The following is a 275,547-nucleotide window of genomic DNA, read 5'->3' as shown; positions in this document are numbered from 1 at the left end:
CTTCTGAGTTCAAAAAGACAGACATAAAACATCATGAAACCAATTAGTACACCCTTGGAAATATGTCCTACTTAATGCATGTCCTACTTTTGCTCACACCTTTTCAGCCAATATCATCTTTCTAATTTTATGCTTTCTCTTATTTTTATTCTCTTATTTTTTGGCCTTCTCATTTTAAGCTTCTGGTGATTTTCTGCCATCCTTCTACTCCCCCCACCGCTCATGTAAAACACACTAAATTGCCAAGAGTATGTAGACACCTGAACATCCTTTATCAGGTAATGTTCCTTTATTATAAGAGTTGGTCACCCCTTTGCTGCTATAAAAGACTCTACCTTTCTGGAAAGGTTTTTCATAAGAGTTTTGTAACATAGCTGCAGAGATTTACTTTCATTCAGTCCATAAGAGCATTAGTAAGTTTGCCCACTGATATTGGGTGACTCGTTTCCAACGGGGCTGCGATCAGAGCTCCGTGCAGGCCAGTCAAGGTCTTTTATACCAAAGCATTTCTTTAAGGAGCTTTATGGGCAAACTGTTGCCACAAAGTTGAAAGCACAGTTCTCTAGAATGACATTGTATGTTGTAGCATTAAAATTTCCCTTCACTGGCACTAAGTGGCCAAAGTCAAACTATGAGAAACAACCCCTGATTATTGCTTCATCAAATTTTCCATTCATCACAGATAGGTAGTGTTCTCTCAGCAGCCACTAAACCCCGAACACATTTCCACTACTGCACTTCAATTGTAATGCGCTTTAAACTGCTGTAGCTGACACCAACCTGTCAGCATTTTAACCGTCGTGGTTGAAATAGCAAAATCTACAAGTTGGAATGTCCACATACTTGCAGCCATGTAGCCATGGCCTGCTGTTTGTGTGTGTGGTGTGTGTGTATGTGCGCGTATGGGGGCAGAATGTCCTGAATGTTTTTAAATAAAAAACATGAACATAATATATTTGAAAAACATTTCAAATACATTGCTATTAATGCTGAAATATATAACAGACTAAAATGTAGTTTAGAATATATTGTATAAAGCACTTTACTGTTTGGAAAACTTTTTAAAAAAGAATTTGTATTCCAGTATCTTAATTATAAATATAGGCCAATGAACCTTTAACATGGCTAAATGATGTGTTTTAGGTATTGGTAGTATACACTGAGAAAATGCAGTTTGATGATTTGAAATCTTGTTTATTTAAAATCCATTTTATGTGTGTGTTGTTTTACTATATACATAAAATGTTAATGCCAAGAACAATGCAAAACATAAATTCAGCTGATGTGCATTTAGTTATATGTGTAGCCTTTGTTAAAACTACATACTATTGAAAAAATATAGTAAAAATGCATTTTAAAAATATATTTAAATATAATTTTAAATATTAACCGAAAATGAATGAATATCAATAATACGTTGAAATCTAGTCCATGTCAACCTGTTAAGCTACAAGTTGTAGCTTATTACTGGGCTCTTTTTAGGCTGCATAAGAACCTACAATAAATTTGTGCTAGGTGTCAACATACCTGCAAAATACATTCCAAAGCACAGTGCTGAGTAGTGCAAAATAAGTCTCAAGTATATTGTTAATTTGGACAGACATGTGCATTTATAGCCTTGAGCAGACACTCTTACAAAAGTGCTTTGTTGTCCACTCAGAATCTATCCTAGCTAGTACAAATAGCTCACAGTCCAAACGATCCTTAACCTAAGACTCATGTGTCAAACACAAGGCCCACCATACAGTGGCACACAAGTATTTTCATTTTCTATTAATATTTGCTAGTTTTACAAAGTGCTGCTCTACAGTTACCAGCATTCAGTGCAATGTAATGTGTTCCCCTTCTCCCACCACAACAACAGTGTATGGGGACAGCGGTTACACCTCAATTCTACACAATTCTATGCAGTTTCGCACCAGTCACACACCATCATCAAAATGCATTTCAGTTGCAGTATAAACACTTAACATCAGCTCAGCAGCTCAGAAATTGAGCCCTGGTCTTAATGAACTTGCAGCAAAGTAAGGATGCTAGGTGTCTAGTTTAAGCAAACAAGCAGGTTTAAAAGGCAGAGGACCTGGAGACATTTAAATTTTGTTTTAATAAAGTGTCCTCATAATATTTCAAGGTCTACTACAAGTGTCTGTATTTTACCATTGACGATATTGCATATTTTGAATAAACATTCGCCAATTTGGGATATAGCACATTAATTAAAAATGACTTTTTTCTCTGGTTCACAGATGTGATGTAATTTTTTTAATATGGCCCTTTTACTGGTTGAGTTTGACATCCCTGACCCAAGATGTTTTCAGAAAACAAAAATAGCACTGGTAGAAAGATAAATAACAAGTGCTGATACCTAGGAAGAAAGATAAAAAAATACAGAATTAAGAACATCATAAGTGCAACAGAATTTTTTTCAATGAGTGACATTGGGAAGATTGAAGGCAAGCTATGCTGCTGCATTCTGGATCAGTTGCACCTGCCTGATGGCCCTCACAAGAAGACCTACCAGGTGCAATCCGATGGACAAGTCTGAGTATAGCAGTTCCCAGGACAACAGTAGTTGTCTGACTGCATTGTGCCAAGTGTAAAGTTTGGTGGAGGTGGGGTTATGGTGTGGGATTGTTTTCAGGAGTTGGGCTCAGCCTCTTAGTTCCAGTGAAAGTATCTCTTAATGCTTCAGCAGACCAAGAGAGTTTGGAAACTTTCATGCTCCTGACTTTGTGGGAACAGTTTGGAAATGGCCTCTTCCTGTTCCAACGTGACTGCACACCAGTGCACAAAGCAAGGTCCATAAAGACATGGATGAGCAAGTTTGGTGTGGAAGAACTTGACTGGCCTGCACAGAGTACTGACCTCAACCAGATAGATCACCTTTAGGATTAATTAGTGTGGAGACTGTGAGCCAGGCCTTCTCATCCAACATCAGTGTCTGAGCTCATAAATAAGCTTCTGGAAGAATGGTCAGAAATTCCCATAAACACACTCATAAACTTTGTGGAAAGCCTTCCCAGAAGAATTGAAGCTGATATAGCTGCAAACATCATATTAAACCCTATGAATTAAGTATGAGATGCCACTCAAATTCATATGAGTTTTAAGGCAGTTGAGACTTTTGGCAATATAGTGTAGATGAAAACTTAAGGGAAATTACAACGTGAATAAAGGTAAATACTTGCATTGGAATCTAAACATAATCAAAAACCAGACATGGCTTCACATAGCAACATTAGCACCAGTCCATGCTGCAACAAAAATGGTTTTGTTTAAGTAAGCGTAATTTAAAGCTAATTGTAAGTATAATTAAAATCTGATCTTGAAAGTAGAAAGTACAAAGTAGAAGCTCTATATACCCATTATGCTTGTGTAATTTAGCTCTAAAACCTGTACCTATCAGTTTTGATTTGCTGTTGTGCTTTTGGTTTAATGTGTTTTGCACTTAGAGTCTTCAACCAAGGAATCACTACACTCCTTCATACAAAGTGATTCTTAAGTGATTCTAAAGGGCTGGAATTATCAACATCACTGTAATTGGCTGTAATTTTTTAAGAAGGCTCGATTTAAAATAGAACTTAGAGCTGTGAAAAAGTCTTTGCCCCTTTCCATTTCCTTCTATTTTTGTGTTTTTGGAACAATGTTTCATATCATCAAACTGCTTTTAATATGACGCAAGGGTAAGCCAAGTAAACACAAAATGCTGTTTTTAAATTTTAGATTTTATTGAAAAAAAATGCTGTTCAGCCTTACCTGGCCTAAAAAGCAATTACCTTATATACTAAATCATCCAGTTTTTTAGAACATTATATTTATTTTATAATGTACAAAGTTTTATAATGTATAATATTTTACAAGAAATTAAACTATTACAGTTATGCCAATAAAACAAACAGCAAACACATATTAAGCAAACACACAAATTTGAACTGGGTTCAGTTTCATTAGCTAGAACCAGGTATGATTACTGCCAGACCTCTTGAATCTAAACATGACTTAAAAAGATCTGGAATGTCTGGAAATGTGAAGGTCCCAAAAAGCAGCACAAGATGCCACAAGATGACAAACAAAGTCATTGAAATCTACCAGTCTGGAAAGGGTTACAAAGCCATTGCTAAGGTTCTGGGACTCCAGGAAACCACAGTGAGAGCCATTGTCCAGAAATGGAGAAAATTTGGAACAGTGGTGAACCTTACCAGGAGTGGCCAGCCTACTAAAATTGCACCAAGAATGCATTGAACACTCAAAGTCACAAAAGAACCCAGACAAACATCTAAGGAACTGCAGGCCTCACTTGCCTCAGTTAAGGTTAATGTATGTGGTTCTACAATAAGAAAGACACCTGGCAACAATGGTAGTTATGGGAAAGCTGGAAGGTGCAAACCACTTTTGACCTTAAAGAACACAAAGGCTCATCTTGCATTTGCCAAAAAAACAAGGCTTTTGGGATAATGTTCTGTGGACTAGTGAGTCAAAGTTGGGACTTTTTGGAAGACATCCCATTATATCTGACATAAAGCCAACACCACATTCCATTATAAGAACATCATACAAACATGGTGGTGGTAGTGTGATGGTCTGGGGCTGCTTTGCATCTGCATGACCTGGACGTCATAATTGGGACCATGAAGGAGAATGTCTTCCTCTCAGTTTGTGATCTAAAGCTCAAGCTCAGCTGGTTTTTGCAGCAGGACAATAATCTGAAGCACACTAGTAAGTCCACTTCTGAATGGCTCAAAAGAAACAAAATTAAGAATTTGGATTAGCCAAGTGAAAGTCCTGAATTGAATTCCATTGAGATGCCGTGGCATGAATTTAAAGGGGCAGTTCATGTTCGAAAACCTCCAATGTTTTTATGTCCGCTATCAAATGAAAAACAATTCTGTAAGAAGAATAGGCCAAAATTCCGCCACTGCAATGTAAAAGACTCATCGCAAGTTATTGTAAATGATTGATTGCAGTTGTTACTGCCAGGGGTGACAAAACCATTATTAGATTGAGTGGGCGGTTACTTTTTCACATGGGTACTATAGATTTTAAATAAATCTTTGTCTTCAATAAAATTCATAATCACTTAAAAAGTACATTTTGTGTTTACTCAAGTTGTATTTATTTTAGATTTAAATTAGTTGTATGATCTAAAATATTTAGACTTAATTAAGAATACTTAATTCCTCTCTCTATTTGTAAAGCTTTTCGGAGCATTTCCAAAATGTTGCGAGATACAGGATGTATTTGAATCTTGATGTCTTTGAGCACTGACAAACTGATTCATGCATTTGTGAACCAGCAAGCTACTGTTAGAGTTGTTGAAATTATAGGTAATTTAATGCATGGGCCTAAGCTCAGGGGTCCAACGACCTAAGTAATTCAGCATTTATTTTTGGATGAGATTTATTTGTTTACCGCCCGCCCACCTACCCACACACATATACTGGTAATTTTCTATTTACATATTATGAGTTCTTAAAAAGTTATCTCTGATGCTGATTGACAAATTCATTTGACTTAGAGACAGGAACTTAACAAAATGTATGAGAACAGAGCTTAAAAAGAAAAAATTACAAGAGCAGACTTTAATGAAGAAGATTCATTACATTACATTACATTTAGCTGATGCTTTTATCCAAAGCGACTTACAAGATTCACATGGGATTTGTTTTTAGTTCACTGCCATCTATGCACTTAAAGAATAAAGAAAAAAAAGAACTGGCAGGTCTGGTATTTTAAAGTAAAAAATGACATTACTTTTATGAAACAGCAGAACTATGATAAAATGCATCTGTCATCAAAAAAATTACTATTTTAATAATACGTGTTTATATTGTGTTACTTCATATTGAAATGTCTATAATCATAATAAGCATTATTACTATTATTACAGCTTTTTACAGCCTGTTACAGGATAGCTGAGTGGAGGTTTAAAAAAACTGGAAAACTGGAAGTTCCGATGCAGGAAGGTTTAAGTCCACAGTAAAAAGTGCACAGTGTTCCAAAATCCCAAAAATAATTAATTAGAAAAAGAAAAATGAAAATAAAGGGAAAACAAAATAAACTGATCAACTTGATACAAACTCATATCAAAAAATGCCTTCAACCATGGCCTTACAAACAGATCTGCACGCCAAGCCAGCTTCACCCTGACTAACAAAACATCCCAAGTTCTCCATTTTAAAACCCCTTAACCTATTGGATTCAACCAGCCACAGGTAAGTTTTAAAATGTACAAATTCAAATTATATTTATACATTTTACTTTAGTTAAACTATTTTATTATTTAATCCATATTTTAATATAAATATAAAACATTTAATATTGAAACATTCATACTGCAACACTACCATTTGGAACCATGAAAGCTGGTCCCCCTCCCGCTGCTCAAGCATGGGAGATGGAACACTCCACTTGTAGTACAACCCCAAGACTACATAACCCACGAACCCCCTAGGCTCAGATCCTTTGACCTGCAACAGGCTGCTGCCATGCTGGAACAAGCAGGAAAGTCAAACTCATTTCAAAACAAACAGTTATTTCAAATAAATAGAGTCATAGATAAATTGGTCATTATCTACACCATCAGTTGGCCACCCTGAACAGTGCAAGATAATCACAATTGTTTTTATTTGTTTTGCAGAATCTCAAAAAGGTCCGACTGGTGTTTGTCACGGCAGCCATGTGGGCAACAATAAGAGTCTTTAAAACTTTGAGGTTGTCTTGTGTTTTTGTCCATTACACTAGCTCACCGCATGGAACAGACGAGAGCTCTGTTACACAGCCATAACATATTTGCCAGCTGCAAGTACTCAAATTGCTTTTGAAGGGGCCCTTCTAGGCTCCCAAGTGGCGCTACAGTCTAAGCGTTGGCCCTATCATCTGGAGATCATGAGTTCGATCCCTGGTGATGCTACAGCCATCCGTAGCCGGGAGTCCGAGAGAGCGCAATTGCCCTTGCTCTCTCTGTGTGGGTAGGATGCCTCCCCTTCTCCCCATCACTCAACGCGATGGCACTATCCTCAAAGCACGTTCAGCGGCAGTTTGAAAAGAAGCAGTGGCTGGTTTCACAGGTCTCGGAGGAAGCCTGTGTTAGCCTTCACCCTCCTTCCTACCAATCATGTGATTGGGGGAGATCTAAGTAGCAGGGAGAAAATTGGGTAAAAATCCAAAAACAAACAAACCAAAAAAAAGGAGGCCCTTCTACCTGACCTGTGTAAACCATTTGCAGTTGCCACACAGTTACCCCCTGACATCCCAGTACAACCACTACAATGTACACTTCTTTGATGCAATTTGCTCCATCTTGACTGACATTCAATAATTTGGTGCAGGCTCCGGTCAGGCACTTTTGGACCTAAATAGATTTGAAAAAAAGATTTTGAATGTCACACTTTCGGTCATGTAGTTGCAGTTGTTTTCACCTCCAAATAGCAAATGAATGGGTTTAAAAGGGCTTGCATCCAACCAAATTAGTAATATGTCAGCTTTATATCTTTTAAATGATCAAAAGATATAAAGATTTAAATGATGTTTACTGTAAGTGGCTATTTTTTTCCTCTAAATAAATAAAGAGTTTTGTAGAGTTAAAGCAAAGAGTAATAGGATTTCCAAGGAGTAACATGCAAATTACGTTCACATTGTTCAAAATAAAGTACAACCAATTTTTGTTTAACATTTGTATTCTGTATTGATCATTTATACATTTACACTGCTCAAAAAAATAAAGGGAACACAAACAACACAATATAACTCCAAGGAAATCAAACTTAGGAAGCAACACTGATTGACAATCAATTTCACAGCTGTTGTGCAAATGGAATAGACAACAGGTGGAAATTATTGGCAAATAGCAAGACACACTCAATAAAGGAGTGGTTCTGCAGGTGGGGACCACAGACCACTTCTCAGTACCTTTCTGCTTTCTGGTTGATGTTTTGGTCACTTTTGAATGTTGGTGGTGCTTTCACACTCGTGGTAGCATGAGACGGACTCTACAACCCACACAAGTGGCTCAGGTAGTGCAGCTCATCCAGGATGGCACACCAATGCGAACTGTGGCAAGAAGGTTTGCTGTGTCTGTCAGCGTAGTGTCCAGAGGCTGGAGGCACTACCAGGAGACAGGCCAGTACACCAGGAGACGTGGAGGAGGCCGTAGGAGGGCAACAACCCAGCAGCAGGACCGCTACCTCCGCCATTGTGCAAGGAGGAACAGGAAGAGCACTGCCAGAGCCCTGCAAAATGACCTCCAGCAGGCCACAAATGTGCATGTGTCTGCACAAACGGTTAGAAACCGACTCCATGAGGATGGTATGAGGGCTCGACGTCCACAGATGGGGGTTGTGCTCGCAGCCCAACACCATGCAGGACGCTTGGCATTTGCCAGAGAACACCAGGATTGGCAAATTCACCACTGGCACCCTGTGCTCTTGAATGAAAGCAGTTTCACACTGAGCACATGTGACAGACATGACAGAGTCTGGAGACGCCGTGGAGAGCGATCTGCTGCCTCCAACATCCTTCAGCATGACCGGTTTGGCAGTGGGTCAGTAATGGTGTGGGGTGGAATTTCTCGCACAGCCCTCCATGTGCTCGCCAGAGGTAGCATGAGATCCTCAGACCCCTTGTGAGACCATATGCTGGTGCGGTTGGCCCTGGATTCCTCCTAATGCAGGACAATGCTAGACCTCATGTGGCTGGAGTGTGTCAGTAGTTCCTGCAAGATGAAGGCATTGAAGCTATGGACTGGCCCGCCCATTCCATTTCCATTTACAGCATTTAGCAGACACTCTTATCCAGAGCGATTTACAAGAAGTGCTTTGTCAATCTAGAGAAAGTATCTTTGCTGGTTACCAATAGCTTAGAGAAAAAGACAGTCCTGAGCTCAGATACTGCTAGAAACAAAATGTCACTGCAGACATCAAGAGAAAAAGACTGAGTTGAACGCAGAACTCTGTGCCATTCAATGCAATACAATAACAATACAATACAATAAACTACAATACAGAGTGCAGTACAATAAAATAAATGCAGCTTAGTGCAGCCAGACCTGAATCCGGTTGAACACATCTGGGACATCATGTCTCGCTCCATCCACCAACACCATGTTGCACTGCAGACTGTCCAGGAGTTGGTGGATGCTTTAGTCCAGGTCTGGGAGGAGATCCCCCAGGAGACCATCCGCCACCTCATCAGGAGCATGCCCAGGCATTGTAGGGAGGTCATACAGGCACATGGAGGCCACACACAATACAGAGCCTCATTTGACTTGTTTTAAGGACATTACATCAAAGTTGGATCAGCCTGTAGTGTGTGTTTCCACTTTAATTTTGTGTGTGACTCCAAATCCAGGCATCCATTGGTTAATAAATTTGATTTCCATTGAGTTTTTTGTGTGATTTTGTTGTCAGCACATTCAACTTTGTACAGAACAAAGTATTCAATAAGAATATTTCATTCATTCAGATCTAGGATGTGTTATTTGAGTGTTCCCTTTATTTTTTTGAGCAGTGTATATAAACCGTTGTACTTGGCCAATAATGTGATAACGATTCTGATCTACTAACCATCTATGAATTATCATTCAGACTTAAATGTACTTTTATATTTACTGCAGCTGTAATAATGGATAAATCTACTCACATATTACAGATCCCATAAAATATTCACAGAACAACAGGTCTATTACTTCATGCTTCATATTTAAGTAAAGTTTAGTAATATACTTATCGAAGGATGATTAGCAAAATTCTCCAATAGGGGGTGCCATTAGCAAGTGGATTTGTGCAACATACTTGGTGAAATAAAGTGGACACATACAAGGAATTTGTCTGTGCATGCATGTATGTCATATAACTTGCTGAACAGACCAGACAAGCAAAAACACGTATTTAAGACACTAAATTACAATAAATAGTCTTGTCTAACTACTAATCTGGTTTAGAGAAAGTCACAGCATAATCTCTGCTGCATCTCATCTTAGACAATCTTTTCAGTGCCATCAATAAAACCACCAACTGGTTTAGAAATTAGAAATCTGTCCAGTAGACCACAGTGTGTGGCCCTGGGACAAAGTAAATCAGAGCTTCTACCTTAACTATGTTAACTAAGCTTCTCTGTAACTAAGGGGGTCCCTCAAGGTTTGCTCCTTGGGGGGGTGCTGGAGCCTATCCCAGCAGTCTTCGGGCGAAAGGCAGGATACACCCTGGACAGGTCACCAGTCCATCGCAGGGCTACAGTGCACCAGTAAGCTGGAATTTATTAGAAGAAACTCGTTCACTGCTGTCACATGAACATTTTAAGCTTAAAGTCTCTAACCACCTCCAATCAGCCTGCAACTGTTTTACTAATTTTTGGTGGTTTTATTTATTGTTTCATTTTTATTATTCTGTTCTTACTGTTTTAATGTTCCCAAGCTATTGTTTTACATCTTATATTTTTTATTTATTTTTTAATTGTATATTTTTTATTTGTCCTTATTTTATCTTATTTATTAAGTTACTATATTGTTTCAATTTAATGGTGTATTACTTTATTTACTACTATGATTATTATTATTTTTAGCATTTGTTATATTTTTGCTATTTACTTTTCAATCCTTGATCAGATTGGCTCAGCTACATTGTAAATGAGGGTCTCCCTCAGTGTACTCTGAGATTAAATAAAGGTTGATTGATCGATTGACTGAATTCCTGGGGTTTGCTAACTTTTACAGACATTTTATTTGCAACTTCAGCAGCATAGCTGCAACCCTACAACCCTCTTAAATAGGTTTCCTTCGCAAATTGAGTTGGTCGCTGCAGGCTGAGAGAGCCATCTGCTCTGTCAAGGATGCCTTTATGTCTGCACCAGTGTTTAAGTAACCTGATCTTTCTGATCCATTCGTAGTAGAAGTAGATGCATCAGAGACTGGAATGGGAGCAGTGTTATTGCAAAGGTCTGGAGAGCCTCCCAAGTCACGCCCAGTCGCTTTCTTCTCACACAAACTAATGCTGACAGAACATAACTATGAACTATGAAACTATACCTTGAATTCAAAGGTCTCCATCAAACTAGAGTACAACCCCAATTCCAATGAAGTTGGGACGTTGTGTAAAACATAAATAAAAACAAAACACGATATTGTAAAAATATGGATTTGCAAAGCCTTTTTAACCTATATTCAATTGAATACACTACAAAGACAAGATATTTAATGTTCAAACGGATAAGCTTTATTGTTCTTTGCAAATATTCACTCGTTTTGAATTTGATGCCTGCAACACATTCCAAAGAAGTTGGGACAGGGGCATGTTTACCACTGTGTTACATCACCTTTCCTTTTAACAACACTCAATAAGCGTTTGGGAGCTGAGGACACTAATTGTTGAAGCTTTGTAGGTGGAATTCTTTCCCATTCTTGCTTGATGTACAACTTCAGTTGCTCAACAGTCCGGGGTCTCCGTTGTCGTATTTTGTGCTTCATAATGCGCCACACATTGTCAATGGGAGACAGGTCTGGATTGCAGGCAGGCCAGTCTAGTACCCGCACTCTTTTACTACGAAGCCACGCTGTTGTAACACGTGCAGAATGTGGCTTGGCATTGTCTTGCTGAAATAAGCAAATAATGATTTTATGAATTTCTTTAGTGATAAAATTGAAAAAAATTAGGCAGAATATTCAGAGCACACAGAACTATTCAGAACTCCACAAATCTGCTGCCTTATAATGCCAGTCTAAATCTTGAGAATATTATAATCACTGCAGATAGGCTGGAATCGTTTATCATACTTCAAAAAAATGAACTAGTTAAAATGGTTTCTTCCACAAAATCTTCTACTTGTGTGTTAGATTCGATTCCTACAGGTTTACTCAAGGAAATTTTGCCAGAAATAACCAAGCCTATTCGGTTAATAATAAACCCCATACTTAGCCTCGAATACCCCAAAAACTCTTAAACTAACAGTAATTAGACCACTGATTAAGAAAGCTAACCTCGATCCCTGTGAAATATCAAATTACAGACCTATCTCGAATCTCCCTTTTATATCTAAGATCTTAGAAAAAGCAGTAGCAAAACAATTAAGCTCCTATTTGTGTAGGAATCACATACATGAACAATTTCAATCTGGGTTTAGGCCACATCACAGTACAGAAACAGCACTAGTAAAAATTGTAAATGATCTTTTATTATTCCCTGACAAAAGAAATGTCCTTACTAGACCACGCTATCTTACTAGATAGACTAGAAAACCTTGTACAGGTAACAGGAATAGCTCTTTCCTGGTTTGAGTCGAGTAACTTCTGGTACTTAACTCAGATAAAATGGAGGTCCTGCTTTTTGTTCCAAAGCAGCTAGAAACAAACTGTCAAACTCAACACTTAATTTCTCAGTTGCATCAAGCTCATCTGTAAAAAATCTGGGTGTCCCGACAGACCCTGATCTGCCCTTCGATGCACATACAGTAGTGTTCAAAAACATGAGTTAAGCACAAAATCTTTATAATAGTTTTTATGTCCATGCATTGGGAACATTGCACACTGTTTTCTAAATCAAAACATGAAGAGAAAAGTATATAATTTTTAACTACTTTACAGAAAATAACAAAAAATGAACATTGGGTTGTGCCCTGCGATGGACTGGCGACCTGTCCAGGGTGTATCCTGCCTTCCGCCCGAAGACTGCTGGGATAGGCTCCAGCATCCCCCCGCGACCCTGACGGAGAAGCGGCTTAGAAAATGGATGGATGGATGGATGGAACATTGGGTTGTTAAAAAAAATAGCAGTGACTGCATTTGTCTTTACAAACTCAAAATATGTACTTTTTTTTTTTTTTTAGGATTTAGCATTCCTGTGAATCACTAACCTAATATTTAGTTGTACAACCACAGTTTTTTTAGAACTGCTTCACATCTATGTTGCATAGAGTCAACCAACTTCTGTCAACTGATATTCCAGCCCAGGATGCTTTGACTACATCCCACAATTCATTTGCATTTCTTGGTTTTGCCTCAAAAATGGCATTTTTGATGTCACCCCACAAGTGTTCTATCGGATTAAGGTCCGGGATCCGGGGCACTCCATAACATCAATTTTGTTGGACTGGAACCAAGATTTAGCTCATTTACTGGTGTGATAGGGTCGTTATCTTGTTGAAACACCTGAACAAGGACATTTCTTCTTCAACATGACAACAGGCAACATGACCTCTTCAAGTATTTTGACATATGCAAACTGGTCCATTATCCCTGGTATGCGGTAAATAGGCCCGGCACCATTGTAAGAGAAAAATGCCCATATCATGATGCTTGCACCACCATGCTTCACTGTCTTCAGAGTGTACTGTGACTTGAATTCAGAGTTTGGGGGTCATCTCACGAACTGTCTGCGGCCCTTAGACCACAGCTGTTTCTTCACAGAATGATTGACCTCACTAATTGAACTCCACACTGCTAATATTTTGCACACACCCCTTTTACTTAATCATTCAAACACACAGACTCAAGAGCATACATATCATGATTGATGAGTCTGTTGTTTTTCTAAGAACCTCCTGCACCAACTGGTAAATTGTTTGTCATGTGGTAATATAATTTACACCAAAAGCAATGATTAATCTGGTAAGTCATATTGGACTGCTATTATTTTGAACACAACTGTGTAACTAATATTACTAGAACAGCTTTCCTGCATCTCCTCAATATTGCTAAATTAAGAAAAGTATTATCTCTACAGGATGCAGAACAGTTAGTTCATGCATTTATCACTTCATGGTTAGATTACTGTAATGCCCTGCTTCAGCCAGTCCAGAACGCTGCAGCCAGAGTCCTCACAAGAACCAGAAAGTTTTACCATATCAGCCTAGTTTTATTAACCTTACACTGGTTACCAGTTAAATTTCGCATTGATTATAAAATTCTATTACTCACTTATAAAGCTCTAAATGGATTTGCCCGATAGTACTTGAGTAAACTTCTCTCCCACAATGAACCATCACACCTACTTAGACCACAAGGTGCTGGCTTACCACTGGTACCTAGAATTAATAAAACTACATTAAGGGGGAGAGCCTTCTCATACAAAGCCCCCCAGCTTTGGAATAATCTTCCTGTTAATGTTCGGGACTCAGATACAGCCTCAGTTTTTAAGTCTAAGCTAAAAACCTACTTGTATAGTCAAGCCTTTGGTAATTAGTCTTCCCTGTCATATCTAGATCTGCCAGAGTCTGTGCTGCTCTGTTATATTGTAATCAGTCACTCATTACAGTACCGTGTGTTTTTCTTTCCTTCTTTGCCAAGTTGAATCAGATACCCATCCTGTGCATCTGATGCTGCTGCCTCTTCTGCCTTGATCCGGTGCCCACTGTTCATCAGATCTTCTGGACTGGATGACCACTATTGTGCTTCTTGCTGTACAACACTGCAATCCTCACCCTCAGATGCTGCTGCTGCAACTGCATATTCATGAACTAATCAAATTAACCACTGCTCACCTGTTTTCCCGCTTTGTTCTATAATACTTTATACTAACAATGCTATCCGGTGTCGACCAGAGGAGGATGGGTTCCACTTCTGAGTCTTGGTTCCTCTCAAGGTTTCTTTCTCTTGCCCTTAGGGAATTTTTGCCACTTTCACCACTGGCTTGCTCATGGGGCCTTGGACCCAGATTTTCTCTTTTCTTTTTCTTTCTGTCATACTGATTGTTCTGTAAAGCTGCTTTGTGACAACACCTGTTTTAAAAAGCACTATATAAATAAACTTTGCTTGCTTGCTTGATTATTTGCTGGGACAGCTTGGCCTGCCCATGCCAGCAGAGATTTTAAATTTTCTATGCCTGTAGATGATCTTTTGCACAATGGAAGGATTGATTTCTAATATTTGGAAACACTTCCCACACCCATTCCCAGACTCAAAGGTATCTACAAGAATATATTCCGTGCGGATGCAGGCAGTGCTATGAGTCAGCACAACATCTAGTAGCAGCAATCCTAAATAACGAGGAGGTAATTAACACCCTGGTGAGTACATGTACCATGCCGCATCCCCATAACTCATTTTCCAACCTGGGAACAAAAAAAAAGCAAAATACAATGACATGCAAATCATTTAAACCCATCATTTAATTGAAAAGTCCTCTCTGTGTGCATGTTCTCCCCGTGTCTGCGTGGGTTTCCTCCGGGTTCTCCGGTTTCCTCCCACAGTCCAAAGACATGCAGTCAGGCCAACTGGACATGCTAAATTGCCCCTAGGTGTGAGTGTGTGAGTGACTGTCTGCCCTGTGATGGACTGGCGACAATGAAAGTATATTAAAGAAAAAAAATGTCTGACTACTTGTCTCCCTTTACTGTATTAGTTCTTGAGTGGCTTTTTTGTTCATCATTTAAACTTAGGAAATTGACAATTTTTTGTTAGTAAACTACATTTACACCAAATAACATTAAAAAAGTCATTAAATAGAAACACAAGTAAACTTCAAACAAAACAGAAATAACATATTAATGTTAAATCTTTTTAATATGAATACTTTTTTATTAATAACATTCAAAGTTTAATTATTAAACTTAATTGATTAAGATGAATTCAGAAAAAAAAACCTTGTCATTATCACACAAAAGTACATTTTCAATGTAGTTTTGTGTAAAATGTATTTCTCAAAACGTTGTGTGTGTGTGTGATTATATATATATATATATATATATATATATATATATATATATATATATATATATATATATATATATATATATATATATATATGTATATATATAGCTGTTGTTGGAAGAAGACCTCGAATCTCCAAAATGGTAACTTTATAGGAGAAGGAAAAAACCTACTTTACTTTTAATGGAACATTAAAAGACATCTTTCTGAGCAATTTTGGGCCATTTCTTTTGGTCCATTCATCATGACATTTACAAACAATGTAAAGACCAAAAAGCATTTTCAAATTATATTAAAATCTGAAAAAATGTCAAAAAAAGTCAAAATGGAGATACAAGGTTTTCTTCCGACAGCAGCGAGATCTGTAAAACAAAACAAAACAAAAAAGAGTCCAAAAATGATCTCATTTTCTGTCTGCTATAAAATTCTTGCTTAAGAAAAAAGATTCTTTTCTTAATTTTAATAACCCCTGTAAAACTGATTTATGTAGAGTTTTTTTTTTTAACTTACATACCTAAGCAAATCTAAGTAAAACTTAAGCTATTTTACTGTAAATATTCAGTTGTTTTGTAGCTTTTCTTGGTCCTGGAAATTTTTTCTTTTTTAAATGTTGGTGCTTACAAATCTTACATCATGGGACGACAATGACAATGATGACAACAACGTAGAGTTATTCAGCTTTTGTTAAAACAACCCTGTCTGGGATGATTAAATCTCTTTGCAGCCAATTGTTAAAAAAATAGGCAGTTCTTAGTGTGGGACAGAAGTTGAGTTTCTCTTTTCTCAAAAAGATTTTTGAGAACCATAATGGTTATTTAATTTAATACCTAATTCTGATCTCCCTCCCTCACTTCTGCCACCTATTGAGAAAAGACAAGAGAAGGTTGGCAGAAATAACACACAGGTAACTCTGTTACAGGATGGTGGGGAGGTGGACCAAGTGCAGAACTGACACCCCGCAAAAGGGGTAAGGAGATACAAGGGGACAATGGAGCACATGCCTAATGCAGTACAAATAGGGTAACTGGGTGCAAACCGCTGCTGTACGGGTTGGCGGGCCATGACATTACCGCTGCGCCACTGGGGTGTACATTCAACCTTGGTTGAAGCCCTTCAAGAAAGGGAGAAAAAGGGCACGGGAATGTATGACAAACAAAGGAGACACCACAACCGGCATGTTCAAACAAAGGTTTAGTTGAAAAAGGGTGAAAGTAAAGAAACAATCAGAAAATGCGACACACAAGGAGCAAACACTTTAGCAGGGCTTGGAGCCTTCTTTTGAACTCTTAGTAGTGTTTGGGGCAGTTATCCTCTTTTGTCTTTCCATCTCTTAATATTATAATAATAATAATAATAATAATAATAATAATAATAATAATAATAATAATAATAATAAGTTACATTTATATAGCGCCTTTCACAAACCTAAGGTCGCTTCACATAGCATGGGGGGAAAAAAAACGCAGTGGAGGAGGAAGAAATATGTGTATTAAAGAGAAAAGTCTTTAAGCCAGATTTTAAAGAGGAAAGAGAAGAGCAGTCCCTGAGGGATTGAGGAAGAGAATTCCAGAGTCTGGGGGCCATGGCACTAAAGGACCTCCCTCCCAAAGTGGAAAGTCTGGTGCGTGGGACAGCAAGTAAGTTATTGCAAGAAGACCTGAGAGAGCGAGAGGCAGTGTAAAAGGTCAGCAATTCTCTGAGGTAGGGGGGAGTAAGGCTATATAAAGCTTTGAAAGTGAGTAGTAAAATTTTAAGCTTTTTACGGGACGGGACCAGTAGCCCGTGTAGCTGAGAGAGAATGGGGGTGATATGACCTGAACGCTTAACCCTGGAGAACCCAAGAACCCTTTTCTTTTTTGGAAAATTATGAACTATGCATTAAATGACTGCTTTAAGTTCCCTGAACACAAAAATATCCACTTTTTCAGTTTTAACCCTTTATTCCCTAATTTAGGATCAGGGTCAAATTTGACCCATTGGGATTTAGGCCTATCACTTCAATGAATTGCAATAACAAACACTGTCAAAGCAAACTATTTTAAATTTAAGAAAACAATCAGTCTACCTCACGGATACATTTAACAATGTTTTTTGCTTTATTTGTTGCACATTAGAACTGAATTTCAAATGTACAAATACACTTTGGCCAATGGAAATGGGAACAGAAGGCCAAAATCACAACTGGAAAAAACTAACAAAATGGGTCTTTGCTTATCCAAAAATATGTTCTGCTAGAGAGATGAACTCGCACTAGACATTGCGGTAGCCTTTGAAACAATTTCTCTTTTTGTTGATGCAGAGAGGAACTGCGCATTTTTCACAGTTTATTTCAGTTTTGAGGTCCTTGCACACAGCACATCGACGGCGATTTTCCTCCTTGACAGGCCAATGGGCGATTTGGTCAAAACGAACATCTGCACTCTGATAAACTCGAACAAATCTTGGTGGTGGCGGGGAGAAGGGGCCAGGAGTTGGTGGCCTACCCCACCTTCTTGCTGTTCCAACTTCAACCAAGCCCTGAGCTACCAAACCCTGAAACTTGCGAAGTTTGAGTATGTTTGATCCAGTGATTCCCTGTGCCTCACAGTCATGCTGGTAAAGAAGCCATGCGTTGATTACCGCAACAGACAAGAAATGCCAGAAGAGTATCATGTACCAGCGACGGGTCCTGATGGAAAATTTACAGCGTGCAAGATGTGCATCCACTCCCATGGAAGTGTTATACTCCTTGATGATGTTCGGCTGATCAATGTTGATGTACTGCTTTTTGGACTTGTCCCAGCGCCGAGCTTTTCCCATAGGCTCTGGTCCAGCATAGGTTGACATCAAACTGACTGCTTTAGTGTCTTGCCATTTCAAACAAACAGTGTTGGTGTTGGACTCGATTCGGTAATCATAGGATCCACGGCCTATCTTGGACAGTTCTTTGTCTGTTATCAGGTTGCACTTCGACATGCGGTTTTTTCGCACAGTTCCGGTGTAGTAGATTCCCTTTGCCAATAATTTCTCAATGAGGGGCATCGAAGTGAAGAAATTGTCAGCTAAAATCAGGAAATGTACTTTCTCTGCAAGCGATTCACATAGCTTCATCACAACGTCTCCACCAACTCCCAACTTCCTTTTTTGTTCATTGCCACCACCTTTTCCCTGATATATGTCAAAGTCGTGCAGGAGACCAGTGACATCGCAGCGTGCCCACACTTTGAATCCCCACGGATGTGGTTTCCCTTTGATGTACTGCCTTATGCCACCAAATTTCCCTTTGTACGGCACCATCATCTCATCGATGGACTGTTATAGTCAGACATTGTCTCCGAAAAGAATCCAAAAATGGTCTCACTTTCCAAAGTCGATCCTTTTTTACTTCTTCACTGGCCGTTTCATTGTCTACAAAGTGGATGACAGAGAGTAGAAGGTTGAATCGGTTGAGACTCATTACGTCTGCCACAGGCCCATAACGTACTTCACTTTCCCAGTACTGATGTACTCCAGACATTTGAACTAATCCCATTCTGAGATACATTCCTAGAACTTGTTCTAGCTCCTTCACTGAAGTGTCTACACATTTTCCATGCTTTTGAACACTGAATTGATTTGTATGCTCCACAATATTTTCCAACATATCAAGGGTAACAAAGCGTCGAAAGTAAACCAGTGGCGTGTCTGTCGCGGCATCCTGGTATGACTTAACCTGTTCACCTTGAAAGTTTATGTCAGGCAACTCAAAGTCTTTCTTCCGCCACTTGTAAGTTTTGGTGGCTGGATTTGGCTCCATCTGTGGGCTAGCAGTCTTGGCAAACAGCACATCTTCATCACTGGATGAGTCATTGGACAGGTCACTGTCTTGGGAAGAAGATTCAGCACCATCTCTTTCATGCGGTTGAAACAACTCATCAGAATCGCTATCAAATTCAGGGCCAAAGTCACTAACATCAGCTTCAAGTTGCTCCAATACTTGTTTTACAGTGAACTTTTGCTTTCCCTGTCTTGAAAAGGGAGTGGCCATACTCCCTAAAAATAAAGAGGTATTTACTTTCTTAGTCTCTGCCCCTGTACTAGCAAGGTAACTTACTAAAACATATAAAAAATACATTTATTTCAAGGCTTTAGCCAAATACAAGACTGTCACAATTTTCTATCTACAAAGGATCAATACACCCAGAGGGTCATTTTTGACCCATTGTTTTTTGAACTAGCTAATTAGTCACTAATTTCTCCTAAAAGAATATAAAACATACTTCTATGCATTCTACAAGCTATTACTAAACAGATTAACAAAAATACAACATTTTTACCAACCTCTGATTTGCTGAGAAGCCAAATTAGTTTCCTGGGTTTGCAGCTCAACAAAACAGCATGTGGGCAGCCATCTTGTCACTGACACTGTAACTCAGCTGAGTTCAATATTCACTACATAGGTGTCACTATGCAGGGGTTGGAAGTGGCACTCTGGGCTTTTGAGGTTATATATTTTTTTTTATTTATTTTTGTTCATTTTGGATGGCAGCAATTAACCACGAACCAAATTTGACCCCGTGGGTTCTCCAGGGTTAATATGGGTGAGAAGTCTAGCTGCTGAGTCCTGAATGTACTGTAGTTTTTGGATAGTTTTTACAGGGTGACCAACAAAGAGGGAATTACAGTAGTCAGTACGGAACATAATGAAGACACAAACCAAAATTCTGGCATCTTTATCGGTCAGAAACGGTCAGAGATGAGCAATGTTATGGTCATGATTGGCTCCTCCCAGACCTGTCCATGTTCTCCTGTTGTGTTTACTTCCCAGTCCTGTCCATGTGCTTTTGTTTTGGTTTTCAGTCCTGCCCTCTTGTTTCGTGACTCCACCCCTGATTGTCTCCACCTATGTTTCTACCTGTCCCTCATTTACCTTCATGTATTTAAGCCCTGTTTTCCCGTTTGTCTTGCTGGTCTTTGTTTGATGTTTGATTGTTTGTATGTGCTGTTTGATATGTTTCATGTTTGAAGTTTGATGTGTTAGGTTGTTTGATCTTCTGGCCCTGTTGTTTGTTTGACCCGTTTATTTTCATTATGTCCGTCCCACCTTATCTTCATGTTGGCTCTCTGACCATGGACCGTCTAGACCCTGATTTTGGATTTGTCTTTAATAAAAGTCGCTTATCTCCACATATGCTTCTGCCTCCTTGCTCCCCCTCGTTACAGAAAGACCAGCTAACAGAGGACGCAATGGGTAAGCAACACACTGGGATGTGGCTGTTCCGTTGTAACTCGCAGCCCAAGTTACCAACGCCGCCAAGCCAGTGACAGCAAAACCCCTGGTGCTGAGGGTACACAAGCGTCTCATCGGTCCCGTAGAAAGGTAAAGGACCATCCTGTCTTCGGTTTGGATGACAAGAGCTCAGGTTAGCACCTTGGGTCTGCCCGTTTTGAGCACGCTGCAGGGGGGAGCGACCTGCAGCGTAAGATGAGGCTAGATGGAAGGAACCTGCAGATAACCCTCAAGCGCCACTGCGAGCTTCCCATAGCTTAAGTGAGCCTTGGGAGCAGCCGAGAGGGTCCTGTATCGGTGTGTTCCTCCAGGTTGGAGCAGCTGTCCCCAGCCTGAGTTCCTAATCCCATGGCCGCACCCTGCGGCAAGCCTGGTCCCATGGCACGCTGCAGCATTTCCGCACCTCCGGACCCGCCGCCAGTCGCCGCAGACATCGCTGCAGGCTCGCCTGCCTCTGTGGACATCACAGTCCCTTTGTTCCCGCCCGTCCCACCCTTGCTTGTGTCTGTGGCTTTTAATAGGGCTCCTGTTTCTCCTGTGTCTGGTGTTCCCCGTGGGTCTCCTGTTCCTCGAGTGTCGTCTGCTTCCTGTGGGCCTCCTGTTTCTCCTGTGTCTGCTTCTGTGTCCCCTGTTTTTCTGTCCCTTCGTTTTTGCCCTCCTCTGTTCCTGGTGTGGTTTTGTTCCCTTCTGTTGTGTATGTGCCTGTTCCTGTTGTGGTCTCCGTTCCTGTCTCTCCTTTTGTTTCTGTCCCGGTTTCTGTCTGTGTGTCAGTTTCAGGGCCTGTGTCCGTCTTTGTTCCTGTTCCCCTTTCGTTTGTGTGGTCTGTGGTACGTTCTTGTTTCCCTCGTCCTGTTGTGCCTCCAGTCGCCTCTCGTTCTGCGTCATTTTGTGTTGTGCCTCCTCATCCTCCCTCTGTGTTTCGTCCTCAGTCTTTTGTGTTTCGTCTATTCCTGTATCTGGTGCTGTGTCTTCTGTTCCCACTTCTGTGCCTGTGCCCTTAGTTCCTGTTGTTCCCTCTCCTATCTCGGAGTCTGTACCTTTGGCTTCTGCTCCCATTCCTGCCCCCTGCTTCTGTGCCTGTTGTTCTGGCTTTTGTGCCCGTTTCTGTGCCTTTGGTCTCTGTTCCAGTTTCTGTTTCTGTGCCTTCTGTTCCTGCTCCCGTTGTTTCTGTTCCTGTGCCTGTTCTGTCCTCCGCTCCTTGTGTCCTGGCTCCTGTCCCTTTAGTTCTGTCCTTGGTGTCTGTCTGGTTTTGTTCTGTTTTGTTTTTGTTTGGCGCGCTTTGGAGCCATGCGCCTAGGTGGTGGGATCTGTTGTGATTGTCCCCTCCCAGTCCTGTCCATGTTCTCCTGTTGTTTACTTTCCAGTCCTGTCCATGTGCTTCTGTTTTGGTTTTCACTCCTGCCCTCTTGTTTTGTGACTCCACCCCTGATTGTCTCCACCTGTTTCCACCTGTCCCTCATTTACCTTCATGTATTTAAGCCGTTTTTTCCCTGTTTGTCTTACTGATCTTTGTTTGATGTTTGAATGTGCTGTTTAATATGTTCCATGTTTGAAGTTTGCTGTGTTAGGTTGTTTGATCTGGCCCTGTTTGTTTGACCCATTTATTTTCATTATGTCCATCCCACCTTATCTTCGTGTTGCCTCTCTGACCATGGACCGTCTAGACCCTGATTTTGGATTTGCCCTTAATAAAAGTCGCTTATCTCCACATATGCATCTGCCTCCTTGCTCCCCCTCTTTACAGTTACATAAATGAAAGAATGCAGTCTTAGTGAGGAACTTGATATGCAGATCGAAATTGTGATGGGTCAAGTAAAACACCAAGATTTCTAACAGGTGCAAGCTTAACGAGCAGGCCATCAATACTGAAAAATTGGATGACTTTGATAGTAAATGTTTACGGCCAACCAGTAAGACTTCAGTTTTGTCAGTGTTTAGCATGAGAAAGTTATTGTGCATCCAGAGCTTTAAATCAGAAATACAATCAATTAGTGTACTGGGAGGGGAATCTGAGGTGTGTGTACTGAGATATAACTGAATATTGTGAGCAATCTGGGGGATCTTGACCACCAAACTATATTTTTTTTAATGGAATTAAAGAAAGAATATATAGAAATATAATCATTACAGAAATGTACCAGTGTGTAGATGTTCTTTTGTGCCTAGAGCTTATCTGTGTGATGGTCAAGGTGGTCTTGAGGGAAGCTATCAGAGTCAGGCTCTACACCCACACACACCCTCACACACACATGCAGACACGCACCCTCACACACATACACATACCTACGTGAAAACCTACCCACGCATAGATTAGAGGGGCAACTATCACTTCAATTGATGACATTTCAACGCTTATTGACGATGAGGGTCTATCTGGTGGGGGTTATTAGTTAGATATTTTGATGCCTGGAGGCTATCTGTACGATGTTCAAGGCTGTTTCTATCAAGGGAACGGGAAGATGTCACGTACAACTTTAGGCTCCATTAAGTCTGCACATCACACCTTTCACCTTAATTGATTACACTTTAGCTTTAGGTAGTATAAAAATCAGGTTTTACAATGTCCTTATGTGTATTACAATGCATGTTTTCTGAGTGTGCAGTTGGGTTGTTCATCTCTGTAGGCCCTGACAATGAGTGCTTGTCTCTCTGGGTAATGCTGATTGGGTGAAGGTCACTTCAGGTACGCAGAGTTGTTATAAATTCTTTTGGTAAAACATTAAGAAGTTAGTTCTGGTGGGAGCACAGAGAGTTGAGACTTGGAGAGATAAGCGGGAACTCACTGTCTTGGGAGATGGGAGAAAAAGTCCACACTCAGGTTTACTGGGGTGATGGGTACCCTAAAGGCTCTCAAGCCTATTTTTTTTTTCCATTTTATTTCACTTTTGTTAAACTTTTCGTATTTATCATTATTTTTCTGTCTTGATTTCTATTTTTCATATTTCCTTCATCATCATAAAAACTGTTTTGTCCAGCAGTTTCATCCAATAAACTGGCAAAACTGCTTTTGTTTTTTTTTTTACACCACAACTGACTTTTTCCATTTTCAGTCTTACAAGATCATCAGCATAATAATGGAAGTTTAGGCCATGGCTATGAATGATCTGCCCAAGGGGTGAAATGTAAATTAAGAAAAGTAGGGGTCCAAGAACTGAGCCATGCAGGACACCACATGTGACAGGAGAGAAAGAGGACTTCTGTGGGCCTAGTGTAATAAACTGGTGTCTGTCTGTAAAATATGACCAGACCCACTGTAAGGCTGTGTATGCCAATAGAGAAAAGATGAGATCATGATTAACAGTATCAAATGTTACTGGTCGAGGTCGAGGAGAAGGAGAATATTTAGAAAACCACTATCAGCTGACTGGAGAAGATCATTAAATGACTCACAGAAGAGCTGTCTCAGTGCTGTGGGGAGTACGGAAACCAGACCGAAATGGCTCATAGAGGGCATTATCACTGAGAACCACTCTTTCCATTATTTTAGCTAAAAATGGAAGGTGTGAGATGGGTCTATAATTAGAAAGAGAAGTCGGGTACAATTCAGGTTTCTTAAGTATCGAATGACTGCAGCATTTTTAAGGGCAGTAGGAACAGAACCAGAAAAAAAAGACATGAATTTATCACTGTAGCAATAGGGGTGTTGATTACAGATGAACAGGCAGAGAGAAGCAGAAGAAGAGAAGCAGCAAACAGCTTGACATTGACAGACCTAATATCACGACAGACAACAGATTTTTTCACAGGGGGGAGGAGTAGAAATATGATAACTACATTCAATGAGCTTATGGTCAGAGATACCAGAAACTGAACCAGAGACAGAGAGATCATTCAAACCAGTAGAACAGAGTAAATCAAGAGTGTGAGTTGAAAAATCATCATGCTGCATCAAGTTAAAACACTCTAAAACTGAAATAAACTCAGATGTGAAAGAGCATTGAGTATCAACATGGATATTGAAGTCACCAAGCACAATTATGGCAGAGCAAAGAGATGAGATGATTGTGAGGAGTTCATTAAGTTTAGACAACAAACTTGCAGCAGATTTGGGAGGGTGATAAACTAACAGGAACAGTAAAGGTGAGGAGGAAACAACCTTCAAAGCAATATATTCAAAGGTGTAGTATTGAATAGGGAAGGTTCTTTGACCATTAAACCAGAATGATGAACCACAACCAGACAGATGAACCACACCTCCTCTCTCTTTCAGTGGGGGTTTTGAGAGATAACTGTAGCCTGGGCGTGTTGGCATGTTTAAATGTAAGTAGCCACCAGGTTGTTGCCAGGTTTCCTGAAAGAAAAAAAAAAAAAAAAAAAAAAAAAAAAAAAAAAAAAAAAAAAAAAAACCCTCTTATTTCTGGGTGATGAGGTCATTGAATAATGAGGCTTTATTGGTTACGGATCGTGCATCAAGATGTTGGCGAGGTTAAAGCAGTGACGGCTGTGAGGAGAAGGTTCAACCAGTTTTGAAAGTAGATGGAGATGGCCATGATTTACTCCACGGATGGCTTTAGCTCGCCGGTGAGCACGATTGTATGTCCATATAGTTGGGATTTGTGCATCAGAGCCATCACAGCCATAACTAAACGTTCTTTTTGAACAGTGGGTGTAACATGGACGTCGAGCAGTCCCAAGTGTCTGGCAGAGATTATATGGCGCAGAATCCAAGCGCATATGACAGTTGAGGTGTTTAAGTTCCGTTTGTGAGTATTTAAACATTGCCAGAGCATAAAAAACAAAAATGCACAGCATGACTCTAGGCCAAAAACAAAAACTCTGGACACCAGCTGACAGAAGAGAGAGTGAACATGCCAGAGCTCAGACAACCCACATTAGCCAACCAAAACCCAGCTAAGACTGTGAGAACCACAAGCAGAAATGCTGCAGCTTACCACAGAACCATCTGGCAACAGCAACGAAGCAAGAGAGTACAAACACACTCACCACAGATGCACTCATGGTGCAGGAGAAGAGGAAGAGGGCTCGTGCTGGTGAGAAGCAGGTGTTTTCACAGGCATTATCACAAAGCAAGATTCAGCTTGCAAGTAGAAAACAGAGAGAGTCCAGAGAGAGTCCATCAATACTAGAGAGTATCTGTACCAAAAGTCCCACAAAGGGAAAAAAAAAAACACAAGAAAACCAAAACACTGGCAAGTAGCAACAACCAGACATAGCAAACACTCAAACCGGAACGGGAAGCCCTTTTCTTTTCTTTTCTTTTCTTTTCTTTTCTTTTCTTTTCTTTTCTTTTCTTTTCTTTTCTTTTCTTTTCTTTTCTTTTCTTTTCTTTTCTTTTCTTTTCTTTTCTTTTCTTTTCTTTTCTTTTCTTTTCTTTTCTTTTCTTTTCTTCCGGTCACCCCTCTACAAAGGTGTGACAAACATTCGCATTTGCCACCACCTTAAATAGGGGAGCTCCCAGGTGCATCGGGTTAGCCCAGTTAATCCATACCACCTTGCCGCTGTCTCCCTCTGCTGGCAGCAGGCGGTGTAAGCTGGGCGCCCCGCTGCCGTCGCCCTCTGCTGGCAGCAGGCGGTGTAAGACGGGCGCCCCGCTGCCGTCGCCCTCTGCTGGCAGCAGGTGGTGCAGGCCGGGCGCCCTGCTGCCGTAGCCCTCTGCTGACAGCAAGCAGTGCAGGCTGAACCCTTACAGAATCTTACCAGCTACTTAGCCTGCTGGTTTGTGTCATCGGCTCTCCATCTTGCATGTGACCACACCCCCTCTTCCACAAGAAGGAATTCTGTTGTTTTACCCTTGATCATTTTCAAATGTTGAAAATTGTGCTTAATTTAGGAAGACACTGAATGAATTTAATGGCAGAATATTAGCAGGGCTGATGTTAGCAGATTAACCTCAGCTAATGTCAAGCTCACATTTATTAACCCCATCAAATATGCATAGCTATTACTCATTTTTGCCATTACAATGACATTTGATGTTGTAGTTGAATGTAAAGTTCCTGACTCTTCCACAGATTAAATAATTACTCTATATGATTCTAGTGATTTGTATGCTTTGAGCTCCTGCGATGTGTAGGCTGATGCAGTATTTACAAGATAATTATAGATGTCTGTATAAGTTTCCATCAGCAATAATGCATAATTGGGACTTTTTCTTAATTTCTTGATTTGGAAGCTACAGCGGGCTTTGAGTGCTCATATACAGTATGATGATGGAATGTCAACAATATGACCACAGATAGCAATCCAGGTATTGCAACTATATATATTTAACATAGCAATATTTCTTCTCATATTCTGATATTTATTAGGCAAATAACTTCTGCTGCCCTGCACTGGTTAAGAACTGAGGTTGCCACATAGGTATAGTACACAAATCAGAATCGATCGCTAACAGAATTATTTAAGCAATACCTAATTTTGACATCAGAATTTTGATTTTGATCTAATGTTATACCACCGGTCACTTCTTTCCTGAGACCAGCCTATCAGCAATCAAAAGCTATCATCCTACTAACCACATTAAGCTGCTCAATGCCAGAACTTCATATACACACATATTTTACATAAATAAAATGGGTTTGTTTGAAAATTAAAACCTGTTACAGCCCAATGAAGCCATGAGACTTAACAGCATGTACACAATGCAAATTCAGTGAGGCATTTCATCTGTTCAGCTATGCAAGTTGCATCAGATAGAAAAATAGAAAGGAAAAATTAGATCATTTGTAAATAAAACATGACAAGTGTGATGTAAATATTTAAATATTTAGGTACAAATGAGGCAAAAGATTCTTCCTTAACATTTTAATTTGTGTTAATAAATATTATACGGACTCTAGAAGTAGCCTAGAAGTAGTTGAATTTCTCCTCTTGTTCTTCAAACATTCAAAATCTGTATTTAGATTTATGTTTATACATTTGCATTTACATTCCTCAATAGACTATTTATATTCAAATTACCACAGTCTAAGAAGTTTTGGCACATGCAGAGACATGCAGATGGGCATAACAGATGGAGTGTTCTGTGGGTAGTTAAGTGTACTGGGGAAAGAGTGGGCTGAGATTGCATCCACACTGTTAAGTGTGAGATACAGAATGGGGGTGGTGCACTGACTCTAAGTAGTAAAATTCAATGCTAATGTTGCTATTGTTGAATTAGACATATATTGTATTCTGGTGTATATTCACAATGCACTCACATATTTTGACTGTGAAATCATTGTTGTGCCTGTATACTGAAGTGTTTATTTAATAGATGAAAAGAAAGGTATGAGTTAAACATGTAGACCTTAGATAAATCGTCCATAAGTAGTTATGTATGCCATACAATACAATAACTATATCAAACCTGGAAAAAAATAACATTATTAAAGTAATAGAGTTTGGTGTCTGACTTTAAAGTCACTAGCCTCAATCCAGCTTGATGATTAAGAAGACATGAGCTATGGGATGTTAAAAGAAAATAATCAAAAACACATCCCAGAATGAGTTAAACAAAATACTCATTATTGGTTAATAATTAAACATTTTTGTGCTCAAACCTGTCGAGGGTGTTTCCTGCCTTCCACCTGATGACCGCTGGGATAGACTCCAGCACCCCCCGCGACCCTGAGGGAGAAGCAGCTTAGAAAATGTGTGTGTGTGTCTGTGTGTGGTGCTCAACAATCAGCTGTAGGTATCCTGATGAAACAACAAATCTGATGAAACATCTGATCAAAAAAAGATTTATCTCCATTGAGAAAACTGAATGAAGAGCATCACTAACATTACTCAATCACCACTGGGAAAACATAAGAAACGAAAACAGACATAAATGCTTCATTTAGGACATATCAGCAGTGAACAGTTTACTGTGCAGCTTTCTGACTTTCGTAGCATTTGGCAGTGTGGCGAACAAGGGCGGAGCTAAGGGGTAGCCAGGTTGACCAGCATCTCTGGCCATCCCAGTTAAACAAAATGCACCTTTGTTTCTCTCAAAATGAACAGCACCTAAATGCTTAATGCACAAAACCTGTGTTAACATAAAATTATCCCTGGAAGGTAGCACAGTTTTCAAAGAAAATGCTTTTACAACAGCAGCCTGATCACACCATCACTACCCAAACTGTGCCCCCTGTCTGATTTGCACCATGCATGCAAAGAGAATATTACTTGCACCAGCAATAAACCATCTGTAGCATGTGTAAGTATTGACTAGAGTTGAGCTGTAACAAAACTGCCATATACTTTAGTAGTAGTTACATGTGTTTTGCACTTTTCCTTGCTCAGTTGGCAAGCTACCTGTACATGTGCAGTTTAAAAAAAAGAAAAAACTTTACTGAGGTTCAAAAGAATCCTAGTCAATGCACAAGCCAAAGTCAAACCAGAATGTACATAACAAAGGAGGTCCAGATAATTCAAATGGAAAAGACATAAGGCAGAATCCAGAAAAAACAGGCAACAGAAACAGCAGAATAAGCAAAAATACATGAAAACCTCTTTAAGTAGCTCTTTAGAAGACTCAATACTTCACAAGGACTTTTATACTAACTAAACAAGACATCATGATCAGATACAGGTACAGATACAGCCATATCAATATTCAGGCAAGGGAGAATGGTGATTGGATGGTGTTGGTGAGGAGAGCAGGGTCAGATATGTCATTGTAAAAATCTGTGATCAGGGATCAATGTCCCAAGCTGGAATCCAGCACTGCTCCTCAGGGCTGAATCCCTCCCAGTCGACCAGATACTAAGTTCCCATCCTTGTCTCCGGTAGTCCAGCAACCACTGGATAGCATAGACTGGAGCTCTGTCCACCTTCGCAGGAAGGGGTTGTGCATCATCAAGCGTAGCCTTGTCCAACAGACCTAGAAATAGGTCTAAGGTTTGAGAAGCAAAACACGAAAGAAATTCAAAACTTTTCAAAAGGAGCTTATAAGTAACTTCACTGTATAGAGGGGAGTTTTCTACTTCCCTCTGCAAAACTGAAGTCCCTGGTCAACAGCCAAACCCAGTCTCCAGGCTGATCGGAGGGGGTTTCTCTATCTTTACCGTCTGCTTTATCGTTGTTTCACTGTAGAACCATTTTTATTCTTTGATGTGTCTCCTCCCACATTCTCACTCCATTTATCCACTGCAGGGATGTCAGATGTAGCACTGGTCCAGAAAGCTACTGGGGGCTGAAAACCCAAAACACACTGAAAGGTGGTAATTCCCATGACAGAACATAAATAGTTCTGAGCTATTTCTGCCCACATATCTTGCCCAGTCAGCCAGATTATAATGGCAAAAAGAAATTCTTGGTTTACTTGTTCATATTGGCCATTAGACTGTGGATGATACCCAGATGTCAGATTCACAGAAACCCCAATTTGTTCAAAAAAGGAAGACCATACTTAAGAGGTGAACTGGGGACACCTATACGATAAAATTGCTTCAGGAATTCGAAAATATCTAACCACTTGATTCTGCAGTTTGAATTAAAATGTAATAAATCTTGCAGTGTTTGAGTAAATCAAACACTACGAGAAAACTTATCCATGATAGTAAGAATAGTGATATGTCCTTAGGAATTTGACAGATCTGTAACAAAATCAAGGGCTATAAGTGACCAGGCACAGGTAAAGTTTTCCACTGTGTGGGGTCTTACACTGAGAAAAAATGGAACAAGGTGCTGCAAATCTGTGAACGTCAGTGTTCAAGCATTCACAGCAATAACAATTAGAGATGAGCTGGTGTGAATGTGTCTGTCATGGATGCCCTGATGTCAGAGAGGAGTGGGCCCAATTAATAAGTGTCTCACAAAATGGTTGTGGGACGTATATCTTTCCTGAGGGACAATGGCTAGGTGGTGGTGAGATACTCTCTAATGCACAGTTGATTTTCTCATCAACCAATAGATGACATGGAAACATTTGGGAAAGAATGTTTTCAAGAAAGGTTTTTGATTTTAAAATTCCACCTCATTCTCTTGGTAAATGCGAGATAACAGGTCTGCATTAGTGTTCCATGAACGAAGACGGAAAGTGAAAAACAAAGACCAGTGTGCTTGTCGAATGCTCAAACATTTGGTGGTATATATATATATATATATATATATATATATATATATATATATATATATATATATATATATTCTACATTTTTTGGTCAGTGGGGACAACAAAAGGGTGGCTCCCTCTAGCCAACATCTCCATTCCTTAAGTGCTAATTTAACCGTTTTAAGATGGGTAAAACGTAGAACCATAATGGGTAGTGTATGTTGGGTTTTTATGGGCCCTTTGTTTATTGCCCAAGTGGGTTTTAGATGAGTACCACATGGGCACAGACTGTGACCTTAATGCTATATCCCATTAACTATATCTTCACAGATTTAAGCTGTCAAACCAAAGGCATTTGAAAACAGTGTTTCAAGTATTCTCACTCCACTGTCAAACACAATAGTACTTTATGATTGTCATTCAACTGTTGTTTATCTCCTGTTTTTAGAAGAAAAGAAGAAAATAAAATATCTGATTTAATCTGCAGTCATAAACTTAAACTTTAAAAATCTTTAACCATTTAAAAAAATTGTCACACTCATGGAACAGCTATTATCATTTAACAAGTAACCAGTAAACATTAAAAATTCTCAATGTATTACTACCCAGCAAATGTAACTTAACAGACTCAAACAGTTGTCAAAACGTATCACTCTATATGCTATATTTTACATTCCCACATCTGTTTGACAGATTTTTTTCTCAAACCACAGACAACTTTCTCAATACACTATATTTCCAGAATATTCACTCACCCATCCAAATAATAGAATTCAGGTGTTCCAATCACTTCCATGGCCACAGGTGTATAAAACCAGGCACCTAGGCATGCAGACTGCTTCTACAGACATTTGCGAAAGAATGAGTTGTTGTCAGGAGCTCAGTGAGCTGCTGGATGCCACCTGTGCAAAAAGTCCAGTCGTGAAATTTCCTCACTACTAAATATTTCATAGTCAACTGTCAATCGTGTTATAACAAAGTGGAAGCAATTCAGAACGACAACAATTCAGCCAAGAAGTGTAAAATGACGTAAAATGACAGAGCGGAGTCAGTGGATGTTGAGGTGCATAGTGCGCAGAGGTCGCCAACTTTCTGCAGAGTCAATCGCTACAGACTTCCAAACTTCATGTGGCCTTTAGATTAGCTCAAGAACAGTGTGTAGAGATCTTCATGGGATGGGTTTCCATGGCAGTGCAGCTGCATCCAAGCCTTACATCACCAAGGGCAATGCAAAGAGTCAAATGCAGTGGTATAAAGCAGTTGTGATATAAAGTAACCAAGGACATCTCCCAAAGATCACATGCCAACATCATATTGACGTAGAATATTGACATGCACTCATGAGGAATGGTGACCAAAACCCAATGTCTATTTAACGTCATAACCTTAACATCACATTGCTGTAATATTCTAACATCATTAGACGTTGATAATTTGTTGGTTTTAAGTTATGATGTAAAGTAACCAAAATCCAATGTCTTCCGAACATCAAATACTGATGTCATATTGATGTAAAATACTGGGCTTGCAGTCGTGAAGTATATTGACCAAAACCCAACATCATATTTAACATCATAACCTTAAGGTCACATTGACATTATATTTTAACATCATTAGATGTTGATATTTTGTTGGTTTTAAGTTGTGATGTAAATTACCAAAATCTAACATCTTCCAAACATCACATCCCAAGGTTATATTGACGTAGAATACTGACATGCAATCTTGAGGTATGGTTACCAAAACCCAATGTCTATGTAACATCATAACTTTAACATCAGATTGTTGTAACATTCTAACATTGTTAGATGTTGATATTTTGTTGGTTTTAAGGTGTGATGTTCACTAACCAAGGTCCAGCATCTTCCAAACATCACATACCAATATTATATTAACATAGAATACTGACACATACTCATGAGGAATGGTGACCAAAACCCAACATCCATCTAACGTCATAACCTTAACATCACATTGCCATAACATTCTAAGATCATTAGATGTCGATATTTTGTTGGTTTTAAGTTATGATGTAAAGTAACCAAAATCCAATGTTTTCCTATTATCACATCCCAAAGTCATATTGATGTAAAATACGGACATGCAGTCATGAGGTATATGGACCAAACCCAACCTCTATTTAACGTCGTAACCTTAACATCATATTGACGTAACATTCCAATATCATTAGACATTGATATTTTGTTGGTTTAAGTTGTGATGTAAAGTAACCTAAATCTATCCATCCATCCACCCATCCATCCATCCATCCATCCATCCATCCATCCATCCATCCATCCATCCATCCATCCATCCATCTTCTGCTTCTCCTAACCAAACCTAACATCTTCTAAACATCACATCCCAAGGATATTTTGACATAAAATACTGACATGCAGCCGTGAGGTATGGTGACCAAAATCAAATGTCTATTTAACGTCATAACCTTAACGTCAGATTGTCGTAACATTGTAACATTGTTAGATGTTGATATTTTGTTGGTTTTAAGGTGTGATGTTCACTAACCAAGATCCAGCATCTTCTAAACATCACATTCCAATGTTATATTGACATAGAATACTGACATGCAATCATGAGGTATGGTGACCAAAACCCAATGTATATCTTAAGTCATAACCTTAATTTCACATTACCATACATTCTAACATCATTAGACATTGATATTTTGTTAGTTTTAAGTTGTGATGTAAAGTATCCAAAATCTAACGTCTTTGAAATGTCACATCCCAAGGTTATATTGACGTAGAATTCTGACATGCAGTCTGGAGGTATGGTTACCAAAACCCAATGTCTATTTAACGTCATAACCTTAACGTCAGGTTGTCATAACATTGTAACATTGTTAGATGTTGATATTTTGTTGGATTTAAAGTGTGATGTTCCTTAACTAAGATCAAATGTCTTCCAAACATCACATGCCAACATCATATTGACGTAGAATACTGACATGTACTCATGAGGAATGGTGACTAAAACCCAACGTCTATCTAACGTCATAAACTTAACATTAATAATCCTAGAGTACTATTCAGTGTGATTTCCAGAATTAAAAAAATCAGGCAGGTACTGAACCAAAAATTCCGGTGACTCTCACCAGTGAAGTCTTTATGGACTTCTTTAATAATAAAATTGAAAATATAAGACAAATTCAACCCACAGTATTATATCCAACTTGGCTGTTATCTGTCATGGCTGATATAAAACATAACGTAGTTGTAGAAGAAAGGCGGGAAACCTTTTATCCATTCCTACAGCTAGAACTAGAGAAGATTATCCTCTGCAAATTGTACAACCTGCACACTTGGTGCAATTCCCTTTGCAAATTATTCAAATAATTACTACCAGTTATCATAAACCCAATTTTAACTATAGTAAAATCATCCCTTTGCCATGTACCCAAAGCTTTTAAACTAGCAGTTATGAAACCTCTGATCAAGAAACCAAATCTTGATGCTAGTGTATTGTCTAATTACAGGCCTATTTCTAACCTACCATTTATATCTAAGATCTTAGAAAAGCTGTGGCCCAACAACTTAGTTCATATCTACATAAGAACTACATATATGAAAAATTCCAATCTGGATGCAGGTCACATCACAGCACTAAGACAGCTCTAGTTAAGATAACTAATGTTCTTCTTATTGACCCTGATCAAGGCTGTATACCTGTTCGTGCTACTTGACCTCAGCGCAGCCACAATATTCTCCTAGAAAGGTTAGAAAACATGGTTGGAATCACAGGGACAGTCCTATCATAGTTCAAATCTTACCTAACAGAACATTATCAGTTCGTAAAGGTAAACGATGTATCCTCCAATTATTCCAAAGTAAGATTTGGAATTCCACAAGGCTCTATTTTAGGACCATTATTATTTACATTATACATGTTACCGTTAGGCACAGTTATAAGAAACCATGGCATTAACTTTCATTGTTACACAGACGATACGCAATTGTACATGTCAGCCAAGCCTGATGGCACATACAGATTAAAGAAAATAGAGGACTATGTAAAAGATGTGAAAAGCTGGATGTCGTGTAACTTTTGGGTCCAAGAAATAAATGATCAGATTTAATTTTGAATCCAGTTACACCTGGCTCAGCAGCAAAAAATCTTGACATCATAATTGATTCAGATTTATCATTCGATCAACACATAGGCAGCATCATCTGTTTTACATCTTGCCAAGATAAGAAATGCCTTACCCCTGCGTGATGCAGAAACACTAGTACATGCCTTCATTACTACAAGGCTAGACTAGTGTAATGCACTACTCTCAGAATGCACTAGCAGGAATGGCAGTAAACTTAAACTAGTTCAAAATGCTGCAGCAAGGGTACTCACTAAAACTAGAAAATTTGATCATGTCAGTCCAGTTCTATCATCACTTCATTGGCTGCCTGTTAAATTCCGTATTGATTACAAAAATCTTTTATTGACGTATAAAGAACTACATGGGCTCGCTCCTGAGTACCTCTGCTTCTTCTTCTTCTTCTTTTGGCTTCTCCCTTTAGGGGTCGCCACAGTGGATCATCTGCCTCCATCTTGCCCTATCCACTGCCTCCTCTACTTTTACACCAACCATCTCCATGTCCACCTTCACTACATCCATAAACCTTCTCTGAGGTCTACCTCTTCTCCTTCTACCCGGCAGCTCCATTTCCAACATTCTTTGACCAATATATCCACTATTCCTCCTCAACACATGTCCAAACCATCTCAACCTGGCCTCTCTGGCTTTATCTCCAAACTGCTCCACCTTCACTGTCCCTCTGATCTGCTCATTTCTAATCTTGTCCATCTTTGTCACTCCCAACGAAAATCTCAGCGTCTTCATCTCCGCCACCTCCAGCTCAGCCTCCTATCTTTTAGACAGAGCCACAGTCTCCAAACCATACATCATAGCAGGACGCACTACTGTCTTGTAAACCTTCCCTTTCACTCTTGCTGCTATCCTTCTGTCACACATCAGCCCTGACACCCGTCTCCACCCACTCCATCCTGCCTGCACCCTCTTCTTCAAGCTCTTTACTACACTGTCCATTGCTCTGGATGGTTGACCCAAGATATTTGAAGCCATCCAGCTTTACGACCTCTACTCCTTGCATCTTCACCTTTCCACCTGCCTCCCTCTCATTCACACACATGTATTCTGTCTTGTCTCTACTGACCTTCATTCCTCTCCTCTCCAGTGCAAACCTCCACCTCTCCAGATTCTCTTCCACCTGCTCTCTACTCTCACCACAGATTACAATGTCATCTGCAAACATCATGGTCCATGGAGCCTCCTGCCTGACCTCATCTGTCAACCTTTCCATCACCATTGCAAACAAGAAGGGGCTCAAAGCTGATCCCTGATGTAGCCCTACCTTCACCTTGAAACCATTTGTCACTCCAACTGCACACCTCACCACTGTCTCACCACTGCACCACCCTAACGTACTTTTCAGCTACACCTGACTTCCTCATACAGTACCACAGTTCCTCTCTTGGCACCCAATCATATGCCTTCTCTAGATCCACAAAGACACAATGTAGCTTCTTCTGACCTTCTCTGTACTTCTCTACCAACACTCTCAACGCAAAAATTGTATCTGTGGTACTCTTTCTAGGCATGAAACCAAACTGCTCTGAAGTTACTGCAGCTCTGCACATCACCCTTGTTCTTAAAAATGGGAACCAGTACACTGCTTCTCCACTCATCAGGCATCCTCTCACTCTCCAGGATTTTGTTAAACAACCTGGTTAAAAAGTCCACTGCCTTCTCTCCTAAACATCTCCATACCTCCACAGGTATGTCATCTGGACCAACTGCCTTTCCATTCTTCATCCTTTTTAAAGCTGCCCTCACTTGCACCTTACTAATTCTCTGCACTTCCTGATCCACTATCTCTCCCCCCGTTGTCCTCCTCTCTCTCTCTCGTTTTCCTCATTCATTAGTTCTTCAAAGTACTCCTTCCATCTACTCAGCACTCTCTGTTCACTCACTAGTACATTTCCCTCTCTATCCTTTATCAGCCTAACCTGCTGTACATCCTTTCCAGCTCTATCTCTGTTTAGCCGAATGCTACAAGTCCTTTACTCCTTCTTTACTGTTCAGCCTCTCATACAGCTCATCATAGGTCTGAGCCTTTGCCTTTTCCACCATTCTTTTCGCTATGCGACTAGCCTCACAGTACTCCTGCCTACTTCCTTCATCTCTCTGGTTATCCCACTTTTTCTTAGCTGCCTTCTTCTTCTGAATACTCTCCTGGACTTCCTCATTCCACCACCAACTTTCCTTGTCTTCTTTCCTCTGACCAGACGAAACACCCAACACATCTTTGCCAGTTTCTCTCACCACCTTAGCTGTAGTTTCCTCCACTCTTGTATGTCACCCTGTGTTCTTCCCTCTTCTGAAAATACATGTTCACCACAGCCATTTCCATTCTCTTTGCAAAATCTACAACCATCTGACCTTCCACATTTCTGTCTTTCACTCCATACATACCCAGCACCTCTTCATCCCCTCTGATCCCTTCACCAACATGTCCATTGAAGTCTGCACCAATCACTAATCTCTCCTCTCTAGGGACACCATCTACCACTTCATCTTACTCCATCTTACTCCAAAATTCCTCTTTCTCCTCTAACTGAAAACCAACCTGAGTACCTTCAAGACCTTATTTCCTATTACAAGCCTTCATGATCACAAAGTGCTGGCTTTTTAATAGTTCCTAGAGTTCATAAGCCTGCAGCTGGGGGAAGAGCTTTTCTTTTAAAGCCCCCAAATTCTGGAAAGATCTTCCAGAAAATGTTCGGGAAGTGTAGCTTTTGGTAGTTAATGTTCCCCCTTAGATAAACACAGCAGATCCAGGGGTCCATGGACACAGGAAATTATAGTAAACTGAGAAGCTGGTGTTGTCGTCACTCAGGTTTGTGGATGGTGGAGCGGAGGGATGCCAAACTGTTTCAGAGCGCTCCTGTGTCTGTGTGTCTTTCTGGTTCTCTCCTTTTATTTAAGCTGTTACAGTCAGATCTGCCAGAGTCATTCATCATGCTCTGGAAATTTTCACATTCTGTGTTTTACATACACGCAAACACAACCAAATTAATTCCTTCTCACTACCTTTTTCCGAGTAAACAACCGCCCACCTGTCCGGCCAGACACTGACTGACTGTCGAGTTCTCCTGCTATCTGCTTCAGACCAGCTGCCCACTCCTCAGCTACCGCCACCTGCCCACCCTAGCTACCCACCCTACATTGACGTTTTCAGGGACTCCTTGCTATTACTACTACTAATGCTACTACTATTAATATTAGTAGTATAATGACTCTGTAGGTAGCTTGACCAGAGGATAGGTCCCCCCCTTGTGAGCCTTGGTTCCTCCCAAGGTTTCTTCCAGAGCTCTGAGGTAGTTTATCTTTGCCACTGTTGCCCCTGGCTTGCTCATCTGGGGGTTTTAACATTCATGTCAAAACTTTGTCTTTCCACTGACCACTGTCACCCGTCTTACCCTTAAAGTGAAACTTTACATATGTGCTGAATTTGTGTCACTGCTGGATGTCCTGTATGACCTGCTCCAGGGCTTCACTTGGACCTTCAGCTGCCTCATCACTAAAGTTGTACAGCAGGGACAAGGTAAGACCCCACCTACTGATAACCCTACACTATTATTATTGTTGCTATTAATAAACATCATTATCCTTATTTAACATACACACACACACACACACACACACACACACACACACACACACACACACACACATATATATATATATATATATATATATATATATATATATATATATATATATATATATATATATATATATATATATATATATATATAGTTATACACTCATCTGCAAGTTTATTGCCAAACCTTTTCAAATGTCCTGGTTTATTGATGTTCTAAGAGTAAATAAGTGGAAACATCCTCTATATAGAACACACTTCTGCACATTGTAATGTGGAATTACTGTTTATTTGCTGAATTAAAAAATAAACTAATTGTGCACTAAATCTGTAGATGTGTTAAATTGTTTGCCTTCAGTGTTTTGTGCCTATGGTAATTTTAATAGACATCAGTGTCAGACTATTTAATGACATTCTATTAAAAGACTGAGTGACACTGGAATACTTTCACCTAAAATGAGTTCATGAAGCAAGAGTCTTGTTACAAAAATGATAATAGAACATTAAAGACATAATCTTTTAATATTTTTACTTTCAATACTTAAGTACATTTGACGACAAATACTTTTGTACTTCTACTCAAATGGATGTCTAAAGATGTCTTTTACCGGAGTAATATTTTACCTTGAGTATCTCTACTTTAACTTAACTACATGATTTGTGTACTTTGTCCACCACTGCTTGTGAAGGTATATCAGATATATCTAATGTGGCTGTCCAGGCCACATCTTTCATTTCCACAAAAAAGAAAAGGATGTCATTTGAGAGGGGATGATTGTTACAGAGTAGTAGCATTTATTGTTAACAATGATTATAACCTTTCTCATTAAGCTCTGTGGTACAGGTAGGCTAATGTCTCTGTAAGACTATTACATTAGACTATTAGTGGTTAAGTGATTGTACAGTCAGGTTTTTATTCAATCAATGATAAAAATTAATACTATACCATGTCACTGAAGATCTAAGATTTAGTTTTTTCCTCATTTAATTTTTGTTTTTACTACAGTGTTGTATGCAAAGGGCCAAGAAGAGGTGAAAATAGAATTATTATTAATAAATAACAATTCATTCTTACATGTCATTCATTCTTTGTCACAGGTGGGAAAAATGTGAAAATTATGTTTTGTGTTGGTATAAAACAACATTCAAATGATGTATAAAAATAGAATATTAATTTACAGGTCCTTGCTAAGAGAGATTGTAGTCAAATCCTGAAATGTTAAGAAGTACAAAATTAAGTTTGAAATGTCCTGGCATACAAATGCATGATAATCTATGGAATTCACACAATCATCTTTCATATAAATTAAGATGCTGTATGTCATATAAATTAAAATGTCATCTCTTCCTAACTATGCAACAAGCAAAAATAAAGCATAGGTTGTTGACAAAGGAAATTTGATTATATTTTTATAAAACTAAACATTCACCTTACTTCTGAAGAGAAGGCTGAAGTCAAAACATGGATATAAGCTATGAATTACATGGCAAGCACTGTGTAAATGAGGATAAAGCAATATTGTGTGCTTTGACTCAAAATTGTCTTTTCAAGTTTAATTCTACCTTCATGATAATACAGCAAAATGAATAACTGTACAACATAGTAAAAGAGGATACTGATTTCAGTAATCTCAGGAGACAGGGTCTATGATTAGTGACACATTTCCATGTCTGTAGATGGCCACAATCAATTATACAATTTCAAAATGTAAATATATAGGCCTGAGAGCTTTTTGAAACCTTAAACAAGCTTTGAATGTGAGAAAACCCAAAGAAAGGGGACTGCACATGAATCATCAAGGATAAACTGGAATCTACTACAAATTGAAAAAAAAAATAAAACAAACAAAAGTAAACAAATACTGACCAATACAAATCAAAGTCTAAATACCAGTTTTTTATGTGGATTTTTGAGGAATGTTTTCTGGAGATTTTTTGTGATAAGTAGTTGTTTAGTAGTCACTAGTCTTTGGCAACATATTTAATGCAAACACAATTTAAAAATAAGATTTTAAGCATTTAACTATTATCTAAATCAGCATGCACATTTAATTGTTCATTCCCATGTACAACACAAAAATGTTTGTTGACCAAGTAATATCAATTCTGCACCATAAACAGACAAAAAGGTAATTTTATTATACACATCACATTTTAGAGGTATAATGACAAAGCTTCAGCTGATCTCAGTGCTGTGAGCCAACTGTTTTTAAAACTCTGTACTCTAAATGTAACTCTAACATGGTATTTGATATCAATTCTACAAGTTCTCCAAGTCTCCAAGTTATGAATGACTGCCAGAGGTTACTCCTTGTGCACTTGCATGGTGGTAGAGTTCTACCTTGCACCTTATCATCTGAAGAAGTTTCAATTACTAAAATATAATGCAACAACTGTGCTTGTCTAAGTGAAAAAAGATGTCCAAGTGATTTAATCATTAATGATTCCTGAATGTTTGACCATTCTCATTTCTTTGCAATGACTGATATCTGCCATTCCTTGTTCAAGCTTGCAGTTCTTTAGTAGTGTACCAACATTTCCCACTGATATATATTTTAATGTAAAGGTCCAGGTAGGTTTATTTGTTTTGATCATAGCCTGACAAACTGTAGGATGCTGTTTTTGTGCTCCTTTTAAAAGACAAAACCAAGTAAATCTCTCACATATGTACACCTACATTTTACCAAAGATGAGTAGTTTCACTTGCCATTTCATTTGCTGGTAAACACAAGGTCTGAATTATGTTTGTGTACAAAAAAAATCACAGCTGTAAAATTCAATTGTAATTGTAGCTTGCATGCTAAAAGTTAGTCTTTGCTTAATCATCTTTATTCACTTGAAATGCTTCATAACGTATTGCTTTAACACTAATGTAATTTTTTGGGCTTCAGTTCATTTTCACACTCAAAGTATCATTTGGTAGAATTTTTTCTCTTCGTTTGTCTGTTGAAATGATTTAATGCCATATATGTGACTTTTTAATGTTGTCCTGGAGGGCAGCGAATAGTGCAGTTAAATGACTTCCCTAATCTAATAATTGTCGAATTTAGTGCATATGTTTAAGCAGGGAATTTGCTTAACTGTGCTGGGCACTGGCCCACCAGGACAATCAATATATTTCATAGTTCTATTATTATTACTGAAGGTTGGCCGAAATAATTACAATAATATATTTTATATGATGCAATGTGGTGTGGTAATATTCCTTTATGTTCTGCTTAAATATCAGCTTATAGCAATGTAGTTAATCAAGTTATGCTGGCTGTTTTAAAATCTTGATCTGTCCCTGTAAGGGTCTCTGCAATTGCGACTTGAGTGTAGATGCACAAGGAGTATCCACTGTTTTTCATACTGTCTCTAGTGGTATGAAAGAAAAAAATTTAAATAAACAAACACAAAATCAAAATAACACATTCAAAGCTGGATGGGAAAAACAGGGATATAAAAAGGGGACAATAAAAACTAAAATGGGTTAGCTGAGTGAAACTTAAAAATCAGTGATATTTGGAAGCTAGAGGTTAGTAGTAGATATTGTATGTTTAAAGGCAATTTAGGATATTTCAACGTAAAATGGGGCATGGTAGACATATGACCAAAGGTTGATCCAGTGAGTAGAACATTCACTATGTATGAAACCACTAAAATGCTGATTAATTTTTCTTCAAGCAAATTAGTACAAACTGCAAACCAAATATACAACATATACAATGAAATAATCAAACATTAAGAAGATCCATGAAAACACAATAGCCTAATAAAATAAAAGCAATATCATATCACGTTCACTTGGTTGTTCAAACTCAAAAAGTAAAACAAACAAATAGATAGATAGATAGATAGATAGATAGATAGATAGATAGATAGATAGATAGATAGATAGATAGATAGATAGACAGACAGACAGACAGACAGACAGACAGATAGACAGATAGATTTATTATACACCACTGCAGAAACTTTGTCCGAAGAACCATATTGGTATTTACAAAGATAAAAGCAGTTTTGGATACAGTGTTTCGGTATTTTGATATATTAAAACCATTGAACCCTTAAGGTGCATGATGTTTAATGAGAACAACTCAAATTTATCTTCAAAGATATTAACAAACAGAAAAACTGGCAAAGGAGAATGTACATTCAAAAGAATCATTCTTAATTTTGTGCTAATATCAGTATCTTTTAAAGGATGTTACATTCAGAATTTCAGGCAAACTTTCAAACACAAATACACCAAGTATATAATGAATTTAACAAAAAAAGCACTGGAATTGTATACAAAAACATGAAATATGCTTACATAAAAAGGCTCAGGTTGAAGTAGTCACATACATTTTTACATCTGTTAAACACAGCTATGTATCCTTTTAGCACACACTGTTTCCCCAAACCATGCAATATTGGATTGTCTCTTGTCCTACTAAAAAGATTCATTCTATTAAAAACTGGGTTCTGTGAGGTAAGTTAAAGATTCATAAGTATACTTGGTTTTTAATAATTCATATTTTACAATAATGTTCACTAATTTTTTAGCTGCTGGATGGATTAACATACTAGAAATTCTCTCCATGTCTGCTACTGGCATGTGGTAAAATAACAGGAATGATTACATAACGTGATGTCAGTTATTGCTTTCTAGTTTGTAGTGAGAAAATGCTGCAATCAGAAACAAAGCTTTTTTTAAAGAAAGAACTGAAAAATCTCATTACATTAGTGTCATTTAGAATAATTGTAACAGTAAATGAACAAAATTAACAAAAAAGGCTATGACAAAATGTTGATTAATGGCTTAATTTTATACAGAAAACATGAGGTAAATATAATGTAGTGTTCACATGGGTAATATTATTCTAGGAAAAGAAAAATCAATGAAAAATCTTAAAAACTTGTCACAGATAAGCCAAAGCCATTTTGCTGAAGTTACAGTGGCCAATGTAGAATGAAGTAAAAGTAGACCAGTTCACCATATCTAGGACCCATAGAAGTTGACAAAGATCTCTTTACTCAAAAGCAACGCAGAAAAAAAAATCTTTAGAACATTCCAAGAAAAAATGTTTTCTGGCCAGAAAAAGAAAAGGCTTTATCAACAAAATTCAACGTGCTGTGTGTAGACGCAGTGAAGTATTGTGGTAGCATGCTATGGAAACACACAGAGAAAAGGCATCTTATAATAAGAAGAGTAAAATACATGGAAATACTGTAAGAGCTTGTGCTGTAACCTACTGAAGGCTTAAGCAAGAAACTGAAGAGAAAGTTTATATCTCAGTAGGTCTGTGATCCCAAGCACAAAGGTAAAGCAACACTGGAGAGTCTCAAAAGCTCCTACTGTTGGAAGTCCTGACCTTTTGAATCTGTGTCAATATTTCAAAATTGCATCCAACCGGCCTAAACAACCTGCTGCAAATCTGCCAAGATATCGTTCTCAAACAATGTGCAAAGCTACTTATTTACTCAAAAATGCTTAAAGCTATTACTGTAGCAAACAGCGGCTCTACCAAATAAAGCATGCTCCAGTTTTTCAGGAACTTATTTTGGATTTAAAAATGCAAAGCTACAGTATATACATTCAGAATAAAAATAATGATTTTTAGATTTGAAATCTGGAAAATGTTGATAACTTACCAATACATGTCCAAGGTGTCAATTAGATAATTATTCATATTTATTTTCCTTAAATAAACACTGAAACCTTTGTGTTTGTCAAACACTGTATGGCTAAAAGTATGTTGACACCCCTCCTAAATATTGATTTCAGATGAGTCTGCCACACCCAATGCTAACAGGTATGTAAAATTACGCAGATCGCCATGAGCCGTAGAAAACAGTAGAATGAGTCCTACTGAAGAATTCAGTGAGTTTAACTGTAAGTCTACCATAGGATGCCACCTTTGCCAAAAGTCAGTTTGTGAAATGTCTACCCTGCTAGACCTGTGATGGTCAGGTGTCCACATATGTTTGACCATATAATCAGATCAAGCAGTATTTTTTCATAAGCTTTTTGGATTTTGTTCACCAAGAGCACAAATAATTCTGGATGACGGAGATGCAGTTGTTCACTGTTAGCCTGTTTCTAAAAGCTTTTTGGTCTCATTAAAGCGGTTGTCACTTTAATTTTTCATGAAATAAAATGCTATTTTGCAGCAAATCGATCAGGTAACAATCAAGTATTTGAGAGGTCACACTCTCTTGATTTTAACTGGGTCCTGTTTACTCTAATGGGTTTAATGTATGCATTTCCAAAAATAAATTAATTCATACTTTAGATACACTACAATTCTGGTAATGTCTATTTGAAAATGTGCAACTATATTAAAAAAATGCAAAGCAGTCTTTATAATGACTCTTCCACCTCACATTTTTTATCTACGTTCTACAAAGGGGCCCTAAGCCCAAGTCAAATGCCCATCAAGCATGTTTGTGGTATATATGGAGCATAATGTCAAGTTTGAAGAAATCCTTCCAGGACCAGGGTTAGGAACCACTAAGCTAACATACGCCTGTGCTGAATGGCATCATGCTGAATGATGGGGATAGGGGTAAAGCCATATTACCTGCCCTGAGAGGCCAAAGTTAATTATGCTTTTTTGGATTCCTGGCTATGAATGGCAGTAGCAGAGGGGATCATACTCATCCTACATAGAAGGTTGTGTTTGCATGAGATATACTTGATTTTATTCTTAATAATAATTTTATCTGTACATAGCACGTTTTTCATACATTTATTACGTTACATTGTGCTTATAGTGACACTTTTGATCTAGTCGTTTAATCAAATCCTACTCTTTAAATAAGGATAAAGTTTGCGTTCGGTCTATATGTTTTGTTTTAGTGAAGTAGAAAGGAGAAGGAGGAAGATCTTAACAGACTTATAACTTATATCTTACAACTTATCCAGCACTGCATGCTTGGATCCTCAACAATAGACCTTAAACATTAAAATATTTAAATTTCTGTTATATTTCCCAACCTTTAAAAAAATAAAAATTGAGTAAATAAAAATGAACAGATGAAATATTAGCTCATTAGAAGAACATCCAAATACTGGTGCTATTGCCTAACAAACCACTGAGGTGCCAGTTACAAAATCCATACACATGGTTGGTTGCTGTATAAGAATAAAGAAAAAGGGTTTGGCATATAAAATTGAAAGTAATGTGAAAAAATAGAATTTGTAGAGTCTTAAAATCTTTCACAGGCCTGTAATAAACCTTTGTTGTAATGAAGTGCTTGTAAGTACTGAAATATGAAAAACATTAATGTTAAATATTCAGTGAGAGCTTTGTGAAGGCTATTATTGTTACAGCTATTTTTATTTAGGCTATCACTACTTATCTATCATGTCACCATGTAACGATCCCCATTCATTTCATATAGTGTCACCAAAAGCTTGGAACCTTTTAAGGGTTATATGTCCAAAAGTATGCAGAACCCCCTTTAATAAGTGAATTTAGCTATTTTTAGGTACAATTATTGCTGACCCAGGCATTCATTTGCAAACACACAGGCATTGTACAGAAAAGCACTGGCAAAATAAAAGGACATTCTGGAGCAGCTGCATGAATCACAAGGTCACCATGCTCAAAGCCAAGCTCCTGGCATTGGAACTGCATTCTCTGGAGTGATGAAGCACCAGGATAAGCTGGAATAGCGTGTGTGATTCAGAATCATCCAACGTCAGTTCCCGACCTAGCTTAACCATGTACTTGTTGCTGAATGCTATCAAACTCCCCTTGATTTCAAAACAACCCCGACACAGGGCAACTTCATTTTAGCTTAGTGGTAGTGTTAGCTCAGCAGGAATTCACCAGAATCTCAGCAAAATCAGTCAAATGTTTGGAAAATTGGTGAATTTTTTTTTTATTTGGACATTTTGATCTAAATCCAAATTAAATGTGTTGAAGAAACACTAATGTAAATAGTGAACTTGATGCCCTTGTACAAAATTAATTCCAAAAGGAAAAAATAAATAATTTTTTTTACTACTGTTTTAAAACAGTGAGGCAAACTCATCTATGAGTAGCACTGTCCAAACTTTTGTTTTAATACTGTGTACATGCCCTTTGACAGCAAAATGTGCAAAAGCCATGATGAGACTCTCTACCTGTAAATATTGTATGTGCTCTGAAATTGTTGTTGTACTGCACACAATAGTGGTCTCTGGCATAGGCAACACAGATGATTGCTTAGGTCAGCAACTAACCTGGAGCAGCACTGGCACATTGACTTAGTTTAAATGTACCTGTCCACTGTCTCTATACCACTGTCTGTAGTAAATTAGATTGGATTTTGCCTTAGGCAGGGCATGAGTTGTACAACAGCAACAGCCCACAGGAGAATGTATGAATGTACCTTGAGATGGCAGCCCACTATGACTGAACTCTCAGAGCACTAGAAACCCTCCTTAACTTGGGACATGGTTCCTATTGGCAACTGAAGACAGTCGTTAAGCTACACTATAGATTTTGAATAAGCTCTATGCCAAAGCTTAGTCAGAGAACAGTCAGACCGCTATATTACTGAGTTTGACAGGAGTGCTTCAACCTCCAGAAAATTGACCAAGACCTAGCTATTTAAGTTGCCAGGTTCTCCTCAAGTTCAAGAACAGTAGTCATCAATTTACTTTAATAATTTAATAAAGAGCCATTGGGTTTATCTCAACTCCCCTTATTATTCTTCAATGCTTCACTGCTCAATGCTGCAAACGTTTGCGTATGGTGGCTTATGATACATCTCTCGCTTCCTGCTTCTCGCTTCCTAATCTGTTTGACCACTGTATGATGGGTCATGTCTTGCAGGATTCTTGTGTTGTTCTTGTGTCTCATGGCCAGACAGATTATTCTCAATTGCTGTACTGACCACTGTGTTTATTCTTTATAATAATATATCAGACTTTTAAAATGCCTGATTTTTCTAAATGATTTAGGCAGATATATTAAGCTCCCGATAGCGCAAAAGTTGAACTGATGCTGCTTCTGGCTTCTTGTTTTTAGACAACACCATCAACAATTGATCCCAAATATAAAAGCGAAAATGTTCCTTAACACTGTGTAATATACAATCACTGGCCACTTTATTAGGTACACCTTGCTAGTAAAAGGTAAGACCCCCTTTTGACTTCAGAACTGCCTTAGTTCTTCATGACATACTTTCAACAAGGTGTTGGAAACATTCCTCAGAGATTTTAGTCCATATTGACATGATAGCATCACGCAGTTGCTGCAGATTTGTCGGCTTCACATCTATGATGTGAATCTCCCGTTCCACCGCATCCCAAAGGTGCTCTATTGGATTGAGATCTGGTGACTGTGGAGGCCATTGGAGTACTCATTGTCATGTTCAAGAACCAGTTTGAGATGATATGAGCTTTGTGACATGGTGCATTATCCTGCTGGAAGTAGGCATCAGAAGATGGGTACACTGTGGTCATAAAGGGATGGACATGGTCAGCAACAATACTCAGGTAGGCTGAGGAATTTAAACTATGCTCAATTGATACTAAGGGACCTAAAGTGTGCCAAGAAAATGTCCCCCCACACCATTACACCAGCAGCCTGAACCGTCGAACGCAGGATGGATCCATGCTTTCATGTTGTTTACGTCAAATTCTGACGCTATCATCTGAATGTCGCAGCTGAAATCGAGACTCGTCAGACAAGGTAACATTTTTCCAATCTTCTATCATCCAATTTTGGTGAGCCCGTGCGAATTGTTGTCTCAGTTTCCTGTTCTTAGCTGACAGGAGGGGCACCTGGTGTGGTCTTCTGCTGCTGTAGCCCATCAAGGTTCGACATGTTGTGCGTTCACAGATGGTAATCTGCATTCCTAGGTTGTAATCAAACCAGTCTGCCCATTCTCTTCTGACCTCTCACAACAACAAGGCATTTTCGTTCCACACAACTGCTGTTCTCTTTTTCGGAGCATTCTCTGTAAATCCTAGAGATGGTTGTGTGTGAAAATCTCAGTAGATCAGCAGTTTCTGAAATACTCAGACCAGCCCGCCTGGCACCAACAACCACGCCACGTTCAAAGTCACTTAAATCACCTTTCTTCCCCATTCTGATGCTTGGTTTGCACTTCAGCAAGTTGTCTTGACCACCTCTACGTTGCGGCAGCCATGTGATTGGCTGATTAGCTATTTGTGTTAACAAGCAATAGAATAGTACCTAATAAAGTGGCTGCCTTACTTATTTTCTTAATTCATCACATTATAGCCTGTGCAATTAATATTGCACAACACTTAACACTGAGGATGCACTGAATTAAGTAAACAAGGCAATAATACGCCTCTAAATGTACACTAAAAAGAAGAGAACCAGAAATACTGAGCAGTGGATCCATGGGCCACACAGTTTTGTAGCCAAATGACAACAATTTAAGAAAATTTCTCACACACATAAAAATGCATGAGCTCTGGTAAACGTACTACCATAAACCACATACTGTATGTGTTCACCTAAATTAAAGTGAACTTTTAAGACTTAAAAATACTTAAATGTAGAAATATAAAAAAAGACATTGCTGGATATCTGGTTACAGAATTTGGTAATTCTGTGTATGCTTACCATCACCACCACAATCATAATCACCATCTTCTAAACCATCCTGATAAGACTTTTCCTGTTGCTGAAAAGCTTCCTCTTAACATGATGCTCCAATGTAATAATGGGTAAAGTTGTGGATGTGTTGTGGATATAGCAGCATGGCAAATTTTCCTTCCTAAAACAAACAAAAAAACCCCCCCAAAAAAAACAAAAAAACAAAAACAAAAGAAACTGCAATGCCAACAACATCATCAACAAAAACAACACAGTTTGGATGTCTGGCTAATAGTTGTCAAGGGTGTTTCTTTTGTTTCAGTTTCTTTACAATATGGACAGCATAAAATACATTTATAAAGGGTTTGTTTTCTTAAACTATTTGTGTGTCTCTATAATGTACCGTAATTTGTATGAAAGCTCTTTTTAGGGCTATCTCAGTCTTGCTTATGAAATTCATATTGTGAGACAGAGAGGTGTATTTACCCCACTTATAAAAAAATAATAATTTTCACAAAGGTGAAGTTTATCAACCAACTTTCACTTCATTGTTATACTTCCTTATGTGTTAAGCATGGTGGCAGCATGAACAGTCTCTCTCAGACTGATACAGAAATAGGTGAGTGCTAACAATATACATAGCTAACAATGGGCAGAACATATAGTACTTCAGAAGCAAACAGTAGCCATGTTTTATACCTATTTACTGGAACACTTCCACACTGATTAGGCCATGCTTCACCATATGTAAGTTAATAACAGAAAACACAGGGCAAATAAATACACATAATAATATAAATAAAAATGATAATAAAAATAAAACAGAACATTAAGCATTTTTGCGTAATATTTAACTTTTCAGCGCTAATCTTAACTGCTTGAGTATTCAATGCAAAACTTAAAAATTATAGCATGTCTGGACTTTCCCAATTCTTCATATCTGATATAGACATCCGATTTCGGTGGGTGTAACACTTCTTTAATCTGGCTTACAATTTAAATTCGTGAAAATTTTCAAAAAATTTGGTTAGATATGTCATAGTGCTACAGGCTTTAACAAATATAAAAAAATGAAATATTCTACATTGTATTTCAAATGTATATGATTTAGGGGGCAGTATCCAGTTTTAAGGCACTTCAGAGCAGTTCTGGAAATGCTATCAAAACAGTTGTAGCATTGCTTACCACCTTTCCAGGAAGATAGGCTCCATGCTGCATTTTGACAGTTAATATTAAAAATATTGTTGTATCTCTGACACTGGAATATTTAAGCAAATGGCCAAGGTAAATAGTGGTGTAGTTTAAATGTTATAAGAGAAAGGTAGGGGCTTTTTTAACATTAATCACTCATTTAGACTATGCCTGGGTTTTCTGTGATGCCTTATTAACCAACATAAATTAAGCTTAAAGACAGAGAACAACACTGTGTAAAAGTCCTGTGTTAATGTCTTGTAGATTCAGCTGCACACAATGATACACAATAGTGTAATACAGTCAGTCACAAGAAGAATGTATTCATGTTTGGCTCAGGTCTGGTGCTGGCAGATGTGAAGTGTTGACAGACTCATAGACTCATCGGGTTGGCTGCTGGAGACGCTATTCTTCTGATCTCTGACTCAGCTGCCTCTCATACAGGCTGAGCACATGATGCACAAACTGGTACTGCTCCGCTGTCTGAATCATGCCCCCCCTAAATACACAACAACAGGATTACATACTACTGTTGATAAGGGTGCATGTGTACATCATTTATGCCATCATCATCAAAAACATGAGAGAAATCTAGACTTCAAGTGAGATTTAATCATTTTACCATGTGCTATGCTTATTGGCTCCACCAAAATCCCACTCATACTCTTATTTTTTAGTAAGATTGTTGATTGGTGTCTTCCCTGGGTTGTTGTTTCACTAAAGTATAAATATGACATGATACACAGATCAAATACCTTCGGTCATCCATCAGCATGAGGAAGATCACATGCACAAATGAAATTGAGATTTTGACATTCAGAAATCAGAAATCTGAAAATGCCCATCTCCACTTTTAACATGATGTTTCAAACAACTGAAACTGTGATGAACTTGCCTGTACAAGGATACAGGTGCATGTTGCCCCTACACACAGTGAGGAGAAAAATGTCTCTTAGGATCACAATTGGACAACTAAAGGATTTGGCTGCCTCCTAAGGTCACCAGTTAGCAACACCCAGTTATACAAACCCAATTCCAAAAATGTTGGGACAGAAGGTAAAAAACAAATAAGAGCCAAAAAAAGTCAACTTTATATCCACTTTGGCATGTATTTAAACAAAAACACTACAAATACAATATTTTTAACTCTAGGGCTGTTATTAAATATTCAGATAACATTTGGTGGCGTAATCCTGTTTGGGTATAAAAAGAGTATCCAGGAAAAGCTGTGTCCTCTATGTGTAAATAGTCAAATGTCAGCAAATAGTCCAACTGTTTTAGAAATTTTTTTCTTAATGACCATTTACAATGTAGGGTATTTTTTCTTTTTATGTATGATGCAGAGATTTTAAAAGTAAAAAAAGGCCGAAAACCTCAACCAAATTCCCATCACCCCTCAGATGACACTGCATTAAAAGCCAGCATACATCTGTAATAGAGATCACATGGGTTTGGAAATACTTGGACAAACCGGTTTCTGGGCCACAGACGTAGAATAAGGACTTATATAACAAGCATGAAGTTCAAAAGTTAGGGTCTGTTGTGGTATGGGGTGTATTGGTGTCCAAGGAATGGTGATTCACTTCTGATTCGTACAGTGTGAGCATATAACTAGTAGACTTTGTTCATACACGAGTCTATAGCTTTACCAGCCAAAAAGACTCGAAACAAGACGAGAAACTCAACAACAACAGAACTCGCATGTAATTCTTACTGTCGCTGTGTCATGGAGTTTGTTGCTGAAAGAGACAGATGAGATGTGGTGTAGCATTAAAACTGTAAAATGTACTTTATTTACAGCGATACAGTAGCACTTTTCTGACATTGAACAAAACCTGCTTTTCTCATTGCAGCTCAACTTGATCTAAGGTGACTAATGTTAGCATAGCTTGCTAACTATGATTAAACTGTTAAAGTACATTTCGCTCATTTACATTAACAACTACATAATTCTAAGCTGGTTACTCATCAGGGTATTGGAATTGGTATTGGCAAGTAAAAAACATACTCAAGCTTGTACCTAGGCTGGAAAAAATTGGTAAGGATGCATCCCTAGTATTAGCCTTGCACTGTATTTACCACATCATTAACACCATTTTCTGGACTACATACTTTTTTCTGATTTTTTTCCCCATCAGTATTATCAGTATAAATAAAAATGTGAAAGACATGACATTTCAAAAAATGTCTGGTTTGGTTAATTATTTAAATCCCACACATTAACATTTTGCAGAACCACTTTTGCTAAAAATTTCATGGACGTACCAGCTTTGTTTGATCCAATAAAACTAATGCAGCACATTTGAAATTGTAGATGTGTGCCTTTGCTCCACTTTCAGCCACTGAAGTCCTTCAAAGTGATTGTGCATCTATATGCGGCTTCCCTCATACATCTATTCCATATTCATATGCTACGTTTTGAAGGTTGTCTGGGTGTGAGCTTTCATTTCTTAATCATTGAGAGTGGAAACATATTATGTTGAATTTTTTCTTATTTTAAGCATTTGTATGACTGTAACTGTAGCATAGTGTTCCTCATTCTTGCACCGCACCTTTCCTTCAGGTTCATATGGTGTACAGGTAAAAATTCTGCCCAATTAAGGGGAAACTGCATCTCCTTATCAGGGATTTTTTCATATGTGAAATTTTAGAACTTTCAGAGCACTGGGATTTGAATACTTATGAAACCAGCATAATTTTTTCTTTAAAAAAAAAGAACAAAGCCGTAGACACGTATTGTCTTTGTATATATACAAAATATTGATGCTTTGAACATGTGAAAGGCTGGATGTCACGTAACTTCCTCCTATTAAACAGTAAGAAAACAGAGGTTCTGCTTCTGGGTCCAAAATCAGCAAGAAATAAATTATCAGATTTTAAATCTCACTAATTTTCCAGTTACACCTGGTTCAGCAGCAAAAAATCTTGGTGTCATAATTGACTTAGATTTATCATTCAATCAACACATAGGCAGCATCACTAGGACAGCATTTTTACATCTTGGCAACATTGCCAATATAAGAAATGCCCTGTCCCTGTGTGATGCAGAAACACTAGTACATGTCTGTATTACTTCAAGGCTAGACTACTGTAACGCACTACTGTCAAACTACTGTTCAAAATGCTGCAGCCAGGGTCCTCACTAAAACTAGAACATTTGAACATATCAGTCCAGTGCTATCATCAATTCATTGGCTGCCTGGTAAATTCCGTATTGATTATAAAATTCTTTTACTGACATATAAAGCCCTACATGGGCTCGCTCCTGAGTACCTGCAAGACCTTATTTCCTATTATGAGACACCACAATTACTCAGATCCCAGATTGCTGGCTTTTTAATAGTTCCTAGAATTCATAAGGCTGCACCTGGGGGAAGAGCTTTTTCTTATAAAGCCCCCAAACTCTGGAATGATCTTCCAGAAAATGTTCGGGACTCAGACACAGTCTCAATCTTTAAAACTAGGCTGAAAACTCACTTGTTCAGTTCAGCTTTTGGTAGTTAATGTTCCCCCTTAATGTTACCCCTCGCACATGATCACTCAGGTTTGTGGACAGTGGAGTGGAGGGATGCCAAACTGTCTCAGAGTGCTCCCGTGTCTGTGTGTCTTTCTGGTTCTCCCCTTTTAGTTAAGCTGTTACAGTCAGATCTGCTGGAGTCATTAGCCACACTCTGGAAATGTTCACATTCTCAACTAATTCCATCTCACTACCTTTTTCCGAGTAAATGACCCACCTGTCCGGCAGGACAAGGAAGGACAACTAACTGTCGAGCTCTCCCGCTACTCACTTCAATATAATAATTATTATAATAATTTTGTAGGTAGTTTGACCAGAGGAGGATAGGTCCGCCCTTGTGAGCCTTGGTTCCTCCCAAGCTCTGAGGGAGTTTTTCCTTTCCACTGTCGTCCCTGGCTTGCTCACCTGGGGTTTTTTACATTCATTATATATATATATATATATAGTGATTTTATGGATGTTAGTATGTTTAAGCATTTTCAAAGCCCAGTATTATTATGTAGTTAAAAAGCAACTCCTGGTTTGACGAATCACTGCTTCATTAAATTGTGCTCATGATGTAATTGATATTAAAAAGTCTCTGTGGTGACTGTCAAGAACTGCCTTAATTCTTCATGGCATACTTTCATCAAGGTGTTGGAAACATTCCTCAGAGAATTTGGTTGACTATTTGAGTTTCTGTTGCCTTTCTATCATCTCAAACCTGTCTGACCATTCTCTGTAAACCCTAGAGATGGTAGTGTGTAAACATCTCAGTAGATCAGCAGTTTCTGAAATACTCAGACCAGCCCATCTGGCACCAACAACCATGCCACATTTAGAACTTGATGGAAGCAGCACATCTCAAAATAGTTGGAACGGGTGCAACAAAAGGCAGAAAAGTAAGTGGTACTAATGAAAAACAGCTGAAGGAGTAATTTGCAAGTAACTCACTTTAAATTTTATCTAAAAAGTTTGGAAAAATTTCAGAAAATCGTTGCTTAATGTTAACATATTTCTCGTATTTTTTTTTTTCGCATAACAGTTCTTGTGCTTATCATGTTAATAAAATATTGATCACAAAAAATGTAAAATTGCGAAGACTTTGAGCATCACATCATGAACAGTACGCAAGATTCAGACAATCTGGAGAAATCCCTGTACACGAGGGACAAGCCCAAAGGTCTATATTGGATGCTCGTAATCTTAAGGCCCTCAGACATAAATGCATTGAATGGTCAGGATTCTGTGCTGGAAATCACTGCATGGGCTCAGGAACACAGAATCATTGTCTGTGAACACAGTTCGTCATGCAATCCACAAATGCAAGTTAAAGCTGTGTCATGCAAAGAAGAAGCCACATGTCAACATTATCCAGAAACGCTGCCATCTTCTCTGGGCCAAATCTCATTTAAAATGGACTACGGCAAATTGGAAAACTTTTCTGTGGCCAGATGAATTAAGATACTTTTTGGAAACCATGGATGCCACATCCTGTGGACAAGAGGAGGAGAGGGAGCTGGTTATCAGAGCACAGGTTTGCCCTACTCAGTGAGACACCCTCTGATATGCCTGTTGAAAGAGCTCTGGTTATAGGCGATTCTATTTAATGGCACGTGAAAATAGCTTCTCCCTTAGGCGCCAGTACCAGTTAACTGCATACAGGGAACCAGGGCATCGGACATTAGAGGAAACCTGAAACTGCAAGCTAGCTGTAGATATTTGAGGATAGTCATTCATGTAAGGACTAATGGCATTCGTTGTTGACAGTCAGAAATGACTAAAGATAATATGTGTCCTGTTCCACCTTAAATGGTGCAGCAGTACAATCATTTATGGTGGAACAGGACAATTCAAAGCTGGTGAATGAGAAGCAACTTCAGCCTTGTAAAAAGTTAAACATTGAGAGACATTTTACAAGAAACTTGTGGAAAAGTCTTCTGACTTAGATGCGAGAAAAGCAGCTACAGCTGAGCTAAAGGTTAAAGTATGTCTGCATTTATATATTTTTAGCATATACATCAGCACATCCTGAGACATACTTACAGCCAAGATAGTCAAACTGACACAAAGTGTTGTGGCTGCCAAGCTGGTTTCATTTTTGTTGCTCTGCTATGACCTCTGAGCTAAGCCTGCTAGTAAGGGGTGGTCAGCGCATGACCATTTGCTCAAACTATCCACAGTACAGTAAGGATTGCACAATCACCACCAGCCCAGTTGACCACCACATTCTATGGTTCAGATTTTGCATGGATTGCCTGAAGCCTGTAGTGAAATTGTAGTGAAAATTATCACTATAGCTACACAAAAATTTTTGGTGCTACAGCTATTAGCTACATTTCATAAAACTGTAGTGGCTACAGCTATTAGCAACAAAATTGCAGTTAGCTAAAAGCTTGTTCCAGTAAAAGCCTTAACAAGCGTCAGCTAGTTCAGAATGTTGCAACCAGAAAGTTTGACCATATCAGACCAGTTCTGTCAAACCTACATTGGTTGCCAGTAAAATTTCACATTGATTACAAAATTCTATTACTGAACTTATTCTATTAGTGAACCTCTCATACTATGAACCATCATGCCTACTTAGATTACAAGGTGCTGGCTTAATGTTAGTACCTAGAATGAATGAAGTTACATCAGGGATGAGAGTCTTTTCAGACAAAGCCCCCCAACTTTGGAATAATCTTCCAGTCAGTGTTCAAGATACTCAGTCTTTAAGTCTAGGCTAAAAACTTACTTGTTTAGTCAAGCCTTTGTTAATTAGCTTTCCCTATTAGATAAAAGGTGCAGATCTGGGGGTTCATGGGTAGAGTAGTATGGTACACTGGGAATGCTGTCATCCCACTGCTCTCATCCATTCACTCAAGTTTGCTAACAGTGGAGCGGAGGGATGCTGACATCTCAGGGAGTCCTCATGAGTCTTTCAGGTTTCACCTTTTAGTTAGGCTGTAATACTTAGACCTGCCAGAGTCTGTTAATCCTGCACTCTGTTAATACTGTAATCTGTGATCAGTCACTCTTTACAGAACTAACTCTGTGTTTTCCTTCTCTTTGCTGAGTTGAACAACTCATTCATTCTGTGCTGTATGATTCTGTTGCTTCTTGTGCTTTGATCGGGCGCCCACTGCTTGCCAGCCTTCTGGACCTTTTCAGCCTTCTACACTGTTTTGACTACCATCGAGCTTCACGCTGTACAACGCTGTGCAAACCTCATCTTCATGAACTGACCCTCTTAATGCTGCTGCTGCATAAAGTCAAATCTAATTAACCATTGCTCTGCCTGTTTGCCCTGTATTGTATTCTAATATTTTATACTAATGCTGTTCGCTATCCAGAAAAGTATGGGTTCCCATTTTGATTCTTGGTTCCTCTCAAGGTTTCTTCCTCTTGCCCTTAGGGAGTTTTTCTTTGCCACTGCTGCCATTGGCTTGCTCATTGGGGCTTGGGCCTGAATTTTTCTATAAAGCTGCTTTGTGACAACACCTGTTGTAAAAAGCACTATATAAATAAACTCTGACTTGAGTTCAAAGGCCTTCATCTCTGATGATATTGGGTTGCATTAGTGCTCATGGTGTAGGCAGCTTACACATCTAGCAGGCTCTATTAATGCTGAACAATATATAAAGGTTTTAGAACAACATATGCTCCCATACAAACAAGTCTCTTTCAGGGAAGGCCTTGCATATTTAAGGCAGACAAAGCTAAACCACATATTCTATCTATAACAACAGCATGGCTTCACAAAAATGAGTCTGGGTGCTGAACTGCCTGCCTGCACTCCAGGCTTTTCAGCAATATAAAACATTTGGGATATCATGAACCCAGGGCTGTTTCTGGATTCATCAGATAGGAATGGAACAGCATTCTTCTCCCAAAACTCTAGCAACTAGTATCCTCACTTCTCAAGTGTTTACAGACTGTTGTTAAAAGAAGAAAGAATGCTTCAAAATTGTAGACATGGCTCTGCTCCAACATTTTTGAGATGCATTGTTGCCATCAAGTTCTCAAGTCCCAACTTTTTTTGGAATTGGTGTTATAATTAAATATTGGCCTTTAATGTGGTGGTGCAATTAAATAAATGATTAAATATGACAGTGTTAGGGGGCAAGATGTAGTGAATACTGTCTTCATTTTGTTAAAAAAAAATATAAAGACTGTATCATACATATATTACATATGTACATATATTCATACCTGTCCAAACGCAGCTGGCTGGTTGTTCTCAAGATGTCCACCACTCCTTCACGTCTCAGCTGCTCACACAGGATAGTAGTGGCAATAAAGCAGCCGGTGCGGCCAATTCCTGCACTAAGAGGAAACACAAATACCCTTTTAGACTTTACCAAAGTAATCCCTTTAATAGTCTGAAACAAACCATGCTGAATATGTTTAACAAAATGTTAGAGAATGAACTTGCACCCTAGCTAAAATACAATGCTGCTGACACACTTATACCAGCACAAAAACATATCAACATGCCACAGCTTTGTTAGTGCCAGATCTGCTCTGAGGATGCTCTGCCATCCCAATAACATCTGGTCAGTAGAGTTCATATGGTGATCACTTTCAATTGATAAATGGGGTAGAGCATGGATGACTAACTGTGCACTGCAAGAGTCAGTAGTTCCAAACCTACAAAGTGCACTTACATCGTTGATGTACCGGATAAAATGCCCAAAGAGTGAGGATACAAGGTATATGTAGCCTAATAAACTGGTCACTGAGTGTATATCACAAAACAATTTTTTTGCTTCCACTAATTTATAATAAAACCAATGTGAATGCTAAAACATCATATTTATTATGGTACCTGCAGTGAACAATGATGGGGCCACTATCAGGTGCAGCCTTTTTCCTTGCTTCCTCTACTTCTTGAACCAGTTGTAAAAGAGGCGGGGCTTTGTCTGGAGTTTTCTGATCTGGCCATGATGTGTACCAGTAGTGCCTGAGATTGCGCTCCTCATCCTCAAACTACAGCCACACACACATATATACATACATTAACATGAAAAGTTTGCATGTTTAAATAGTAGATTATACTAGATAATATGGTAAAGATGATTTTATGATAAAGTTAAATAAGTAAAATTGTATAATATACTGGTTTGGAATGCTGTGGTCTGTGTCTAGAGAGAAACTGTTGCATACCCACACTTAAAAGCATTTGACCCATAAAAGAAAAAGCAGATTATAAGATCTCAAATGTAAAAAAATTGAGTCCTTCTGATGCATTTATCTGCTCACCTAAGAACAAAACAATGAAAGTAAAAAACATGCTGCATTAGTGGAAATCCAGAATCAATCACTGAATCACAATTTTTGTGCTTCGTGAAAATGTATAGCAAATATACAGATGTATAGTATATAGTAAGTGCTTCTTTGCACTCCACATGAATAAGTTCATTTAAATGCTGTGGTTAAAAAAAAAACTAAGAATGGAAAAATGTGTTTATTATTTGATAATATTTGATAATTATTTGATAATAATAAATATATCCAGGAATTGACAAACAGTAAAAATAACCACTGAATATTGTCATGTAATGGAAGATGTACTCTCTTTCTCTCTTACTGACTGAGAGCACTGACAGCAAGTGTCAATATCTTCTTTACATCACAACTCTGAAGACAATGATGTTGGCAGCTATGAAACTATGAATAAAACATACATCTCAAATTAGTCGAGTGTTCTAATCATTGACATTGACATTTACATGAACAAGTTGCTCCCTGTAACACTGAATAGCTAGGCTAACATAACCAGTGCATGGTAGAAGCTTGCTTACAGATGCTATATTTAACTAAGCAAAATAGCATAAAAACAGCATAAACTCAACAAATATCTGAACATAAGTAAAGGTAAACATTACAGTAAGAATATACATACAGATGATGTCATGAAAGACAACAGATGAATTCCCTCAAATTACTCAAAGAAGTACTGCCAGTTATTATAAACCCTCTTTTAACTGTAGTAAACTCACCCCTTAGCCTGGGCTATGTACCCAAAGCTTTTAAACTAGCAGTTATCAAACCTCTGATGAAGAAACCACATCTTAATGTTAGCGTACTGTCAAATTACAGGCCTGTTCCTAACTGACCATTTATATCTAAGATCTTAGAAAAAGCTGTGGCCCAACAACTTAGTTCATATCTACACAAGAACCATATATATGAAAAATTCCAATCTGGATTTAGGCCACATCACAGCATTGAGACAGCTCTAACTGAGATAACTAATGATCTTCTTCTTGCCTTTGATTAAGGTTATGATTCCCTGTTAGTGCTACTTGGCCTCAGCGCAGCTTTTGATACAATAGACCACAATATTCTCCTAGAAAGTTTAGAAAATATGGTTGGAATCACATGGACAGCCCTATCATGGCTCAAACTTTACCTAACAGAACGTTATCAATTCGTCAGTGTAAGCAATTTATCTTCCAATTATTCAAAAGTAAGATTTGGAATTCTGCAAGGCTCTATTTTAGGACCATTATTATTTACATTATACATGTTATAGTTAGACACAGTTATAAGTAACCATGGCATTAACTTTCATTGTTACACAGACGATACGCAACTGTACATATCAGCCAAGCCTGATGACAAACACAGATTAAAGAAAATAGAGGACTGTGTAAAAGACATGAAATGTTGGATGTTACATAATTTCCTCTTACTAAACAGTAACAAAACACAGGTTCTCTTTCTGGGTCCAAAACTGGCAAGAAATGAATTACCAGGTTTAATTTTAAATCTTCCTGACTTTCCAGTTACACCTGGCTCAGCAGCAAAAAATCTGGGTGTCATAATTGATTCAGATTTATCACTTGAATCAACACATAGGCAGCGTCACTAGAACAGCTTTTTTACATCTTCACAACATGGAGATAAGATATGAAATGCCCTATGTCTGTGTGATGCAGAAACACTAGTACATGCCTTTATTACTTCTAGGCTAGACTATTGTAATGCACTACTGTCAGGATGTACGAGCAGGAATCTAAGCAAACTTCAACTAGTCCAAAACGCTGCAGCCAGGGTCCTCACTAAAACTAGAAAATTTGATTATATCAGTCCAGTGCTATCAATACTTCATTGGCTGCCTGTTAAATTCCATATTGATTATAAAATTCTTTTATTGACATACACTCCTGAGTACCTGCAAGACCTTATTTCCTATTACGAGCCATCACGACTACTCAGATCCCAGATTGCTGGCTTTTTAATAGTTCCTAGAATTCATAAGGCTGCAGCTGGGGGGAAGAGCTTTTTCTTATAAAGCCCCCAAACTCTGGAATGATCTTCCAGAAAATGTTCAGGACTGAGACACAGTCTCAATCTTTAAGACTAGGCTGAAAACTCACTTGTTCAGTTTAGCTTTTGGTAGGTAATGTTCCCCCTTAGATAAAGGCAGCAGATCCAGGGGTCCATGGACACAGGGAATTATAGTAAACTGAGATGCTGGTCCTGTCATCCTGCTGCTCGCATGCAGTCGAGTCACTCAGGTTTGTGGACAGTGGAGCGGAGGGATGCCAAACTGCAGAGTGCTGCCGTGTCTGTGTGTCCTTCTGGTTCTCTCCTTTTAGTTAAGCTGTCATAGTCAGATCTGCTGGAGTCATTAGCCACACTCTGTAAATGTTCACATTCCCTGTTTTAGGTACAAACAAACAGAATAAAACTAATTCCATCTCCCTGCCTTTTTTCTGAGTATACGACCACCCACATGTCTGGCTGGACACTGAAGGATGACTGACTGTCGAGCCCTCCTGCTATCCACTTCAGACCAGCTGCCCACGCCCCAGCTACCACCACCTACCTTTGACTAGCTGCCCAGAAAACTACATTGATGTTTTCATAGACTCCTAGCCATTACTACTACTAATGCTACTGCTATTAATATTAGTAGTAGTAATATTAGTAGTTTAAAACCTAACATTGATTATGGCAGCCACTTCTGCCATCAGAGTGGTAAGTACTTTGTGTTAGCTTTGAGTTTATCAGTTGGAGAAACATTGAGTTGAGGATTCTTTTAGTAATTTCTATCATCCTCTCCCATGAAACACCCATGTGAGGAGCGTGGGGAGGGTTGAATACACAGGAGTAGCCTTTTCCTGCAAGGTACCTCTTCACAGAAGCTGAATCAATGTTAGATGGAATCTTGAGTTCAGCAGATGCCCTGACAAAGTTTGTTCCTCTGTCCGAATGGATCTGCTTCACTGGACTGTTCTCACAGCCATGCAGGTGTCTGATATCTTGTCTGATATGCAACAATGTCCCACAGACCTAATACATCGCAGCCCACATTAGTGAAATGAAGTTCCATGGATAGATGGTCAGCCGGCAGGTCAGCCATCTTCTGCATCTCAGGTCTGCTGCGGAGTTTGCGACAGGTAACAGAATTGTGGATAATGCTGCTCACACATCTCTTCACCCCGATAATCCAATACTCCATCGTACGGATGACACTTTCTGAGATGAGGCATCACTGGTGTGAAGTCTGCTCATGGTAGTGTCTAATCAACATTGTTGAGATATGGTTTTTACCACAAATTATCAGAGGGTTCTTTTCTTCTACCCCAAACACTCCTTCATTTATATGACCCCTGACTCTGAGAAGGTTCTGTTCATCAATGAAGGGGTCCAAGTTTTTAACTGGACTCTTTTGAGAAATCTTCTCACCCGTTCTCCAGCAATCCAGTTCTTCAGCATGTGTGTCCTCCTGGTTGGCCCTGATAATTATACACTTGGACTGACCAAGCTGCTCAGCTGTGTGTGCTTGTTGACACAGGTGCCGTCCTCTGCAGCTGTTGCTTCCTTTATCTGGGTTGCTGTCTCAGCTGTGAGAGATATGACTGACATTGCTGAGTGCACAATTTAGAGACTGCTACGTGGAAAACCTGGAAAAACACTGGGATCCAAGTTGTTGAAGAGCAGCCAGTGTGTTGAGAGTGAAGACTTGAGGATGGACTTCAGCATCTGTGTTTGAGTCAACAAGCTCAAAGGTTTTTGGTCCAAGAGATTCTCTGGAAGCTTGTGTCAGGAAAGTGGGCACAGTGAGCCATGTGCTATCTAAAAGACGAGCAGGTTGCATAGATCAGGGTTTTGATCACGTGGATACATACTTCCATTGCCATGGATGAGAGGACCTTCTTATGCATGTAACCTTATTACGCACATATACATAGAAACGTCACATCTCATTGTATATACATCCTAGCACTACTTTGCTATCCATGTTGAAGGTCGTAACATCTATGTGCATATCAAGCTCAGACAAGATGAGATCTGCCAACTTCACTGCCAGCACAACAGCACAGAGCTCTAGCCTAAAGACTGTGTGTTCAGGGCGGGGAGCCAGCTTCACTTTGCCCATAACGAACCCTGTGTGAAAATTCCCGGTTTCTTCAATCACTGTCAGGTAAGCAACTGCTGTTACTGCCTTTGTTGATGCATCTGAGAACACATTCAGCTCTCTTCTCTTGGCCTCAGAGGGAGAAGCTTGGGTGTAAGGCCTCATATTATGCAGGTGACCAAGGTCCTTTACAGGTTCTTTCCAGGATGTCCACTGGTCTAACCTCTCCTCTGGCAATGGAGAATCCCAGTCACATTTCTCTTAAGTGAGCTCTGTTAGAATGTGTTTGCCTTGAATTGTGATGGAGCCAAGAGGGTCATACACTCCATTTACCACTGACAGGACGCCACGATGTGAGAACGGCTTCTCTTCAATATCAACTTTAAAGATAAACCTGTCAGTCTTCAGATCTCAATTAAGGCCCAGGCTGTGCTGTACTGTAGGAGTATCTGAGCCCAAGTCCAAGTCTTTCAGGTCATCAGCACAATCTTGAGGTAGGAAGGCATCCATTACCTTTTTGCTGTTAGAGGCAATTTTGTGCATTCTCAGGTTGGACTTTGCAAGAACATCTCATGTCGTTTTCAGCAGACTGATTATGCCTTCAGCAGTGGGGAGTGACTTTAATTCAATTCAATTCAAGTTTATTTGTATAGCGCTTTTTATAACAATGTTGTCACAAAGCAGCTTTACAGAAGTTTGAAAACATACAGTTATAACACATATCCCCCAGTGAGCAAGCCAGAGGTGACGGTGGCAAGGAAAAACTCCCTCAGTCTGGAGGAAGAAACTTTGGGAGGAACCAAGACTCACAAGGGGAGACCCATCCTCCTCTGGTCAAACAGTATTTACAATTTAATAAGCTAAATACTAAATAAAAGCTAAGAGGATCTCTGTTTGAAGACTGGATGGTAAAGCTTTAGAAACTCCACTGGTAGAGGCAGTTTCTGACTGAGTCTTTATGAAAAGTGGGCGTGAGCTGAAACAGTCCCATCCTCTCAATGCTGGTAGATTTCGATGGCACAGTGATGTAATTGAGGGTGTTGCAGTTGGCACAAATGAACAAGAGAGCGGGTTGGTAATGGTGAGGAGGAAGCCCTGATGATCAGTCTTCCAACAGCATTCAGCAGGATGGGAGGGCAGTCATTATTTCAGGAAGAGTAAAGAGACAAAATTAGTTCTGCTCAGGAAATGATTGTAATAAATATGATTTCCCCCAGAGTTTGGCTGGTGACTCCGGCAGATCTAACTATAATAGCATTAACTAAAAGGAGAGAACCAGAAGGTACCATAGATATGAGAGTACCCTGAGACACTGGGCTCCCCCCACTCCACCGTCAACAAACCTGTGTGATCGCAGAAAGTGGTGGGTCAACAGCACCAACATCTGAGTTTACAATAAGCCTCTATGTCCATTAACCCCTGGATCTCCTGCCTTTATCTAAAGGGGAATGCTAATTATCAAAAGCTAAACTAAGCAAATATGTTTTCAGTCTAGACTTAAAGGTTGAGACTGCGTCAGAGTCCTGAACATTAACTGGGAGATTATTCCACAATTTGGGAGCTTTGTAAGAAAAAGCTCTCTTCTGAATTTTAGGAACCAGTAGAAAATGAGCATCCTGTGATCTGAGTAAATGAGGCAGTACATAATGGGAAATAAGATCTTGCAGGTACTCCTGTGAGAGATCATGCAGGGCTTTATATATCAATAAGAGAATGTTATAGTCAATATGGAATTTGATAGGAAGTGAGTGTAATGCTGATAAAACTGGGCTGATGTGATCAAATTTCCTGGTTTTAGTGAATACTCTACCTGCAACATTCTGAACTAATTGAAGTTTATTTAGGTTCCTGTTGGAGCATCCTGACAACAATGCATTACAGTAATCTAGCATTGAAGTTATAAAGGCATGTATCAATTCTTCAGAATCAAATAGGGATAGCGAATTTCTTAACTTTGAAATGTTTCATGAGGTGAAGAAACACTGTCCTTGTAATATTACCTATGTGTTGATTAAATTTTAGATCTGAATCAATTGTCAAGAACGTTATCAGTTCATTAGTGTAAACAATTTATCTTCCAGTTATTCAAAAGTAAGATTTGGAGTTCTGCAGGGCTCTATTTATTATTTACTCTATGCATGTTACCGTTACCTCTCCTTGGATCACCACCTTATCGTGGTGGAGGGGTTTGCGTGCTTGAATGATCTTAGGAGCTATGTTGTCTGGAGCAAAAGCTCCTGGTAGGGTCTCCCATGGCAAACTGGTCCTAGGTGACAGGTCAGACAAAGAGTGATCCATAATAACCCCTATGAAGACACAAAAACAGGACTTGTGTACCCTGCCCGGAACAGGGTTACCGGGGCCCCACCCTGGAGCCAGGCCTGGGGGAGGGGCTCGCCAGCGAGCGTCTGGTGGCCGGGCATTTACTCATGGTGCCCGGCCGGGCCCAGCCCGAAAGAGTTACATGAGTCCCCCCTCCCATCGACCCACCACCAATGGGAGGGGCAGTAGTAGGGGTTCGGTGCGTTGTGGATCGGGCAGTGTCCGAAGGCGTGGGCCTTGGCGTTCTGATCCTCGGTTGCTGAAACTGGCTTTTGGAACTTGGAACATTACCTCACTGGCGGGGAAGGAGCCTGAGTTGGTGCGCGAGGTTGAGAGATACCGGCTAGATATAGTCGGGCTCACCTCAACACACAGCTTGGGCTCTGGGACCAATCTCCTTGAGAGGGGCTGGACTTTATTCTTTTCTGGAGTTGCCCATGGTGAGAGGCGGCGGGCAGGTGTGGGCTTTCTCATAGCCCCTCGACTCAGTGCCTGTATGTTGGGGTTTTCTCCGGTGGACGAGAGGGTAGCTTCCCTACGCCTTCGGGTTGGGGAACGGGTCCTGACTGTTGTCTGTGCTTATGCACCGAACAGCAGTTCAGAGTACCCAGCCTTTTTAGAGTCCTTGGGAAGGATGCTTGAAAGTGCTCCTCCTGCAGACTCTATTGTCCTACTGGGGGACTTCAACGCTCACGTGGGCAATGACAGTGAGACCTGGAGGGGTGTGATTGGGAGGAATGGCCTCTCTGATCTGAACCCGAGTGGTGTTCAGTTTTTGGACTTCTGCGCAAACCACAGTTTGTCCATCACGAACACCATGTTTGAACACAAGGATGTCCATAAGTGCACATGGCACCAGGACACCCTAGGCCGCAGTTCAATGATTGACTTTGTAGTCGTGTCATCGGACCTGCGGCCATGTGTTTTGGACACTCGGGTAAAGAGAGGAGCTGAGCTGTCAACTGATCACCACCTGGTGGTGAGTTGGATCAGGTGGTGGGGGAAGATGCCGGTCAGACCAGGCAAGCCCAAACGCATAGTGAGGGTTTGCTGGGAACGTCTAGCAGAAGAACCTGTCAGATTGATCTTCAACTCACACCTCCGTCAGAACTTTGACCAGATATCGGGGGAGGTGGGGGACATTGACTCAGAATGGGCCATGTTCCGTTCCTCCATTGCTGAAGCGGCTGACTGTAGCTGTGGCCGTAAGGTAGTTGGTGCCTGTCGGGGCGGTAATCCTCGAACCCGGTGGTGGACACCCCAGGTGAGAGATGCCGTCAAGCTGAAGAAGGAGTCCTACCGGGCATGGTTGGCCTGTGGGACACCAGAGGCAGCTGGCAGGTATCGACAGGCCAAGCGATCTGCGGCTTCAGTTGTTGCCAAGGCAAAAACCCGTGTATGGGAGGAGTTTGGTGAGGCCTTGGAAACTGACTTTAAGTCGGCTCCGAAAAGATTCCGGCAAACCGTCAGGCGACTCAGAAGGGGAAAGCAGTGTGCCACTAGCACTGTATATAGTGGAGATGGTGTGCTGCTGACTTCGACTGAAGATGTCATTGGGCGGTGGAAGGAATACTTTGAGGACCTTCTCAATCCCACCGACATGTTCTCCAGTGAGGAGGCTGAGTCTGGGGACATGGGAATAGGCTTGTCCATTACTGAGGCCGAAGTCGCTAAGGTAGTTAAGAAGCTCCTTGGTGGCAAGGCTCCAGGGGTGGATGAGATCCGCCCTGAGTTCCTCAAGGCTCTGGATGTTGTGGGGCTGTCTTGGCTGACACGCCTTTTCAACATTGCGTGGACATCGGGGGCGGTGCCACTGGATTGGCAGACTGGGGTGGTGGTGCCTCTTTTTAAAAAAGGGGACCGGAGGGTGTGTTCCAACTACAGGGGAATCACACTCCTCAGCCTCCCTGGCAAGGTCTATGCAGGGGTACTGGAGAAGAGAGTCCGGCTTATAGTCGAACCTCGGATCCAGGAGGAACAGTGCGGGTTCCGCCCTGGTCGTGGAACACTGGACCAACTCTTCACCCTCTCCAGGATTCTGGAGGGTTCATGGGAGTTTGCCCAACCAGTCCACATGTGCTTTGTGGATCTGGAGAAGGCATTCGACTGTGTTCCCCGGGGTATTCTGTGGGAGGTGCTTCGGGAGTACGGGGTACATGGCTCTTTGCTACGAGCCATACAGGCCCTGTACAAACAAAGCTGGAGTTTGGTTCGCATACCCGGCAGTAAGTCAGACTCGTTCCCAGTGAGAGTTGGACTCCGTCAGGGCTGCCCTTTGTCACCGATTCTATTCATAATTTTTATGGATAGAATTTCTAGGCGCAGTCAAGGAATGGAGGGTGTCTGGTTTGGTGACCTCAGGGTCACATCACTGCTGTTTGCAGATGATGTGGTCCTATTGGGGACATCAGGCCGTGAACTTCAGCTTTCGCTGGATCGGTTTGCAGCCGAGTGTGAAGCGGCTGGGATGAGAATCAGTACCTCTAAATCCGAGACCATGGTTCTCAGGCGGAAAAGGGTGGAGAGCCCTCTCTGGGTCGGGGATAGGCTCTTGCCTCAAGTGGAGGAGTTCAAGTATCTCGGGGTCTTGTTCACGAGTGATGGTACAAGGGAGCGGGAGATTGACAGGCGGATTGGTGCTGGGTCAGCAGTGATGCGGGCTCTTTACCGGTCTGTTGTGGTAAAGAAAGAGCTGAGCCATAAGGCAAGGCTATCGTTTTACCGGTCGATCTACGTTCCCACCCTCACCTATGGTCATGAGCTTTGGGTAATGACCGAAAGAATAAGATCGCGAATACAAGCGGCCGAAATGAGTTTCCTCCGCAGGGTGTCTGGACTCTCCCTTAGAGATAGGGTGAGAAGTTCAGTCATCCGGGAGGGACTCAGAGTAGAGCCACTGCTTCTTCACGTCGAGAGGAGCCAGCTGAGGTGGTTCGGGCATCTGGTTAGGATGCCTCCTGGACGCCTCCCTCGGGAGGTGTCACAGGCAAGTCCACCTGGGAGGAGACCCCGGGGAAGACCCAGGACACGCTGGCGCGACTATATCGCCCAGCTGGCCTGGGAGCGCCTCGGAATCCCCCTTGGAGAGCTGGTGGAAGTGGCTGGGGAAAGGGAGGTCTGGGCTTCATTGCTTAGGATGCTGCCCCCGCGACCCGAACCCCGGACAAGCGGAAGATAATGGATGGATGGATGGATGTTACCGTTAGGCACAGTTATAAGTAACCATGGTATTATCTTTCATTGTTACGCAGATGATATGCAACAAATTAGCAAGAAATAAACCATCAGATTTCATTTTAAATCCTGCCAACTTTCCAATTACACCTGGCTCAGCAGCAAAAAATCTTGGCGTTATAATTGATTCAGATTTATCATTCGATCAACACATAGGCAGCATCGCTAGGACAGCTTTTTTCTTCGCAACATTGCCAAGATAAGAAATGCCCTATCCCTGCGTGATGCAGAAACACTAGTACATGCCTTTATTACTTCCAGGCTAGACTACTGAAACGCACTACTGTCAGGATGTACGAGCAGGAATTTAAGTAAACTTCAACTAGTCCAAAACGCCGCGACCAGGGTCCTCACTAAAACTAAAAAAATTGATCATATAAGTCCAGTGCTATCATCACTTCATTGGCTGCCTGTTAAATTCTGTATTGATTATAAAATTCTTTTATTGACATATAAAGCCCTACATGGTCTCGCTCCTGAGTACTTACAAGACCTTATTTCCCATTATGAGCCATCACGACTACTCAGATCACAGAGTGCTGGCTTATTAATAGTATTAACTGAAAACTCACTTGCTCAGTTTAGCTTTTGGTAGGTAATGTTCCCCCTTAGATAAAGGCAGCAGATCCAGGGGTCCATGGACACAGGGAATTATAGTAAACTGAGACACTGGTGCTGTCGTCCTGCTGCTCGCACGCGGTCACTCAGGTTTGTGGATGGTGGAGCGGAGGGATGCCAAACTGTTTCAGAGTGCTGTCGTGTCTCTGTGTCTTTCTGGTTCTCTCCACTTAGCTAAGCTGTCATAGTTAGATCTGCCGGAGTCATTAGCCACACTCTGTAAATGTTTACATCCCCTGTTTTACATACAAAGAGACAGAATAAAACTAATTCCCTCTCCCTGCTTTTTTTCCCAAGTATACAATCGCCCACATGTCCGGCTGGACACTGAAGGACGACTGACTGTTGAGCCCTCCTGCTACCCACTTCAGACCAGCTGCCCACGCCCCAACTACCACCACCTGCCTTGGACTAGCTGCCCACCCTACACTGATGTTCTCATAGACTCCTAGCTATTCCTACTACCAATATTACTGCTATTAATATTAGTAGTATAATCACTTGTAGGTAGTTTGACCAGAGGAGGATGGGTCCCCCCTGGTGAGCCTGGTTCCTCCCAAGGTTTGTTCCTCAGTTCTGAGGGAGTTTTTCCTTGCCACTGTTGCCCATGGCTTGCACGCCAGGGGGTCTTTACATTTTTTACATTCTTGTTAAAACTTTGTCTTTTCTGGAATTCTGTGAAGCTGCTTTGTGACAACATCCGCTGTAAAAAGCGCTATACAAATAAATTTGAATTTGATTTGATTTAGACCTTAAACCACACTATGGTCCTTCTGTGCTGCTGGCTGGTGGGCGGTCTGTGATGAGCACACTGAATGCACATTTAACTTGATTTGATACACATAGAACTTTAATAATGAATTGCTGGTGGAAAAGAGAGCGATTCTGATTTTCCTTCAATGAACTTACATACTCTGTTAGACTCACTACACCAAGGGACAGTCAGCCAATCAGAGAGGAGAATCCAAAACAAGGAGGGGAGAAGATGGCAGGAGAAGGAATTCGGGCATGGTGATTGAGCGTGGGCAGTTTCGCCCTTGGATATATTTTCTGTTTTTAAAGGTTCACCGTTAGCAGTTGTGCGCACGACTTTGTTGTTGGTGTTGGTGCTTTATTTTTTCCATGGAAGGACAGAGTTGAATGAAGGAGTAACCACGGACTCACACCGCTAGTGAAACCGAAGAGTGGTGAGCAACCTTGCGTGTTTGTGTGGTGAGCTCAATTGAGAGTGATATGTTGTGCCACCCCAAACTTAATGGCGTTTGTAAGAGCATTCTTTGTGGAACCCCATTAAGCAAAGTTTCACTAGCACGTATTTTACACATTTATAGTACGGGTTAAGATTTCAGGGTGCTCTTTACAGCTTAAACTTAAAGAGGAAGTCAGAGTAACTTGGATTTAGTTTAAAGTCTACTGACCAATGCAGGAGAGAGACAAACACTCGCAACGAGGATGCCTTAATCAAAGACAGCTTTATTGACTAAATGTGACACTACAATTGGATAACTTTATTAATAAATAAATAAAGATAAACCAGAAAAAGGAATGGCTCAGGTAATGTAACTTGATACTCTGTTTAAAATGGTATGAAAAGGTGACTTGAGGAGTTCCTTGGGAAAGCGACTCAAAAAAACAGTCTATGGGGAAAATTAAGTAACATACCTAAAAGAGAATTCTTATTGAATAAAATATCATCAAACCTTGACTGCACAAATGAAAGATAGCCAGCCTTACTTTGAAGTCGGGAAGCCGGACTTGGAGTCCTCCAAGATGGGTCACTTGAGAAATGGCTGGAGCTCACACGCTGGGCTTTCCCTAGCTGGCCCTTGGTGGGGATTTGCACAGGTGATGTGCTGCAGTTGATGAACGGCTTTGACGTCCCGCCTACCCAAGGATGACGTTTGGAACTGGGGCAGTCTCCTGACTAGGAGTCAGGTCGCAGGTCGAAGCGTGACTCTAGGTTTCTCCTTGGGGGCTGCTTGAGGATGGAGCTTGCAGCGAGGCAGCCCTTTGTGATCAATCTGCCTGCAGATTGAGGTGGGGCTCGAAGGGATACTTGGTTCTTGGTCACGGGGCTACCTGGACTCACAGTCGGCTGGGTAAGTGCAGTCAAACTTCGAGGCTGCTAACCTAAATTAACAACCTATCTTTGAAACTTGAAGAAATTCCTTAATTGGCCATGTAAAGAAATCTTCACTTTACTCTCTAAGGTGGGGTTAAACTTATAAATTAAAGGTTAAAGGTATAAATGATAAGACAAACTACACAGACAACAAAATGTCCAGATCTGATCTAAGCGTTCTGCTTCTAAAACTTTCTTTCTTACTGCGGTTGGCACAGACAGTGAACATTTCTCTTCTTCTCTGGAACGTGAGTTCGAACTACTGGAACTGGCATGCACTCTGGTTTTACCCAACTGTTGGCCCTTCCCATTGGGGGTGGAGCAAAGGTGTCGATAGGTTCTCTTACCTAACGGGTAATTAGCTATTCCTAGTTCTCGATTCTGATTGGTGGCAGTTACTCTGTGAGTGCCTTCCCAGGGAAACTCCCTTCTTTGTTCCCTCTAGGTTTCAAAAGTTTTAATTCAATTAAACAAGCAGTTTCAGATCATTCAATTAAGCTCCGAAAATGCACAACAGACAAACCTAAAATCTGGAAGATTTAACGCAGGAAAATCATTACTTCTGCAGAATAAAATCAAGTAAACAAGAAGAATAACTTCTAACTTTCAGAAGATTATCTTACACATTTCTAACATCTGGCAAAAAGAAAAAGAATAAACATTTTAAGTAACTGAGTACACAAATATAAGCATCATCACTTTTAAATCAGATACTGTTAATAGTCAAACATGCATATAAATGAGTTTTCCTGAGGTCCTTTGTGAGCAACAGTCCTTATGGTGGTGATGTGGTAATTCTCATTTTTACCCCTTGGGGGTGCTGTGGGTCCATGCTTAAGATCCTCAGGGAATTTAGAAAGTTTGATTTCAGTCCAGATTGTCGTATCCGTTTCATTCTTGGTATGTCTCATTTAGTTAGTTCTAACGAATAGTTGCAGTTTAGAGTGGATAAATACCTTAGAAATGTATGTTTTGTTACTTAGAAAAAGAGTTGTCATTAGGACTTGGAGAGCCATATGGCCAAATTCCAGAGGGGTGTTGTGTTGTGCCCCTGGGTCGAGGGAGAGAGAGGTTCTGGTCCTTAATTCAGTCATAAATTGGAGTGAGTTTGAGGTTGGGAGTGTTAAGTCGACAGATTTACACTCTTTGCGTAACTCACTCATCCTTTGTGTACACTCTTTGACTCACTGGAGCCAAAAGACCCCTAACTTCAGTTTGTTATGTTAGTAAAGTTAGTAAAGTTTCAGCCAGCATTTGCTACACTTGTTCCCGTACACAGAAGCAGTCAAACATCTGCTTAATATCTGTTGTTGCAGCAACAGCTTCTTTGCGGAATCTGATGATGACACCCCAGAGCGTGTTATTGAGTTCAGGCCCCTTCAAGAGGACGTCATTGAGAGATACCCCACCATACTGGATGCTGGAATCGAACACAACACGGATTTTACCAAGCTTTTCTGGATGGTACACCAAAGGTAGGTAGATACCACCGCTCCTCATTTTCCTTGAGTGGAGGGGCAACTTCAGCATGTCCATTCTCTAATACCTTTTCCATGAATGAAAAAAGTGTTTGCTCATCTCAGGCTTCCTTTCAAGATTTCGTTTGAGAGAGAAGAAGCAGTTAAAAGCCTTAGATGTTGTTATCAGGAAGCCATGGTCTTGGACTCCTGGAAGACAAAGGAGCTATCCAGCTATTGCCATCATCCTTTTTTAGGTCCTGTTCCATTATTGCTATTAAAGTGAGGTTATCAATGGATGGAGCCTTCTTGTTATCATTGCCTGTCATCTGGAACACATTACAGCCTAAGCCATCACCTTCACAGGTCAGTGTTTCTCCAAGGCATTCATTAACAGGGTGGTCACACGTAGTGGCTTGTGAGCATTCCCCAAACAAACATTATCCATTACCACCCAACCCTTCTGGGCTTAGGGAGCATCTGGTGGACCATTGACATGTTTACAAGCCTTTTGGAGTCTGATGACATCACAGCCAAGCAGAAGAATAATGTACACATTGGGCTTCAGTTCTGGAATGAGGTGAAAGTGCATTGGCATTCTCTGGCAGTGTGTGCTGTGGAGATGCAACACTTAAAACAGATACCATTTTTCAGGAAATTCTTGGACTCCTCTATGGATTTTGCATGAAATGCACCGCACTTCTGTAGAAAATGTGGTTTATTGTGGACAGGACATGTCTTGTCAGGATCATCCAGTTTCTTTTTTGTTCTGTCTTGATTTGAGCAGGCAACTCTAATCTGTGCTTGTTGGTGAAGAAAGGCAACAAAGACAGAAAAATGGGAATAATGCAGCTTAATGTTGTTGTTTATAGTTGGATCCATGGGACTGCTCTTTTCCTGTAAGCCATATGGAAGCTTTTGAACTATGGGGTTGACACCTCTGGCTGTGTTGAGATAGAAAAGTCCAGGAAGATCTCCCTCTGCTTTAGCAGCATTCAACTCCATCAACAAGTCGCTAAGATCCCTCAATTTTGAGTAATCTTTGTTGCTGATTCTGGGGAAACTCTCTAGTTTCTGGAACAGAGCTTTCTTGACTATCTTTGCCGAGCCGTACCATTCGTTCAAGCTGCTCCATATCATCTTCACCCCCTTTGCTGGCTGGTTTATATATATGGACCTTATGTGCTTTGCATGCTCAGCAGACTCTTTTTCCAGCCATTTCACAAGAAGATCCATTTCTTCAGTACATGTCAGATCCAAACCTCTTACTGCATTCAGGAAAGAATGCCTCCAAGCCCTGTAACTCTCTGGCTGATTATTAAACTGAAGGAGACCAGTAGTGACGAGTTCACATTGTGCTAGAAATCTCACAAAGTCAGTCATGTGGGATTCAGCAGCACGAGTGGGCTGTGACATGTAACTGTGGGTGTGAAAAGACCTAACATTGGTGTTGCTATGAGGAGAATGAGGTTTTAGTTGGCTCTGTGGACAGGACGGAAGAAGTTCCTCATCCTCATTTTTGAAAACACTGTGAAGCGGCTGGCTGAACTGGGTTTGAGACAGAATAATTCTTTTAGGGTTGTATACTGACTTGACCATACTGTATGGCTGTATGTGTACTGACATGGCTGTATGTGTGACCACTTTGCCTCATCCTGAAAGGGTGGATCCTCCTCTTGTGCTCCTTTCCTCACATATCTTAGCTTGCTCCTCCATGTAATCTTGTGTGCGCTGGATAGACACAAATGGTAATGAAGCAACTGAGAGCTAACAGCTGATCCTTCCTTCACTCATAGTGGCTGCTTCCTCAAGTGCCTCTGCCTTTGCTGTAGCAACAGCGATTTCCTTTTCTTTTTTTAAAATTTCTTTTTATTTCCTTTTTGTCAAGTGCAGTTATATCTTCAAAAACACAGCACAGGGCTCAGAGGTGTATGATCTGGAGGCAGTCCATGGATTTTGGCATCCTCTCATTGTCCATAAACAATTCCTCAGGGATCGATAACCAAATTATTTCATAGACATAAAAGAATCAAATAGATACGTTTCAGAGTAAATCACACAGTGCTTTTCTTTACATGAGGAAAAACGAAATAAGTAAATAATGAATAAATGAATACATTTACCGCGACCCTGACGGAGAAGCGGCTTAGAATATGGGTGGATGGATGAATACATTTACTTGTGTATACATTCAGTGGGAACTGTTTCATTGAAATGACATCTGTTGAAAACAAATAAGTGGTTACCGAGGACCATTTAGTCAAGAATACGTCTGATCTCGATTGTAATCTTGCAGTTATACTTTCCATATAGTAAACATTCTTAACCTTTTCCCTCCAATGCATTACCATGGGGGGGCTGCAGCCTCAGCCAGGAAACTGTAATCATCTTTTTGGCAATTAGTAGAAGGACTCTCAGTAATGATGTCTGATTATTGTTTCCTACATTTTCTGGTAATATTCCTAATAAAAAATAAGATGGTTCTAAGGGCAACTCTATATTTAGAGTGTGTATGGTCTCCTACCCGGCCACAGCCCCTCCAGATCAGAGGTGCCACTAAATTTTGATATGACAAGAGTCCTGAAAAATCTCATCTTAACTTTCCATTCAAATTCCTTCCAAACTGGGCTACTAGTTGGTCGAAATCCCTCTCTACATGATAATTCCCACTTTTTGTCAGAAATTATGGTGTTCATCTCCAATTCCCATTTCTCTTTAATGTCTAAATTCTCCTTGTAATATCTGATATATGTGTGATATAATCTTCTTTTTAATTGTCCCTTTAATTGTTAACATAAAAACGTGTTCTATATTAGATGGAAACTTAAATAATTTGTCCCATTCTTTATGTGTCTTTAAGTAATGCCTCAGCTGCAGGTATTTAAATAAGTCATGGGCTGGAAGGTTGTATTTACGTTGAATCTGCTCAAAGGACATCAGGTCACCTCCTTCAAATAATTGACCATACATGATTAAGCCTTTTCCTCCCATTTTTTAGACCCTATTTCTAGCTGAGATGGAAGGAAATCATTGTTATGTGCAATCTTCATCGTTCTAGATATTGACATAGGGAGCTTAAGTTTTTTTCTCACATTTGGCCATATCTTTAACGTATTTTTTACCCACTGATTGCTAATTTTATTTACTCTCCAAGTATCCTGATTCATAAATGTGATTGTATCTAAGTGCATAACTGGGCAATCTCTCTGTTCCATCTCCACCCATATGGCATCTTTATTTTGGGATATCCAAGCAACCATTGATCTAAGCTGGGCTGCCCAGTAATATTTTTTTCAAGTTAGGTAAATCTAGACCCCCGTTTTCCTTTGAACATAATAATCTTTTATATTTAATTCTAGGTCTTTTGTTCTGCAATATAAATTTGGATAACCATTTATTTATTTTTTTAAACGTAGAAATGGGGACTTCTATGGGTAGAGATTGGAACAGAAAAAGCAGTTTTGGTAGTATGTTCATTCGTATTGTCTCCATTCATCCTATTAAATATAAGGGGAGAATTTGCCATCTTCCAATGTCAGTTTTTATTACATCCATTAGTTTCCCATAGTTGGTCTTATAAAGTTGTGATACGTCAGGAGTGATGACAATTCCTAGGTATCTGAATCCTTGATTCGACCAATGGAAATTAAATCTTCTACTTAGTTGTGCTGGCCAGTGCCCCACTAACATCATTGCCTCTGATTTTGATTGGTTAATTTGGTAACCTGAATGCTCTCCATATTCTTTTAAGTTTCTTAAGGGACTGAGGAAATTGAGGAAATTGAATCAGTGATATACGTTAATACGTCATCTGCAAAGAGTGAAATCTTATGTTCTGTTTGACCTTCATCTTTTACAGTTTTTATGCTATGGTTTTGTCTTATTTATGCTGCTAGAGGTTCAATATTTACAGCAAAGAGCAGAGGACTAAGACAGTCCCCCATCTGACCCCCATCTTCAAACAGAAAGTCTGAACAGCATCCATTCACTCTAACACGTGACTTCTGATTAGTATATATAACCTTGACCTACTCCACAAACATGGAATGGAATCCCATTACAGCCAACGTTTTATACAAAAATTCCCAGTTCACAGTATCGAATGCTTATTGAGCATCGAAACTTATTAACATAGAGTTCTGCCTTTGTTTCTTGGCACATGTCATAACATTTAGTGTTAACATTCTCCTTATATTATTAACTCCTTGTCTCGCAGGGATAAATCCCATCTGATCAGGATTGATTAATTTAGCTAATTATATTGATAAAAATTGAGAATTTTTGCATCCTTTTTGTCAGAATATTGATCAGTAGCTTTTGATCATTACACAACAAACTAATGGGTCTATATGCCTCACAGAACATCGGGTCTTTCCCTTCTTTGTCAATCACTGATATAATGGCCTCTGACCACGTATGTTGTGGGTCGTCTTTGGAGAGAGCGTAATTAAAGACTTTAGTTAACACTGGTACTAAATAATCCATGAAGCATTTATAAAACTCCCCAGGGAGACCATCTGTGCATGGAGATTTGTTGTTTTTTTACATTTTTTTATTGCTTCACATATTTCAGTTTGTGTAATATCTGATATCATTTGCGATGCTTCTTCATCTGGCAATGAAGGTAGATGTAAACTATTAAGAAAGGCGTCAAGTTTATCATTAATTGTTTTTGATTTAGGCTCTTCGTATAAATGTTTGTAAAATGATGCAAAGGCGGCCGCAATATCCTTTGGGTGAGAGAGTTTTTTTTTTTTTATATAGGATGAACAATCTTAGGAACCACAGGACTGGCCTGGGCTTTACGAAGATGAAAAGCTAACAGGCAATTGGCTGTGTTCCCCATCTCATAGTATCTCTGTTTGGAAAATCTTAGAGCTTTATATGTGAGGAGTGTATCCAAGGCCTTCCTAGTTTCTTTTAATTCTAACAAAATGTTGTGCACTCCTGTAGTTTTATGTTCAATTTCTAATTGCTTTATTTTATTTTCTAGTTTCATTTGCTTTTCCAGTCTTATTTTTTTTAGTCTTGATGCAATCTGGATCATTTTACCCCTTATGACTGCTTTAGCTCCTCCCCATAGGATTGATGGGGTTACCTCCCCATTATCATTTATCTTAAAATATTCTTGTAAATTCTGTTTTAACTCTTGCACTTCTGTATTAGTCAAAAATGAGAGATTTAATCTCCAATATCTGAAAAAAAATGTCTTTACCTAGATCTATATTCAACACTACAGGAGCATGATCACTCAATGTTATCGGTTCGATATGGCAATCTATTACTTTATATATATATATTTTTGGGAAATACAAAAGAAGTCTATCCTAGAATACCTATTATGAACATTAGAAAAAAACTGAAATCCTTCCCTTTAGAATTCTTAAATCTCCATGGGTCAACAAGTCCTGGTTCTGAAATCATATTGTTAAGTGTTTTGTTTTTTTTAGTTTGGGGTCCTCCCTCTGCTGGTGTTCTATCTAATCTACCATCTTGTACAGCATTAAAGTCTCCTCCTACTGCTATCATGCCCTTAGCGTTGTCAGCAACTATGTTTGCAATTTCCTCAAAAAAGATGTGATAATATTCGTTTGGGGCATACAAATTAATAGTAGACAACTCCACCTCCCCTATTGTGTCTACTACCATAACAAACCTCCCCAATTTATCCTCAATAACTTTTTCTAAAAAGAAGGCCAGTGTCTTGTTAATTAAAATTGCAACTCCTCTTTTTTACCAAATGAAGCACCATATACTTGGTTCACCCATTCTCTTCTTAATTTTTTATGCTCTCCCTCTGACAAATGAGTTTCCTGTAATAATGCAACTGAGCATTGTAGTTTCTTTAACTGACTATATATTTTTTTTCCTTTTAATAGGATGATTCAATCCACGGACATTATAAGTAAATATGGTCAGGTTTTTCATATGAATCTCGTAAAGTGTTAATATTATCCTACACCTCCATTTCAACACAATGCACCCGTGAAGTATTTGAGCACAACTCACGACTACACATCTGTTAGAATAGTAACAACAAGCATCAAACATAGTAGAAAAAAGAAAAAAGAACTTTCTACATAAGAAAAAATAAGAACTGACTTCCAAACACCCAACTGGTTTAATGAACATCGTACTAACCAATTTCAGTAAATACGGAGAGTTGTGACTATACTCTCTCCGGGGAGACACACACAGTGCTACCACAACTAACATGCTGTGTTCCAAGTTGCCTATATACTACGATGAAATAAGACCAAATAAAATGAAATTAAATTATCTTGCCTACATCCTCTGAAGGGAAGCCCTGAAATAACTGTTTATTATTCTTCCCTCATTTATATGAAGCAGCCAAATTTAATCCTTTGTTACAACAAAAACAGAGCCAGCAATCATGTAAGGCTTATAAGGTTTATAAGGTTTATAACCATCGCCAGTTTCCTGCCTACCTACTTACATCTTAAAGCTGTTTACTGTTTACATGTTCACCTCGAACGAAAACCTGCAAGTACGCATTTGTCAATGTTGATATGCCCGCTCTGCTTGACGTCGACGCCAAGACCCAAGAATTATGCAATAGTTCCCTCTGAAGATTCTTATCATCCACTTTGACATGAATTCCCATCTTCTTAAGAGTGGGTGCCGTGTCTGCAAGGGTCGTGAAGGTCTTCACGCCGGATTCCAAATGGATTTTTAGCTGGGCAGGGAATGGCGACTGGGCTTGAGTTGCTGTACCTGCTTGTGTTTCTTTTGTACATCCGGCATGTAGTCCTGATCGAAGAAGATCTTCTGTCCTTGGTATACCACCCCTCATTTTTTCCAGGCTTGTTGGAGTATCATTTCCTTAACTCTATTGTCGGAAAAACTGATGATAATGGATCTTAGAGGGGCGGAATCATCTAGTTTCATGGTCAACGAGCGATGTGCTTGCTCCACGGGCAAGTCCAAATCTTCCGGTAAATCAAAAGAGGTACGCATCAAGTTGGTTATGAAGTTAATTATTTCGCTTCTTTCCTCGCCCTCTTTCAATCCATAAATGCGCAGATTGTTCTGTCTTGCTCTAGACTCGAGGTCTTCAGATTTGGCCGATAGTTTAGCTTCTCTGTGAAGTAGACAGCGAATGGCTCTCTCGTGTTGGAGTGCTTTATCCTCCGTCTCACTCACTCTTTGCTCAACATTCACTACTTGTTCCAGTTTTGTTGTACATTCCAGAACATCACAGAGGGTGGACTCCTCCCTGGATAAGGTGGTTTTTGTGTCTTGAGAGGCCTCTCTGTGTTCCTTCCGTAGGTTGCACAGTTCTGTGAGCACCTTCGCCATATTTTCTTCAGTGCCTGTCTAGGCAGTGTGTGAAGACGCGGCCGCATGATCTCGTTTATCTTCCTTTTTGTTCACCTTGCCTTTCTTTTCGGTGTCTTTTTTTAAAGTAGACATTGCAGATTTCGCTTTCAACAGTTTGTATTGATTAATTAAACATGAAAAATTATATGGCTAGTATTTTTTAAGGGTTTCTTCCCCCAGCCAAAAAATCTAGCTGCTACTCCTGTCATGACATCACAGGAAGTCAGTGATTTCCTTTTCTATGGCCAGCGTCTCCATTGTAGCTTCTAGCTGAACTTTCTCCATTATCATTCTGATCTTTCTCAGTGTACATCATTTAGCCCTGGCTGCAGCAGTAACAACACTAGTGCATGATGCTCTGGAGCTTGTAGACACAGAGGCACAAGATCTAGTCTTAAGGCTTGTCTTTAAAATATTGATAAAATGTTGCTCTCTGTGATGGTGTAACATAGACATAAACATACATGATCTCTCATTTTACTTTTTTCCCCCATGCATAAACAAGTCAATCTCAGATATTGTCTGTTTTTGTACTACTTTTTAGGAATAATTCTAATAATACCAAAAAATCCTGCCTTCCAAGAAATTCCTGATTATGTGGTTCCAGGCCCCTAAGTCTAGGCCACATATGGTCTGTTACAGCCCTATGCAACAGTCAATGGAGGCCCACTGAGGACAATGCCCAAGCTTCTGCAATGTGTAGCTGAAACACTAAAACCCTATCTGGCCCTCATGGTGCTTACGATGTGTAAGCCCCTTCTGGACAAGTGGCCTGTTAAAAGTCTTTAAGGCCCTGATAAATAAACCCTGTTACTGATGTAAGGTGATGAGGTATGTGATGCACAACTCTCACTAACTTCTTCACATTTCTCTGCACTGGGAACAACTTTATGGCAATGGAAGACTGGTTCTGTAGTCTACTTCTGTGCTACTTCTGTGACTAGTTCTACTATGTTCTAGGCCAGAAGTTGGTAATATTTTGTTTTTATTATTATCATTATTATTTTTTTTTCTTTTTCCAATTTCTGAAACAGTATATGGTTCTAGCACTTTTCTCTTCTAAATCCTAAATTACACATCAATTTACACCTGTCCTTTAAGAGCTTAGAAACAAAAAACTGGTGAGCTGCTTAACATATCGAATTTCTGTCAGTCACTCATGTAACTTGCCCCAGGAGCACCCAGTGACCTTGATGTTAATGATAGCTGAGAAGGACCTCCAAATTACTTTGAAAATTGATGTAGAGATGAGAGTTAAATAAAAGCTAAAATAAAACTAATACAAGACAACAAAGCTAAAACAAGATGAGCAGCATGGCAACACTAAGCTTAGGTTGAGAGGTGCACAGTCCTACCTACTACTCAGGCAAGTGAAGGGGCTCCTTTTAGTCTGATGGTGCTGACGTAAGTCAAAATTGCAGAACTATCACAACAAAAGCTCAGCCACAGCTAAATCATGCTTCTAAAATAAAAACAAGCTTATTTAATATTTAGCTTTTACATATCTCAGAGACTAAATAGTTTGAAAACATATTTTTGGACACCTTTTACTTTTTCCATAATTCTCAGTTTCTCAATTCGCACTTTTTGAACTAGTCCTAGACCTTTTTATACAATCACCTTGTAATAGGTTTGAAATGGGGGTTTTCTTACTCAGATGACTCACTTCACTACAGTGGCTACCATGGCTGTAACCAGCCATTAGGACACCTAACAGAAACAATAGTTGCATGTTCTGTCAAAAGAATATCAAATATGCAGTCAGTGGTACCAACACCTCTAGCTCTCTTGCTCTCACACAGCTTGTGTTTATTTATGTTTTCTCTTCAGAGGCTCTTGAGGGTAATTGTAGTTTTCCATTCCATTGTTAGTTTTGTTCATTTGCTGCTCATTGATTTATCCATAGGTCACAAATTATATCACTGCAATCAGGCTTCAGCCTCAAAGTCTGACACCTTTCTGGTGCAGAATAACATTTTGTAAAATTAGTTGTACTCCAAACAAGAGTATGTGAGTGGTGCAGAGTGGGTGAGGAGTGGTGAGTGGAGTGGAATATGTTAGCCCAGAGCACAGATTGGCTTTTTTTCCTTTTTCTTTTTCAGAAAGTCAGCATATCTGTGTTTTCTCTCATTCTGAAATTATTCCAATACTGCTATATCTCATGAGCCAGTGCCCCCCCTCCCCCTACACACACACACAATGACTGCATCGGTGGGACATGTGTCATGTGGCAGCATGATTACTACAGCGTGAACATGTTAGCCTTGTACGTAGGCCAGAAGTATACTCAATGCAAGTATATGTAAATGTAAATGGCAAGGCCTGACCAGCACATTGCAAATGCATAGTCCTTTTGTTCAAATTTAATGTGTATTCTTACATTACTGTGGTAGTTAAAACAGTACTCAGGAGAGGGGGAAAAAGAGGACAAATCAAAATGGGGTCTACTGTCATTCCAACAGTCACAACATGGCTGACCAATGGTTGCCATGGTTTTACTCCCCACAAAGCACAAGTGTTCCACTAAAAATAAAAATCTTGCAGTTGATTAGGATGAACAAAGATGTCTCAGGAATTTTAGTGGGAGAGGATGAGCAAAAAATATCTCTATGCTGGTGACATTTTGATATATATGTCCAAACCAACCCACTCCATCCATGTTCTTTTAGAATGCCTCATCCAACATGGCCATCTCTGGATACAAGGTAAACATCCCCAAATCATCAGCAATGCCGCTAAACATAAATATAATGGATTCAATTAATTAATTAATTTGCTTTCTTACATTAGTGCAAAATGGTTTTAAATATCTGGGCATATTTGTGTGTCCAACACTAAAAGATCTTCATGGCTAAAACTATACCCCACTTATAAGTTCAGTTAAGACAGAACTTAATAACTGGTGCTCTCTTCCCATTTAATTTTTTTCCAGGATAAATGTCTTGAAGATCAAAATTCTTCCACAATTTTTCTACCCATTTCAATCTATACCATGCTATCTAGACGCTTCCTTTTTTGCAGATCTCAATAAATTTTTCTCCAGGTTTATGAGGAATCGTAAGAGACCCAGAATCAAATTTACAAATTTAATGAAACCAATACATAGAGGTGGAGCTGGCATACCTAATTTTCAGATATATCACTGGGCTGCTCAGATAAAGAATATGTTCAGTTGGTGTGGTAATGATTGGAGGGAATCTTAAAAATCAGACTTTTTTAAATACCTACAATTACATCATTTTCTCAAAAAGAAGCAGGTAAACTGAGAATAGAGCTGATTGAGATAGAGCTTCTGGATGGGCACTGTGGCCTGAAAGGACTTGTATCAAAATATATAACTTATTGTCTGGTGTATGTACATCCTTTCTACCCTATCTGAGGGGTATGTGGGAGCGAGATCTGGGCATGAATATAAGTGATGATGATTGGAAATTCATTTGGGAAGGCATAGAGCCTAGAGTATGCTCAACATCTCTTCATGAAATTCATTTTATCAATAAGACTTATCTTATGCCTGTTTGCCTCCAAAAGATCTCCTCAGATTGTTCAAATCCTTGCTTCAAATGTAAACAGGTTAGAGGTGCACCATTTTGCACCGTTTTGGTCCTGTGACAAGATACAATTTTATTGGAAGTAGATCCACCGTGAACTTGAAAAAGTATTGAAGGCTCGTCTAGTCTTCTCTCCTGCTTTCTTCCTTTTATACTTTAATATGGAATCTGTACTTGATTATAAAACAAAGCACCTGGTTTTTTACATTAGCATCTTTGGCCAAGAAATGTATTTTCCCCTGCCTCCTTCACGTTATCATGTCCACTGTTAACCATGAGTATGTATGTCCCAAAGTAACTGTATCTACAAACCTGACTGTGTTTGCAAATAAAATGTTAATTACAAAAATCTTGAAGTTTACTCCCTGTGAAGTGCAGGACTAATCACTATCTGTGCAATCACTGTGAAAAAATCAGTGATTACAATAGCCATCTATTTGCAGCGAAAACAAAACTCCTCCATCTTTAGGAACAAATCTAGGAACCAAAATAGGATATACTGGTATGGCATCCAGTTACCTTGTGTTCATACTTTCAGCAACTTTTCTCTTCCTGTTGCCCAAATTGCTGATTACTAATTGCCTGTAGACATTCCAGTTGTTGTCATAGCACAGAAATCAGATGCCTTCTCTAAATAAAAATGTAATTCCTTGAGAAAAATTGCCTATAAATAGTAATGCATCACTGTCTATGCAGTCAGTATGTGAAACAATCCGTGTTTTGTCACTGCAATCACCGCCATCATTCCTCTGTCTCTAGTAGGAACAAATATCTATGCACCCAATAGGGAGCATAACGTTTCACAACAGTGAAGATAAAGCACATACCATTCTACTCACTTCTGATTGGTAATTGCCACATCACTTCTAATTTTCATGATGTTAAACTTTGCTTAACTTTGTAGTGCTGCTAAATCCACCCACTTCAAATTGCCAACATTTGCTGTCACAGGAAATCTCACTGAAAATGAAAGAGTTCTGCTGCTTTGCATCATTGCCTGTGTAAATGTAGGGTTAGAATGCCACAATGCATGAAACCATGTCCGTATAGCTCAAAGTGTCTGCGTTTATGTACTAGCATGAAGTATGTTTCTGGCCATACAGCTGTGAAATGGTAAAGTAAGCAAGTTCCACAGAGACCCATTTTCCAAATGGGTAAATAGTAAAATAATTAAATAATTTAAATTAAAAAAAAAAATCATGGTACATTTGTTCACCCTCTGGAACATTTTGCTGTGTGAATGGCAAATCTTTTACAGGATGTTAACTACACTGAGCAAAAGCATGGAAGCACTTCGTTTTTAATGATCTTCACAACAAATCATTCAACAAATGGATAAAGTAACTTTATGAGACAGCGTTTCCCTTTGATTATCTTTAAAAAGTAAAAGTTTTGTTTGTGAATTTGCAGACAACCTTTTACAAAAATAAGAGTCAGTATTTTTTGATTCAGCATGTATAGCTGTAACAGTTGAAAAACTGCCAAATATTCTCTTTTTTGCCCAGGAGTATATTTGGTTTGATAATGATCATGAATTAAAGTATCTGTGCATTTAAAACTTTTATGCAGCTTTCTGTTTCATTTTCATTACTTGGCTCATTTCACAGTATTTTCTTGCATGGTGCATATGTGGGGCAGTTGTAATTCTGTGAGGCTCTGTTGCTCTGCTCATGGAGGCTGTGTTAAAGCTCTGACCAATTAACATAAGCGGCAAAATTAAGCAACACATTCTGTGCCACTCACACCATGCAGAGGTTGTATGTGAGTCTTGTGTCATCCAGTTTGCTGCACCAATGATTTATCAAAATTATGTGCATTAGTTTACCCTCAGCACTTGTGATATGGCCTTCATTTCAAGGCTATAGCTACCAAAAATGCCTACCTAGTGCAGAGTTGTTTTTTTTAATGGCCTTAAATTGTATAATACATAAAATGCAGACATTTCAAGACCATATTTTTAAGACATTAGAAGTATCATAAAAATTAAACATATCGAGTGAACATGGAGCTGGTTTGTGCGAGTGTGCAAGGACTGGGAAATAGAAAACCTGGAGCACAGTTGGAGTGGAGTGATTACAGAAGATTTTGAGCAAGGAGCTCAAATGCCTGCCACTTCACTCCACTCACATACTCAACTTCGTACCCTCCCAGACCGGATGAATCTGATGAATGTGAAACCTATTGAATATCATGTCTTCTGAGGATGTAAGAGGTATATTTACTATTGTCATCATATCTTCATTAATATAATGTTGGTTCTGCATTTGAAACCAAAACCTTGGGCTGGACTGTTGGCCTGTGTGTGACATTAATATGCATCTGACCTGACACCTCTTTTAATAACTATTTCAGGCTTTTAAAAGCTCAGTGCTCTGACACTATATTTTAGAGTATTTTTCCTCCTGACTCAGTAATTGTACTTCTTTCAATTCTTTTAAAAAAATTAATACTTCAGTTTTGAATATAAGGTAACCTAATTTACTTAAAAAGCTGGTTACATATTTAATGGCAAGTGTGCTGATCTTCATAAAACAGGCATTGACTATAAAAATAGCTACATACCTGAAAATGCTGACAAGCACTTTTGGGGCAATAATTAAGAAATTTAAAACAACCTGAGCTGCAGTGAACCTTCTTGGAAGAGGACACAAGTGTCCCAGTACACAATGAGGAGGAAGACTGCACCATTTTGGGGTCCTCAAACTATAATATGATGTCACCTCTATGCCAAAAAGTATTTGGAAGGAGTACCAGATGAGACTTTTTTCAATCGAACCACAAACATAAGCACTTGGAGTTTGCTAGATACTATTATTTTGATTGGAACCAGGTCCTATAGTCAGACAAATCAAAAACAGAACTTTTTCCACACACCTAAGGTGAATTTGGCATAAAGGATGGTCCAGTGGAAAAGAAACCCATCCCCATTGTTAAGTTGGGTGGAACATCTGTTGGTATGTTATGATATGGTATGTATGTTATGGGCTAGTTTTTTCTCCAAAAAACCCTGGGAAGCCAGTTAAGATATAAAGTGCCAGGATATTTGTGTGTGAATCTAAGTGATTTTTTTGTAGATCTAGGTGTTTTGGATCAACATCCTGTTGGAAAATTCAACCTCCACCCAGTTGGGTTAAATGATAATAGAAACAAGATTTTGGCATGGCTATCACAGTTTACTGACCATTTATCAGTTCAGAGCAGCCGTTTACACATTTAATTTTCAGTCAAAATTGCATTTAAGTACAAACTTTAGTGCAATCTAAATAAAGAAGATCAGATATAATATCTAAGAGATAATCCTCTTGAATAAGGAGTGTGAGAGTCAAAGAGTGGACATACCAAATACTGAAAAATGTTATATTTATTAGTTGAGGCATCTGTGTCACTTTCTCTTAAATGTGTTCTTAGCTTTTTTTTCTTGACACTAAAAAAAAATTAATAAATTGTAGAAAAAGAAAGGATGGTCACTGACTTATGCATAGCATTGTATACTTTCCTGTATCATTTTTAAAATCAAGTACATTTAAAATACAAAAGAACTTTTGTACATAAAATCAAATGGAAATATAAACTTTTACGATACCTTTACCCAAGTAATAATTTACCAATGCTACTTTCACTTCAGTTAAGTATTTTTGAATATCAGCACTGGTATTTTTTCCTTTAGCTAACAGAATCAAAATCACTTTGGTGTGAGGAAAAAATATCAAAATTTAATGCTTATAATTTGAGTTCTTTAATGGAAGTTACATTACTTGGCAATTATGCTTCATGGTAAAGTTACAAATTAAATTAATGTCTGTCAATTACATTTATACTTACATTTATGCATTTTCACTCTTTATTTATTTAAAGCTGTACTATGTAAGGTTTGTTTGTTTAAAACTGAAAGGATTTACATTACTGAGTCCAGAGGAATCTGCTAAAATACAGTGTTCTTGTGCAGCTGTATGCCTCCCTGTAAAGCCTGAAATATTCATATAAAACTCTGAGCTGTCTGCAATGCTGGTGGCTCGTTTCTGACAGTGTTAATCTGCACAGTGCTGAAAGTTAGTGAAAAGAAGCACAGCATTATTGCTGCAGACATCAGAAGGACAGACCCAGTTGCTCCCTCCGGCTTCACCCTTGGTCAAAGCAAAGAAACATGAAACTGAAGGAAGCAAGTAAGCTAAAAGGGAGTGCGACAGACCTAAGACCAGAATCAACATTGGCTTGGCTTTTCAGAGGTGGTGACAGGTCCATAACCTGAAGGGACTCAGGAGTGATGATGAATTGGCTTTTGAATTACAGGAGAGGTAAGGTATACTAGTTGTCTGCTAGTTAGCATCCGAAAATTGCCTGCCAGATTATTACTCTTGTGGAATTTAATGTTACCCTTGTAACATAATGCAATGTACCCTTGTAACTGTGAAGTTGTTTTAGCTGTACAGTTAATGTAAACTGGTTAGATCGCAAATGGTATCCGGTTACTTTGCTAATTTTTGCTTCTGGTAAATTATGTCCTCTGTTGTTTGAGAAACCAGTCTAGCAATTATTTTCAGATATTTTCCAGTATTACGGTATGTCTCCTTTTGTAAATGCACGCAAATATAAAACATACTGGGCTAACATGACTAAATAGATATCTAACTGTATAACTGCATAATATTTGACTGAATGGAGGCTTACATAACTAATGGACACGTCCTATCCAGCTGTCATACGAATAGTTATGTAAATATTAGTCAGTTATCTGTCAACTGTAGTGAAGCAAGTAACATATTCATTATCCAAAATTGTGAGCAGCACATTCTCACCAGCAGAGCAGCACTGCCTGGGGCACTGGGGGGTTAAGTGCCTTGCCCAAACAACCAGGTATATCAATCATTCCTGGGATTCAAACCGTTGAAAGTTCCAGATGCAGGTTTAACACTACTACCACTATGTTACTGACCATTTAGTAATTGCTATTCATATTTCGGTATCAAGAAAAAACAGGAAGCATATATTTAACATTTTTCAGGGTTTAGTGAGTTTACCCCTATTTTGACACATGTAAAGTTGTGTGGTGTTGAGGACATTGTTTGAGAACACCAACAGTTTCTTGGTTTGGTTTGTAAATTTTACTATTTTGACTGGAAATTAAACAAATGAAATGGTCTCTGAGTTATACACAAAACTGTATGTTTAACATACCATTACTAACAATATAGACACAGTGAAAAAAACTGCACGGAGTCACCTTCACAGTGAAGATCCTCAAACTGTAGTCATCTGCCTGGATAACTTGTTTGACAGTGATCTGAATGCCTTCCCAGATGACAGTGTCTTCTGGCCAGTATTCTGCGCATTTCTGCCTCACACACACACACACACACACACACACACACACACACACACACACACACACACACTTAAAATTACCACACACACTTAAAATGACCTCTTTCAAATGCCAAATTACTGTTCATATAAAATTATACAAATTAAAAGCAGTTAAGATTAAGTAATGTGCTACTTAATTCAGAACACCTAAAACAATTTTCTAAATGTTATGTTACAGAGTTTTTAATTGACTGCCTTGAGTTTCACACAGAAACCCTCCAGCTGCCCATTTGATGTTTAAATTTGGATTTCAATTAACTTGATGGAACTGAATGCGAGCTGAAGGAAAGCTGATTTATTGGCACAATCCAACCAAAGACAAGCAACGAAGGCTTGTGTATACATGATGTAGAGCTAGACTAGGAAGATGATCACAACCAGAGACCAGGACAGAGTCATGACCAGAGACAAGGGTTGTATGGCATTGTTCTAATTTAGTGTTTCTTATTTCTGCTGTAGAACCCAACAATGTAATAATTCCCCAACAATGTAATAATGGGAAGAAATGTAATAAAGGTTTGCACTTGGTAAAAGTGTAACAAAACCCAATAATGTAATTTGTAATGTAACTTGCTCAATGATGTCATAATGGAAAATGTAACATTACAGGTTGACCAGGTGTAATACTTTATTACATTAATGGAAGCATCACTGCTTGGAAGTCCTCTTCTTGCATTTTGCTCTAAATTGACTGATTTACTGTTTTTCTCTATCACAAATATAGTTTCTTTCATCTGATTCTCATAAGACTTTATTACTTTGTCCAGACTAGGCAAGTTATAGTTGTATGCTGGGCCAGTCTTTCATGAACTATTAAAAGCGGAGGGTCGTTGTAAATGAAAAATGAACTCTTCTCAGACTTTCTCTCTTCAATGCTCCTCTCGTTCTAGGCTGGGTTGATTCCTGTGTACAGCACAAAAGCACTGTAGCCGACCTTTGGTAACTCTGTTTTAAAGTGTCACCATCATCCATAATATAATAGAACTGAAGCAAAAACGATCCACAAATATAATATATTTCCAATAATATAATAAGGTATTACATATAGTCAGCCTGAAAATGTAATAAATTCCCAATCATGTAATAAGGTACTACATTATTTGTAAAAATTCAGATATTGTATTACATTATTGATAAATTACTACAAAGTTGGGTTCTACACCTGCTGCTGCCATTAAACTACTCTCCACCATCAACACTCATAAAGGCATAAGAGACTTGGAGACCAGCAGCACCACTGACCAGCAGCACCACTGTCTGAGCCACAGGAAACCCAATATACAATAATAATTTTAGTTGATTTTGAAATGAACAAAATCTTAGTAGCTTTGAACATGGCAGCAGCTGTTTGGCTCTAGCATCACCCAAATAGCTGGAGTACTCGGCTAGTCATGTATAACCATTTTAAGAGTTTATTGAGAACAGTGTAAAAAGTAAAAAAGTATGATATGATGGGTGATTATGTGGACAAAAAACAACTTATGCTCAAGTATATTGTTGGGAAAAGAATCTGCTTTTTACTGTTTTGCATTTAGTTTTAGTATCTGTGCATATTATTCTTTGTGTTTAATATGCTTAATGTAGTAAATTTCTGCTGTTGACCTATAATTTCTGAACTTCAGTCATTATTTTACTAAAGTAAAAATACTTTACCATGAGTATGTGTCTATCCCCCTCAGATCTGAATATCATTGTGGAGTAAGTTCATCCTTTCATATAATCATTGAATGGTTCCAGGAACATGACAGCTTCACTGGTGTCCATGGCCCACCAGATCATAATGCTATTGAGCATTTGTGAGATGAGGTGTAACGTTTGTCTGCTGCCTTCCCACTTGCAGGCACTGCACAGTGCACATGGTACAATGCAGTGTCTCCAGCATCTGGTAGAATTCTTACCAGGGACTATTTATGCTGTTCTGAAAGCCAAAGGAGTAACCTAAGGGTAACCCTCATTTACATTGTAGCTGAGCATTGTACTAAAACAAGGGATTGAAATAGTTAGAAACAAGCCATAGGTGCAGATAAAACAAATCTTGAAATTGAGAAGGAGGGATCAAGATACAGCCCAGGTCAAGTAAAGCAAGGATGGAATGAAGCCAAGACTGAGAGGGCATGACAAAAGCATACACATAACACATAATGCTGTTATCTGGCTTCAGAAGCATAGTATTGGCATTAGGCTTGGGGGTGTGGCCAATACAGATGAGGTATGAGGTGGTCTGGATGACTGGCTGAGCAACTGTGCTATAAGAGAAATGACTTCTTCTGTCAAAGCCAAAACAAGAGCTGAAGAGAGAAGGCTGACTGGCCTGGAGTGTAGAAAGTAGCTTTTTAACTTGTTCTGGGAGTACTATAAACTGCCTTGCTATATGCTGAATTGGCAGTACTATTCCAGGTGTTCTGGTACTGTGCTGAAGATGATTTTAACATGAGTTTGTCAAGACGGTTGAAGAATCTTCATCAGATCTAAACTATGTGCCTCTATGCTCCGGCTACAGCGGAGTTTCTGTATACATTTTCTGATTCCTTCTTCCTATCATCTAATCTGATGTCATGTATTTACCTTGGCAACTTGAGTGTGTGGTGTGTGTGTGGTGTGTGTGTGTGTGTGTGTGTGTCTGTTTTATGTATATATACCTAATCCAAATGTGTGTGTCTCACCTCATTTTTCTCCTCAAGATTTGTAATCATGACAATGATTGGGCAGTGTTCTTGCCAAACCATCCTCCAGAAATCTCCTACTGTGTTTACAGTTGGACCCTGTGTGGCAATGTATGCCCTCTCCTTCCCACCATAGCCCTATCACAAACAAACAAACAACAAATGTTAACACGTCATTAAGGCTTCTCAAAAAATCATCACTGTAATTTTAAGAAGAGAAGATAAACAACAGACATAATGAGCAAGTGACTCAATACATACAAAGTAAATAGGACACAAGTGCAAACTATGGTGGTGGGGCTACAAATAAAGCAAAGAAGAAACTAATGGGTAGATAGAGCCAAAATGAGACTTGGCCAGGAATGTAGTCGGGGATGTAGTTAGGATGGGCCAGGACAGGAACACCAAAAAAGCAAACTGCAAGGAATAACAAAATCAAATGAATAATAATAATAAAAAAAATATATAGAATAAAAAAGAATTACAGCTGACACCCTATACTACAGTATTGTGTACTTTAAATTTTATCTTAACTACAACACGACAGCAGTCAAAAGGACATCATGTTTGTGTTTCTTTATGGGCTTATCTGTTTTAATAAAAAAAAAAATTCATAGCACATTTGGTGAGCATCAACACGAGTGGTTTACACTGTTGCAATGACGGGCATCTATAACGTTGTAAAAGCACACTGCCCTTCAGAACTGTTGGCAGCGTCAGTAAATGCACGCAAGAAAAAAAGAGAAAAATGATGCTTATTGTTTATCAGCTTAATATTACACTACAAATATGAAAGAAATAGTCAAAAATTCTTTGTATGTATATCCATCTAGAAGGTCCCACTTGTGAAAGTTAAAAAAAAAAAAGTATATATTTTCAGATCAATTATATTTTCCAGTATACTTTCATTAGTATAATAGATATGTTGTTGAAAAGGTATTTTTTTAACTAATTGTGTATTTAGGTGTGACAGCCAATGATATTCTATGAATCTGAGGATAATTTATGTAATTATTAAATGCATTTCATTGTCCAGCATAATACGTTGGAAATAGACACCTGAAATCTTTCAAAACTTGCAAAAAAAAAAAAACATATATTGTTGCAAACTGAGCATTCAGAAATGTTATTTCTGTCTAAGACACTGGTCTGTAATATAGATAATATTAGACATAAATCTATATAATACGTAACATAGCTTTTGTAATGTTAAACAACATATAAAATGTTGAAACTGAGAACTTTAATTGTGTCCTCTGGGATAAAGACCACTCAGCTTGTTATCACTGCACAGTTCAAAAGCCAGCATTCATGATAGTATGGGGTACATTAGTGCGCATGGCATGGGTGACTTCTGTGAAGGCACTATAAATGCTGAACGATTTACATGTTTTGGCAACATATGCTGCCATCCAGGCGACATCTTTTTCAAGGAAGGTTCTGCTTATTTCAGCAAGACAATGACAAACCACATTCTGCACATATAACAACAGTTTATGGCCTAAATTGGCCTGCCTGCAGTCCAGACATGTCACCCATGAAAACATCTGGCACATTATGAATTGAAAAATACAACAACGGAGACCCCGAACTGTTGAGTACCTGAAATCCTGTATCAGTAAAGAATGAGAAAACATTTTACTTTCAAATCTCCTCAGTTCCCAAATGCTTAGAGTGCTGTTAAATGGGTGATAAAACACAGTGGTCAACATCCTCCAGCTCAACTTTTTTGGAAGGTGTTGTTGCCATCAAAAATTCAAAATGGCCATATATTGTTTAAATAAAACAAATAATAATAACATTTCTTGGTTTCAACTTCTTATGTTGTCTTTGTAGTATTTCCTTTATAAATAAGGTTTACATGATTTACATTTCATTGCATTTTATTTACATTCTGCAGAGTGTCCCAACATTTTTGGAAATGGGATTCTATTTAATATATCAGGAGACCTTCCTGGAGAAGTCCAGGTAGTTTCGAGAGTTCAGAAATTACATGCAACTGTACATACTATAAACACAGAAAAACTCTTATTATGATAGGGATAATGAATGTGTGTTTACTTTTCAAAAACTATCACATGCACCTGAGCTAAAATATCTAGTTTACTGGACACTGAATATTATGCACAGATTATTTTTGTTTATATATTTATTAATTACAGTGGGGAAAAAAGTATTTAGTCAGTCACCAATTGTGCAAGTTCTCCCACTTAAAAAGATGAGAGAGTCCTGTAATTGACATCATAGGTAGACCTCAACTATGAGAGACAAAATGAGGAAAGAAAATTCAGAAAATCACACTTGTCTGAATTTTAAAGAATTTATTTGCAAATAATGGTGGAAAATAAGTATTTGGTCAATAACAAAAGTTCATCTCAATACTTTGTTATATATTCTTTGTTGGCAATGACAGAGGTCAAATGTTTTCTGTAAGTCTTTACAAGGTTGGCACACACCGATGCTGGTATGTTGACCCATTCCTCCATGCAGATCTCCTGTAGAGCAGTGATGTTTTGGGGCTGTCGGCTGGCAACATGGATTTTCAACTCCCTCCAAAGGTTTTCTATGGGGTTGAGATCTGGAGACTGGCTAGGCCACTCCAGGACCTTGAAATGCTTCTTACGAAGCCACTCCTTTGTTGCCCTGGCAGTGTGCTTGGGATCATTGTCATTATGAAACACCCAGCCACGTTTCATCTTCAATGCCCTTGCTGATGGAAGGAGGTTTGCACTCAAAATCTCACAATTCATGGCCCCATTCATTCTTTCATGTACACAGACCAGTCGCCCTGGTCCATTTGCAGAGAAACAGCCCCAAAGCATGATGTTGCCACCCCCATGCTTCACAGTTGGTATGGTGTTCTTTGGATGCAACTCTGCATTCACTCTCCTCCAAACACCACGAGTTGTGTTTGTACCAAACAGTTCTACTTTGGTTTCATCTGACCACATGACATTCTCCCAATACTCTTCCGGAACATCCAAATGCTCTCTAGCAAACTTCAGATGCGCCCGGATATGTACTGGGTTAAGCAGGGGGACACGTCTGGCACTGCAAGATCTGAGTCCCTGGCGGCGTAGTGTGTTACTGACAGTAGCCTTTGTTTGTTGGTCCCAGCTTTCTGCAAGTTATTCACTAGGTCCCACCGTGTGGTTCTGGGGTTTTTTGCTCACAGTTCTTGTGATCGTTTTTTAACCCACGGGCTGAGAATTTGCGTGGAACCCCTGATCGAGGGAGATTAGCAGTGGTCTTGTAGGTCTTCCATTTTCTGATTATTGCTTCCACAATCATCTCCATGGACATCCACATCTCATCAGACTCTATCTGATCCTCTGCACCTTCAATCTAGCAAATCTGTACTTACACATACAGATTGCCATCTTGTACATCTTGTATCCGTATCTCATTAATCTGGAAGATTTCAGCATTTTATCCCTGCGCACCTGCATCTCATTTATTATCTACTTCACACTAACTGCACATACGGAATGTGTACAGCAGCACATTTCATAGTTTTATTTCATAACGTATTATTGTACAACTGTACATTGGAATAGTGGAAGGCTAGTATATGTGCAGATTGTACATTTTGTACAGTGTCCTTGAGTGTCGAGAAAGGTGCTTTTAAATTAAATAATTATTATTAATTAATTAAGAGACCCTTATTAGTCCCACAACGGAGAAATTTCACCTCTGCATTTAACCCATCTGTGAAGAGAAACACCACATACACTCTAGTGAGCACACACACACTAGGGGGCAGTGAGCACACTTGCCCAGAGCGGTGGGCAGCCCAATCCACAGCATCCAGGGAGCAGTTGGGGGGAGCTTGCTCAAGGACACCTCAGTCATGTGCTGTCGGCTCTAGAGATCGAACTGGCGACCTTCCGGTCACAAGGCTGGATCCTTAACCTCCAGCCCACGACTGCCCCATTATTAATTATTATTATTGTGTATATGTATATATTCAGAGTCGGTGTGTATATGTTCTTAGGGGCTACGCACCTAAACTTTTCACTCACTTTCTACCTGTCTAAATGTGATGTTACAATAAACCATTGAGCCATCAGCTCAGCTGCTAATATGCTATCTGAATTGTACAGATTTAGCAGAATTAAGCCAGGTAAAAGCCACTTCTAATGCTAGCTAATACTACATTCCCAAACAAGGACCCCATCTGCTGGTTTTACCAGTTGGCTAACACACAGATACCAGCAATCATCGGTAGCTTACGGTTGGCTCTGCTGCTGGCCCTGCCCTGATGGGACGACATTTTAATGGTAATACATTTTTGGTAATACATTTTAATTTAAAGCTACTCATAAATCATCAATAACCAAAATATTTAGTAAATGAAAATATTAATCAATTAATACTAGTATACCAAATGGCAAATTAAAATCAAAGTATTGAATTTGAATTTTTGTTTAGAGCTTCATTTGTGTTATATATGAGTTTTTAATGTAAACATACAAATACTTTGCCATTTCACAAATTACATTTTCATTTTAATTTTGATACTGATATGCTTCCACATATGCCAAGGGAATAAATGGTTGTTAAGAGTTAGCACAAAGTTTGAAAAGAGAATTTACAACACTCTGGAACTGTCATCAGCTAACGACAGCTAAGCTAATGACAATTATTGATGAATTGTTGATATTTAAGGCCAAAGGATTTAATTAAGCTTTAAGAGATTTAGAGGAAAGGGAGTACCTTTATACGTGCTTCTATTAGACTTTTAAAAAAAGTTATTAAGCAACTGTCACTAACATTTGCAGAAAATATTAGTTTTAAAAACATTTTGCTGCTGAGGTTGTGACTACTTCTTTTTACTTCAAAATATGAAATTAGGTCACAGGTGCCCAAATAGTTGCATACAACTGTAAGATGGTACTATAGTTGTAAATGAAAGAGAGCTCAGCCCTTCTGGATGTCCACACCTTCTTAAATCTACCTCTAATGTAAAGAGATGAAACAGGCACAGATGTAGGGTTACAATAGGTACAATATGGACAGTTATGCAGCCAGGCAAGAACACAGAAATATGACAAAGCCGAATAAGCCCTACAATGCACACAAAGCACAAGAAGATGAATTTGGCAGATGTGGAGATCAAACATATAGTGAACACTCTGTCATATCCAGTGGTGGACAGTAACAAAGTAAATGTAATTCATTACTGTACTTAAGTACTTTTTTCCTTGTATCTATACTTTACTGAAGTTTTTCCATTTTGGGCAACTTTTTACTTTCAATCCACAACATTTCAAATTCAAATATCTTACTTTTTACTCCACTACATTATGAAAAATCTGTCATTCCTTTTGGTTTATGTGTGTATAAAAATGTAACATGTCAAAATGAAAGAAGCGCGAAGCAACCACACCAATCAGGGCACAGCATGCACTTTGTGTTGAGCTTGTTTTGACCTGTTGCCCATAACGACCCAGTGCAAACACACGGTTCAATGTCATTTTTTTTTTATTTTATTTTAAAACCTATATGGATGGAACTAAACCTAGATGGAACTAACATAACTTTATGTAAATAGACCACAATATAGAAATATGGCATGCTTCTTTTTTCTGAATTTACACTATAATTATTTATAGTAATTTTATTATTTTAGAGTAAATTCGTTTTGGCTAATTTATACATTTACAGAGACCTACAGATGCAGTATAGTTGTGAGGGTGAAGGAGTCGCAGATGAACGCAGATATGAAATAAGCGTGTTTTTTAATGATGTTAAAGTAAAGGAATCAGGCCCTTGGGGGCAGTGAGGGGCTACCTGAGGACTGGGAAACTACAACTAAGGTGGTGAGAGAAACTGGCAAAAATGTGTTGGGTGTTTCGTCTGGTCAGAGGAAAGAAGACAAGGAAAGTTGGTGGTGGAATGAGGAGGTCCAGGAGAGTATTCAGAAGAAGAAGGCAGCTAAGAAAAAGTGGGATAACCAGAGAGATGAAGGAAGTAGGCAGGAGTACTGTGAGGCTAGTCGCATAGCGAAAAGAATGGTGGAAAAGGCAAAGGCTCAGACCTATGATGAGCTGAATGAGAGGCTGGACAGTAAAGAAGGAGTAAAGGACTTGTATCATTTGGCTAAACACAGAGATAGAGCTGGAAAGGATGTACAGCAGGTTAGGCCGATAAAGGATAGAGAGGGAAATGTACTAGTGAGTGAACAGAGAGTGTTGAGTAGATGAAAGGAGTACTTTGAAGAACTAATGAATGAGGAAAACGAGAGAGAGAGCAGGACAACGGGGGGAGAGATAGTGGATCAGGAAGTGTAGAGAATTAGTAAGGTGGAAGTGAGGGCAGCTTTAAAAAGGAAGAAGAATGGAAAGGCAGTTGGTCCAGATGACATACCTGTGGAGGTATGGAGATGTTTAGGAAAGAAGGCAGTGGACTTTTTAACCAGGTTGTTTAACAAAATCCTGGAGAGTGAGAGGATGCCTGATGAGTGGAGAAGTACTGAGAAGGAGATGTGCAGAGCTGCAGTAACTACAGAGGTACAAAGTTGATGAGCCACACCATGAAGGTATGGGAAAGAGTTGTTGAAGCAAGGCTAAGGCGAGAGGTTCAGATCAGTGAGCAGCAGTTTGGTTTTATGCCCAGAAAGAGTACCACAGATGCAATTTTTGCGTTGAGAGTGTTGGTAGAGAAGTACAGAGAAGGTCAGAAGGAGCTACATTGTGTTTTTGTGGATCTAGAGAAGGCATATCATAGGGTGCCAAGAGAGGAACTGTGGTACTGTATGAGGAAGTCAGGTGTAGCTGAAAAGTATGTTAGGGTGGTGCAGGACATGTATGAGGATAGTGAGACAGTGGAGAGGTGTGCAGTTGGAGTGACAAATGGTTTCAAGGTGAAGGTAGGGTTACATCAGGGATCAGCTTTGAGCCCCTTCTTGTTTGCAGTGGTGAAGGAAAGGAAAGGTTGACAGATGAGGTCAGGCAGGAGGCTCCATGGACCATAATGTTTGCAGATGACATTGTAATTTGTGGTGAGAATAGAGAGCAGGTGGAAGAGAATCTGGGGAGGTGGAGGCTTGCATTGGAGAGGAGAGGATGAAGGTCAGTAGAGACAAGACAGAATACATGTGTGTGAATGAGAGGGAGGCAGGTGGAAAGGTGAAGATGCAAGAAGTAGAGATCGTAAAGGGGGATGACTTCAAATATCTTGGGTCAACCATCCAGAGCAATGGACAGTGTAGAAAAGAGGTGAAGAAGAGGGTGCAGGCAGGATGGAGTGGGTGGAGATGGGTATCAGGGCTGATGTGTGACAGAAGGATAGCAGCAAGAGTGAAAGGGAAGGTACAAGACAGTAGTGCGTCCTGCTATGATGTATGGTTTGGAGACTGTGGCTCTGTCTAAAAGACAGGAGGCTGAGCTGGAGGTGGCGGAGATGAAGATGCTGAGATTTTCGTTGGGAGTGACAAGGATGGACAGGATTAGAAATGAGCAGATCAGAGGGACAGTGAAGGTGGAGCAGTTTGGAGATAAAGCCAGAGAGGCCAGGTTGAGATGGTTTGTGCTGAGGAGGAATAGTGGATATATTGGTCAAAGAATGTTGGAGATGGAGCTGCTGGGTAGAAGGAGAAGAGGTAGACCTCAGAGAAGGTTTATGGATGTAGTGAAGGTGGACATGGAGATGGTTGGTGTAAAACTAGAGGAGGCAGTAGATAGGGCAAGATGGAGGCAGATGATCTGCTGTGGCGACCCCTAAAGGGAGCAGCCGAAAGACGAAGAAGAAGAAAGTACAGCAATCGACAAAAAGGCAAAACAGAATCATAGTCACAGTCCAGGCTACAGTCAAAAAGGTACAAATCCAAAAGACAGAGGCAGAGGTATCCAAGATAGGGGCAAGGCAAAAAACAAAAGTCATCAAACCAGTACAGAAGTCTTAAGCACATGAAAGCAAAAACGGCACATGAAAAAACGCTCAGTAAGGTTCGGCGGAACAATACTTTGCGTTGTAGTTGCCCAAAGTCACAAATAGTCCAACCTAAGAGTCCCATAACATCAACCTCAGGTGAAAGTCCTTAATCAGGAGACTGTGATCTCCTCCAGGAGTGGGGCGGGGAGTAGGAAGTCATGTGGGACTCCAGAGGATTCTGAGAGATGGAGTCCCTGTCTTGCGTGGTAGAATCCGAGCGCATGACAATAGTAAAGGAAAAATCATTTGTGAACCTGTTTTTAAAGCAAGTTTTTATTAAACTTAAACTTGTAACTAAGTTGCAAATACATCTTAAACAGAAACTTTGCTTGTTCTCAAAAAGTTATTTCAGAGCCACTTGGTTCTACCTAATGGAAATTGTTTGCTTTCAGTGTTTTGTGCTTATGATTATTTTCATAGATATCAGCGTCAGTAATTAATGACATTCTATTAAAATATTGGTTTACCAAGAGTGACAGAGTATTTTGACCTAAAATGTGTTAATGAAGCAAGAGTTTTTTTGACAAAAATGGTAATAGGACATTAGAGTCATAATTAATCTTTTGGTACTTTTACTTTCTATACTTTATCTTCGTTACCTTGGATATCTCTACTTTAACTCAAGTACATGATTTGTGAACTTCATCCAGCACTGGTCATACCTGAGCAGAGGTGAGACCTAAAACCTTGAGCAGCGACTTGAAGTGAGTCTGGTGCTCAAGATAGACTTATCTAAGAAAGCAAGAAACATCACCACTAAGAATTTTTTTATTTTTCTTAAGCAGTGTGTGGGAGCTATACATTGAAAGCAAACAAATTATTTGCATGTTGACAACCCTTTACTAAAGATCTATTTAAGCAGTAATGGCAGTCATACGCGGGTCACACCTTACTAGTAGGCTTAGTTCAGGGGTCGGCAACCGAAATGTTCAGAGCCATTTTGTCGTTTCAACAAAAATGAAACCACCTTAGGAGCCACAACATTTTATCCCATTTAAACAAAGACTTACTGTGCTCTGCTTTATGTCTGCTGTTGTTGCTTTTCTCGCAACAAAGTAAGGACACTTCTGCGAGTTTCTTGTAAAATGTCTCTCAATGTCCTATATTTTACTAGGCTGATGACGCTTTTCATTCACCAGGAGAATGAGAAGCAACTTCAGCTTTGCAAGTTGTTGCAGATTAAATGTATGAGGAATCAAGCTGAGCAATTATAAAAGCAAATAAGTCCATTCATCTCCAAATTACTGATGTTTGTCTTAAATCTTTCTCTGTGCCTTTTCATTGCCTGCATTGCTGTGCGACCAGCAGTCTGTGCATCAGAAAACTGTTAGAACTGTGTGTTATAATGATTTTACAGCAAATGATGATTGTTATTTTACCTAAAAATCTAGTTCTGCTGTGGAGCCGCAACAGCTCTGCAGCAGTGGAGAGATTATTTAGGCCTTATTCTCACCCCAAACTGGGTCACTGATAAGAATTTTAACAAAGGACTCTGAATGTCATGTCTGTATGTCTTGCTAAAATGTTTAAATTGGAGCAGTTTTATTTCATCAGTTGACAATGCTTTGCACAAAATTGTTTGGTTGTATACGCTATTTTTTTATGTTTGTTAGAAAAAACCTGGATTGATTGACTTTGTCTTTATGTAGTCTAAATTTCGGTTAGATATCATGCCTTTGTTTGTGTAAGTTTGCTGGTTACATAAACTTGTATATTTGCAGCTTTTCAATTGTTTTTCTTGCTGGCACATAATTAAATGCAGTGTCTTGTTTACATTGTCAGTTGGGCTTGTATGGTGTGTGGGTGGAGAAACATTCTGACAATCATGCTTTGAAAGTAGCTAAAACGTAGTGCACTACTTCTCAAAAAAGTAGCTAAAAAGTATTCACTATTTTATCTGGAAAGGTAGATAAATTGTAGTTAGCTACAAATTTTGGGAAAGTAGCTAGTAGCTCACTACTAAATTTTCAGTAGCTATCCCAACCGTGTATTCAAGCTGGATTAGTTTTACCAGAGGAGGTCTGGTAACATGATTTGTACATGATGTGACTATTTGATTTGTAAAGTATCCATGCAATTTACCTAAATTACCCCAAATAGCTTGGATTAAAACATGCTGACATTTACCTTAGCATTTGGCAACAGGTGCCACACTTACGAACAATAACACATTGACTGGCTAAATGACAAATAATAAAAAATAAAAAAAACACAATATTGTATAAGAGAGGAAACCTTACATCTCATTTCAAGTATACATAATATACAAATTATAGGTAGGTAATTTGAAGGTAATTTGCTGACTTGAAAAATAATAAAAAAAATAAAGGTAAAACTAATTCAGCTCAAACAGGTCTTAACTAAGATATGAGATTTGTTCATGCAAAATCTTAACACAAGTATATTTTAAATCTTGCTGTAACAGATAAGTGACAATTTATGTTCTTTATTGAATAGAAGGTTTTTTTGCCACATGGCAAAAAAAGGTCAAGAAAACATTGTGATTCAAGACCATAAAGACAAGCAATGCTGTTGCTATTCTATAAATGGATCCATAAATGGATCTAAAACATTACCTCTCCAGTTAAGAGAAAATAATTTGGACCATTTTTCTTTTGGAATATCTAACTGTGGCTGTTTCCTAGTGATTCCTTTTGATTGAAAAAAAAAATCCCCAGGTATTTGATATATATGTCAGACCACACTAACAACCAAAATGCCTTATTTTGTTTCTTGTTCTATTAAACAACCTGATCAACTCCAAATCCAAGGGTAATGAGGTCCTTTGTTTTGTGTTTGTGGTGGTAAAATATTTGCATATAATTTATTATTGTATATAACTTATTATATATATATATATATATATATGGAAACGTGGCTGATCTGAAGCAACTCCAAAATGTATCCAATTCCTGACTGATGAGGAACATTTTGCCCCTCCAATGACCCTCCTATATAATAATGAGATTGGTATTTTCAGGTGTGAATCTGTTATAGTCATTCCCTGACTTATGAAGCACAGTGACCTCACTCATTAAATGTATATTCTCTATCCTTTCACAATGTGTTCAAAACTTCACCATTAACATTATGCACACACTACAGTAAAACTAAACAAATTGACTTAGAATTCTAATAAACTCACCTTCAAATAGTTGCCATTGATGTAAGTGCTGAGAAAGTCATCCTCTGTTGATTGAAGGCAAACTCTACTGTGTGTGTCTGAAACATTGACATGACAGGTTATGTAAAATTACATTTAAGTAGTACCTAATTTATTCTATTTAAAAAAAATTTTTTTTAAAGTTTTGGAAGGCACAAACTGTAATTTCATGTAGGGTCCAATTTAATCAAAATACCTCTATTTAAAAGACATTCTTCCTTGTAAAACAGTGTATGTTGTATGCAAAGCACCTCCTGGACCCAGCTTGTGATTAACTCAAATAATCACTCATGTTTACGATTGTTCACAAGGAGGAGGTACTGGCACTTTAGTAACTTCTGTGTTTGTCCAGACTACTGCACTTTAATACCTTACAATCTATGACTATGCTTTGTCAGCATAGTATGTGTAACCTTTGTGTCATTTGTCAGACTTGAAGAAAGTAGGCTAGTTTATTATCACTGAAGAATTTGTGAGAATATCAGTGTAGTGGAACAAAAAAATTCTTGTCATGAAAGAAATATGTTTCTTGAATCTGTGTGCCACTACTGTTGGCACCCCCAGAAGCTCTTAAGAGTAAAATGTATTTGAAGTATATGCCAGAAGAATGCCTCTGCTGTGAAGGACAAACAAACTCAAGCGCCTACAGTTTGCCAGACATTACTATATCTTTCAGTGGGACTGTGTTCTATGATCAGATGAGACCAAAATACAGGTTTTAGGCAACAAACACCAGAGGTGATTTTGGCATGGACACCATGATACCCATGAATAAAAGCATCTTATCCCCACTGTGTTGTTTTTCTTCCAAATGCCCTGGACAATTTATTCACATACATGGTGTCACAGACTCCAAGTACAAGTAAAAATAATATCAAAAGCTGACTGCCTTAGCCAGCATGCTTAAACTGGGAAGCTTTTTTTTAAGGTTTTGCCTTGGCCACCCCAGTCCCTTGACCTAAACCCCAAAGGAAACCTGATGAGCCGAATGAGTCCCTCTATATTGCCAAAAGTATTTGCTCATCTGCCTTCACACACACACACACCCTTTGGACCACCCTTTGCAGCTATAACAACTTCAACTATTCTTGGAAGACTTTCCACAAGTTTTAGGTGTGTGTTTATGGGAGTTTTTGACCATTTTTCCAGAAGCACATTTGTGAGGTCAGACACTGATGTTGGACAAGAAGGCCTGGCTCGCAGTCTCCACTCTAATTCATCCCAAAGGTGTTGTATCAGGTTGAGGTCAGGACTCTTCCACACCAAACTCACTCATCCATGTCTTTATGGACCTTGCTTTATGCACTGGTGCGCAGTCATATTGGAACAGGAAGGGGCCATCCCCAAACTGTTCCTACAAAGTTGGGAGCATGAAATTGTCCAAAATGTCTTGGTATGCAGAAGAATTAAGAGTTCCTTTCACTGGAACTAAGGGGCTGAGAAACAACCCCACACCATAATCCCCCCTCCACCAAACTTTACACTTGGCACAATGTAGTCAGACAAGTACCATTCTCCTGGGAATCACGAATCCCAGAGTCATCCATCAGATTGCCAGATAGAGAAGTGTGATTCATCACTCCAGAGAACACGTTTCCACTGCTCTAGAGTCCAGTGGTAGTGCTTTACACCACTGCATTTGATAGTTTGCAATGCGCTTGGTGATGTAAGGCTTGGATGCAGCTGTTCAGCCATGGAAACCTATTCCATGAAGCTTTCTATGCACTGTTCTTGAGCTACTCTGAAGACCACATGAAGTTTGGAGGTCTGTAGTGATTGACTCTGCAGAAAGTTGGCGACCTCTGCGCACTATGTGCATCAGCATCCGCTGACCCCGCACTGTCATTTTACGTGGCTTACGTTGTTACGGAGTTGCTGTTGTTCCCAATCACTTCCACTTTGTTATAATACCACTGACAGTTGACTGTGGAATATTTAGTGGCAATGAAATTTCATGCCTGGACTTGTTGCACATGTGCCATCCTATCATAGTACAGCAGGAATTTACTGAGCTCCTAACAGTGACCCATTCTTTCACAAATGTTTGTAGAAGTAGTCTGCATGCCTATGCTGCCAGCATTGCTGCAGATGTTGAAGAAGTGGGAGGTCAGCCTGTCAGTGCTCAGACCATACGCCGCACAACGCATCAACTCGGTCTTCAAAAGGAAGCCTCTTCTGAAGCTGACACACAAGAAAGCCTGCAAATAATTTGCATAAGACAAGCAGTTCAAGAACATTGATTACTGGAACCATGTCCTGTGGTCTGATGAGACCAAGACAAACTTATTTGGCTTGTCCACCATGTGTGGCGGTGCCCTGATACCAAGACAACTGGCTCATGATCTTTGGCCCCTTAGGTGGCACTGCATTAAAAACAGGCATGATTCTGTAATGGAAATCATTTCATGGGCTCAGGAACACTTCTAGAAATCATTGTCTGTGTACACAGTTTGCTGTGCAATCCACAAATGTAAGTAAAAGCTGTATCATGCAAAGAAGAAGCCATATGCCAACATGATACACTGCTGTCTTCTCTGGGCCAAAGCACCTTTAAAATGGATTGAGTCCAAATGGAAAACTGTTCTGTGGTCATATAAAACAAAATTTGAAATTCTTTTTTAAAAACCATGGATGCCATGACCATGTGCCAGGTCCATCCAGCTTGTTATCAGCACACAGTTCAAAAGCCTGCATCTCTGATGGTATGGAGTTGCCATGTCTATGGTGTTGGCAGCTTACACATATGGAAAGGAACTGTCAATACTGAACGGTATATAGGTTTTAGAACAACATATGATCCTCTCTTTCATTTAAGGTCTTGAATATTTCAACGCAAGACAATACTAAATCACATACTGCATTCATCAAAACAGCATGACTTCACAGAAGGAGAGTCTGCTCGGCCTGCAGTCCAGACCTTTCACCAACAGAAAACATTTACCGCATCATGAAACAAAATCTGGCAAATAAGGCCCAGGACTGTTGAGCAGTTAAAATCCTATATCAGACAAGAATGGGACAACATTCCTCTCCCAAAACTTCAGCAATTGGTCTCCTCACTTCCCAGACGTTTATCCTTTGTATTGACTTTAAGGAAGAAATCTACACAAGATGCTATAAGTTCATTCATTCACCCTATCTTCCGGTTAATGCCACTACTTCTTAGTAGCATGTTAATGAGCCCACTGATTGAATCCATCTATCTTGCTGCTGGTTATCCTTTTTCTCTTTTACCTTCAACTGTTCCAAGCATAACTGTTTTTTTCAATAAACTTCTTCAGACTCCTAAAGATAGTTTTCCAGGAATGAAGTGAGAGGTGAGGTCTGATTTGGTCAAAGGTCCATGTGCTTGCTTTGTTTGCAGTCTAAGGTACACTTCACCAAGTCTTTACCGACACCAAGTTTAAAGGGATCCATATTTTTCCTGTTTTAAATTTTGTCTAGCTTTCCCAATCCATAAAGAACCAGAGAACAGTCTGGATAATTATGTACAAAAATACAATTTCATTAGTTGGCTGGAAGGCAACCAACATCCAGCTCAGGTCAGTCACCAGAGACAGAGCCAAGGCAGCAGGCTTCCAGTGCACATGAGTTACCTACCAGCTACTACTCGTTTCAGCTTACAGACTGGTCTATGGAGGAGTAGTATGCAAATCTGCCCCATGTGCCCTACCCCACCTCCATCAAAAGGGACTTTAAATGTCCTTTAAGTTGTTAAGTTATTGTTTGTTGGTTCAGGGTGTCTCTATGTGCTGTTTGTGTGTAACTGTGTCAGGGTGTGGGTTTAGTTAGTGTGGGTTAAGGGTCTACCATAGAGAGGAGTGGTATGACTAAAGGGTACCTTCCCTGCTAAACAGTCTGCTTTTCATGTGCCTTCTCTGTGGGTGCTAGCAAAGAGCCCTTTGTAACAGAAAACATGGTCTCTTCTTTAGCTCCTTCTTCACCAGACTGCTACAATATTGTGAATATATATTGTTTTGGAATTTCGGAACCTTCCAAGAATCCAAGCCAGCAAAGCCCTTTCCAAGATGCAAAGTGAGAAGAGGCTACATTCAGCACTTATGTTTTAGACAGCAAGAGCAGCATGGGTTACAGGTGGAGCCAGGAATGAAATTGCAGTGACATTGCACAATTGTGCCCCTGCACGCACTCACCTGGCAGCCTATGGTCAGTGTAAATACACTCTCAGATGAGTGCTACAGCTCCACTCCAGACATAGCATTAACATGCTATTTTATTTTTCTCTCTCATACTACACCTATCTTTAGTGGACTGAGATCTCCCTCATAAAGCAACACATAGAACCCAATTAGGACACCCCATGACTTCTCGTCCAGTCCTACCAATTTCAATAAATTGCTATATATTTGATTTTACAGATCTGCAATGGACTGGCGACCTGTCCAGGGTGTATCCTGCCTTCCTCCCGATGACAGCTGGGATAGGCCCCCCCGCAACCCTGAGGGAGAAGCGGCTTAGAAAATGGATGGATGGATTTGATTTTACATAAAAATCTAGCTGGATTGTGATTTATTCAAGTAGGCTAAAGTATAACTCCAGTATAAATCCAGGCAAAAATTAACTGACCAAGGCATTTGTAGTGCCCTGCCTAAACTAAAGTTGAAAGCACAAGGGTGAGCTAAACAGGACATTCCACACATGAGGAGCAAAGACTTTAAAGTCCGTGTTCTCCTAATTTATCCAGCATTTTAGGAGAAGAAACAGCACTGTTATTTTGGCAAAGGCATGGCACAAGGTACTAAACGCAGAGATGCAAGTAATTGGGACACACTTTTGAGAAAAACACTTTTTTATGAATTATTTTATGTTTATGTGAAATAATAATCTGAAAATCAGGAGGTTTTTTTCATAGCTTTTGCTTATCGTAACTAACTGTTCTAGTAACACTGGAGGTGTCATGTTGCCTTATGAATACTACTCTTCAGTAAAGTATACAATTTTTCCAGCAAATCACATCCACACAGTGATCAAAAAACAAAGCAGTAATACAGAGATTCACATACTGGAAATCAGCCACCTTAAACAAAGGCACTGATTCACTGAGACAACTGAATGAATCTAACATACTTTATTAGTCTCAACATCATTTAGATGCTTTATCAAACAGATGTTTATTTTTACCTGCTAAACACTTACCAAGCAAACTAACACATCTTGCTTCAGTGGCTCATTTGAGAGTCTATTTGGGTTATAAAGGTGACTTTCCACTGAAAGACGAGAGAGTCTTCAAACGTGCTATTATATTAAATAAAGTGCACAATTTTTTTCTTTATTCACATTCAAGCTGAAATTTTTTGGAATAATTTTAATCAGATTTAATTTATTAATAATGATACATATTACAATTTAAAATGCTGACAAATGAATATTCTTGAATCAAGCTTTTACCTCTTCTAAATAAAATACTCACTTGGCAGGATAGTTTTGTAACGATTCTTCCTCACGACACCTGGGATATTGAATTCCTTTGGGTCCACAAAGTTCATAGGCGTCTCCTATTTAAGCCAGAACAGAAAAAGAAACACAGAGATAACGACACTAAATTTGCTAAAGGTCATGAGCATGTGTGTGTATATATAAAATATATATATTTTCATTCATTCATTCAAGTTTATTTGTATAGAGCTTTTTACAACGATGTCACAAAGCAGCCAATACACCAATCAGGCATAACATTATGGCCAACTTGTTTCTATGCTCATTGTCCATTTTATCAGCTCCACTATATAGGTTCACTTTGTAGTTCTACAATTACAGACTGTAGTCCATCTGTTTCTCTGCATACTTTGTTAGCCCCCCTTTACCCTGTTCTTCAGTGGTGAGGACCCCCATGGACCCCCACAGAAGCAGGTACTATTTGGGTCATGAATCATTCTCAGCAGTGCAGTAACACTGACGTGGTGGTGGTGTGTTAGTGTGTGTTGCGCTGATCTGAGTGGATCAGACACAGCAGTGCTGCTGGAGTTTTTAAACTTTGTAAGAACATTTTGGAGAAGGCCCTTTTCTGTTCCAGCAGGACTGTACCACAGTGCATAAAGCAAGGTTCATAAAGTCAAGGTTGGAGAATTTGGTGTGGAAGGACTTGACAGGCCTACACAGAGCCCTGACCTCAACCCCATCGATCTCCTTTGGGGTGAACTACAATGGAGATTACGAGCCAGGCCCTCTCATTCAACATCAGTGCCTGACCTTACAAATGCTGGATAAAAGGGTAAAAATTCCCACAGACATCCTCCAGAATCTTGTAGAAAGCTTCCCAGAAGAGTGAAAACTGTCATAACTGTATATTAATACCTATGGATATTAAAATGTGATGTCATAAAAGCTCCTGCAGGTGTGATGTAAGTGTAGCAATACTTTTGTCTATGCTAAGCGTGTGTTCAACTATTCACCTCAGAATATTAATATATATATATATATATATATATATATATATATATATATATATATTATTTTGGATATTATTCAGTTGAACCAAATGTACTGAAGTACTAAAATTATAATACAGTTGAAATAATGTACTTCTGAATATGGAAATGTATGTTAATGCAATTGCATAATGTAATAAATCATTCTAAAAAAAAACACAATTGATGATATATATGGGTTCACTAGGACTAGATCCCAATGACAGGTAGGGACAACAATTTACAGAATGAACCTAAAATGGAGAAAAACAGGAGTTGGCAGGAGAGGTGATCTAACAAGCTGGGCACTTTGTAGGATACAAAGTAATGGTTTCTTGAGAGCGAAACCCCCTTTTAAATAGGCATCAATAGAGATTATGGATAGAGGGTGAAGCCTTTACTAAGGGCGTCTGGGGGCATGTTTCCCCAGAAGGATGTGTTTCACCATAAACCTTTAGAATACAGATAGGTGGAAAATTGATCCAAAAATGACTATTTGTTTAAGTTTCCAAGATCTGTTTCTTCATAGTATTTTACGAACAGAACCTTTACACCATAAATACATCTGTCCACTTACACAGATCAAAGATTTTAAGTATTAAAGCCAAGCAATGATACCTCCTTTCTTTTAGATAAGCTGCAGGTTCTAAATGTGTTTTTTCAAATACAGAGATTAGAAATTGGTACAGTCTCAGTTTGTGTAACCAGATTTTGTTCAGTGTGATCTGTTTGTTTCTTTTTTAGTCTAGGTGACATAGTCATAGTGACATGACTGCACAAAAATTATATTTTCTAATATTTATATTTTGGGCGGCACGGTGGCGTGGTGGGTAGCGCTGTCGCCTCACAGCAAAGAGGGCCTGGGTTCGATTCCCCGGCCGGGTGACCGGGGTCCTCTCTGTGTGCATGTTCTGCCCGTGTCTGGTGGGTTTCCTCCGGGTTCTCCGGTTTCCTCCCACAGTCCAAAGACATGCAGTGAGGTCAATTGGACATGCTAAATTAACCCTAGGTGTGAGTGTGTGAGTGACTGTCTGTGTCTGTCTGTCTGCCCTGCGATGGACTGGCGACCTGTCCAGGGTGTATCCTGCCTTCCGCCCGAAGACTGCTGGGATAGGCTCCAGCACCCCCCCGCGACCCTGACGGAGAAGCGGATTAGAAAATGGATGGATGGATGGATGGATGGAATATTCATATTTTATTTAGTCTCAGAAATAAGGAATATATAATAAAGTAATAACACTGCTTCAAATTCAATATTGATGAAAAAAAAAAGTTTAAACAAAGAGTCAAAGATAACTGGTGAATAAGAATGAGCTTAGCCATAGACTGCAGAGGAAGGCGCAACACGGCAAGGAGGGGCATCTAGGACAATGACAGAGCTAGAATTGGCAGCAGAGCACAACTGAGGAGGACAGAAGAAGTAGTGAGAGGTCCTAGATGAGAGCCGGCGAGGACGCCTGAGCAGCGACCAGCTGAGAGGACATGCCAGCGGAGCAGTGTGGCATGGAGGTATTGGTCACGGCTCTCCAGTAATGATTTGAGTTGACTTCGGAGTTAAGTGTAATAGTAATTGTGGAACATGCAGCGCTCAGTCTCTCTCTGCTCTGGCACTGCTCTGGGAGAGAGGATACAGCTCCAAGGGAGGACTGGTGGTGTGCATGGCCAAGAGCGTTTACTGGGACAGTGGTTAGACTTTCACTGGCCGCTTTTGTAGATCCCCAAGAAGATTTGGACCTTTAAATAGGGCTGTGTAGCATTCTGCTATGAAGTAGCATTCAGTTGTGTCATTTTGTAGTGGCCGGTGAGGTTTTTTGACAATATTGTTGTCTACCATGTACTGGAGATGTGTGGCCGTTGGTGACCTGCCTGCTTCCCGTGCCACTTCAGTTAGTGCTGGGAAGCAGTGCTTTACTTCTGCTGGTTCAATAAAAGATTCATTCCTGCAAGCACTATGTTTCTGTGTCTATTTGCTTCACAGAAAACACAATATGTATCCATTTCCAGGGCTAAATAATAGTTAGGGCCTAACAAAATCCATGTTTTTAGATCCACAACTCAAGTGAAGTCAATACTACAATATGTACAGGACTGAAATTGCGTTGCTCTCAGAACCCATGGTGTAACAATAACATTAAATAGACAGTAAACAGGAAAAATGTAAATTTAACTAGACACTAAATAAACACTAAACACTAATCGTAAAAATAAACAAATTGCTGTACCTCCATTCTAGCCATTTAAATGAGGGCTATGCACATACTGTAGCCTGCGGGGATGGCTTCATTTAGACTAAAGTATTCATCGGGTCTAATCCATGTTTCTGTGAGGCACAGAGCATCAAAGTCATGATCGGTAATAATGGCTAGCGAGCAGCTTCAGGTTCCCTCTAAGACTACCAGGTCTGGTGCCCTGGCTCCCGGTATACAGTTAACTGCTACTGGCACCCCTAAGGGAGAAGCTATTTTCACATGCCATAAAGTAAAATCATCTATTACCAGAGTTCTTTCAACAGGCGTCTCAGAGGGTCTCTCACTGGTAGACACATGAGTGAGAGATGAGTTGTGCTCGCGTGGGGTAGCTTTAGCTTTAGCTTTGCGGCTATGGCACAGAGACACCACCCATTTGCCCCGATGTGAGGGCTCTACTGCTAAAGCTGAGGGCATGCTAGCTTTTCCTGAGGCACTGGGAGCTTCTAACAGCAAGTCTGAGCCCTGCTGGCTAGCCCTGCTCTTGCGACTATAAATTTGCGTATGCACACCACTAACTGTATAATCTTCTCCGTCAAGCACAAAGCTAACTTACACTTCTCACAAACAAAGCTAGCAGCACTGCTGTCACTAGTGACAGAAAGAGAAGCATAACTAAACATGCTGCACTCAGAGCAAAGCAACAGCTCACAGTCTGCCATACTGATACTCATGTTGTTTCATTGGCTGAATTTGAAGTCCATTGAGATTTCGTGAATCATGAGAAAACAAGTGACTTTCAAAGGTCAGTGGTTATAATTAATTGTGACTAATATGCAACAGCAAATTGAAAGACCAGCAAAATAGAGAGGAGAAAACAGGAAACACTCCTGAAAGCAAGTTTGAAAAACAGGAAACTATGTTTTTCTAGTATGCCAAGTGAATGGATGATGCCTGTCATGAAGAGCAACAAACTAGTAGAGCAAGTTTTCACTGTGAATGCAATTAGCTCTGATCAGCTGTCACCTGCTCATTATTAAAGATGGAGATGCATGCACAATGAAAGAAACATAAATTCCAATCAGAGCATTCTCATTATATTTGCATGGCCATGAATTGGATATGCATCAGATCTAAGACCACATTTGTCTCAGGTTGGGTTGAAAGCATCAAATGTGTGTGTCCACACAGCTCTAAAAACATCATATTGTGTGGTTTAAATTAACTTCATCTTACTTCGCTAATTAGCCATAGGCTAAAACCATGCCCAATGCAGTTTAGGCTAGCTATGCGGTGAATAAGTTTGAGGGATATATACCGTAACCCTTACAATCAATAAAATTACATTTATCATTTACATAAAACATACCTGACCTCCACTTCTAAGTGATTCTGCCAAGGATTTATTTCAGGAGCTAGAGATAAACTGATTGATGACCACAGATAGTGCAGATAGGGATTTTTTTTTCTTTTGTAGAAACTGAAGCAGCATATGGTGATGCCTCGTTTTCTGCCCTTTATCTCAAAGATCTTGGAAAAAAATGTGGCACATCAATTAAATTCCTATTTGCATAGGAACCACATACATGAAAAAATTTAGTCTTGTTTTAGGCCACATCATAGCACGGAGACAGCACTAGTGAAAATTGTCAACAACCACTCTATCTTACTAGATAGACTAGAAAATCTTGTAGGGGTAAAAGGAATAGCTCTTTCTTGGTTCAGATCTTACCTCACTGATCACTACCATTTTGTAAATGTAAACAGCGAATTGTCTGTTCTTGCTAAAGTATGGAGTTCCACAAGGCTCTGTTTTAGGACCTATATTATTCACATTATACACTCACCGGTCACTTTATTATGTTCAGTTGTTTGTTAACACAAATAGCTAATCAGCCAATCACATGGCTGCAACTCAATGCATTTAGGCATGTAGAGGTGGTCAAGACAACTTCCTGAAATACAAACCGAGCATCAGAATGGGGAAGAAAGGTGATTTAAGTGACTTTGAACGTGGTGTGGTTGTTGGTGCCAGACGGGCTGGTCTGAGTATTTCAGAAACTGCTGATCTACTGGGATTTTCACGCACAACCATCTCTAGGGTTTACAGAGAATGGTCCAAAAAGAGAAAATATCCAGTGAGCGGCAGTTGTGTGGACGAAAATGCCTTGTAGACGTGAGAGGTCAGAGGAGAATGGGCAGACCGGTTCAAGATGATAGAAAGGCAACAGTAACTCAAATAAATAAATAAAATATCTGAGGAATGTTTCCAACACCTTGGTGAAAGAATGCCATAGAGGCAGTTCTGAAGGCAAAAGGGGGTCCAACCCTTTCCAATAAAGTGGTCGGTGAGTGTATATGCTACCACTGGGCACCATTATCAGTAAACACAGCATCAATTTCCACTGCTATGCTGATGGCACAGTTATATATCTATCAACCAAATCAGATGATAAACTTCAATTTAGCAAGACTTAGGACTGTATAAAAGACTGTCGAGTAAGTTTCTGCAACTCTACTCAGATAAAACAGAGGTTCTACTTCTTCATCCAAAAGCTGCTAGAAACAAACTGTCAGACATTAGGCACATCTGTAAATCATGTTGGTGTTGCGATAGATTACGATATGTCTTTTGATGCACATATAAAAAATATTACTAGAATAGCTAGTGCACTGTCTCTACAGCATGCAGAAAAGCTAATTCATGCATTTATTACATCAAGGCTGGATTACTGGAATGCCCTGCTGTCTAAATGTTCCAGCAAAAGCCTTAACAAGTTTCAGTTAGTCCAGAACGCTGCAGCCAGAGTTCTCACAAGAACCAGAAAGTTTGATCATATCAGCCCAATTAGGTTTGCATTTTTGCCAGTTAAATTTCACACAGATTACACAATTCTTTAACTGACATGTAAAGTTTTAAACAGCCTCACCCTTCAGTACCTGAATGAACTTCATCTATGAACCATCACACCTACTTAGATCACAAGGTGCTGGCTTACTTTTAGTACCTAGAACTAATAAAGTTACATCGGTGGTACAGCCTTCTCATACAATTCCCCTCGGCTTTGGAATAATCTTCCAGTCAGTGTCTGGGACTCAGATACAGTTTCAGTCTTTAAGTCTAGGCTAAAAACCTACTTGGTTTAGTCAAGCCTTTGATAATTAGTTTTTCCTGTTAGACAAAAGGTGCAGATCTGGGGGTTCATGGAAATAGAGTATTACAGTGAACTGGGAATGCTGGTGCTGTCGTCCTGCCGCTCTCACGCATTCACTCAAGTTTGCTGACTGTGAAGTGGAGAGGTGCTGACATCTCAGGGAGCCCTCATGTCTCTGTTACCTTTCTGGTTTATCTCTTTTAGTTAGGCTTTAATAACTAGACCTGCCGCGGAGTCTCTGCTGCACTCTTTTAAAACTGTAAACTGTGATCAGTTGCTCTTTACAGAACTAACTCTCCGTGTGTTTTCTTTTTTCTTTGCTGAGTTGAATAATTGTCCATTCTGTGCGACCTGATGCTGCTGCTTTTTCTGCCTTGACTGGGTGCCCAATGCTTGCCAGCCTTCTAGACTGGTTTTGCCACCATGGAGCTTCTCACTGTACCACACTGTGCAAACCTAACCTGCATGAACTGACCTTTCTGTGCTGCTGCTGCACAGACTAACCATTGCTTATAACCATTGCTTCAGCTGTTTTTCCCTGTTTCTGTATGTTAATATTTTATACTAACACTGTTCCCCTTCTGAGCCTGGCTGCTTTCAAGGTTTCTTCCTCTTGTTCTTAGGGAATTTTTCCTTGCCACTGATGGCACTGGCTTGCTCAGGGGGCGGTTTGGATTTTTCTTTAAAGCTGCTTTATAAATAAACAATAAATTAAAAAAAGCGCTATATAAATAAACTTTAACTTGACTAAAAGTTGAGGACTTCAATTTCATTTGTATTTTCACAAGAGAGACTTTATTTATTTTAACGACATACATTGTTGCCGGCATTAACAGAGGCGTGGTTTAGTGAAGACAGTCTACAATCGCATGGCAGTAACTACTCAAATGTCACATAGTCTACATGCCAACTACAGTGGTAAGCTCCTTAAGAGATTTATAAGCTGGAATGTACAGGGTCTAAACAGCCCAGCAAAAAAGGCAAAATTTATTCACGTTTAAAATAATTAAAAGCAGACATTTGTTTTTTTTTAATACCCCCTTTACACACATGCAAACGATCACAGACCAGAATAGTAGGCACGTTATAGTGGGTGAAACTGTGATTCTGACACATGTAACAACTGACAATATTTATGGCTCTTATTCATTACAGAGCAGTGCAGTAATAGGCAGAGATTTTAGTTGTGTCCTCGACCCTATATTAGACAAACAGAGCCAAATTTATATATTCAAAACATGTATATGCAAGTATACAGAAAGCTTTAATATAGTAGATATATGAAAACAGCTTTGTCCGTCAGGCTATTCATTTTTTCTTCCTATTCTCAAATCCTACTCCAGGACCGAATATTTCCTCCTAGTGTCGATCTCTGACTATCCAATGTTTTATCCCACTCAGTTTGTTCAAACAATTAGACCCCATTCCTCTGGAACTATAAAATACCACAGATATCTAAGAAACAGTAAACTGAAGTAAACTGAAGGCAGAAGTTGGATTTGGTCTACCTAGTTTTAAACTATACTATGGGGCAGCCTTCCTCTCAAGGAGGAAATTAGGCTCTGCACACTTTCCATCTAACTGTCCTGCATGGTTGTCACAAAAAAGGTCTCTCTACAATAAAACCACCCTTCTTGCCATACATAATAGCCCTAATAAAGTAAATCATCATGCAATGCACATTTTCTCATAGGCAGTGCTCTTAAGATATGGAAGCAGTCCAAGGCACATACATATGATATAAAATTTATTAGGGATTTATAGAGGTTGTAAGTTTACGTAATTTATGGAAATCCAGAGAACATACAAACTTTCTGTCTCGTACTTGTAAGTTGCAAATTTTTGTAAAGTCAAATCTGTCTAATGTTCAAAACATTTCTACATATAATACAATTGAAGAAATATATCGATTTAATCCTCTGGACCAGGAGACTGTCACCAGTTTTTATCAAATATTATTAAGGCACATAGATACCAGTACACAGTCGATTAAGCTTATATGGAAAGATGAGTTGGGACTAGAAATAGAAAATGGGAGCTCTGTCTGAAAATATCCATAATTTCTCAATAAATGTAAGACATAATTTAGTTCAACTTAAAATCCTATATAAAATGTTGCTCTTTAAAATTAAGGTTCACAAAGTTTTTCCACATATTTCCCCCTTCTCTAACAGATGTAATCCTGTTGATGAAGGTACACTAATACATTCATAAAGGACATGTTACTGACATTTAGACTAGTACATTTAACTGCCTGTCAGAAGCGTTTTGCAAGTGCTTGGAAACCTAATACATTTTGGGCTGCTGTGGGAACAACTAACAATAAGTCATTCTCATGAGTATGGTATTAAAAAAATTATACTACAAATGTTATGGTAATAGTTTTGAAAATGAAACATTTTTGAAAAAAATTTAAAAAAATAAAAATAAACTAGAAGAAGAATGCAACCATGCAACAATTCCATATTGTACTCAAAATAGCTTTTAAAGTTGAAAGTTGTAAATACAAAGAAACATAGATGGACCAATACCATTTTTTCCAAATAGAGTACAAATATGAGTAGTTTTTAGTATGCAAGTCCAATACCATACTGAGTAATCTACTGAGAATTAAGTAGTTATTAGTGTAAATGAGTGCAATGTATCATGATGGTTAAATCATTAACATAAATCTGATTTTGGATGTCATGCATTAAGTAGCTATGCTATATTATTTAACACTACTTTGGATTGAGTGTTGCAGCGGAGAAGAGTGTGCTTTGTTCCACATCAGAAAAGCACCTCTCTACAGTTGTTTTGCTCCTCATCTGCATCTTTCAACAACAGTGACACCAAGAATCACATCGGAGGTGTCCAAGGAGCTCATGTGTGGAGATTATGTCTTCTCTGAGTATTTAATTTGACTGGTTGAGCTGAAGTTGAATGTTCTCAAAAGTCAGATGTACGCTGGGATTTTAGAAATCTAGTTTTTTTGGCGACTCATGCCATGTGTTTGTATAGACCATCATGTACAGACAACTCTGTCTATGAACAATTTCAAATAAAGTTGTTTCATTCAAAATTATACACCGCACTCCGAGAACTGAGCACAAATGCTGAGTGCTGCACCGCTGACACTGTGCACTGAAGTCAAAGCAGGTGGTGATGTACATCGTAGAGCAATACAGTTTGTATATAGCCTATTTTACAAAAAATCTATACCTCACTATTCTTTTCAAAACAGTGTAAAGTCAATACAGACAGACTTGTAGGAAACGTCAAGTTTTGCAGCCTGTTTGGCTGTAGTGTCTCCACATGTATTGGGAAAGAGGGCATTATTGTGTGTTTAGTAACAGACTGAAATCCCACATTGTAGGTCTGACAGGAATCTGCCAAGATGGAATGTTAAAAAGGGACCAATGTCAGTTTTATTTGGTTAGAGCATGCAATTTCTCATACTGGAAGAATACATTTTCAGTCAGTTTATGACATGATTTTTATACGGTTCCTACATTTCTCTCAAGCTTATGAATGTTTACCTTCTGCATGCAATATGTGAACAATACACAATGAGTTAAAAAATGACTTCACAAATAAAAACCCTTTGTGTAGGATTTCTGACCTGATCTTTCTCAAAGATTTCATATTTCTCGCTCCTTTAACTAAAAAAAAAGAACAAAGGTGTCATAACTTCTCCATATTTTAATATAGGTTTATCAGAAAGAATATGATTTACAAACATGAAAAAATAGTAAAACCCTAAGAAGATAAACAAATGAGCATTTATCCTTTAGCATTATCCTTGAGAGGTAAAATATGCATTTTGAGAGGTAATATATTCTAATTTCTTTATTTTGGAAGGTCCATAGAATGTAGGGATTCTGTCTTTCTGATATATTCTGAAATAAATTTGCTGCTTGACTTCCTACCTAACAATAATACCTCTGAAATAACTAATGCAGGACTTCTAAAGAATTAGTAGGAGCAGATGTGTCAAGTTGTGGTTGGAGCTGGATGCCTCGGGAAGGCAAATCTCCAAGACCAGGATTAAGTTTCATTTTTTTCCCTATACTTGTTTGCTGTTTTATTCAGAACATGTTATTTGATTATGTTTCCAATGTTTTACTTACATGCATTACTTACATTTGTGTGTGTGTGTGGGGGGGTGGGGGGGGGGGGGTATTGTTATTATTATTATTGATAAAAATGAAAGCTTCTCTGCACTGTAGAAAGCACAGCAGCAGAATAAGAGTGTAATATAGTACAGTGCATGACCTACAAACAGACATTTTCAAATATATTTATTAATTTGATAGATACACAGCACTGTGTGCTTGAAGTAGAAGAAAATAAATGCTGCCCTTTCTGGTATGCGAGTTATGTTTAGCAAGTTAGAATTACTGACACTATTTATTTTTACTGGGAAGATCAGAGTGGCCAGACAATGTGTTTTGGTATTTGTAAAACAGAATAATGAGCGCTTCTGAGAAGTAGCAGCACATATGTAAAGTCATTGTATGTACAAACATGCAGAAGTGCCATGCTGCATGCAGGTGAGTACCAGCCAACCTAAAGCACTGCCAGTAGTGACAAAGTTTAGAACAAATGGGTGGACTTTGTGTAAACTATCAAGCAAGCTGCCAACTAAGAAAAGAAGACCCATACTGATTTAGTTAAAATGTAAATTAAAGTAATATGAAAAACAAAGCATACACTACATGTAAAAATGTTTCACAAATGGACAATTATCAATAAGGAAAGATGTAAATATTTAAAGCTAAAAGTTTTTTTTTTCTGTGGGCAGATAACTGTTTAGATTGGTCTAAAATTCTTTTAGCATCTAGCAGTGGTGTCTCGATATTAAGGGCTGATGAGGCCTGGCCCCACCATATGTCGCTGTGGAGCAGTACGTGACATGATCATCATGATGCGCATTTGTTACACTGGTAGGGCTGTCTGGATACATTCCAAATATCTTCCTATACCTGTTATGTCAATGGCAGTAGGCTATGTATTTCTCCTAGTCTCCATTTGGTGACCACGGGGTCTGCCCGTCAGCGTTTGTCTAACCAAGTAAGCAATTAAAATACTCTAAAGCAGTTCAAGAGAACATACATGGCTTACTGCAAGTGTAGCTAAAAACTGCTTTCTTTGTGTGGCCCTTGCTATGCTAGGACATGAATACATTCATGGATTGATGGACTTCACGAGAAAAGTTTTTGGCAAGTTTGCCCAGATGAAAGATTGTTGTTCATCTTTTCTTTTTGAGTAGTGAATGTCAATGGTGAGTCATTCTGCATTATTACAAGTAATGTTATCAATTATGCCCAGAAAGCAATGTGTTTTTATGATCTGATATGTTGCTTCGGGTATGCAGTCGCAGACCACAGTGATCGTATACTGATAAGGTTTTGTGAGATCTAATGTTGTTATCCTATTACGCATATTCCTGCTTCCACTTCCACCAACTCCTGCACCATGGTACATTAACTTGTGAATTTTTATGATCAGGCTTATGTGTAGTTTCATTGACGAGTCGGCTGGATATATATATATATATATGACATACAAATATGCTCACATAGAACTCAGCTTGTAGTGAAGCGTCGTCCAAAGCACGCTCATGTAGCTGTCCAGGTGTGAGAAGATTTGATGCATTCTCCAGGTACTCTTGTGCACTTTGCTCTCGAGGAGACAACAGTGCGCCATATGGCTCAGTGGTGCCAGGAGTGCACATATCCAAAGTCAGAGACACATTTGAGCCTCTCCTGCAGTGATAACATTCAGAAAACAGAGTCACATTAAGCTGCATATTAGTGACCATAGTAAAATAGTGATGCATTCTCAACCAAGAATAATACTAATTAACTACTTATCTGCCCTACCAATAAACACTCACTGAAAACTGAAAAACGCAAGGTTTACTTCAGACAACAACAATATGCTTTTAGACAAACCTGCTCCACACCAGGTTGAAGGTTTAGCATAGTTTATTTAATTATTTTGGACCAGCTTTGTGATGTATCATAGAACAACATTACACCCCAACACTATCCATTATACTGCTGCATACACAGCATACTATATTTAATATTTTGTTACGAATATCATTTTTTAAATAAGATTTGACATTAGGGATATGATTACTTTTTTGAAACTTAGCATACGATTAAAAAGCCAAATAAGCAAGTATGGGTTAATTAACTACTATGGAGAAGATACAAAAAGTCTGAGTGTCTTGAAGGTGATTTAAATTAGAGGTCTGTTCAGTTCTCAAAAATATTTGTTACTATTGCCTATGTCAATGTAACTGCTGACTCATGTTTGTATTTTCTGGCTTATTGTGAGGAATTAGCAACGTTTTTCTACATACACCCTGTTTAAGACCTGAACTTGATCACTTAATCTATTTTTAGCCAACTGCAGTGTCTCTCATTCATCACACTGAGCAAGTGACACAGCATGACACAGACATATTTTTAATTTACTTCGTAATTATTTCTTAATTATCAAAGGACAATTAGTACTACAGAAAATTACAGGTTCTCTCAGGTCTCTGGGGAACATCTCAAACATCACAGTGTTACATTCATAGTTCGTTGATAACTGCATCGTTTGTATCAGTATGTATCCTCAGAGTAAGGAGAAACATTTCACACTATTGTAAGATTTTTTTTATCACTGGGGAGAATAATCTCTGAAAATTTTCGTATGATGTTTCTGAACTAATGGGGCACTGAATCAGGTCCATTACAGGACTTAATTCCACTGCTACTCCAAATCCACTTCTACAATAAAGTCGTAGCTACTTTGAATCCACTGCTCCCTTAAATCAACTGACACCTGCCTACATAAAATTGAGTGATACCTTTAATCTACTCCCTCCTTAATTCCATTGCCACCTTATACTTAATGATATTAAATTGACTGCCACCCTAAATCCACTGCCATTTTACATTTTCTGCTATTTTAGTTGGGTTTTACAAACCAACATAATTATAAATTATTTCTCCAGTTCTATGAGTGTTATGTTAGTATTTCCTGTCTTAAGTATTATTTACTTGCCTAAAACAAACTAAGTATCTGTGAATATTTTACATAATATTTTCATGTTATTTTCTTTTTTTTTAGCTGATAAATCACTTTATCTGCACTCTGTGAGGGCTTTTTAAGTATGGAACCCACTGAGCCTAGAGTCAAATGTGAGGCTAAATTAAGCAAGCCTAATTTAAATAAACTCTGCTTTTACAAAATGAAATACCTGATGTCTCTCTAACTGGGCTTTGACTAGATTAGAATGCAGCAACCCTTGCCAGGAAAAGAAAGTCTGAGCATAGTACCCCAGTCTTTTTTAGTTTACACTGCTCATGACATTTAAATGTCTTAATGAACTAGTCCTTGACACATCTTACTGATCTGTTGAAGCATTATAACCTGTCCAGACCATTTTGCTCAGCTGAGGCAGGCTTCCTGCAAACACAGACATTCACCTACAGCTCAGCTGAAGATAATTTAGTCCGTATACTGCAGATTTAGTTGAATAGCTTTAGTGTGACTTTCATCTTTCATCTGTCAGAAAAGACTCAGAAGATAATGTGACATCATTTTGATGATAGAACTGGCAAACAAGGAGAATGGTCACATGAATTACCTGACTTAAATAAGTCATTAAGACAGAAACAGCCAGTTACAATTTCATGATATCAGTGCTGAGGATTCCATACAGTACTATAGAAATGGAACAATATGAACTTCCCACATTGTTGACACCCATGATAAAAAATTTTAATAATGCAATTGAAATTAAGGACATTGCTGTTAATTTTAGGTAATCTCCACTTAGCCCACACCCAAAGTCTTAAAATGTTCTATAATTGAACTGGTGGATGGCTATAAACACTTTAGTGTAGTTATAGGTAACAAATATTGTTTTGAATCTAATGTAGACTTCATTTGTAAAACAATACAACAGTGTGATTTTTTAGTTTTTTTTTATTTAAATTTCACAGTAAACTCAACATTACCAGGAATAGACTCAATGATCTTGTTAAAGTAGTAGTTAATACCATTGAGACATAACAGGCCTGGCTGTCTGACATATATAACAAACATGTTTTAAAGAAAGAAAGAAAATAGCCTATGTATTTCTATGATGAGCTATTTCATGTGTGCTGGTGTTGTTTAAAATGTTGTAGACTTTTGAGTTGTCTCAGCTACAAACCAAATTTCCCAACAAGGGACAATTACCTTTTATCTAGACACACACACACACACACACACACACACGCACACACGCACACACGCACACACGCACACACACACACACACATATATAATATTTTGAGCCAACAGTACAATAATTCACAATGATTCACAAGAGACACTGTAATTCTAGTGACTTAGTAAGAACTACTACACTGATTATATGCAGTATTTGCACTATTTTATATGTAGTCCCGGAGATGAACCAGCATTGTTTCATATATATGTTACAGTGCTTTTTTATCTTTTTAATGAATCTGTCTCTTTCTTACAGAAACACAAATACACAAACTGCTCTGTTTCTCAAACATACACATGTAGCTCAATTACTGAGAGGTGAAATGTGCAAGTCACCTTTCTTGCAGGCCCACAGGTTTGACTGTGAGAGTTGTGGGGTCACTTTCTGTCTTCATATCCATAAAGCAGTCAAATACAGGTGTCTCTGGAACTGCATCAAGTTCATAGAAGTCATCCTGCTTAACATCAGTCCACTCTGAGTATGTGAAGGATGGCTGTCTGCTCATAGATTGACGACGGTCATCAGGGAAGCCAGTGGAACTTCCTGGCACCAAAATTCTAATGCAGAACAATGCCTAGAGAAAGAGAGAGCTCTAGTGTTTAACAGCAGGCTGTTTAAACATAGAATCGGTCGCAATATATAGCAGTGCACTATGGTGAACATATACCATACTATATATATAACATGTACTCACTCCAGCGCCAAGGATCACCACTCCAAGGAACAGTGTTGCTAAAAGTGGACACACACACTCAATTCTCCAAATTTCCATCTGTAGATATGAATAGTTTTGTGTTATTAGTTCTGCACACAGGACATGGAGTCTACCTGACAAATGCTTTTGCAATAATAATAATAATAATAATAATAACAATAATAATAATGGCAATAGTATTCATCTTTAATTCTCTTATTAATCTTTTATTAATCTTGTGCAGAAAAAACAAGCATAAATGAGACTTATAAAAAAGGTAAAGACTACTTGAAAGGTAAAGGGAATCATTTTTAAACACATTTTAAATGGTCAAAAAAAGGTGCTTCATTCATCTATGTCAGTAAAAAAAATGTGCATCATTAGAACAGTGAATTTGCTGCATATCTTATGCTTTGCTCTTAAGAATTTCTAATTAGGACAAGAACCATCTTGTATGCAGTCTGGTATACAGCTTGTCAGCTATGCATACAGGTGCCAAACCATTTCTAAACAAAATGTGCAAGCTGTGCAATGCAGGAATATGTGTAATGTTTAGGGATGCATCGATACTCATACTGGTCTCAGGCCAATACGGCGTCCGTTTACTCGTATTCATACTCATACTCATAAAAATTCACAGATAGCAACATTCCGATACCTCTTAATACTGTGTGCCATAAATTGTGTGTATACTGCTGCACTAATGAACACATGTCTAAAGCTGCCAGTGAAGGAGGTTCTGCTCACACAGAGAAGTATTACTGACTCTGTGGCAGTTGGTCACAAAGCCATCAGCTATTATAATGTTCTGCCTTGGTAGATTCTCGCCAGGTTGCATTGTGTGATTTTTCATTTTTAAACACACACAATTACAACCTCTTCTCCAATATGGGTGGAGGAGTGCAGGCTAACCAACCGGAGGTGGAAAAGTTGACATTTGCTACCAAAGTTTGTATATGCCGACTTAACTCTATTTGACAGCTGCAAAATATAAGCATTGATTTTTTGCTGACTTTACCCTGTTCTCACCAAAGAACAAGATTTCTAAAATTGCACAGTGTATGTTTTTTCAATTCAAATATATGTCAATTACAGCTCAACCGGCCAATCAAAAGATTTCAGGCCTAAAATTTCAAAGTGTGCTCCTTGGATATGTTTGCCTTGGATGTGATTCTGGCTGTCACTGTGAACTGTTGCCACATATACAGAAGCACTTTTCTAACATATAACAAAACCCACTTTTCTCTACTGCAGCGCATTTCAATCCAAGGTAACTAATGTAGCATACCTAGCTAATATTTTGTGATATAAAATCAGCTAAATTTAAATGATTTCACAGTAATTTGTTGTATCGGAATCTGTGTCAGCAAGTACTAAAAAATACTCATAGGCACACTAGGTCTGAAAAAAGGTATCAATGCATCTCTAGTATTGCTCATTCTTCAATTTGTGAGAGTTGGTATTTATGTAGCACTTTGTACAATATGTTAATAGTCTTTTCAGGTAAACTAGTAAAGAGGGCATTTTCAAGAATCAGCTCCTTAACTTTGACAAAGGATACCTAAATCTGAGCTATATTACTAATGTCATAATAATAATAATTCAGTTGTGTGAATTAAATTTAATGACAGCTCCTTGTCAAAAAAAAATAACTTGATTTTTGCTTTGGTTTAATTAATATTCTATTTTTACCTTCCAAGGTAAAAAGTAGGACTTTTCTTTTGCGCTAATAATACAGACCACTGGCTGATTCACAGCATTACAATTATCCAAAGCTAGAGATAATACCATCTGCAAATATGGAAATTGATTTAATGCTCACTGATAATTTTGCCCAAAGACATCAGGTAAATTACATATAAACAAGGGGACAAGTATTGAACCCCATATTACACTATAGTACATAGTGTACTTTAATGCATAAGGCAGAAATATTTTTCATTCATATTCATATTTTGTCTCCCCAGGCTTCATACTGATTTGCTATTTAACTGCCACCAACACATGCCATGTACTGTCTTCAGGGCCAGTGTGAGTGCTTTATGAAATATTCTTTAAAATTCAGATTAAAGTAATGCTTATGGTACTTGAAATCAACTGAAACTTAAAAAATAAAAATTATTTGTTAATATTTTTTTTCTGCTCTATTTCACTCCCCTGCTACAAAGAGCAGCATACTGAGCTGAACTCACAAGTTCTAACTTAAAACAATCCCATTCCCCATTGTACAGCGACGTGTGTTTAGTGTAAAAACAAACAAAAAACCTAAACAAAAAATAGATCTAGACGCATTTGAAACTAATGAAATAAACCAAACGCAGGAGGAAATAATGAGTGACAGAGGAGTGGAGCAAAGCCAGGTAAAGGTGTAGCCAGGACAGGGAGAACATGACAGAGTTCCCATTTCCCCACTCCCTCATGGCTCCCAGAGCACATAATCCAAACCCACAGGGGAGAACCAGAGGGCAAGTTAATGTCAAGGCCTGGAGCTTGGTTGGCAATGGGTTTCAGCCAATGACAGGGCAAGGGCCAGGGCCAGAATCAGGATACAATAGAGACAAGGAAAGGAACAGCGACTGGGACCAGACCAGGAAGTGACATAGAGGTATAGTTAGGAGCATTAGCCGTAACAGGAACAGAGTAAAAGGAATAGGAACTGATTTGATGACAGAGGAGGAAGTGGCAACAGAGGAGATAGAGCTGGCTTGGCAAGAGGATCAGCAGGAGACAGGAGACAGATATGGGCAAAACAGAGGTACTGAACTGGTCACAGGGACAGAGATGGAACTTGGGACTTGGGAAAGAGGCAGAAATTGGAGCTGCACCTAAACCTCAAATACATGCTGGGGAGCTGAATCACAAAGAGGAGCAGAAACAGATGCAGTGACTAGTTCAGGGAGTGAAACTCAAATTGGAACATGAAGATTAGAGTCAGAGACTACATTTAGGTCAAGGACAGGTACTGAGGTTAAGAAAAGAGCTCAGGCTAGAAAGGTATCAGGAATTAAGTGAAGGACAAGGTTAGATATATGGGCAGGCACAGTGGTTAGGGCATGATGGGTGGAAAAGTAACTGACAGATAAACAGGAGACGAGAATGATAATGGGACAGGAAGTGGGAAAAACACTGGGTCAGAAGACAGGACAGATAATGATACAGGAGACGGAACAGACACTGGAACAGGACTTTGGACTGGGACAGAAAGCCAGAGTCAGTGGGCCAAGCCAGGCTGGAGCCAGGAGGCAAAGCCAGTCCAGAGTCAGAGACCGGAGCTGGATAAGGCTTGGACACAGGTTCAACAGCCACATCTAAATATAGTGCTTCAACAACCCCTTTAAGATGTAAAATACTCGCCTTAAGTTGGAGTGGTCTGGAGGTGCTGGAGGCTTGGAGACCGGAGGTGCAATAGATTCAAAGGCAGACGGCACAGAAGATTTGGAAGATGAAGTTGCAGGATGAACAGGGGGCAAGTCTTGGGAACCAAGAGGCAAAGTAGAGGCCTCTGGCTTGAGTAGGGGGAGCCTGGCATCCCCTTTCCACAAAAGGGATAAACATCTCAGAGAATAGCCACGAACCAACTAAAACTCTGTATGTTGAATAATTTTCTAGTGTTAGTGTGGCAGCCCACTTTGAGTCTTGAAACTGTAGCTACCTTGGCTCCAATACAAGATATTTTATCACATGCATAAAATTCATGGAGCACCGAAAACTCTTGTGAAACTCTTCAAATCCATCTGTCTCACTGTAATTTCTGACAAAGGATAAAATGAAAAAAAAAGATCATATGAAATGATAGTAGAGATGGGGCTGCTGGATGCACAACTTATCAGTGGCCAAACAGGGTGGTGGTGGCCTCTCCATATATGGTCCTTTGCAGCTCACTAGCTCAGCTATAATTGGGAAGGCTGCGCAAGTCTCTTTTATTAGGGCTATTTATTAGAAATTGCCAAAATCCATAAGGTGGGAGGTTAAGAGTTAAAGGGGTGTAGGTTACAGCACAGACAGCTAGCAACAGGAAAGTCAAATACAAAAAGAGCAATGTGGAGAAAAGGCAATAATGGACAAAGATAACTAGATAACACACAAGGAAACAGGAAAAACAAAAACAACAAAGAACAGGGAAAACTCAGCTCAGAATCACGGTAGAAAAAACATGCAACAAAATGAAACAAAGGAACAAAACACCACTCTATCAATGACAGAACAAGACACAAGTGAGACTGATGGTAAGGAAGTGGTTAAACCAGACACAAATGAACATTCACATTTATGGCACCTAGCAGACGCTAATGCCCAGAGCAACAAATTTGATCATTTTATACAGGTTGGTGAAGGTAGTATTAGAAGTCTTGCCCAAGGACTCTCATAGGCTACAGAGCAGGAAAGTCAAAGGGAGGAGCCAGGGTGGAGAGCCTGGCTAATGCAGATCCAGGATAGGAAAACCATGACAAGATCAGAAATCCATACATAATTGATATCAGGTTTTAGTTTCTCATTACCTACACTTTTCAGTAAAGTAATTTTCATACTATTTATAGACTGAAACATATTATAAATAGTTGGGATTACTAATTATTACATTTCTCCAAATTGGAATTTGGAGGCAAATAGAAAATTGGCCTGAAGTTAGTTGTTATTGAGGAATCAAGATTCCGTTTTTTAACTGTAATTCTGAATCTGGAAAAATTCCTTTTTAGTGTAATACGCAGACCAGCGTAAAACATGAATTTAATATTATTTGTCATATTGTGCAGTACTCCGTAGCAAGCACTGTATTCCACAACCTTATCGGTTTGATGGATATCATGTTTTAGAGTGTATTATTTTTATTCATCAACATTCTCTCACTACAATACCTAGCATCTATTCACAAATACATTAAACAACCAATAAGAACCCCGTCATGTCAAGTAATTTTGAGTGCTAGCCTAGCCAATGAGCTATAGGCCAATAAATACAACTAAGCTAGCATAAGTGCAACCCCTTACCTCTGTCATCAAACAAAATCACAAAGAATACAGTGAATGTTTTATTCAAGTATTCTTTTTTTTACCTTTTCAGCCAGAAAGAAAATAACCCGAAGTAAAGTTTCTAGATAGCCAGGTACCTTCAATACTGACCTTGATATCAACATTGATAACATAGCTAAGATCATCAAGACTAGCATTATCTCAGATCAGTACCATGTTTTACCTGAATGTTTATGTTCACTGCCTTGCTACTACAGCCACAGAACTTGATGACCAAATGACCAAATAGTCCATGCAGCAACACAAAAGGAAAAGAATTAGGCAAGATCTCAATATATAAATGATGATACTCATGCTCTAAAACACACAATTTACAAATGTAAGTTTACTAATGTAAATCCTGTCAAATTAAACTGGAAATTTTCTAAACTGCATGTTAGGATAGTCTTACCAATGAAAAGGAGGGTTCTTACATTTACATTTACAGCATTTAGCAGACACTCTTATCCAGAGCAACTTATAAGAAGTGCTTTGTCTATCAAGAGAAAGTATATTTGCTAGTTACCAATAGGTTAGAGAGAAAGCTAGTCCTGAGCTCAGATACTGCTAGAAACAAAATACCCAGAGCTAGAAACAAAATACCCAATAATGTTGATACCCAGAGAAGAAAGAACAGTGTTGAACATGGAGTAGTACAATACATTACTGCACTTATGTTCTTACTGCAACATAATCAACATAAACTGGTAGTCAAAAATAACTGCTTAGACAATGCAAGATGCCATACCACTATCAAGTGGGAAATTCAGATGATGGCAAAGCCAGCACAAAGTCCAGATTTCAATCTCTTTGAGAGACGTTAAGTGACCCTTATTCATCCCACAAATGGGAAATTTCACCTCCACATTTAACCCACCTGTGAAGTGAAACACCACATACACACTAGTGAGCACACACACTAGGGGGCAGTAAGGTGCCTTGCTCAAGGATACTTCTGTCATGTACTGTCAGCTCTGGGGATCGAACCAGCGACCTTCTGGTCGCAGGGCCGGTTTCCTAACAGTCAGCCTATGACTGCCCCATTGTGGAACAATATAGGGAAATATGTCAAGGAAAAAAAACAACCACTATATCTAGCCTGTGGACAGCAGTGAAGAAATTTTAAATAATTTAATAGACTTTTAGAAACTATGACACAACAGTGTGAGGCGGTTATCATGACTATAGAAGGACCTGCATTTCTGTTTGCGTTTGTTTTTTGGATGTGTATCAGTACCACTATACAACATTTGAGCCATTCTTTTTAGTGTCAGTATATTTCTTTGCAATAAGAGATATGTTGCATAAACATCTACCCAACCAGGTGAAAGACTTGGTAAGATTGACAGTTTCTTGATCTGCAGAGCTGACTGTTTGCAATATCTACACAACTATGCATTAAACTCGTGTCTAAAATAAACAAAAAAATTAATGGTAAAAAAGTGACTGTCATGATTTACTACATGCAATGGCTACATTAGCACATATACTAATATTTCCACTCAAAGTGCAAACTACTAAGAGGAGATTCTTATAATAAACAACCCACTCAGATTTACTGATACTTAACAGTAGCCTGATAATTATGCACGCCATTTAAAGCTTGTGAAAAGTATGTCTTATTTTTGGTGCTAACAAGGTTGTTGCTCGGAGATGATCGTCCAATGGGTAAAAAGTAGCCCGTTTTCCCCCATTTTTGTTCACAGTATGTCAAATTTTGGCTAGTATTTTACATCTCAATATTCTGAATTATTATGATGAAATAATTAGATATTTTCTTAATATCTTGAGAATATGGACTGAAATTAATGCTGTCTGAAAATAATAACTCAAAGTATTTTTAGTATATTGTCAAAGAGTAATAAATCATTATGTCAACATACTAAGTCAAAGAAAACCTCAAGAAAATGAATTACAATTTAGACTTACAAAGTAGAAGCAAAATATAGAGAAAACAAGTCATTATTTTATGACAAGTAAAAATGTGAACATACCAATGGCAGAAACAGAGGCGGGGGGGGGGAATACAAGCATTTTTTGCCTCATGCCTAGCAGAAACAAGCTTCCAAACAAGAACAGATATGAGTAAAACAGGGCTTTAAATTGTGATGATCTCATGTTAATTACGTGACTAAGTTCCATCTATATTTATTTGAATGAAAGTTCTTATTTTTTAGATAACCTGCTAAATTGGCCACCCTCATTAATGCAGATTTAGCAAATCTGCCTGTCAATGTGGTAAAGCGTTACATAAATCATCATAAATGAATTACATAATTTTGTAAGTAGTCACCTGTTGGTCAGAGGAGTCCGTAGTTGATAGAAGGTATTGGAGGAGGTCTAGCGCCTTATGTGCAGCTGGAAAAGCTCTGTATCCATTCAGCATGTAAAGAACCCACAAACCCTGAACAACAAATAAACTCAAATGTCAAGATGCACACTTACAAGAACATTTTAGTGTTCATGAAGTTCCTACAATTTTCAGTTATGATGTTGTGAACAAAATATATCCAAATAACTGCATATATAAAAATGAACAAATCTTCTGACAATGTTGGAGTATTTCGTTTTGGCATCTTACTTGTATGACAAACACTGTGTACTTGTGTACTTATTATTAGGTATTATTTATCACACAACCATAACAACCATATTTAACTTACAAGGTAATTAAATATGTAATTATGTAATTATGTCTTTGTAATACATTTACCAACTGCTGATAGCCATCATAATGTAAACAACTGGTAGTTATGATTTGACTTGACTTTTTTCTGACATCACAAGTTGATAAAAACTGTCTGAACACACCATTAGCCTGGATTTTAACTACACTATTTTATCTAGGAGATCTCTCAGTTCTTTGTGAGTTCATGAAAATGTGAGTAATGCTGAAATAATGAGCAATATATAATTACTTCATTGTTGCTAATGCTTGTTTTTGATAAGATAATCCAAAATAACAAAGACATACTAAATTGTAGTACATAATACCACCAACAGAACACACAAAGCGGGTGACAAATTAAAGAATACAATCTAAAGGAATGAACAGAGAAATTTCATCAGCATGGAAATTTCACCTCCGCATTTAACCCATCCGTGAAGTGAAACACCACATACACACTAGTGAGCACACACACACTAGGGGGCAGTGAGCACACTTGCCCGGAGCGGTGGGCAGCCCAATCCGCAGCGCCCAGAGAGCAGTTGGGGATTAGGTGTCTTGCTCAAGGACACCTCAGTCATGTGCTGTCGGCTCTGGGGATCAAACCGGCGACCTTCCGGTCACGAGACTGGATCCCTAACCTCCAGCCCATGACTGCCCCCATAATAATAGCTTTAATAGCTCATATGATTATGCATTAAACATCTTACTATGCTCTGTGGCATGTATAAAAATTCTGAGCAGGCAGTTGATCTCAGTTTCTCAGTCAACAATAGAAAAAGGTCTACATGGAGTTCATAACTGGGGCATGGATGATAGGTACTTCAGTCTCAAAGACTGCGCAACTGGTTAATCTTTCAATACAAACAATGACTAAAGTGATATTGGCATATAAGAAAAGCCTCATTAAATAGGGTTGGAAACCTGGTTAAAAGCATTCGTTCAGTAACAGTGATGCTCATGCGTTAATGTGATATGCAAGGAAAAATACATCATCACATTTTTAACAAATTGGCAAGTGCATGTATGACGCACACAAAGGGAACAGCAAAGGACAACGAACCCTAATGTATAAGGTGGTCTTGTGGTTGTATACTGCTGTGAGTTCAATTTTGCTGGGATAATTTTGCTCCACATCTTTCTTTTGAGCAGGGGTCACTGAATTATTAGGTGATTATGAAAATCATATAAATCATGCATGCTTCATTATTTATTTATGCTTCAAATGAGTGAGGCCGTGTAAACACACCCACAATCGGGTTTGATTCCTGGTCTGGGGAACCAGGGTCCTTTCTATGTGGCATTTGCATGTTCTCTCCATGTCTGCATGGGTTTGCTCCGATTTCCTCCTGCAGTCCAAAGACATGCAGTCAGGCCAAGTGGACATGCTAAATTGCCCCTAGGTATGAATGTATGTGTGAATGTATTTGTCTGTCTGCCCTGCGATGGACTGGCGACCTGTCCTGGCTGTTTCCTGCCTTCCGCCCAATGACTGCTGGGAGAGGCTGCAGCTCTCCCCATGGTCCAGAATGATAAGCGGCTTAGAGTGTGTGTCTATTTCAAACAAATCATTCAACATGCTCTATATAACAGAAATGCCTCCTTACACCTGGTTCAAGTCATGTTGAACCTTGTTAGGCTTAGAAGGTGTGTTCCAGCAGGCTAATCATCAAATTTTGTTGGATTATATTGTTGGAAATTTATTTGGACCCTCTAGGTTTGGAATTAGACATCCTAGACATACAGGCTAGATACAGTTTGTGCTGAAAGTGTGTAGTGTGTGTGAACTCACTGTAACTTGAGAGAATGTATAAAGTAGGAGAAATGCTCCAGCAGTGATGCTTGCTCTCAACATTCTGCTCCACAGAGCCACTGACAGACGATTCTGCGTCGCATCACTCTCTTGTTCTTTCGCCGTGTCCTGGTCAGCAGGAAGCTCCGCCATGCTGCTTTCTGTCAAACTTAATGGAAGAAAATAAAGAGTCATTACCTGTGGGAAAATAACAAAAAACAACAGAGAACACCATAAGTATGGCTTGACATAGTACAGCAAAAATGCACTGAACGTTCACATGCACACATTACCCCTTGACAATCCAGCATAGCCACAAGTAGGAAAGCAAATTTAATTGCTAATTTCTGCTAAAAGTGAAGCGATAGTTCTTTAGTGTAGTCGTTAGAACTGTCACCATTAATTATATTGGTAATATGCCAATTATTCGAATGATTAACCAAGTAATTGTTTTTTTTAAAGGTTATATAATAAAAATAGGCTTAATTAAAGTACTATGTATAGTCCTTCCACTATTCCAAAAATATTTTACCATAAAAACATACAAACAAAGCCTATGAAAACACTTCATACTTAGGCTACATTTGCACAGCAGGTAAAAATGGCCCAAATGTGTTTGGCTGTTCACATTATCTTTTAAATGTGACAGTATGCAACATCAGCCTGAACAGAGCAGCTCCCATAACGACCCGCATGCGCACAAGAACAATACTTCACGTGGTTCATCCAGAGGTAAACAATCATGACGACTATCGAACACTAGTTGCTCCCGTTTTCGTCTTCACCAGCATCACTGGAGAGATTATGACGTTCCAGTGTTGACAGCTCGAACACACTGTGGGTGATGAGCCCAGCTGTCAAACACTGGAACTTCATAATCGCTCCTGTGATGCTGGCGAAGACGAAACCGGGAGCGACTGGTGTTCGATAGTCGTCATGATTGTTTACCTCCAAATGAGCCGCGTGCAGTGTTGTTCTTTTGCGCATTTTGCGCGGTTTTGGAGCTGATCTATTCAGAATGATGTCGCATACAGATCACATTTAACAGATAATGTGAACAGCTAAACAAAAAATCGGATCTGGTGAGAAAATAAGATTTGGGCCACTTTTACCCGTGTAAAACAATGTTGCCAACTTAGCAACTTTGTCGCTATATTTAGCGACTTTTCAGGCTCCTCTAGGGACATTTTTTTAAAGCAACTAGCGACAAATCTAGCGACGTTTTCTGGTGTTATCGGAGCCTTTTGGAGGTGAACGCACATGTTCCTTAGTTACTGTCCTCAGCGAGCGGCTGGTGCTGCCATGAGCCCCGTCCCACAACACTCACAGTGCTCGGTCTCACAGTCAGAGCAGACCCACACCGCTCCACGTCCCCTCCGCAAATGAACTGCGCATGCCCAAAGCCGCCGCTGACCCCGCCACTTATTTACAGAGCGGGATGTAAATATATATATGGGAAAAAAAAACTAAAAAAAAGACAGAAAACAAAAAACTAAGTAACTCTGTCAAAGTGTCTCTTTGCCATTCCCAAGCCCGGATAAAGGAGGAGGGTTGAACGTAGAGTAGCAGTTCAACCCCACATAACAGTATTTTGATTAAATTTGAATTTAATCAAAGGCAAAAAAAAGAAAAGAATCAACAGAAGAAGTTAATTTACTCAGAGTTCATTTGTAGTTCTAACATATTTAGGGTGTTTTTTACTCACTTTTTTCTCTCCCACAACGTTATTCCTTTATTTTACAGCTTCAAATACACGCAAATTGACTATTATGCCAATTAGGTAATGACGTAATTTAGCGACTTCTAGCGACTTTTAGGACGGCCAATAGCTACTTTCCTTACTGAGGAGTTGGCAACACTGTGTGTAAACGTAGTCAAATGTGGTCCTAGATCGGATCCTAGATGTGAACGTTCAGGTTCATGCGCTTTTTTCCTACAGCGTGTGCGCCAACATTCAGCGTTACCATGGACGTTTGGCAATCAGCTTAAACAAAATAAAACAAATAAACACAACACCACCTGTACTGATTAACAGCAGTTACATCTATTTTTTTCTTTTCCTTTTCTCAAACAAGGACACATTATTTTGGTTTGAAAGATTGCAGTTCCACTCCTTTTTGATGCTTTTTTCTATCAGATCTTGTTGCTTTTTCTGCATTTTTTCCAAGGACAATTTGAATGTCTTGACCAGCCTTTCAAAGCTTGATGGTATGGAGCAGACCTTATGCATTGTACTGGATTGTTGGACACCACTACTTCATTTCTTTCAAAGCCTGTTGAACCAGCTGTTATGTCTTTTCTAAATTTTATTTCAGGTCACTGACGTTTTCCTCTTTCTGCAAAATCAACATGAATCCTCTGCCACGTATGATCAGGCCACCGCCAAGGGTGCACTGGCGTGGAACTTGGAAGGGGTCTGTTCATCTGGCGCACCTTAAAACTGCTCCATGTCCTGATCAAGATATGACCACCAAAAATGGCTCCTCGCAAGTGCTTTACACTTTACCATCCCTAAATGCTGTTCATGTCATTTCTTCAATAAAGAATTTGTCAATGTGGGTGGGATAATTACTCTCAACCCCCACAGGATGCAATCTGACGGAACTGTGAATTCCTTATGTCTCAGCCAATAGGGTTTAAGACGTTCATCTTTTTCTGTCTCTTTTCTAATGTCACTTGCTGAGACTGGAAGTGCATCTCCCCATGAAACTCTCCACTGTGGATTGCTAGGTACCTCTTCCTTTGATAATAAAAGTCTGGATAAGCCAGACATTTGCATGTTTTTCAGATGACATATGCAATGTTTTATTTTTAAGCTGACAGCAATAAAGTGAATATTTGCAATCAGGCAGCTACTAATGCTGGTACACATCTTATAGGGCCCAAGATTTTTACTACAGGCCTGTGGTGTGAGACTAACCGAAATGTTCTACCTTACAGGTACTCACTGAACTTATGCACCCTAAAGATAATTCCTAGAGCTTCTTTCTCTATTTGGGTGTAGGTTAACTCTGTCTTTTCTATAGTACGGGTGGCATATGCAGTGGCTTTTTCTGACCCATCTGGCATCTGATGGAAGATTACTGCTCCTACCCCAAATGCAGAAGCATTGCATTTCACCTTTTCTTGAAAAGTTTTTAAACATGGTAGTGGTGCACTCAAAATTATTCATGACCAATTATTGTACAACTATACTACACCACACAGTTTAACTGATTTGACTCTGAGGGAAATTGAAATCTGACCCATCTACAGATATCTGCACCAGGTTTAACACTTTAATCTCAGACAATGGATCTGTTATTTTGCTCAATACATTAATATCATAATATTGGAGCCTACATATTTTGTTTTGACTCCTCTGTCATCCCACATTCTCTTGTGCAAACACACCCTTTGGTTTTGTTTGTATAGAGTGGTTTAGCGTCATGTCAAAACACAGACATGTTCTGCATACACATCATGATTAGGTAGAAGTCGTTAAGTGACCCTTAGTAGTCCCACAATGGGGAAATTTCACCTCTGCATTTAACCCGTCTGTGTAGTGAAACACCACATACACACTAGTAAGCACACTTGCCCAGAGCAGTGGGCAGCCCTATCTGCAGCACCCAGGGAGTAGTTGGGGGTTAGGTGCCTTGCTCAAGGGAATTTCAGCCACGTACTTTCAGCTCAGGGAATTGAACCGGCAACCTTCTAGTCACAGGGCTGGTTCCCTAACCTCCAGCCCACAACTGCCCTCCATTTCATTACATTTACCTCAAAATCAAATGAGTTGACAATAACAAAGACATTTATTTAGCTAGTGAAATAAGTTCTCTAACTGAAGTTTAACTTAGAAGGGATTAGTTTTACATGGTGTAGGTAGGTAAGGTACAGTATTTATTAGCCTACCAAAGTTTCTTGGTGATTTTAATTCCATCCAAATCTATAATTTAATGACATTTGAGGCAATTTTACAGTATTCAGGAGAGTAATAAGAGTCAGTTCACAACTTTGCGTACAATAAAGACTGTATAATCTTGTAGCTGCAACACATGATGTTTTCATGTGATGTTTATCCTCTGTGGTGTAGACTGAGTGATGTGACTCACAGTGAAGAAGCTAGGCATGCAGGTCTTGGTGTGATAAGCAGTATCAGTGTATTTCTGCTCTTACATTTGGCTTGTTAATTTATCTTCTGCAGTGTTCGAATGTCAGAACGTCTTTCACAACACACATCCTTAATGTCACACTAGCTGAGTTTAATATTAACATGTTAGTAAAGATGGGGGGAGACAGGACAGGAAGACAGGAGTGAGGAAAAATACAGAATACATGGGGAAAGGGAGGAGATAACCCCCCCCCCCCCCCCCCCAGCTGTGTTCCTAAGGGAAAACAGTCTGGAAACAGAAAAAAAACCTCAGCACTTTATAATGGGGGAGCCTGAAGAAGGCGCCTCTCTTGCCATCCCAAACCAGGTGTCTCAGTCCGCAGGGTGTTATGGTGATAAGACAGCAAATTGCCATGGAGACAACCTTGATCGGGTCCCAGGCAGAGTCAACAATCAGCAGGAATCCGGGGAAGTGGGGGAAAGGATAAAAGAGCATCTCACTGCAGTGATCTTCTGGAGGAATTTGATGTTCCTGCAGTGGCCTTGGCCAAGGCCAGTGCTGATACGGGGAGCCAAAAGCATCTTAAGAAAAGGGTTAAGGCTTCGGGCGAGTAGCTGCATTTTCACAACAACTCACCAAGTCCATTTTGGTCACCCAAACGATCCATTTTCCTTTGCAAAGCCGCCAGCTTCTCCACAATGTTATCCAGGGTGCGACTTACGGTCACAGTCTGAGTGTTGACAGCTCTGCCCACCACGTCAATCATGTCAGTCAGCTTTAAGGGCCCATGGACAGCTGTCCTCAATCCTCGAATTTCGTGATAAACCAGGGCAATGCCTAATCCAATCAGCAAAACACCTGTAATCATGGTTCTGAATAGGTAGATGTCCTCATTATCCTTCACGGAAAGAGCCGCCAGGCACATGACTCGCCACCTCTCCCATGTATCCTTCGTGTAGCCAGCTGCAAACATTCTAGCAGGACAGGCTGGTTCCCCCGAACCCAGACTTCTCATCGAGAAGATGGTATCAATTGAGAGACCATTTCACATGGTAAACCTAACATTCACACAAGCACCCACCCACACACTTTTGCCCAACCCAACACACCTGCGGACTCCCCTACTTAAGGCTGTGGCAAACAGCAGCCCTTTGTCACACCTTGGTAGAGGGGTGACCAGTACGGTATGCAGCCCAGGTGGGTATCTGAACAAAAAGGAAAAAGAAAAGAAAAGAGAGCTGGAAGACGCGAAGAGAGAGAAGACTGCCCCAAAAGTACTAGGAAAAAAAGGCTTGAGTTACAAACTGCTCCAAGCAATAGAAAGGTGTTTGCTCCACCAAAAGCAAACAAGTGAAACATAAAGTCTACCTTCCCTTTATACTTACAGTGGAAGTGTATTTTGTTTTCATATTATCTTTTATATCACCTTTCTAGTTCAGCCTTTGTTTGAGCACACTGCTTTCAGCATTTCTTTGTTTGCCGTTTGCTGTTTGCCACCAATCAGTCCATCTGCAGTTCGAGGCTTGCTCTGGGTCGCCTCAACCTCAATGTTCCAAACTCACCCTCCATTGCCCCTATAAATGTATTTTCTGGTTATTCTGGTTTCTGTTGCAGTGCTTTCTAGTGTTTGAGTAGCAACCCTCCTGGTTTCCCACAGAGAAAAAAAGTGTGTCCAAAGTGGACACTTATATGATCTCCTTATTGACACTTATATGATCTCCTTATTGACCAGTAGGGCTTTGGCTTGGGCCTTAGATTCAGAATCAGAATGCTTTATTGATCTCAGAGGGAAATTGCAATTATTACAGTTGCAACTATTTAAGTAAACACTTTAAAAATGTAAAACTGAAAAGAGAAATTTGCAATATGTACACATTTAAATTAATATGAAAAGTGGCAGTGGCTGTAATAATAATTGTATTGCATGGCGCTGCATGGTACAGAGCTCTGTGCTCAACTCTGTTCCTTTTTTCTGGGTATGTACACTGACTTTTGTATCTAGCAGTATCTGAGCTCAAGACTGTCTTTTTCTCTAACCTATTGGAAACTAGCAAAGATACTTTCTACAAAGCACTTCTTGTAAGTCACTCTGGATAAGAGCATCTGCTAAATGCTGTAAATGTAAATGTAATAAATATGAAACATATTGTATAAAGCAGTTCAAATTATTGCACCTCTGAGTTATTGCACACGTAATTAAAAAAGTTAACCACATAAACCATAGTATCACACATTGAGGGAGGAGTTATAGAATTTGATGGCCACAGGTAAGACTGACTTCCTGTGGTGTTCTGTAGTGCATTTCGGTATAATGGGTCTTGCACTGAATGAGCTCCTATGTCTCATCACTGTGTCGTAGAGTGGGTGGGAGCCATTGTCCATAATGGCCTGCAGCTTAGACAGCATCCTCCTCTCCAACACTGCCATCAGGAAGTCCAGCTCCACACCCACATCATTGGCCTTGCGGATCAGTTTATTCAGTCTCTTGGTGTCTGCCACCCTCAACCTGCTTCCCCAGCATGCAACAGCATAGAGGATACCACTCACCACCACAAACTCATAGAAGATACTAAGCATAGTCTGGCAGATGCTGAAGGACCTCAGGCGCCTCAGAAAATAGAGATGACTTTGGCACTTCCTGTAAAGGGCATCAGTATTTTTAGCCCAGACCAGATTATTGTGAATATACACTCACAGATATTTGTAGTCCTCCACAGTGAGGAGAGGGGGTGTGGGGGGGGGGGTTTGGGGGGTTGGGTGTAGGGAGATGACGCCATAGGATTCCATCCCACTGGGAAACACACAGGCCTGCTCTGGTCAGAGGAACTGGTGAGGAGCCAGTCGACCTTTTCCACCATTTTGGGGTTCTTCTTGAAGGCAAAACCTTCATGGGGGCCCTGTCAACACATTAGCATGCAGGCCTTCATTGACTCAGTAGCAGCAGAAAGCTTTCTTGATGCCAAATTGGCTGCTGAGCTGGGCCTACCCATTTAGCCCCTGGAGCATCCCTTACCAGTTATGGCCATCGATGGCTGGTCTCTGGGCTCTGGGTCCATCACTTATCACACTGGACCAGTCACTTTGTGATTGGGCCCCCTCAATGAAAGCACTGTGCTGTACCTCAACTGTAACTAGTGCTGGGGTTCCCTTGGTTGTGACAGCACAACCCTCGCATTGACTAGTCTACACAGTGTTGTATATGCATGGTACCCCCACTGTAACGGTCATTGTCTGGTCGATCTTGGCCCCCTTTGAAGGGCACCCTCCTTAAAGGGTCCAGCTATGTCAGACTTTTCAGGGGTCAACAGAGACTACTGGTACCTCAAGGAGGTCTTCAGTAAAGAAAAGGCCCAGGTTCTGCTGCCCCACAGGGAGTTTGACTGCACCATCAACCTGCTTCCAGAAGCCACACTGCCCTGCGGCGACATACCTCGACGACATATACATTTAAAGTCAGATCCTTGAGGAACATGTTGGACATGTTAGGCGGATCCTGCAACTATTGCTGGAGAACTGCCTATATATTAAGCTGGAAAAGTCAATGTTCTATGTGTCTACAGTATGCTTTTTGAGCTTTGTAGTGTCCAAGGGCACCCTCCACATGGACTTGTTTGAGATCAGAGCCATGGCGGACAGGCCCCATCCTACTTCCCTCCAGTTGGTCCAACGTTTTCTGGGGTTTACCAACTTCTTCCGACACTTCATGAGGAACTTCAGTTCCATGCCAGCACCCCTCACCGCCCTTACCTTGAAGAGCCCAGGACTTTTATTGGACCATGAAAGCCCAAATGGCTTTTGAGGAGATCAAGGCATGGTTAACATCCCCCCAGTCCTCCAGCGGCCCAACCCAGAGGAACCGTTTGTCATCAAGGTAGACACTTCAGAAGTTGGAGTGGAGGCTGTACTCTGGCCAAGAAGCTCCACCCATGTGCATTCCTCTCCCATCATCTTACCCCAGCTGAATGCAACTATGATGTCAGAGACAGGAGGCTTCGAGCCACTCGAGGAATGGAGACACTAGCTTGAGGGGTCTACACATCTGACCACAAGAACCTGACCTGTATCCAACAGGCAAAGCGGCTCAACCCTCGCCAAGCCCAATGGGAGATGTTCTTTAGCCACTTAGATTTCCTGCTGTCTTATAGGCCAGGCTCTAAGAATACCAAGCCAGATGCCCTGTCCAGACAGTGGGCACCTGACCCCTCCCGTGAACCCATTATTCCTGCTCTTTGGATCTTGGCCCCACTCATCATCAGGGAGGCCTTACAGCAAGAGCCAGATCCTGGAGGAGGTCCCCTTGGTAAGCTGTCATGCCTGCAGGTGTGCAGCAATGGGTGCTACTATGGGGGCATGCCTCCACATTTTCAGGTCATCCAGTGGTGACTAGGACCCTGGACTTCTTGTGCAGGAGATTTTGGTGGCCTAGTATGGAGAGAGCGAGCCGTGCCTCTTGCGAGAGTGTGCACACTGCAAAGCACCCAGGTCATGCCCCCAAGGTCTCCTCCTCCTGCTGCCCAGCCCTGTGTGTCCATGGTCTGACATCTCCCTGGACTTTGTCATAGGCCTACCCCCCTCCAAGCGCAACACAGTCATCCTGGTTCTTGTGGACCACTTCTCTAAGGCATGCAAGTTTGTGGCACTGCCCAAGCTTCCATATACCAAGGAGACAGCAGAGCTCTTGTTACAGCTTGTGGTCCAGATGCATGGGATGTCTAGTGATCTGGTGTCTGACTAGGGTCCCCAGTTCACTAGCCATTTTTGGAAGGCCTTCTGCCGGCTCATGGGAGGGTCAATTGCCTGGACTGTGCAGTGCTTGATCTCCACCAACCCCTCCTCTTGGGTGGAGTATCTACCCTGGGCAGAATATGCCCATAAACTCTCCGGCATTCGTCCCTGGGCATGTCACCCTTTGAATGACAGTTAGGGTTTCCTCTGCCCATGTTCACTGAAGAGGAGCACGAGGTTGGGCTTCCTGCTGCAGAGCAATTTGTGCAGCATTGCTGGAGGGCATTGCAGAAGGCCCGTGTTTCCCTCCTGACCACAACCAAGGCCAAAAAGCAAGTGGCACCACAAAAGGCACCCAGCACCCACCTTCTGGCCAGGCAAGCAGGTCTGGCTCTTAGCCAAGGATCTCCCACTCTATGTGGAGTCTAAAAAGCTGGCACCTAGATATGTGGGGCCATTTAAGGTCGACTGGTGCATTAACCCGGTAACCTACCAGCTACACCTTCCACCCTCCATGTGGATCCACCCTCCGTTTCACATGTCACGCCTCAGGCTGTTCCTTTGTGGGACTTGGCCCTCAGAACTGCACCTTGTTACTCATTTCCCGGCATACACAGTCCATCGTCTCCTGAACTCCCTGTGTGCAGGGTTGCATCCAGTACTTGGTAGACTCTTGGGTTCCAGCACGCCATATTAGGGAGTTCTGATGGGTGTGCGCTGCTGACCTGGGGACTTCTGGGACTGTCCCTAGGAGGGGGGTCCTGTAAGGGTCCATCCTGCACTGCCTGCTGCCAGCAGAGGGTGACAGCAGCAAGGTCCCCAGCCAGCACCACCTGCTGCCAGAAAAGGGCGATGGCAGCAAGGGGCATAACTTCAGGGAGCTCCAATTCCCAGAAGCCCTCAGGTTGATTAGGTCCAACCTGACACACCTGCTGACTCCTCTACTTAATGCTGAAAAAAACAAACAAACAAAAAAAAAAAGCAAGATGCTTGAACTACAAACTGCTCCAAACAATAGAAAAGGTGTTTGTTCCAAAAAGAGCAAACAAGTGAAACATAAAGTCTACCTTTACTTCATATTTATAGTGGAAGTGTATTTTTTTAGTTTAGTTTTTTTTGTTTGTTTTGTTTTCTCATTCTTTTATTTCACCTTTCTGGTTCAGCTTTTGTTTGAACATGCTGCTTGCAGCGTTTTTGTTTGCCGGTTTCCCGCCTTTTCATTTTCCCTTTCTTGAGGTGTTTTATCTGTTGTTATCTGTGCTTCCCAGTGGTGCAGCAGTAACTCCACAGACCACCGATTAGTACGTTGGTGGTTCGAGCCTGGCTTTGGATCATGGCAACATTCCAAACTCACACTTTATTGCCCCTATAAATTTATTTAACACTCTCATTGGTTGTCATTTCTGCACTTGGGTCCATCTAGCTATAAGATCACCCCTTACCGGTAGGCTTAACTCAGGGGTCTCAACCAAAATGTTAAGTTCTATTTTGTCCTTTCAGCAATAATTAAACCACCTTGGGAGGCACGACATTTTCTGTGCGCTTTACCGTCTTGACTGTAAGTATGTCTCAGTTTGTGTTGATATGTTAATACAGGCTGAACATATAAATGCAGACTCAGACTCACTCTGCTTTGTTTTAACCTTTAGCTCAGCTGTAGCCACTTTTCTCGCATTTCAGGAAACTTCTCAGCGAGTTTCTTGTAAAATGTCTGTCAATGTTTGACTTTTTATGAGGTTGAAGTCGCTTCTTGTTCGAATTGTCCCAGTCCACCTTAAATTGCGCCTGAGGTGCCAGATTGTCCTGCTGCGCCATTTAAGGTGGAACAGGATCATTCGAACAAGAAGCAGGACAAAGAGAAGCTGACTTCACTTTCGCGAGTGGAGGGAGATTAAACTTATCAGCAAACCAGAGTGATTTATAAATGTAAATAAGTCCATTCATCTCCAAATTATTGATGTTCGTCGTCTCTCCCTTTGTCATTTCATTATCTGCGTTGCTATGGTGACCAGTCTGCACGAATAACTGCGAATTAGCAGTTATGCGTTAACTCCAGCATTTAAGACCATTTTTTGTGAAAACTGTTAGAACAGTGTGTTATAATGATTTTACAGCAAAGGAGGATTATTATGCTATTTTACCTAGAAATCTAGTTCTGCTGTGGAGCTGCAGCAGCAATGAAGAGATTATTCAGGCCTGATTCTCACCCCAAACAGGGTCAGAATCACTGATGAGGATTTTGAGGCTGAAGTGTTGCTGAAGTTTAATAAAGACTCTGAATGTCATGTCTGTACATACACCAATCAGGCATAAAAAATGAGCCCCCTTTTACCCTGTTCTTCAGTGGTCAGGACCACATGGACCCTCACAGAGCAGGTACTATTTGGGTGATGGATCATTCTCAGCACTGCAGTAACGCTGACGTGGTGGTGGTGTGTTACTGTGTGTTGTGCTGGTATGATTGGCTCAGACACAGCAGTTTTGCTGGAGTTTTAAACACTGTGTCCACTCACTGTCCACTCTATTAGATGCACCTGCGTTGTCGGTTCACCTTGTAGATGCAAAACCAGAGATGACAGCTCATCTCTTGCTGTACGGTATGAGCTGATCATTGCCTAGTCCTTCATCAGTGGTCACAGGACACTGCCCACAGGAGGTTGTTGGCTGGATATTTTTGGTTGGTGGACTATTTCTCAGTCCAGCAGTGACAGTGAGGTGTTTAAAAACTCCAGCAGTACTGCTGTGTCTGATCCACTCAGAGCAGCGCGACATCCACTAACACACCACCCCCACGTCAGTGTTACTACAGTGCTGAGAATGACCCACCACCCAAATAGTACCTACTCTCCATTGTGGTCCTGACCACTGAAGAACAGTGTAAAAGGGGACTAACAATGTATGCAGAGAAACAGATGGACAGTCTGTAATTGTAAAACTACAAAGTGCTCCTATATAGTAAGTGGAGCTGATAAAATGGACAATGAGTGTAGAAACAAGGATCAGAATGTTATGCCTGATCTGATGAATAAAATGTCAACGTGTAACAACAAATCGCCAGGAATTAATCAGTTACATTATAATATAAGTCAGAATCACATACATTTAAAAATTTTCCACCTTGCACTTATTTATTGATAATTCCTTAATATCTTAATTAATCTTAATTATCTAAGCTATTTTAAGCTATTTCCTTAAAATAAACCTTCCTTAAAAATACCAATATTACCAATTATAAACCAATATTAAAACTAAAAATATTTTTAAAATGTATTTAATCTTTGGATAAACAATTTTAAGATGCCTGAGTAATCTCCAAGTACTCATAATATGCTGAATTATATGTGGTCAAAGAACTGAAGTGTTAAAATAGAGGTCTTTCTTTTCAAATCTTAAAATACTCCCAAATATGTGCACAGTACAAACATATATATACACATATAAAATGACCAAATGTCCCAAAACAAATCAATAAATTACTCTCACATAAACCAAAACGTTCATTTGGCTGCAGTGTAGGTGTACTGGATATGCTTTGCGGGCACATAGAAAACTCTACTTATGCAGGAATTGTGCCAAGTTCCCACTCCCCAGCAGAATCCGTCTCCCTTTTGAGTGCACCCGCGTCATGAGGCATATGGACGCTACAGATGGCACTCACGATTTCAGTTGTTTCTATGTATGAATAATGGCTAATCTTTTATTATCCTTCACAGCAAATAGCACAGCAGGACCTAAAGCCAAACAAGGTATTATTTTATTAATTAAATGTAAAGGACAAAAGACTTTTGTTGTTAACGCAGCACTCAGGCGGACTGAATGCCTTTCAGTCCTGAAAGGCTAAATATTACAAGAACACTTTAAACACAGTTTCAATTCTTAAGTCTGGAGCAATAACAAAAATTTGCTATAATCAAGTTCACCTGTGACCATGTGATGCTACAGTATTACTTTTTTGTGTCAATATTGAACAGCCTGACCTTTATTTCTATTTTAATGGGATATAAGAGATGTCAAATTAAACATATCACTGTTGTCGGAAGAAAACCCTGAATCTCCATTTTTGACATTTTTCTGTTTTTGACATAATATGAAAACACCTGTCACCCTTTACATTGTGTGTAAATTTCAAGATGAATGGACTGAAGGAAATGACTTGGAAATACGTCTGGCTCCATTGACATTAAAAGAAAAGTAGGTTTTTTCCTTCCCTTGTAAAGTTACCATTTTGAAGATGCAAGGTTTTCCTCTGACAACAGCGATATATATCCCATTTACTTTCTCCCAAGGTCATATTTGTACAATCATCAGTGTTGGTTGCATCCTGGGGATGCTGTGTCTTCTATATTATTAAATGTACTTCCAATTATAAATATTATCAGCACAAGGCAAACAATAATTTGGGAAGTTTGCCAGAAGAAACTCTTTGCTGTGGTGAAACTACAAATGTAGGAGCTAGGAGAACTTGGGGCCTCATTTAGCAAAGTGTACATAGAAATATGTTGTATATCTGTGAATGCATTATGCTATGATGAGTGCCTTGTACTTGCCATTGATCAGTGGTCCACGGTTGCCTGGCAACAATGTTCTACTTCAAAATAATTGCACTTCTTACATTTACAGCATTTAGTAGACGCTCTCTTACAGCTTTAGTAGACGCAGCATTTAGTAGACGCTCAGGGATTTGTTATGCACTCCAAGACTATTATACACTCCAAGACACTATAAATGTTTTTGTGATTTGGATCGCTCCCATTAGCTAAACATTTAGTGAACAGCAAACTTAGCGAGTTCATAGAGACCAGGGGCCATATAACAAAAACATCTTTGCTTGCTTGCAGGCTACAGACCCAAACCACACGGAACAGGTTAAATTTCACCTTTCTGTCCCCTCACCACCAGTTGCTTGACTTCACTCCCTCAGTTCATTATCATCTAAACTTGTGTCAGTGCTTTAGTTAGCCAGAATAAAAATTGCGATAAGAATAAAATTGCGATAAGAAGAGGTGCTAGCTGAGCTAAAGCTAACCAGCTTCTCTCTCCTAGTTAGTAGCACTTTTTCACATTTAGCAATTGTTAAATAGACAGTTTGATATCTATTCAATGATGACTTGAAAACTGTGAAATGCATTTACTTTCAGTTTGTGTGTGTGTGTGTGTGTGTGTGTGTGTGTGTGTATGTGTACTTTGGATGTCCCACCATCTACAGAACATAATATGAATCAAAAGATTCAGATAATCCTTGTATGCAAGGGACAAGGCTCATGATCTTTGGGGCCTCAGATGGCACTGCATTGAAAACAGGCATGATTCTGTACTGAAATCACTTTCAGACATCATTGTCTATTAACGCAGGTCACAGTGCAATCCATTAATGCAAGTTAAAGCTGTATCATGCAACGAAGAAGCCATATGTCAACACAATCCAGAAACACCACCATCTTCTCTGGGTAAAAGCTCATTTAAAATGGACTGAGAAAAAATGAAAACACTATTCTGTGGTCAGATTAATTAAAATTTGAAATTCTTTTTGGAACTCATGAGATGAGGGACCATCCAGCTTGCTATCAGCGCACAGTTCAAAAACCTGGATCTCTGAACGTCTCTTTCAGGGAAGGCCTTGCATACATCAGCAAGACAGTGCTAAACCACATACTGCATTCATCACAATAGCATGGCTTCATAAAAGAAGAGCAATATTCACAATTTTAAAAACACATGAAATCTATAAGATCTGGAGAACAGCACAGACTTAGCTTTCTTTGGGATTTAAAACTAATTTGTGCTTCTACAGAGCATTCTATAAGGAATTAAATGAGCATTTTCTATTGCTGCATGAGCACATTCGGCAGAACAGTATAAAATCATGTCATCTGTGCACAAGTGCACTTTGCAGTCTAAGGCGGGGGCAGCAAGGTCATTGATACATGTATTAAATACAGCTGAACCCAGGATTAAGCCTTGTGGGGTTCCTTTTGATATGTAAGTTAAATCTAATTTATGGTTACCCAAATTTCTGCTAACCACCATCCGAGAGTCTGTTTTTTCAGCTATTTCGTCCATTACAGAAGATGGAGCATAGGGTGGCATGTTGATCCCTACTAATACAAAAGAGTCATTTTTCCCTTTGGACACTTTCAAAGTTTTTCTTTCGATACTGCAATCAATAATTTAGCTTAGATATTGGCTCTTAATAAAATAGCTACTCCACCACCTTTCAATTCTCTGTCAATTCTATATAAAGTGATGCTATGTAGAGCTACATCTGCATCAGTTATAGGGGGCCTAAGCCCCCTAATGGCTTTGTTAAGATTAATATATCTGGGTCAGACTGTGCACTCAGAACTTTCAATTGATCCATTTTATCCTTTTCAGGTAAACTTCTAATAAACGAATTATGTCTAGACCTTTTTCTGTTAATACTAGCAAAAACGTGTTGCTTCCAGAGTAAAGTTCAAGGCCAGTGTCTATCATGGTATGGGGGTGAGTATAGATCAGTGGTGGATGAAGTACACAAGCCATGTATTTGAAGTAGAGATACTCAATGGTAAAATACCACTCTAGTAAAAGTCACCTCCACTTCAGTAAAAGTACAAAAATGTTTGCCTTCAGATGCACATAAGTATCAAAAGTGAAAGTACTAAAATATTAATTAATTCTCTAATGTCCTATTATCATTGTTATGATAAGACTCTTGCTTTAGCAACTCATTTTACTCTAGTGTCACTCTTGTGACACCAATATTTTAATAGAATGTCATTATCTAGTCTGACATTGACATCTATTAAAATTATCAAACGCACAAAACACTGAAGGCAAACAATTTCCATTGGGTAGAACCAAGTGGCTCTGAAATAACTTTTTTGAGAATGAGCAAAGTTTCTGTTTAAGATTAGTTTAAGATTAATAAAAACTTGCTTTAAATACAGGTTCACAAATGTGTTTTTCATTACTATATTGCATCTGTAGGCCTCTGTTCATAAACATAAACTAGCCCAAACAAATTTACTATAAAATGAAAGTGTTTGTATAAATTCAGAAAAAGGAAACATGCCAGTCACAACTACATATATGTACATATTTCTATATTGTGGTGTATTTAAACAAAGTTTGGTTAGAGTCAGGAGTTTCTTCCATCATTTATATAGGAATAGACACTCCCAAACTTTTATGCTGTTGCACAATTGTTGAACTGTATGCACTGGATGCTATGTCCAATAGGTCAAAACTAGTTCAAAACAAAGTGTGCCCTGTATCCTGATTGGTGTGCTTGCTTTGTGCTTCTTTTGATTTGTTAAGTTTTTATGCATGCATAAACCAAAAGGAACAACAGATTTCACATAATGTAGTGGAGTAAAAAGTAAGATATTTGACTTTAAAATGTATAAGAGTGAAAGTAAAAAGACACCAAAAATGGGAACACTTCAGTATGGACACACAAAAAAACTACATAAGTGTAGTAATGAATTACATTTACTTCATTACTGTCCATCACTGGTATTGATAGCAACCTGCTCATTTGTCAAAGCACCATTAAAGCTGCACAAATATTGAAGCAACATATGCTGCTTTCAAGTTAAAGTGTTTTTCAAGGACACCCATGCTTATTTTAACAAGTAAACACCAAGCCACATTCTGCCTGTGTTACAACAGCACGGCTGCGTAATCAGACATTGAAAATGTCTCCCGTTGAAAATGGGGGTCTTTTACACTCAAAATATGACAACAAAAGCTGTATATGGTTGCACTTTCAACTTCCACTTTCAAAACAGCATCAGTTTGTGTCATCAGTCACCAAGCAATTATAATAATATAACATTTTTTTGGAATATGTTGGAGGCAATAAGTTTAGAATAAGTGTATATTTATAGGAAAAAACATAGTGCATAAGGTAAAACATCAAAAAATGATTTACTTCAGTTTGTTACAGATCAAATCACTGGTTCTGCTAGCATTTCACATTCTGTTTCATGTTTCAAGTTTATTTGTCATTTGCACAACATGTCCGGACATTTATGCATTGAAATGCTTGTGGTGAGGCTCAGGTAATCACTCTACAGAAAATAAGCATGTAAAATACCCTTTTCAACCTTTTTTGGGTTTGTAACTGACCTTGTAATGTTAAGAGAAATAAAAACTAATTTTCAAAACGCATGTGCAATATTTATATTGAGGACATTAACTGTCACTTATCCCTTCAACAAGCAATGTTTTCTTTTTAGAAAAAAGTACCAATAAATAAATAAATAAATAATAGCCCTTCTAATTCTGCTTTGAAAACATATCGTATAGTGATGCACTTACGGCCATACATATTATATCATGAAATCTGTATCTTGTTATACATTTTTACTGTGACTACCACCTGTGAATAATGTGAGTTATAGATACCATTTGTCGGTGGCTCTCCTCAGCTTCCCAACTTTATTCTGCCTTATCTAGAACAGGCCAAGAGCTTGGCAGATAGCTTACCTAAAAGGATAGTAGGATGACCAGGATAGCAGGTAAAAAGATACAAGCTTTCCAGTCACTGTAATACAGCCTATTAAATAAATGTTACCTGGCTATTAGCAAAATGTGTGTACATCTTCTCCTAAATGTCTATTTTTTCTGACAGTCAATCATCTCATCCAGCTTTACTGTGCCACCTGTTTTTTAAATATTATGTTAATATTGTGTCCTCTTCTCCTTTCTGCAGCCCCTCTGACTCCTCACAACCATGAGGACACAACCCCTGCTACTCCTGTTCTCCCTTACTTTACCCTCTGTCCCTGTTGACTACTTGAGGAAAAAAAAACTTAAGGATCTAAGGAGTTCAGCCCCAGGGCACTGAAGACCTGCTCCAGGCTTCTCTCTCTCTCTCTCTCTCTCTCTCTCTCTCTCTCTCTCTCTCTCTCTCTCTCTCTCTCTCTCCCTGAAACTATTAAATGTGCCTCAGCTCTGAAAGACTTTCTGAGCATTCCCAGTGTCACCCCAAAAGTATAACTGGACTATAGATCTGTTGCATTTAGCACATCACGATATTAAAAAGCTCCTACAGTTTGCCTACAAGAGACGTGTGAATGATGCTTTGATCTATACGCTTCACAGACCTTACTCACACCTACACAAAGCATAGGCCATAATCAGGATCATGTTCTTCAATCTCTCCAGTACCTTCAACACTATCTTTCCTCTCTGACTGCACACAAACTCTGTAAGATGTATATCAGTCTCTGGTATCATAGATTTTTGGTAAAACAGGCCACTGTCTGTGAAGCTTCCGAACTGTGTCGGCAACAGTGGTGAGCAGCACCACAGGGAACTGACTTGACAGCTGGTCAACTGGCCTGTGTGAGTTGTTCTTTTGCCAGACTGTAGGCTACCCCCAGTGCAACTCCTGAATGTACAGTCAGGCTAGCTATTATTCCTGTAGCATGTACTTTAGTGAAAGGAAAATAATGTTAAATATGTTTTAATTAGGGATTAAATTGTTTTTTTTAAGTTCTAAGTTCTTTTAAGTTCTAAGTACTCTGGGCATAAATGAAATTATTTTATAGATAGCACTTGCTACTACAACAACAAATGAAGAATAAGCTATTTGCAAAAATGATAACTAAATCATCAAATAAGTATTTCATTAAACATTTTCAAACATTTTAGTCACCTTCAAAAAATGCACAAAAATGGCCTTAAAGCAGGTGTCTTATGATTTCCCATTTCAGTGTTTTTTAATTTCACATGGCAGGCATGAAAGTCAACTTTGACAGCTTTTGCATCAAATGTGTCAGTTATCTGTTTGATGTCAAATATAGCACAGGGCAGAAGTAATATCACAAAAAAAGTATTTTCTCCAAAGACAAAAAGCCCACACTAAGGCCCACAAAGAAATTCAAGCCATTTTAGTTGGGTCTCTTGCTCCTACGTTTAGTGATTAGTTTGGTGAAAAATCAACTTTACACAATCTTCCACTTTCCACAGATCACCCAAAACATGTTTGGCGTGGCATAACAAATTCAGCCCAACATCTGTTCTTTAAAATGCCTGAACACAGTGGTCAACTGCACGATGAAGCTTTATTCATTTCTATAGTATTCTAAGTCATACTGTGTTATACACTGACAAATCTGCACAATCTTAATTAAGACTTGAATCAAAATGCAGATTTGTTGCTTTCTGAAAAGGCAATTCATGTAAGTCATGTAGATTTGAAGACCTTTCTCTCCCTAAAACACAGCACAGTAACAGTTCATGGTCATTATTTGGCCAGTCTACAGATAGAGTATTACATTTTCAGGCCAACTAACCTTACAAAAACATGAAAAAAGAGCCATGCTTAATGAGAAGTGAAGTACCATTCTGGCACATTCAGATTTCTTTTATCAAGAATATCAGCATGTGCCAAAAAAATGTCAGCATGTGAAAATGATCATTGTTAGCAACCAAGACATACATTTAGTTTGCATCTGAAACAGCTGCAGAACACATAGATTTCTGTATATTGTCAGAACCGTTATGAGAGCCAAGCGACTGTCTACAAATTACATCACAGATAGCTATCATCAGTATCAAAGCACAACATGCCACATGGAGTTAGCAGAACACAAATATGCAAAGTTTATAGAATTACCTCTGTTTTTACTAAATGTGGGGAGTCAAACAGAGAAATTTTGTGCACATTATGATGTTTGTATGGTAAGGGATGGATTATTTTCAAAAAGAGCACAGTATTTGGACATGACTTGAATAAGTTGATAAGCTTGATGAACTAAATAACTCCACAACATTTACCCCTGTATTTTAGTCTCAGAGTGCACTAGATTTCATGTTAAAATCACTATAGTTTTCCGCTAGGAATAATACTGCCAGACCTTATTATAGTGGATTGGTTTTTGAATTTTTCAACTTTTTCACTGTTGATGATTTTTTTTCATATCCTCTAGATGCAGTTTGAGTGAGCTGAGAGAAGTCTTGTGCACGTAAGTACAGAAAGCCCAAATTGTTGTCAACATTAGACTTATAACCTCAGCATTAAGCTAAAAAAATAAAATTTTAGCATCAAACAAATTTTGGCTATTTGACACATGGGGTAAGTGGAAAATTGTGTACATTCGGCTAAACCATTCCTTTAGATTTTTTTGCAAAGAAGGGAAAATACTGTGCTGTGCCTTTAAGGCAGCTCTCGCTCTCTCTCTCTCTCTCTCTCTCTCTCTCTCTCTTTCTCTCTCTCTCTCACAAACACACTTGCACACAAAACAATAGTCAGGTTTGGGTGAACAGAAGGAGCACTATCATACTTCCCATCCTGTCCCTAGCCGTCCTCCTTTCACTCTCTTTGTATTTCTTTGTCTTTGCCATTTCTAATGAATATTTCATATTACCATCTCTATTCATGTTGCAGCTGGAAGCTCTTCAGCTCTCCTGCTTTTACATAGAATTGCCTCTATAGAACAGTCTTGAAAGCGATCACTAATACAAATGTCCAGTCTTTCATTACAGCTTCAAATAAACAACTCAATGTTCAATCAGCATTCTGTTTTCAGAAATTCTCTTAACAGGAAAAGAGAGACTGAAGAAGAACAAGCTAATAATATTAGCTTACACCTAGACTCAGCCTAATCTATTTTTGTACTGGACTATGGTTTATGAATATGAAACTATTTAAGTAGTAGTGTTTATAGTGAAGAGATTTCAAATATCCAAAAAGGCAAATTAAGAAATTCATTTGTCATTCAAATGTCATGCTTTTACAGGTAATTATGTGACTGAATAATTTTACAATAAGATTTCCCTTCACTGTAACTAAGGGGCTTATAGCCCAAATCAGGAAAGACAGACAATTATTCCTCCTTCTCCAAACATTACAGGTGGCAGTATGCAGGTGGCATTTTTTAGGCATCTGCCAAATCCATGTTCTTCCGAATGCCAGATGGTGAAGCATGTGACATGACCCTCTTTGGCTCTGAACACTCGTTGGACTCCATCTCCCAGAACCCCCTGCCTGCAGCCTGTAGACTCCAGCCTTACTTTCATGCTCCAACCAGCGCTCCAATTCCCCAGAGTACTGATCTGCATCACCTGTTCTTCTCTGATTAGTTTACTTTCTTTCCAGAGAGCTACTGAGTATTACTTCTGTTTATTCCAATTCTGACCTGTTTTTCCTTGTTTGTTGACCTGCCCTTTTCCTTATCCCTTTTGGACTGTTCGCCTGGTTATGACTGTGTTTTTGTGTATCTTGCCCTTTCTGGATTTGATCTTTGCCTGTGACCTGACTACAATTGTGGATTCTGTTTTCACTAGTAAAGCCTCTCATTGACTTTTTTACCTGTTGTGGATTTTAATATTTTTAGTAGCATACTTTTAAGCATTAATATCAGAAGACATTAACTCACGCTTAGTTTTATGACATTCGCATGGCAGGGCAGGCGAAGAACAGACAGTATGTGACAAACATGCAGAGATGTACGCAATACCAGGAAACCGGCCAAGGCCAAAAACTGAAGTAGGTCTGCGCTTAACCGTTAGAACATGAGGTTTTTGTTAGAACATGAGGTTTTCGCATCCATATATGGTAAACCATATGTCCATTGCACCCACTAAACAGGAACATGTACACATTTAGGTTCAGCTTATACGCACACACATATTCAGCTTCAGGGTATAAAAGGAGTCAGAACACATTGGGAGGTCAGAGCTTACTTGGGAGATACATGATGCATGTTCTCTGTTTGTAACCTCTCCAGAATTCTGTAATAAAACTTTGTTTGTTTCACTTCAGTCTGATATACTTGTCTCATTTTTTTTGCATCAACGAACACGCAGGACTGGTTTCGTCCACACTGTGAAATCATTCTGTCACATTACAGAATAACTCGCCAGCCATGCAGATCCAGAAGCTTCTCAGAAAGCTCTGAATGAGCAAGGACATCTGTTCAGCTGTCATCAAGCACTTGCATGGGTAACTCATTCCTTGGAGTCCTCAGCTCACCAAAAGTCAGAACAACAAACCCAGCTAGTGCTCCTGGTTAACAGCATGTAGGATCTCTCCACCTAACTTCAGAGCCTCAAAACAGCAGAGCCAATGATGAGTCCTATCAGTCCCTCAAGTCCACCTGTGAACTTGAGTGCTGTTTTTCCAGTCACTGGATAAATTTGATGGCGACGCCGACAAGTGTCATGGTTTTTGCTTTAGTGTTTTTTAACATCTTTTTTAACAATTTACAATTTTAGCTCTGACCAGGCCAAAATCTAACACAATGTTATCATCTAATACAGGACTGCAGGACCAGGCCACCCAAAAATTCTGTGACGCAGAATGAGAAAATAAGTGATACTTTTTTTTAATAGCACAAACAAGGAAATTCCACCTCTGCATTTAACCCATCCATGAAGTGAAACAATGCACACACACACTTGCCCAGAGCAGTGGGCAGCCCTATCCACAGCACCCGGGGAGCAATTGGGGGTTAGGTGTCTTGATCAAGGACAACTCAGTCATGGACTGTCAGCACTAGGACTTGAACCAGCAACCTTCTGGTCACAGGGCCAGTTCCCTAATCTCCAGCCCACGACTGCCCCAGAATTAAAAAATGGTCTGAATTCTGAACTGTCTCTTCACCCAAGTTGTCAGTCAGTTCAACATCCATTGAAAGCTACCAGACTGACATTAATATAACCCCCAAATACATGGACCTCAATGAGGTGTTTAGCAAAGGCAATACCGCAAAACTACTCCCATATAGACCATATGACTGTGCCACTGATCTTGTAGAGAACCCTGTACTCCCCATGTCATGCATCTATCCACTTACTCAAGATGAAGAACTGAAAACGAGTCACATTCGGTCAGTCCTTCAGAAACTCTTACAAAACAATTTGTACATAAAAGGAGAAAAGTCCACATGCAATCCGTTTCATTCCCGGGTTATATCATCAGCTCCTAAAGGGTTGTTATGGACGATAAAGTTGATGCAGTGTTGAATTGGCCCACACCATCATCAGTAAAAGAACTCCAATGATTCTTAGATTTTGCTAACTTTTATCACCATTTCATTTGAGGCTTTAGTAGGACTACTGCCCCCATAACTGCTCTGCTCAAAGGTAATCCCAAGTGTTTTCAAGGGAGCGAACAAGCTGAGATCCTTTTCAAGCACTCAGTTGTTTTCTACTGCCCCTATCCTCAAACACCCTGACCCCTCAGAGCCTTTTGTCTAGGAGGGGGATGCCTCAGAAATGCCTCAGGTGTTGGAGCTGTACTATCACATTTCATTAATCTTTAACACTAAATCTGATTGTGTTCTACTCTCACAAGTTAACGCCCACTGAAAGAAACTACGGTATTGGCAATCATCAACTGTTAGCAATTAAATGTGCTGTCATTGGTTAGAGGGAGCTAAGCATCTGTTCATCGTACTCACTGGCCACAAAACTCTAGAATATCTACGTAACGCTAAGTGACTCAAGGCCCATCAAACTCATTGGTTCCTATTCTTTACAAGGCTCAATTTCAACATTACATACTGTCATGGCTCAAAGAACACCAAAGCAGATGCTTTGTCCTGTATGCACCAGTCAGAATTCTGCACCATCTGATCCTGAATCAATCTTGCCTCCCACAGTGACTGTATCTGCCATTCAATAGGAGATAGATGAAGAGATTGAAAAAGCTTTAGTAAACTCCCAAGTCCCTAATAATTGCCCTCCTGGTAAGCTTTACGTACCGTCATAGTCATGACAGATAAATCACCTGGGCCCACTCTTCTCTTACATTTGGTCATCTGGGAGAGACCTATACGCAGCAATTATTATCTACTAGGTATTGGTGGAAGACCATGAACCATAATGTTCATTCATTTGTTGCTTCATGTGCCATTTCTTCTCAATGCAAGACACATAAGACTTTGCCGGCAGGCAAATTGATACCATTACCAGTCCCAACTCGACCATGGTCCCACATCTCGAAGAGACCTTTTGACATCAAAAAAGGTATTTGTATCCAAAATGTATAATTTTTGAAAACTCCTTTCTCTCTCACATACTCAGCTTCCCCACAAAGAGAGAAACCACTAGCTTAAAGAGATAAGGCCAAGATGGCCCATTAATCAGCCTTGGTTGAGGCCTAATCACCCCTTACAAGTCTCTTAGCAGAGATGTTCAAAAATATCCTACGCATCTTAAGTTACTTAAAACTTTGAAAGAGACTATACTTTAAAAATCTGCTTCATTTAAACTATGAAACCCCAGTCGATTAAATTTGAAATCAAATGCCTTTCTTTAATCAAATTGTGACGAATACCTCTGTAAATGTTAACATGTTGCATCGTCAGACAGGAATCGATTAATCCTTGCCAGTTGGGAATTAATACTAAACTCTCTACACTTAGTAGTTAATTTGATTTTTAAATTGTTACCCTGTTTTATTAATCTAGGTTATTGTGTTGATCTTTGATAATTTGCAACTGCGTTCATTTTATTATTTTTTCTTTGCATGCTTCTCAAATAAAGCAGTGTGTTTCATAAGCACAGTTTATTTGTATATATCTGCTTTTCTTGTAAGTCTTCTTGTAGTTTTATGAGAAGTAGGTAAGTCTGTAGCTTGTGTGACGATTTTAACCATAGAACTCCTGCCAACATATCTACAGAAATATTGATGATAGTGTACTTACTTATTTACTCACTTATTATGTAACCGTTCATTTAGGCATTGTTTAAAAATGGTAGTTATATCAGCACTTATAACTTCAAAATTGCCTTTTAACAATATCTAAGTAGTTCATATTTTTAATATGACTAGCATGGTTAAGGATTTAATAAAGCGTATGTAACTATAGTATGAAATACGTTTAGTTGTTCATGATCTGTAAGCTCTGCAGTTATTCATAATGTCACTATGGAAACAGTAAAGTTTTATATATGAAATTTCATGCTTATAAGTTTCTTTTACTTAAATATAATCCTTTGGAGATTCTGGGTATGGTTATGTGGCACCTGAGCAGCATTCAAAGAAACTGCATATTCATTATAGGCAACCTAACTAGTAAACCAAAACCTTTTCTCTGCCTTAGCTCCGCCTCTCAAAGTTCCAGCAGAGTGAAAACAGTCAAGACAAGAAACGCACAGAAGACAGAAAAGATTAATCCTGAAGAGAGTGAGATAGCCAACATGTAATCTCAAAGAAATGAAGAAATTACAAGTAAAGAAGCCTGCTCTCCTCTTTTGCACTTTATCTAATTTCTGCAGATCTTAAATGCTAGTCATTTGTAACGTATCTTAGTTTTTGTTTTTGTTTCATTTACTCAGTAATCTTAGTGTTGTAACTGTACTGTTAGACTATTGAAGAGCTGCATCTAGCTGTTTAGTTTGTTTTTCAAGCTTTGTTAATTTGTCTAATTGGCAATGATTGGGCCATCTTGTTGCCACACTGCATGTATCTCTTGTGGCACCGTCCAGGCCACAGTGTGAAAAGTGGTGATTGTATTGACCATTCATGTTGACAGCATAAATTAAAATACACTTTAAATAGCTAAAAAAAAATGATAATTCTAACATCCGTTCTTCACTCTTTGTCCTTATCTTTCTGTATTTAATTAATGATATTGTGCTTGAGAAAAGGGCTATAGAGGCAAGGGCTGTGGAGGGATTTTTAGGTTGCTGCAAGAAAGATTTTCTAGGTTACCATGCAAGACGATGCTTCTTGAGGCCTCAGGAGGCCTCAGGAGGCCCTCCTTCCGATGAGGACGTCACAGCAGGCCCGTCTGCCTCTGAGAGGCATTGGTGCGGGCCAGCCCGCACCCCAGGACATCACAGCAGGCCTGCCTGCACCCTGAGATGTCAGTGCCGCTCAGTTTATGTATGCTGAGTCTGCTGACAAGCCCGTGGCTTCTGAGTCTCCAGACCTGCCCACAGTTTCAGCATCTCCAGACCTGCCTGTGGGCCCTAGGTCCCCTGTTCCTGCTCCCAGGGCCACTCCCGTTCCTGCTCCCAGGATCATCCCCGCGCTAGCACTGGCCCCTCAGCGCCCCACTCCAGCTTCACACCACATTCCAAGATCTCCTCCACGTCCTGTACCAGTTCTTGCTCAGCCACATTTTCAGTTCCCTGCCAGACCACACTTCCAGCTCTCTGCTCAGTCTGATCTCAGTTCTGTGTTTCCTCCTGTGTTTGCCCAATCTCCTCTCCATAGTTTTTGTTTCTGTCCCTATAAACATGTATATCCCTGTACCAGTCTTCATCAGTGTTCCTGTTTTTGTGTCTGGTCTTTTGATACCCATTCCTGTTCATGTGTCTTTCCCTGTATCAGTGATCTTGTCTGTTCTTTTACCAATGTCTGTTAAATTCCTCTTCTGTTCTGCCGTTTGTCCAGCCTCCTACTCAGTCTTTTGTCCAGTCTCCAGTCCAGTCCTTTGTCCCATCTTCTGTCCAGTCTCCAGCTCAGCCTCCTGTGTCATCTGCTGTTCTGTCTCAGGTCCAGTTTCCTCTTTATTCTCCAGTCCAATCTTCAGTTCTCCCTCCCATGTCATCTCCAGTCTCCTGTTCTCATTCCACTTCCTTCTAAAATCATGTCTCCAGTCTTGTCACATTTCCTCTTCTGTCCAGCCCATAGTCCCGCCTCACATTTTGTCTCTTGTCCAGCCTCCCGTCCAACCGTTTGGACCGTGCTGTGTTTTTGTTTATCTGCCATGTGCTTTTGTTGTCATGTTGGCTCCTCCCCTGTCCTGCCCTCTTCACCTGTTCTTTGTCTCCCAGCCCTCCCTTTCACTGGTCTAAGGTGTTTCTCGTTTTCTGTTAGTATTTTATACCCCTCTCTTTGCTCACTCTCTTTGTCTTGCACTGTCTATATATATATCCTGTTGCTGTTTCTTGTTTCCCCTTGTTGTTGGCTTTGTTTCTTGTGTAGCTCTTGTTTACTTTGTTTTGCCTTGTAATCTGTTCCACTCCCCTCTGCCCCTGTGTTTTAGAACTCTGAATCATGTTTTAATACAAGCAACTTTGTACTTGCATCCTGTCCCAATGCCTCCTACATTACAATAATAAATAAATAAATAAAAATGAAAAATGTGGAAATTATATAAATAAGCTCCCTAAAATAAAGCATGTTATCAAATTTAAGATTACATGAGAAGTTATGATTCAAGCTAAGACGTTTCAATGAGCATCTGTACTCATCTTGTGTTAAAGCCTGTCTCATGTTTGTCATTTTTGATTATTATTGTTATTATTAACATGAATCGATGTCATGTCTGATTATTATTATTTACAGTTTTTTTTCTGTTGCCTTAAACATTCATTAAGCCTCCTTGTTTACCTGTATCTATAATGCTAACAATCTAAAGAAAGTGTGCAGGCTATCATTCATTTACAGCATTCGGCAGACACTCAGAGTGACTTACAATTTGATTATTTTTACACAGGTAGGCAAAAGTAGCATTAGGAGTCTTGCCCAAGGATTCTTATTGGTTTAGTGTAGGGTGTTTGCCAAGGCGGTGGATTGAACCCCAGCCTACAGTGTAGAAGGCAGAGATGTTACCCACTATGCTATACCAACCACTACAGTACAGTCTAAATTTTTTCTTCCATGTGAAGTTACAGTACTCTCAACAAATTACTTAAACATACTGTTCTGGGCAGGTTTCGAGCTGCATGCATGACCCATCTTTGTTTGGCTATGGGGGAACTTGTGCTTCAAAACACTAAGTCTAAATTAGTGATGTTACTCTGGATACTGGAGCAACTGTGAAGCACTTTATCAAAGCTTGGTTCATTTTCCAAAAACACACATGATAAACGATGTCTGAAGGTTCGTTTGGCACATAAGCATGTGACTACTTTGAAAACTGCTTTGTGAACCAGCAGAGGTTTCCACGGTATCGAGCTTGAAAAAGTTTTATGAATAAGGTTATGCATCAGTGTGTCAGGAGATTTGCTACAAATGCCAGCAGTAAACAATCTTGAACTTCTAAGGTGATTTTCTTTATCTTGCTAATTCCTTTATCACTTTAAAAACAATAGACATGCTTTTAAATCACTAGAAAATAAAGATGGACTTCATACATTTAACCACCAGATGTCATTAATGTGCACTGGCTTTAAACCTAACACTTTTCTATTACAATTTAAAGGAAAGCTTCATTGCTTCAAAAGGCCTTGTATTGCACTGGCCTTCAGAGGTGGTGTACCAGCAACTGGTCACTTGCCTTACTTTGACTCACTTGAACTTTAACTTGGCGAGTTCCACTGGTCTTATTCTAACCAGGTGTCTTTTCTTTCTAATTCTCCTTCTTTTCTAGTTTCTTCCTCCTCCTTCTCTTGCTTACCTGATGCAGTCTACTGGTCAGTTAAAAACCAAGTACAGAGCCAGCTTAGGTGCTAGCTCCTATATTCTGCAATCAGGGAAGATTTCCAGCTCCAGACTAGTTCACTCTAAATTGACCTTCTTAAGGAATTTTTTTGCATTAAAGCATCTCATCTTCCACAAAAATAAAGAATAAGGAAAGTAAAAATAGTCATTCTTTACGCAGGATATATAAGGCCCACTTCTCTCTCTCCAAAACAATAATTGCAAGAAAATTCTCATGCTGGTCAGCCAATTTAATTAATTGTCATTCTGGCCAACCAGCTGATTGACGTTCTCATGCTTGTTGACCAGCTAAGCTGTACTTAGTTTTATGTAGTATACTGGTATTATGTTAATGTTTTTGCTCTGAGCATACTTTCATGTCTGTGATGCACTTATTTGATAAAATTCTAGCAGATTTAATAAAGAGTTGTTTTTCAGGGCAGAGAGGTTATGACCTAAATATAACTGTTAAAACTAAGGTTTGAAAAGAACATGAACAAAAAATCTATATGTGCACAACTATTTCCTCTGAGCTTAGCAACAATAAGTGCAGTGCTGTGGTCTGGTGATGGTGTGATCTGTACTGGCATGAAGGTAACCATGGAAACAAACACTCAGTTGCAAAAGGTTCATATAAAACTACAAACACAGACACCCCACACCCTTCCGGCTGAAAAATATTGTCTCTGCTCTAAATCTGCTCCGCAAATCAATAATATAAAGACACTTTGTAGCCCTATTGCCCAATTACAGTAATACTAGCCTTAATTCATGCATGAACATACACTGATGTTTATGATGCCATTTTACATGGTGAATCATTTGCAGACACTTGACATTTGCAGACAACTCCAACAAAACATGATTACCACTACTACAGTTTATATATTCAGCCAACAATTCCCTTATGTATGCAAACGTGAAGGAAAACAAAAATGGCCTACAGATTTTTTAACAAAAATTGCATTCCATTTATTTTTATTTTTCAATAACATAATAAATGTAATAAATAATACATCTATAAACAATTGCATTTATTTGATGCTAGCCCTATACATTGTCACAGCTTTCAAATAATGTGAATGAAGCTGTAAATAACAACAACAATAATAATAATAATAATAATAATACTACATTGATCATAGAAAAATAAACATACACAAAAATAAATACATTTTAGAGATATCTATAATGATGACTTGTAGATGTATCACGATTGAGAAAGCCTTGCACCACTGAGAATGAATTTTTAAATGAATTACTAAAATTAACATTCAGAATGCCTGAATATTATTGATCAAATCTGAAAGCAGAAATTTTGCAATATTATTGTTTATTCACAAAATAAATTTATTGCAAAAAAAGGTAATTGAAATACTTGAAATTCAGAATACAATATCTAAAATTACCACTTGGTGTCTATTTTTAAACATTTAAATCTACATTGCAGTTATTAGTTATTATTGAATGAAACAACAAATATATTAATATGAAATGCAATTCGAAACTTTTAAATTGTATATGTGTATAATGTGATGCAAACTTTCATACCCAACTGTGATCCATGAAGTATGATGGGACTATTAGGTCAGCCATCTAAAACTGTACAGGTCTTTGGTGTGGGCACACACACACACACACACACACACACACATGTACCTGATGTGACCTTCAAAAGTAAATTACACTAAAGTTCAGTAATAACTTTGAATAGGCTGAAAAGCAACCAGAAAAAATGTATTCGTTACTCTGAGCAAAATCAGTTGTAAAGACCTTCTAGGAAGCATGGACAAATGTGCTGGCTGACACTCCTATGTTTCTCTAAATAGTGAATATAAATCATGATGTTGCAGGCTAGCGACTACCTATCGTGCATGTCTCAAATCTGATACTATTTATTATGTGCATAGTATTTATACTATGCATATGATGCTTACATGCTTTTAAATGTTATTTTACATCAATGATGATTAACCTATGGAGCAGAGAAGCAAGTGAGAGTGTTTACTGGCATTTGAATGGATGTGGCTATGTGTGTTGTGGTTTAGTCCTTTGGCCTGACTATCCAGACTAAGTAGCAGGCCAAGCCAATGGGAAACCTTCTGGTACTCCCAGTGGGCAGGCAGGACCCGTCTGGTAGGCAAATAAGGGGAACAGGTGATGTAAGCACTTGAGGCATCTGATTAGGAATTGAGATCATTTGTTGTACTGCAGTTTAAAAAAGTGTCTTACAAAGAGACCTTAATCTTGCGCAATAGACAATCTATATATTTTCTTTGAAAAAGAATACAAAAGGGGCAAATACATTTTAATTTTTACAAAACCACTATAAAATGAAGTTTCCAAATTGTAATTTCTACAAGTGCATTCGCATGAGCATTTTAAGCTAAATTTGATGAAATGGCTCCATCTGTTGGGGTTGCCAGTGCAATACACTGAAGCAAAATTAGACTGCATGTCAATGTAAGGTGAATAGCACTAATTTGGTTTTGCTCCTACCTGGCTGATGCTACAAATTTGAAAATGTACACATCAAATTATATGAATGTCATACCCTTAGTAGTAGACCAATCAGCACTTGCCTTCTTTGACCTTCTGATCACCAGCCCAACTCTGCTCTTCATTTCTTATGCGAACTAAAGGACTGTAGGTAACAGTAGATAAAGAAAAGAGTACTATGGTGCCAGAGATAAAATAAACTTAGGTGGATAACATGGAAGGCTTTGGGCTCTACAAGTCAATTTCACAATTTACATTTAGTCAAATATTAATTTTAATGGTAATATTAATCTTAATGATAATTGCTAATAAAAGTGTTTCACAGGAATAGGAATTATTAGTGGATTACAGACTTAATATGGCTAATACTCACTTTTGTTCTAAATGTCTTACCTCAGTACTTGCTAAACTAACATTGATAAACCAGACAAAAACTGTAATTTACACTTACTCTTTCCTGTCATCAGTGCTCAGTTTGCTCAAGAACTGCTCTTGGCTGAATATTTTTGAGTATCAACTATCAATTATTTGATCAATAGTGACACAGGTATTCTACAGTCTGTTATGAACTACAACACCTCTGTAGTTGACCTATAAGGGTGTTGGGAGGATTACATTAATAAAAGAATTCCAGTACAAAATAAAGATCACCTGTTAAAAATGTAAACTGCAACCCAATCCAGAGGATTACTATATTTAAAAGTCATATAATCTGATTACTTTCTGTTACTTTTTGACTTTAACACAGGGTAAACAGGAAACCTGTAGCATTTGTAAAACAAATTGATATATAAATGATAGATAATCATCACTGGATTGGAATATGTTGGCTAAGTTAATCCACAACTCAAATAAGGCATGTGTAGTTTGGAATGGAAAATGAAATACAACTTTAATTATTTAATTTGTTATTTTGAGACAATTAATGCAGCATATCTAGGTGGGGGGCTTGGGTAACTTTGCTGTGTTGTTCGTGCTGTGACAAAGACATGCTTAGCTCCTCACAAAAATGATGAACAGTGACATTGGACCTGCTACTTTATACTCTGGAAAAGTGAAAGGGGAGCATTTTTTTACTACCTCATCCATGAACTGAAACTTTATGAACACGTCTAACATAGCAAAGATGTCTAAGACCTAGTTTAAGCTGTTTCTGGAGAAGATGCTAGCACCACACATGACAAAGCAGAAAACAAATGAATCTCTTTGATTTTAGTCAAAAAGTGTTAAAGAGTTGCTGGGAGAAAACCAATTACTCACAAAGACAACAGTTATTGGTAGATCAAACCAACAAAACCAGCAAGAATGCCCAGGAGCTCCACTATGTTTTTTAAAAGCAGCCAAAATGTAATTAAAACAATACCATGTAAATGCAAACCTCTTTTTGCCATTTCTTTTCCAAATATCTGCAGAAATATCTTGCCAACATTGAAAATGAAATGAAATACATACTGTATTAAAACTGAAATTAAACTACAGTGTTTACACTATTTATTTTTCATTGCAATAGGCTGCATACCTGACAAAATAAAAATGGGAGATGGAAAAATCAACAGCTAAGTGACAGTTTGCGATGCAGTTTTCAGCGTAGATGTGTTTTAAGTGTCAGAATAAAAAGTCAAATGCAACCAAACATCATTGCCGCCTGCTGGTGATTTATTGAATTCCCACTTTGCTTTTTCATTTTCAAGTCGACCAGCATGCAAATACATACTAATTAATACTAGACGGAGCTACAGGATACATTTTAGGACATCATCATACCTCAGCCTCGGGAAAACCATTGTCATGTCTCAGATCTGGTGTAACTGAACATCAGATCACACGGTCTTAGAAAAAAAGCATCAGATCAAACACTGTCACAAAAAAATGGCCTCAATCATTAGAAGTTGACAACAGCTGACAACGCAGCCTGTTTGTTGTAGTGGTTTGTGGTACTGTGGAGAGAGGCACGCCATACCTGATTTCATTTACCCTCAATACATTTTGCAAATGTTATACTGGCATTTATACCAAGAACTTACGATAGTTTTCTAAGTTATATGAATCATTATATACTCAGACAAGCATGCGTTTGGTCTGATACATTTTCCCCCAGAACTCTGGGAGATGTAGTAACAATTCTTTGTAGGTTCTGTTACAAAAAGGTTCATTGTTGTCATGTTTTTCCTTATAAACATATTTGCAAAGTAGTTTGAAGTCACTGATTCATAAAAATGTAAGAATTTGAACTTAGTTTTGGCTAGCTGATAATTAAGCTCATTTTAATTCTTATTTATTGATCACCTGATTACTGTAGTTATTATTATTGTACTGCAATTATTGCAGACATTTTTATATTTGCAGTCTGAAACTTTATCTCAAATATGGCTAAAATGCTGTATTCGTCATGAAGTGCTTCACACAATGTAAAGGTAATTCCAGGTTCAAAGTAGATAACAACAAGCTGAGGGTCAGAAATCCAGAAAAGCAGGCCACAGATAGCAAACAAATCCAAAGGGGGCAAATCCAAGAGTAGTCAATAACAAACAAAGGGCAAGGTCAAACTACCAGAAAACCGAATCAGAAATATAAACCAAACAAGACTTCACAATAAACCAAACAAGCAATAAACATGTGCAAACGCAGGGTATATATACAAAATGGCCAACATAAAAGATCAAAGGATCAAGAGACCATCTAATATTCTGGAGACAGCGACCTCCTGTGGCGTGAAAGAGAATGGCAGGCAGCAGATGTGACAGTATTAGCATCAGATCTTTACTGTCCTGACATCTGACCTGTTTCCACATCAATGCTACATTTATCCATTCAAAACAAAACCATTACTTCTAAGTAAAATACAAATATGATTTTTTTCTGAACTTACTCACAAAATAATAATGTATCACATTAACACTAATCTTCCGCCAGCTACGAAAATTTTCGTAAGGGAAACCAGCGACCATGTAGCCCACTCCCTGCTGTGAAGCGATTAACACCCATTGTCTTGACTTGATGACCAGTTACAACAGGTTAGTATTCAGAGGATCTCAGACTGAAAGCAAGAATATGGAATATAAAGAGAATATGGAATATAGAGCAGTTAAAAAGCATCTGTTATAGGTACCCAGTAGTCTAATTCCTCACCTGGTTGCACATGACAGGCTCAGATTTCAAAGCTAAGAGCTACAGAGTGTAGATGGGTAAGAATAGCCTGCTTTTAGCTAACCTAGCTGTAAAACTGTTAGTTTGTAAGTAAGACAGAACCGTGCACATTTTACAGCATAAACTATGCTGCTCTGAATATGAGTCATGAACGCTGCTCATGTCATGTTCGGGACATTCAAATGTAGTTGCCACAAGTGATGTCACATTACGTCTCGCACACAGACACTCATACACAGACTTACACGCATACAGCCTAATGCACAGCAATAACAGCAGTAATAAATGTAGTAATAACAGTAATAACAAAAAAGTGCTAAAAGAAAATAACAGTAATAAAACAGTTATAATAGAAAGAAAATCGTAAAAACTGTTTTACTTCATATTGAGCACACCACACACATTCAACACACTGCGCACATACACAAACCACACTCTACACACCACACAACACACCACACATGCCATAAACATCACACACCCACATTTACAGTCACCACACACACTCTACATGCATCCACACACTCACACAACTTGAAAGTTGTTCATGGACTTTCCCTTTCTACTTTAAGACTTATTAAGACTTTATTGAACATGTTTAGTTGCTAAGCAATTCTTATTTAATTTTCCTTTAGTTCTCATCTGTTTGTGAAGTGTTTAGTGAAGGTCCTCTCTGCTCCTCGACACTCGCATTCACTGCATCCAGTTCACGCATCACAGGAGTGAGCTGTGGTTATGTGGTTAAACTTGTTTTACTGTTGCTACTGATAAAAGTTCCACCCCCATTGATCTAAAATACAGCCGGACCAGCAGTGACTGACTAGATAGTGTGCTCTCCTTCACTGATATTAAAGAAAACTGCCATTACGTTTCCACAATGTTTCTAATCAGTGAAAGCTGTAGCATTGTGCAGTAGTAGGAAACTCTAAGTGTTCAACATAATGGGTAGGTCGTTTTGAGGAAAGATGTAAAAATGTGTGAGAAATCTCAAGTGTGGCATGAAAGCATAAAATTAGACCTAAATACGTGAATCTCAGAGCCAATGCATGAGAGTTGGCAGCCCTCACACAGTGAGTTTATAAAAAGGTAGTATGCTGATTCTAAGCTTTATAAATAAATGTTTTATTCCATAAAATTTAAATAAACAGAAAAAAATGAACGTGCACTTGTTTATATTAGTTCTATGCGACTTCTACTGCTCTATTACGTGACACTGCAGTCTCTACATGTTGTGGTCCACTGTAGCTATTTTTGAACTATACACAGCAGCGCATTGAGGGAGCCAGCCAATGAGAGTCATCTCATTTGAATATACAATCAATGCCCAGAAAGCACTCTTTCTTCACAGACGAGAAAATTGTGTGTTAAAACACAATATATGAAAGGTGAATTAAGGCGTCATCCCACAGTCATCACAAATACCTTTTAAAGAACCCTGGGAAGTATCCTAAACAGAGAACAAAAAGTAAACATGCCTCCTCATGAAAAAGAGAGTGGAAGGAAAAGCTGGTCTCTTGGGGTTAACTGTTAGCCCCTAGCCTAGCATTAGAATTAGCTAGCTTTCTGTGCACACTGCCTATGGCACTCAGCCTGCTGCTTCACATGATGCAGTGGTCCCGGGCCACAAATGGAGAAGCTGTGCAGCTTCTCAATTAATGCTGATGGTGTGAATGACTCCACATATATATTTACCATCTGCTAGCAGTTTCTGACAGTCATGACTTTATTCCTTTGGGGTTACAAAGCAATATTGACATTAGTCTACATATTGTTAAGTCTGTGGGACATCCCAGGATAAAACATAATTGTTAATCCACAAAAGAGGTTAACTTTCACATCCAAAATGGTTTTATTTGAAAAAAAAAAAACATAATAACACTATGTGGTAATATACTGGCTAAGTTAGCTACACACGGAATGTGTAGTTTTGTCATGTTCAGGTTCAGATCTATAACTGCTGTGGGTGAGGACTTTACTAACTTCTCGACTGAGATTCTGAAGAGTCGGAGGACGAGATGATGCACGTCCATTTCTCCTGCATCCGTGTTTGCAATCTGTCTCACTAGTGTAGCTACATAGTTATTGACGCCTTACGTCATTACCACAGCAACCAATGCTGATCACTTGCAAATAACAGTACAGACATGTTTTTTTCAGAGCTGATGCACTAGCCAAAGTAACTGTATTACAGTAAAAATATTTTTGCCGTTGTTTAACCACCAGGTTTGTAACTTTCCCCTTTTCTGTGAAAGCAAACCAGACACTTCCTTATTCCTTCCCATGTGTCTCACAAATCTCAAAAGCAATTTTGATTTGATCTACCTCACGTGGGGCGGGACACAGAAAAACTGTACAGGGCATTGTTCCAGACTACAGAAGTGTGTTTTGTTTATCATGGTTGTGTCAGATATGTTGCTTTTATTGACAAGGAAGCAAGTTCTCATAATCTGAAAAATGCTAATATCAGCTCCGATAAACAAGAAACAAATTGTATTTGCCTCTAAGCCTTAGAGGCTTCTTGGTCTAGATGTTACATCGCAAATATAATCTTGCTTGTGACAGCTGCTTGAACAACAATAATGTTACTCTCCATCTACTCGGATTAACTAGATAGCTAGCTTGGCTAATGCTGCCTCAGCCTGGAGTCGAGCTGTGAGAGAGGAGATCTCAGCAGGTTTCGTTTTTGGCCGCTGATAGTAACGCCGTTTTCTTTAGTTCTTGTGAAAATGAATACAGACGACCATTTGGATGCGGTCTGTTCCTCATGTTTGCTCTGTAGTGTTTTTTCCTGCTGGAGCTGTGGTTTTTTGATTGGTGAATCTTTTAAAGATTCGTATTGGTTTCTGAGCTGATATGCTCATAATTTATTTTTACACTGAAACGTTATTAAAATAGCATAGCGAAGTAAAATTATTTCATAAAAAATTAACTAAAGTACGAGTAAAAGTACTGTGATTTAATTTTACTCTAAAAAGTACCGTTACAGGGAAAACTGTACTCAACTCAACTTATTACAGTAACATGAGTAAATGTTATTCATTACTTATACCTCTGCATACTAGAAGCATATGTATGCTCCAGTGCATTCAGATTCAGATTCCTTTATTGATCCCAGGGGGAAATTGAACAGATGGTGCCTGAAAATAAGTCCACTAACAAAATATTATAGAACAACATTACTGCCATAGCTACTTAACTACCACTTTTAATAAAAGTTGCTGATTTTGGTAAGGTTGCCAGTCTTATTATGTTATCTTATTATGTGGAGGAGTGTTAGCAATATTCATATTTTGACTTATTTTCATTTTTGACTTATTTCATTTAAGTGACATAATTGTAGCGTAGAATGTAACAAAAAGTACAGGTTACCTTATGCCACACTTCATGGTATATCTGACAACAACAGTAATTCACAAGATAAGGGTATCTTTACTTGCTTCTTTCAGTTAGTGGAATTCAGTTATTGGAATTTATGTACTATAATTCATAAACTATGCCTTTTCTTGTCATATTAATGACTGGTGTTATTTTATTCAATAATAACTTGCAGTGTAGACTGAATATACGTACTACAAGCTAAACACCAGAATATATTTTAAGATTTTTCATGTTTTTGGCATGGCACGTACTTATTTAATGACAAATAATATATTATCTAGTATCTATTATAATTATCTATTTAATTCCTTGTTACATTATCTGCACCCCTCTTAAAATGCAAGGCACAATGGATATTAAACTTAATGCAGCTTCATTTTAAATGTTATACAGTTCCCTGAGTTATTATAGAATCATCTAATAATACATTTTTTAATGTTTGTAAAATTTAATTGAAACCTATAATGTTGTAGAGCACTGGGATAGGCTCCAGCAACCCCCCCCGCCCCCGCCCCCCCGACCCTGAGGGAGAAGTGGCTTAGAAAATGGATGGATATATATAATATATATTGTTATATATTAATAGAGACAATGACTCCAAATTTATGGTGATTACAAATTTTTCAACGCTGATGTAATATTACCAATAACTACTAAAACCCATAAACTCTTAACTGACAGGTCTTAACTAATGTTAATACAAATATAACAAATAAAAAATATTCATAAATATAAAAATAAAAATACTCAATGTTAAAGAAATACTAAATGAAAAAACCTTAATGTGAAGTGAAATTACAATATATACACGTGTAAAAGGTATTTATGTGTAAGCTAGGTGTTTTAGTCACATTGCTGCGTTAGTCACATAGCAAGCTAAGTGTTTATTGCACATTGCTAGGTCTTGCTAACAGCTAGTCAGCGTATCAATTTCTGGCATTAAGCTCTTATGTGGGCAGTCCTGTGACCGGAAGGTCGCCGGTTCAATCCCCAGCACCGACAGTCCATGACTGAGGTGTCCTTGAGCAAGAAACCTAACCCCCATTTGCTCCCCGGGCACCGTGGATAGGGTTGCCCACCACTCCGGGCAAGTGTGCTCACTGCCCCCTAGTGTGTGTGCTCACTAGTGTGTTTATGTGGTGTTTCACTTCACAGATGGGTTAAATGTGGAGGTGAAATTTCCCTGTTGATGGGATTAAAAAGTCTATCTTAATCTTATGTGGAGTGATTTAAAAAGCTTTGTTGCCCACTCAAAGAATGTATTCTAGCTAGTACAAACAGATTATACCACTACTCAGATTAGAATACACTACAGGATTAAAAAAAAAAGTTGTGCTTATGTCTACAGGATTGAGATCAGGTTACTACATAAAAGATTTGAAAATCCTCTGGTGGATAGAGTAGCCTAAACCCATACTCAATAGGGTTGTAAGAAAATGTTGATACGCTTGAGTATTGCAATATTATACTTTGTGATACTGTATAAATATTCACATTTTTAAACTTTTTTTGTAGTCCATCTTTGCCATTAGATGTTTTCTTTTACGCAGATTTTTTATGCGTATGGTGGAATGTTTTTTAAAGTAGCAGGTTTCAGCAAGGTGAGTTTGCAGTGTATCTCATGGTGTGGGTCTATAAAGCAAGTAAACGACAAGTTGTTACTTCAGATCAAATCTTTCAGTGGGAACTGTACAGTTAGAAAAGTGTCTTATATTGTATGTACACAGATATGACACTGAATAGTGTATGTATATAATGTATGCATATTTTGTCCCTAATTTTATACTGTAAAGTCTGCAAGGTCACTGATTGCACTGTGTTATGTGTATGTGTTTAATGCATTCTTTCAATGCATTCAACTAATACATCTGCTCATCCAGGACCATTCCAATGGTAATGGCAATAACTTAATATTAGTCAAACCATACCCTATCCCTTGAGGAAGCCCTCGTTAAAGAAAAAGGCTTACATATCCATAATGTCTGCATGTATTCGATGATGCATACAATGCAGACAAGTATGTTTCTACTTTGTAGTTTGTGACTGTTGTGGTGCAGATTCGCACAGGTCACTGAAGAGTAAACATTACAGCATTTATCTCATTGAACTGCATTGCCCAAATGAATGAAGGTATAAGACAAGACCAAGGGAGGGAGAAAAGACATTCATATTATGAGATTCAATTTTGGCATACTGGGAAATTTCACTTCAGTTGTTAACCTCCCTGTTTTATCTACAGTGGAGTCAGGTGATCTGAGTATTTCAGACATTTTGAAGCAAATGAAAAAAATACACACACACACACACACACACACACACACACACACACACACACACACAAGATGGTGGTTTAGCTAGGTCTATAGGAACAGGTTTTTCTAATTGTAACATGTGACCAGTAACGTACTTGTTGAATACTGAGTCAAATAAAGAAATAAATTAGAAATAGGAGACAAAGAAATGTCTTCTTCTCACGAAGCCCACGAAAGATGTTTTTAAAGTTGGATATAAAGGAAAATCATTTTTGGAAACGTGATTATAAACAACCACTTACATATGAAGGTACTGAGACTACAGCTACCAGTCAAATCTCCCCCCTCTTGCATGCATGTAGGTTACAAGCACACAGTGGCATGAAAGCATAAATGGAAAAACTGGGCATTTCCAACGAGTCTCTGATGGGTGGTGTGATGATTCTATGCGCAAAACGAAATACCTGATCATCTTTCAAGTGTGCAACGCGATTGAACTTAAATCCCATTGACCAGCTTCGCCCATTAAGAATGAAGCTACTCGGCTTCATTATAATGCACGCTCGTTCACAGAACCCCACTACCGCTACTGTGGTATCAGTGATGCCGTCACAATAAAAATAATAATAAAAAAACATTGCACATTTAAAAAAGCGTCGTAACGAGTCTCGCGGGGGCAGGAAAACAGCGCGCTTACCTTTCAGATTTATGGAGACGACGAGAATGAGCGCATTGGCTCATGTATCATCATTGATATTCACATCACAGCACTCACGGAGCTTCGCGGAGGAAGAACATGTAGCGTGAGGCGCTGCAGTCTCCGCAGAACGAGCAGAGAGGCCTTCCGCCCGAGCAGCAGAGCCCGCCTTACTCACATCAGATGCGCGATGAGGAGTGTGTGTGCGTCTGTGACGTGTGAGGTGTATTTTGTCGTTTTCTCTGGCGCATGGATGGGCCTGTTCTAGGTAGCAACTGTACGTGTCTGATCGGTAACCTAGACAACGGATCAACGGGTGGGGATGTGTGGGTATCAGAGAATGCCCTTTCAGAAGCTCGGCTTCATTACATGCTTTCCCGTGCAGGCTCTGCACTCGCTCTTACCAACCTGATACACCCACTCTCTAGCTTCAGTTCCCGGACGAAAGTAATGCATATAGAAACAGAGCTTCGACTGCTTGATCATTTTGGGAATGGAATGCTTTAAAAACAAGCCAGTCTTTTCCTTACAGCGACTGAGCCATAGTCATAACGAGGATACAACCGACCTGTAGCCTATTCAACACTCAGAAACTCCACAGTGAAACTGCACAGGATACACATATCATATATATATATATATATATATATATATATATATATATATATATATATATATATATATATATATATATATATATCTTGCAAGTCCATATGTAGCGGACTCATACCTTCTCAGAAAAGCTGCCACTCCGTTGTTTTGTTTTTTTTTTATCTGAGCTAGACCACTACTAAATGTGTGAAAATGCAACTTATTAGTGTGCTATGCATTCAAGTCAGATTATGGTGTATTCTGCAGCTGAAGAGTAAAGATGTTTCCAAGTGCTACCATCTGGTGGCAAAATGCAGTCTGCGCCTTTATGTATGTATGTATTCATTAATTGTAAATATGATCTTCCATTACATAACAATCTTCTTAATATGTAAGAATAGAATTCGATTTTTTTTTGCAGCTCAATTTTTTGTTTTTATACAATAATGCATACAACACAATTTACACAATAATGCATACAATAAATAGATGTAGATTTATAACCCACCTCCAAAAGAATTTTACACGTTGGGACGTGTAAAAATGTCATTTTTAAAAAAGAATGCAATAATTTGCAACCTCATAGACCGATATATTCTTCACAATAGAACACAGAGCACATATCATATGTTAAGAGTGAGGCATTTTACCATTTCAAGAAAAAATATTAACTCATTGAAAACTTGATGGCAGCAATGCATCTCAAAAAGGCTGGAACAGGGACAACAACAGTCTGGGAAAGTAAATGGTACTAATGAAAAAAAGCTGGAGGAGCAATTTACAACTCACATGACAAAAAGAATATTTTAGAGAACTTATTGAGATGCGTTGCTGCCGTTAAGTTCTAAACAAGTTAATATTGTTCATGAAATGGTAAAATGTCTCACTTTCAACATCTGATATGTGTTCTATGTGCTATTGTGAATAAAATATGGGTCTATGAGATTTGAAAATCATTGCATTCTGTTTTTATTTATATTTATTTATATTTTATAGAGATCAGAGATGAGATGTGAGCTGGCACATGGCCGGAGAGTGATTTATAAATAAAAATAAGCCTGTGTGTTTTCTTTTGTGCTGCTAGAACAAGGGGGAGTGATACATTGAGGCTAGTGGTTTGAGTGGTATTGGCAGACGCATATCTATAAGCTACATCATCCAGCACTGTCCAGCACTGACAATAAGGTTTCCTCCACAGCTCTGTTTCTGGCATACATAGGCAGACAAGATTTATTTCCATTTGAAAAACCAAGCCCTTGTCTACACTCACAATCTAGTTTATTAGTGTGATGATGACCAGAGAGCGAACTGGGTAGTGCCCTCTTTGGCGGTCCCTAGAGCGAGGAGTGGGCTTATCTGGATACAGAATGTGGAAATTAGCAATTAATCCCAGATCTAAGGACTTCTCCAGCAGAAACCCAGCACTGCTTCTCAGAGCCATATCCCTCCCAGTTTATCAAGTATTGCAATTGGACCCCTCTTATCCTGGAAATCAGTAGCTGGCAAAAATGAAAAGCATAAAAAAGAAACCCAATAATAATTAACCTTGTAGGTCCCCGCGACCCTGAGGGAGAAGCGGCTTAGAAAATGGATGGAACCTTGTAGGTAACATCATTAAAAGGACCTATGTTTTTAGGGTGTAACATCTTACTTCCCTCTGCAAACCCAAAGCCCAGAGTCGATAGCCAAACCTCGTCTCCAGGTCGGTAAGAGGGTGTGTTACCATGGTGATGGTCGGCCAGCTGCTTGAAGTGTTGAAGAACAGCCTTGATCTTCTGAGGCATCTCTTCCCAGACCCCCTCACTATGTCGCATTCAGTCATCCAGGGATGTTTGAAGAAAGTCCAGTCCATGGAGCCACAGGAGGTTAAATCCCGAGAACACATTGGAAAGGGGTGATACCAATCATTAAAATGTCTGTGTAATTTCTGCCCATTGTCAGGTGTGATACCCGACCTTGCCACCAGAGGTCAGCCTCACCCGAATACTGACATTCTCCCTTGTTGCACCCTGACCCCTCACCTGCAGCTCATTTCACCTGACTATTTAAGGACCTTCACTACTCAGTGTGAAGTATTGCGAGTCTATCTGCATACCAAGCCTTGTCTCCTCACTGTTTATGTTTTTGGATTGCCTTGACCCTTTTCTGTACTCTTTGACTCTTCTTCTGGATCTCCCTTTGCTGCTTTGGCTGTTTTTGGATTTTTCTAGTGTTTTGACCTTTGGACTGTTTTTGACTTTGATTCTGGTTTTTGTGTTTTTGGATTAAACAGGAATATGGATTCTAATCAGCCTGGAGAGTCTGCCTCACACGCATGCTCAGTCATTAGGATTGTATTGACAGAATATTTTAATAAACTTGCTCAATCCTTAATTAATGCATTTGCTTTAATGGACCATTTGATTGTGAATGGTATCCTGACGTCAGACTATCGAAACTCGATATGTTCAAAAAAGTCTACCTAGAGTTTGTCAGGTAAAATATCTTCAGGATACCAAATAATGGAAGACTTGATTGACTAAAGTTTCAGCGGTTTGGAAAGTGGTGGGTGGAGAAGGAAAGGGAATAAATTTTATGCTTTGAATAAATCTTTATAATTGGTCAGCAATAGTGAGTATGGTAGTGAATCCCTGAGATAATGGAAGATCAGTGATGCAGTCAAGGGCTATGTGGGACCAGGGTCTGCTTGGAAAGAGTATTGGTTTGAGCTTATCAGTGTGTAATGTCTTGGGTGTCTTGCATTAGGAGCACATTGATCAGGACCAAATGAAGGTGTGAATGTCGCTGTGCACTGACTTCCACCAATAGTGATTGGATATTAATTGCTGAGTTTTAGTTTCTTCAGGGTGGGAGATTTCTGCTTAATCTTGGGTTTGATAACCTCTAGGTAATCTGCTTTGCTATTTCAAGAGCCAGGGCGATAAGATGAATTGAAATTAAATTGTGAAATAAAACAAAGACCAGCATGCTTGATGAAGGTAGAGGCATTTTGCAGTACATAGATATTCTAGATTGTTATGCTCTGTAAGGGCTCTAAACAGATGTTTGGCACCTTTGTTTCCATTCTTCTAAAGGAAGCTTTAAAGCCAGAAGCTTACAATCCCCATAATTCGGTTCAGTGGGTGTTAGTTTATGTGTAAAGAATGCTATAGAGGGTTCTCCTGACCACTATAATAATACTGCACCGAAGCACGACATGCAGTACGCAGGCTCAAAGAGGACGGTGGAGGCAGGGTTCAGGTTCGGGACTCACATCCCGCCTTCATGCCTCCTGTGTTTGTTATCGTCGTCATCCCCTCTCTGGTGGCTGATGTCCTCCTCCCACCATCACTCGTGTCCCTTGGCAGTGTTTAGGACTCGCATTCCACCCCCCGTCACTGGCGGTTCTCTCCCCACCATCCTCGCAGGGCTTTGTACCTGAAGCATCTACCTCAATGGTGAATTATCTAGAGGGACCAGGTCATTTTTAAAAAGGAGCAGATGTAAAAGCTTTTTTGAGAGAGTCAAATCAATCAATCAACCTTTATTTAACCTCAGAGAACATTGAGGCTGACTCTTATTTACAATGTTGCCAAGTTGATACAGGATTGATAATGTGTTAGAACATATCAAATAATAAAAGTAAATTTAAAGAAAAATGACTCAAATCATGCCCTGCGATGGACTAGCGACCTGTCCAGGGTGTATCCTGCATTCCGCCAGATGTCCGCTGGGATAGTCTCAACCTTTAAGTGTGGACTATAAACATACTTGTTTAGTTTAGCTTTTGATAATTAGCCTTCCCCTTTAGATAAAGGCAGGAGATCCAGGATTATTAATTATTTTATTTTTTATATATTTCCTACAGTCATACTCCTTAGCAGAACTAATTTTGTCTCTGTACTCTTCCTGAGATAATGACTGCCCTCCTGTCCTGCTGAAAACTGTTGGAAGACTGACCATCAGGGCCTCCTCCTCACCTATCACCAACCCAATCTGCAACACCCTCAATTAAATCACTGTGCCATCGAGATGTACCAGCATTAAAATAGGAAAAGACTGCTCACTCCCACTTTTCATAAAGACTCAGTCAGAGACTGCCTCAGTCAGAGACTGCCTCTACCAGTATAGTTTCTAAAGCTTTACTATCCAGCTTCAAACAAAGATCTTAGCTTTTTTTTGGTATTTATCTCATTACATTGTAAATACAGTTTGACCAGAGGAGGATGGGTCTCCCCTTGTGAGTCTTGGTTTCCCCAAAATTTTCTTCCTCCAGTCTGAGGGAGTTTTTCCTTGCCACCATCACATCTGGCTTGCTCACTGGGGGATATATGTTGTAATTGTATGTTTTCAAACTTCTTTAAAGCTGCTTTGTGACAACATGAGCATAAAACATACATAGCATAAAAAGAGCATAAAACAACATAAAAAGCGCTATACAAGTAAACTTGAATTTAATTGAATAATACATTAATCTAGGTTCAGATCATCATCTCAATAAGCTAAGTCTGCAAGTATGTCTGAATGAAGTGTTTGGCAGAACATAACCAATAAAGCTGGCTAATTCCAGAGTGATTACTGTCACGATTGGCCCCTCCCAATCCTGTCCATGTGCTCATGTTGTGTTTACTTCCCAGTTCTGTCCATGTGCTTTGTTTTGGTTTTCAGTCCTGCCCTCTTGTTTCGTGACTCCACACCTGATTGCCTCCCCCCGATTATTTTCACCAGTCCCTCATCTTCCCAGTTTCATATTTAAGCCCTGTGTTTGTCCTTTATTTTGGCTGGTCTTTGTTTCATGTACAGTTAAGCCTGGAAATATTTGGATATTTTAGCTGTTTACCAAACCATATTCAAGGTACAGTTGTATACTCAACATGCGCTTATAGTGCCGACCCCGGAAGAAGGGTTTAGGAATTACGTCTCTTTAATATGTAGCTGCCTCTTTTTCAAGGGTCCGAAGGTAATTGGACAATTATCTCAAAAGCTATTTTATGGGCTGCATGGGCTATTCCCTCATTAATCCATCATCAATTAGGCAAGTAAAAGATCTGGAGTTGAGACCTCATGAGAGCAAATACAGAGGGTTCACCAACCAAACTGGTTCACCACCAAGATCAACCTGTACCAGAATGACAGGAAGAAGATAGTATGGAGAAGGCTTTGAATGGCTCATGATCCAAAGCACACCACATCGTCTGTAAAACATGGTGGAGGCAGTGTGATGGCATGGGCATGCACGGCTTCCAATGGCACTGGGTCACTAGTGTTTACTGATGACGTGACAGGAGCAGCCGGATGAATTCTGACGTGTGCAGGGCTATACTTTCTGCTCAGATTCAACCAAATGCAGCTAGGTTGATTGGACGTCCCTTCACGGTGCAGATGAAAAATGATCCAAAACTTACCGCAAAAGCAACCCAGGAGTTTTTTAGGGCAAAAAAGTTGAATATTCTGCAACAGCTAAGTCAATCACCAGATCTCAACCTGTTTAACCATGTATTTCACTTGCTTAAGACAAAACTTAACGCAGAAAGACCCACAAACAAGCAACAACTGAAGACAGCTGCAGTAAAGGCCTGGCAAAGCATCACAAAAGAGGAAACCCAACATTTGGTGATGTCCATGAGTTCCAGACTTCAGACTGTCATTGCCTGTGAAGGAGTCTCAACAAAGTGCAAAGTGCAACAAACATTTAATAAAATGAACATTTTATTTATGGTAAAGTTCATTTGTCCAATTACTTTTGAGTACCTGAAATGAGGAGGCTTTGTAGAAAAATGGTTGCAATTCCTAAACGTTTCATAGGATATTTTTGTGCAACCCCTTGAATTAAACCTAAAAGTCTACACTCTAATTGCATCTCAGTTGTTTCATTTCAAATCCAATGCGGCGGCATGCAGAGCCCAAATCATGAAGATTGTGTCACTGTCCAAATATTTCTGGGCCTAACTGTATGTTTGTTGGATGTTTTGTTATTCCGGCCTCTGTCTTGTTGTCATGATTGGCTCCTCCCACTCCATGTGCTTTTTGTTTTGGTCTTCCATGTGCATTTGTTTTGGTTTAGCCCCCTCGTTTCGTGACTCTGCCCCTGATTGTCTTCTCCTGTTTTCCGCCTGTCCCTCATTTTCCCTGTGTATTTAAGCCCTGTGTTTGCTCCTTGTGTGTGCTGGTCTTTGTTGTTTGAATCTGTGTCTGTGTTGTTGGTGTTTGAATGTTGTCTGAACTGTTTGCATTGTTGGTTATTCTGGTTACTGTGTGTTTGAACATGCTTATTGTTTATTGTTGGTCTGTCATGTCTGTCCCCCGTTCTATCCGTGTTGGTTCTATGACCCTGGACCGTCTTGACCATGACCCTGGATTTGCCCTTGCTTATCTCCACATATGCCTCCGCCTCCTCGCTCCCCAATACACTTGTTTATTTTGTCATGTCTGTCCCGTGATCTCTCCGTGTTGGTAATATGAACATGAACTGTCATGACCACGACCCCAGATTTGCCCTCAATAAAACGCTTATCTCAGCACATGCATCCGCCTCCTCACTCTGTGTTACATTTATGTTTGTGTGTATGTATGTTGTCAAACCAAGTTTCATCAAAAGTTCACCACTGACCTTTCTCTTATGAGTGTGATCAAAAACCAGGAGAAGCTTTCTTTGCAGGGTGGCGGGCTACACTCTATTCGATAGGGTGAGGAGCTCGGCCATCCAGGAGGAGCTCGGAGTAGAGCTGCTACTCCTCTGCGTTGAGAGGAGCCAGCTGAGGTGGTTCGGACATCTGATCCGGATGCCACCTGGACACCTCCCAGTGGGGGTGTACCAGGCATGGCCTACCCGGGATAAGACCCTGGGGTCATCCTAGGACAAGCTGGGGGAATTATATCTCCAAGTTTGCCTGGGAGTGGCTTGATGGCCCCCGGGAAAGAGCTGGAGGAATTTGCAGGGGACAGGGTTGGCTGGGATTGTCTGCTCTCCCAACTCCTACTACGACCCTATCCTAAGTGGTTAATGACGATGACGATGATGACTCAGTGATTAATTATCTGAGGGTAAGATTGCCACATATTTCTATTAAATGATAAGATGCATTAGACCAGTTGAGATTAAAATGTCCTAGGATGAGCATTTCTAAAGCATTGCAGAAGATGACACAGAAGGAGGCATGTTCTGTTCCTGTACTGTACTTACATCACAGATTGAGACTGTGAGGGTCAAGGAGACTGTAAGGGTCAAGGAGCCAACACGGGGGTACTGAGGAACATAACTAAACACAGACCGGAAACACCACGGAGGCCGTAAAATAAACAAAACACCGCAGGATAGAACAAAGACCACAAGATAATACACCGCATGAGAATACAAAACAATGACCAGCAAACTAACAGGGGAAAACACAGGGCTTAAATAACAGGAAACAATGAGGGTTAACAATACAGGTGGATAACACAGGTGGGAACAATCAAGGGTGGAATCAAGAAACAAGGGGGCAGGACAGTGAAAAATCAAAATAAAAAGCCCATTAGTTTCAGTGAAAGGAACTCTTAATGTTTCAGCAGACCAAGAGATTTTGGACAATTTCATGCTGCCAACTTTGTGGGAACAGTTTGGGGATGGCCCCTTCCTGTTGTAACATGACTGCGCACCAATGCACAAAGCAAGGTCCATAAAGACAATGAGCAGAAGAGCTTGACTGGCCTGTACAGAGTTCTGACCTCAACCTGATAGAAAATGTTTGGGATGAATTAGATGGGAGACTGCGAGCCAGACCTTCTCGTCCAACATCACTGTCTGACCTCAAAAATGCACTTCTAGACGAATCATCAAAAATTCCCATAAACACATTCCTGAACCTTGTGGAAAGCCTTCCCAGAAAAGTTGAAGCTGATATAGCTGCATCATATTAAACCCTATGTATTAGGAATGGGATGTCACTCAAGTTCATATGCATGTAAAGGCAGTACTTTTGGAAATGCAATGTACATACAAGCCAGCCTATTTAACAAGTGTGCAGAGCTATCTCTATCTCAGCATAAGCAGCTTTTCATGTGCAAGCAGCTGTGCCCATCAGGAGGCCCCTTAACAACTTCTGGGTTATTACTTTACCAATATGTTGTCTAAGAGACTCAAGTTAGCATTAACAAAGGAAGAAAAAAGAGAAGGTGGAAAAGGTTTTTTTAATATTTTGTGTTATTAATGTTAGGCCATTTCATTTGGTTACTGGATAATAAGAAGTAGTGTGTACCTGGGGTCTCTCTAATGAAGTGGATTCAGAAACTCAGATGTGGTTTACTCATTTTACAACAGTGAAGAACAACTCTCTTTCTTAATCCAAGATTCGAAACTCAGATTTTGATTTATCCTTGTGCATGTACACAAGAAAGCATGACGTTTGTGACAAACATCCAGTTGGGTTTAATTATGCTACATAAATACTTAGAAAGTATATTAATTTATAATAGTAAAAAAGCAACACGCCATTGCTAGCTGTACAATGGCTGTTGTGTTGCAATTCTTCAAATCTGCAGGAGCAGCACAATTATCTTTCAACTACAGTAGCATGTGCATGTGCATGTGCTAAGTAATGGTTTTATGTGTGAACATTTAACTACTTTCATCCCTCTCCTCTAGAAATAATTGTAGTTACCATCCAGTGCCTAGTTGGCCTCCTTTAAGGCCTGACTATGTTTGTTCTATGTATTATTTGTAAGTCGCTTTGGATAAAAGCGTCTGCTAAATGTAATGTAATGTAATGTAATGTAGTTTGCTAATCAATGCTTGATTAAATAAAATCAGGTGCGCTGATGATGGAATTTGACAATGGGTAGGGGCATCAAGGAGAAGCATAATTTTTGTCATTCTTGCTCCTTTTTATTGAATTTATGTTTGCCTAAGCCTTAGAAAGCATGCAAGCGGACATTTTACATTCAAGGACATCCTTTATGAAAATTTTGTCTTATTTGGTTCTCTTTGTTTTTCTCTTACTGTTATTTTCACAATGAGAAAGCCATTAAATAAAATGTCAAATCTTCAAAAAGGTGGGAAGTTTTCAATTAACTCCTTTTCAAGGCATTGGCCCATTGGCAACGTTTTATTACACACTTTTATAACCTAAGAAAACCTCAGTTTGCATTGAAGTCCCTGTAGTTAATAAATAATAAATCTTAATATGTAATAGGCCTGGAATGTAAAGGGTTTAAGCTTTCAATTAAGTCGATCAGCCGAATCAGCCGAATGCTCCACCCAGAGACATCTGTCAGGCAAATCATTGAGTGCAGCATAGCTGTGATAAGCTGAACACACAGATCAGGAACAAACAGCTCAGTTTGCATTGTGTCACAATTGCTGTATTGTAAAACATCCTCAGTAGGAAGTCAACATGTTTCATTTTTAGTAAAAAACTATTAAGGATTTTTGCCGCTATGGTTCAACATTTTAAAGACATGCTGGTCCACATAGTTGGTCTTTTCCTTTTCGTTCACTTTGTCATGGTAAGTTAATATCATATTTTGCTTCACAGAATATCATTTAAATGACTTTGTTGTTCTGTCTTCAGTTGTTACACATACTGTGTTACACAATAGTCTTGTTTAATGCTAGCCCATTAATGTTAATATGGAAGAAATGAATTGAATCTTATCATAAATTCAGATAATTTTGCTGTTCAATCCAAATTTGCTGTTGATGTTTGAGTTTGATGGTGTTGATGACCATGCTAATAATGTCTTTATGTTGAAACTAATTTATTTACAAAAAAAATCTATTGCTGTCATAAGTCCATTGTTGTCTATTGTTGTATACTGTTAATTAATACAGTGGTCAACAAAGACAAATTATTAGCACTGGTATTTGGGACTTTAACAGTAAGCATGAATTAATTTAGAACTGTGTTTGGAAATGTTTCTGTAAAAAAGTACTTTCACTTTCAAAGAACCATACAAATGGTATGAGAAATAATGTTTCTTTTTTGAGAAACATGCATGTAATAAACCACACATATACTATATTTATCACCGCTGTTGTTAATTTACATTCACAAAAATAAATTATCACCTTTATTTCACAAACATTTGCATTTATTTTAATGGTTGTTACTGTTGTTATTATCCTAAAACGGTCAAATTACAGTAAAAGCAGCATTTCTAAAAAATTAAATTACTAACATTTGATAGTTTTTTGCCGCAACTGAGAAAACATACTTTGAACTGTTAATTAACAGATTTTGTCTGGCACCCCTGCTTCTGGACTTTTTATCATTTTTTCCGTGCATTCACTGACCTCACAAAGACATTTGATGTCTTGCTTCAAGGCAGTTCTGGACTTTCCATGATGTGGTGTTCAAACCAGAAGTGCACACACTATCTATGCAAATTTTAAGTTTTAATCTAGCATTTGGGAGTGTGTGTGTGTGTGTGTGTGTGTGAGAGAGAGAGAAAGAGAGGGAGGGAGAGAGATGAGACAGAAAGAGATTATATTCAGTGCCTATAGACTGAGATAAGTTGTTAAGTTTACTTTCCTGTTGTGACTGTATTGAAATCCAAATCAATTGTTAAGATATTACAATACACCATAAAGGCCATAGTTGCGTGGTTTAATGTGTTCCTTGCTTTTACACAAATTTTTGAGCTGAAACTGCTGGAACAGACACAGTAGTGTTTTTCTGTTACCCTTTACCCTGTACATTTGTTCTCTGTCACTCCAGCATCATAGTGAACTAATTTTGGGCACAAACCCATTAGCCATAAGGATGTTTTGCATGCAGAACCCCTGAAAATTAAAGCTTGGTATTTTGTAACAACTTGGCCAAAAACATCTGTGTTTACATGCACCCAGTTGTTCAACTTAGTTCTTTTTGTGATGTTGGGCCACACTAGTGGCGTAGTGTGTGGCAACGCAGGGTAGGCACCTGCATATCGCCTGTTCTTTAGGGAGCCTGTGAATTACCTTTCTTATGTTATGTTTCTTATGCTATAAATGCGTAATAATCTCTGTTTCTTCAATGATATTCCCCAACTCTGGCTCATCTCTACATGTTGTAAGTGACACCCAAAGAAAGAGCTGTTCTGAAGTCTTGCATTCTGTCCAGATGTATGCCTGATTCTGAGGGACATGAAACAACAATGTGGTACAAGAGCATGTGCCAGTGTTGGAAGCAAAGGGGGGTCAGGTGGTAGAGCATTTCAGAGTTGAAGTTAGATGTGCCAAGCTAAGATTCAAATGATTTGTTGGAAGAATTTAATTTGCACACATATACATGTAGACTACTCAACTTGACTCATCTTGTTGCACTTTGAGGATTTTTGGAAATTTTGGAAAGGAAAAAATTGCGGTAGAGAAAAAAAAATTAGTTCAATTCTTACGTGCAACAGAGGGCAACAGTGGCAGAGAAAACTTCCTTATGAACAAATAGGTCTCATCAAACAAATCAATGCTTAATGAACTGCTGTTCCTGTCCAACTGAAGGTCCTCAAAGCAGGCATGTTCTGGGAAGGCTGAACAAAAGCACTAAAAATATAGTTCTATTAGTTGGAAGTATTTTATTGTTGAACTCATTTGGAAGGGAAGGCTGACCAATGTCCTGGTAGATGGAGAACAAGAAATAAAACTCTGGAACTGGAAGAAACCCAGATACAAGGCACTTCAGTGAAAAGAAGGTTCACCAGTGTTAATGGTCTAACCCAGAAGAGACTGGGAGTGGTATAAAGAGTCAAGCATTAGCAAGTGGGATGACTATGGGAAGTTTGATAGGCTCAATTGTGCACGGAGCAATGGAGCCAGCAGAGGAGGCGAGCTAAGTCCATGCATTGGAGGATTTTTTTTGTGCAGGCCAGAAGAGACTGTTGTGTTGGACACAGGGAGCTGGAATGGCTGGACAAAACTGTGATAGTGTCAATCGTGTGGGAAGGGATATAGCCAGCAGAAGAGATGTGTAAAAAGTATTGGCAGGCGGAAGGATTTGGGGGGTGGGGGGTGGGGGGTGGGGGTTGGTGCTGGTAGTGAGTAATATAAACAAAGCTGGCAGTTGTGGAGTTGTAAGAAGCTGTAGGATGGCAAAGTAAGAGGATGAAGGATGGAGGGGAGGGAATGATGGGAATGTGTGGGATGAAGTGGTGGGATAAAGAGGGAGGGATTGAAACATGCAACTGCACAGCCACCACAATGTTTAACTGCACCTAAAAAGCTTAGAGTATTTGTTGGCCTTTTCATAATAGGAATACTATTTTATTTTTTCATTTGAGTCTTTTTCCTACACACACTACACACAAGGTGCTGGTGTTGCACCAGTATGAGTGTATCAAGCACAATAACATTGCAAAAGTCTTACAAATTTCTGACCACAGGACCACTGTTGACTGTTGGTGAACTATCCTTAATCCATCAGTAACACTGAGGTGATTTAAAACTACAGCAACACTGCAGCGCCTGATGTACTTGTAACAGCATGAATCTAAAAGTGGTCCACCACCCAACCACCTGGTGGTGGTTACATTGTAGGCCCTTTCTGCTAATAGACAGGGTAGTGTATGACAGGCAAATTGAGTATAGCAATAGATGAGCTACCATCTGTACTATGAAACGTTTTGTTTAATTTTGCGGTTGTGACTTTACACTACAGGTAGCCACGCAGGTCGCACAGATTGATCACATAGTTCACTATATGAATCATTGTCTTTCATCATGGAGCAAGTAAATTGGGGAGTAAAATCAGTTGTTATCAGTGTGTGGGACAGACCAAGTCAGGACTGTGTAGGAGAGACAGTAGCATGCAAATTTTATGCATGCCACCATGCATTTGCATGTACTTTACAGAACAGTGAGAGACTTGAGAGTCTAGCAGGAAGTACAGCAGAGCTCTTATACAATCTATGTTGATGACGATCTGAGAAGTCAGAGAAACACATGTACACACTTGAGTTCAAAAACGATCCTCAAGTTGAATGGAAAACCCACTTATTCAAATATCAATTGCGTATTGGAAATTAAATGAACTTTTGAACCTAAAGCCTTGGTTGAACATTGATGTATTTGTCAATGAATGTTAATCAGTTAATCATTAAAAGACATTAGCTGTTCACATTTATGGTCCTGCATACCAAATGAATTCTGTATTAATGCAGAAAGTATTAAACCATTACGGTTTGATTGTCGTGTTGCTTTGCAATCGTAGCTTAATGTTAATGAACAACACTGCTTGGCAGAAGAGCTTTATTGTGAATATTACCAATAAATGAATTCTGTTCTGAATAAACACAAAGCTGGTTATTAGCTTGTCATAACGCACAAATCTAGTTCCAGACACACACATTTGTTTCTCAGTACATCTAATGGTTTGTTTGGTCAAAGTTATTGATAGCAGCCAACCAAATTAGACCTGTTTCGCTGTGTGCAGCTTTGCTTCCTACATATCATTCTACAGTATAAATCAACAAACTGAGTGTCTCACAGTAAAGATGTATGTTAGCTTTGCAGAAAGCAATTCTAAATTAATGTCCTTGTTAGTGATGAACTCATCACCCATCAAGCCACATAGTTTTACCTGCTGCAGCAAACATCGTTAACAGGAGTACCAGGGCTTGCACAGTATCTACTCCTATATATCAGTATTAGTAAGTTGTATTTGTTGAAGATGCACAGTGTTGTACAATTTTACATAATGTTTTTACAGAAACCTTTTTTTACAAAAACTTTTTTTGATTTTACAAAACACTTATGTTTTCTAAAAACTGTTGCATAAAAACGTTCAAAATTGTGTAAATGTTTAAGGCGTTTTACGTTTTCCTTTTAAAGTTGCTGTTCTATTAACAGACTATTCATAGTACATCTCCTTTGGAGATGCCTCACCTACACAACTCTACATCCATTGACTTGTAGGATTTTCTGCATTCTGCACTAGACATGTCATAGTCAAACAAGTTGCAGTTTCACCAAAGCTATTGTGACGCTAAAGAAGTCAGCTTTACATTAATGGTGGATAAAAAACACTACTTAAAAATACAGTCTTCCACATTAATCACTGTTATATCATGACATGTACTGGTGACACACATTCATGACTATATGATTAAAAAAAACAAGTTTAGGAGATCACTGGTATATCCCCTTTATTTTGTGTTGAAGCATTTCATAGTAATGTGTGTGTGTGTGTGTGTGTGTGTGTGTGTGTGTGTGTGTGTGTGTGTGTGTGTGTGTGTACTGTATATTATACTGTATATTTTCAATATTTGTATTGTACATGCATAACTATGCATAATAATGATAAATGACATTGGAAATATATAAAGAATGTCAACAAAACATGTTAAGAATATATTAATATCTTAATATCAAGTTTTATATCTGTCTATTCTACACATTTGAAACTAGCAGCATGCAATAATTCACTGTCCAATTTTCATTTTAGTACAATGCATTATGCATAATTATTTTGTGACAATTTGGTATAGATGTAACAGTCCGAGTGCACTTACCTGGCTCATGTTAATTATGTCATGGAATCTCAACACAGATCCGCCAAAATAAAAACAGTAATTTGTCTTTCTAATAATTTCATGTTTTAAGCAAAAATCAGCTTTTTCTGATCTTGGCAATTACAATTGTGCATCTCTAATATTAATGTAACATATTGTACTTGCCTATGTTATATTCATACAGTATCTCCTTGTGTTTTACATATGCCAATTTGAGCATTATACATTATTTATTTATTTATTTATTTTGTATTATCGTGATTGTACTCTCTTGTCTAAAAGAAATATTTTGTGTTCAGTTCACTTTTCTCTGTTCTTAAATGATTTTTTTTTGTCCTCCAGGTTGATTATGGGCAGTCCACCTGTAAGTACGATGCACTCATTCTTCAAACTATACTCAAGAAGTATTTGCTTTTCATATGTTAATGAAAGAGATTTACACCATACTATTTACTATCTTATGCCTATGATGATTTCAGGAAACAGTCAAAATTAAGGCACTCTATCGTTTTGTGCAAGGAAACGTTGACAATTTTTCAAAATTTCATCATGTCTCAAGTTAAGCTTTGCCTTCAGAAAAAACATTTAATCATGTGATAACTGACATCAAGATTTATGTTGCATTTTGACCTAATCAATGTCCGTGTCCAGTAATAGGCAATATAGGACATGCAACTTACAGGAATTAAAAAATGTTAATATTTTTTATTCTTTTTGAATATTCCCATTTTGTTTGGTAAGCAACATATCTGGAATATAAAACTTTATAAAAGTAATTAAGGAACATTTCAAACAAGAAAAACATGGCAGTAAGCAATCAGCCTAAATGTTACATTTGGCCTATGAATGATGACAACTTACTTTTGGGACAGTAGGTAAAATGTAAATAAATATTTCCTGATTCATAAATCTACTTTGACCTAAGACATAAAAGCTGTATGAAAACAAGATAATTAATGTTTCACCTTAATTGGTTTTGGAAATATATGCTCATTCAGAAATTGATGCCTGCAACACATTCCAAAACAGCTGAGACAGGAGCAATTTAAGTCTAGGAACTTTGTAATATGTTCAATGAACTTTTTAAACAGGTGACACCATCAAACTTGGAGATAAAAGGAGAATCTACAAAAGACAGTCCTTTATGAGCAACAGGGGGTTGAGGCTAGTCATTTAGCCAAAAAAATCCATCAGCAAAAAATCCAATATTATTTTTACAAAAATCCAATATTGTTAAAAAATGTTGTTTTTCAACCAAAGATATCGTCATCTACGGTTTCAGAGAATCTGGAGAAATCTCCGTACTTAAAGGGCAGGGCCAAAAATTAAAGTCTTAATATCCCAGGCTTACTAAGGTGTAGCATGTCCTGTGCTTCCCGAGGTATAAGGATGCTAGAGGTAGGAGAAACGGTCATAGCAAGTATTTAAACTTTATTTCACTCTAAAAACACAAACAAGCTGGTTTCCACTTTTAATTTTTTCTTTCACATGCAAGCTCACCTGCTGCTGCTCCTCTCCTCCCTTTCTCTATTCCCTCTCTGCTCCTTTTTAGAGGAGCCTATGCTGCCGAAGCCTGATCAGGATCAGCTGCCTCAGCGCAAACACTTGAGCTAAGAGGGAAAGAGAGCTCACTAGTCCTGTCACCAAATGGATAAAACAGGAGGCAGGGTCAGATTGATGTTGCAGGCATCAATTTCAGAATAAGCATATATTTGGGTTGAGCGACTGGCACATAAGACTTATTATTCAGTAACTACAGGGACTTCAAAGCAACTGACTGACCTGTTCTTAGGTTATATAAGTGAGTAATAAAACTTTGGGACTGCTGACAGGGCAATAGCTTGGAAAGGGGTTAAATGAAAACTTTCCACCTTCATGAAGATTGTGTCATTGTAAATGTCTCATTGTAAAATTAACAATAAGAGAAACAAAAGATAAACAAATAAAACGAAAGTCATTGAAAGCAAAACGTTTTTGTTAAAAAAGGAATTACTTATCTATGCTTCTGCTTGATGCCCTCATAATACAAATACGACCATGAAAGTGTAGTAGTAGGGCCTCTTAGCTGAAGACTTGTATTACAGAAGAGTGGCAACAAAATAGTTTGTATCTTCAACATATCAAATGTTGAAACTGAGAAATTGTATTGTTTCTTGAAAAATATATGCCCATTTCGAATCTGATGCCAACAACACATCTCAAAAAAGTTGTGACAGGTGCAACAAAAGGCTGTGTAATGGTAAAAAAAGACACCTGGTGGTTGATTGGCAACACATGAGCAACATGACTGATAACATGATACATGATCAAATAGTGCAACAATTCAAGAATAACATTTCTCAACATAAAACAGCAAAGACGTTTATCATCTATGGTACATAATATAATTAAAAGATTCAGAGAATCTGGAGAAAACCCAGGCGCCCTCAAGTGGCGCTGCATTAAAAAGATGTAATTCTCTGGTGGAAATCACTGCATGGGCTCAGGAACACTTTTGGAAACCACTGTTGGTGAAAACAGTTCGTCACTGCATCCACAACTGTAAGTTAAAAATCTACACACAAACAGGATCCAGAAACACCGCCATATTCTCTGGGCCTGAGCTCATTTAAAATGGACTGAAGCAAAGTGGAAAAATAAAAAAAAGTCAACATCTGCATTAAAGACCACTCAGCTCGTTATCAGTGCACAGTTCAAAAGTCAGTATTCATGATGGTATAGGGGTACATTAGTGCACATGCCATGGGTGATGTGCACATCTGTGAAGGCACCATTAATGCTGAATGATATATACATATTTTGGCAACATATGCTGCCATTCAGACATCTTTTTAGGGAATGTTTTGCTTATTTCAGCAAGACGATGCCAAACCACATTCTGCATGTATTACAACAGCAATGCTCTGTATAAAAAGAGTCCGGATGCTAAACTGGCCTGCCTGCCATCCAGACCTGTTGGCCACTAAAACATTTGCTGCATTATAAAATGAAAAATATGACAAAGGAGACCCTGAACTGTTAATGTAATTGGCAGTAACAGCTATACAAGTACATGTTTGCAGTGTGTGAATACTTTTCTCCTTATCAGTTATGTTTTTTTTTTGTTAAACATCTTTGTTTATGCTTGTGTATACATACTTTGTTTATATTCGTAAGTCTAAAGTGAACTTGAACATGAAGTGGATATTTGCTTTTACATTAAATAATAAACTTACATTAAATAATAAAAAGTCTTTGAATACATATTTCCCCTCTCCATACAGAGCTGATATGAGAGAAACCTAAATTAAAAGCCCATATAGAGAAAAAAGGTTTTCCCCAAAGTGTCACAATTATTGGCACCCATAGATATTCTTACGAACAAAATCTAATTGCCAGATTTTATTTCAGTCTTTAGAAACTTCTGTGGGGTCATTCATAATGATGTCTTTCAATGGAGTACAAATATGAGATGCAGGCTAAATACCTCTATTCATCTGTTAAATTACACAAACATTTGTTGTTTATAAATCAGGCAATGGCTTTAAAAAAACTAGAAATACTATTCTGCATTATTAGGAGAAACATTAAGAAGTTTCAAACAGCTGGGCCTGTATTGAACCTACCTGAAAGAAAGTAGAATAATTAGCACATCATTCATGATAAAAAGGATAGTTAGGATGGTCTGAGAGACAATACTTTCTCCCAAGGTCATATTTGTACATTCGATAGAGTTGGTTGCATCCTGGGGATGCTGTGTCTTCTACATTATTATATGTACTTCCAATTATAAAGAATTATAAATATTTTCAGCACAAGGCAAACAATAATTTGGAAAGTTTGCCAAAAGAAACTCTTTGCTGTGGTGAAACAAATGTAGGAGCTAGGAGAACTTGGGGCCTCATTTAGCAAAGTGTACATAGAAATATGTTGTATATCTGTGAATGCATTATGCTATGATGAGTGCCTTGTCCTTGTCATTGTTCAGTGGTCCATGGTTGCCTGGCAACAATATTCTACTTCAAAATGCATTTCTTACATTTACAGCATTTAGTAGACGCTCTTATCCATAGTGATTTATTATGCACTCAAAGACTGTATCCTAGCTAGTATAAATAGGTTACAGTCTAAACAACCTATGACCTCAGACACTGCCAGACACAAAAGCCAGTGACATTACCTGGAAAAAAAGATACAGAGATAAAAATAGCATAAATGCAATACAAAGCACTCCAATAAATTCTTACATTACTGGTCACACAAGTGCTTCACAAATAGATGGGCAGTTTGTGTTTGAAGACTCTGAGAGAATCTGCTGTTTTGAGAGTCAGTCCTTTCTAGACATAAGAACTGTTTACCGTGATAATTATTAATAATAAGGAAGATATTAATTTAATTATTTTTTACTGGATGACTGCATGCAGGGCCTCTCATTGCTAATGACTTTATGCATTCATTTTGAGTTCAGGACATGACATAAAATACTCTACTTTCCTTGAATTGCGTGAAGCGCTGATCAGCACGAAAAGTGTCAAACTGAAACAGAGCCTCCATCAGAATCTCTGTCTTTCACACCTACCTTGGTTGGTGTGGGCTGTCAAACTATTTATACATCCTGTATAAATAAAAATACAACTTAGTAAAGTGTGGGAACAAGTTCCTAACACGTGGCCCTGACTTAGTAAGGCATGGGAATGCAATGACCATGTACATGACTTAGAGTATGAAACTGAAATGGAGCCTCCACCACAATCTTTGTGTATGCTGAGAGATACTTTCAGACTTGCCTTGGTTGTTGTGAACGAGATCACGCCTTACTAAGTCATGGTCATGCATTATTTTTACTTATATGGGATGTCACTAGTGATGTCACCATCCAAACAAACTGAAATTAAAACACAAAAGAAGTAATATCTAAATACGAATGACTGAAATGTAACAAATTTAAAAGATTCCTTTACTTGCTTTAGTAGAAGTAAATATCAAATATGATTTCAAATATCCAACTACCCACCTCTGAACAGGTTTTTAAAGATATGTACTTAGCATGGTAGTTTTAGTCAGTGGCCTAATTGCATTGCATGTCACAATTGGCCCCTCGCACTCCTCTGTGTACTTTTGTTTACCTTTTAGTCCTGTCATGTGCTTTTGTTTTGTTTCTTCCCAGTCCTGCCCCCTTGTTTTCAGACCCTTCCCTTGATTGTATCCCCCTCGTTGTCTCTGTATTTAAGTCCTGTGTTTTTTCCTAGTTGTTTGCTGGTCTTTGTATTGTTTGAAGTGGATTGTATTCTCATGTGGTGTTTTGTCTTATGGTCTTTGTTTGATCCTGTAGTGTTTTATTTTTCCGGCCTCTGTGGTGTTTCCTGTCTGTTTGTTTGTTTTAGTTATGTCTGTCCCTCGATACCCTCATATTGGCTCTTTAAGCCTGGACCTTTTCGACCCTGATTCTGGATTTGCCTTTAATAAATCTAGTTTATCTCTGCGTATGTGTCCGCCTCATCATCACTCCCCAACGTTACATTGCATCACTTAGTCAGTGGCTTTTTTCTTTTTTTAATATTTTGCCCCACCGCTTTTGGAAGTGTGGCACCACCCCTGGTAAAATGTACATTTTGCTTGTTCACATTTAATTTCTGAAATCAAGCATCATCCATCTGCAGCTCATCTATGTGAGCACCATAGTTGGCAATCATACCATCAGTGCTGAAATGGTTGTCATTAAACAGGGGTTTGTGATTTTCATAGTAAGTCTATGCATGTGTACACTTGTCTACCACTGGGGGGTTCTGCCTACACATGGTTAGGCATAGTTCTACATTCTCACACTTAAATCACATTTTATGTGTACAAAGGTGCAGATGTTGTGCATAAAAATGTCTGTCATTAGATCAATCTCACACTGAAAATATGACCAATTTAACCTCTAAATTAAGTAAATTTAGTAAAATAAACTAATTAAGCTAATTAGTGCTATAGTGCTAATTTAGTAATTGGTGCCTTTAGTACTTTGTGCAAACATCCTTTGCCAACATGACAGCATTAACAGCAATAAGACTTCTCCTACAATACTTGGTGAGAATGGAAAATACAGGGCATGGAATCTGACAACTCCACAATATAGAAACTCTCCTGATCCTCAAGGGTCCTAGGCTGTCGATTTTCTTGTCTCCTCTTGAGCTCAGCTCACAGGTTATGGGACTGAGATGGACAAGTCAAAAGCTTGATTTTTATCATTGAACCACTTATTTATCCTATGTTTTGTATCACTGTCATGCTGGAAAACTCAATCACAGTTTAGTTTAAGCTTTTTGGCAAAGGCATTTCATTTTAAAATCTCCTGGTACTTTATGAGTCCATGACACCATATTTTAACCGGAAGGCTGTTGACATGATACATGCAATTTTGGTTATTGAATCACTTTCAGACTTATGGTCTGGAGATTACTATTTCAAATACAACTTTAAGACAGTCTTCTCTTCCACCAATGCAGATATTTGTTGTGTGTTTTATTTCTTCTGGTGTTTCACAGCATGAAATGCACTGGTAGTAACACATGAAGAAAATCTGTTTATAGTAGGTTACCAGAAGTAAAACAGAAACACTGTGTTCATGTGCTTTTTACATGTGCTGATTACACTTAATAAAAAGCATAAATTGAATCTTGAAAAAGTATGTACAGATATTTAATACATGTTAAACAAGCTCAAGGCTCCAAGGTCCCAGAAACAACAACAGATCCTCCACAATACTTAACAGTGGGTATGAGGTTCTTCCTTTTAACCCTCCCTCTCTTTTATTACACCAAATCCACCTTGGGTTTGTTGCCAAAAAGCTTTATGTTTGTCTCAACTTACCAAAAGACTCAGTTCATGTAGCATTTAACAAACTTCCAAATGCTTTCATGGCATAGAGATAGCATCTAATTGCTACCAATTACAAATCATCAACTGTGATCCTTCAAATTGCTTCTCTAATCATTCTCCCTGCTGTGTGTGTTACGGGATGGCAGGGAGGTGGACCCAAGTGCAGAACTAAAACCTAGCAAAAAAAAGGCAACGGAATATGCAGTTGCCATCGCTATTAACAAGGCCCCTGGACTGAGGTTTGAACTGTTGCTACCGCTGCACCACTAAAGTGTGCAAGCGGCGATGGTCAAAGCACCTCAAGGAAGGCAGGAAAAAAGGTGCGGGAACAAATGACAAATCAAAGAGACGCCACAATCGTGCTCAAACAAAAGCTAGAAAGGTAAAAGGAAAGGTAAACAGAAAGCAAAGTACTTCTTCTGCAGTTGTAAAGGTAACGGTCAGCTTCAGGTCCAGCTGGTTTGCTCTTCCAGGAGCAAACACTCTTGATATGGCTTGGATTTTTGTTTCTTGGGAGTAATTTGGGGCAATTACGCTCTTTTTTTTTTAAAGCCCTCTTCTTTTCTTTTTTGGGGGCAATTTAGTTTCTATTCATTTCTTTTCTTTTCGAAGACTAAGTAGTGTACCAGTCCCCCCCTCTACAAAGGTGTGACAAGCATTGGTGTTTGCCAGCACCTTATATAAGGAAGCTTCCAGGTGTGTCAAATTAGTCTAATTGATCCACGGCACCTTGCTGCTGTCACCCTCTGCCGGCAGCAGGCGGCTGAAGGAAACGTAGGCTGAACCCTTGTTGGGTGTGTGGGAGTAAAATGAATATTGTTAACAAACATTAATTATTGCCCAACAGTGAACATGTTCCCATGTTGATAAATGACTAATGGAAATTTATACCCCAGTGAAACAGGACATCATGGTTTTAACTGCTTAAAGTGGAATTTAAAAAATGCTGCATAATTCAATCATTGAGATGTAAACTCGTTTGTGCATTGCGGTAAAACCTACAGTACAGACACTTTCTTTACATCGTGACAAGAACCAGTGAGGTCTTCAATATAAACACAATTTTTTTTGCTATCCAATCAACGTCATCTATGACAGTATACACGTTTTTATTGTTAAAATTGTTTTTATTGTTTTATTGTTTTATTGTTTTTCTGCAATTTGGCCTCTCATCCACAAGAAAACAACATTACTATGGAGCTTTCCAAGTTGGGGGTCCCGATGCTGGTGTCAGGGTGTGAAGTTCCACATGGTTATTGCTATTTTTCATTTGTTCTCTTAAAGCATTTAGACATAACCATTATGTTGTTACCTCTGCTACACACCCTGACACACGCTGTCTGCAACATTGTACTTTTAATTGTACTTTTAATGTAAAATCCAGATATGACAGATATGTAAGGCTGACATCCCAGTGGCAGGGCAAAACATCCACCAGTGAATTTTAGAACTTCATGTTAGTCTTCTTCTATTTTTGTTTTCTCTTTTCTTTTTCTGTGTTTCTTACTTAATTTGTAAACCATACAGAGATTTGCAGCATTGTCCTAACAAAATATAGAAAGGATAGTACACAAGAAGATAATTAACCATTTCTATTTGCTTTTGTGTCTGTTCAGGCTTATCGTGTGGATATAAGGCATCCTCCTCAACAACAGAGATCACTATCTTGATAACCAGTGGTTTGTCATGCAGTGTACAAAATGCCACTATACAGAAGACCAACTCTTCTGTTATTGTTGGTAATCTGATGCCCGGATACACATACCCACTCGAAATCAACTGCTCAACTATCTGCTGCAGCAGTTTCTCCACCTGTAAGTCCTGATATGAGCTCACACCTTTCACATTAACATCAAAAATGTATGCATCACTGTTCATTCTAACACTTTTTATGACATGCCCATTTTAAGTGTTCATAATTACAATAAATCCTATGGTAGCAGATCAGTTTCAAAGTTAAAATGAAAATGTAATATGTAAAATGGCAATGTTTTTGTATGTGTGCATTTAAATTTCCTACTCATATATGCAATATTGAGCTCAAAGTGAAAATTTTAATTCAGTCCTGCAATTACAATTTGCCATTTGGTATACTGGTATTAACATTGTATTTGCTTTGAAACATTTGAAATCATTACATTGCTTTATGAGTAGCTTTATTTTCATTAAAATCTATTTCCAGAACTACATATTGTACAACGTGATTATGCAATAATTGTGTAAAAATGATCATTAAAAGTAATTTATCTTATATGCATTTTCAGTCTCCAATAATACACTTAAATTGCATTATCAAAGAGGATGTGAAGCTAGAAAGAGGGAAAAATTCAAATGTAAATGGGAAATGCTGCCTCTCCTCTTTGAAATTACATTTAGTCGCCACTGCGCTCATTCTGTGGCAAAGAGCCTTTTAAAATGTATTTGACCAGATTGAATTTTCATCTTCATAGACTTCCCAATCTGTCCATCATCCCATCAGGGCAGAGCCAACAGCATGCTTGGCAGAATAGGCTTTATTAGAAAACAGACAAATAGGCACTCAAAAGTTACAGTAACATTGTTTAAGCTGGTTTAAACTTCATGAACTGAAAATGGTTGGCTGACTGGAAATGAGACCGGACATACAGATTCCAGTTGATGCCATGCAGGGGTAACTTCTACAAAGTTAGCATCAGAGGAGGATAAATTGCTCTGCCATCAGCTCACCTGTTAATGTGCCATGTGAATTATGGAGGGATGCAGAAGTAAGCTAGCTAAAAGCCATTGTTGATGATAGCTAACTCTACATTCCCGAACAAGCCTTAAAAAATGACAGAACAAGTCAGATGCGTGTGGATAAAAGGAGTCCAAGAAGCTTTACTAGTAAAAATTGTGATCCATCATCAAAAAGCAGGCAAGGGTCAGATCCAAAAAAGCCTAGATACAAAAATAGACAAACGAGACAAAAAACAAGAGGAGACAGGCAGGCCCAAAAGGGATCAGATGTACAGGCAAAGTCCAAAAATGGAGAAACACAGTCAGAACCAGTAACAGGATAACAAACACAGGAATGAATGCTCAGTAGCTGCACTAGAGATGCAATACCTCACAAAGTCTAACGCTAAAGGCACATGCTATACTAACTTAATCATGTGATACATTACACAGGTAAACAGAATCAGTAATCCAGTGAGGCAAATCTCTGATAGGTAGTGTAAGGTGAAGTCACAATCATGTGTTCATCCTGAGCATTCTGGGAGATGGAGTTCTCCAAAGAGTCAGAACCAGAAGGATGCCTGACAGTCCTCCCCATGGAATGAGGCCGACCGCAATGACCACAATCACATGACCAGAGCATGAAAAGAGGCAGGTGTAGCCTCATCCAACAGACCTGAGACAACAGGTTTGAGAAAGACATGAAATGAATGAGAAATTCTATAACAAGGAGGCAGACCTACATGTCTAGCAAGTCAAGCCTACAATTGACATTGTTAATACTTTTTACCACCTTATCAGACATATATATTTAGGTTTGAGTTTCTTACTCCCCTCTGCCAACCTGAAGTTTCTAGTCAAGGTCCAAACCCAGTCCCCAGGCTGGTATTGGGGGTCTCTCCACAATGCCAGTCCACTTGTCTCGTGTTCTGTTGCAAAGCAGCAACAGCCCTTAGATGAGTTTTCTCCTAGACCTTCTCACTGTGCTGCATCTATTCGTTCATGGCAGGAACATCAGATCTCATGACAGTCCATGGGGCAATGGGAAGTTGAAAACCCAACACACACTGAAAAGGGGCCAGTCCTGTAGCTGAGCTAACCAGTGAATTTTGCACGACCCATGCTCGCATTGGAAATATAGACTAGTCCAAATGGTTATTATAACAGAACAATCTCAAGAATTTGCCAAATTCCTGGTTTACTCTTTCACATTGTCCATTGGTTTGGGGGGTGGTATCCTGAAGACAGTCTAACAGAAACTACTATGTTTTCAAAAAACTTGGACCAGACTTGTGATGTGAATTAAGAGCCTCTGTGGAAAAAACATCCTTAGGGATGCCAAAATACTTGAACACCTGATGAACTCATGTTTCTGCTGTTTGAAATACAGTTGGTAATGAAGGAAATGATATGAATCGGACAGTGCAAGAGACTCTATTTACGACAGTCAGAATGGTGGTAAACCTCTGTGATTCAGGCAACTTAGTTACAAAATCAATAGCTATATGGGACTAGGGTTTTACTGGAATAGGCAAGGGAATGAATTTGGCTGCTGGTTCTGTCTTATGCGTGTTTTATACTGAGAGCATACTGAACAGGAAGATATGAATTTGAGAACATCATCATTCATATATTTACACCAATACTGATTAGACAATAATTGCTGTATTTGAGTATCTCCTGGATGTCCTGTAGTAAAGGATGAATGTGCCAAGTTATAAGCCTGTTGCAAAATGGTTCTGGAACATTAGGTATGGACATATGTAGGAGATGACAACATTAGGAGGAAATATGTTTTCATTCTCCTGACACTCCCTCTCCTCCTCTGATTGAAAAAACTCTAAACAAAGCATCTGCTTTAGTATTATGTGAGCCAGGGAGAAAAGTAATGTTAAATCTGAATCTTGAGAAAAACAAGGACCAATAAGCTTGTATGAGGTTGAAACGTTTCGCTGGATTGAGATATTTAAAATTCTTATTCTTGTGAATACTGTGAAGGGATGATAAGCATCCTCTAACCAGTGTCTCTCCTCTTCAAGAGCATGGCCCCAAAACCCATTTTGGAAGCGTCAACTTCTACTATAAATGGTACTGATGGATCTAGGTTCTTTAAGACTGAAGCATGAAACATGAAAGACTCATTCAGAGCTTTAAAAGCCTTCTCTGCTTGTACAGACCAAGTAAATTTTTAGGTCCTTCTTTTAGGGCAGCAGTGAGGGATACAGCAGTACAACATGAGTTTCTAATATAACGGCAATAGAAATTGGCAAATCTTAGGAATCTTTGCCATTCTTTTACAAAATTGAGTCTTGACCAGTTTACGACTGCATCTACTTTGTGATCATCCATAACCACACCATTAGAACTAATGACATATCCTAAAAAGGCAACAGATTGCAAATGAAATTTATCTCCTTTCACGTCAAGTTATTTTCTAGTAGGCATTTCAATACAGAACAAACCTGATCTACTTGAGACTACTTCAAAGTCAGGGGAGTAGATGGGATATCATCAATGTATGCAATTAAGAGCCTATCATGTTCCTCAGAATATAATTTATGAAGGCCTGGAAAACTGACAGATCATCTTGGGGAAACAAAAAATCTGCCATTAAAGCAGATTTATCTGTTTTCCTTTGCCAACAGTGGAATGCAAACAGTCCAATTGCAAAGCACGATGGAAAATCCTGTATTATTGTATTCTTTAAACACAAAGTTGATGTACTTGACAATTGAATTAGTTAATGGCTTGCCAAAAGAACTGCCTGATAATAGCTCAAACCACCTAACAGATTTCAGCTGTTACATTGCCCTCTGTTTCCATTACTTGTATCTGAGTAGCAAATGTTGCAATATGTAATCAAGGCTAGCTATTATAAGCAAGAGAGCTAAATTTATTTTGCCTTGACTTTCTAATGGAGCTGAGAAAGTAATTGTTTTTCATTCATTTTTTTTTCATACAGACTCAAGAAAGTGGAAATTGACCATGGGGTACTGAGATAGAGTAACATAGTAGATACATTAGTAATCATAAAATTATGTTCATACTTGCACAGTATTTAAGTCAGTGACGTTGTCTCTCTGCAGATCCAGCAACAGTGGACAATATTACTGTGTTGGATCAGAATAGCAGCAGTGTGTGGGTGACATGGTTGGCTCCTCTGGGTCATGTGGACTCATATGAGCTGAACATCTACAGTGTAGCACTCAACAGAAATTATACAGAACTGTCCAACCAGTCACAGATCCAGCAGCTCTTGGCAGGTTACATCTATAACCTCACCATAACCTCTGTGAGTGGAGGACTGAGGAACACCTCTTCTGTTTTCCAGCTTGCAACCAGTGAGTCCTAGATGCACGCACAGAAGCTTTTATATTAGCTTGATGAGGAGCTATATATATGTGTGTGTGTGTGTGTGTGTGTGTGTGTGTGTGTATATATATATATATATATATATATATATATATATATATATATATATAATGTAGTTTTTTGTGTATCTGTACTGAAATGTTTCCATTTTTGGTTTCTTTTTACTTTCACTCCACTACATTTCAAAGTCAAATATCTAACTTTTTACTCATTACTACATTTACTACATTATGCAAAATCTGTTGTTCCTTTTGGTTTATGTGTGCACAAAAACTTAATGTCAAAACAAAAGAAGCACAAAGCAAGCACACCAATCAGGGTGCAGGGCACAATTTGTTTTGAGCCTGTTTTCACCTGTTGGCTATCCAGTTCAACAACAGTGCAACAGCATAAAAGTTTCCTCTATAAATGATGGAAGAAACTCCTGACTCTAACCAAACTTTGTGTAAATACACCACAATATAGAAATATGTACACGAGGAGCTTCCGGTTCTGGATGTAGGGGAAAGATGCTGGCGAGAGAGCTCCCAGATTAAGTACTAATTTAACTTTATTTGTGGACTTTTTCTCACGAAACATGTCTCAGTTGTTTCTATTTGGACCTGTCTTCCAAAAATGAGCAGCTAAAATATCTCTAATCACGAAACAAGAGCGCAAACTCTGGCTACGTGTGTCACTACCAGTGCTGCAGGGAAGTTAACCTCATTTGCTAACACGTCCACAGTGTTCATAGACTGCCGCCATGCTGGAAGAACCCGCATCTGCCTTCTTTACAGCAGATCAATTGTCCACTGAATTTGCAAAGCAGAGGTCCTCGCTAAAGGAGGATCTCTCTCCTGATCCAAGAAGCAGTTAAACCCCTACAAGTTTCAACTGAATCACTACAAGCCACAGTTAAGTCTTTTCAGACCCGCCTTAGGTCGGTTGAGTCCGTTGCCAGGAAGAACTTTGAGCGGCTAACAGCAGCCGAATCCACTGTGGAATCACTGCGTGTTCAGAACCAAAGTCTTCTGGATCGACTCAAGGACCTTTAGAACCACTCATGAAGATCCAATCTCCGCATATTGAACATCCCCGAAGGCAGGGAAAATGGCAAAGACCCGCTCAACTTCATGGCAGAGCTGCTAATGCAAATGATCGGCCCAGATGTCTTCCCTGCACCGCCTGAGTTGGAGCGAGCCCACCGATCTCCATTGTTCAGAACCAGCCAGAATAACTCGCCGCGTCCATTTCTGGTTTGCTTTTCCAAATTTCAACAAAAAGAAGCTATAATACACTGGGCCAGGAATCGCGAGCTGAGATACCAGGGAGCCATTGTCAGGATCTACCAGGATTTCAGCACGACCCTTTCAAAGAAGCGTACTGCTTTAAATGGCATAAAACAAGTTCTGTAACAGAAGAACATTCAGTTTCACCAGCTATATCCGGCTCGGCTTCATGTTTTTCTGGGGGATGACATACATGTCTTCAGTTCACCTGATGAAGCTCGGAGGTTCTTTGATCAAAGGTCTGGTAAATAGACATTTGAACTTTTGATAGAAACTGTCTTAACTGGGGTCAACACGCATTCATGCTACCTTAACTATGACTGAAGATTTTGGGTGTTGATAACCCTGCACTAAATTCAGTCATTTACAAATAGAAATGACTCAAGAAGAGATACAAGTATAGACATAATTTGGGTTTGTTTTGGGAATGGGTTAAGGGAAGGGATACCCCTGGACTTTGCCAATGCATATCTTTTATATACTTATTTATCTCTTTTTTTCCCCAGTTTTTGGAGAGATGCATCTTATTGTATTCATACATTTCTTTTATTTTCTGGTAAAAGACCAAACTAGACTTGAAGCATCTTGGGTTGGGCAAATATTTCATTCAAACTGACCCCAAAATCAGACCCATTTGGTCGCTTTATAATTGTATCAGGTCTTATATTTCGCAAGCCTGTAGTCTTGGTTAATATATACGTCCTAACTGGAATGATGATAAATTTATAAGGAAAGTATTCTCTTTGATACCAGAGTTAAACTCACATCAGATGATTTTGGGGGGAGACCTGAATTATGTAATTAATCCAGTATTGGACCGACCTAAACCCACATCTCTTAACCCATCGAAAATGGCCAAGACACTATCAGTTTTTATGGAGCAAGTGGGTTGTGTTGATCCATGGCATGCACTATATCCTCAGAGCCAATCTTTTTCCTTTTTTCCCCTGTGCATCAGTCCTACAGTAGAATAGATTATTTTTTCATTGAAAAAAAATTACTATCTTCAGTTAAAAAAAGTCTTACTGAATCTTGCATTCCCTTATAACAATGGAGTACGACCTCCTTGGAAGACGGATAAAACTTTGCTAGCTGATGTGGATTTCTGCAATTTCATATCCATCAAAATTTATCATTTTATAGAGTTTAATACAAAGGAAGTATCTCCATCAGTTCTCTGGAAAACATTGAAAGTAGTAATCGGGGGGAGATCATAGCATACATATCTAAAATGCATATAATGTGTAGGGCTGAGCAAGATGGAGTTATTGAGGTCATAAATAAAATAAATAAAGTGGATGCTCAGTACTCTGTTACTCCCTCCTCTGAACTCTATAAAAGAAAACTGGACCTTCAAACTAAATATAATTTATTAACAACTGCTAAGACAGAACGGCTTTTGTTAAAATTAAAATGTGGACTGGTTTATGAGCATGGTGAAAGAGCTGGACACCTTCTGGCACAACAGCTTAAGAGTCGTTCAGCTACTCATCAGATTTTATAAATAAGGAAACTTAGTGGAGAGTTAACCATCGACCCAGTAGGAATTAATGATACATTTGCAGCATACTATTCAAACTTATATACATCAGAAACACCCTCTGATAGCGCAGACATGGATTTTTTTTTCAATAACCTTCAAGTCCCTTCTATTAATGAAGAACTTAAAATTGAACTTGAGCTACCGCTGGAGCAGGCAGAAGTTAACAGAACAATTCAGGCATTACAAAGTGGCAAGGCACCAGGCCCAGCCGGATACCCCATAGAATTTTAGCATTTACTAATAAATTATCACCCATTTTACTGAATATGTTTAATGATTCATTATCTCGAGGTTTACTGCCATCAACATTAACTCAAGCCTCAATTTCTCTTCTACTCAAACCAGGTAAAGATGAAACAGAGTGTAATTAATATCGGCCTATCTCTTTATTGAAATCTTGGCCAAGGCCCTTGCCATATGCCTGGGAACTGCAAAGCATGCTGTAATTTCTACTGATCAAACTGGCTTTATATTGGGCCCACATTCATTTGTGAACATCTGCCGTCTTTTAAGTATTATCAATTCTCCTGCATCCGGGGAGATACCAGAAGTGGTTGTCTCCCTGGATGCAGAACAAGCCTTTGATAGGGTTGAGTGACCCTATCTGTTTTTAAGTTTAGAGAAATTTGGATTCGGACCCACCTTTATTTCATGGATTAAGCTTTTATACTCCTCTCCCAAAGCATTGGTGATTACAAATGGTAAGCAGTTACAGTACTTTCAACTATCAAGAGGAACTCATCAGGGCTGCCCCATCTCCTCTTTGCCTTGGTCATTGAACCCTTGTCCATTATATTTAAATCATCATCATCAATCAGTGGAACTCTTAGAGGTGGAGAAAAGCATAGACTATCTTTATATGTAGACGATTTATTATTATATATATCAAACCATGCATTTTCTACTTGGTGCAGACAAGGTATTTTTAGCTTTAAGGGCGCAAATATAGATTCTATATTTCCAAGCTTTGATGAGCTATCAATAAAATTTAATCTTCACCAATCTGATATCTTTCGCTATTTTCAAGTCCGCCATTTTATGCAAAATTTAGATCCTAACTTTCCTAACCTACCCCAAAACTCAGAAATCATTGGACAATACATTAGAAACCTCCCCTAATTCAAAAGGATAATTTCAAGACTAACTGACATTATAACCTCTCTTTACAATGTGACCTTGACCAAAATTAAGACTGATTGGGAGAAGGAATTAGATATAAACATTGAAGTAGACTCTTGGAACTGTGCACTACAAAGAGTTAATAGTAGTATCTCTTGTGCCAAATTAGGTATAATACAATTTAAAGTGCTACATTGTGCGCATTTGTCTAAGGCAAGATTAGCTAAAATATATTCTAATGATGATACCTATTGTGATAGATGTCATAATACCCCAGCCAATCTAACCCATGTGTTTTGGTCTTGCCCTGCTTTAGCCACCTATTGGCTTTCGATTTTTTTCACTACTTATCAAAGTCTCTTAATATGGATCTTCAGCCTAACCCATTAGCCACCATATTTGACATATCTGATAGTAAAAGTCACAGAACCATCATCACCTTTACAACCCTTCTTGCTCGTAGGAGAATTTTATTACACCGGAAATCAAAACACCCTCCAAAAGCATCTGTGTGGCTTTTTTGATGCAATTTATACAGTTGGAAAAAAGAAATTCACTTAGGGGCTCCAGGAATGAATTCTTAACTATTTGGGGACCAATTCTGACTTATATAGATAACATTAACACTGACATTGAATAGTCTACCAACAGAGATGGACCTTCCCCTTTCTTAAATTTGTATTTTTATTTTATTATTATTATTGTTATTTTTTCTGTCAGTCTCTCCATGCCATATTTCAGTACTGAAATGTAAAGCCTTTGGATGTTTGGGTGGGGAGGGGGTCTGTCAAGGAGTACTTTGTGTTGGATAGAGGGACAGGGAAAGGGGATCATGATCATAAATGTAAACAATGGAAATATCCAGTTGTGACTTTACTTTGTAATTTGTACTGTTATACATTTCCAAACTAAAAATTATTGAATAAAAAAAGAAATATGTACACATATGCAGTTGTGACTGGCATGTTTCCTTTTCCTGAATTTATACAAACACTTTCATTTTATAGCAAATTTGTTTGGGCTAGTTTATGTTTATGAACAGAGACCTACAGATACAACAGAGTAATGAAAAACACATTTTAAAAAAGAAAAACACATTTAAACCTGTGTTTACAGCAAGTTTTTATTAAACTTAAACTTGTTTAAATTTAAACAAATTTTTATATAAACTAAGTAAACTGCAAATAAATCTTAAACAGAAACTTTGCTCATTCCCGAAAAAGTTATTTCAGAGCCACTTGGTTCTAGCTAATGGAAATTGTTTGCCTTCAAGGTTTTGTGCTTTTGATAATTTTAATAGATGTCAATGTCAGACTAATTAATGACATTCTATTAAAATATTGGTGTTACAAGAGTGACACTAGAGTATTTTCACCTAAAATGAATTGATAAAGCAATAGTCTTGTCATAAAAATGATAATAGGACATTAGATAATTAAGTAATCTTTTAGTATTTTCACTTTTGGTAGTTAAGTGCATCTGAAGGCAAATACTTTTGTACTTTTACTCAAGTGGAAGTGACTTTTACTGGAGTAATATTTTACCTTGGGTATCTCTTCTTCAAGTACATGGCTTGTGTACTTTGTCCACCAGTGTATATGTGTGTGTGTGTGTGTGTGTCTGTGTGCATGCAAGTGTGTCAACATTTGTGTGTTTTCAATTCTTTTACAGAGCCTAACCCTCCCAGCACAATCAGTGTAAATGGCCAGACAAATGTGTCCATCGCTATTTTCTGGGGGGTGCCAGTCTCAATGGATGGACTCAGTGTGTATTATGAAGTCTCATGTAAATCCAGCCAGTCCAGCATCAACACATCTCTGACAAACAACACCAGTATACAGCTTACTGCTCTGTCACCTGGCAACCAATACACCATTGCTATATGTACCATTGGAGCACTGGGTCTGAAAAGTTCAAGTATCAGCATCATTGCATACACAAGTAAGCACATCCAGACACACACTGTACAGAATGCAAGCTCATGAAGGAAAACATGTACAGACACTGTTAGTAACTTATTTAGGCCCTACACACAGACGTATACACAAATGTATAGAGACTGTCGGACCATGCTCAGTGGAGTTAACTGAGGTAACACACCCTAGTGACAGTAAAAACAAAAAGGTTGAGCATTTATTGAGATTTATTTCATGCAAGACACTAGTATTCCTAAAAATAAAAATAACTGAAATTTTAGACATGTTGGGTGCTTTCCTACTTTAATAACACATTTAGAGGACCAAACATAGATAAGATTGTTGTTGAAACCTGGCTGTTGACCTGCACTGCTTAAATATGCAACCAGTTTTCAGACATCATACAGAATGGCTTGGGAAAAACATTGTCATGTCTCAGCTCTTGAACAGTTAGACTAAGCCAAGTGACAACAGACACCACTGAACAGTTTTTGTGACACTACTATGATAACTTCAGTTAGGACTGAATTTAGGACAGAAGCTATTACAACAGTTCTTAGGTTCATAATGTTATTCTAACTACAGATAGAAAAGGTAGTATTACAGAAGCATACTAACTAGACAAAATTTCCTAAATCCTAAATACATATGCTTTAACCATTTGTTTCTGTCATTTTATGCAGTGACAGGCAGCATAGATCACAATAACTAACATAATGATGTTATTTATCTGCACTGAAAATGGTGCTTTGATAAGATGCTGTAAGTCTCCTAAATTAAGATAAGATTTACTTCTGTGATAAGTATTAGTAAAAAATGTTGTCGTGGCCTGTCAGATCTTAAATTAAGACAAAAAGATGAGATGTTTCTTTTGAAAGCCCCTGTTCTTTACTACTAGGTTGATTCCAGTTTCTTGGCCAAATGCAAGAAGGCAATATAATATAACCATAACTACAGAACTGTGCTTTTACAGAAATTTTACAGAACTGTATTCAACCTGCACCTATTATTGTGTTTGCTTCTGCATCTACTTCAGTCTTAGGGAAATTCCTAAAAATACTAAAGAAACAATTGCTGCTGCTATTATTATTATTATTATTATTATTATTTTGATTGTTATTATTATTAGTAGTAATAGTAGTAGTAGTAGTAGCAGTGTCTCTCTACATGCTGATGCTTCTGGACACACCATCACTGATTTTACTACTAATAGTAGTAATAGCATCACTTTTTGTGTCTGATGATTTTGGGATGGCTTCTAACTCTGAAGTGGATTTGGGAGCAAATGCTACCATAGTGTGTGAGTTTAACCCCTTAAGCCCAAGGTTTTATTACACCTATAATCTAAGAATAGCTCAACCCATTTGCATTGGAGTCTCTGTAGTTACTGAATAATAAGCCTTACTATGTAATAAGCCTAGGATTTTAAGGGGTTAAGCTTAGCTGTTGTCAAATAAAAGGTAAAGCAAGGAAACCCAGTAAAAACAGTTACACTGTAACAACACTGTTGTCACAATCTATTGGTGCCCATAGCATTCTCAACAAGCATTCTCAACAAACAAAACAAAAAAACAAAATATTCCACCTATATTTAGCTGCAAAAATATCAGTATTATGTTCAAAATAAGTGGTTAGCTTATTACAAATACTCCAGTAAAGGGAAAACAGGCTTGTTTTGTTTACTGAAATTAAAGATATGTTCCAACTTGCTTCCTTTTGCTCAGCCTGCAACTGCACTATCCATAATTCTATAAACTAATGAACTACAGCTGAGGGTAACAATATAGCCCCATTTACTCTTCAATACATATATACAGAATATGTAAATTTGCTTTTGTTTGCTTGTGTGTGTGTGTGTGTGTGTGTGTGTGTGTGCATGTGTTTCTCACTCAGTTCCAAATGCTGTGCAGAATCTGCAGGCCTCGCCTGTGAATACCAGTTCAGTTAATCTGTCTTGGTCCCAACTGCCTGGCAACTCTGGTCTCTTGTCCTACAAAATCCAGATCAATGGGTCATTCTTCATCACCTCAAACTTCAGCTTACTCCTCACACAGCTGCAGCCAGGGACTTCATACAACTGCAGCGTCACTGCGCTCATAACAGCTGCAAATTTATGTGGTCCACCACAGTACACTCTTTGCATCACCAGTAAGTCTCTCAGTGTCTTACTAAAATAGAGCAGACTACATACCAAGCCCAGCAAGCTCTTATTCAGTAAAAAATAGAAATATATTTATTTTATATATATTTATATAATTTATATAAATTTATATATATTAAAAATTTTCTTGAATAATAAAATATTATCAAAAAAATGTCAAAATGCCATGATTTATGGGTGTTAAATACATTTCTGTGCTAATTTGTTTGTGTATTAATTGTAAACACATGGTTTTGTATTTTCTAAGCATAACAACATAACAAAATGAATATCAAAGCCTAAACTTTTTTCAATATTTTATTTTAAGATTTTAAATAATTTAAAACAACACAAAAAACACATACCATGAACACCACAAACCATCCCCACACATAGCCCAAACCCATTAATTATAAAAAAAAAAAAACAAGGGTATGGAGAGAGAGAAAGAGAGAGAGAGAGAGAGAGAGAGAGAGAGAGAGAGAGAGAGAGAGAGAGAGAGAGAGAGAGAGAGAGAGAGAGAGGGGAAGAAAACAAAAAGTACAAGCATGGACCGCAAACCAAGTTAAACCATCTCTGTGCTCCTGAGTCACCACTACACAACCTCTCCATTGTAATAATATGAAGCATCTCTGACAACTAATGTTTAAAACATGGGAGAGAATCTAATTCCAATTTAAAAGAATAACCCTTGTAGCCGCATCTTATTTTGGAGTAGTACAGTCTATGAATCACCTTAAACTGGATCAATATATATCTAGAATTTATAGAGCAGCTTGATATCCTGGACAGGCTCTCTGCCCAACCCTCCCCTGTTAAAAAAGGGCTATTAAGCTCATGTTCCCAGGCCTCCCTAAGATGGCTGGTGCTAGGGGGTGAAAGGAAGATTGAAAGAAACACGGATCCAGACCAAACAATTCAAAAAGTGGATGGTCATCAGGTTTGACTGTACAGTTTGGAATATTTTCTTTGACAAAATGCCTAAACGGTAGATACCGAAAAAAATATAAATCAGTAAGAACACATTTTTCTCTGAGCTGCTCAAAAGAAACAAATCCCTTATCTACATAAAAGTCCCCGATACACTGTAATCCTTTGTCCCTCCACACAGAGAATGCCCCATCCAGCTGAGAAGGCTGAAATAAGTGGTTGTGTAAAATTGGAGCATGGATAGAAGTTGATGAAGCTTTAGTAAAACACTTAATCTGATTAAGTATGAATTAAGTATAAATATAAGTATAAATTTGTTGACAACAACAGGCCTAGTAAGTTTCATGTTTGTAAAAAGCAAGACTGGAAGAGAGGAACCTGGGAGATACACAGCTTCCAACTTCATCCATAATGTATTCAGTGATACCTGGTCTGGAGATTCCCACTGCCAATAGGCCAAAGCCCTGGCATTAGCCATCCAATAATAGTACTGGGAAACCCAATCTGCCTGCCGTACTTACAGTACTTACAAGCCCAAAGAAATGACAAAATAATTGTATCTAACTGTTAAAAAAAATACAGGCAGGTAAATTGGTAGATTCTGAAAAAGATGCAAAAAATGTTGGTAACATCACCTTTTTGATTGTATAAATGTGCCCCATCATTGACAAAGGAAGTAGTCTCCACTTTTCAACATTTGTCTTAAGCTTGTCATGCATACACTGAAAGTTTAGCCTATACAACAATTTTGAGGGAATTTGATGACGAAGATATGAAAAAAATGTTTTCATCAATTTGAATGGTAATGAAAAAAAACAGGATCAAAATTTTGAGTGAGTGGCATAAATTCAGTTTTATTCCAACTGATCGTGTGACCAGATAGCTTGACGTTACAAATGCTCTTTTGACTGAACAGGTACAAATTCCTACAGACACACTCAGAAAATATTGTGGAAACAACTCCCAGAGGAGTAGCTGCAGAGGGAGGGTTAACTCCAAATTAATGCCCCTAGTTTGGACCATTTTTGGTGTGATGACCAGGTATCCATATAGTTTTGATCTTATAGTGCATGTCTTACATTATATTGTATACATGTCGGACACTTGGACCCTCAGTACTGGAGTACCACAGTGTTCTTGCCCCTTCTCTTCAATCTCTCTATCAACAACTGTGTCTCCAATGAACCAGCTGTGAGGATCCTGAAGTTGAAAGATACCACAATGGCTGACCTTACCAAATACTACTACAACTACAACTACTACTACTACTACTACTACTACTACTACTACTACTACTAATAATAATAATAATAATAATAATAATAATAATAATAATGATTATTTATTTATAAAGCAATTTTCAAGAACCCAAAGATGCTTACATTTACAGCAGTGCAAAAAAGGTCAAAAACAAACAAGAAACCCAAAGGTCTACCTACAGAAAGGAAGTTGAAATGCTGGTCCCATGGACCAGTAGCAACCACATGTTGCTGAACACATCAAATATGTAGAGATGATGGTGGACTTCATAGATGTGGAGAATACTGTACAGAAGGTGGTTGACCTTCCTATGCATCATCATATCCAGGGACATTAAGTAGGAGGAGTATACAGTTTCTCTAGCCATGACAGCATAACATAGAATGTTCTCCTTGAGATAGCTGAAGAAATTTAACTTGCCGCCAGCCCTAATGATCCAGTTCTACACAACAGTTGTTAAGTCCATCTTCACTTCACCTATAACCAGCTGGTTTTAATCCTCCACGTCACAAGAATGAGCCAAACTCAGGACAGTAGAGAGGATCAAATATGTAGTTAGATGTAATCACAAACAACAGCAAGGTTGTGAAGCCAGCACAATTACATATGCTGACAGTCTTTTTCCCATAACTGTAGCACTCATTAACCACAATGGACACCTTGCACAGAATTCTACCATACTGTACAACTCCTCTGAACCATAATGCTTATTTGCACAACTGTACAAATGTTATTTTTACCAATGTTCACATTATCTTGTAATGAACTTTAAATAAATTATTAATTTTTTCTCAGATCTTGACCATATGTACAATTTCACACATTCATTTCTTTCAGCTCCTTTCACATTGGCTTTTTTTATATCTACTACCTATTTTTCAGTTTTTATTTTCAGTTTGAATATTTGTTATAGTCTATGTATTTGACTGGTCTGTTTAGTATGTTACATGTGTGCACTCACCGAGACCCATTCCTTGTATGTGTATACATGGTGAAATAAATGATGCCAGGGTGAAGGTAAATCACAAAAAAACTAGACAGATTGCCACGATTGAGAACACATGCCAGTTGGTTCCAATAATGTTTAAAATATTAAGTCGGATTTTGGGTTCGGTACAGTCTGAGGCTATGAGCAGAAACCATTTAGAAAACACTTAGATACTAACAATGCTTGTATTCTCTCTTAGAACCAAAACCAGTGGCTAGTTTAAATGCTACTTCTACAAGCACAATGGAAATGTATCTCTCATGGAGACCTCAGGATGAAAGCTTATCACACCAGTATGAACTGAGCATGAATGGAGCAACACTGAGGATCCAGAATACTGAGACAGCTATTGTTGGCAATCTCACCCCTGGTACCAACTACACCTTCACTGTGGTCACGATATTAAACAATCTTCGGTCTGATCCTGTACAGATTTCTGCATTCACAGGTATTAATTTCACTGCTATACACCATTAAATAATCTGGAAAAAAATGTTGGAAAACGTGCTATACATCTACTATATATTACTGTACTGTGCAGCTTCACTTGGGGCTACAGACATTTTTTTTTGCCTCATGCTGGTTTCTATGCAAAATTGACATTAAAACATCTGTAGTTGTATTTTGGGGCAGATGATACCTTATTTTGATTATTAAGGTAATCATGTAGCCATTATGGAGTGTTTTAATGGGTAGTTTATGAATTCTAAAAGTACATATGATCCAGTTTAGATTGTTCATTGTTTCAAAAAAGGGAGACCTCAGAATGTTTGTTTTACCCATCTTATTCATCTTAGAAGCAGAATCAAATTAGATCATCCCATTTGAACTGGCATTCACTGAAGCTAGGACAGTTAAACATTAGATGCCTTTAATGGTCTGCTTACTTTAATCTTAGTCTAGATTAAACATTGCTCTTTAGGATCAACATATTCTTCAAGTGTATCTTGGATCATTACCTTCTTTTTATGAACTGTAGCTAAGCAAAAATATATGTTTCTCACCGTGTTACTGCACCTATGCATCTGCTGTGGTTGCCTAAAATCTGAGAAGCTTTATTAACTTCCCAGATTTATTGCCTATGATCAATTTGCCATCTGATCCCACAGAATTTTAAAGTGACAGAATGCTTACAACTTTTTACTTTTTATAATATCCTACACTCAGAATTTAGAGGAACTTCTTGTTCTATGACTGGTCCAGTTATATCACCAGAGCAGCTGGAAACCCAATTTAATTTCACTCATCACCTACTCAAGCTTTGTCAAGTCTGCTCAAGTCTCACTCAAGTCTGCTCTGCCCATCACCTTGAAGATAAAAAAAAAGTTTCAACTAATGTATAGGAAACTAGAAGAAATATGCAATGTTACATGTGTCCAGAATGATGAATAAAGCTGTAGATCATTCCATAATGATTGAGAAAGCTGTATAATATTGTGAATTAAGTTGTTTGATCAATTTCATATGTCTCAATTTAATTTTAAAATGTACATTTTAAGTGTTCATTGATTTATGAAATTTAAAAGCAAAATTACATGACAAACACATACATAGATGCAGTTTTGGGTTTACAGTAAATAGGCTTTATTCTTAAATGGGGTATTTTCTCTCCTTTCCCAATATCTCAGTCTATACTGCATAAAATGAATAAAACAAGCCATTATTATTATGACAACTGATTCCAAGCTTTTCAACTTTTCAGAAGTGCAGTATTCATCAACAATTTTGTATTAGTGCAACATATTAATATTCCTTTTTTTGTCACACTGCTGTCAGGCCTTGACAAAGCATCAAACATTTCTGCTGTTGGGACGAGTGTGAGTATGAGGGTAGAGTGGAGTGGCCCTGCTGGCAGTGTCTCTTTCTACACCATCACACTCCGACTCAATGGAATCATTCTTCAAGCACAGAATCAGACTGATGCAACGCCTGTTGTGTTTTCAAACTTGTTTCCTGGAACTCTTTACACTGTCACTCTGGGCATCACCAGTGGACCTGTACAAGTGAACAGTGGAAGTGTGCAGAACGCTACTTGTAAGAGCTTTTACACAAATACACCACATGCACATGCACACAGTTGCACTGACTTGTCAACAGAAAACAACAGAAGCAAATAGCCAGGAGGAGATTTCAGAAATCCATTTTTCAAACATATATGGAAATACTACAAGGTGAAATAATTCCACTGCATGTCTTGCAAGCTAGAATGTATAGGCTTCGATTACATCTTTAAAAAAATACAAAAAAAAAAAAAAACATTTGCAGACCAGCAACTGTCACTCATGCTAAAAGGCTCATAGGTGTGCAGAGAACTAGCTGCTTCTAACAGTTAGCTTGGTGAACAGTTGTTTGTTCCTCAGTGAACTGATTAAAATGACCTGTACATCTTCACAGTACTGACAGTGGAAACACTTGGTCACTAAGTCTGGATAAGTTTTGCCCCATCAAGAGCTATGCTATTTAGCCACACAAGGATATTTAATTGCTACTAATGGCTTTAAATTATTCTTCAAAAATTCTTAAATAAACAAACACTTTTCAGTCTGACAATATCTCTCAGACTGCAGAGTGCATATGTGTGCAGAGAACTAGCTGCTACTAGCTACTTGGTAAACAATTATTTACAATTATTTGCCACTGGACTGCTAAAACTAATGCACAGGAGTGCACATAGCCATGAGAGGTAAAATTCTGACAGCTGTAATGACTTCAACCAAAGACCGTACATATGTACATATCTTCATCAGTGCTCTCAGGTTTACTGTGCAGTTTACATCAGATAAGGTGTGTTGCTCTGTGAACAGAGTATCTTGCACCTCAAAATGAGCTTAGCTGCAGACTGATGATAGAATACTTTTCACTGACACCCAGAATACTCAGGCTCAATTTATACAAACAGTATTAGCTGCATTAGCAGATGAGATTGAGTGGAGCAAAGACAAAAATATTAGCTGTAATTGTAACATTAACTAGAAAATAAGCAAGTACAAAACACCTGTTAAATATTGAACAGTGCTTAGGACAGTAGGTTAGTGCTGGTTGTGGTAGTAACACTAGCTTAGTTAGCAGGCTGACAGCACCACAGTACAGGTTTCATTCCAGCTGACTGTCACTCCAACACTAGTCGCTCAATTTGGATTCCTCAGATTTGATTCTTTATCCACAAAACTTGTGCCAGCCACCCCCTGTGTAGCTACAGTGATGCACACACACAATAATTTTCCATGTCTCTTACCATATTGTCCTTTCAGTGCCATCTCCACCTGGTGTGATCAAGCTGACCCAGCAGACCACAAATACTCTGAGCATCAGCTGGGATCAACCTTTGAACATGAGCTCTGCAGACTACCGTTTTAGAGTGCTGTATCAATGCAACTACTCCGACAGCTCCTGCAATACCGTGAATACTCTGAATGACAGCAGCAGCAAGAACTCCAGCACTATAACTGGCCTCAGTGCAGGATCACCGTATATCATCACAATACAGACAGTGGGAGCACTTGGTTACCTCAGCTCTTCTCAACAGATATTCATATACACACGTGTGTAACTGAACTCTTTATGAAACACTCAGGCATAAAAACTTGGGTGTGTTTTCACCACATCACTACCATTACTAATGGCAAAAATAATAATAATAATAATAATAATTATAATAATAATGTTATAAAGGAGAGTTATATAAGATAGACCTCTTCCAAAAGCTGAGTTTCAGGGATCCTAGGGATCTGCATTGAGTCTGTATCAGCTAAGCAAAGTAGACTGTATGAGTTTTGCCCCATGAAGAACAGTGCTATTTAGGGCTTTGAATGTCATAAGCAAGACTTAAGGCGATACAAAACTTACTGCATCTTCAACATCTTGAATTTTACATACTTACATTTTTTAAGTGATAATATGCAGTTTTTAAGATGTCACTAATATTGGATGTAAATGGGAAATAAACCAGTAAAGGTTTCACCCAGGTCCTCATTTGTAGCTTTAGATTTAACAGAATCTAAATTCCTAGTTTTATTATTCAGTAATTAACCCTAAAACCTATTATTTATTAAAGACAACAAAACTCATATCTACTTTCTATAGCTATGAGAGCGTAGAACTGAAGTGTAGCCCCATATACAAGTCCTTAGGGTTAAGGACAAGGATTAAATGAGCAACCTTGAGGACGTGTAATAGCCAACAGCAGTACTTTGTTTTGTGTCTTATTTATTTATTTATTTTTGGACAAATGATGAACTTTCTAAATGTGCCAACTGGAAAACAAGAATGGCACAAAAAAACTACAAATATACATCATTTGCTACTAGGTTTATAGCATTTATTGCATATAGTGAATCAGAAACAGACTATAACATCAATCACAACTGTGCAGAAACATTTGATATCTCCTTGCCTGATGTTCCCTGCTACTTACTGTGCTTAATTTGAAACAAGCAACAGAAAGCAAATCAGCAGGTACACAACTTCTCCTGGCATCTATGCGTTTTAGCTGTTACATATATTGTGCAGATGGTAATTGTCATTGTGTATCAATCAGTTGGCTTTGACATAAGTTTAGCATTTATTACCATAATTCTGTCAAAACTGGCCACTTAACCCAGGAAGCTTAGTCTAGACGGCCAGTTAATGCCAATAGCAGGAAAGCAGTTTCCTCCCCAACGCCGATTTCTAGAATTTCTAAACAATGCTTTTGTACCTCACCCTTTTCAAGAGTCCAGGACAGTTTAACTAAATTACATTCAAATGGCAAACAGGTTCTAGATATTAACTGAGTAAGTATGGTGTACAATCTCCAAAGTGTGGTACAATTATTTTGTGCAAAATGAAAAAGCTCAAAGACAGTCTAACTACACTAAATTACTAAAATGTACAACTTATCATGTTAGTAAATGCCTCTTAATTATTTGGGGTAATAAGGTAGTAGGTGCAAACATACACTAAATTTCAATGTAATGTTGTGAATTACCCAACTGTAGTTGTAATATGAAAAGTAAATATTTACATCTTGGTCAGATCTAATTAATATTGTACTGAACTGAATCACCCCTAGATCAGGGGTGTCCAATCTTATCCACAAGGGCTGGTGTGGCTGCAGGTTTTCATTCCAACAAAGCAGGAGATCACCTAATCAGGAGTTTAAAGACTGAAAGCAAATGATTAATCAAGGAGAATCAGGTGTGCTTCAGCTTGTTTTGAGCGAAAACCTGCAGCCACATCGGCCTTTTTTGTACACGTTTGGACACCGCTGCCCTACTTTATTTAGCCTTATCCATTGTTGTCCTCTCAAACACTCTTTCTGAGATAGATAAAGTACAATATTGCTTTCATACTCAAATTCATGTAAATTCATTTGAATATCAAAGTAAATTCATGAGCAAGTACTTTTTTTTACTTAGAACAGAAGTATTGTACTTTGTATACTTTCACACATTTTTTTACTGTGCCTTTGTGTGTGCATGTCTCTGCAGGTCCCAGCTCAGTGAGCAGTGTGAATGTGGACTCGTTCAGTGAGCACAGTATATTTTTAAGCTGGCAACAGTCTGACATACTGTCAAATGTGTACTCTTACTTACTCACTGTCAGAAGCCCTAATGGCACATACATCCTTCAGCTACGTGTGGGTAGCACCACAGCACAGCTGCAGCCACTGCAGTCAGCCAGCCTTTACAACATCAGCATCATCACTCAGACAGCTGACGGCACCCAGTCTTCAGCCATGACCATCACAGCCTTCACAAGTGAGTTATCATACTTCACATTGCTCAATTCATGGGCAAATGTACATTCGCATCAACATGGCAATAGTTAATTAATAAATTACTTGACATGTCTGGCAATATTTGAGTAATTCTTTATAATTCCTAGAAATAGTGTTTGAATACTCAGTAGTTATACCTCATTTCCTATTTTCTCTATCTTACATTCTTTTATCTTACTTCTTGGCAACATAGGTGGGGAAATACTTAAAATATTGTTCTTCATTACTATACTCCGGCTCGAAAAACACCAGAATGATATTTTTGCTTTTAGCCATCATATTCTAATAACAGGATTAAAACATGATTCATGTATCACAGTGCTCAGCAGATCCTAACCTCACTAAACAGAGTGATTAGCTAGCATTTCAGCTACAAAATCATCCAAAATCCACTCGCTAATGTTATATCTCAGGTTTTAGCCTTCATATTATAAAAAAAGGTTAACGCAGTGACATGAAACCCAGGTCTAACTATACAGCAGACATGAATTCAGCATAAAAAACAATGAAATTCACTGCTATTAGCTCTCAGCTTTAGCCTAAGAAGGCAACAAAAGAGTTAAAACAGTGACATGACTTACCTACCACAGCGATTAGCAGGACCTTGTGTGTCCAGAGTGATTTTATGGAGTTTTAGTAAAGATTCAGACAATAATCCAGTTAATTAATGTTTATCAATGTTTATATAAGTGCCCAGTTTACGTCCCCAAAGCAAGTGTATGATCTGAAACTTCTCATGTCTCAAACAACCTTCTGACTGACTCAGACTCTGAGTTTAGTACTGATAATCAGATATTTGCAGTTAAATACAGACAATCCATATACAACAAATCATATATACAGCCAGACTGAGACTATTCATTTTATACCACTTAGTATTCAGACAAGTAAAACACGATCAGGGTTTGAACTTGAAGAATCCAAACCCTAACTGGTCCAGGGGCGTGATGTTTGGAGAAGTGAAGTTTATTTGTTTGCAGGCACAGATACCAGACACCCAGCCATACTTCTACAGGTGTATGCATTACCAAAAATGTTTCATAGTAGTATCAGCAAACCTGCTGGGAAATGCACTGCTTCTCAAATCTGATAAATTATTATTACATCCAGGATGCTTATACAAGTATAACTGTTTTGTCACTGGCACAAGGCTATGAAACGCAACAGTGCTACAATATCTGTCAACCACAGTTTATTTGTTGTGTGACACTCACCTGGACTATAAATTGGCCTTTATACTAAATGCTATACTAAATGTCAATTAATTAATTAAGCAGCTGAGGGGCTCTTATAAGAGCATATGACGTGTGACTGTTTCATGTAAGCACTTTATAACTGTATTTGTAATGTGTATGCTAGACATATATATTATATGTCATATGTTTTCCTAAGAACACGCAGGTTACATACATATGTGTTCTTAAGAACACAATTTTTACAGCAATGTCCAGAGCAGGGCTCTAAACTGCTTCAATGAACAAAAATAAAAACATGACCCAAATTCAATTTTGTAAGGGACGAAAAGAAAACACAATCTTTAACTGTTCCAGAACAAAATTGTTCATCTGTTACTTCTGAAAAAATGTTATTTTTTCATCAGGCCCACATCAAGTTATAGGTTCCTGGGAATAAATGTCTTAGGCCCCTTACTCGCTACCTTTTTCTTGGTCAGGAATTTTTATGGTATCACAGCAGGTTACATGAAGGCTGTGCCACACCATGATGACAGCCTACTAACCAAGGAGTTGGACACATTACTGAAATAAACACACAATTTTAATTACATGTATTATGTTGGAATAGGGCTTTAAATGTTCTGACCCAGCTGCGTAGTGTGGGCCTGGTGGTATAGAAAAACTAAAATCATGTTACTTGTGTGGTTGTAGTAGCAAACCTTTTAAATGATGTTTAGAACGAATTTCTGAATCAGAACCACTTTATTTTACTGAGTATGTTGCACATTCAAGGAATTTGTCTTGGTGACAGTGCACATGTAAGACATGTGACATACTAAACAGACCAGACAAGCTCACTGATTGTTAACAAGTATTTAACTAACTATTAATTAACTATTAACTATTTTTTATTCATCTAATTATTAGCCTCTCTACAGTTGTGCAAATAAGCATTATGTTACAGAGAGTTTCTCTAATATAGTAAAGAGTTTGTTGGTTTAATTTAACTTTAATATGGCAAGTTTCCGATGGGTATGATAGCTAAATGTAAACTTAAAATAATCATCATTTATTTGCTGTCCTTTATTAAGAGCTGTGTTGCACTGTAACGTGAGGAGGCAGACGCATACGCTGAGATAAGCGAGTTTTATTTTGGGCAAATCCAGGGTCGTGGTCAGAACAGTCCAAGGTCAATGAGCCAAGATGAAGAAAACCAGAGTCAGATATAACTAACGCACACCAAACATAACAATAAAGACATCAAACAATCAGTACAAAGACATATTCAAACAAAGACCAACAAACACAAGGGGTAAACACAGGGCTTAAATACAAAACAAGTAAATCCAAAATCAGGGTCGAGACAGTCCAGGGTCATAGAGCCAACACGTAGAGATCGCGGGACAGACATAACAATAAAGAACACAAAATCTCAAACAAGACTAAAACACTTCAAAGAATACAAACAGCATGTCAAACATCAAACTCCAACAAATCAAACAAACACCAGCACTAGACTAAGGAAAACACAGGGCTTAAATACAAGAGGGCTAACGGGGGTTCATAAGACACAGGTGGAAACACAGGTGAGAATAATCAGGGGAGGAGTCACAAAACAAGGGGCCAAACTAGGAAACCAAAACAAAGAACATGTGGACTAGACCAAAACAACACGAACACATGGACAGGACTGGGAGGGGTCCAATGTCTAATGAGTATCCCACAAATGAATGACAATGTGAAATATTATTTACGTCTTCCAAACTCCCAAGTGTCCTTGGATTCACATGCTTTCATTCAGTGCATCATTTTATGCAGCATCTTGGGAGCCAGTGGTTTTATAGCATCTTTTATATGGGTAAAATTCAATGTGTGTGACAATATCCTCATAAATTCAACCAAAACTGGCAGGTGATTTGCTAAACTACAATTTAATTATATTATTAATACATACAGCATATGCAAAAAGAATAGAATTAATGGGTTGAGAAATGTTATGTTGAGGTTGGAACACAAGAATGGAAGTGTTAAAATATTGGGTCAGGTCAGAGCAAAGTTATTTCAAACATTTTCTGGTGCACTTCTGTCAAGAGACTAGTTCCAGGAGATTTATGAACCCTCATAAATCATTATCATTAAAGCTGTCGATAATTTGGTGGTACGTAGGCTAGCAAATTCTATAACTTTTTGTGTACACATCAAGAATAAAAGAAGAATAGAAGACCAAATAATGGAATAGGAAAAATGATGGCTGAATCTGGTACTTCAAAGCTTTAAACAAGCAATAGTGCTGCATAATTTGTATTGTGGTGGCTGCCACTTGTTCTGTGTTACAGAGGAGGCTTGCGGGGCATGGTATGCAAAGCTGCACCACATACTTCCCTAAAGAGACATTTGTTGTTACTGTTGTTTATGTGGAAGTTCAAAAGTTTAAAATATGTTGTGTTTGTGTGTTACTGTGCTGGGCTGTGGCTTTGGTGAGAATGGGTTTTGTGCATATCACAGAGAAAATTCACATGACTAAAGGAGATTTTCCCTATAATTCTGGCTCAAGAAAACTGAGCATCAGGGAATGGGCGTACCGAGTGTTACACTTGTCCACTTCCAGAAGTGTCCAGCCAGCCAAACCTATGGAAGAAACAATGCGGCGGCAAGGGCAGTGAAAGAGACTGAGCATCAGGGAATGGGCGTACCGAGTGTTCGACTTGTCCACTTCCAGAAGTGTCCAGCCAGCCAAACCTATGGAAGAAACAGGCGGTGGCAAGGGCAGTGAAAGAGACGGTGCAGTGGTGACCAGCGGTAGAGTGGATGGCAAAAGAGTGGATGGCAAAAATCAAATCAGCTGTCCGGCAGGCATACCAGAGGGTGATGCAAGAGGAGGTACTGGAGTTTCCTGAATGTGCTGCTGCCGGAGACAACACGTGCAGCTCACCAAACAAGCTGGCCTTCAACTTGCCGAAGCCGAAGTAGTGGCTGTGGGAGCTCCTGTGTTATTACAGCAACAACTTTGTGGCTACAGAGGCAAATATACACAGGTTGACGTGCAACACAGAATCAGCACTGCCACAATTAGCCTCTGTCCTCACAGCTTCCACTGGCAAAGAAAAGAGGGCATGGAGCAAAGAATAAAGGAGATGGCAGCAACAACAGTTATCAAACCATCATGTAGCCCCTGGGCAGTGCTGGTGGTCCTGGAAAAAAAAAAGGTAGCTGCTGTTTTTGTCTGGACTACTAGTGACTTAGCACTGTCACAAAGTCCATCTCGTATATGCTCCCACACATTGGCGATGGCTTTGATCAGCTTGCTGGCTCTGTGTGGTTCAACTCGTTGGACTTGCGGTGTGGGTATTGATAGGTGGCACTCTTCTAAACCGCTTCTCCCTCAGGGTCGCAGGGGGTGCAGGAGCCTATCCCAGCTGTCATCGGGCGGAAGGCAGGATACAATCTGGACAGGTCGCCAGTCCATCGCAGGGCAGACAGACAAACACATTCACTGTCACAGCCACACCCAAATTAGTATGTTCAGTTTGCCTAACTGCTTGTCTTTGGACTCAGGGAGGAAACCCGCACAGACACAGGGATAACATGCAAAGTCACACAAAAAAAGACCCTCGTTGTGGAATCAAATCCAGGCCCTTCTTGCTGTGAGGCGACAGCACTACCCACCGTGCCATCATGTCACCATCCATATTATACATATACCAGTTTTCACTATATGTAAACTTGACTCTGAAAAAAAAGATACTATATATTTATATATATATATATATATATATATATATATATATATATATATATATATATATATATATATATACAAAGACACAAGAGACAAAGCAATCACTTGCTTATACTCAAACTCTAATAAATGAAATTCTATCTAACTATTAACCTCAAACATATGTGTGTGTTTTGCAGAGCCACTACAGGTTGTTTCCTTGGAGGCAAAGCTGCTCAACGTCACAGCTGTTTGGCTAAATTGGAAGCGTCCTCTGGAGTTTCGTGATGGATTCTCATACCGTGTGCAGATATCCAACTGCACAGAACCCAGTAGAAGCCTGCTAGTTACATCCGAGAACATCACATTTACAAACCTGCAGCCTGGAACTTTGTGTTTGTTTAGTGTCTACAGCTGTTCCTATGGAATTGAAGGACAGCCAGTCAGCATCTCTCTCTACACCAGTATGTCTTTGAAGATACAGTGGTCACTCAACACAAGCACACATGTAAACACACATTTCCGCTATCTCAGGTTTACTTTCACACTTTACTGTCTCTCTTCTTCTCTCTAGAGCCCTTTGCAGTGATTCCCATTATGGCTAATAATGGCTCTAATTCCTCTCTTGTGGTGTCATGGACTCCGCCTGTTGGTCATGTTGGCCAGTATGTGCTTAACATCAGCTGTGAAGACATGAACAGACCCGTATTGCTTAACAATACTGAACACACATATACATTCACTCAGCTTGCTGCTGCAACTGTCTACACACTCACATTTGTTACCATCAGTGGGCCCTTTGAAGAAGCATCTCAGCCAATAACCATGGCAACTTGTAAGTATGTGAACTTTACACAGTAAATCTAGGAATGCAAAGCCTATTACTATATATATTGACTATATATTTGTGCATTCAAGTCTTTTACAAATTAATTTTATGTGATATATTTGAAAATAACCCCTGATCTGTACAATTTATGGCAAATGGCTCAATAAGACAGTAAATTGGATTTAAAATTACACTTTAATTCATGATTTTCAGCTTTAGTTTGAAGGTATTTACATCTACATAAGTGAATACAGGATTCACACAGGGATAGATACCATTTTTTTTCAGACCATAATAGTAGTTTTTAGTACTTGCTGATGCCAATTCCAATACAACAATGTGTAATGTACTTAAGTAGCTGTGAGTGTAAATGAAAGCAATGCATCTTAAAAACATACTATTAAAATATAGCTGATATTTTAATGACTATGCTACATTGCCATGGAGAAGAGTGAGTATTGTTCCATGTCATGTTCCACTTTTGTGAGGCTGTATTGAAAGTACATTTTGTAGTTTTGATCTCAGATCCTCATCTGTCTCTTTTAACAAGAGACTCTGTATCACAGTGACAGCAGGAATCACATCCAAGGCTAATGCATGCAAAGAGATTACTTGTCAAGTCTTATGTCTTGTTGGAGACGCAATGCGATTTTAGAAATCTTGTTCTATGGTGACTCACTGTACATTTGAATAGAGCACAGTGCATGGATAAAGCCTTCTGTTGCATTTACCCCAGCACAACTAAGACTAAAATTTAGAAATATTACTAAAAAAAAAAAATTCTAAATTTCTGTGATGCAGCATACCCCAAAAACCAAAAATACACCACTCATTGAATTTTAAAATTAAAATGGATTAAAATGTAATAAAGATGCTCTTCAGGATTTCAGGAAAAATGGAACAGAAGTATAATTAAAAGTATAGATCTTAATAAGTTATCATGTTCACACAAGCACACAATCTCATATGCAAAGGCTTAACTAAGTAAAAACTTAAAAGTAGAGAAAGAGAGAGAGAGAGAGAGAGAGAGAGAGAGAGAGAGAGAGAGAGAGAGAGGTGGGAGTGAGTGCAAATTATGACATTTGACATTCTACACACAGAACTGCTAATTCATCATTACAAATCAAAACTTTGACAATGCAGACTTGTATGGGCTCAGAAATAAAACTGAACATGTCATTGGCGAGATTCCATCAAAAAACGATGCACATATTAATGACGTTACCAAAAGTTGCTTTCAGTCAGGCCCAAGGCTTGATGGTTCCCAAATGGTCACCTTTTACTTCACTGAGTTATACAATGATGGAAAAAGGAGCTCCAACGCCATGAGGCAAATCCGTATCAGGTTGGACATTGCGGTTGCTTCATCACTGTTTCCTGTTATGCAGTTCCATTTACTAAACACTCCTTATAGATGCAATACCAAAAACCTTGCCATTGTAAGTGCAGCTTTCCTTTCTGTGGCAGCTTTAACTTACATATAATTCAAACATGAATACGTGTGTCTACGTTGATTATTACGATGATAAAATGAGTGGGGGAATCTGCAATCACTCTGTTCTCTGCCTTCCTTCGAGATAAAATATAATCAATTCCATGGCCATTTGCATGACATTTAAAAGGTGTGTTGGTTATGACAGATGTCCCCATGCAATGTATGGGAAGAGTCTCTTCATCACAGTAGTGCACATGTTGTTGCCAATTGCTCACCAGTCCCCTTGTGAGACTCTCTTTGCTCTCTGCCATGTCCACCATGGATCACAGAAAGCAGTCTTCATTGCTACCACCAATCAACCGTCTCTCAAAGATCTTCAGCTTCTTGTCCTCACAGGCAGAGTTCACTGTAAAAAAAGAATTTCTCAAAGCCTAAAACATCCACAGGCAATTATTAACCACAAAAATAGATGCTGTCCCCCCCTGTTGCAGATACTAGGTTTAGATTTATAATGCTATATACGGATGTTGTGGCTTTTTGATGAGTCCACTCTCTCTTGGGACCGGCTTTGTTCTCCTGTCTCACACTGGGTTATAATTGTCCATTACCCTCTTTCTCATGTCAAAGTTCTCCAGACCTTCCCAGAGCACACCAATGATATCACTTTGGCAATCTGTAAATCATGAGCTGAACAATAATTGACAGAAATTCCAAAAATGTTAATGTTAAAACTAAATATATGCAATAAAGGTGTAAGCTGACATACTGGCTCATTATAGTGCTGTTAATGACAAATACTAAAGAAAAACAGTTTCAACTCTGGTATCATCTTTAGTTTCTGTGCGTCTTTTGGCTAGGTCTGAGCAGAACAGGACCTCACTGGGAATGCCTTAAATTATGATTTTAAACTGGTGACTGTCAACAATAACAATTAACAACTTGATATCAAGTTACATAAATGATATTGTAGAGTGACATAAATACATTTCTTTATCTAAATATTCAAACTTCCTAAAGTAAAGGAAAGGCTTAAATAAAAGTGGCCACGATGGCTGTAATATGTCTAGCTACAGCCTCTGATTAGGTACTGTTATGTTCCCTCAAACACAATACATTAAATAAACTACAATCTATGTATATACATTCAATGATGCACTGAGACACATTGGTGGAGGACTGGAACTTTTTCTTTACTGATTTGTTTACTTCAATCACAAAAGCATCAGCGCCACCTGCTGGCAAACTGAAGTAACAATAATCAGTTTAACTTCAAGCAATACATAAAATTTCCTCCCACCTTACTGAACAGATACATGATAACTCTTCCCAATTATTGCGATTTCTATGTCTCGCTCTTGTTTATTTTTATGTTGCTGTTGTACCTTGAACAAATCTAGAGGTAGGGGGTAGACTGCCCCTAACCTCGAGCCAGTTCAACGGATTATTCTGCTCCATAACACAACAGGCTCACTACCATAACTACATACAGTCCATTTCTTTTTGTCCAGATAAAAGTCCTACAGTGTCAGGCGATCTGGGGGTTTAGACACTCGAACAGGGTAGCATCTGGTGTTTTCTTTCACAGAGGAGACATCCTGTGTTTTGTCGCTGTTGGTTGGAGTCTCACTAGGCAAATCAAGAGGCGCGTGTTGTCCCTTATCAGTTGACTTGAATGGGCTGGCCACTGCAGACATCAGGGCTACTGAGGGCACTGCAGACATACTATATGACAATGCTGTCTCTGAATCCTCAAGCTTTTCAGGAGCAGTTTGGTTCTGGTGAGACAGTAGTTGATCAGCATGAGGTCTCCATGTTTCAATTGCACCCAAGACCAGTCCACTTTGGGTGGTCACCACTCCTGGTGTCCATTTCGCTCCTCCCCTATAATTGCAAGCCAGCACCATGTCACCAACAGCAAACTGCCTATGTTTTAAACGCACAGCTCTGCAGAGGATTTGTAGCTATTGCGTGTTTCTCACAGCAGACAGTACACTGGGTTTTAGTGCATCCAGTCGAGTACTTAACTGCTGACCCAGAAAAAGCATGGCAGAAGACTCCTTCGTTGTAGGGTGTGGGATGTTACTGTACATCAGCAAAAATGTGTCTAGCCTTTGCTGGACAGTGGTCAAGGGGGACTTTGAGGATTTCAGTGCGTGTTTGAGAGTTTGCACAAACCTTTCATCCTGTCCACTGATGGCTGGATGATATGGGGCTGAGCAGATATGCTTGACATGGTTAGCCTTTAGGAATGTGGTGAATTCTTGTGCAGTGAATTGGGGCCCATTATCACTAACAAGGACTTCAGGTACTCCATTGTGGCTAAACAGATTCTGCAGCACCTGGATGGCCCTATCTGTAGTTGTTGAGTCCATTATCCTCACTTCTGGCCACTTCGAATGAGCATCGACCACGACCATGAATATATGGCCTTCGCTTGGGCCTGCAAAGTCTACATGTATCCGCTGCCATGGTTTGCTTGGCGAAACCCATGGGTGAAGAGGGGCATGGCATGGCATATTTATTCTGAATCTGCTGGCAGGACGAGCAGCTCCTTGCCTGACATTCAATGTCGCCATCAAGACCAGGCCACCATACATAGCTACGGGCTATGGTCTTCATTCTGACCACAACAGGATGACCAGTATGCAGTTCTTCAAGGATCCTGGGGCACAGTTTGGGTGGAACAATGACTCTTGTGCCCCATATTAAGCATCCCTGCTGTACAGACAGTTCATTTCACCTAGTAAGGAATGGTGACAACTCCTTGTTACTAGCATTTCTCATTGTTCTATTTCCTTGAAGTACTAGTGTCAAAACTGTTGATAAAGTAGGGTCAGCCTGTGTTTCCATTTGCCTCAGATAGAATACATCAACAGCATTCACCTTATCCTTGTCTTCCACTGATAATGGAAGTAGTGAAAGACCATCGGCATTTGCTCATGTGTATTTGTAATATTTGTATTCTATTGAGTAGTTGTGTCCCGAAAGAAGTGACGCCCATCTTTGCATATGTGCTGCTGCCAATGAAGGAACCCCTCTCTGTGCACCAAAGATTGTGGTCAGGGGGCGATGGCCAGTGAGGAGTGTGAACTTTCATCCATAGAGGTACTGCTGGAATTTTCTCAATCCAAAAATAATTGCTAAGGCCTCACGCTCAATTTGCGCATAATTCTGCTCTGCCTTACTGAGCATCCGTGATGCAACAGCTATCGGCTTCTCTTCACCACTAGGCAGCAAATGCAAAATGACTGCACCAATGCCATATGGTGATGCATCACATGCCAACTGAATCCTGTTTTGGGGGTCATAATGTGTCAGTACTTTGTGTGACACAAGCTGTTGCTTGGCCCTCTTAAAGGCAGATTCTCATTCTGCAGACCAATGCCAACGTGTCCCTTTACACAACAGTGCATTCAATGAATTCAGGATGGTTGCCAGGTTGGGTATGAATTGGCCATAATACACTGAAACAAAAATACAAACACAACACTTTTTTTTTTGCCACCCATTTTTCATGAGCTAAACTCAAAGATCTAAGACTTTTTTCTATGTACACAAAAGGCCTTTTTTCTCTTAAATATTGTTCACAAATGTGTCTAAATCCAGTGGTGGACAGTAACTAAGTAAATGTTTTTTGTGTATCTGTACTTTACTTAAGTATTTCCATTTTGGGCGACTTTTTACTTTCACTCCACTACATTTCAAAGTCAAATATCTTACTTTTACTCCACTACATTTTGAGAAATCTGTCGTTCCTTTTGGTTTTTGTGTGTATAAAAACAAACAAAAAAAAAAAACTAAAGAACACCAATCAGGGCACAGCGGTCACTTTGTTCTAAGCTTGTTTTGGCCTGTTGCTCATACTGACCCAGTGCAAGCAAACAGTTCAACATCAGTGGCAGCAGCGTAAAAATTTGGAGCACATACATCTACCTAAATGATGAACTAACCTAACTTTGCGTAAATAGACCATAATATAGAAATATGTACACATATGCAGTCGTGACTGGCATGTTTCTTTTTTTTCTGAATTTATACAAACACTTTCATTTTATAGTAAATTAGTTTTGGTTAGTTTATGTTTATGAACAGAGACCTACAGATCAATATAGTAAAGGAAAACTTATTTGTGATCCTGAGTTTAAAGCAAGTTTTTATTCAACTTGTAACTAATTTACAAAGTAATCTTAAACTGAAACTTTGCTTGTTTGTAAAAAGTGATTTCAGAGCCACTCGGTTCTCCCTGATAGAAACTGTTTGCCTTCAGTGTTTTGTGCTTATGATCATTTTAATAGATGTCAGTGTTACAAATTAATGACATTCTATTAAAAGACTGGTTTACCAAGAGAGACACTGGAGTATTTTCACCTAAAATGAGTTTATGAAGCGAGTCTTGTTACAAAAATAATAACAGGACATTAGAGTCATAATTAATCTTTTAGTACTTTTACTTTCGATACTTAAGTACATTTGAAGGCAAATACTCTTGTACTTTTACTCAAGTTGAGATCTAGAGTAAGGACTTCTACTTTTACTGGAGTAATATTTTACTTTGGGTATCTCTACTTTAACTCAAGTACATGATTTGTGTACTTCGTCCACCACTGTCTAAATCTGTGTTAGTGAGCACTTCTCCTTTGCCGAGATAATCCATCAACCTCACAGGTGTGGCATATCAAGATGCTGATTAGACAGCATGATTATTGCACATGTGTGCCTCAGGCTGGCCACAATAAAAGGCCACTCTAAAATGTGCAGTTTTATCACACAGCACGCAGATGTCATAAGTTTTGAGGGAGTGTGCAATATTCCATGCTGACTGCAGGAATGTCCAGAGCTGTTGCCCATGAATTGAATGTTCATTTCTCTACCATAAGCCATCTCTAAAGGCATTTCAGAGAATTTGGCAGTATGTGCAACCGGCCTCACAACCGCAGACCATGTGTAACCACACCAGCCCAGGACCTCCACATCCAGCATCTTCACCTCTAAGATTGTCTGAGACCAGCCACCTGGAGAGCAGCTGCAACAATCGGTTTGCATAACCAAAGAATTTCTGCACAAACTGTAAGAAACCATCTCAGGGAAGCTCATCTGCATGTTCGTTATCCTCATCAGGGTCTCCACCTGACTGCAGTTTGTCATCGTAACCGACTTCAGTGGGCAAAAGCTCACATTGGGCAGGCATATGGTGCATTTTATTGATGGCATTTTGAATGCACAGATCTCGTGGTGAGATCCTGAGGTCCATTGTTGTGCCATTCATCCACGAGCATCACCTCATGTTGCAGCATGATAATGCACAGCCCCATGTTGCAAGGATCTGTACCCAATTCATGGAAGTCGAAAACATACAGTTCTTGCATGGCCAGCATACTCATCGGACATGTCACCCATTGAGCATGTTTGGGATTCTCTGGATCAACATATACGACAGTGTGTTCCAGTTCCTGTCAATATCCAGCAACTTCGCCCAGCCATTGAAGAGGAGTGGACCAACATACCACAGACCACAATCAATAACCTGTTCACCTCTATGCGAAGGACATGTGTTGCACTGTGTGAGGCAAATGGTGGTCACACCAGATACTGACTGTTTTTCTGACCCCCTGGGAAGCCCCAATACAGTAAAACTGCACATTTTAGAGTGGCCTTTTATTGTGGCCAGCCTGAGGCACACCTGTGCAATAATCATGCTGTCTAAACAGCATCTTGATATGCCACACCTGTGAGGTGGATGGATTATCTTGGCAAAGGAGAAGTGCTCATTAACACAGATTTGTGAACAATATTTGAGAGAAAAAGGCCTTTTGTGTACATAGAAAACGTCTTAGATCTCTGAGTTCAGCTCATGAAAAATGGGAGCGAAAACAAAAGTGTTGCATTTACATTTTTGTTCAGTGTAATTGATCAAGCCCAGGAACAACCTTAATTAGGTTAGATGGGGCAGGCACCTCAAAAATTGCCCGCACCTTCTCCGGAGATTTGTGCAATCCTGAAGGTGATAATAACAAAAGAAACCCTTCTGAGTGGTGATTGTGAGGAGCTTTCATGAATTTTCTTGCATCTGCATCTGCAAATAGGTGTGAGATAGGTCTATCTTACTGAAATGCTGCCCTCCTGCCAGAGATGCAAAAAGATCTTCAATACGTGGTATTGGATAATGCCGTTGGAGGAAGTTTTATTGTTACTTTGAAACCACCACAGATGTGCATAGCTCCATTTTTTTACCACCGGGACGATCGGAGTGGTCCAATCACTATACTACACTGGTGACAACATACCTATCTCTGTGAGGTGTTTAAGTTCAGCCAGTGTAAGTTTTCAACACAGCGTCAGTTAGCTGCAGAGGTAAATGATTTAGGGTTGCTTCATATTTTCCCGCTGAAATCAACAAGACTTCTGCGCCAGTGTCTAGCTCCATTTCTTGAGGAATTCCCTCGTTTTCAGGCTTTACGAATATGCGTTTGTTTCCCCCTGCTTGTGACACTCTGTCTAGAGCAAGGTTAGAGTCTGTCTTATCACTAGACTTTCTACTTTCACCAACAGATACGTGTTTATTCTTGACATGGCCCTTTGTAATCTTTGGTTTCAGGTTTTGTTCCTTTTTACTTTCCCTTGCTGTCTTCTTTTTAGTTCTGCAAACTCGACTTATGTGTCCTCTGTTTCCACAAGCGTTACAATTCTTACCAACAGTCGTCATCACTATGATTCGATTTTCCACATCGTTTGCATTTGTTTATGTCCTGACTTGACGAAAATGAAACAGCATTTACCTTCAAGGATCCGCTAAGCTGTTGTGACTCACGCGCTGCCATCTACAATGAGGCAGGTATTTCCACCGCTTTCTTGAACAACAGTGTAGCCTCCATACACAGGCGCTTTTGTGTGGCTTCACTCTTTAACTACACACAAATCTGTCATGGAGTGCGTTCTCCTACTGCTTGCCAAACTTGCAGTGCTCCGATCATTTTTTAAGCACTGCTACATACTGAGGAATGGTCTCTCCCACCTCTTGATCCCGCTTGTGAAAGCGAAACCTCTTGGCGATTTTGAGGGGTTTAGGAGAAACATGTTGCTGCAATACTGCTTTTATATTGGCATAACTTTTGTCTCCCAGCTTCTCTGGAGCCACGAGACTACGCAGTAAACCATACACCTTGCAGCCCATAACGCCCATAAAGTAGTACAGGCACCTTCCTTCCACTCTCAATACCATTCACCTCTACAAAGTGCTCAAATCTTTCAATGTAGGTTGTCCATTGTTCCATGTTTTCATCGAAGGCTTCGATGTGACGGATGGTAGCCTCCATGTTGAGCGACTCCGAGACGTCAACCTAGGGTCAACATGTGCCCTTTGCTGGGTCTGAAGTTATATTAAACTTTCGTTGCCAATTATGCTATATTCCCTCAAACACAACACATTAAATAAACTTAAATCTACATATATGTTCAATAACGCACCGAGACATCCCAAGTCTCCTGGAGGTCCCGGGAGTCTCACGCATATTATATGATATACATAGCGGCTCCCTGATGCCTGCAAGTCAGATAAAATCTCCCGGAATCAAGAACAAGCAGCCAAGCGTGCACACAAACAAGCACACAGGCGAGACAAACTTTTTTCCCAATCGTGTGTGGGACAGAGAGGGAGAGGGAGAGAAAAGCCATACTTGCTGTGGTAGTCTACCTTGTGGTACCATGCACCCCTCGTGCGCATATTCATGAAGCGCAGGCAAAACAGGGAGGGTTATTGTTGGCCTATTCTCTGCAAAGAGTCTGTTAGTCAGCCAATCAGTTTTTAGTGTGGGTGGGCAGTGTCTTTTTTTCTCCTAGACAGCATGCGTTCAGTGAGTGAGAGAAGGAGCGCCATGGCAGAGGCAGGGAAAGCGGAGACAGGGCCTTCCAAAAAGAGAAAATACAAAACTTATTTCACCTTTGACTACTCGAAAGTGTACCCATGTTTGATAAAAGTGAAAAACAATGAAAGTCTTGCCTGCTGTACTGTTTGCCAGTGATTTCAGCATTGTCCACAGTGGGCTAAATTATTGTAAAAGGCATGTTGAGGTGAGTTCATGTGACAAATATACATATAATCCTTCTCAATTAGTTTGTGAGTTGGCTAGTTGCCAAATATGCGCCGGTGGCCAAAATGAAAATTGGGGTTGGGGTGTGGGTCCGGGGGTACCTCCCTGAAATGAGTTTTTACAACTTGGGATGTCTGGGGACACACTGGTGGAGGACTGGAAATCTTTACTGATTTATTCACTTCAATCACACGCCACTGTTGGCACATTGAAGTAATAACAATCAGTTTAACTTTAAGCAATACATAACAGGTACTGTTTACAATTTACTGCAGCTAACTGTTTAGCAGCTAAGATAAGTTATCATATCAAACCAAAGAAAATTGGGAAATAATAAGTCAACATTCCGAGTTGCCACCAGATTTTAAATTTAACACAACATTTCATTTACCACATAAGAAAAACCAAAACAGCTAAATTATCCACTTCCCTTAATGGAAAAGCTTAATTTAAAAGGTTTAGATCATCTAAGTATCACTCACTTATGCTGAGGTGTTAAAACATCATGACATCATCAGACAGGTCAGCTCACTGGGCTGTGTCTGCGTTCTTATCAAACCGCAGCTTACTTTGCAACAGCTTTGACGCCACCCTGGAAGTCCTAACAAGATGGAGGACATATGAGGAGAAAGAAACAGCTTCTTGGACTGCTCCATTCCTCCAGATCCATGACAAGTGTCTTTGGCTTATGTTGTAACCTCAGTCACAGCACTTTAGTCTATATTTCCACATTGAGGATGTGGTCTAGTAGTGGAAAGGTTAAAGTGAAGTCCACCTATTCAGGTGCAGCAGTTTAGGCAATGAAGTGCACAGCAACAGCACAGCAAAACCAATTACTCAAAAACATAAAGATTATGTGTTTTCCTGTTACTTTGATGAGGAGCAGCAAGAGCATTTTTAATTACAGGAGACACTTTCTTTAAGAAAGCAAAATACAAACCTATCATTGCTCACGTTGTTATTATTCTGATTATAATTATTTTACTTAAAACAAATGTCACTTTCCCTACATTTATTTTTGCCATTCTTTTAGCATTTTACAACCTTATAACAACTGTTTCTTAACCTACTTTGCTGACTCTTTAAATAAAAAAATGAAATCACAAAACATTTTAAACTCTCTATATACCTATCTTTAGTATGAGTTAGGAGAAAAAGATCAAGAATAAACATAAATATAAGTGTCTGTGATACAATTATAGTGGCCTCTTCGCTGTAGCCTGACAACATGCTCTAAATGGTAAGAATGTGAACTGGAAAATAATATGCTGACAATATGATCATTGTAACTCTCAAGGCCCATAAGCAGGCCTGTTGCTGTCTTTGTAACACATACACAACCTCCCTTGGGAATTCAAACATGTCCAGTTAGAGGGAAACACACTTACTTCTACACAAAGCCTGGATTCACTTTTCACAGTGAGTCTGGTGGTTTCACTTAAGAATGACTTATATAATGCGGACTGAAATAATGCATACTTAATCGTGATTTCTCAAACACATCAGAGTCTGTGTTTTCATTTCACCATATATCTCAATTATTAAGAGAATTATGAAATTGCACATTATCAGCATCACATTAAAATCAGTTTATGAATAAACATTCAGTGAAATTGACCTTACTAATATAATTACAAACAGTGATAAATGTGGTCTTAAAAGAAAACAAAAACAACAGGGGACCAGTGGGACCCCTTGGGACCAATAAATTACACTTTCACTAACTCTTGATTACCGATGTTAGCTTATCTTGTTTTGCAATTATTAACACATTGCTAACCAGCTGCAGTGATGCACCACAGTAAACACTGGGAGAGGGATAAATGTCGAATTGACATATAAATATCAAAGTGGCAGACAACCCCCCCAAACATGCCATGTGAAATTCAGCCTCTACCGACAGCTCTGTTTACAGATAATTATCAATAAAGCTATTTATTCAAAATAACACATTGCACACCCCAATACTAAGCAAACACACTGAAAAACTTATCTACTGCAGCTTTCCTAACCACACTGCATTGAAACTAAGCAATCAATAATTTTTACAGCAGAAGAATATGGTCTCTCTACAGCCCGTTTTACACTGACAGTTTAAAAATTACTGTATTATTGCTTTTACTTAATAGTTTTTTTCAGTCAGAGTAAAGTCAACACACACAAATTTTCGTAGCAAATGTCAACTTTTTTGCCTCTGTGTAGCCTTTATATCTCCAACCATATTGGTGAAGTGGTTGTAATTGTTATTGTATGTTTAAAAATGGTCTAAAATGCCACAATTAATGTCTGGCAGGAATTTGCCAAGGGTTAATGTTTAAGGTGACCAACAACTTTGAGTCCAACTGCCACGGTTCAGCAACAGTTTATGTGAGCAGACTCTCGTTCACAGGCAGCTTGGGTCTTTTGTTCATTAGCACTGTAGCATACACTAGGTTTGCATTTTTATGAGTATGAATATGAGTAAAGGGGCATGGTATTGATTTTGAAACCTCAGGTTTTAGTGCACATGTTGAAATGTAACAGCAACTGACCACGGGCTCAGGTTGCAAATGTCATATTTGGAATCACCTTGTTAACTGGAGCTTTAATACTAACTCATTGCTAGTCAAAAGAAGCAACTTCACTAAAACTGGATGAATAAATGAAACCCCTGCATGATTCAACCCGAAAATTACTGCCCATATAGCTGACACTGTACACTGTCCACTGTAGATATTGGAAAAATGATTTTGGACTAAAGATTAGTCTAAGCCACAAGTACACAGAATGTATTTCTGTGTACGTCTGCAAACTGTACATTAGAATTTTGTTTATTATAAGCAGGTTGCCAGACACACATTTTTGGCACAAATGTTACACTGTTGTCTTCTCATTGTTAATTTTTAATTTAAAGCTCTGAAGTTATTTTAGAAATTAAATTTAAATTTAATTTCACGAAGACATTACAGAATTTACAGACATTAGTCCTTTAAGAGAATGATGGTTGTGTATATTTCAGGTCCCAATAAACCTGGGGGTGTGCAGGTGTCTTCTAAGACAACAGACTCTCTGCTACTGCAATGGACTACAGCTCAGGGCATGAGACCTGGAAGCTTCAACTACAGTCTGACCTACCAGCCTGACCCTAACTTTACCACTTACATCACTCCATATAATACACTTCTACTAACCAGCCTGCTGTCTGGAACATCCTACAACATTTCTCTTACTACTATAGGTCCATGGAGATTCCAGAGTGAAGCAGTGACCATATATTCCATAACCACTAGTAAGTGGCAAGATAAAAACTATAATGAATTTAATTGCTATTTTGGGTGTTGTGCTGATAGGAGAGTATTTTGCAGAACAGCATTATTTGGATTAAAAAAACGCCTTGTCAGCAGTGGTCATGTGGATGGACTCTGGCATTGGTGAAACACTAGAGCAAGACTAGAGAGTTTTCAACTCCAGTCTTGGGGACCCCTACAGAGTTTAACCTATGCGCACCTGATCTAGCTCTTTGGGTAGCCTTTCATGAGCTGGACAGATGTATTGCTCAGGGAGTACTTACAACCCCATTTCAGTCCTTGCACATGGGGGCTCTGCAGCACCCCTTAAAATCAGAGAGTAATTTCCCTTAAAGTCAGTCATGCTGACAAAGAAGTAGTTGTGCCACTGCATCTTGACAAACTCAAGTGTACCTTCCAATCTCTAAGCCAGTATGGCCTTTTTTTGACAGGTCTCTAGTTCAGTGGCTAGTTTAACAGTTTTCCTTTTAAAATCCTAAAAACCTCTGTCACCTGCTCCACTGCTAGTAGGCTTCCCAGTCACTGGTGTGATCATAAAGGTGCAATTTAAGTGCATTACTTTGCATGATGATATAAACTAAGTTTCAAGTTTTTGGGGTGTATCGAACCACTCCAGCTGTATGATGGGCTGTGTGAATTAACTCCATCGATCCTGCCTATCCCCACTCCTGATACCAATGTAATGTGGGTTGAATCAGGAGCAGGAAACAGTGACTGAAGCCACCAAGATGTGCATACAGCTCAGAAACAGCTCAAACAACTCATTCAGTTCTACAGCACTTTTTTACTTGAACTTCTTATGCACCTGTAACTGATTAAGTGCTGAACCTTTGAAAGAGGAATATCTGAAGACACGTTATTTTTTCCCTTGTTTACAGGACCAGAACCAGTAAAAAATCTGAGGGTTATTTCCACATTAACAGATAGCTTGTCGGTGGCCTGGACAGGGCCACGTGGAGGATATGTGTTTGAAGTGTGTCTGAAGAATGTGTCCATGAGGAACACAAGTCTGGAGCAGATGAAACTGAATAGCCTGACTCCTGGTACTCTTTACAACATAAGTGTACAGAGTGCAACGTCGGATGGCACCAAGGGAGAAATTCAACTACTGCAAACATGCACAGGTTAGTATGGATGTTCAAGGATCAACCTCTTAAATTTAAATCAGTATACGTGGCTTCAGTGGACACTAATTAGGATTAACATTATACAATAGACAAAATTTTGTACTATTCAGACCACATTTCTGGTCCTAACGTTAGTCCCTTTAATGCAGAGGAACAAAAATGCTTCTGAGCAAATGTTTCTAAAGACAGTGGTTTGAGGTTCTCTTCAAGTGTAGTTGGTGCAGTCTACAGCATTTCTAATTGCCTAATTCTAATTGCCCTCACTGCAAGACATAAAAAAATTTGTGACAGCTTCAACTTGTTACATCACTTTCTGTTCTTTCTGTTGAAAGTATATTCTTGTCTTTATTTATACAGAGTGAGTTACAATTATGTTTACCATCTAGACAGTTTCTGAGGTATTTTCTTTGTGGATGAAGAGAAATGTATGAATTGACGTTTGTAGGTTTTTTTCTCCAGCATTTAATCTCCCTTCCATTGAAGTCATAATGGACCAACTAACTGATTTTGAAAATAATCTTTAGTTCCAGCCCTATTTCAATTGCTTTTTAGGGTGTCATGATACAAGCTATATAATGCAGGCTAATTCCAGCCATTGGTAGCTCCAACAATTCTAAATTCTAGGATGTAATCAGCTGCACACCGATGACCCTAATGTAAGTACAGCAGCTTTTCACTACCCTTGTGTCCCTCTGTCTCAGCTGTCTGTGCCTCCCTCACTGCTCTGTTGGTTAACAACCAAAGCAATGTTGGAGAAATAAGTAATTGGCTTAGAGTGTGTGCAAAATGGATTTCCATGTTTGTACAGTAGGGCAAGTTTAGCATCTATGAATGAACAGTGTGAAAAAGAAACAGCCTTACTATCCTGAAAAATAGTGGGCATTGTAAGAGCCAGAGGACTATGACCTGACAGAGACTGATAAAGTGAGTTGTTGCAACAGACACATCATGGTGGCACCTGGTTCCTTCAGCATTAAGTAAAGATCACTGGAAGATTATCCTATTTGCAATCTAAAAAATGTTATAATGTATAATGCTTTTATGTAGTAAAGCTAAACACACACACACACATTAAAATCTTAGCCAGAAAAGTGCTGCTCATTTGGCTGAAGACAGGGAAAACTCTCTTGTGTTGCACTAGCCCCTTACCTTTAATTTGACTATGACCAAAAAGTGGCATGTTCAGTGTACTTACAGTTTTATGAACAGTTTTGGACACTCCAGCCAAACGGCATATTTTGTTGACTATTGAGGAGAAAAGAAACAAACACAACCTTTGCATCAAACTGTTATTTATGTGTTAATGTATTATATTACATTATAGTTACACAACATTTAATTATTTAAAAAATTTCATAGGAAATAATAGTTATTGTGGCATTTTTCCAAAGGTTTCAACTCTCTACCAGTTATAAAGTCTCAGAAATTAATTAATTGGCTCATTAGGACTGGTTAGACCTGTAAAGAATTGCCATTAGGAATCGACAACTGATAGCAATTCCAGTGCATAAAAAGTTCTCTATAAAAGACTCTTCAAACCTTGTGCTAAAATTCAACAGCTATAGGCTCCTGAAGCTGCAACTAAATTAAATGTTTAAAGTATTTACAACATTTAGATAAGCCAAAGGCGTTTTGGAAGCTAGTGCCATAGACTGATAAAGTAAAAAAGGAGCTCTTTGGCCACAGATCACAATCACAGTCTCCTGACATGAACATTATTGAAAATCTGGGTCTAGATCTTAAACATGCAGCCCAAGCAAGACAGCACAAACTTAAAAAAAAAAAATTCTAGAGTGAATAAAACCCACATTTGAGTTACTCCACACCCACTCCACACCCCACACTCCACACCCATTCACTATGTGAATACAGATACTAATAGAGATATTTTGATCACAAAACAGACACAGAAACAGTCAGGTACACATAGTGATATGATGTTGTTGCATTTCATTCCCAATCAATAGTGACAAAAAATGTTATCTTCTGATAGAGATACTGTGATACTGTGGCTTAAGACCTGAGCCAATTGGGATAGCTGAGGGGAGCATGTAGAGGACTCTACTCTGCAGCCTGTATTTAGTTAAACTGAATGTGCCAAATGTTGTTTTACAGCTAGAACATGCTGAATGTTCTGGTTTGGGTTCATAGTACACTTTTTTAGTAACTTGTTTGTTTTGAAGTGATTCACCATCATTGCCCTGTGTGTCAGTCCCCTTTCAATAAAGAGCATTTTCCTGAAGAGAAAATAGCAGATTCCATGACTTCTTTTGCACCAATGCTACAAACAAAACCCAATCAAAGTTACTGCAGAAGAAAATTCTCAAAAAATAGATTAATCTGATGTCAAAATGATTTCTCTCACTTGTAAATCATCACAGAACAATGCAGAAATTTGAAAATGGTTTATTATGTAATTTTACAAGTGGTTAATATGACCTCCTCCAGTTGTATAGACAACATCAGCACAACACTCACGGCTGTGTCATTGTGATTTCATCCAGTGCTGTCGAACTAACGACGAATGCTCTGAGCTGTAAGAGGTTCACTGCTGATGAAAATTACATTGCGCAGTTGCGATGAATTCACTCTTATTGAAGTGGGGAATGCTAAACACTTCTCCTCACCATCGAGGTCACCATCTCCTCGCAGACTGAAGCGAGCCATCTTCCAGTGACAGTTAGAAAATCTATGATCCACTCTTTTAATTGATATGTGATTGGTTCCTAGATGCCTCACAGTGGTAAAAATATGGCGCTTTGAAATCGGATTAATCTTTTTGAATCACACTGTAGATGATGCACAAGTTTTCGAGAGGTGAAATATAACATAACTTTTATAATATCATTTTTTACCTCTTCCACCAGTGAAACATGATAAACTGACTGACAAAATGATAAAATGACATGACTCCACTACAAGGATGAAAAACATAAGGAAAACATAAAGCTATCATAACCCTGGGTCTCCGATAGCATGAGTGAAGTGTCTCACTATGGGACATGCCAACCCGCGTATGCCTTACAAGCCTAATTCCATTAGGCCGCCTGATTGGCTGGCTGACAGGTATAATAAACTGGGGTTAAGACAGTAATCTTAAGTTCTTTTTCAAACATTGATTTTGGTGTCTCACTATGGCATGTCCTAACTCCTGTATAACCAAGCAGGCCTGCCTCAAATATCTGCTGCCAACTGACTAAGATATTGTGGCCTGGGTTTGTTCATCCCCAGAGCCTGCACACAGGGCATAATGCATTCAGTTGCTGCTAGCCTGGTGATGTAAAATTCAAAGGTTGAAAGGCCTGGAGCTCCAAAGGGAGAAAAGACTGGATACATTTCTGAAAAAACATGGGGTTTGGTCATAGTGACATCTTTGACTCCCCTAGAATGAGCTGTATTCATGAGAAGTGAATGGATTTCACTAACATGATTCACTAAGGCCAATGCTACAACAGTGCCATTTTGGCTGATAATATTTTAAATCCACTTGATCGAGTAGTTTGAAACTAGAAGCGCCTGCTGTGCCCCTTTCATGAAACAGCAGACAAAGGGACATTGTCCTACTTCCTACTTGTCCTACGTCCTGTCTTCCCTCAACTGCTGCCAGATAAACTTTTATGGCTGAGAATCATTTTCCCTTATCTATCAGGTCCTGAAAAAATTATTATATCATCACCACAGATCACTGAAAGGGGAAAGTTCTCACATCATTGTTCAAATACTCACCACTTGTATCCATGGGATCTAGTGGATGAGACTTTTGGATGGAATCTATTGGGTGATAATCTCGTTATGTTCCAGTTAAACTATTCACGGTCCAGAGCCAGATACACTACATAGGGATGACAAATTTCCCCCCCTGCATGGATTAGTAGATCCCTGTGCAATGGGAGAGGCCAAGGAGTGCCATGGAGGAGCTCCATGATATTTGCCAGCCAGTTCTTCCCCAGCCATTGTGGAGCTATCAGAATGATAGACAGACCTTTCTCCCTCACCCTGGCTAAAGTAAGGGACGTTAACATTATGGGCAGGAACACATACAGTAGTGTTTGCAGCCATTGATGAGCTAATGCATCTATCCCATGTGGTGCTCTGTGATAACACAGAGAGAAGAACAGAGGGCACAGATGTACTGTTGCCATTATGTAACCTGTCCCAAATCTGTTCGATTACAGAGGAGTTTTCCATTCTCTCTGTTGACAGGCTTGCTTTGAATGACATCAAGTTTAGTGACAGACCCAGATATGATATGCACTCGAGCAGAATTAGCACACCTTTCTCTGTGTTAAGTATGAAACCCAACCAACTCATGAAGGCAAACCTCAGGTGTTTGCCACATCATACACTGTTGAGCACCATAACTCTGCTTTTTCTCAAAACTGGAGAACTGAGGGGTAGGAACCAGGGGGTCTGAGCTGCCTGTGGCTTTACCTGGGTATAGGGCTTCCTGGGCCAGGTAGCGTTATGCACTGGGGCTCTGCTTTGACCTGGCAGGTCTGTCTGTGGCTTGGGTCACCTCAGGATTCAAAAGTTGGGGGCTGCGGTTGGTGGTTGCCTGCACAAAATCGGGGCAGTTGAAGGGTGAGTGGCCTGGCTGTGTCTTTCTAGGTAAGCATAGCTGCAGGGCTCTTTTGCATTAATGCAAGAGAAGTGCCGAAAACACCTCCTGGCACCACAGATGTGTCTAGGATAGACTCTTTCTTTCTGTCTGAGAGGTTTGTCAGATTTAGCCACCATCCTCTGTCCTGAATGACCATGGTAGCCATGGCTTTTCCTGTGGCCTGGACTGGACATCTCTGGAGACAAAGGGAGAGACCCATTCAAGAGAGAGCAGACCCTCCCTTGAATGGATAATTTACCTGTGGAGTACCAAGAGCTCAGGAAATGTGGGGAGAAGCTTTCTTGCTCCTTATTTTGTCCTTTCCCCTCATCGTGTGACTTTGCAGTTTCTGCTATAATAATTGGCCAGTCCTGTTTTGCTGCCACATGCTTAAGCATGCCTTGCAGGTCAGAACTGGGGAGTGAACAGGATGGTGCCTCTCCTGACTCCTCCACGGTTTTCACTGCATCATTTTCAATGCATCTCAAATTCATCCTCCTCATCCATGATAAGAATTTCTGAGCTTCTCTAATCGATATCTTCTTCTGCCTCCTCTTCTTTCTCCTCCACATCAAGCAGATAGTGAAGAGGGTCATAGGCATTAAGCTAGACAAATCAGCTTAAAGTACTGGAGGGAGGTGGCTCAAGCAGACATGCCAACCTGCTGTGTGCTAAGCATGTCAGCACCACCAAATGAGATGATCCTCACCCAAAAGGCTGGCTTTGTGTGGAAGTCTGTAGGCTTTTCATGGTGAAATATGTGCAGTCGCAGTGTTTTGCATGACCGAGGGTCTTTTACTGCTGCCTGGGTATTTCACAGTCCAAGGCATGTAGCACAAAAATGGTGTCTGTCCCTGAAGGAAATCGTATTACCATGCAGGCTCCCCCTCTCCACTTGGAGCTTCTTGCATTGCTGTAGCCATCTAGCTGATGTGCTATATTATACAAATTAGCTGCCATGTTGAGCAAAGATGGCATAGTGGCTGGTCTTTTGACTTACTGTGAGCAAAGAATCACAAGTTAATTAGCTGTGCCCACTAAGGCTAATATGACGGGTAGCTAAGTGGCTGGACTTGTAAGCTTAGCTTGTTTAGCCTAATATAACTGCTGTTTGATAATAAACCAGCCAGCTCGAATTATTCGAGTTATGGTGAAGAGGTGAAGTGAAAATCACAATTTTTTTTTTTTTTTAGGTAATTCAGTATTGTATCATTTAATATGTGCCCTGTTGTACCAAATACTTCCACTGAGACAGCTAATGTTCTGAAAAGCATAGTAAATAGAGATAGAATAGAATTTAGATCAAATTGTTTTTAGATATCACCCAGATATCAGATTTCCTGATGACCCAGTTATAGGAGTGCCAGGTTTCCATTTGAGCACTAATACAATCTTGATTGTATGTCTGTGCAAGAAAGTTATTCACCTTGTTCTGTTTTTTGAGCAACAGCTCAGTTTCCGTGCCCTGCCAATAGGCCACATACTGAGGACAGTGTTTTTGTTGAGGAAACTGTCAGCAAAAAGATATGGAAGTTTGAAAGGTTCCCATTTATAACCAACACTTAGTTACAGTTGAAGGTGCTATGGAAAAATGGTGATGTTGAAGCATCATGGTGATGTTGAAGCATAGGCAATTCTGACAGAGGACAGGGACAGATAGTACAGAATCAGCACTCATGGAAGATGTAGCTACCTTAGCACATAGACTTGATCTCGCTCTTCTCATTGCAATGATTTCATTCCAAAATATATCCAAGTATAGATACTGATAGAGGTATTTTGATCATAGAAACAGATACAGATACTGGTGCTGTGTTACTTTGCAGTGTAACACAGATGTTAGCAAAACTTACCTCTTTGATGAAAGTTCTACATCATAAAGAGATGGTGCAAGATAGATTATTTTAAATGTAAGGGCTTAACAATTTAAAGGAAGAACACTAATTGAATTTAGAGGTACTCCGAGTTCCAATATAGTACTCTACATCCTGTCTGCTACTTTACCTTGATCATACTCCATTTGCAGCATCTAGACAATTTGCAAGGTCTGTAATACAAAGACATATACAAGATAATGCTTTCCTCAACTAGTTATTTACTAATAAAATGTCCGTTTCAGCTTTCAGCAAATTACTGGACCAACTGACAGATGTTAAATACACTTGCAATATGTTAATGTGTGCAGATGCAGCTACAGTAGACAATGTGAGCTGCTGGGGTCCTGATTTAACCTCCGCCATGCTGAACCTCACATGGAGTCCTCCTCTTGGCAGCTATATTGGCTTTCAGATCCAGCTTTCCACCCCCACCTCCTATATGACAGTAAACACCACTGACCTGCATTACACATTTACTGGACTGAAATACAACACCTACTACAGTGCCACCCTCTGGACAATGGGCTGTGGGAGAAAAAGCCAAGCAAAGGAGTTAAGCTGCACTACAGGCATCACAAGTACGCAAATACTGAATTCTTACTATAAGCAATTCTATTAATGTAATTATTTATGTAGTATTATTAATTTCTCAGTTGTGTTTGATGCTACATTTGCTAGCTTAATTACCAAACATAATCCTCATAAATATGGGTAGTATTTTATTTGCTTGATTTTAATGCAATGTTTTAGATGATCTTATAGGAGCTAAATTTTTGTATGTTGTTTTGGGTGTGTTTGTGTATTCAGATCCTCCTGTGCCTAATGTCGATACAGCTGTGACTGTAGCTTATATGGAAAATAACAAATTCAGTCTGATTGTGCAGCGTGAGATGTTTAACAACTCAAATGGTCCTGTCCTTTGCTACGGCTTTCTTATCACTTCAGACACCAGCGGTATGACTGCTCTGCACTTATTCTCAGTTACAGCCTAGTTTGTAGCATTAAAGTTTTTAGTTAATGATACGTTTTTAATTGTAAAATGTAATATAAATGTATCTTAATTGAGAGTGTTTTGTATGTACACAAAAAGACCTCCTTTATGTCTCCTTTTCTCATACAAAAGTTCTAATTATGTATGTATAGCTATGTGGGATAACTAACTAGCATTCCTATGTGAGTTCAGTTACCTAACATATTATTTATTTCAGTTCAATTTTATTTGTAATTCATTTGTCAAAAGACATTCACAAAATAGGTTTATAGAAATCTGGAGCCACACCCCAAATGTGCAAACTGACTACATTAGAACGAAATCTTGAGATGAGGTAATACTCAAAATAAGAGCCCATCTTCCTCTGCTTAGTGCCAGAGAGTGGAAGTGAAAGAAAAGGAGGTATGATTGAAATATAGAAAAAAAAAATTTAAAAAGTAGAGAACTTTGTATCAGATAAACAAGTTAAATATTAAAGACCCATTTTGGGGAAAGTTTATAACATAAAATTAAAAATCTGTTAGTTTTGTTAAAGTCCTACTAAATGAACATTGAATAAGGTTGCCTCCTTACATACAAAGGCCATCTACATATATATATATATATATATATATATATATATATATATATATATATATATATATATATATATATATGCATTAGTTTGGTGTGGATCTTGTGCAAAGCCCTCCAGAAATACTGGCATCCTTGCTAAAGATGAATAAAACATTTTGCCATAATGTGTGCTATTAAACAGCATGATCTTACACTAAAAACATAAACAAGGTTATTTAAATAATAAAGTTCTAGAAATTCATATGACAAATATGTCAAGATTCTGAGAATTTTTTTTCTTTTTACCTCATTTTACCTCTTATTTCTCTTATTTTTTGCTCATCTTTATTAAAGGTACCAGCAATTATGAAGGTACCCATGTATGCCCAACCAGGCAGCGAAGACACTACTTAACATTTCTGTAATTTCTGATTCCTGATTTGGTAAAACATGTCAGAAGACATTTGCTGGCTGTGCAACTGTTGCTTTTCTTTTTGTCAGTGCAAAAACCCTAGTGGAAAGTGACACAAAAATGACCAAACCCATTGCTCTATAAGTAGTTATTACCTCATCTCAATGTTTCTTTGGAACGCCTTATCTTTTTTTGCACACAGATTTCACCTGCAAGGTCTGGACCTCTGTCAAGTAAACTTTTAAAAAGCACTACACAAATAAAATTCAGTTCAATTAGGTTAAAATTTTACATTTGATATTGATTTGCAGTACCACTTAATAGCAGGTCTCAGTCTGTACCTGACCAGTACCTGATGCAGACATATGAGAACTATCAAGCAGGCCAGACCAGGACTTACCTTGCAGTGGTGCATGACAACATGGGCACTGAGGGAGCACAGCTCACTGTTGTCATTGGAGACGGGACTCAGTGGAATGGTTACAGAAACGGGCCGCTTAGTCCTAAAGGAAGCTACAGGTAAATGCCATATACTGTCACTAAAGTACTGTACAGCTAAATTACACTGACATGTTTGACATATTTTTATACAACCCCAATTCCAATGAAGTTGGGACGTTGTGTAAAACAGAAATAAAAACAGAATACGATGATTTGCAAATCCTTTTCAACCTTTATTCAATTGAATACACTACAAAGACAAGATATTTAATGTTCAAACGGATAAATTTTATTGTTTTTTGCAAATATTCACTCATTTTCAATTTGATGCCTGCAACATGTTCCAAAGAAGTTGGGACAGGGGCATGTTTACCACAGTGTTACATCACCTTTCCTTTTAACAACACTCAATAAGCGTTTGGGAACTGAGGACACTAATTATTGAAGCTTTGTAGGTGGAATTCTTTCCCATTCTTGCTTGATGTACAACTTCAGTTGCTCAACAGTCCGGGGTCTCCTTTGTCGTATTTTGCGCTTTATAATGCGCCACAGGTTTTCAATGGGAGACGTAGATGATGTATAGCTTTCACTTTGCATGGTAGAGTTTTAACTTGCACTTGTAGATGGAGCGACGAACTGTGTTCACTGACAATGGTTTTCTGAAGTGTTCCTGAGCCCATGTGGTAATATCCGTTACAGAATGATGTCGTTTTTTTAATGCAGTGCCGTCTGAGGGATCGAAGGTCATGGGCATTAAATGTTGGTTTTCTGCCTTGCCGCTTACTTGATTGAGATTTCTCCAGATTCTCTGAATCTTTTGATGATATTATGGACTGTAGATGATGAAATCCATAAATTCCTTGCAATTGCATGTTGAGAAACGTTGTTCTTAAACTGTTGGATTATTTGCTCACAGTTGTTCACAAAGTGGTGAACCTCTCCCCATCCTTGCTTGTGAATGACAGAGCCTTTCAGGGATGCTCCCTTTATACCCAATAATGACAATCACTTGTGGACTGTTCCAAACAGGCATTTTTTTGAGCATTCCTCAACTTTCCCAGTCTTTTGTTGCCCCTGTCCCAACTTCTTTGGAATGAGTTGCATGCATCAAATTCAAAATGAGTGAATATTTGCAAAAAACAAAGTTTATCCGTTTGAGCATTAAATATCTGGTCTTTGTTGAAAAGGTTGAAAAGGATTTGCAAATCATTGTATTCTGTTTTTATTTATGTTTTACACAATGTCCCAACTTTATTGGAATTGGGGTTGTACTTAAATTTTACCTCCTAAATGACCAGGAGCCACAGGTCCAGGTTTCCATTCCTTGCTTCTCTGAACTAAGAATAACAGTTTTCATTCCATCCATCCATCCATTATCTTCCGCTTCTCCGGGGTTCGGGTCGCGGGGGCAGCATCCTAAGCAATGAAGCCCAGACCTCCCTTTCCCCTGCCAGTTCCACCAGCTCTCCAAGGGGGATTCCGAGGCGCTCCCAGGCCAGCTGGGCGATATAGTCGCGCCAGCGTGTCCTGGGTCTTCCCCGGGGTCTCCTCCCAGGTGGACTCACCTGTGACACCTCCCGAGGGAGGCGTCCAGGAGGCATCCTAACCAGATGCCCGAACCACCTCAGCTGGCTCCTCTCGACGTGAAGAAGCAGCGGCTCTACTCCGAGTCCCTCCCGGATGACTGAACTTCTCACCCTATCTCTAAGGGAGAGTCCAGACACCCTGCGGAGGAAACCAAACTCCAGCTTTGTTTGTACAGGGCCTGAATGGCTCGTAGCAAAGAGCCATGTACCCCGTACTCCCGAAGCACCTCCCACAGAATACCCCAGGGAACACAGTCGAATGCCTTCTCCAGATCCACAAAGCACATGTGGACTGGTTGGGCAAACTCCCATGAACCCTCCAGAATCCTGGAGAGGGTGAAGAGTTGGTCCAGTGTTCCACGACCAGGGCGGAACCCGCACTGTTCCTCCTGGATCTGAGGTTCGACTATAAGCCGGACTCTCTTCTCCAGTACCCCTGCATAGACCTTGCCAGGGAGGCTGAGGAGTGTGATTCCCCTGTAGTTGGAACACACCCTCCGGTCCCCTTTTTTAAAAAGAGGCACCACCACCCCAGTCTGCCAATCCAGTGGCACCGCCCCCGATGTCCACGCAATGTTGAAAAGGCGTGTCAGCCAAGACAGCCCGACAACATCCAGAGCCTTGAGGAACTCAGGGCGGATCTCATCCACCCCTGGAGCCTTGCCATCAAGGAGCTTCTTAACTACCTTAGCGACTTCGGCCTCAGTAATGGACAAGCCTATTCCCATGTCCCCAGACTCAGCCTCCTCACTGGAGAACGTGTCGGTGGGATTGAGAAGGTCCTCAAAGTATTCCTTCCACCGCCCAATGACATCTTCAGTCGAAGTCAGCAGCACACCATCTCCACTATATACAGTGCTAGTGGTACACTGCTTTCCCCTTCTGAGTCGCCTGACGGTTTGCCAGAATCTTTTCGGAGCCGACTTAAAGTCACTTTCCAAGGCCTCACCAAACTCCTCCCATACACGGGTTTTTGCCTTGGCGACAACTGAAGCCGCAGATCGCTTGGCCTGTCGATACCTGCCAGCTGCCTCTGGTGTCCCACAGGCCAACCATGCCCGGTAGGACTCCTTCTTCAGCTTGACGGCATCTCTCACCTGGGGTGTCCACCACCGGGTTCGAGGATTACCGCCCCAACAGGCACCAACTACCTTACGGCCACAGCTACAGTCAGCCGCTTCAGCAATGGAGGAACGGAACATGGCCCATTCTGAGTCAATGTCCCCCACCTCCCCCGATATCTGGTCAAAGTTCTGACGGAGGTGTGAGTTGTAGATCAATCTGACAGGTTCTTCTGCTAGACGTTCCCAGCAAACCCTCACTATACGTTTGGGCTTGCCTGGTCTGACCGGCATCTTCCCCCACCACCTGATCCAACTCACCACCAGGTGGTGATCAGTTGACAGCTCAGCTCCTCTCTTTACCCGAGTGTCCAAAACACATGGCCGCAAGTCCGATGACACGGCTACAAAGTCAATCATTGAACTGCGGCCTAGGGTGTCCTGGTGCCATGTGCACTTATGGACATCCTTGTGTTCGAACATGGTGTTCGTGATGGACAAACTGTGGTTTGCGCAGAAGTCCAAAAACTGAACACCACTCGGGTTCAGATCAGAGAGACCATTCCTCCCAATCACACCCCTCCAGGTCTCATTGTCATTGCCCACGTGAGCGTTGAAGTCCCCCAGTAGGACAATAGAGTTTTCATTGTGTTCTGTGCTATTACTAGATTACAGGATCAGGGGTTTTAATGGGTTAATGCAATTCAGACTTAACTGCTGAACTGTATACTAAAATTATTTTATTCTAAAACAGTATTTCCTGATTTCAGTTCTGGAGGCCTGCAAGCAGAGCCACTGGAACCGCGGGGGCAATCAGGCATTTGATGCAGCACTTATTAAATTACTTGGGCAAAGACCCACCACTTTGTGACTGAGTTCAGGATGCTTACATAAATATTAAAAAAGAAATCTGTAAGCTGCACAGAGCGATGAGTGACACAAAGAGTCAAACAGTAACATTTAAACACTCAATATGTGAATACTCTGTATTCAAACCAAACAACTAAATCACTTTAATGCAGACAGTGAAATTAGCACAGAGTACATACTGTCTGTATAATCTGCCTGCTTTAACATTTTACACTTTGCCTGACCTCATATTGTTGCTCCAGCTCGAGCTTGAGCTAATAATGGCAGTGAAGCAATAATTAAACAATAGTGAACATGCATTTGATGTTGTCTCATGGATCGAAGCGCGTATTTTTTGTCAAATATCAGCTGACATCATTTGATTGATTAACCTATATTTGAATTAAAATAATCTCAAAGAGGCTGATATTATTTAAGGTTTATTACAATCTCCATTTTATAATTTTGTGGTGGCATATGTGATAGCAACACAGTACTTGTTCCACTACAAAATTCATGCAGCTTAACATTTTTCAGAGGTTTTAGCAGAGTTTGCTATCTAAGGCTGAACCCAATGAACCCATATATATATATATATATATATATATATATATATATATATATATATATACACATGAGAGAGAGAGAGAGAGAGGGAGTTTTTCACATGCAGTGATTTCCACTATAGAATCCTGTTTTAATGGTCATATTAGTTTTAATGGTAATATTAGTTTTTAGCCTTGTTTTTTTTTCAAAAATGGAGTTGTATACTGTATACAATGTATATACTATGATGACATAATGCATGTTTTATTAAGCAGTGTACCTCATATCTCTGTCTTTAATGCAGTTTTGCAGTTGTCATTTTTACCCATCTGGTGGTACAAAATGGCTTAGTGGTGGTATCTCAGTCCTACTACTCTATATCCTACTTTCAACAGAATGTCATCATCCTTCCTGAAAAGCCAGGTAAAAGCTACAAGAATTTCATAACCTTAAATATTTCTTGGTCTGAGATGTCTTATTTGCAAAGTGTAACCATCTCCATTGTAAACCTGGATGGCCTTTTTTCACTGATGATATATATATATATATATATATATATATATATATATATATATATATATATATAAAATTTTTGAACATTACAGCCTTAACAATGTCTTCTTTTTAACTGCAAATAACTGCAGTTAAAATAATACCAAAACAAAACATAATACCAAAACATTTCCACTGTCAGAATTACTGATAGATCAGTGTTTGACATTAATAATGTTTCATTATTTAGAATTAATATGTATTGTGCAATAATTGAACAATTTCAGTATTTTTATAGTTTTATTTTAGTGCAACAACAAGTTTGTAGTATATTTTTAACACGCTGTAAATGCAAATGGTGCACATGACTAGAATACATTACTAAAAAGAACATATCACACAAAAGTTAATATTGATTTTAATATCAGCAATTAATTGTTGTGAAACTGCAGGTTGTGACTTTATCCAAAGAGTCTAAACTAAAGAGTCTATCTGTCCTAATGTTCTTTACCCTCCCTCATACTAAGTGAATAAAGCAAAGAGTTATAAAAGAAAAACAGCATAATTTTTGGGCACTAGAAAAAATTCTCCCAGGTTTTATATTACTTTATTACTTTTAGGGTGAAAACTCTGTAATACATATGGGGGTTTAATTGGGCTGTCATGGAAGAACTACTGTTAATACTGTTCATTTCTAGGTTACCACCTACACTATATTTCCAAAAGTATTCACTCCTCTGCCTTCACACACACAAACTTGATGTCACGATTGGCCCTTCCAAGTCTTCCATGTGCTTTTGTTTACTTGTACATGTTTTTTGTTTTGATTCTTCCCTGTCCTGCCCCCTTGTTTCCAGACCCTGCCCTTGATTGTTTTCACCTGTGTTTACCACCTGTGTCTTGTTTGCCTGTTGTATTTGAAGCCCTGGGTTTTCCCTAGTCGCTTGCTGGTCTTTGTTTGGTATGGTAGTGTTTGAAGTGTTTGGTGTTTGTTTATTATGACCTCTGTTGTTTGTTTATCCTGTGTTTATTTTGTCATGTCTGTTCCCCATTCAATCCGTGTTGGCTCTATGACCTTGGCTGTTTTGACTCTGACTATGGATTTGCCCTTAATAAATCTCGCTTATCTCAGTGTATGCGTCCACCTCATCATCTCTCCCAAATGTTACACTTGAGTGACATCCCATTCTTAATCCATAGGGTTTAATATGATGTTGGCCCACCCTTTGCAGCTATAACAGCTTCAGTTCTTCTGGGAAGACTTTCCACAAGGTTTAGGAGTGTGTTTACAGGGATTTTTTCTTCCAGAAGCGCATTTGTGAGGTCAGACACTGATGTTGGATGAGAAGGCCTGGCTCTCAGTCTCCGCTCTGATTCATCCCAAAGGTGTTGTATCGGGTTGAGGTCCAGACTCTGTGCAGGCCAGTCAAGTTCTTCCATACCAAACTCACTCATCCATGTCTTTATGGGCCTTGCCTTGTGCACTGGTGCACAGTCATGTTGGAACAGGAAGGGGTCATCCCCAAACCGTTCCCACAAAGTTGGGAGCACAAAATTGTCCAAAATCTCTTGGTCTGCTGAAACATTAAGAGTTCCTTTCACCGGAACTAAGGGGCCAAGCGCCACTCCTGAGAAACAACCCCACACCATAATCCCCTTCCACCAAACTTTACACTTGCAGTCAGACAAGTACTGTTCTCCTGGCAACCACCAAACCCAGACTCGTCCATCAGATAGCCAGACGGAGAAGCATGATTCATCACTCCAGAGAACACATCTCCACTGCTCTAGAGTTCAATGGTGGTGCTTTACATCACTGCATTTGACACTTTGCATTGCCCTTGGTGATGTAAGGCTTGGCTGCAGCTGCTTGGCCATGGAAACCCATTACAGGAAGCTCTCCATGCACTGTTCTTCAGGTAATCTGAAGGCAACATGAAGTTTGGAGGTCTGTAGTGATTGATTCTGCAGAAAGTTGGCGACATCTGTGCACTACGTGCCTCAGCATCTGCTGACCCTGCTCTGTCATTTTTCATGTCCTACCAGTACCTGGCTGACTTGATGTCATTCCCAATCACTTCCACTTTGTTATAATACCACTGACAGTTGACTTTACTGAAATTTCACAACAGGAAATCATGGCACCACGCCGGAATTCACTGAGCTCCTGAGAGCAGCCAATTCTTTCACAAATGTTTGTAGAAGCAGTCTGCAGGCCTAGGTGCTTGGTTTTATAGACTTGTGGCCATAGAAGTGATTGGAACACCTGAATTCAATTATTTGGATGGGTGACTGAATAGTTTTAGAAATATAGTGTATCTGTTCTAATTCTCTTCATGGACCTCAGAGCTAATGTTCTTTTCCCCATGTTAAAGTTGGGAATAAGTTGTATCACTTTTTCAGAGTAACACTAATAACATTAACTAAGATAACTGAGGTCACTGATTTAAAGTCAGAAGCAATGATTATACAGCCAGTACACCCATGTTGTACATAATCAAACGTAGCCTCTGTAGCATCTGTGTGCCTTTGTGTTGCCTATTACTGTTAAAGGAGCAGAGTGCTGCCATGGGTTGTTTCACACCAGACCTAGGGCATGGCTTGATTTCCATGAAAAAATTTTCATTTGCCAGCTATGTTTTTCAAACAGTTTCAAATAACTTTTTAGCCATAAAGATTTCAATTGTCTAGTGAAACAGATCTCTGATAGGTGGAATATTGTGTCATAATCATCATGTGTTCTCATAGAGGGTTCTGGGAATTGGAATCCACCAGAGAGTCAGGGTTGGAGGGATGCATGACACATGGAATTGTTAAGTAACATAAAAGAGAAATGATTAAAACCAACAACCGTCATTTTTGAGTGTTACACCATGATTGCATGATTGAAAACATTCATTTGTGTATGGTATTAAAATGGAGAGATTGAGTAATCAAGGTGTTTTTATTAATCATTTATATAATATATATATATATATATATATATATATATATATATATATATAGATATATAAAACACCACCATAACAACACTTCTAAATTCAGCAAACTAGTCCTCCTATGCAAAATGTGAATTTGTCATGTAATAACTGTAATAATATACTATAATTAATTATCTCTCATGCTCTTAAAGTGTTAATTACAGGAGCTATTGGAGGAGCTATAGGTGCTGTTGTTCTTCTACTCATTATAATCATCATTGCTGTTATGTTAAGGCGGTGAGTGTATTTGTTCTTTAGTAGCATCAAAATGAATACAATGCTTCATACACTAATGGATCTGATGTTTTTAAGGTGGTATAGACAGTAATATACAACATCAGTAGTGAGTTAGTAAGTTAGTATGCCCAAGTACTGCTCATGTGTACTTATCTTTATTTTTATTTAAGGCTTTAATTCTTTCGAAACTGTGAAACTGGAGAAAATAATGGTGTTTTGTTTTAATGTGATAGAAAGCAAAGCAAAGTGGATTCTCCAGGTGTTCCAATTCATTCTATACGGTAAGCATATCCCAATGGTTTTCAACAACCATTATGCATTCACATATAAAAACACTATGATGAAAAAATATATGTGCACTACATGCAGAAAAAATAAGGAATTTCATGGTTCTTTTTTTTAACAGAGCCAAAGTGTAAGTACAAATCTTTTTATAACCTGAATTGGTTGGTAAAACAAACTAACAAAAAATTATTCTTTATATCTATGTATTCAATTGAAGATCTGTATGTTCTGTTTGCTCTACATATGCAGCAGCCAACCAATCCGTGTGGAGGAATATGAAGCCCACTACCGAAAACAGAGAGCAGATTCATTCTGTGGTTTTGTCGCAGAGTTTGAGGTAAAAATCTTATGCTATACTAATAACCTTATTATCAGGGACAGACAGCAAAGGTTCTCTTTATCAAGGAAACAAAAAAAAGGGTTAAAGTTACCTTAGTGAAAAGTAAGGCAATCAATTGGTGTAACAGGGAGCGAGGTCGTGGACGCATATGCAGACATATGTGACTTTTATTGTGGGCAAATCCCAAATCAGGGTCATAGCGGTCCAAAGTCAGATGGCCAACACGGATAGATTTAAAGTCAGACATGATAAACATGGAAACACAGAACTAACATATAAACACAACCAGAACAGTTCAAACTACAAAGACCAGCGACCACACAGGGGAAAACACAGGCTTTAAATACATTAAGGAAAATGAGGAACAGGCGGGACCACAGGTGGAAACGATCAGGGGTGGAGTCACGAAACGAGGGGGCTGGACTAAAAAACCAAAACAAAGAACACCTGCTAAACCAAAACACAACACAAACACATGGACAGGACTGGGAGGGGCCAATCATGACAATTGGCCACCAGTGCTAAGTCTCTCCACCTCTCATACTGCCACTTTTAGACAGTTATTGCTATTTGCATTGTTATTGTGCAGTTTCACGTCAGTTCACATGTAGCTATATAAACTTTATAAAGTTCAACTGCTCAAGGGCCCATAGCATTAAAAACTGAATTGTCCTTGCTTTTTGAATAACATATTTGATGTAGTAGTCAAAATTCACCATTCACTCCTTATGGCATATACAACCCCAATTCCAATGAAGTTAAGACATTGTGTAAAACATAAATAAAAGCGTAAAATATTCAAATGGATAAACTTTATTGTTTTTTGCAAGTATTCACTCATTTTGAATTTAATGCCTACAACATGTTCCAAAGAAGTTGGGATAGGGGCAACAAAAGACTGGGAAAGACACAAAAGTGTTACATCACCTTTCCTTTTAACAACACTCAATAAGCGTTTGGAAACTGAGGACACTAATTGTTTTAGCTTTGTAGGTGGAATTCTTTCCCATTCTTGCTTGATGTACAACTTCAGTTGCTCAACAGTCCTGGGTCTCCTTTGTCATATTTTTCGCTTCATAATGCGCCACACGTTTTCAACGGGAGACAGGTCTGGACTGCAGGCAGGCCAGTCTAGTACCCGCACTCTTTTACTACGAAGCCAGGCTGTTGTAACACGTACAGAATGTGGCTTGGCATTGTCTTGCTGAAAGGATGTCCCTGAAAAAGACGTTGCTTGGATGGCAGCATATGTTGCTCCAAAACCTGTATGTACCTTTCAGCATTAATGGTGCCTTGACAGATGTGCAAGTTACCCATGCCATGGGCACTAACACACCCCCATACCATCAGAGATGCTGGCTTTTGAACTTTGTGCTGATAACAATCTGGACAGTCCTTTTCCTCTTTGGCCCGGAGGACACGACGTCCATGATTTCCAAAAACAAATTGAAATGTGGACTCGTCAGACCACAGGACACTTTTCCACTTTGCGTCAGTCCATCTCAGATGAGCTTGGGCCCAGACAAGCCGGCGGCGTTTCTGGGTGTTGTTGATATATGGCTTTTGCTTTGCATGGCAGAGTTTTAACTTGCACTTGTAGATGGAGCGACGAACTGTGTTCACTGACAGTGGTTTTCTGAAGTGTTCCTGAGCCCATGTGGGAATATCCGTTACAGAATGAGTCAGTTTTTAATGCAGTGCCGCCTGAGGGATCGAAGGTCACAGGCATTCAATGTTGGTTTTCTGCCTTGCCGCTTACTTGCAGAGATTTCTCCAGATTCTCTGAATCTTTTGATGATATTATGGACTGTAGATGATGAAATCCCTAAATTCCTTGCAATTGCACATTGAGAAACGTTGTTCTTAAACTGTTGGACTATTTGCTCACGCAGTTGTTCACAAAGTGGTGAACCTCGCCCCATCCTTGCTTGTGAATGATTGAGCCTTTCAGGGATGCTCCCTTTATACCCAATCATGACACTCACCTGTTTCCAATTAACCTGTTCATCTGTGGAATGTTCCAAACAGGTTTTTTTTGAGCATTCCTCAACTTTCCCAGTCTTTTGTTGCCCCTGTCCCAACTTCTTTGGAACGTGTCTGAGGCATCAAATTCAAAATGAGTAAATATTTGCAAAAAACAATAAAGTTTATCCATCTGAACATTAAATATCTTGTCTTTGTAGTGTATTCAATTGAATATTTGTAGAAAAGTATTTGCAAATCATCATATTCTGTTTTTATTTGTTTTACGCAATGTCCCAACTTTATTGGAATTGGGGTTGTACTTCATATATGGAAACAAAGCTGCAAAAATGGCATGTTTTGAAATAATGTTTTTCATAATGTCACAAAAACTGACACATTCACAATGTCCACTGTTGATGGGATTCCATAACTGTTTTAGGCCAGGAAAACAAATATTTGCAGTATTTCACTGCCACATAGATTTAGGAACTGGATTTCTGGCCTCTTACCAATTTTTGGCACTTACCAATTTAAATGTTTATCAGTGTTTTTGTTGTGTTGTGTATTTAAAAAAATTAAACATAAACATGGCTGTAACACTAAAAGGTGCTGTCTGCATGCTGCATGCATTTAGACACACAGATTCCTTTCTATATAAACTTGTATATTGGTACAAAACATTTACCTTATCTTCAGATGTACACACGTAAATAAGCATTTATGTTTATGTTTTAAAAGTTGAGAATAATATGAGAAAGAGAATAAGATCTTCAAAAATGCAAATACTAATTTGCTTTTGCTTCATGCAGGTTCTTTACTGCAGATTTCCCAGTTCATGCAACATAAAAATTGCACAGGGACAACCTCCATAATCTCCACAGATCATGTGCATCAAATAAGGATGATTTCTTAAAGATAATTTTCTTTTTAAGAATATTTTTTCAGGAATTATTCAAAATTGAATATCACTTCGAGCACAGTTATGGGATTACAATACAGACTTGCAATGCAGCCTTTAAATTGGGCCTGTTAAATAATTCATTCATTGTTTTCACGACTGTTACAAAAAACATAAATACATATACATTCCCATTACATATTGCATATATCTGGCTATTCAACCTATAGCAGTTTAGTGCCAGCCGTCAGGCCCAGACTGTTTTTTGAATAGGCCACAACACAGGGTCAGCCAGGCAGAACAGAGATCATTTATGTATGATCAATCTTAAAGGTACAGTAGGAAAAAAAGGCTGTTTAATTTGCTTCAATTTTATACTGCAATTTCCCCCTGGGATCAATAAAGGAATCTGAATCTATATGCATAAATGCTATTAGTTGGTGAATACCAGTACTGAGTGTGTGCTGTAAGTGCCACAATAGATATAATAGATAGAAACTAGTTTATGGAATTCAACCCACTCAAATAAACATGATGTTGCATAATAAAGAATATCCTTTATTAATAAAGACTTGATTCAGACTTACAATTATTATAAAAGCTGTGCTTTTGGTAATTTAATGAGAGGTTAACCTAACCAAGCTAATTTAAGTTAATCTTACTAATCCAATATTATGCCTGACTTTAAAAAGTGAGGTAATCATATTTACTATAGAAGTGTGGATTTTCTGAGGCAATAAATTTGCATGATTTTTTAAATTAAAACTAACTTAATTTCAGAGCACCCAGTCAATGCCATGTGTATCCTTGTGTTTATGTGTCTTTGAATTTTACAAACATTTAAGAGTTTGTTGAAAAAAAGTTTATATTAGACAGACTCAGTACTCTGGGTTAAAGAAGAGAATGATGAGCTTGTGGTCAGCATTAAAGTTACTTTTAAATTCCTTTAATTGGAAAACGCACTTACTAATATTTACTATACATTTACTTTTTTAACTTGAGTATGTTTAAATATGGATACTTTCTTACTTTCAATCAATATATTTCTGGGAATTTTGGCTCAACGTGTCCACTTTTAATTCAGTATCATTTTGACACAGAACCCATTCTTTCACTTAAGTACAGTTTCTCTGTACTTTCCCCATCTAAAGGTTGGAAAATGGTAATGCTAAAATGTATTTTATTTTTAGAACATGAAACCACAAAAATGTCTCTTTAAGTGTTAAAATGTTATAATTCAAGCTATTTTGATATTTTGATCAAATTAATGTGTCACGATTGGCCCCTCCCAGTCCTGTCCATGTGCGTTTGTTTTGGTTTTGTAACTCCGCCCCTGATTGTTTGCACCTGTCCCTCGTTATCCCTGTGTATTTAAGCCTTGTGTTTGCCCTTTGTCTTCGATGTTGCTCATCGTGTTTGTGCTGTTGAAAGCTCTGTGCTGATTTGAGTCTGTTATTTGTCATGTCTGAACCCCAATCTCTCCATGTTGGCTCAATGACCCTGGACCGTTACGACCCTGATTTTGGATTTGCCCTCAATAAAAGTCGCTTACCTCCGCACATGCGTCCGCTCCCTCGCTCCCCGTTACATAACAATTTTGTTGGTGTGAAGTTCAAAAATATTTTAATAGGTAGATGAATGTTCAGCTCCTTGCCTGCATGCTATCAGACTCAATATGTTGGTACAGTGTTCATACTAAAAGTATGATAGACCATGATGCATAAGCATTTTATCTTATTTTTTATCTCCTAAACATGTATTTATGTCTAAGCTTCTTATCATTATAGTAAATTGCTGTCTGTGAACAGTTGAAAATCTTGAGAGCTTTATAATGTGAAACGCTATGTAGTGCTCTAAGCTAATTAAAAATGCAGAGATCTTGCATGTTAACCAAATTACTTGCATGTGTATGTTTTTGTGTGTATATGTATATGACCATGTGTGTTTAGGATCTGAAGCTGGTTGGAGTGAACCAGACGAAGAATAGTGCTCTAGCCCCTGAAAACAGGGCCAAGAATCGCTATAACAATGTGCTCCCATGTAAGCCACCAGTACAAACATACATTCAAAAACTGCTAATATCTGGAGGTGTAATTGCTTTCTAACACTGAGAATGAGTTGTATATGTTCTCTATGTGCTTATTTAGGGCCCCTGATATGTATTAGCACCTGTGATACAGTGCAAAAAGGCTATATAAAAAAAATGCTTATAATTTGTATGAGCTTTATCTTAAACTGCAAATCTAAGAAAAATCTAAACTTTCAATTAAAAATTATTAAAATAAATAATCAAGTTGTGTTTTTTTAAATTATATATCGCAATTATTGCCACCCCATAAATGAACAAAATTTGACAGAAATATTTTCAGTCATACATTACCTTTTACAAACATACATGGAACTAAGAAATGGTCATGCAAAACTTCCTGCTTTACTGAGATATAAACATGTGACATGCAGGCTAAATACTGTTAGTCACTGAACAGTGTAATAAAGCTCAAAGAATACACAGCCTTTGATGGCCTTTTCTTGGTGATCATTAACAAGGGTAACATTAATTTTGCCATTGGTTTAGTTCTAACTGTATTCTGTGTTATTAAATGACTATAGCACAATGCTGTACATTTAGGCTAAACAATTTAGCAATTTAACTCCTCATCATTTTATTATGCCTTTAGCCTGCTAAGGATCTTTCCACAAAGTAAAAACCTACCTGAGAACTAACTTTACAGTTTTTTTTACTGTTTTTTTGTGGGGGTTTTTTTCATAACATCTATGCAAACTTATTACTCTGACTTGTGATCAGCTACCTGTTCCCTTGTAGACATATGTTATGGATGATTAGCCATTATGTAATCTAATTTGGTTGTCTTTTATTAATTCTGACTGCAGATGACACATCACGTGTAAAGCTTTCTGTGTTGGGCAGCTCTTTTGATGATTACATTAATGCCAGCTACATGCCGGTATGTATGGAATGAAAAGGCCACTTGGTATTGCAGCAGAGTCAGAAATATAATCATTGATGTCTCAGTGACTGTGTGTGTTGGTTCTAGGGTCACACATCCAGAAAAGAGTTTATCGCAGCTCAAGGCCCTTTGCCCTGTACTGTCAATGACTTTTGGAGGATGATATGGGAAAAGAACATCCACACCCTTGTCATGCTGACCAGATGCAATGAGCAGGGACGGGTACATATTGCTAATACACATTGCTAAGTCTTCTCTTCTTTCCATGGGGGTTTTCTGTGAGAACATCCTGCCTCAAAACTGACTTCTTGCTGGAGTATAACCATCCTTTGTTTGTTTTGTCTCTATGCATAAGTGACAAACATTTGAGAAACATTTACCATTCAAACAAGCCAGTGTTGCCAGTGATTCAATACAATGCATTCTATCATTCTTAGGTGAAATGTGAAGAATATTGGCCATCACAATCAAAACATTTCAGCAGCCTAACAGTGACTACCACTTCAGAGATCTTACTGGAGGACTGGACCATACGGGACTTTCATGTGAAAAATGTAAGCACTATTGTTTCCAATTTAACCTTATAGATAGTATCACAGTCTTTGAGAGGGTTATAGGAGGTCCTCTTGTCTCTTGTTTTGTTTGGTCGGTGCCTGTACCACAACATAAAGCTATATTATATCAATGTTTATATTTAATATGTGTTTATTTTGTGAATTATGGCGATATTGCCAATGCTATTCCCCCTACACCAGGTAAAAACAGCAGAGACTCGGTCAGTTCGACAATTCCATTTTACGGCCTGGCCTGATCATGGCGTTCCTGAAACCACAGAGCTTCTCATCAACTTTAGGCACCTTGTCCGTGAACACATGGATCAGTTTTCACGCCACTCACCTACCCTTGTGCACTGCAGGTACTTTAACAATCAACACTCATGATGTTGAGTGGAATTACATGCCCTTCAGCACATGTGCCATAAAATATGTAACACTTATATATAAATAACGTTTAACTGTAGTACTTGTTCCTAAATCAGTTATTTCAAGTCTTGCTCATAAATCCTTTTCCAGCCTGCCTCATTATATTAATGATTAACTTTCTTATATATGCAATCTGTGTTATAGTGCAGGTGTGGGTCGCACAGGAACCTTCATCGCCATTGATCGTTTGATATTCCAGATTGAACGTGATGGAGTGGTGGATGTGTATGGGATCATCCATGACTTGCGCATGCACAGACCACTCATGGTGCAAACAGAGGTACAGTAGCAGCAGAACTCAGAAGTCCGCATTTACAGTTATACCGACAGTAACATTTATGTTAATCTCAGCTGCAGAATATAACTGCACACATACATTAAGGCTCATTAAGTTGTCATGACAAGAATGAGATGGAGGAAGACAGATCAAGGAAGTACATTCAATTGATGTGTGCTACATTTATGAATCTGAAACTTGGGTGATAGAGGTTTGAAATTTGGCTTGGGTAGAATAGAATAGAATAGAATAGAATAGAATAGAATAGAATAGCTATGTGTAAAAAATGCTCATACAGTTTCAGTTTCTGTATAATACAGTAAAATTCTGCATTCTCACTTACTGTCCCACAATGTGAACTAGCCTACATAATATCATCATTTGTTCATTTTGTGAGGAACAAATGATGTCTTGAGACATTCTGCCCATTGTTCTTTATGGCATGAAAAACATGGTGAAATACTTGAAAATATCATATTGTGTCTGATGTGTAGTTCTGATGCAAAAAAATGGTCACATGCATTAAGAGAACTGAAACTATATATGTATATACATATATATGTAGTGCCCACTCACCAAGCACTTTATTAGGAACACCTGTATCCCTACTCATTATTCAAGTATCTAATCAAGTATGCCAATCATGTGGCAGCAGTGCAGTGCATAAAATCATATAGATACAAGCTAGCAGCTTCAGGTAATACTCACATTAACTATCACAGTAGGGAAAAAAGCTCAGTGAATTGGACTGTGGTGTTTGAGTTTGAGTACGCTTATCTGCTGATCTCCTAGATTTTTCCTAGACAGTCTCTAGAGCTTGCTCAGCATAGTGCAATGAAGAAAAATATCCAGTGAGTGGCAGCGTCTTGTTGAGGAAAGAGGTCAACAGAGAATGGCCAGACTGGTTTAAGCGGAAAGAAATGCTACTGTGACTCAGATAAGCACTCTGTGCAACTGTGGAGAGAAGAAAAGCCTCTCAGAATGCATAGGTCGAACCTTCAGGCAGATGGGTTACAATTGGCTGGTTCCTGGTTACGTTTCTGTCATCCAAGAACAGAAAGTTAAGGCCGCACTGGGCACAGGCTCATCAAAAATGGATAGAAGACTGTAAAAACATAGTCTGGTCTGATTAATCTCTTTTGCTGAGGCACAAAGAGTATAGGGTCAGAATTTGGTGCCAACAGCATGAATCCGTGTACCCAACCTGTCTTACATTGATAGCCCAGGCTAGTGTATTGGTGTGGGGAATGTTTTCTTGGCACACTTTAATCTTGGCCCATTAATACTGACTAATTGTTGCTTGAATGCCAGCGCCTATATGAGTATTGTTGCTGACCATGTGCACTCCTACATGGCCACAATTTACCTGTCTTCTAATTGCTGCTTTCAGCATGATAATGCAACACCACAAAGCAAAAGTCATTTAAATTGTCTTCAACATCTTGTGGAATGCATACCATGAAAAACAATTTCGATAGAAAAGCAAGGCCGCACCCAGTATTATTATAGTGCTCCTAATAAAGTGCTCAGTTAGTACATATCTTTAGAGGTTTATGTATTGCTAATGAAATTTCTTGTTTTTGCTTTACTAGGATCAGTATGTGTTCCTTAACCAGTGTGCTGTGGACATCATCAGATCCCGGATTGGTACAAATGTAGACTTAATCTACCAGAACACAGCAGCGCTCACGATTTATGAGAACTTTGAACCTATGAAGAAATCCAAAAATGGCTACCATAAAGCATAATTTTTTCTTAGAGTAAGGCTTGAGGATTCTTTAGGATTTAGGATTAGACATTTTGTTATGTTTCCATGTTTTAAACAATGGAAAATCTTATTTAATAAAAAAATGTATATTTATTGGATGCAAATAAAAAAAATGTGTAGGACGTTTGTAGGTATGCATGTAAACAAGCACTATTCATGTATTTTTAAAATAATGTAACTCATCAGGTACAGTTTTATATTGTTGCTGTTTAAAGAACAACATGTATCTTCAAAATGATAATGTTACAGGAGATGACAAAAACTTTCTTAACTCATAATATAAGTTAAAATAAAGTGGTATTATTCCAAGTGATTCTGAAGAATATAAGTGGTCCATTCATTATGAAATGTTCACACATTTTAAAAAACAGCTGCTGAGCTGAAATGATATAGAAAAACAAAAATTGACAAAAATGGAGATATGTGTTTCTCTTTGGCTGGTGACGATACATTAGATAGATTTATTTTAGTTTTTCACAGTATTTCTGCAAACTAAGGTCTCTGCTCTTTAAAAATGAACAGTCATCAGAATGAACATCTTTCAGCTAGTGTTTAATTTTTCGGTAACACTTTATTTGAAGGCTACCTACATAAGGGCTTCATGACGCATTCATAAGCACTGAATAATGCGTTTATGAAGCACTACTTGAACATTTATCAAGTGCCTATTTCGGTTCTCGCAACCTGACATAAGATGTTTTATGAAATAAATGACATTGTACTGACATAATAAGAATAAACCTTGAACATATTTACAGCACTAAACATATTTAAAACACTATACATAACTATAGATGTCAGCATTCTTAAGATGACATTGTATTAATATCAGGTGAAATATGCCTGGAAACCACCCCCTCTTCCCTCCATGGCATAGATAAGATGATTGATGCAATTATGTATAGTGTTTTAATTGTGTTTAGTGCTGTAAATATGTTCAACATTTATTCATATTATGTCAGTATAATGTCATTTATTTCATAAAACATCTTATGTCAGGTTGCGAGAACCGACATAAGCACTTAATAAATGTTCAAGTAGTGCTTCATAAACACATTATTCAGTGCTTATGAATGTGTTATGAAGCCCTTATGTAGGTAGCCTTCAAATAAAGTGTTACCAATTTTTCATAGTACACTTACAAAGCATATAACAGAACGATAAACTATTTAACCTCATCTGAATATGATATCCTATAAATACGTACAGAGATGGTAATGGTAAACAAGTGTAGCAAACTGCTCAGGAGTTCAGTTGTTTTAACCATGTTAATGATCTTAAAATGGTTAAATATGTAATGTATGTAGAAAAAAATGTTTGGTTTTGTAAATAGTAAAGTGATGTGAGAATTTAATGATGAACATTATATATATATATATATAAAATATGATACTTTTCATGTAATATGTTATTACAAATGTAAAAAGGTGGCTTAATAAAGCAAAATATAATAATTAATGGCCAAACAAATAAAGTACTATATAAATGGACCAGTGAAGTGAAATAAAGTAAATTATGTTCGGTAACACTTTACTGTAGGGCACGGTAATGAAGGCTACATGACACTTACATAAGCACTTCATGACAACCAACACAAACATACATAAACGTTTATAAACACTTATTCCATAAGTCGTTAGTTGTCATAAAGACTGCTTTTAGTGGCTTTGTGTTTGGTATGTCAGGGTGACACAGTGCTAGTGAAGTGACACAGCTTTACAAAATGAGGCAGTTGGTTAAACTGAACAAAAGTGTTAATTTCAAGGCCTACACAAGCGCAGTAGTGAGGTTGGGCACTGATTTTGGGCGAATAAGCCTGGCGTGCATCAAAGAAAACAGACTACACAGAAAGGGAAGTAAGTCTGTGAAATTCTTTGTACAATTTTATTTCATCGTGTGCAAATTCTGTAACCCTTTACTCATTCTTCATTAAAGAGAAAACTATGGTGCAGGATGCAAGTTCCAGTACTTTTCAGTGACTCCTCTGTTGAGATCCTGTTGAGGGAAGAAGATACAACTCTTTAGTTCTTACCTTCCAAGCACACTGGCTTAGGTCTTCCACTTCTCTCTTAAAATGTCCTTCCATAAAATACAAGCTTGCCTCTCAGGTTACTGCTTCAGTGTCTTGGCCCCTCAGTGGTAGAACACACTTCTCCCTAAACTCTGCACTGCACCATCTTGCGGCAGTCGTGGGCTGGAGGTGAGGGATCTGGCCCTGTGATCGGAAGGTTGCCGGTTCGGTCTCCAGGGCCGACAGTCCATGACTGAGGTGTCCTTGAGCAAGACACCTAACCCCCAACTGCTCCCCGGGCGCCGTGGATAGGGCTGCCCACCGCTCCGGGCAAGTGTGCTCACTGCCCCCTAGTGTGTGTGTTCACTAGTGTGTATGTGGTGTTTCACTTCACGGATGGGTTAAATGCGGAGGTGGAATTTCCGCGGTTGTGGGATCAAAAAAAAGTATCACTATCTCTCTCAGCTCCTTCTGTCATCGACTGAAGAACCGCACACTCTTAACTCAATCTGTAGACCTGTGCTATAAATATGTATTTAACTATATTTAACTATAAGGTATGACTGGTCTTTTAGGATATAGATTCCTGCTGTCTCAATCTACAATATTCTGTTGTGATTTTGCTTCCACTGTTTGCACATTTTGTGCAGGTTAAGAGAATCTGCTAAATGACTAAATAATGTGGGTTATGAAAAATCATTTTCATGAATCCTTAATCAAATACTATGACACTGTATTGACATTCTTATGTATGTTTTCTCTGGCCCCTAAGTGAGTTCCATTTTACAGTTCAGAATATTTTTATGAATCCTTATTCAAGTGCCATGACACTCTTATGTATGTTTTCTCTGGCCCTTAAGTAAAATGAGTTCCACATCTTTACATAAATTTTCTTAAGTAAACTTTATTCTCAACTTGTTTTATGTGAGTTTCATTTAACTGTTTCGAATGTGCTGTTGGCCATGCTACCTAATAAACAAATATTTGTAATTTAGTATGAAAATTGTTACTCTTAATATCTAATGGCAGCAGTAAATCAAAATGTGGAAACAAATTTACATTAAACACCTTTACTGAGAAAAAGAAAATGCCTTCAATATACAAAGTTTTCTTTTTTTTTCAATATTTGTGATTAATAGGCAGGTTGTTCCATTACCTTATCACTCAAAAGTTAAATGCACAGACATATTAACTAGCTCGTACTACAAACTGACTGTAGTGAATATAAATGAAACTTGCATTGTAACAATCATGTTAACAATACCAAGATACTCCAAACTTCTAAGACATCCTATTTAAACACAGGCTTTAATTACTTAACATTTCCTACAAACACATTTTTTTCAGTACAAAAGAAAATGACCACAAACCTAAATGAAGTTTACATATTCAGATGCCTTTGTATCACACATATTTTATCAACTTAACTTTTATGTGAGCTTATACACAGTTGGTAGAAGGAGGTGTTTCTTTTTCATTTCTAGAATTTGCTGAGCCATGTCACTAGTAATTGCTTGCCTACAACGTTCAGCATAAGCTGACATCTTCTCAACAGTGTCATTGCATTCTGGCAAAGCAGCAAAGGCATCTGGAAATGCTATGTAAAGCTCTGCAATTGGAACACTTTGCGCAATCGTGTTTCTGTCGACGTTTTGCTTTTCAAACGCCCTCTTCATCGAGCCACATCTTCTGTATGGCTTCAGTGCCAGCTTATAGTGTTTTATGACCCCTTCAATCGTCTTCACTGCAAAAAATAAGGCATGAAAAGTCATGATCCTCAAATACTGAAATATAAAATCCTCAAATGCATGAATATATAAAACTACAGTCCTGTGTCTTTGGAAAACCTGACTAACAATGCTGGGAAAATCAAACGTGCTGTACAGTTAAAATGCCAACAACGACATAAAAAATACTGTATTTCTATGTAACCTGACACCAGCATGAAAATGTCTAATTACTTCAGTGGTTGGTAATATCACTAAAGTTAAAATTTCCTATGTCCAAGACACAAAGCGAATCTTAATGATCAACACATTTTACAGCTATGGCAACGTCTAGACCTGCAACTATTGAAAATTGTTTTGAAAATCCATCTTATAAAAGTAAGAAAAGCTCAAGACATGTTTCACTTTAAAGATTCATTGTAAAACATGATGTTTAACTCTTACTGTTATGTATTATTGCTAGTTTTCATACTACTCAAAAACTGAACAATAATTGCTATTATTATTACCATCACTTACTGTTAGGTTGCTTATGTATGATTGCTGGAATATATTTATTTATTATGCTCTTTATTTACAGTATTTTACAAAAGTTTGAATAGCCCTCCTCAAATCAGACATTCTGTTGATTATGTAAGTGTAAAATGAACACATCCACTATAACAAACAACTTAAATATGGCATATATGTGGCAATTTCTAGCAATTTGCTAAATTTAACACATTTGAAAAAATTACATTTATATATATTTTAACTTTTGTAACATAACATATATAAAGTGCCATAAAGTCTGCACACGGCTGTCAGTGTCAGCAAATAACAATGATAGCATTTTTTTTTTTTTTTACTCATTTGACCAGGGGTGTCCACATTGTCCCATATGGCTCTTTGCTCTTTAAATAAACTTTTTAATAAAAAAGTTTATTATGTAACACAGCAAAGTAATGAGAAAACATAACCAATAAACAATTATTGTTGTTGTGGTTGTGTTAATTGATTAGCTGGTGTTGTCCAGCTAATTGATTAATTAATGTAGAGCAACAGGAAACCTCTGTCCTGCCTCTGACTACAGACAAGAAGTGTTTGCTTTGACAGAAAACAAGGCCAACCAAAAAGTGTTTTTTTTTTACCTGTGAGCAGGTACTTTAGACTTTAGTGTCTAACTTTAGACTTTTTGCAACAGGTTACTTGCTAGTGTTCAACAGTTTCCATTTCACATGGTAAAAGCCACTACAAATCTTCTGGCAAGGTTTTTAAAAATGTCTTCTAATGGTGCTGTACATTATTCTGAATTATGAAGACTTTGTATTAAATGACAAAGAACTTTGTATTGATCTAATTAATTTATTAAATTACTTTTTTGAACGCATATTTTTTTCAGAACTGTGATTTTTTTTTCACAGTTTTCTACAATATTGCTCTTCCATTATGTTGCAACATAAGACAATCATTAAAATGACCTCTGCAGTAATAAGTCTAATAAGTCACAGAACTGATAAACAGGAAAAATCAGTAATAAGGTGGAGTCAGAAAAGGAACCAGGAAGGGAGTGAGCAGAAGAGTGTGCTTATTCACTTACTATGGGTCCTGCTGTTGCCAAGTTGAAGACTCTCGTTATCACATCCACGAGAAGACTTTTTCTTCTTTTTCTTTTTCGGCACCTCCTCTGAAGAACTGGACGTGTATGATGATGTGCTCGATTCATCATCTGATGAAGTCTGAATGGTTTGCCTCTCTGGGTATACAATAATGAAATAAATAAGGGAGGAAGAAAACAAGAAAAATGCTGTTTTAAAGAATATGGATTAGGTTTAAATCTGTTGTATGTATTAATTTACCCCATGTATTACAACCCATTGTTGCTGTTTTTTAATACATACTCAGCTGAGGAGCCGATGATTTTATCTGGCTGAGCAAAAATTCTTTGTCATCCTTCAGATCCGAATTCACTTGTTCCAGCATTTTGATCTTTTGTTCCATCAGTTCAACTTTGCCCCTCAACTTTTGAAGCTCCAAAACAGCTGTGGGAAACATCCCTACCATGAAAAAGGTAACCGTTTCAAAAAATTACAAGACAACTGAGACAAAAGAACAGACCTAATGGATCAAGTTTATCCATAAGCTAAGATAATATATTGCAGACACTGACTTTCCAGCCTGTCTTCAGACCTAATAAAAGATTCTGGGCCCTATTTAAAGTATATAGTATATAACTAAATGGAAACAAGCATATCATATTTAGGGCTATGTGGTACAAAAAGTTAGCGGAAGGCATTTTAAAAATGCAATGCAATGTAAAAAAAATAAATAAATACTCAAATTTAACACTAGTCATGGCTCAATTAGAAAGAGAATGAACATAAGGTATCTTGAAAGTACCTCTCAGAAGGCAATATGATTTCTGTCTTGTTGTGTGAAATCTGTTACACTGAATTACCTCACATTACTAGCCTAATGCTTTCTTTCACCTGGAAGTTGTTTTCTTGTATGTGTGTAATCTTAATCTTAACGCCAATGTGAACATCCAGCTGTGAGGTTTTGATATAGGCAATCTGGGATAAATTGGTGGAATTTACATAGCTGGTCATTCTAATTCCTTACAAATTGCAATACCAGACCTCCTCTAGTAAAACAAATCCAGCTCAAATAGAGAGAAAGCTAGTCCTGAGCTCAGGTACTGCTAGAAACAAAAAGTCACTGTCGATAGGGCTTCAAAATGTGTAAATACAATGTAATCCACTATGAAAAAATTATGTTGTATAATAACCTTTTTTCAGGGGGCTTGCCATCTGCAGCTTTCTCTTTTTAGGAAGTGAGGTGGATGCCTTTTCTGGGCTGGAGTCCAAAGCCAATGTCCTCTCATCTGTTTTATAGAAAAATAAAAAGAAGAGACAAGCATTAAGAGAGAAATTAAATGAAAAAGAAAAACAAGATAAAAGGAGAGAATTTATGCTTTCAAATATTATCTATGCTTGCATGTGAAATGTACAAACAATATACATAAAGATAAATAGAAAGAAAATTATAAACAGCTACTATTAGAACACTCAGAATACTGTTAATATTCAACAATAAATGTTTAGTTTTCAGCCTAACTTTGAGTGGAATTGTAAGCTGTCAGAAATCTACCAAGCTTGACAACTTAGACCTAGTTAAATGAAATGTAGGATATGTTTACTGTAGTTTGGAGTTTTTTCATTCACATACAGGCAATTTGTGGCTGAAAGGAACCTGTATTAATGAGATCAGTTCCCTTCCTTTCAACAAACGCACATTAAATCTACTTCTTGGGTGCTAACAGCTCCCTCTTACAGAGAATTTTTACCCAGATTTTGGTTTTGACCTGGCTTTGTCCTTTTACCTGACTGTAATTTGGATAAATGATGAATGTATATGCAATAAATAAGTACAGACAACAAGTGTATAATAGTAAGAGACATATTATGCTTTTTTTTTAAAAGACCTATTATGATTTTTGTGCATGTAAATGTTCTCCAAAGTCACGAATTCTGTCAAATCGAAGTTCAGAGGGAGAAAATCTCTCCCACAGAAACCACTTTTCTCGGCTGCTCAAAATACCTTGTTGGTACTCCAGCATTTTCTCTGTTACAAAGTGATGCCATCCCAAAACAATTCTTACTGCCTGCCTACCGGCAAGCTTAGCATGCTAATACAACATGGTAAAATGTTTTAGTAACAGTGACGCATGTAAATCTATTCTAGTAGACCTCAAAAATAATGAGCATAAAAGACCCCCTTTCACAGAACAATAATCTGTGGTTTATATCTTATTTTAAGTTTAATAAATTCAAACTTGTAAAGATCCCTGTTGCTTACTTTACACTACATGTGTTGCAAATAATTAAATAATAAAAGTTTAATTTTAGCTTAAAAGTAAGCAACCTACCTACTTTGTAACATTTATTTCATTTAAAATGAACCATGAGTAAACATAGTTTTAATCCCTTACACTAAAAATGTAAACTATTAATATATTAAGTACAAAAAGCGTCAGCGAAACATCTTCATAAAGTGGCATAATAGTTCATATTACCACTCTGTGAAACAACTATAACTGTAGATATGTTGATTTTAACATTTACATAACATTTTAACATTAACAAATATGAAAGATGAAGTATAGAAGATGTTTTGCTATGCAGACACCTTTCATGTGTATTACCAAACTCAGTTATAAGGTGATGGAAGTTTGCCTGTTTTACACGAGGATTTCTAATGTCATTCTATTTATACTTTATAATTCTAATTTTATTTGGAAAGCTTTTGTACTTCACTATATTGCATATTACATACACTTCATCTCCAAATTGCTGCACACACACTAAGATACAGAATGAAAGACCTTCATAAATTCATATTGTTCTATACAAAATTGCTATTCAAAGAATTATAAATGAGAATCATGATTTCAGTTTTAAGTCAAAAATCATAAGTAAAATCTAATGAAAAATCGTGCAGCCCACATAACCACATGCATGTTAGTTAGTTAGTTAACAGTTTATCTAGCTACTGACCTTTCTTGATGGATAAGACTGGGGTCGTGACAGCAGTTTCTTTTTGCCATGCTGTGGACTGGTACATGAACTCTCGCCCGTGATTATTTCCACATCTGTTTCTGAGAAATAAAGTTACTTTATTTTATTTAGCCTTAAACCAGCCAGCTGGCCAAATACGTTGAGTAACTGTTACACACCGTGCTTTTGTGGAGGAAGAGATGTTCCTGGTTCCCCCTTTGGCTCCTTTTCAACTTGTTCTTCTGACTTAGTGCGTGTAGTTATACGATTCTGTTTCTCGTAATCAGACATGAAAGAAAATAAGATCAGCCCATTGCCTTGCCCATTGATTGCCTTACCATTGCCGTTTTGTTTGTGTTTTCTCTATCCTTTAGCCTAGCCCCTTTACCTGGTTTTTGCTCTTCTGTGTACCGACCTATCTTCAGTCCGACCACCCTCTGGTATGTCTATGTTGCTGCTGCTATTGTTGTTTCTGACCCTGCCTGCCCCTTACTATTCTCTTGTATTGCCCTATTATATTAAAACTTGTAAGATCCATCAGCGAGTGTCTCACCTGTTACTGGCAGTCATGACAATAGTCACCCCTGATTGAACTTTACCTCTATATTTCGATATCTTGATATCAATTCAAGGTTCGACCTCTGCCTGAAAATTAAAGTTTAAAAAGAAACAAAAATACTGGCTGGCTTGCATTTGTTTACATTTCTATGATTACAGTTTTATATATATATATATATATATATATATATATATACGCAGTCCTGAGCAGATAGAAATGGAGTTATTATAGTTTAAGTTTATTTAATATTTTCCAAGTTTGACTTTGGCTAATGATCATCCAGTCACATGAGTTCAGAATTACTGAAAGTTTTATTGTAACAGTCCATTGTCCAGCCCCTTTAGCTAAAGTTTGAATAATATTAACTTGGCACTGTAATTATTTAATGGGGCATTTATTTAATCCACAATTTTTCCAGAACAGGTCCCACAAGTACTATCCTGAAACAACTCGGCCTCTACCTTCACTAAAATCTGTACAAAACCACTGTGCCTATTAAAATATTATTAATCTGAAATAAATTGAATAAAAAATTTCAGACTGATGAGGAATTGTATTTAAGAGGATTTAGACAGTGTTTCATCCCACTGTGGTCGACTGTGTTATGGTGGTGGGCATTACTTTCAATTTCTTTGTAATGTAGACATTTATAAGTTATGTGTATAAACTTGTGGGTTTTTTGAACTAATGTTTTACCCTCCTAAATCTAATGTAGATTTTCTCAAGGTCTGCAGCTAAGACAACTTGACATGCTTGAAGATGGGATTGCTGGCAGTTCAAGAACGCTGACCAAAATGGCACATACAGTAAGAAAGGTCTGGTTATGACTGCTTCATTATATATAGATCCCTATCAAGTAAATAGGTAAATCAAATTTGACAGGTATTGTTTGTGCGTTTTACAAACAACCCATTGGTGATTTAGGTGAATCGGGTTGTGACCCAGCCAGAAGTTGATTATATTGCCACGGTTGGCCCCTCCCAGTCCTGTCCATGTGTTTGTGTTTTGGTTTTGTAACTCCGCCCCTGATTGTTTTCACCTGTCCCTCATTGTTCCGTGTATTTAAGCCCTGTCTTTGCCCCTTGTGTTTGCCAGTCTTTGTATCTTTGTATCTCATCTTTGTATCATTGTATTGGTTTCTGTTTGATGTCTCGATTCTGGTTTTTGTCATGTCTGTCCCCCGATCTGTCTGTATCGGCTACATGAACCTGGACTGTTTTGACCACGACCCTGATTTGCACCTAATAAATCTCGCTTATCTCAGCGTGTGCGTCCACCTCCTCGCTCCCCCTTACATATATATGGTCCATCACTCCCTGAATTAAAGCTGGGAGGCAGGGACAGATACAGTATTTAGCCTATACAATGAAAAGAAACAGGTACTACTTAAACATGTCAAGTGGATAATAAATAAAATACATTACATAAGCACAATTTTTTTTTTTTTTTTTAGGTTTATTTGTTTTGTGTTAATGCAACATATTTTAGTCATTTGCAACCAATGGACTCATATACAAAGCATCATTTTTAAATTGTATTTTTTAAATTTTGCAAGGGCTTAGAAATGGGAAATGGAAGTATATCCCAGCTACAATATTTATACAATATGTGGTTTTGTAATGTACTTCTCTATGATTAGCAGGTGTGCATGAAAGCTGTTTCCGTCTTAAAAGCAAAGGCATGAAGGTTGGAGGTCGACATCACTTTGTTGTTCTAGATGAAAGCAAATTCTGTCACAAAAGGAAGGTAATGTATTATTTTACTAGATGTGTGATTAAGGTAATAGAGTTTTTTCACATCAAATGCTGTTTGATTAGTGTTTTGTGATCTGGAAGAAAAAGGATTCACAATTAAAATCAGTGTTCGTAAGGTTCCTGCAGAACTTATGAAGGTAATGTAAAATAAATACACCAATCCAAATCCAATACTGACTTATTTTTGAAAAATATTAAAATTGAAAAATGTGCTTAAGCTTGGGTTATGAAAAACATTACAGTTTTTCTGTAATCATTTTTATTTGATGAAATATGTTCATGCGTGTTAGTACATGATGTTAAACATTATCATTCTCTAGCAGGATGGTAACCCTATGCTATAAACAATAACCTTTCCTAAGGGCCTTTATACACCAAATGCAATTTTCAAACAGTGAAAATGTGCTCTTTTTAAACGTTTTCCATCGAAAGTCACTCTCTAACCAATCACAGTCATCTCTGCTGTTGGCATGGTGACACACCAGAGGATGAATTGTTTTTCAGCAACTGGAACATTTAACAAGTGCCAAAAGGATCAGAAACTCCAAATGCAGCTCAAACTGGGTTACGAACATCTTATATGTGGATGCATCATATGAATTTTGGCAAGAATGCAACACATTTTATTTAAGTGCTTCACTTGTCACATTCTAATAATGTAAATTTAAAGTGACATTTTTTCAGCGAATGATAGTTTACAATTGTGTAAGATCCTATGAAATAAACTCCCAGAATCCCCAAAAATTTCAAATTCTTCAGAAATAACACAAAATATGGTAAATTTAGTGAAAAAAAGGTTTAAAAGGAATATAAACTTTAAAGACTTTGAGCATAAATAAAAATGCAATATACTCTGACTAGCCACTTAATCATTAGGTATACCTACCTTGTATCGGTGCTTGTCCATTTTATCAGCTTCACTGAAGATCTATGTGTGCTTTGTAGTTCTACATTTACAGACTGTAGTCCATCTGTTTCTCTGCCCCATTACCCCCTTGCGTCAGTGGTCAGGACCCCTACAGAGCAGATACTATTTGGGTTGTGGATCAATCCACTGCAGCTACATTAACGTGGTGGTGGAGTGTTTGTGCATGTATGCTGCGCATATTTGATCAGACACAG

General features: G+C 38.8%; 3 protein-coding genes and 2 long non-coding RNA genes across 9 annotated transcripts; 1 reads left to right on the top strand and 4 right to left on the bottom strand.

Annotated features, from left to right (window-relative positions):
* Window positions 1–17,264: 17,264 nt before the first annotated feature.
* On the bottom strand, window positions 17,265–20,417 carry LOC108434431 (piggyBac transposable element-derived protein 3-like). Its single transcript, XM_017709541.2, has 2 exons — window positions 19,934–20,417; window positions 17,265–19,477 (listed from the first exon to the last, which is right to left on the bottom strand). The coding sequence occupies exon 2, from the start codon at window positions 18,911–18,913 to the stop codon at window positions 17,885–17,887; it is 1,029 nt and encodes a 342-aa protein (XP_017565030.1). The 5' UTR covers window positions 18,914–19,477; window positions 19,934–20,417; the 3' UTR covers window positions 17,265–17,884.
* Window positions 20,418–48,640: 28,223 nt separating this feature from the next.
* Window positions 48,641–173,463, bottom strand: ptpn5 (protein tyrosine phosphatase non-receptor type 5). Of its 4 annotated transcripts, none has more exons than XM_017709546.2 (13): window positions 173,208–173,454; window positions 133,104–133,272; window positions 130,937–131,047; window positions 123,635–123,712; window positions 123,276–123,514; window positions 120,241–120,427; window positions 108,343–108,427; window positions 102,894–102,970; window positions 91,814–91,951; window positions 89,008–89,118; window positions 58,597–58,757; window positions 57,981–58,094; window positions 48,641–50,789 (listed from the first exon to the last, which is right to left on the bottom strand). In XM_017709546.2, the coding sequence occupies exons 1-13, from the start codon at window positions 173,249–173,251 to the stop codon at window positions 50,696–50,698; spliced, it is 1,608 nt and encodes a 535-aa protein (XP_017565035.1). In that variant the 5' UTR covers window positions 173,252–173,454; the 3' UTR covers window positions 48,641–50,695. The 4 variants fall into 4 exon arrangements, with proteins under 4 accessions (XP_017565035.1, XP_037390600.1, XP_037390601.1 ...); XM_037534703.1 differs by lacking the exon at window positions 48,641–50,789 and adding an exon at window positions 50,834–51,007 and having other exon boundaries at window positions 173,208–173,463; XM_037534704.1 differs by lacking the exons at window positions 48,641–50,789; window positions 133,104–133,272; window positions 173,208–173,454 and adding exons at window positions 50,834–51,007; window positions 126,989–127,166.
* A 2,059-nt stretch (window positions 173,464–175,522) lies between these two features.
* Window positions 175,523–263,819, top strand: ptprja (protein tyrosine phosphatase receptor type Ja). Its single transcript, XM_017709540.2, has 29 exons — window positions 175,523–175,628; window positions 175,740–175,766; window positions 196,697–196,894; window positions 200,861–201,115; window positions 206,748–207,017; window positions 208,886–209,140; window positions 212,510–212,758; window positions 214,087–214,344; window positions 215,562–215,852; window positions 217,779–218,048; window positions 223,162–223,425; window positions 223,536–223,796; window positions 236,311–236,580; window positions 237,478–237,723; window positions 244,512–244,781; window positions 245,011–245,154; window positions 246,473–246,680; window positions 250,949–251,067; window positions 254,270–254,354; window positions 254,588–254,635; window positions 254,761–254,769; window positions 254,889–254,976; window positions 259,792–259,882; window positions 260,735–260,808; window positions 260,899–261,033; window positions 261,249–261,365; window positions 261,567–261,727; window positions 261,939–262,074; window positions 263,664–263,819. The coding sequence occupies exons 1-29, from the start codon at window positions 175,523–175,525 to the stop codon at window positions 263,817–263,819; spliced, it is 5,061 nt and encodes a 1,686-aa protein (XP_017565029.2).
* LOC108434462 lies at window positions 224,628–232,960 on the bottom strand. Of its 2 annotated transcripts, none has more exons than XR_001858374.2 (2): window positions 232,899–232,960; window positions 224,628–225,631 (listed from the first exon to the last, which is right to left on the bottom strand). It is a non-coding gene; the product is annotated as an uncharacterized LOC108434462 (long non-coding RNA). The 2 variants fall into 2 exon arrangements; XR_001858375.2 differs by having other exon boundaries at window positions 232,002–232,923.
* A 5,414-nt stretch (window positions 263,820–269,233) lies between the features above and the next one.
* LOC108434440 lies at window positions 269,234–269,589 on the bottom strand. The gene is made up of 2 exons (XR_001858373.2): window positions 269,458–269,589; window positions 269,234–269,312 (listed from the first exon to the last, which is right to left on the bottom strand). It is a non-coding gene; the product is annotated as an uncharacterized LOC108434440 (long non-coding RNA).
* Between the last annotated feature and the right edge of the window lie 5,958 nt (window positions 269,590–275,547).

Source organism: Pygocentrus nattereri, chromosome 25 (genome assembly GCF_015220715.1).
Source record: "Pygocentrus nattereri isolate fPygNat1 chromosome 25, fPygNat1.pri, whole genome shotgun sequence".
NCBI classification, from domain to species: Eukaryota; Metazoa; Chordata; class Actinopteri; order Characiformes; family Serrasalmidae; genus Pygocentrus; species Pygocentrus nattereri.
Note: the sequence above shows the minus strand (reverse complement) of the source record. Positions and strands in the feature narration are given on the sequence as shown.

Coding starts and splice junctions, on each gene's coding strand:
- LOC108434431 (XM_017709541.2), bottom strand. CDS start 18,913: ATGATGGTGCCGTACAAAGGGAAATTTGGTGGCATAAGGCAGTACATC.
- ptpn5 (XM_037534703.1), bottom strand. CDS start 173,251: ATGAGCCAATGCGCTCATTCTCGTCGTCTCCATAAATCTGAAAG. Junction 102,971..108,342: donor TTACAAAACTATCCTGCCAA/GTGAGTATTTTA, acceptor TCAATGTTTCAG/ACACACACAGTAGAGTTTGC. Junction 89,119..91,813: donor ATCTTGAGGAGAAAAATGAG/GTGAGACACACA, acceptor TGTGTGAGGCAG/AAATGCGCAGAATACTGGCC.
- ptprja (XM_017709540.2), top strand. CDS start 175,523: ATGGTGATGGTCGGCCAGCTGCTTGAAGTGTTGAAGAACAGCCTTGAT. Junction 218,049..223,161: donor GACCATCACAGCCTTCACAA/GTGAGTTATCAT, acceptor TGTGTTTTGCAG/AGCCACTACAGGTTGTTTCC. Junction 245,155..246,472: donor TCTTATCACTTCAGACACCA/GCGGTATGACTG, acceptor ATTGATTTGCAG/TACCACTTAATAGCAGGTCT.